The 213312-nt window shown below is 39.9% G+C and overlaps 1 protein-coding gene and 1 pseudogene across 1 annotated transcript; both read right to left on the bottom strand.

Annotated features, from left to right (window-relative positions):
* Positions 1 to 26265: 26265 nt before the first annotated feature.
* Positions 26266 to 152041, bottom strand: Wnk3 (WNK lysine deficient protein kinase 3). The gene is made up of 23 exons (XM_036174445.1): positions 151798 to 152041; positions 120701 to 121355; positions 105138 to 105310; positions 103297 to 103517; positions 101739 to 101896; positions 92805 to 92893; positions 90270 to 90489; positions 87460 to 87754; positions 84640 to 84740; positions 84338 to 84487; positions 65359 to 65423; positions 61473 to 61620; positions 60129 to 60245; positions 57743 to 57898; positions 57610 to 57661; positions 56306 to 56443; positions 54791 to 55743; positions 49342 to 49573; positions 48820 to 48950; positions 47332 to 47948; positions 42646 to 42857; positions 32771 to 32973; positions 26266 to 28040 (listed from the first exon to the last, which is right to left on the bottom strand). Exons 2-23 carry the CDS (start codon positions 121235 to 121237, stop codon positions 27711 to 27713), a joined length of 5298 nt encoding a protein of 1765 aa, XP_036030338.1. The 5' UTR covers positions 121238 to 121355; positions 151798 to 152041; the 3' UTR covers positions 26266 to 27710.
* Positions 152042 to 175963: 23922 nt separating this feature from the next.
* On the bottom strand, positions 175964 to 179725 carry LOC118574812 (annotated as a pseudogene).
* Between the last annotated feature and the right edge of the window lie 33587 nt (positions 179726 to 213312).

Below are 213312 nucleotides of genomic sequence, written 5' to 3'. Positions count from 1 at the left end.
AAGTTCCCTGAGAGGGAGAATTTTCCCTTTCATAGAAAAGATGACATGGCATAACTCTAAATGAATGGACAAGTACACACATGAAATATAACAACCATTACTATTGTTTTTAGCTACTGACATTTTTTTTGAAGAGTTGTCTCCCTTAGGAATGGTAAAACATTTACCTAAGACAATGAACAGACAAAATGAAATTGACTATAATTTGCCCCAGGATCTCTAGTCAGGGAGATAAAACATCCACACAAATTGAACTACAACCTGGACCTCATTGGTACTCACTAAGCTATGCCATATGGTTAGGGGGTTTGCTTTCAAACCTAGTGAATTTGCCCATGTGGGAGCAATTCAAAATAGCTGCAAGGGTTCTAATGTGTTCACAATCTTTTGAAAAATATGTTTTCAGCATGTTTCTCCAATGAAATCCATGTAGTATCTGTCTGCTGTCAAGCTTTTAGGGCCCACTCCTTCATCCAGAATACAGCAGAAAGTAAGATCTGCATTGAAGAATAATCTCATCTGGCTTAGAATTTACTGAAACGTGACCGACAGAACACGAAAGTGCAGAGTCCAGAAGCGATCATGATGAATGATGTCAGAATTGTCTGTTAGGATGAAAATACAAACAAGCTACAAATCCTGTGGTCGATCCAGGACGGCAGGGATGGTGAATCAAAGTGAAAGGAAGGGCGGTAGCCTGAAGGGATGACAGAGAATGGAAGTTTTTAGTAAAAGGTGCTTCCTAGATCGTTTGCCCAGCATCCCTTTCCTAGAAATTGGCCCTCTCCTTGTTAATTAATAAGGTTACAGCAAAAACAAAAACTGTCGTCTTAGGCATGGTGGTATGTGCCTGCAACCCCAGTACTCAGGAGGTTGAAACAGGACAGTCCCCTTAAGATCCAGGCCAGCTGAGGCTACCTAGTGATTTCCAGGAACCAAGAAGTAAACAAATATTATCATGTTCACATATTCTTATAATGCCATATTCTACCTGGTGTGATGGCTTACAGCTGTAAACTCAACATTTGGAAGGTTGAGACAGAAGGATTGCCACAACTTTGAAGCTTATGTTTTCCAATTCAGTCAAGGATATAAATGAAACAAAACAAAGAAAAATGAAAAAAAACTAAACCCCCAAAACAACAAAAAGAAGTGAATCATAAGCCATTTATGAAAATGTTAGCCACAAATGAGACACCATTAGAGGCAAACTTCTATATTCATCTACCTTCAAAGTATCCTTTCTGTGCTGGTGAGATGGCTCTCTGGCCAAAACATTTGCTTTGCAAGCATGAGGACCTGAGTTCAGTCCTCAGCACAGAAAAAAGCCAGGCTCAATGCAGTGCACGTGTGATCCTAGTGCTGGAAAGCAGAGACAAGTGGATTCCTGGGACTCAGTGGCCGGGCAGCCTACTCTGATTGGTAAGTGTCAGACCAATAAGAAAGCTTGTTTCAAAAACTGAGGTGGAGCTCTCCTAAAGAATCGGATCCAAATTCTGCCCTCTGGTTTTCACAGGTACACATATGAATGAATGCACACCCAGACACACAAGTGGACTTGTACACACATAAACACAATGTCTCCTTCCCTTTATTTTAAGCTAAAACTTTCTGGGGTTTTTTGGTGGTTGTTTTTTTTCCCCCTTTGGTTTTTCGAGACAGGGTTTCTCTGTGTAGCTTTGTGCATTTCCTGGAACTCGCTCTGTAGACCAGGCTGGCCTCGAACTCACAGAGATCCTCCTGCCTCTGCCTCCCGAGTGCTGGGGTTAAAGGCGTGCCCGGCTCACTTTCTGATAAAAGCCGAGAATTCCCTGGTATATTCCTCTTCCCCATTTTAATCCTTTTAACACTCTGTGAACTTGAGCTATGTCTAAAATTTGTATCTTTCCCTCTTAGATGATCTTAAACCGCATACTTGGGACCGTGCTCCTTAACCAAGCATGCACACAATTATTGCCCAAGCTAAAGTGCTTTCCTCTATGACTCTGGAGGCTCTCTAAACTCATTCCTTTGTTCAAAGAAGGCAGTGCTTAGGCATTACCTCCCGTGTGTGGGGAGAGATTGTCCCCTGTATGGATGAGCATTGATGACACAGGTACAGCCAGGTCGAGGACTGCTCCCCTGCAGAGATTCCCCTACCCAGATTAGCTAATGGGCCTCCTCATTATTGCTGTACATGATAAACGCGCTGAGTTGCCAGGCTGTTGCTGCTGGCTCATCATCAAAGTGCAAAGGCCCACCCAATCCCAGCTTTTCAGTATGCACCCTGTCATTTCTTCTTTCTCCGTTGCCCCAAAGCCATGCTGGTTGAGACACGCATGGTCTCATCTGCTTTGAGTAATAAATCTCTCTCCACTCTTATCTTGGCTGTGCTTGTTTGTTTGTTTCTTTTGTCTTAGCATTCACCAATACACGAGCTCATTACATTTGGTTGCAAAAAGAATAATCCAGGAATGAGGCGTGGCAAATGACAAACCCTAAATATGTAGAACTGATAAACACCGGAGTCCTCTAGCCTCCATTGATGGGAAGGGAGTGGACATTTTGTAAGACATGGCACTATAGATAGCAGGTACTTATTGTTCCTGGGACTCAAAAGAGAAGCCTGGAGCTGGGCATGTAGTTCAGTGGTAGAGTCCTTACCAGCTTCCATTCCTCAGCACCACTAACAAAAACAAACCAAAGCAGCATTGAGCTCAGCTTACTATTTCCTAGTGGGTCTCTGCTCAAGAGCAGAATGGCAGAGAGAATGAGCAGCATCCTCAGAGTGCTAAGAAACAGAAGCTGCAACATTAGTAGAGCACTTGCTTAGCATGCAAGACAAGAAGTTCCATCCCTGGCACTGGAAAAAGAAAAGAAGAGAAAGGAGACTAACAACAAGACTTTTACTACCTGTTATTAATACTTGTTCCTTGGAGATCTCCCCAACATGAAACCAATGGGCATTCAATTAAAGATTTAGAGTATTTTTGTCAGTAGAAAATCACATCTGGTAAATCAGGATCGTAATTGATCATCCAGAGTAGTAATTCTGGACCAGCACATCAGCAAAACATATGAATTGTTCTGAACAGGATTTTCTCAATCCCAACATTAGAAACACTGAGTGTAGGACCAGAAATCTGTGGTTTTAGTAGTGTCAAAGATAAACAAAGCGAGACGTAAGTATTGTAAACAGAGTTTATTCACTACTTACTGCTGGTAGAGGAAGGAGCTGAGCTTTGGTTCCATTTGCACAGAGATGAGTGGGAGAATGAGGAAATACAAGAGGAAACAGGGTGGGTGGAATAACATCAAGGAAGTAAAAAAAATTAGAGAGGTCTGATCGATATAAATGTGATTAGACCAAATGTGCTGGCTGGCAATTAGATTTCTATCCTACCAACACAGCGACAGAAAGACAGAGGCCCTATTGTTCCTGACACTTAGGTTTCCAAGGAATGTCTCACAGGTCCTTAGGAAAGACACTCCTGAGTTATACGAGAGATGTACCATCTCTAAGGAAAAGAAGAAAGATGGACAATTATAAGCCCCTTTTAGTAAGTACTCTAAAGTGGATTAGTTATGGAGTACAACAAACTGAATTCCTTTATAGCTCTGTTTTTCCTGAATGGCACACTGAATTCTCCTAGTGATTTGACCTTGGGTTGCTAGAGGCTTTGTTAATTAGATCAAATCTCTTAGTGCAGGGGGTACGGAAGGAATGTACTGGTGCATTTTGCAGACCCCTCTAGCCTCTGGAAAATTCAATCACATTTCCAATTTTTCATATATATTTTATTTTATGTATGTCTGTGTGAGGGTGTCCGGTACCCTAGAATTGGAGTTACAGACAGTTGTGAGCTGCCATGTAGGTGTTGGGAATTGAACCTGGGTCCTCTGGAAGAACAGTCAGTGCTTTTAACTGCTGAGCCATCTCTCCAGCCCCCACATTTCCAAATTTAAGAACCTCATTTTGAGCATAATCCTGGCCTAGGTACAGCCTGGTTAAGCAAGAAAATAATAAGCAAATGACTCCCATGTGTTTTCATATAGCTGTGATTTATTTCCATTATCCCCATCCAGGTGAAAAGGTACATTCTCAGATCTAGTGATGGATCCGTGTGTGACTTTTCCTTCCCTGGAAGGGAATTTTGATTACATTTATTTCTATACTGTTACATAGTAATCTGTTGGTGGGAGAGACATTTATCAGAGATTGCAAGATTACAAGAAGCCACATTTTATTGTAACAGAACTAGAGGAAGAAGGAGTATGTCCACATGATGCCATTATATCTGGATTAGTAGTTGCTTATGACTTGCAATTATCCATGGGTTTGGTTGAGGTAGGCTTGTTTCTAATTGTATATATGGGAGAATGGCATACACATTTCTAGAGCAACCAGGAAGAGCATTATGGGTAAACTACTGAGTTGTCTCTGTGCACTGCTTTTCTACTACGTCCTGTACTTTATTGTTTTAGCTTTCATGTACTTTCCCAGAGAATTTGGGATAGAGTTAGAAGAGGAGAAGAGAATCCCAGGTATATCAAAATATATACCTTTGTTTATTCCTAAGGCCCATTTGCATTGTCCCTGGATTTTGTGAGGCCTCCATCTTTATAAATTCCCTTCTTGCTAAAACTTGTTCAAATTTGTTCTCTTGACTTAGACACAAGAGACTTACTAAGGTGCATATGCAATCCAGGGGAAACTACAGTGGTTATAGGCCATAGAGAAGGTAGAAATGACAGGCGCCAAAGCTCTGGAAGGAGAAGGAGGTGTACCTCAGAATCGAGGCCTGGGTTTCAATACCATTCAGCTCCTTCTTAGGGAGATAGCTTCAACAAGTTGTATAACTTCTTGAACTCTGACTGCATCTGTGAAAGAGAGACTCACTAATTTCTTCAACAAGTTTGATACTACTCCAAGAATAGAGCTGGGTACTGGAAGAACACGGGTGGTTTTGTTGTTGTTGAACCAATTAGTTTATCCAGGTTACTTACAGGAACATGGTGACTGACATGCCACTATGCTCCTAACATGTCTTCCTCCCTGCAGCCATTGTTAACAGACTTACATATCCTTGAGAAAGGGAGCAGCCTCATGTGCTTTCCCACTCTCTATGAGACACTCTAATTCAAGATGGCAACCATCATGTCCAGCCTGGAGGAAACAGTCATGGTGTTATCAATTCATTCGCAAAATCTCTGAGCTTCTGACCACTGTGGGGTTTCCTACTGACCCCTTTGCCCACAGCCACAGCGCCATCATGGAGGTCACTTCCCTCAGAGCATTCTGCGCCCTTTCATCTGGCTGACAGGCACAGGCTTGTGGTGATGGCAGGGGGGTCAGAACCTCATGCTTTTTTCCGCTGGACAAACTAACCTCTATTCCTTTCCCAAGATCCAGTTTAAAAGTGACCTCATCTGTTTATTTGTTCTCTTCCTTTACATAATCGCAAACCTAGAAAGTGCTGGCATATGGCTACAATATTGTGTTTGCTGTGTGCCCTCCTGTGGGTATTCCCAAAAATCAGATCGAATCATCATAAGTCTTTAGTCTCTAATGGTTAGCATTCATAACATTATAAAAAGCTCTTCAAGTGAAAGGAAAGGAATAGAGTATGTGGTGGTATTTTGAACAAATAAAATTTGCCTGAAGATCAGATGACAGAGCCAGCCACAGTTAGCTACAGAGGTCAGGCAGTGGTGGATTTCTGTGAGTTCAAGGCCACACTGGGCTACATGAGATTAATCCTGTCTAAAAGAGAAACAGAGCCAGGCAGTGGTGGCACACACCTTTAATCCCAGCACTAAGAAAGTTGAAACAGGAAATGAATGTCTGGGCAAAGAAAGGAATATAAGGCAGGAGGAGACAGGAACTCGGTTCTTACAAGCTGAGGAGCTGGTGAGGTAAGAGGTGGTGACTGTGGCTTGCTCTGCTTCTCTGATCTTTCAGCTTTCACCCTGATATCTGGCTCCAGGTTTTTATTATAAAGACCATTTAGGATCCGTGCTACAAGCTTGGACAGCAACCCTTTCTCCCAAGTTTGGAAACCACCTGCCATCTGTTTGCTCCAAGACAGACTTCAGAGACTCACTAAGGGTCCACAGTTTACCTGTCCTTCTTCTGTTGCTGGAGAGGAGACTTAACCTCTACGTGGTGTAGCAGGACTGCAGGCACAAGAAGACTTCCTAGAGGACAGCAGTAAATGGGAATGAGTGACATTAGCCCTGTGTCCTAACAGCCGGGAAAGCCCTCTGCAGAAGGAACCCTGGGCTTGGCGCCAATACCAGGAATAGAGCACACAGAGGCTACCAAGAACGGTGTCCTGTACAAAAGGTCAGCCACTTGTGCAGAACCCCACAGAGGGACTGAGAACTTGGGGTGTGGACTTGCTTAAAACTTCCTAGGCCAGCAGAGACAGAAAAAAAAAATTAATGCCACCTGGCAAGAGACAGACCAAAAAGACAAAACAAAACCCATCTCAAGACAGACAAAGCTCACAGGACAGATCCCAAAGCAGAACCTGGAGGATGAGGATGTAAGAGCTGCCACTTAAAATGGGCAGGACAGAGCTGTCTTCTAGAGGCTGTTATGGGGATCCCAATTTACCATTTTGTTGGCTGCCTCAATACCCAAAGTGACGTGTGTTCAAGAAGTCTGGAGCTCCATGGAAATGGGTCTGCATCTTTCATGGGCTTGGAAAAGTTCCTGGATTGCCGCCCTCCAGCAACTTGGGCTCTAGGAGCCCTGATGCCCTACTTGACCCTTGAAAACTGCACAGTACCCCAGTTCAGTCTTGCTTCCAGACAAAAAAGGTGGCAGGAGTTGTCTCCTTGTGAATGCTAGATCCATTTAACATAGAAGGTGAGCTGTGGATATAGCTCAGTGGCAAGGCACTTGTGTAGGACAGTTAAGGCCCAGGGTTTAATCACAACACAAAAGCAGGAAGGACCTAGGCACTTTTAGTTCCATTGAAATGGGTGCATAAATGGCTTAAGAATTTGGTCTCAGGGACTGGTGAGATTGTTTAGCTGGTAATGACTTGCTACCAAGCCTAAAGACCTGTGTCCAGTTCTCAGGGACCCACTTAGTAGGAAAGAACTGACCCCTGGGAGTTGTTCTCTGACCTCCACACATGCACTGTGGCACACATTTGCAAGTGCATATGCACATACAAATCAACAGATGTATGTGCATCTAAAAAAGAGAATTTGGCCCTAAATAAGACAGGAATTCAAATTTCTATTGTCGCTCAGCATGTGAATCTGAAGTGGAGATATAACCCTGAGTCCTTTCTGGTGAGGTGGAAGCAGAGAATCCAATTCATGGCCAACAATGCCTGTCAGGGGTCTCTCTGGGCAGAGAAGGGGCCTTATTATGAGGCTGGCACATCTAAAGACCTCTGGAACTGAGGAGAAAGTCCAGCTGAGCTTGTAATTTATTTCCAGACTTTGTGGGACACTGCAGCCCCTTCCCAAGGGGCTCTCTAGTTTCTCATGCATATTTGTGCCCTTTGCAAGCTGTGTAAGCATGGGTCACATCTCAAGATGCTGGCTCAGGCCTATCATACAAACACTCAGAGAAGCTGAGATGGGAATATGCTTGAGAGTTTGAGATCCAGGCCAGCCTGGGATATGTATAGTGTGAGACTCTTAAAAAAAAAAAAAAAAAAGATGGGCTGGAGAAATGGCTCAGTTGTTAAGTGTTACTGCTGCATCTGCAGAGGACCAGTGCTCACTTCTCAGGATTCACAACAGCAGCTCACCACTGCCTGCCATGCCCACTCCGATGCCTTCTTCCAGCGTCCACGTGTGCATACCCATGTGCGTGCACACACATGTATACACACTCATTCATACCTACTACATGAAAATAAAAATAAAGTAAAAATTTAAAAACCGGGCTGGAGAGGTGGCTCAGAGGTTAAGAGCACTGACTGCTCTTCCAAAGATCCTGAGTTCAATTCCCAGCAACCACAGTGTGGCTCACAACCACTCATGAGATCTGGCGCCCTCTTCTGGCCTGCAAGTACACATGCAGGCAGAAAAACTATACATAATGAATAAATAAATCTTTTAAAAAAATTTAAAAACCAAACTCAAAAGAGGGCATATGGGATGAAGAGGTTCACACAGACCAGAAACCACCCCAGGTTCCTGAGGAGGAAGACAACTAGAGATGGCTGGAGAAGAGACACACACCTGTAATCCTAGCAGACAGGTGGTGGAGAAAGAATAAGCAGGAGTTCAAAGCCAGCCTACACAGCAAGGCCAAGGCCAATCTGAGCCACACAGGTCCTGTCTTCATAACAAAACAAAAACGAGAGAAACTACCGAGGAATGAGAACATGGTGAGGGGATGCAATGTGGAAGGCTTCCTGCCAGCCCCAATCATGAAAGGTGACTCCAAAACACAGGGACAAATTATCTGAGTTGATGACAAAGGTGCTTGGTGAAGTCACAATGGAAAGGTTTCCTCCATAATGTGCTGTCCTTGTGGATACCCTATTATTATTATTATTATTATTATTATTATTATTTGTTTGTTTGTTTGTTTTGTTTTTTCGAGACAGGGTTTCTCTGTGTAGCTTTGAGCCTTTCCTGGAACTCACTTGGTAGCCCAGGCTGGCCTTGAACTCACAGAGATCCACCTGCCTCTGCCTCCGGAGTGCTGGGATTAAAGGTGTGAGCCACCACCGCCCAGCCTTGGATACCCTTCTTACTAATGAAGACAGGCCAGCCTCTAGAGGTTTCTCAGAACTCTTAGAAAGAGTCCCAGTCCTAGCACTTGAGAGGCCCCTCAAGTTCATCTTCAGCTATATAGTGTGGTTCAAGACCAGCCTGGGCTATAGGAGACTATGTCTCAGAGAGAAAAATTAAAAAAATAAAAAAGCATCAGCCTTAGGAAGACATGCTTCCGTCCTTGTCATCCGGTCATATTGGCAGGGCACAGTATAGGACAGCTCTTCTCTCTCCCACTATTGGTGAAATTATTAAGGCCCCTCCACGTAGTTAAAAGGGAGGTTTATTTTGTGAGGTAACTTACAAATGAAGGGATAGGTTGTAGGGTCTGGCAAAGGTATAGAGCAGTCCGGCGGTGTTCTCTGGAGAACTTTGTCTACCTCCAGTGTCCAGCGTCCCAGAACCAAGAGACCTCCTCTTGATCCTCGGTCTTCCACTCCCTCCTCCGCCCCGCCTTGTGGGCGCGATCGTTACCGAAGCCTCAATGGGGGTTGGAACTTCCAGGCCAATGCTGGGATGGCTATCCACTACATCCCACCCTGTGCACCTATAGCATCATGTAGAAGAAAGCAGTCCATAGGCTATACCAGAGGTGTGCAGTAAAAGTTAAAAAGGCTATTTAAAAACCTCTAAAATCGGTGATGACTGAAAAGCCAGATTCTCATGACCCATCCAGTGTTCTCCTAGGTGCTTGGAGTTGACCAAAAAATCTGTGTCCCAAAGCACAACAGATCAGTGTGTGCCCCACTGATTGGGTAGAGCCAGGGGCTCTGCAAGTGGCTGATGGCTGGTAATGGTACCTGCTGCCTCCTCCTACAGGCCAAGGTAGAATCAGCAGGTGAATGTTCTCAGAAAGTATGGCCCAGGTGTTGGCACCCATCCAGGCAGTGGATGTGAAGTGGGCAGAATTTTGAGTGTCCCAGTGGAGGCACATGCTGCAAAGGCGTTCTGGAAGGTACTACACATCTCAACGTCTCTGCAGGAGTATATAACAGCCTTAACCACTGAGTTGGCTTTGGCCAGGTGTGGGAAATATTTCTTCACAGACAGCACACTGTAGGACTTACAGCCCATACTACCAGGAGCAATGCCACCACCGCCTGGCATCCAGCATACCATGTTTGTCCGTAGGATGATAACAGTCTTGATTAGGCTATGAGGGGTCTCTTCTTAGCAGGGATGGCAGCTGACATGCTTGGTCATGAGCTGCACTTGCCTATGCAAGTAGAAGGAAATGCAGATGTAGATAGCTACTATGACAGGGAGATGGGCAGGCTAGACAGGGCTGGCAAGGTCAGGTATAAGAGGCTGAACAGAGGCACTATATATGAGAAGCAGTCCAGGGCACAGAAGCAGGCAAGCACCAAGGGGATGGAGGCCAGTCTGGGAAATGTAGTGAGATACTGGTCTCTTAAATACTAATTAGACAGATGAGGCAAAGACCAGTTTTAATATTTTTCTTTTCTTTTCTTTCTTTCTTTTTTTTTTTTTTGTTCTTCAAGACAGGGTTTCTCTCCATAACAGCTCTGGCTCTCCTGGAACTCACTTTGTAGATCAGGCTGGCATTGAACTCAGAGATCTATCTGCTTCTGCTCCATGGTGCTGAGATAAAAGTTGTGCGCCACCACTGCTCAGCAAAATTTTCTTTTAAAAGATAAATTTCTGTGTGTCCATGTGTGTATGTGAACGTGTGCATTATGTAACACGAATTCTTTTTTTTTTTTTTTTTTTGGTTTTTTCGAGACAGGGTTTCTCTGTGTAGCTTTTGCGCCTGTCCTGGATCTCGCTCTGTAGATCAGGCTGACCTCGAACTCACAGAGATCCACCTGCCTCTGCCTCCTGAGTGCTGGGATTAAAGGTGTGCGCCACCACCGCCCGGCTCAGTGTAACACAAATTCTAATAGGTCTTTTAATAAAAATCCAGAGCCAGATAATTGCTGAAAGATCAGAGAGACAAAGGAACAAGCCACAGCTACTTCTCACCTCTAGGGCTCCTTAGCCTGAAAAGGCATCAGTTCCTGTCTCCTCACACCTTATATACTTTTCTCTGTCTAGCCTTATCACTTAGTGCTGGGGTTAAAGTCATGTGACTTCCAAGTACTGGGATTAAAGGTGTGTGCCACCACTGCCTGGCTCTGTTTCTCTCCTAGACTGAATCAATCTCATGTAGTCCAGGGTGGCTTTGAACTCACAGAAATTCACATGGATCTCTGCCTCCCAAGTGCTGGGATTAAAGGTGTGTGCCACCACTGTCTGGCATCTATGTTTAATCTAGTGGCTTGTTCTGTCCTCTGATCTTCAGGCAAATTTTATTAGGGTACACAATGTATCACCATAGTATGTGTGTGTGTGTGTGTGTGTGTGTGTGTGTGTGTGTGTGTGTGTAGGTGTATGCATGTACATGTGCAGAGATCTTTCGACTTAGTTTGATACTAGCAAGTTCCAACAGTGGTACTGTCTCAGCCCCCTCAGAGCTGGGGTTATAGGCATTTGTGGGGATTCCTGCTTATTACATGGGAGCTAGGATCTGAACTCTGGTTCTCATGATTGCAGAGCATGTGCTCTTACCTACTGAACCATATCCCTAAACCCCTAAATTCTTACTTTTAAGTGTGTAAGATATACAGAGCAAAAAATGTACTTCTTTCTCCTTGTTTTGTTTTCCTTTTTGAGACATGGTATCACACTGCACCTCCGCCTAGCCTGGAACTCATGATATAGCCAAGGCTGGCCTCAAACTCAGGGCAATCCTCCTGCCTTAGCCTCTCAAATGCTGGGATTACAGGCATGTAGTACCACACACAACTTAAATATTGTCAGGTGTATAGTTCAATACTGCTGTGCACACTCTTTTGTGGCGTAACCAAAACACTAGTTTTAAAATATCAAAAGTGCTCACCAGGTGATTCTCATGCACTCAGGCTAAGAGGCAGTGAGCTGGAATGAATGGGGAAGGGCCTTGTTGCCATTAAATTCCCGAGGACAGTTCCTCATTTGAAACATGTCATGTGTACTAACCCCTTCCAATGCTAAACTTTTTTATTAGCCTTCCCTCCATCTCTCCCAGTCGTTCTCACTGTGGGGCATGACCCCTTTGGGGTCATACATCAGACATCCTGCATATCAGATATTGACATGATGATTCATAACAGTAGCAAAATTACAGTTATGAAGTAGCAATGAAAATAATTTCATTGTTGGGGTTACTACAACATGAGGAACTGTATTGAAGGGTCGCAGAATTAGGTAGGTTGAGAACCACTGGTCTGTTGTTGTTTGCTTTTTCTCTTTTTGGTGGGCCCTCCACTCAGCTCCCAAATAAATCACTCTTGGAGGCTTATGCCTAATTATGAATGCCCAGCCTCAACTTGCTTTGTTTCTTGCCAGCTTTCCTTAACTTAACCCATCTGTCTTGGCTTCTGGACTTTTCCCAGTCTCTTACTTCTGTAAATCTTACTCTTTACTCCATGACTTGCTGTGTAGCTGTGTGGCTGGGCCCTGATGTCCTCCTCCTTCTCTGGCTCCTTGATCTCTCTCCTCCCTCTCTTTTCTTCTCTCTGCCTGCCAGCCCCGACTATTTCTCTCTCCTGCCTTGCTATTGGCCATTCAGATCTTATGAGACCAATCAGGTGTTTTAGATAGGCAAGAAGTAACGTGTTAAAATACTATTCTACCGCACTGGTCTAACCCAAGCCCTGCCTGTCTTGAGATCCTATCAAAGGCCCATCTATCCTCCCTTCAACTATTTCAGCATCCAACTCTTTAGTCTCACACACAGTTCTGTCATCTCATGTTTTACCTGGTGGCGTTCATTAATGCTAGTATATTTCAGATGGATTGTATGTTGGTCTTATCTCCCAACTTAATTGCTTTTCCATATGACTGACATTTTTATTACAGTATCCGACACGCTTTGGGGGCTCAGAAAATTGTATACCAAGTTATGACACTGGTGTTCTGAATACTTGGAGCTAAAAATAATGGAAGGCCTAAGGAGCAGCCTCAGAGGCAAAAAAAGTAGACCTGTGATTTTGACCTTCCCTTCTTTCCTCAGTCCCCTTGACTCCCTAGAAAGGAGCTGGAGAAACTAGAACTCCTCTTTCCCCCAGGTCATAGAAACAGAAGCCTTCCTTTCCCCAAACAAGCTACTAAACCCCCATCTTCTCTGAGGACCTTCATTCTGAACCGTCCTGCCCTGTACTCTGTTTTCTTTCCTGAGTCTCCTAGCATTACATCCATCCTCTCCTTTTGTCTTGTCACCACGGCTGCCCATCCTTTAGTGAACCTAAGCATAAAATTTGGATCTTCAGTTTTGAAGGTTCTCGCGTGATATAAAACTTCTGTGAGCTGAGTGTGGTAGTCCACGCCTTTAATCCTGGCACTTGGGAGGCAGAGGAATTTGAAGCCAGCCTGGTCTACATAGTGAGTTCCAGGCCAGGCAGGGCTCTATAATGAGATCTTGTCTCAAACATCAATATGTAAAGAAATACAGCTTTGGTGAAATAACCTTTTATTCATTTACTTTCTGCAGTGCTCAGGCTAGAAGTCAGAGCCTTGAGTATGACAGGTAAAAGCTCTGTCATAGAGCTGCAGCCACAGCCCTACCTGCCACTTCCAAGATGAGTTTGGACATGTTCAGGCGACATGGTGGTAGGTACTTCCAGCTTCTAGTTACAGGAGTGTCAGCTGTGAACCTGATAAGTAAGGCGACATATCACACTTTTCTACCTCTCCCATCTCTGGCATCTGATACCTCTGATTCACTTCAAAGCCTGTGGCTGAGATTCTAAGAGAAAGAACAAAAATCCAGTAAAAGGGGGCAAGGGGGTTTGTTTGGTGGGCTTTTTGAGACAGGAACTTAGAATGGTTATGACCTCACTATGTAGCCTCCCAAGTGCTGAGGTTATTCATCAGCATAAGCCACCAGGCTTGGCTGTAGGCTAGATTTGAGAGAGAACTGCTGGTCTCAAGTGGGGCTGGATCTGCCTTGCCCACATTGAGAACACCATGTGTGGCCATGTGTTACTGGTTTGAATTATATTCCTTCTGAATGAATTGACTAACATACTCCCTGCATCCGATTCCTTCCATCGTGGCTAATGTGGAACTTCACTAGCCTTTTAGCAAACTTCAACTTTCCTGCATATCTGTTCCACTCACCCCTGTTCTCTCAACTGGCTGCGGGTCTTCCTCTGTTCCTTCGCCATCTTTGCTCTCCTGCCCACTTCCCTTTTATCTTTGGTATGTCCCGCTTCAAGTCCCTAGCTTCTCAGCTTGGAAGTCAAGGGATGGAAAATCACTGAGACCAAACATTAAGGAAGGAGTCGGCTTCGGAACCTTAGCCTATGTATTACTTTGTAAAGTACTAGAGCACATCCCTATAATTTCATATTGTCTGCTTACTCATTCTAAACCTGCCTGCAATGTGATGCACCTTGAATTCTGTCTTGGAAAAATCTTGCATTTTTTTTCTGTGAGCCTTAGAGACATACATTTCCTACCTGGTCTTCTGAAGAACGTGACACTTTTCTTTTGAAAATACAAACTTCACTGGGTGGTGGTGGCGCACGCCTTTAAACCCAGCACTCTGGAGGCAGAGCCAGGGGGAACTCTGAGTTTGAGGCCAGCCTGTCTACAAAGTGAGATCCAGGACAGGCACCAAAACTATACAGAGAAACCCTGTCTCGAAAAAACACAAACAAAAACAAACAAACAAACAAAAACAAAAAAACCAAACCAAACCAAAACAACAACAAAAAACCCCACCAACTTCAGGGGAAATACTATCAGAAAAAGGAGATGAGAAAAAACAACATTTTAGTTTCAGTAAACTAGGTTCCATAGCCAAATTTAGTTGTTTTCTTTTGTAAATAGAGTATTATTGAAAAAAAAAAAAAGGTTGTTTTTGGTACTTGTCTGACTTGCCGGCAATAAGCAAACCAAACCAAAGAAGCAAGTAAACCTTAAGGGTAACTTTGTTTAATGTCTCACAAAATGTTCACAAGCAATTCAAGTATAAGTAAGAAAACTGGGGGCTGTGTTTGTGGCTCACTTGGTAAAGGGCTTGTCTAGCATGCGTGAAGCTCTGGGTTGTAAATCCAGTAGTTCATAAACTGTGGGTGGTGGATCAGACATTCAAGGCTGTCTTCTACTACATGGTGAGTTCAAGGCCAGTCTGGGCTACATGAGACCTTGCCTAAAAAATAAAGTCAAACTCAATGAGACAGAAATGGGATATTTCTAGATGAACTTTTCAATAATATTTGTGTTTTATAGTATATATCCACTTGAACTCAGTTTCAAAAATCTTTTGATAATTTGAAAACTTTAAAGAGAAAATAAGTGGTAAAATGTGGGTGAGCTAGAATGCTGAAGTACTAAGTAATCTTGAGTTTAAGTTTATATCCTTTGGGATGTTGTTCTTTTTCTTTTATTGTTGGGATTAATAATTTAATTACAGCACTTCTCCCTTCCCTTTCCTCACTTTTAGCCCTCCCATATGCCCATCCCGGCTCTTCTTCAAATTCATGGCCTCTTTTTCCACTAATTGTTATTGCATGCATAGATGTATTTGTTTCTCTGTGTAGTTGGCTGTCCTGGATCTCGCTCTGTAGCCCAGGCTGGCCTGGAACTCAGAGATCCTCCTGGCTCTACCTCTTGAGTGCTGGGATTAAAGGAATGTGCCACCACCGCCCTGCCATCATATAATGTTATTTGTACGACATGTTCTTTATATAATACAATGAAACTAAACATGTAGGCATGTTCATAAATATGAAAAATCATCTCTAGAAGTTACAAAATGGAAACATATAGATTAAAAAATAATTCCCGGTTAGGGATTTAGCTCAGTGGTAGAGCACTTGCCTAGCAAGTGCAAGGCCCTGAGTTCGATCCTCAGCTCCACATTATTATTATTATTATTATTATTAATAATAATAATTCCTAAGATTTTCTAGTTTTCATTAGGAATTAAGGTTATGCGGTGCCAAAAAATTAACATGTGTAACTAAACTATTGGAAATTATGAGCTAGAACTCTGTGCAAGGAAGTAGGCTGTTTTATAAAGAAAGGCATAGAGCCAGGCAATGGCGGCACATACCTTTAATCCCAGCACTTGTTGGGCAGAGACTGGCAGATGTCTGCGTGTTTGAGGCCAGCCTGGTCTTCAGAGCAAGTTTCAGGACATCCAGGCCTATGTAGAAAAACTCTGTCTCAAAAACCAAAAGCACAGATATAAAGATGTATTTCATTACCAAGAAAAAAGAAAAGGAAAAACTTAGGGGACTTTAAAAAAGGTTGTTGTGGAAATATCTTGTTTGGTCAAAAATGGCTGAGATGAAATGTAGTTTTATTAAAATCAGCATTATAAAAAGATTGATATTAGGCCGGGCGGTGGTGGCGCAAGCCTGTAATCCCAGCACTAGGGAGGCAGAGGCAGGTGGATCTCTGTGAGTTCGAGGCCAGCCTGGTCTACAGAGCTAGTCCAGGACAGGCTCCAAAGCTACAGAGAAACCCTGTCTTGAAAAACCAAAACCAAAAAAAGAAAAAAAAGATTGATTTTAGTATTAATAGTACATGATACAAAAGGAGAGTTCTCTATTTTTTTTTAAAGATTTATTTTATTATGTATACAGTGGTCCTCCTACATGTTTTTCCTGCACACCAGAAGAGGGTGTCAGTTCTCATTATAGATGGTTATGAACCACCATGTGGGTGCTGGGAATTGAACTCAGGACCTCTGGAAGAGCAGCCAGTGCTCTTAACCTCTGAGCCACCTCTCCAGCCCCTGAGTTCTCTATTTTTTGTCTGTAGAATATGTAATATTTGAGTACATGTATGTGTGAATTCTTTTGGGGGTTGTGGATACACACATGTCAGAGGACAACATTGGTCCCACCTTTTCTCCTTAATTGAGACAAGGTCTCTTTGCTGTTGCATACATACTCCATGCAACACGGAGGGAAGCTCCCATTGTTTCAGCTCCCATCTTCCAGTAGAGGGCGCCGCGATATTAATAGACACAAGCCCTTCTTAGTAATGTGGGTTCTGGAGATCTGAACTCAGGTCCTCAAGCATTCATGGCAAGTGCTTTTATCCACTGAGCCCTTTTCCCAGCCCTACCTTAGTTATTTCTTAAAATAATAAAATTTATTTGGAACTTCAAACTAAAGTTCTACCCAAAAGGTGACACTAAATGATAAAAATTCACAGATTTATGATTGGAAGAATTTCCCAATTGTAGAGAATTGGAATGTTGCAGATTCAGAGTCAAATTATCCTGGGCTATCTTTAGTCCCCATAATAGCCATTAATTGTTCACACTGTCTGATCAAACATCTCATTATTCTCAGGAACTTTGGAACTCACTTTTTAGCAGACTACTAATTTACACTAATCCCCAAACAAGAAATAACAATAAAGAGCTAGGCATATTGGTTGCATACCTATCGTCCTAGCACTAAGAAGACTGGAGAGAGGTGATGCCATACATTTGAGGTTGCTTTCAGGACAGAATGGACTACATAGTAAAATCCTTCCTCAAAATCAAAATTTAAGAGTCATCAGATAGCATCTAAAAACCCATAGCGGTGTCTTCATGCTTTGCTGGAGGTCCTGCCCTGCTCTCCCCCCACCACTGTATTTGGAAAGTGCATTGACTTTGATTTCACTGAAAGAAACCTAAACCTGTGTTCCCAGGTCAGTCATATTTGGCTCAGAATAAAGCATCTCTTATTCCTTTAAAGGTGATGGCTGTATTCAGTTTATTTGGTCTGGGAATGTGAAAGGTGAAGTGATGGGCCTCAGGAAAAAAGATATTGCCATTTTATCAAGGTAATTTCTTATACTTGATGTTATCTATCAGGTCTGATTGCTCAAAAAGTGAATCTTCGCAATGTTAAAAGAGCTACAGTTTTATTTACAAATATACAACATGTTTGTATTTGCCCTTAAAAGAGCTTATTGTTGAAAATTTAAAAGAAATAGAAAATAAAATTTAAAAAATTGAGACATGGATGGGTTGGGGATTTAGCTCAGTGGTAGAGCGCTTGCCTAGCAAGTGCAAGGCCCTGGGTTTGATCCTCAGCTAAAAAAAAAAAAAAAAAATTGAGACATGGTCTCATGTATCCCAAGCTGACTTTGAACTCACTACACAGCTAAGGACTACTTAGAACCTCCTGCCTCTACTTCCCAAGTCCGGGATTACAGGTGTGCACCAATACAATGAGTTTGTGCAGTGCTAAGGACTTCAAGCATGCCTAGGCAAGCACTCTACCAACTCAGTTATATGCTCAGCACTAAAATATTTTATTGTTATTTTGATTAAATAGATAACTAGGGTCTAATTAAATATTTTTAACTTTAAAAAATATTTTTGTGTTGAGTGTTTTGCCCAGTGCCCATGGAGGACAGAAGGTGTCAGATTCTCAGAAACTAAAGTCAGCAGTTGGTTGTGAGTTACCAGGTGGGTGCTAGGATTTGAACCTGGGTTCTCTACAAGAGCACCCTTTAAATGCTGAGCCATCTCTCCAGGCCTCATCTATTTGCTGTTGTTTGAGACAAGGTCTCCCTCTGTAGTCCTGGCTGGCTTCAAACTCATGATCCTCTGTTTCAGTCTTCCAAGTGCTGGGATTATGGGAGTAAGTCACCGTATCTGGCTCCACCAATTGATATGTCTGACAAATTGCTCAAACTCAGTTTTTGCTTTATTTAATTTAATTTATTTATGTAGAGACATAGAGTCTTATGAATCCCAGGCTGGTCTTGAGTCTACATAGCTGAGGATAACCTGGAACTCCTGATCCTCCTGCCTCCCTCTCTTAAGCACTACAATTACAGATGTAAGCTAGTGAACCCACCTTTTTTTTGAGTGAGTGAGTGTGTGTGTGGGGGGGGGCTTTGGTGGTTTGAATAATAATGACCCCCAAAGGCTCATATATTTGAATGCTTGGTCATCAGAGAGTGGCACTACTTGATAGGGATTAGGAGGTGTGGCCTTGTTGGAGGAAGTGTGTCAGGGAGTGGGTTTTGGGGTTTCAAAAGCCCAAGCCAGTCCCAGTATCTTGCTCTCTTTTCTTTCTGTCTATAGATCTGGATGTAGAACTTCAACTTTTCCAGCACCATGTCTGCCTGTGTGCCACCATGCTCCCTGCCATGACAACAATTGACAACCCTCTGAAAGTGTAAGCAAGCCCCAATTAAATGGTTTCCTTTATAAGAGTTGCTGTGGGGAGCTGGAGAGAAGGCTCAGAGGTTAAGAGTACTGGCTGCTCTTCCAGAGGTCCTGAGTTCAATTCCCAGCACCCACATGGTGGCTCACAACCACCTGTAATGAGATCTGGTGCCCTCTTCTGGCCTACAAGGATACATGCAGACAGAACACTGTATATGTAATAAATAAATCTTAAAAAAAAAAGAGTTGCTGTGGAGCCGGGTGGTGGTGGTGGTGGTGGTGGTGGTGGTGGTAGCAGGAGTGGTGGCGGCGGCGGTGGATCTCTGTGAATTTGAGGCCAGCCTGGTCTACAGAGTGAGTTCCAGGACAGCCAGGCTTGTTTCACAGAGAATCCCTGTCTCAAAAAAAGGAAAAAAAAAAAAAAAAAGGTGCTGTGGTCAGCGTCTCTTCACAGTAATAGAACAGTGACTAACATAGGGTCATTCTCTGTAGCTCAGGTTGGTCTGTAATACTATGTAGCCTAGGCTGGCTGCAAACTGGTAGGTGAATTTTCTACCCCGACCTGGTTCAATATTGGCCTGGTTCAATATTGGCGTTGGTGGTGCATATCACATTAAGACTCTTGAACCTCAGATTAAATTTGGAATTTTCTAGAATACATTTTGCATTGTGTCAAGAACATGGATCTTGGGATTCAAGAATAGAATTTGATTGTTTAGACATGGCTTGTATTCCTCAAAGGATTTTTTGTTTGTTTGTTTTTCGAGACAGGGTTTCTCTGTGTAGCTTTGCACCTTTCCTGGAACTCACTTGGTAGACCAGGCTGGCCTCGAACTCACAGAAATCCGCCTGGCTCTGCCTCTTGAGTGCTGGGATTAAAGGCGTGCGCCACCACCGCTTGGATTTTTTTTTTTTTTTTTTTTTTTTGAGACAGAGTCTTACTATATAGTGTTGGCTGGCCTGAAATTCAGAGATCTGCCCGTCTTTGCCTTCCGAGTGCTGGGATTAAAGGAGTATGTGCCACCATGCCTAGCTCTCAAAGGAGTTTTGTTATGAATCAAGGTTTTACTATGTAGCCCAGGTTGGGCTTGAAATGGCAGTGATCTTTTGTTTCTGCTCTCTGAATGCTGTGATTACCAGCATGCATCTGTACTGGAAGTTGTTCCCAGTGTGGCAGTATTGGGAAGTAGGAAGGCCTCACTGAAATGAGGTGATGGGGACACTGCCCTCATGAAAGGATAAATGTTTTTCTCATGGGTGTACAGAATAAGGCCACCACACACACTTGTCCCTTCTTCAAAGACCCAGACATTCTCCTTTCCCTGCCATGCTGCAATGTAGAAGACTGTGGGGGAGTGTGTGTGTGTGTTTCTCAGAGGGCTGAATGAATGTGTCTGCCTAAACTTAAGACTTTGAGCCTCTAAAACTCTTAGCTAAACATACCTGGTTTGTCTACCCACTACCCATTGCTAGTAAATTTTGTAATAATACAAAATGGAAGAACATAATTGGGTTATGTTTGGTCATGTTTTTCTTTTAAAAGAGAGATTTGTAGGGTCTCTTAAATAGTAGTTACTATTAGTTGAAAAAGCTATGTAGTAGGCACAATGCTAAACTGACAAGAACCTCACAGAAGCTGTAAAAGCTAGGCACTTCTGCTTTATAAACTGGAACACAAAACCAGGTTTAAGGGACTCCAAAATATACGTGCATTAGCTATAATAAGAATTAGGGGCCTGGAGAGATGGCTCAGAGGTTAAAAGCACTGGCTGCTCTTCCAGAGGTCCTGAGTTCAATTCCCAGCAACCACATAGAGGCTCACAATCATCTAGAATGATGCCCTCTTCTGGCATGCAGGCATAATGGGGGGAAGAACACTATACATAATAAATAAACTTTAAAAAAAAAGGAATTAGGTCTATTCCAACCAGCTTGATTTCTCAAGTACAAGCTGACTACGCAAGACATTAGCAATATCCAATAAGCACATTCAGGAAATGAGAAATAAGGGCAACTGCCCTTATACGTCACTTAATGTAACTAGCTTATTTCAAAAATCAAATTGCCCATGCCTGTTCTACTATGCATCTACTATGCCTCTGAATTACTGAATCATGGCAAGACTTTATTTTATTCGATAAAAGGTCCCATGCCAGGACTGGCTTTGAACTCCTGCCTCAGTTTTCTGAGTGCTGAGATTACAGGGATGCACAAGTGGCTAAAATAGGTATTTTCAAAAAACTTCAAAGATGCTGGATGGTGGTGATGCATGTGTTTAATCCCAGCACTTGGGAGGCAGAGTCAGGTGGATCTCTGTGAGTGTGAAGCCAGCTTGTTCTCAAGTTCCAGAACAGACAGAGCAGTCACACAGAGAAACCCTATCTTAAAACCCCTCTCCCCCTGCCCAAATCATCTAATCTCGATTCATTTCATTTTCTCCTCTCTCTGTTCCTTTCCTCTTTTCTTTCTGAAGGCTATTTCTATCTTCCCCAAGCTGGCCTATAACTCCATGGGTCCAGCAATCCTCCTGCTTCTGCTTTCAAATGACCTGGGACCAAAGGGGCATGTGACCATGCCTCACACTGTTAACATTTCTGATAGGTCTTATTACTCTTCCTCCAGGGCTCTTTACATATGCATATTTCTTCTACATAAATAAGTGAACGAGTGATTGCTCTGACATGTTTTTTTTTTTTTTTTTTTTTGGACAGGGTTTCTCTGTAGCTTTGGAAGCTGTCTTGGAACTCGCTTTGTAGACCAGGGTGATCTCGAACTCACAGAGATCCACCTGGCTCTGCCTCCCGAGTGCTGGGATTACAGGCGTGTGCCACCACCGCCCGGCCCTGACATGGTGTTATAGTCTCTTAAGTCATTGTACACTGGTGAGTAAGAGGTGATAGGAGGCAGGTTTCCAAGTGTATTGTTCTTAAGGTGGCCCAACATTGTTGGAAGGAAAGAAAATACTGTTTTGTAAGGAATAAGCACTGGACAGTTTCATGACAGATATGTAAAGAGTGCACATATGAATCCAAACAATTACAATGTGCTCTCAATATACTTGGACTATTATGTATGTCATTAAGCAATATACTTGGATCATTCCATATGTGTGCTATGGAGGCAGACATACCTGGGTTTGGAGGTAGACTTTACCACTTACTAGCCATATGGCCCTTAAAAAACTCTTGTCTCCCCACTTGAAAATTTGCCATAAAAAGTGAAGACTGATGTTAGGGCTGTTGTGTGAATTAAAAATTCACAATTGAAACCCTAGCTAAGACATAAATTGACAGCTCTGGCTCATTTGCAACTGTGGAGAAGGGGGGTCCAATGGAAGAGCATTAGAACTGCATGTTAATCAACAGGTAACACATGGCTGAGGCAGATTCCCCTCATCCCAAAGCCCACACAATCTGTAAAACTAAATTTTGTAAATCTGAGAATTATATTTGATAAAGAACCATTTTAAGCCAGATGACTGCAGTAACTGACAGAATTTTAATAAGGTGACATGGTCATTTAACACAGCCTTTATTTTTGTTTCAAAACAAAATTCCAGGAAACAAAATACTTAACAGTTGGGTAGTAATTAAAATAAAAAATCACAGTTTCGAAGAATCAAAACCAGACAACTGCTGAAAGGTAGATCACTTGGCTTACCGAAAATAAAACTGAAAAAAAGTCAGTGTTAAAAAGGGTTAAAATTAGGTTTAACAGCATTCTATATAATGCTACATTCCCGAATTAAGAAAGGAGAGTTCACATATATATATAACTAAATGTTAAGTAATTGAGAATTGGCTGAAATTCTACATACTTCATGGCAAATTATGCATGAAAGTTTAATTGCATAAACTTCCTGAGTGGCTCCCATGCTGCGTTAGGTCTACATGCTTAATATTCGTATTAAACAAGTTATAGCTTTAAGTGATTGAGCACGACAGACCTTCAACTGCACTTTCTGATCAGTCACTCTATCCACTGTATGTGCTGAGGGTTCTGGACTACAAATCTCAACCTTCAATCTTAAATTATAATGGAAAGAAATACAATGTAAGAAGCTACAAGAGTGACAAGTGAGCATTTTAGAGCACTGTCCCTTCAGAGCTTAGTCCTTCCCTTGCCCTCTTGCCTGACTTTTAGCTTTGTAGTAGTCTGTGTTGTTTTACTTCAGAGAAAACCTTCCGGAATCGGAGCTGTTGATCTGTACACTCTTTCAACCATCTCAGTGGAAAAGAACTTTAACCTGGTTACTATTTGGGGCTCATTCACATGTTAGCTGTCAAGGTCCCTGATCAATATTTGAATTCATCCTTCATACACACAAAAAGAGACTGTTTCCAGGGTGGTCTGAAAGTATGGCTCCACACAAATTGCATACTAATTTTACTTAAAAGAAATTTTTACTATGTTTGAGTGTTTTCATTTTATAATCTGGATTAGATTTTTAAATTTTAACCCTAGAATTATAGTTATCAAATCAAAAAAGCCTTTGTGATATATATATATATATATATATATATATATATATATATACACCTTTCTATTACATCTTCTAAATAAAGGGAGAGAAAATAAATCCCTGATGAACTACAAATTAAAAAAGCAACCAAACAATCTATTCAAGAAAATGGCTTGCATACCACCTCAGAAGGCTCAGATTTTTCTTAATCAAACAGAACATTCAGGTAACTGAATCACAAATGGATGGCAAATATACCTCAGGAATGCATTTATAAACGATGACTGAAATATAGTATTTACTAATATTAAAGTGTAGTGTTACATGGTAAACACGTGAAACAAGGAATATCCAGTTACTAATATTTTCTGGGTTTTTTTTAAGGGGGAAAGGAAATGTATTATTTTCAATGCTTAGAAAATACAGCAAAGAGAGTGAACTCCATAAACTACAGAGATTAGATAAGTAATTATCTAAACCCTTACTAACAACTATGATTCAAATGAAATGCATTCTGCCATTTTAAGATAACAAATTGTCACTGTAAATACCAGGCAATATTTTGACGATGGGTCACTGGCTAGGTTGTCAAGTATTTCACTATGGTAGTTAAAGCAATTTCAACTCATAGCCCTTTAGAAACTGAGATGAGAAAGCATGGCCAGTACATGTGAAGTTACAGGCACTGGGACTATCTCACTTCAGTACATTTGAGCCATTGGCTTATTGAAAACTAACTCCCACCACTAAGTCTTATATTGCCACCAATTTGATTTCTCTCTCTGCTTTCCATTCCCAAATCCCCTAACTTTATTACACATTGGCGTATGGTTCTCATTGCTTAAACACAGACTGGTGGCAGAATGATGGTTCCTCTCATCTCACATGCATGGTGAGTGCTAGGATGAAAAAGGCAAGCCAGATTGAGAATCTAAACAACGTAAAGAATCAAGGCAAAAAAGCATGTTTCACAGGCCAACATTTACTTGTGCACCTAAAACAGTACTGAAAAACGAGGTAGATAAACAAAAGTAACTGGACTGCAATTAAATCTGGGTTTCAGATGATAACATCCCACTTTATAACCTTAGAAAAGCACTCTACACTCAACCAAAAAAAAAAAAATCACAGCAGAAGTGCCTTTTAAACTTTCACAGTTAGTTTTCCTGCCAAACTATTAGAACTTATGCTTGATATTAAGCAAGGAAGGGATGAAAATGCAGGGCTATTTGTTAAGCTACAGCAAATTACTTTAGATTCAAGACTGCTTCTGGTATATGAAGGGTTATCAGCACTGAATCCACCAGTATTGGTTTCACAGTCTTGTGATGGTATAGCCAACTTCACAGACACAACAGCAGTGCTTGATGGTGAAGTGCTCATGTTGCCATACATGAAGACACAGCGCTGCTCATCAGATGTGCACGTGGAGAAGTCAACAGAGCGGCTGGACATACAGACTATCTCCCAAGGAAACTTCAAAAGACAGTGGTTAAGCACAATATTTATGTTGATTACAAAAAAAAAAGTGGAAAGGATAGGTTTGCGTGCTTTCTAGAAATGAACAGAAGGCCCATTATATGCACTAGGCTCTTTTTTTTTTTTTAAAGGGAACTTCTGAGCATTATCTGATTCATTATTTATGGGAGAGAAAAAGTACTTCAGGCAAGGATGGAAACAGCACTATTCTATGACTTAGCAAAATTATGAAATAATACAAAATCCCCATCTAGAAAACTAACCAATATTTACAATCAAAGTGACTATAAGTTGAATCAAATCAAAAAGTAATGAGGAAAAGTAAAGAAAACCCCACAGCAAAGTGAATAACATTGTTTTCTTCATTTCTGCACACTCCCTTTTTTCTGTATGCTTTAACTTCTACACATTACACATACATCATGTATATGTAACATATATGTTAACCTAGATACTGCAGTCAGCATGGAGACAGCAGTACCCTATTCCCCATCTTCAAACTTTAGAAGATGACTTCTCTTTCCAGCAAAACCTGAAAAGATTCTAAGTATTACAAGGCACTGCAAACATCTGCAGGCAAACAAGAATGATGAATTATATGTAAAACTGAGATGTTTAACAAAACACAGAACATACTTTGTAGAGCAGCCACTAGTAAATTGGATTGTCCATGTCATCTGTGGACCTTTTTTCATCCTGGGTTACACTGTTTAAATGATTGCAAGTAGAGAAGATCCAGTCTTAAAACCTGTAGTATTTCCCTTTATACGTTGTTTATCTCAATGTAATTATACAAAACCAACTGCTAATGAAACAGACAGTTTTAAGGAATTATGGGTTTCAGAAACATTGTTTTTGTACATGTGGAAAACACGGCAATACAAGTTAACTGAACTACATGAATATCTTACAAATCATTTCAACTTGCAGAGCAATACCATAGAAGCAATTTCAGGAGTCTGGGCAAAGGATCTGGACTCATCCAAAAGAGGATGTCTTAGGAAAAGAAATTGTGGCTTTTACCAGTAGCAATCCACAGAATGCCTCCAGTAACAGTGACAAAAAGGTGATGGTGGATGGGATCTTTAGGTAAGTAATGTAAGACAATTTTTAAAAGAGGTACTGACTGTCACAAAGCATACTATATGAAATTAAAAAAAAAAGGTTTTCTAACTTCCCGGCAAGCCCATGGGGTAAGTTTTTGAGGAATATGGAGGAAAATCTGTTAACAGAAACACTGAGCCGGGCAGTGGTGGCACATGCCTTTAATCCCAGCACTCAGGAGGCAGAGCCAGGCGGATCTCTGTGAGTTCGAGGCCAGCCTGGTCTCCAAAGTGAGTTCCAGGAAAGGCGTAAAGCTACACAGAGAAACCCTGTCTGGAAAAACCAAAAAAAAAAAAAAAAAAAAAAGAAACACTGAGCACAATTTGGAATGGTTACCAAGAGAATTCCTAAACAGGAAAACATGTATTAGAAATGACTTTCAAAGCTTCAGTGAATGTGAAGTCATTTGAATATGTATTCTTAGGAGTTGATAAATACCATGTAAAAGTTCTATTTGGGTTTCACAGACTGAAAATTAGGTAACCCTGTGACGAGCCTTTAAGATTACTGAAGTTAACCTTCCTAAAAACCAAAGGCGTACATTTTGACACTGCCTCCCTTCCTCCTAAAACTGGATAAAACCCAGTAAAGTGCAACTTGACAGTGAAATCTCTCAAATTTTCAAGAGGCTGACAAACGCATCTAAGATCTAAAATGGTCTAAGACTATAGATATTAGTAAGAAATTATAACAACCAAAAAACTGTCATCAAAAAAGGTTAAAGGCAATTTAAATAATATCATCCTAGGGTGTACTATTTCACTGCAGGATAGTATGTATCCTACATTTCTTAGAACCCTGTAAAGCCAGTGTTTTATGTAAAAAGTCTCAAAAGCTACAAACCCTAATGTGTCAAGTACATTTCACTTTAGAAGAATGAATGGATTAACAAGTGTTAACCTGAATCTCCTCGTTTAGGATTACAAGGATTATCCCCAAGTGAGATTCCCATCAGCTGCAATACTTAGCAAAAGAATGCAAGCCGAGTCAGTGCCTCTCAGATGCTCAAAACCAATGCAGTGTGCACATGAGGAAAGATCGCTGCTTTGGGTTAATACTGGAACCCAAAAGCAGCTCTAGTAGCTGTAGGCTCAAGGAACTGTTACAGTTCTGTTTTTTCCTTTCCCTCCGCCTCACTTAAAACAAGCCCTCACTCCTACTGCTGTGATGACGGGAAGAAAATCACATTCAAAACGTTCATGTTCTGTACTGCTTGACAAAAAGTATACTAAATTTATACATCAAAACATTTTCTGCAGCCAGTTACTGCCTTCTGTGAAAAGTAAACCCAAGACAGTTGTGACAAATCCCACAAGACTGGCTATTGGAGGGTCTTACCTCAACCACATTTGGGGAGAACCAATCTATATAGTTTTTACACGCTTTAAAGAAAAGTATCATACAACTGCTGGTAGCAGCATACAAAAGTGGGGCGAGAGCTTCTCAGCAACACATGAAAGTGTCCTGGAAATGGTAACACTCAAGCTGAGCTTATTAAAGCATTCTGAATAGTATTTTTTAAAAATCAAGTATCAAAGAGGATAGGATTTGAAGTGAAAAAACATTTCTGTGTGCAGTATTCTATGTGCAAACTGCACATTACTACATAAAGATGAGCTGTATCAAATATCACACTGGAACGACAAAAAACACAGTTGAAAATAGACTCAAATGAGAGAAAATATGGCAGAACTCAAGAAGACAGTTTAGTATTATAGGTGTTCTCAAAGTCCTCTCCCCTTACATCAGCATCTATTAGATTCATTTAGGACCAGGAGGGATTGATGGCGGATTCTGCATTGGTGGAGCTGGAAATGCCTGCAAATTCATCCCGGGCTGGAAGAGTCCCCCAGATTGGGTAGGAACCACTACAGACTGCTGTGCTGTTCCCGAAATTCCTACCCACTGTACTGGATACCCTGTGGCCCCTACAGCATTATACTGACAAACATGGGGCATTCCATATGATGATAATGGCCCAGGAAATGAAGGGAGTGGGAGTCCTTGTGGCAAGGAAGTTGGGACAGCTCCACGAATTTGGGAGTGAGGAGAAATCCATGTTGATGTGTAGCCCATAGTAGATGGAGTACTCTAACAAAAACAAAAACAAACATAAAAACAAAACATCAGTTTATTTGGCATATTCTTTTATCAGTCTACATTCCTACTCTTTTAGGCTTACTACATCTACTACTACAGTGAGCAGAGTAGCTTTCTGTGAGTTATGCAATGGTAACATTCTTTACCACAGCTCATTTTTCTCACTGCCTTGCCCTACAGTATAGGCATTTTCAGATGAGGAAACAGAAAATAAAATTGGTAAGTAGCCCAATACCACCAAACAACTTAAGAATGAGGCAGAGACTTCAACACTGTTCCACATAACTCTAAGGCCCATATTAATTCCCTGTTCACACTTTAGTCTCTACTTGACTTGTGCTAGTACTATTCTTTTGCTTTTACTTCATTTTTCCAGCCATGAATGTGCTTTCACACTGTAGGCATAGATGAAAATAGCCCATCTTATTATATGATCCTCCAGATACAGAGGAATACAATTAGTGTGACAAGGGGACCTGACGTATAGCAGGTGTTCAATAAACATCTCCTTCATTTCCCCCCTTCTCATTATCTTGAAATATGACACTTCTGTTATTTTTATTTTATTTTGCTTGTATGGGTGTTTTGCCTGCATGTATGTGTAACATGTGCATGCTGTACCCATGGAGGCCAAAAGAGGGCATTGGATCCCCTGGGACTGGAGTTAACAGACAGAAGTGAGCAGCTATGTGGGTGTTGGGAATCAAATCCGTCTTCTGAAAGAGCAGCCAATGCTGTGAACCACTGAATCATCTCTAGCCCTTCTGTTATATTCTTATACATTTACTTTTATTCTTGCATGTGTATGTGCATGTAGGCTTATATACAAATGCAGGCAAGAGTCTGCTTGGGGTGTGCTACCCTACTGGTTTTCTGAGACAGACTCTCTCATTGGCCTGAAGCTCACTAAGTAGGCAATGCTGGCTAGCTAGCAATACCCAAGGACTCACTTGTTGCTGCCTCCCCAGTGCTGAGAATTATGCATGTACCACACACCCAGCTTTTTCACATGGGCTCTAAGAACTAAATTCAGGTCCTCATATTTGCATGGTAAGTAGTTTACTGGTTAAGCTATCTTCACAGCCCCCTATTCTTCCAAATTTAAACTGAAAACAGACAATTGTGTTTTGGGCAGTATGAAAAGATGTATTCCTTCCTGCCTGGCTATTCTTAACAAATTTTGTTCTGATTAAACATATGTATAGAGATTTATAATATATTTATAATACACATAGGAATAATAATCCCAATAATGTAAATAATTCTCTTAGCAGCCTCAAATCCTGAATTACCAAGCTAAAACTAAACTTTCAATTAAACTTTTGTTAGAAACTTTCAATGTAAGTTAGGATAAAATGTTTAGTTTGACCTGAAAATGAATGGCAATATATATTTTATTTAAAGTTCAGCAATCTCAACAATATTTCTTTCTGTTATGTAAAATTAAATTTAATGCTTCTGATTCAAAACAGCAATATACTATGATCACATTTCAATAAACTTATTTCTATGCATCTATGTATTCATAAAGAAAATGATCTGATATCTAACATTTGCCTGAAGTTGATGACAACCATTTCCAGGTGGTGGGATTTGAAAGTGGTATTTTAAAATTTGTATTTTTTCATTGGTTAAGTTATGTAATGAGTAGTATTGTTTAAAAAATAATGGTATGTTTTTTAAAGACTGAATTAGAGGGGTTATAAGTCTACTCTTGACTATTCCTAAGATATCTCTGATTCAAATGCCCAAACAGGCAATCTTCCCATTTCAGTGATCAGCAGCCACTACCAACCAAGTCATACAGTCATTCAATTACCAAATCGTATCTATTCTCTCTTAAACATTCCTTGGAATCTGTTCACTTCTGTTCAACTCAACTCATCAACTAGACTAGTGTAACTAACTCCTACTGGTCAGAGAACACTGACACTAATCCCACCAAATTCTGTCTTCTTGCTTCAGTCAATGCTCTTCTCAAAAGAAACAATAATTCAAATGAGATCCTATGAAAGACCTGGGGCATCATAACTATCCATCTTTCTTAAAATAAATACACCATTGCTCATCATTACCACATTTGAGACGCCATCTACTCCTTATATTCACTGTTCACCACTCTTTGCTCTCTTTGCTTCAGCCAGACTGCCTTACTCTCAGTCCTTTTATGTTTCTTTCCTCACATCAGGCTTTTGTATATGCTATTAACGTCTACTCTCTAGATTTCAGTCAGTCATCACTTTATCAGGAAAGCTTTCTTTAACTACTTACAATTGCATGTGGAGGTCAGAGGGCAACTTGTGAGAGTCAGTTTGCTCCTACCATGTGGGTTCTGGGAACTGAACTCAGGTAGTCAGGCAGGGTGACAAGTGCCACTGGGCCATCTGGCTAGCCCTTATTGACCTCTTTTAGTAGATCACATTTCCCTTACTACATGGTATCCCCCTATACTTTACTTGTAATTCATAGTATAATTGCAATTTAATACTGATTTAATACCTTTATTTGCTTTTACTCACTAAACTTATGTCTAGCAGAGCACTTGGTATACAATAAGGGGCTTGCTACATGATTATGCAAACAAAAACATCTAAGTAGGGCTACAGGACAGTACTATGCAAGAATACTAGTTGACCCTCTACAAAAATATATAACTAACCAAATCTAAAATACAAAAATAGTTACCATGTATAAGTAACCCTGTGATGGTGTGATTTTATTGGTGCTATCTAACTTAATCTTCACAGTAATCCTGTGAGGATTATCCACATTGGAAATACAAGAACTCTGAGGCAGCAAAAAGACATGAAGTCATACAGCTAGTAAATGACTAGCTGACATCGGGACCCAAATCTGTTAAAAGATCTTGCCGGGCAGTAGTGGCGCACTCGGGAGGCAGAGGCAGATCTTTGTGAGTTCGAGGCCAGCCTGGTCTACAGAGTGAAATCCAGGAAAGGCACAAAGCTACACAGAGAAACTCTGTCTCGAAAAACCAAACCAAACAAACAAAAAAGATCTTTACCACTTTTATTTACACATAATTTTCTGCTCACTCTTCTTGCAAACACCGTCTTTTATACTCACTAAACCACCATCCAACTAGTCAACAAAACCTCCTTCATACAGCACTCAGAATCTCTCACTGGCAGAACAAATGCATTTCTGTCTTGAAACGCCTCTAAAGGATCTCAGATTTTACAGTAATGATATTATCTGAGTGTCAACTGGTACCAGGAATAAGACAAACACATACATCTCCCAAGCAGATATAGTGTTCATTACTTGAGGAAGCCAAGTTTTGATAGTTTCATTCAACATTAATAGATATATTTTTTTAGTATGTATCTCATGTATCAACTAAGGATACTCTTGTCTCAGCCTCCTGAGTGCAGGGACAACAGATGTGCATCATCATGTCCTGTTTAAGGAAAAGTGGTCATTTTTCTACCTTTTTTCTCATAGTGCACAGTACCAAATCCAGGGCTTTTTACTTGTGAGGCAAATGCTTTAACACTAAGCGACAACTTCAGTTCAATGAAACTCTTCATATGTTCTTTATTTAACTATATTAATGACTATATCTATTATCAAGTATATACACAAGAATAATAAACTCAGAGATATCCTCCAATTACAAGGGCTGAAAATCTAACACTTAACATTTTAACAGGTTTGCTTGCTTTGAAAAAATATTGCTTAAAAAATTTGAACACAAAAAAGCACAAGGTAAAATAAGATCCAAATTCCACCACCGAACATATTGTTCAGTGATTTTCATATTTATATATTCATAAACATAGGTCTAACATATAATTTTGCCTAAATTATATTGTTCTATATATTCTGTTGAATAATCTTATTCCCACTTCAGAATACACTGTGAACTTCCACATACCACTTATATGTACATCTTATCTTGTATGCCATGTGTAATAACTGGCATCTTTTCTATAAACTCAACAGACCTATAATATTTCACCTTCCACAGCCTTAATTCTTTTTTTCCAGAGCTGAGGACTGAACCAGGGCTTTGCGCTTGCTAGGCAAGTGCTCTACAACTGAGCTAAATCCCCAACCCCAAAATTATTTTTTATGAACTAAACAAAGATAGTTCAGATACCTTATTGGGTTTAAGAACATTGATATGTAGCATAGGACAACACCTTTTCTTCAACACTTAATTCTTCCTGTACTATCAGATTAACCATCTCTCCAAATGAATTCATTTTGAATATTTTATATTTTTGGAGAGAGAATAGTGTAAAACTAGAGCCAGCAAATTTTGGCCCACCACCACTTTTTATAAGTCATGTTTGTTTGTTTTTTAAGCACGGCAAACTGATTTGTTAAGGGAAACTAAGAACTCCTATGAATGGGAGGGGCTTCAAGGGAGGAACATTCCATAAATCAAGTGGTAATAGAACAGAGCCACAACCATTTGCCTACCTATTTTCTTAGACTGCTTTTGCATTAGAAGCAAGGTGACTCCTGTAACCCTGTGGCTTGGAAAGCCTAAAATGTTTACTAATTGGTCCCTTCATAAAAATTTGGCAACATGTAGTCTAAAAGATAATTTGCTCAAAGACATGATAATTCTAGATAAGGATCAAAGTCTCAATATCATATTCCATACTATTTTTGAGCAGTAACTATAATTATAGGCTAAATCAATTGTTATAGCTTTTAATTTTTATAAGGAGGACAGAGGATAAGCGACTTACTTCATGTACCTTGTTCCAGTTTTCTGTCTCTAATTTTTGTTGGCTCTGTTTGAGTTGGTTTAAACTCGGCTTACTAGGGAAATGCCCTACTGTTTCCTTTGTCCAATCATCCACCAACTTATGTAAATCATCTGTGAACATCCCCTTTTTACTGGCCGGAGATTGCTGGCACGACACTGTATTACTCTCCGCACATAGGGCATCTACAAGAAAAAACAAAACAGGAAAACCATGTAAAGGAATTGCAACTGGTTAAGCAGATAACACTCCTGATCTTAAAATTTTTAGTGTGTGTGTGTGTGTGTGTGTGTGTGTGTGTGTGTGTGTGTGTGTGTGTGTGACAGGACAGCCTGCAAAAGTGAGCTATCTCCTTCCATCATGTGGGTTCCCAGGAATCAACTTAGGTTATCAGGCTTGGGGGCAAGTTCCCTTGCCTACTGAGCCATTTCCTAGTTCAAGATAACTCTTCTTTGAGCAACATATATGAGATAAGGGTAACCATAAATTATTGTTGACTTGAGACTGCCAATTTCAAGCTGTTAAGCTAGTGTAATCAGAGTTGGGGATTTAGCTCAGTGGTAGAGTGATTGCCTAGCAAGCTCAAGGCCCTGGGTTCGATCCTCAGCTCAGAGAGAGAGAGAGAGAGAGAGAGAGAGAGAGAGAGAATGCTAGTGTAATCACTAAATAACTCTTCAATACTCAAAAGTTTCTTAGAGCTTGGACATCAAATTAAATGGTGAAAGTCATGTATGATAAAAAGGCTCTCCAAAAAATTAGTATAACTTTAATGTTTTTATATGCTTCCTTGAGTAGATATTTGGAGGAGTTATAAAAGACTCACATGTGCTTATAAAAGCCAGGAAATTAAAAAGGGGCCACTGGGGAGAAGAAAGACCTAATAGAACAGAGAAAGAAGAGGGTCATGTGAGAAAATGAGGAGGGGGATGGGAGAACAGGGAAATGAGAGGGTTGGCGGAGGGAATAACTACAATGAGGATGTTTGAAAAGGATATATGGAAACTACTGTCATAAACTTCCATATGCACATACACATGTAAGAGTTTAAATTAAGTTACCCTTCATAGGGACTAATGTTCCTCTTAGAAGTCATAGGCTGTCAAATAAAAAGGAAGTGCTGAGTAAGATACCTCCTCTCAAATTTTTGGTCAGAGGGATTCCAGAGACACCCAAATCAATACAACCTATTACCATTGCTTTTGTTGTCCAATAGAACATAATAGTGATACCCTACTGCTGAAGACACCATACACTTTGGTCACAGGACTTGGAGAAATCAAGCTGGTACTGACTTGGAAGCTTATTTCCTGCTCGCTAGTTTTCATAGTACAGCAGGTTGCTGAGGGATAAAAGTCATTAAGTGTTTTACCCAGCTGTAACCCCTGCGAAGTATAATAAGGACTGGCCTGGCAAGTATAGTAGTGGTATAAATGTTATGGAAAAAACCAACCACTTTCTGCTCAGATTTAAGGCCTTTTCCACAAGAGGAAACTCATGCCTGTTACTGTAAATCTAGCCAGGAAACCTGGATGGGGAGCTCAGAGGTTCTAGGGATAAACATACTACTATTATTTTTCTAAATGGACATAGTATTAAATGACTCCTAATAATTTACTGCTGTACCCATAGATTAATGCAGCCCTCAGTCCTCATCAGGGAAGCATCTTTGTGTAGTGGATGGCGGTTAATACAGTGATGCTCAACTGGTCAAACTGAGAGAATAAGTATCTGTGTAGTGCCCAGCCATAAATGGTACATCTATGTCACACACCTCCCCTCAAGACTCAGAACATTGCAGAAAAAGGGAAAGAAAGATTCTAAGATCCAGAGGTTGGAGAAGATCTGGGCCAAACTGTCTTAGACACGACAAGGCATTCTCAAACTCACAGCTGGCTGTGGTTGACTGCATAAAACCAATAAAAGATCAAACTAGTCAACATTTCAGAACAAATGTGGGAGGGGCACTGTAGTGGACTGAATGAAAATGGCCCCCATAGGCTCATAGGGAGTGACACTATTTGAAAGAATTAGGACTTTATGAGCTTGTTGGAGTAGGTGCTGTTTTGTTGGAGGAAGTAGCTGGGCTTTAGGGTTTCAAATGCCCAAGCCAAGCCCAATGTGTCTCTCTTCCTGCTGCCTGTGGATCCAGATGTAGCACTCTCAACTAACTCTCCAGCACCATATCTACCTGCACACCACCATGCTTCCTGCCATGATAATGAACCAAAACTCTGAACACTAAGCCAGCCTCAATTACATGTTTTCCTTTCTAAGAGTTTACTGTGGACATGGTGTCTCTTCACAGCAGTAGAACACTGACTAAGACAGGCACTCAAACTCCCAGGCCTAGCTGAGGATCTATTGGCAACTAATGGTTTCTAGAAGAATGCATTTTCTTTTTTATTTTATTTTTTAAAGAGTAATTTATTTATTATGTATACAGAAGAGGGAACCAGATCTCATTACAGATGGTTGTGAGCCACCATGTGGATGCTGGGAACTGAACTCAGGACCTCTGGAAGAGCAGTTGGTGCTCTTAACCTCTGAACCATCTCTCCAGCCCGAGTGCATTTTCTTTAGGGGTGTAGTTCTTGGTAGGCTGACAATATTCTTAGTGGATGGCCCCACACACATGGCTAGCACACAGCTATGTTCATATCAGCATTGTTTGTAATAGCCAGAACCTGGAAACAACCTAGATGCCCTTCAACTGAAGAATGGATAAAGACAATATGGTACATATACACAATGGAGTACTACTCAGCAGTGAAAAACAATGACATCATGAGGTTTGCGGGCAAATGGATGGATCTAGAAAAAAATCATCCTGAGTGAGGTAACCCAGACTCAGAAGGACAAACATGGTATGTACTCACTCATAGGAGGATACTAGATGTAAAACAAAGATGACTAGACTGCTACACAACCCCAGGGAGGCTACCTAGAACACGGGACCCTAGGAAAGACACAGGGATCACCCAATGACAGAGAAATGGATGAGATCTACATGAACAACCTGGATGACAATGGGAGTAATGAAGGGCAAGGTTTGAGGGAAAGAAAGCTTATGGGAGCAGGAGATCCCAGCTGGATCAAGAACAGAAAGGGAGAACAAGGAATAACAGACCATGATAAATGAAGACCACATGAGAACAGGAATAGGCAGAGTGCTGGAGAGGACCCCAGAAATCCACAATGATACATCCTCTGTAGACTGCTGGCAATGGTTGAGAGAAATCCTGATCTGACCTAGTCTGGTGATCAGATAGCTAAACACTCTAACAGTCGAGCTGGAACTCTCATCCAATAACTGATGGAAGTGGATGCAGAGATCCTCAGCCAGGCCCCAGGTGGAGCTCCAGGTGTCCAATTGTCCAGAAAGAGGAGGGACTGTAAGAGTGTGAATTGTTGAGCCCAAGATTGGAAAAGCACAGGGACAAATAGCCAAATGAATGGAAGCACATGAATTATGAACCAAAGGCTGTGGAGCCCCCAGCTGGAGCAGGCCCTCTGGATAAGTGAGACAATTCAATAGCTTGAACTGTTTGGGAGGCATCCAGGCTGTGGGACCGGGACCTGTCTTTAGTGCATGAGCTGGCTGTTTGGAACCTTGGGCTTACACAGGGACACTTTGCTCAGCCTGGAAGGAGGGGACTGGACCTGCCTGTACTGAATCCACCAGGTTTAAATGAATCCCCAGGGATGTCTTGGTTCTGGAGGACATGGAAATGGAGGGGAGGGGCTGAGGGAAAGGTGAGGGTGGGAGGGGGGAGGACAGGGGAACCCATGGCTGATGTGTAAAATTAAAACACAAATATAATAATAATAAAAGAGAACATTAAGCTGGAAAATGAATGTGAGGGGATCTAGAAATAGTTGGAGGAAGGAACGGGGTCAATATGATTGGAAAACATTCTATACATTTATAAAATTCTCAAAAATAAATAAAAACATTAAAAAATACCCGTAAGGCTAGAGATGTGCCTTAGTACTACACAGCTTGTGTAGCATGTATGGCCATGGCTTCAAGCCATGCAGGAGGAAGAGAAATGAGCAGAAGCAAGAGGCAGCATCATCATATAATGATAAAAATGGAAACAATCTAAGTAATACAGTAAAAGTATTTTTTAATGGAGAAACTAGACCCAGACAAAGTAACCAATCATGTTTAAGTTCTTGCAGAGTCAGGCATAGAATGCTAATGTATTTAAACAAGGTTCAAAAACATAGAATCACATCTTATTTAATTTTTTACTAGTATTTCTGTTTATGATTAAAATTTAAGAAGAACTAGGCATTGTAGTATATGCCTCTACTATCAGCATTGGGAAAGCTGAAGCAGGAATATTCTAAGTTCAGAGCCAGCCTGACCTATATAGTAACCTTTTCTAAAAAAAATATAAAAAGGAAGACTGAAGAGATGGCTCAGTTCTGAACAGCACTGGACCTGGGTTTGATTCAAAGCACCTACTTGATGACTCACAACTGTCTATAACTCCAGTTCCAGGGGATCTGATGCCTTCTTCTGGCCTCTGCAGGTACCAGGCACACATGTAATACACAGACATACATGCAGGAAAAACACCCATATACATAAAATAAAATAAAAAAAAAATAAACCTACAAATTAAAGAAATAAAAACAAACAAGCAAATATATGGCAAGAAGACGATGAAATAGCATCAAAACGCTGAAAAACTATCACAAGAAGACCATACTTTCAAAAAGGAAGAAGAACCCCCAGACAAGACTATGCTATAAATTCCTTGAAGGGGATTGACTTTTTTTCATTTAGAAAAATGAATACCAGTTTCCTAAAGGTGAATTTTAACCTATGAAGAAAAAAGAAGAGTGTCTTATAAGAAATGTGTATGTAGTAGAGTTAAAGACAATCAAAGAGTAAGATATTTCTGGGGGACCAATTAATTTTAAGAGTTCAAAGGCAGATGAAATTGGCTCTATGCATGAAATTAGAAATGAATAAACAATGTAAATGTGATTGAGATTTGAGAAAAAAGTTATAAAGACAAACTACCAAATCTCTGTATTTTACTTTATCTTTTCTCATTTCAGAAACCTAATGTTATAATTGAGGGGAAAACTGAAATAAACCCTTTAGCATATTTGCTTTTAGTTGACTTTAGAAGTAAATTCAAAGGTCACAGCAGAAACTGTGGCTGGTGACTCACTTTCTCTCAGAAATGATATCAATAGCCAATAGTTCAGAGGTAAAGGGCCCCATGTGGCCCTCTCCCTCGACTGATCATTGATAGGGTTGGTCTTGGATGGTCCCAGTGGTAGTAACTACAGTTTCTGTGAGATGATGATTACAATGGTTGTATCAAGTCTAGGGAATTGCGTTTTGTAGCCCTTTACCATATCTTTTGGCCCTTTTTCCAGCCCCTCTTCCATAACATTCCCTGAGCTCTAGAGGGGGTGGTTTAAGTATACACCATGATTTTGATTTCTTCTCTTCCTAAGAATGAAATCTATTGTTTTACATTATTTCCCAAAGTCCTTGAAAATTTGAGTCAAGATGATGGGATCTCTTTTACAAAAATTATTTTTAAAAAAATATTTTGGGGATCCTTACATCATAATAATATTTATTAATTTACTAATAGACATTTTAGGGTAAAATATTTTTCTTTTTATTTCAATTTCATAAGTTTCATTAGTTTTTTAAAATCAACATTATGGGAGAAAAGGATTTATTTATTTATATATTTATTTTCCAGAGCTGAGGATCAAACCCAGGGCCTTGTGCTTACTAGGCAATTGCTCTACCACTGAGCTAAATCCCCAATCCTGGATTTATTTATTTTTATTACAGATGAACTTTAAATAGCTAATTAATTTAGAATTCTGGTTATACTAGCGTTCAAGCTGTTGTAAATCATAAAGGACATTTAACTCTGGACCTAAAGACAAAAATATAAAGAGTTACAGCTGTTTCTAGGAGCTGGAGGCTGTCAAAGCAGTGATACACATAAATTGGAAATCTAAAATATCTCTTTTTGATTGCCCAAGCAAAACATGAACATGTTTTTTATGTTATAGTGTGTGGCAAAGAGAAAAGCAATTATAAATTTAACTATAATTGGTCTTTTTAATAGCCTTTGAATCCAAGGCATTTTTCTATAACCTGCTTTGTGAAACAAGTCCTATAAATTGAAAATATGAAAAAAAAATTCTTAGAAAAAGTTTTAAAGTGAATTGTTAACACAGCTGCCTTGTAAAAAATAACAGATGAAGTCCTTTATGATGAAAAAGTCGGCAATGCAGTGAAAGTATATGTGAGAAACAAAGAACTGCATTAGCAAATATAATATTCAGTATAGATGTACTTTGTGTTTATAACTATCATATTCTCTCATCTGATTACAAAGATGACTACAAAAAGCAATAATTATAAAATGTGTTGATTTGTAAAAATGTAATGTGTACAATAATAGTACAAAGAAAGAAAGAAAATGTATATACCACTGAAATTAAGATAGTGTTATTCTGAACTATATTGCCTTGAACTAAGAAGCTAATTATAATCCCCATGGCTACTACAGGAAAATAACTAAAAAAAAATATAATAATGGAAACAACAAGAGGATTTAAACATTATAAAAAATATCTATTTAGGGCCTGGAAAGATGGCTCAGCATTTACTGTACAATCATGAAGCTTGGAGTTCATATCCCAGCACCCACATTAACGAGCCATCCATCCAAATATCTATAATTCCAGATGTTAGGGGAAGCAAGACAGCAGCATCAGGAAGGCTTGCTAGCTTCCAACCTACCGAAGAAAATGAGAGCCTAAGGCTCAGGGAGGGACTGTGCCTCAAGGGGTAAGGAAAGCACACACATATACACATATGTACATACACTACCCCCCAAATGAATCTTTTAAGAATACATGTTTAACACAAAGGCAGGAATTAAAGAACAACAAAAAGGCCATTAGACATGAAAAACAAATAGCAAAATGATAAGTAGAAATGCTTCTTTGTTTATAATTAAATTATATAGACATGGTTTAAATAACCCAAGAAAAAGTCAAAGGCTGACAGAGTAGATGAAACATGATCTAACTATATAATGATGTCCATAATAAATACGGATCAGATTAAAAGTATAAAAGGCATGGGAAGATGGCTGGGTAGGTGAAGGCACTTGCTGCCAAGTCTGACAACTTGAATTTGATTTCTAGAACCAACTCCTACAACTTGTCTTCTGTCATCCAAATGCATGCTGCGGTACATATGCAGACACACACATGCACATATACAGAGACACACAAAATAAATGAATTAATTAAAAAATAAAAAATAGGGCTGGAGAGATGGCTCAGCAGTTAAGAGCACTGGCTGCTCTTTCAAAGGACCTGAGTTCAATTCCCAGCACCCACATGACAGCTCACCACTGTCTGTAACTCCAGTTCCAGGAGGTCCGACACCTTCACACAGATACACATGCAGGCAAAACACCTACGCACGTAAAATAACAATAAATGCTTTAAAATAAAATAAAAAATACATTAAAAGAATGGAAATGTGCAGGGTTGGAGATTCTGCTCAGTGGTAGAGCACTTGCCTAGCAAGAGCAAGGCCCTGGGTTCGATCCTCAGCTCCAAAAAAAAAAAAAAAAAGAATGGAAATGTGCAACATACAAGTAGTAAACTAACAAAAGACGATTGCCTATATTCATATTAGAAATATATAATATCAAAAGATGTAAGAATCATAAACACATGTAGCAGAGTTCCAAAATACATGAAACAAAATTTATAGAATTGAAAAGTTCAACAACAGGTGGAAGATACTATAATCCACTTAAAATAATTGAAATAATAAGCCAAAATCATATGAAAGCCATGTTTGGGCACAGCAAAAAACAAAAATAAAAAAAGCCATTAGGATATGGGGCGATGATGGCGCACACCTTTAATTCCAGCACTCGGGAGGCAGAGGCAGGCAGATCTCTGTGAGTTCGAGGCCAGCCTGGTCTACAGAGTGAGATCCAGGATAGGCACCAAACTACACAGAGAAACCCTGTCTCAAAGAAACAAAACAAAAAGCCATTTGGGTAAGCTAGAAGTTTAGCTCACTGACAGAGTAGTTTCCTAGATGTGCAAGGCTCCTGTGCTTTGATCTTCAGTATACCAGAAAAAAGAGTATCAAAGAGTGCCTCTCCTATAGACTTAGCAACTTCAGAGGCTGAGGTAGAGGGATAATTGGAGTCCAGCCAATGGCTGGGGACCATAGGAAGAACTCATCTCTAAACGAACGAACAAAACAAGTATGTAAGCAAGCAAGGCATTTGGGACCAAAATGAAGTCTAGCTATAAATGTGATAACATCAGACTGAAGGTCTTATGACTTCTAATACTGAATCTCCAAAGCTGCCTTCAATCCTAGTCTACCCTTCAATTCCATTTTTACCAGAATCATCCTATAGTTCAATATAAGATGGCCCCAAACACAATCAACTTCCTGCCTCAATCTCTCTGTGCTGGGGCTGTAGGTATATACCCCACACATGACTAGTTTTCCATCATTTCACTGAGATGGCTCAGTGGTTGAGAGCACTTGCTGATGCTACAGAAGACCAGAGTTCAGTTCCTATCACCCATGTCAGGTGGTTCACAAATGCCTGTAACTCCAACTCCAGGAGATCCAATGCCCTTTTCTGGCCTACACACACACACACACACACACACACACACACACACACACACACACACACACACACAAATAAGCTCTTTATAAAGTAATATAAAAAGATCAACATGGAAGTATTTCAAAGTTTACCTACGTGATCAGCAAACTTTTAAACCAACTCTAAATATAAGACTAGTAATTCTCACTGACTGGAGCATTTTAAAAACTATTTAGGGGAATATACTGTAATTCCACCTGTTTGTTTTCCAAATGAAAACATAAAACTGTGGTGGTATTGTGTTCCCCACAATATTGTGCACCCTAATAAACTTATCTGGGGTCAGAGAACAGACAGCCACTAGATACAGAGCCACAAATGGTGGCTAGAAAATGGGAAGAGTAAGCCATAGCAGAAGTTGGGCGGTGGTGGTGCATGCCTTTAATCCCAGCACTTGGGAGGCAGAGCCAGGTGGATCTCTGTGTGTTCAAGGATACAGCCAGCAAGGTGACACACGCCTTTAATCCCAGGAAGTGGGGGCAGAAAGAGAAAGATTATATAAGGCATGAAGACCAGAAACTAGAAGCATTTGGTTGGTTAAACATTCAGGCTTTGGAGTAGCACAGTTCAGCTGAGATTCATTCTGGATGAGGACACAGAAGCTTGCAGTCTGAGGAAACAAGACCAGCTGAGGAACTGAAGAAGTGAGGTAGCTGTGGCTTGTTTTGTGTCTCTGATCTTCCAGCATTCACCCTAATAACTGGCCTCAGGTTTGATTTTATTAATAAGAACTTTTAAGTTTCCTGCTACATTAAACAAATAAACTTAGTTATTCTCCAAAATCTGTCAATGATAATCATCATTGTTTCACTAAAGAATATTTAGTACCAAAAAGACAGGAGTATTTTAGATCAATGTGAACATCATTAAATTATTTCAGCCTAATAAAAAGCATCTTGTACTGCCACTGTTTTTCTAATTTTGCTGTTCTTTGATCAGATTTTATTTCTCTTGAGACAGGTTCTCATTGTTTAGCCCAGACTAGATTTGAAGTCAACATCTTCTTGCTTCAGTCTCCTGAAGTGCTTCAACTCCAGACATGCTACACTGTGCCCAGATCTGATTCATTTTTTTAAATGATTATGTTTCTGATTGGTTTACCTTTCACAACAATTAAAATGATGACATTTGTGATTGGTTTACCTTTTACAACAAGGACATTGTCGGAATGTGTCAAGGATTGAGGGCGGCCTCGGAGTTTACTTTTGAAAGATCGTGGCCGACGTGGTGATGCAGGTGGCAAAGGAGTCTCTGAAGATTTCACTTTGCCGTCTTTAGTTGCTCGAAGGCGTTCATATAGCTCCTGCAGCTCTTTATTCTGCTGTGTTTGAAGATTGACCACCTCCTGAATGTGTCTGAATAAAAATTATGCAGAAAAATTTTTAATAACTTTGGTGTCATAAAGAAACTCAGAAACTTTGTAATGGTATAAATAAAGCTTAACGAAGCATTAATACTAAAAATGGTGGAATGCAGAGGGTTTTTTTTGGTGGGGGGGAGTTTGAGACAGGGTTTCTCTGCAGCCCTGAACTCACTCTATAGACCAGGCTGGCCTCGAACTCACAGAGATCTGCCTGCCTCTGCCTCCCAAGTGCTGGAATTAAAGGCGTGTGCCACCACCTCCCAGCTTCATTTTTTTTTTTTTTGACACAAGACCTCACTAAATAATACTGGCTAGCCTGGAACTCACCAGGTTAGTGTCTACCTCCCAAGAGCTGCGATTAAAAGCATGAACAACTAAGCCTGATATCAAACACAATTTTAACAATTATCTATAAGCTTCAATAATACAGACCTTTTAATGGTATCCCACAGAAATACCTCTGCGTGTAAAAAAATAAGCATCATTTACATAACTAAACATGGAGAAAACTGAAATATCTCTCAAGAAAGGATCAAATAAACTTGGACACACTCATACACTGGAATTGCATGCAGTGATTTTTTAAAGGTAGATTTACACAGATATGGACAACATTTTCAAGTAAAAAAATTATAAAATAACATGATTGTTCTTTACTTTATTACTGTAAAGAACAAAAAAGGATATGCATAGAAAAAGAACCAGCAAGATATATCCCAAACAGTTCACAGTGAGTACCTCTGAGAGGTAAGGTAGAGAAGTACAAGGGGTCTTTTGGCTTGCTTTCTCATTATGTTATTTGAATATTACCCTATGAATCACTTCTTTTGAGATAGGTTCTCACTATGTAACCTTGCTGGCCTGGAACTTACTATATAGAGCAGACAGAGATTTGCCTGCTTCTGCCTTCTAAGTACTGGGATTACAAATGTGTGTCACCAGGACTGGCCTTTATTTTTAAAATTTAACTTTTAAAATACAACCCCCCACATCTATAGATTATTCAAACTAATTTAGGTTAGAAAAAGCTCAGCTTACTACTGTTGGTCTATAGTATCTGCCAATCCTCTGGTAAAATACTATGGACAAACCATAATGTCAAAAGAGCACTAAAGTGCTGGGGATGTAGTCCAGGGGTAATGAAACAGAAGAGGAGAACAAGTATTCATTCCCTTAGCCACTGGGCAGGTTTTAAACACTATTAAAATCAGTTAAAGTAGCTACTATTAGTATTAATGATAAATTAACATTCCTATTCTAAGTACTCCTTCTGATGTTCATTTTCCTATTTAAAAAAAAGCCCAGTTACTAGGGGACAATGCAGTTGGACTCCCTAACTAGAAGCTCTTGGACTCTTCCTTGCTGCCCTGGTTGCTTTGTGTACAAAAACTGTCAGTCAGCCAGCTGGGCCGTGTTTGTGGGGTGTTCAAAACTGCTAGCACCAGCAGTTTTGAACACCTTATAGACGCCTTAAGAGCAAGGCCAAAGGGAAATAACTTCTGGTAGCCTACCAGAGGGACTGCTGTGGCTGTGGCTAAAGGGACAGTGCTATGAAAGATATGCTGTGATTGGTCCAAATACTCCTCTGGCTTTCTAAGCAGGTCCTGTGTTGTCTTCTCTGTTGTAACAACACTAGGCCCAATACAAAGCTGCTTCTCCTGGGTGGTCATGTCTTGCCTACCTTCAGTAGTGGAGGCTGGGCTGGTAAACATAAAGAAGCCAGCAGAAGCAATGAGAGTTGACAGTCTCTAAGCCTCTAAGCCTGAACTATCGAAGTGGCAAGGCAGCTGGTTACTTGACAGCTGAAGAAGAGAGCTTGCCTGTCAGCAGGCTGTGCTTCAAAATCAGCAAGGTTCAACTACCTGCCAGCTGAAGAGGTAGCTCAACAGTTTGAGAGAAGCCAGACAGGAACTAAGAGGATGGTGGAAGTTGAAAGGAAAGAGAGCTGAAGCAGAAAAGGATTGAAGGCTATAAAAACCCAGAGAAAAGAAACTGATGCTGGTCCTGGTCACTGGAAGAATTTCAGAGAACTGTCAAGACATAAGTGTGGAGGGTTTCAGAAATTCTACCCTGGGAGCTCTAATACTGGCCATTGTCAGGAGCTGAGGAATCCAGCTGCTGCCAAGGGCTAAAGGATCCCAACTTCCTGGCCTTATGTAAGAACTCTGGCACATTTAGAACTAAAGGTCTTGCTAGTAGGTCTGCACCGGAGCTATAACTGGCCTGGAACTTGTTATGTACAACAGGCTGGTCTTGAACTCACAGAGATCCACCTGCCTCTGCATCCCAAGTGCTGGGATTAAAGGCATGTCTTATTTTGGCTTGATTTAAAAAAAAAAAGATGTTTGTTTTTATTTATGTGTGTGTTTGTATGAATATATGGCAAAAGTGTGTAGGTATCTATGGAAGCCATCAGAACTCCTAGAGTTGGAGTTACAGGTAGTTGTAAGCCACCTGATATGTATGCTGGGAACTGAAGAACAAAAAGTGCTCTTAACCACTGAGCCATCTCTCTAATCCCAGAATAAAAAGACCCTTTTTGAGAATCTATATTTTATAACCAAAATCAACTACTCATAACCAACACAGGCAGCTATAAAAGCCAACAGTCCTTTCAAAATGATTTAAAAGATTTGTTAAATTCCTGTAATCAGGAGGCCGAGGCAGTAGGAAGTTTGCAAATTTGAGGCCAGCCTGGGCAAGACTATATTTCAAACAATAACAATACTCCATAAAACAGAATTAGAATACTAACATCACAAATATTAAAACACTTTAAAAATAAGTATTGTACCATAAAAATATCTGTATACATAGTATATGTATACTGCATAGTACTAAATATATAGAAAAATTGAAATATATGCAATATAATGTCAAACATGTATATATGTATATTTTAGTTAACTTTTAATCTTTTGCTATAAGAATTATTATTATGGGGTTGGGGATTTAGCTCAGTGGTAGAGCGCTTGCCTAGAAAGTGCAAGATCCTGGGTTCAGACCTCAGCTCCGGAAAATAAAATAAAATAATGGTGTAAGAATAAAAAAGAATTATTATTACATATATATGTATATAATATATATGTGTTTATGGATGTTAGAGGAAATTTTTCAGCAGTTGGGTCTCTCCTTCCACTGTGGATTCTGGGGATTAAATTCTGGCTGCCAGGCTTGCATGGCACTTTTCAAAGTAGACCAATAGTCAAGTTTTTTTGTTATTGGTGGTGGTAATTTTGTTGTTGTTATGATGGCACATACTTGTAATTCCAGCCCTTGGGAGGTGCAGGCAACAGGGTCAGGAATTCAAGATCATTCCCAGTTTAACTTAGCAAGTTTAATGTTAGGCTGGTATATGAAACCAAATACCAACGACACAGAACATATAAAAAAAGCACTCACTGGGCGGTGGTGGTGCACGCCTGTAATCCCAGCACTCAGGAGGCAGAGGCAGGTGGATCTCTGTGAGTTCGAGGCAAGCCTAGCCTACAAAGCTAGTCCAGGACAGGCTCCAAAGCTACAGAGAAACCCTGTCTCGAAAAACAAAACAAAACAAAACAAAACAAACAAAAAACCACTCTACATGATAAAACATATTGCCATAGTACCATTAGTAAAACTTTATGACTTCATTCACTAAATAACAAGCTTGATCTTAAAAGGCTCTTATATTTTCCTAAAGATGAACTATTCTCTTCAACTACATAAATTAGCTGTCTACTAATAAAAGGTAAGGAAAGTTGTAAATTCTTATTCCAAGAGTCCTAAAAAATAGGACTGAAAAAGCATAAAGAAGTCAAGACATCTTGGCATGAACCTATAATGGCAGCATGAAGGAGGCAGAAGCAGGGGGATTACCACAAATTTGTAGCCAACAAGGATTAGCTCCATTGTATATTCCAGGCCAGGCAGAACTGCATAGTGAAACCCTGTCTTAAAATGTACTCCTCCATGGGGAAAAAAAAAAAAAGAGCTGGAGAGATGGCTCAAAGTTATGAGTACTCGATATTCTTCCAGAGGACCTGGGTTCAATTCCTAACACTTGTACAGCAGCTCATAATTGTTAATTCCAGTTCTAGGGAGATATCCAACAACCTCTTCTGGCCTCCATGGTCACTGTACACACAGGATGCACAGATACACATGCAGGCAAAACATCCAAACAAATAAAACAATTTTAAAAACTAAAATAAAATTATTTCATATGCAATAATTTTAGCATTCCAAAAACCTTTTACAATAGCATTTATTATAGTTTTTTTTTTGAGCTGAGGCCCGAACCCAGGGCCTTTTGCCTGCTAGGCAAGCGCTCTACTACTTAGCTAAATCCCCAACCCTTATTATAGTTTTTAATCACAGTTTTAATCATTAAAATACTACCAATCCTCAATTAGCTACAGAGCAAATATTAAGTTTTATAAGCCCATAAACAATTAGATTTGTTACAGAAAAGAGAGCATCCTTACTTTTCTCGTAATCTTTGAAGCTCCACTTTCAAGTCCTCGTCCTCAATTTCTGATTCATCATCACTGCTCATTGGGGAAGATGGAGAATAGAAAAGTGAACTCTGTGTTTGAACACAGGCTTGCTCTTCACGGAGTGGTAAATACTGGTCACTCTTTGAACCAGTTTTTGCCACTGACTTTCCATTTCTAGAAAGAGTGGATGAAAATTCATTAGTACATGGCTGTTTCCCAGGAGTCAATTCCTCCTTTACTTTATCTAACAGTTCAGACCCAGAATGCACACTAATTGCTGTGGTTGAAGTTTCTTCCAAGTTCTTTTCTGTAGTCACTGAAGACACACTGGTCTCACAAGCTGTGCTGAAAGATAAGATGTCACCTTGTTCAGGGTCCCCTTTATCTTCTTTAAAAGTTTCATAAAGAGTTTGTAACTTTCGTGAAGAAACTGAAGCTTTAGGAGTGGACATGGCAGGTTCCAGCTCGATCAATTGAGACACTGCAGTTTCAGCAAAGGCTAGTGCTTGTTCACTAGACTGGACTGTTGTTTTCTTGAATGGAGGTCTGTGTTCTTTTCCAAAAGACATCATTTTCACTGACTGCTGCTGAGGCACTGTAATCACCTGAGACATAAAAAGGTAAACCACATGAAGAAATTCACTGTCAAAACACAGCATAGACAACTGGAAGGGCTGATTTGACATATATAATACTTGGTAATACCAAAACTTATACTACCCACAGTCAGTCTTTCAGTTGGGGCCCTTGGATAGATTAGCTTCCTGTTACTCAAATAAAATTCCACTGTGAAATTTGCTGAGATTCTGAAGGACATGAGATTACACTGAGGCAGGAGAGACAGCTCAGCAGTTGAGAATATTTGCTGCTCTTGCAGAGGACCTGAGTTTAGTTTCCATCATCCACATGGTAGCTTACAACCATCTATAACTTCAGCTCCCAGGAATCTGATACCCTCTTCTGGCCTCTGTGGGCACCTCACATGGCATATGCCCACACAGATATGAATAAAATAATAAATCCAAATGGGAAACTAAATTGATAGAAATGATGACCCCAAAATGATTCTCTATTTCTGTGTTTTTTGAAACTACTAACATCCTTATATTCTTTAGATTTACCTTTAATGATAATTTTTTTTTTTTTTTTTTTTGCTGGAGCTGAGGACCGAACCCAGGGCCTTGCGCTTGCTAGGCAAGCGCTCTACCACTGAGCTAAATCCCCAACCCCTTTAATGATAATTTTATAAGGCGAAAATATATGACTAAGATAAAAAACTAGATATGAAATGATTTACAGCTAAAGTAAGGATGATCTACAGATCAAGTTCAAATGATGTCACCTTTTTATACTGTAAGGGATAGAAGCCTGGATCTCACATATGATAGGAAAACTTTCCCATGAAGATCTATCTCCAGCCCTGCTGTTTCCTCTTCTAAGGCACCCAATGATAAAAAGACAACCAAAGACACAAACCTGGAACCGCCCCCGCTGAAATGATCCACTCATTGCTTTACATCTACTCAAAGCCCTAGTATCAGCTGAGAACTCTTGTGGCAGCGGAATAGGATCAGGAGCAATTGCTGATCTTTTATCTTCTGTTTCCACTGTAAGGTTTGTCAAATTATAAGCAGAAAAGAGAAAAATCATTTTTTAAGACTAATTTGTTTACATTACCAAAAATGAAGAAAAGCAGAAAAAGTTTAACCCTTGCTAGATAATTAAAAAGTGTTAATGTATAAGCAACATTGTTTAAGTCCCTAACTCTAAATCAGACATTGCAAGATTTATCCCGATACTTAGTATCTATATGAAATGAATAACTGAAAAACCAAATTAGTTACAAAAGGAAAAAGTAAAATGGCAACAACATTAATGGGATATTTAACATACATGAGCTACATGGAAAACATGGCAAGATTCAAATATGAACGACAAAAAAAAAGTAGATGAAAAATGATGTTACCTAGTCTATGTCCCTGACTGTAAGCACACTACCTTGACGGACTTTTGAGCTCTTGAAAAAGCTGGTTGACTGCCGTAGCCTGTATGCCCAGCTTTTTAATTTTCGAGTCCAGGATTTCCTGCTAATAGGATTTTTGAGACTAGGACAAGTAAAGCTTAGGCCAAAATATCCACCTCCTGTGTGCAGATGAATGGTTCCATCGCTTGACACAGCAGCAGGGTAGGCCTCTGGATCCCCTGGAAGTGAAGCATCTGGGGACATCTCCTAATGGAGACAAAACCAAAGGAAAACAAAGTGGTAATAATTTAGGCAAGGTGAGTAAGTTTTTTTTGGCATACTTGTGTTTTTTAGATTGATTAATAATTAACCAAAAACCAGAAAACTATGCACTGTTTCAGTAACAGTACCACATCAGACTGAAACTGAAGCCTTGACATTTCTCTGAAGTGTTCAGATGAATTAAAAGAGATTACTTTTCCAGGCCAAAATATTATCATTATATCAAATTTGTAAACTAAAATTTAAAATAAGTTATTTCTTTTATATATGCCAAATGACTAAAAATACTAGGTTTTTTTTTTTCCAGCTCATTAGACACAAGGTATCATGTAACTCAGGCTGTCTTTGAACTCTGGCTCCTACTATCTTTACCTCCTAAGGGGTGGGATTTCAGGTCTGTAGCATCATGCCTGGTTATAAATGCTATTAAACGAAATGTTAGTTTATTATCCTATAATTTAAGAGATAAAGATGCTTGATATATGATGCTAAAGAAAAACAAGATATTTAAAGCTGTTTGAGTAACAAAGAAATATGAGGAAATCAAGTTTCTTAGTTTATATAATCACCTAGAAATTTAAAAAGAAATGAAGAATTACTGTGAATTCATGTTCGAAGAATTTTTAATATCAGACCATGTTTGCTATAAAACCATCATCTTCTTGTCCTCCTATCTTCCCCAAATACCCATGATTACTTGCTGTGACTAAATGAGTTCTTTAAAAATAAATTATCTGATCTGTGGTAATTAAAACAAAAACTTAGTGCATGAAACACAGATACTTTGGGCCGTAAGAATGGTCACTAATGCCCAGTAGTGGTGGTGCATGCCTTTTTATCCCAGCACTTGGGAGGCAGAGTCAGGAAGATCTCTGTGAGTTCTAGGCCAGCCTGGTCTACAGAGTTCCAGGATAGCCAGGGTTGACAGAGAAACCCTGTCTCAAAAAACAACAACAAAAAAAGAATGGTCACTAATAATAGAAGACTAAAAGTGAATATAAAAAGCATATAGGATGGGATGTAGAATTCATCTAAATGAAGACAGCCTTCCTACATGACAATAATCATTACTACTTACAACAAATCAGGAGTTATCAAAAGGGGAAATTTTGGACTAGCGATATTTGTTGATAGAGGGCTTTTCTAGCAAGCACAATCCTAGGTTTGATTCCCAGAACCACATAGAGAATCCATGTGCATACACCCGTAATCATAGTACTCAGAAGGTGGAGGCAGAAGTATTAGGCGAAGGCAGGCCATCCTTGGTTATGTAGTAAATTTGAGGCCAGTCTAGGATACATGGAAGGCTATGGGGGGGGGGGGGAGTGAAATTTTGAATGATCAGTAAGCAAGTTTCTGAAGTCTCATTTTGGGTTAGCAATACTATCTAAATTATGAGACAAAGGCTGGGCAGTGGTGGCGCACGCCTGTAATCCCAGCACTTGGGAGGCAGAGGCAGGTAGATCTCTGTGAGTTCGAGGCCAGCCTGGTCTACAGAGCGAGTCCAGGACAGGCTCCAAAGCTACAGAGAAACCTTGTCTCGAAAAACCAAAAAAAAAAAAAAAAAAGAGAGAGAGAGAGAGAGAGGAAAAAAAATGAGAGAAAAAACTTGTAAAAATATTACATTTCACATTAGATATATTTATATGTAGCAACCAGAACAAGATGGCATATTTACTATAAATTTTAGTTTTCCTGATCAAGTGAAATACTTGAAATACTCAACAACAGCAACAACAAAAATCCAGACATATACATAAGAATTTATGACTGAAGGAAGAAAAGGCAGACTGTACTATATGTATGAAATGAAAAGTTAACATGAGAAAAATAGGAATGAACAAATAAAATTATCTTCATTCACAGATGATAAAATTTTATACACAGAAAACCCAAAAATGAGCATTGTGGTATACCCTTTTAATTCCAGCACTCAGGAGACATAGGCAGGTGGGTCTCTGTGAGTTCAAAGCCAGCCTGGTCTACATAATGAGACCCTGACTCAAACAAACAAACAAACAAAAAAGAGAAAATTCAGGGTTAGAGCTGAGTGGGTAAAGCACTTGCTATGAAAGCATGTGGAACTGAGTTCGGCTCCTCTGAACAAAATGTCTAGCTACAGTAGTCAATCAGTGATCTTGCCACAACAGAATATGGTGAAGGAATATTAAGGAAGGGTACCTACTGTCCACCTCTGGCCTCCATGTGCTCTCATACATGCAAATATACACAAGCATACACGTGCAAACACATCCATAAAAAGAGAGAGAAAAAGAAAATCCAAAACAATCTACCAAAAGGTATTAGAGCCAATAAATAAACTCAGCAGGCCGGGCAATGGTGGCGCACGCCTTTAATCCCAGAACCCGGGAGGCAGAGGCAGGCAGATGTCTGTGAGTTCGAGGCCAGCCTGGTCTACAGAGCTAGTCCAGGACAGGCTCCAAAGCGACATGGAGAAACCCTGTCTCGAAAAACCAAAATAAATAAATAAACTCAGTAAAGTTCAAGGACACAATCATAACACATGAATGCCAGTTGTAGCTAAAAGAAGTGGCTCACACCTATAATCCCAGCACCATGAAGATTGAGATAGGAAGATTGCCATGAGTTTGAAGCCAGGCTACAGAGTAGATGCCTTGTCTCAAGAAAAAAAAAAAAAAAAAAAAAAAAAAAAAAAAAAGGTCAGTTGCATTTCTATGTGCTAACCAATGAGGAATCCTAGGAGGAATTTGTTATAGTTTGAATGTCCCCATCAAAATCATGTTAAAATTTAATCCCCATTGTGAGACTTTGAGAGGCAGAAACAGGCAGAAACTTTAAGAGGTAATAGAGCTATAAGTTATAAGAATGGCAATGTAATGAGTTCCATGCCAGCTTCAAGCTACATAGTGAAGTACAGTCTTCAAAAGAAAAACAAAAAAAAAATCACTAAATCAAAAGAAGAACAAATACATGTATTATTTATAAGTTATTAATGATAATGACCAAGGAAACTACAATAAGAAACTTGTTTAGGAAGTGTTTAGAGTTACTATTCTTCTGAAATGCTTTTGTGCTTACATATTATAAATTGTATAATAGTTTACAAAAATTTAAAAAATGCAAAATAGCATATACATAAAGGAATATATGTAGATGGATATTACATCTATCTATGTCTATAAAAGGCATAATACATATGCAGAATTATGTTGGTACAAATATTCATACATTAACTAAAATCATATCTGGAAATACTACAGCTATGTTTACAGACTGGGGATGTGATAGATTTTATTTTGCATACAAATAGATATTTAGATATTATTTGTACAGCAACGATGACAAAAATTACTGTGGTAAACATTTAGAAAGATATTCATGGCATATGGTAAAATGAAAAATTTCAGTGTGCTGACCAATGTGTTTATGGCACAATATTATTTTGGAGAAGATATGTGATATGCATGTAAATAGATGTATGTAATCTTAAGAAAAGTCAAGAAGGGCCAGGCAGTGTTGGTGCACGCCTTTAATCCCAGCACTCAGGAGGCAGAGGCAGGCAGATCTTTGTGAGTTCGAGGCCAGCCTGGGCTACAGAGTGAGATCCAGGAAAGGCGCAAAGCTACACAGAGAAACCCTGTCTCAAAAAAACAAACAAACAAACAAAAAAAAACCCAAAAAACAAAAAAAAAAAGAAAAAAGAAAAAGAAAAAAAGAAAAAGAAAAAAAGAAAAAGAAAAGTCAAGAAGGACCAGCAGCAAAACTGCTAGTGGTCACCTCTGTGACTGAACGGGTAGAAAGGGAGATAGGACTAGGAGAAAGGCTCAGTGTACAGCACTTGCATGGTATATATTTGATCCCTGAACTTAATATCCAATATTATAAAATAAAAAAGACATGAAAAGAATTAGTTCCTACATTATATAGGTGGGCAATCTCAATACAAATCTAAAATACAAAATCTGAAACTTTCTGAGTACCAACATGATCCCGAACATCTGGCCAACCTCATCTAATGAGTTGCAATTAAAATGAAAGTGCATTAATAATACTATATAAAATTGTCTACAGTGTCTGTGTATAAATATATAAAGACATAAATGAATTCTGTACTTAGAATTAGGTACTAGCCCCAAGATACCACATTTGGTATTTACAAGTATTCTAAAATTCAGAGACTCTAAAATCTGGAAACTTGTAATCTTTCAATATCAACTGTTTTGGAGAAAACTTTTTTTCTTCTTGTTCCTTCTCCTGTTTTTTTAAATGTATTTTGTCTTGTTAATTGAATTTATTCTTTGATAGTTTTATAGATGTTTGTAATTAATTCTGATTATTCCACCCCACTTTCTCTCTCATTTCCCTCCCATCCATATCAACTCCTCTTCTCCAAAAAAGTTCCCTTCCCACATTCATGTCTTCATATTTAGTTTGTGTCCACTGAGTTGAATCAGCACCATCTGTGTGACTGTATGTTTGGGACTTGTTAGAGTCTGGTGGGTTCTCCATAGATTATAGAACTGAAGACAATGACTGTCTCTTTCTTAGAATTTATCAGTAACCAATAGTTCAGCAGGGAATGGCCAGGACCTATGAGCCCGTCTTACATTTAATTTGTTGTATGTAGTGCAGGTTTGCCTCAAACTCAATACGCAGTTGAAGATGATTTTGAACTTTTTATCCTACCACCTCCACCTCCTTAGTGCTAGGATTATAGTATGAGTTACCATGCTTACTTAATAAAATACTGTACTGTTTAAGGGACTGGGGCAAGCAGCCTATCACTGACCTACATTTCTGGTCCTTTTAGAGGATAAGAAAAAAGTCATGGGATTATGTATGATTTTTGCTTTTAAAAAATAAGTTAAACTCATCAAAACATTAAATTAATACTATAGAAATATACTAAAGAAATAAACAGTTTTCTCTTTGTAAATTTTTCTTGTTTTGTTTTTGCAGTTTCCTCTTAAGTTGAAATCAAAAAGTATGTTACTCTTATCCACAAAATAATCTATAATTACATACAGTGTTTGCAAGTTTCAAGCTAACTCAGCAGAAGGCTCTTTAAATAGACTCAAGACAGATCTGTCATTTCTAAGAAGTTCTGAGTGGCTGCAGCCTAAGTCAAAGTCTTAAATGTTAGTTACTTTGAAACCTTTTAGGAGAGAGGGCATTTCTATAAATTCATAGGCAAAGAATAAGAATTAGAAAGATACTTACATGTAAACATAACTCGCTGGGTACAGAAGTTATCACATTCAAGTCTCTTTTGAACACTGATATATTAGCAGGCTGACTTGCAGCCACATTGGACAGAATCTTAGTGTCTGTCTTTTGGCAATTCGGGGATTGTGCAGGGCTATCTTGAATCCCACAGTGACTGACAGCTGTGACTTCTGGCATTGGATAGGATAGTATATCTTCAGCAGAGGAAGAAAATGGAGAGTCGATGCTTTGAGTATCTTTCTGACTCTCAGGATAGGTGCTAGAAATGCTGTGCTCCTGATAGAGCAGGTTTCTTAATTTTTCATCTAGCGTTTTAATTCGGTTGTCTGCAAACTCCATTTTTGGAGGTCGTTCCCCATCTGATTCCAGGACAGTAGCAGGTAGAAGCGTAGCTGGTTCAAAGCCAGGAGTCTGAGTGGAAATGATTGCCTTAGGAGAACTTAATTCAGTGTTCACTGTGGTTTCTCCTTCTTGGGAAATGAACTCTGCATCTATATTTGGTTGCTGTACTGATAAGGACTGAGGCTTTTGATCAGAAGATACAAACACTGAAGTTAGAACAGCATTATCACCAGGATGGGTCGTAAGCACATCAGCCAGAATAGGAGCTTGTTGACATGGATTTGTAGGTGTGTACATGCCTGCTTGGCTGGTAGGTGCCTCACATTCAACTGGAACTGGACACACCAAAGTAGCAGAGTAGTTGGAATTATCAGTAGCTGGTGCCATTATCTGTCTGTCATCTTTCACTTGATAGAGAATAGTTGGCTGCTCAGTTTCTACACTAGCACATTCAGAAATCTTACCATCAACCACATCCTTGGGTTCTGATTTAGAGGTAAAAAGTACATGCTGGTCTGGATTATTAAGTACATGCTGGTCTGGATTACTTTTTATAGTGAACAATGTGTCCTGTGATATTTCCTGATTACCTGTGTTTCTTGAATCTGGAACAGTAACAAAAGAATAGCTAAGTTATGATGAGTACAAAGTGCAAACACAAGACTCAAAAGGGACAAGAAAAGTAAGGGAAAAATGAGAACCTATTTAAGAGTACATTGGTAAATAAGACCTAAAACATCACAGAATCCAACAGTCAAGAAGAAATGAGTTCTTGTTTTTTCTCACAAATATTGAATAAAATGGCTTGTTATATAGCAATATTAATGTCTTCTAAAATGCTTGTGAAAACTGTCATAAGCATAAAATATTCATGAAAACAAATTAATGACACAGTCTATAATTTGTAACTATATCATCCAAGTCCATAGAAAACTGGCAGACAATAAAACTTACTAGTAGGCACGGTGGTGCACACCTTTAATCCAAGCACTCAGGAGGCAGAAGCAGGTGGATCTCTGAGAGTTCCAGGATAGGCTCCAAAGTTACACAAAGAAACCCTGTCCCCCCCAAAAAAAGAATAGAAAAGAAAAAAGAAAAGAAGAAAAGAAGAAGAAGAAGAAGAAGAAGAAGAAGAAGAAGAAGAAGAAGAAGAAGAAGAAAACTTACTAGTAAATGGATGTAACCCAGGAACCATAGCCACAGAAGGCTGAAAGGAAGGAGGAGACTGTGCCTCACGATTTTTTATTGTTTGGTTGATACAAAATCGCCACCTACCAACTGGGGATGACTGAGGAGCAGATTCATCTGTAGGAAAGAATTATCAACAAATTATACACTAAGCAACTGTCAGTGTGTACATATTAAATAAAGAAATCAAGTTAAAACTTAGCTTGTGTTACATTTCCACTTCCAACAGTACAAGAATAATTATAAGCTTTAAGAGTAATATCACAACCTTGACGAACAGTCTATAGAACTAAATATAAGATATGTATTAATAGTAACCAGAAGCAAAGTTTATATAAGTGGGTCATAGTTTCTCCATTCAAATCTATAGCTGTTGTTCTGCAACCTGATTATGCTTGTGCCTAAGTTATATCATGGTGGTATAAATCGATACAAGCATTATAATTTACAGAACTATACACCAGAAAAAAGAGAAGTAAATCTAGTTTATGGCAATATAAAAGTAAAGTAAGAGAAATCCCTACATCTGTAACTTTCTCAAGTAATTTCTTTGGAACTTTACCTTACGTTGTCAGTCAGAAACTTGCTCAGATTTCTGCTAACCAACAAAGTAAGATACAGATGTATTCTGGCATCCTAATACAGTTGAACTAAATTTCAGGATAATGGTATCTGCTTCCATTATTCCCACCACCTTTTGCTTCTTCATGTTGTGTTAATTCCTTCAGAGGTCTTCATGATGCTATGGTTCTTCTCCCCCTCCCAGACTCTCTTAATATACCCATGACCAGGGCTAAGAAGAATGAAGAGATAAAGTTGTCAGAAAAGAAAACAGAAGAACCCCTATTTTAGTTTCTGGAAGTTTATCTGGTGTCTGATTTATAAAGTTATCAGTGGCCAGAGCTGGCAGAAGTATTATCATCAGTGAAAAAGTCAAGTTCTGAATGACTATTAAATTTGGAGGCAAACGTAGAACACAGTGGTTTTAGTTAAAATACGTTTGTCCATCTCATGTCAAAGTAAACAAATTAGCAGTTAAAATTCCAACAGGATGTCAATCAGCATTGTGACTGCCTTTTCTGGTAACATACCATGTAATAACTCAGAACTAAATTACTCAGATAAAGAATCAATATCTGGGCTATAAATATCTTTCAAGTGTGGAAAAACAATTTATCAATAAATTAATGTATTAGTTAATAGCTTTATCTATAAAAGTATATCAAGACTCCAAAATGCCTTGTTTCAAAAGCCAAATGGTAAATTTTATTAAATATACTTACTGCTGGTTTGAGTGGATGCAGAATTTATCAGTACTTGGTCAGATGATCCTGTCTGAAATAAATATGAACAGGTAAATGATGATGTTCCTGACAAAGTCCCCAAATGACCTTCTTACTAAAAAAGTGTTCTTACTTGGTTACTGTTGGATTCCAAGGCAACAGAGTCAACACCAATAGATTTTTCTGCAACTGAGTGGACATGTAGGATCTCCTGGGCTTGACTTACAATAGCCCTCAACTCCTCTACAAACTTTTCTTTCTCATTTTCCAGCACAAAGTTATCTTCAACCTGCCATCAAGTAAAAGCCAATGTATTCATGAGAATATATTACTTCAAAATTATAATATTTTAATGGTGAATTCCATGGGAAAACAACAGAATAAGTATGTGCCACAAAAATAATTAAGACCAGTTATAAAATACTTTATAATGCATTCAATTATTCTGAGATCACTGATATTTGACAGAAAAAGCCACTATACTTTGAAATACCTTGGATTTTATAAATTGGCTGTAATTTCAACTGAACAATGTGCAAAGAGTGAGAGACCTTGGAACACTCAGTCCTAAATGAGTGTCTTCATCAAGCCCCTCCATCAGGGCTCAGGAAACAGAAAGACAAGACCCAGAAGAGATGGATGAAACCAAGGAAACAGTGTCCTCCAGACACAACAGGACTGACAATAACTCACAGAGATGTTGCAGCATGCACAGGGCCTGCACAGGTCCAAGACATCACAACCAAGAAGCTATTTCCAATTGACATCTACTTACAAAGGCAAAGATTAGTTTTCTCTAACAGAGTCTTACTGTTGCCACAATTAAGGGTAAGCCCAACACCCAGCAGTAGATAGCCACACAAAATGAACACAATGATGTTTTATAGATTTTTTTTTTGTTTTTGCTTTGTTTGGTCATTTTTTGTTTTGTTTTGTTTTGGTTTTGAGACAGGTTTTTTCTACATAATCCTGGCTGTCCTAGAATTCACTATGAATTGACCTTACAGAGATCAGCCTGCTTCTGCCTCCATGTTCTGGGATTAAAGACATGAAAGAAAAACATTATACTAAGCCTAGCTATTCAAAACTGTTTAAAAAACTAAATGTGGGTCTGGATAAATGACTCAGTTGTTAAAGTGCCTGATGTGTAAGAATGGGAACTTGAGTTTGACTCACTAGCATACATATACAAAGCCAGGCATGGTAGTGTATATCTATAATCCAAGTGCTGGGGATGGGGTTAGGGATGATAGAGACTGGAAGATTTATAAAACTCACTGGCTAGCCAGTCTAGCCAAATCAATGACCTCCAGATTCAGTCAGAGACCATGTCTCAAAAAATAAGGTAGATTGCTCAGTGGTTAAGAGTGTTTGCTATGGAACCATAAGAACCTGAGTTTGGATCCCAGCATACATATAACAAGTTTGGCATGGCTTCATATAAACCTGTAACCAGCCAGGCAGTGTTGGTTCATGCCTTTAATCCCAGCACTCGGGAGGCAGAGCCAGGGGATCTCTGTGAGTTCGAGGCCAGCCTGGTCTACAGAGTGAGATCCAGGACAGGCACCAAAACTACATGGAGAAACCCTGTCTAGAAAAAAAAAAAAAAGAAAGATAGTTCAAACTAAAGCCCCATTTCAAGCTTGCCGGGCGGTGGTGGCGCACGCCTGTAATCCCAGCACTCGGGAGGCAGAGGCAGGTGGATCTCTATGAGTTCGAGTCCAACCTGGTCTACAGGCTCCAAAGCTACAGAGAATATACTGAAAAACATAGCTTGAATACTTTTGTGCAGGATGTTAGAAACACTAAAATTACTTAGGTGGCTTGCTTCTGATTTAATCAGGGGCCTATGCAATGAGATTATCATTTAAAGTTTATAGTATTATTTTAACATATAGCCAGAGATTAAAACTCAGTGATCTAAAAAACAAACCAAGGGGCTGAAGATATGGCTCAGAGGTTAAGAGCACCGACTGCTCTTCCAGAGGTCCTGAGTTCAATTCCCAGCACCCACATGGTGGCTCACAACCATCTATAATGAGATCTGGTGCCCTCTTCTGGCCTGCAGTCATACATGCTATACACATAATAAATAAACAAAATCTTATTTATGGAGCACACCTGTAATCCCAGCACTCAGGAGGCAGAGGAAGGTGGATCTCTGTGAGTTTGAGGCTAGCCTGCTCTACAGAACTAGTCCAGGACAGGCTCCAAAGCTACAGAGAAACCCTGTCTCAAAAAAAAAAACCCAAAAATCCTAAAAACCTATTTTCTCAGATAACTACAGTAAAACCAGAGGAAATGCAATAAATTATCCCTGATAATCAATGTTCCTCTGTGCAAGTAAAAAAACAAAACAAAACAAACTATCAAGAGATGGGTGTGAATGAATAAATGGAGAGAAAACAGAGAGGGAAACAAAGCAAGTGTGGTGAGAGAAAGGAGAAAAAGGAGAGAATGAGCACACTAAGGAAAAATAGTTCTGTCTCACAATACTTACCATGTCTTACAACACTTACCATATAGTCTGCAATATCCTCAGGTGCATCACCATCAACATCGAACTTGAAAGTGACCATCTTGTTGTTGTGTGTTTCCAGCTGACACTCCACCATGTTGTCTCCAGAGATTGATACCTAAGTATACACAATTAACCAGTTTAAGAGAAGCAGTCTTGGCTGGGGATGGAACACAGCTGGTAGAGTGCTTGCCTAGCATGCACAAAGCCCTGAGTTCCATCCCCAGCACCACAGAAACCAATCATAGTGGTATATATCTGTAATCTCAGTACTTGGGAGGTGAAGGCAGGAGGATTAGAAATTCAAGGTTATCCTTGGCTATAGTAAGTTTGAAGCAAGCCTAGGCTATTATCAGACTCTGTCTGAAAACAATAAAAATGAAAATAAAATCACAACATTTTACGGGGAATAACTAGGTGAGCTCACATACAACATATTCAGCAACAGTTACAGAACGAACCTAAAGGAAGAACAGGAAAAAGGATAATTAAATTATATCTCTGTACAAGGGACTATGTATTACAGACATTTAAAAATAGATTCTTCAAATTATTTACTGGTATCAGAAAAAATGTACAAAATATATTGATTGAGTTTTCAAAAAGAAAGGATATAAAACTATATATAAGTTTTGTTTTTTGTTTTTTCAAGACAGGGTTTCTCTGTGTAGTTTTGGTGCTTGTCCTGGATCTCACTCTGTAGACCAGGCTGGCCTCGAACTCACAGAGATCCGCCTGCCTCTGCCTCCCGAGTGCTGGGATTAAAGGTGTGCGCCACTGCCACTCGGTCAAACTATATATAAGTTTTATAATCCATCTGAAACATATATCATATTGGTCAGAAATACAGGCTTTAAATTCTGATCTGGTTCAGATCTGATTCTAGTATTTGGTAGTTGAATGATTTTATGCAAATTACTTTATCTATTTGTAAAGATGGGTATACTACTTTTGGAGGGTCATGATAAAAATAAGTACATAATATTTGGAACACCTACCACAAAATAATTCAGTATTTTTTTGCTAATATTAGTTGCTCTATTACAGCGTTAAAATGTGAGACACTGAACATACATATAGGACAAAAGATGAAAACAAACTAAAAAGATAGAAAGAATAAGCTCTGATTCATGGTTATAGAGATTTTATGTTCTTCCTTTTATTTACCTTACAATCTCCAAGTTTAATAACTACAATGTGATGTTCTCATGAGAAATTTTGGATGAAAGAGAGGTTATTTACAGAAGGTTTCACAATATTCTGCATTTACTTCCACAGCACTGCTCCTCCCTGAGTCTCCAAGATTTCTACACAAACTCTAATCTAGCCATACATACACACTGACCTGAAGGACAGTAAGTTGAAATTTAGTCCCCTTCTCTGGCCGTGGACAGGAGGCTCTTCTCTGTTTCATCCGATCCTGTTTGCTATTTCCACTTGGGTTATCAGGGTTATTGGTGTTTTCTTTCATAGCTGTCACATCTTGATTCAAGCTAGTGATTAAAAAAAGGGTAACTCATTTCAATCCTGATCATAAAATCTAAAGAAAGCTTAATATTATAAAATTATAAATTTAAGGAAAACCAATGATTGTATAACTCTGAATGTACTTAATACCACTGAATTGTACAAGTTAAACAGTTGAATTGTATGATAGATAAATCGTATTTTTTCTTAAACATTTGTTTCTATTCTGTGTACATGGGTGGTAAGCCTGCCTGCATGTTTGTCTGTGTACCATGTGATGCAGTGCCCACAGAGGCCAGAAGAGGGCATCCGATCCTCTGGGACTGGAGATACACATGGTTGCAATGCTGGCAATTGAGCCACTGCTCTTAACTGCTGGACCATCTCTCCAGGCCCACAAATTATATTTCAATAAAGCTGTTTTTAAAAGTTATAAAAATGAGATATCATATATACGTGTGATACATTTTTATCACAGGAGTAAGAATAAAAGAAAGACACTGGTAGTCATAAGCCACTATGAAACCTTTTATTAAGGGATTTTTTTTTAATTTAGGAACTACTCTTGATCAATTTTTTCTTGTTTGTTTGGAGATTACTTTACTAATGTATTCAAATAAAGCGTCTAAAATGAATAGACATTCTTAATGCAAAAAGGGATTAAGACCTCAACAAAGGATAAGCAGACTAAGTGTAGGAGATAGGAATAATGCAGGGGGTAAAACAAGCAATGAAAGGCCGGTGTGTGTGTGTGTGTGTGTTGGGGGGGGCGGGCCGGGCGGTGTGTGTGTGTGTGTGTGTGTGTGTGTGTGTGTGTGTGTGTTGGGGGGGGGGGGGGGGCCGGGCGGTGCACGCCTTTCATCCCAGCACTGGGAGGCAGAGCCAGGTGGATCTCTGTGAGTTCGAGGCCAGCCTGGGCTACCAAGTGAGTTCCAGGACAGGCACAAAGCTACACAGGGAAACCCTGGCGGGGTGGGGGGGGGGGGAAGCAATGAAAATGAATGATATAAAAATTTACTAAACCAGCATAATCACTAATAGCAATCATAAGCATCTGTCCTTATACCAACATATAAGTATAGTCTTCACTCCTCATCAAGGCAACTTCTCTGCAACAGAGTCTACTATAGAAATACAATTAGCTGAGCATGGTGGCACACGCCTTTAATCCCAGCACTTGGGAGGAAGAGGCAGGCGGATCTCTGTGAGTTCGAGGCCAGCCTGGTCTACAGAGTGAGATCCAGGACAGGCACCAAAACTACACAGATAAACCCTGTCGGGGGGGGGGGGGGGAGAAAGAAAAGAAAGAAAGGAAGAAAGAAAGGAAAGAAAGAAAAGAAAGAAAAGAAAGAAAGAAAGAAAGAAAGAAAGAAAGAAAGAAAGAAAGAAAAGAAAAAATACAATCAAAATACAAAATTGTAGAGCCCAATCCCAATTGGTACATCTACAGAATACTCCCACACCTAAGGCTCAGGAAATATTGTAGAAAAAGGGAAGAAAAGATTCTAAGAGCCTGAAGATCATGGAGTAAGTATCAATAGATCTTTTTTCCCAAAATATATCTTTTAAATTATTTTTTGGTGAGTCCTTCTAAAAACTCCTCATGAACCATCTCTGTAGATATGTACAAAAAGAGACAAAAACAAAATGTAAATTCTTTCTACGTCTTCATATAAAAGAATATACATAGGTACAAGTAGTAAAAGGTTACACACATTACTGTTCATAGGGGCTAAGGATGTAACTCAGAGGCACAGTGCTTGTGCAGCATATACAAGGGCTGGGGTCCATCCCCAGGACACCCTCCCAATAAACCATTCTCCTGGAGTTCTTAAAATTTAGAGAAATGACGATAATAAGTAATAATCATTAGAGGATGAAAAAGATACAATTTTAGCTCATGAAATAATACTTTACACATTTAAAAGTTTCTTTAAAGTACTAGCTTAAGATTAGAGAGATAGTTCCGTGGTTAAAAGCACTTACTGTTCTTGCAAAGGACCTGGATTCAATTTCCAACAACTACATGTTTACAACTGCCTTTAATTTTAGTTTCACTGAATTCAACGCCTTATTCTGACCCCTATGGGCACCAGGCACACATGTGGTGCAAATACATACACGTAGAACACTCATAAACATAATAAAATAAATATAAAAAATAGCTTTTGGAACAAGATGGCAGAAACAACTTTTCTTGCTTATTCCCCCAAGTACAATTTTAAAAATTCTGGAAATAATAAACTAGACAATCAAAGGAGGGCAACCAAGACTGAAAAATCGAAAGTAAAACTGGCTAAGAACCACAAAGACTTGAAAAAAACAAACAGCAGCTTGACATTCCCCAATTAGTTATCCAACGACAGAAGGCCTGATCAGGCTCAGTCTCATATATCCCAGTATAGACACAAAAGAAACTCAAACCTTATGTCTCCTGACTTTTTAGCCCATTAGCCAAAGATAGCCTCCTTCTCCAGTAGAACTGGGAGGAGCCTCATCAATAGAGTATGGACTAGAAGGATAGCCTAGAAGAAAACTCTACCCTTTGATCCCATGGTGGTATCCAATGGTGCCAGGTGAACAAAGCAGACCAGAATACTACAAGAACTCTAAAACTAAATTTTCATTGGAACCACAGCCCATTAAGAGCCAGAACACATGCACGTAAACATAGGAAATGTCTTCTAAAACAGAAGATTTAATTAGAATCCAAACTATCCTTATATAATGCCTAAAATATATAAATAAAAATAAAATTCTAGTTATACCAAAAACCAAACTAATGAAAAACCAAAAAACCAACTAAACAAACAAAAACAAAATACTCAGGAAAATCACAACTCGAATGCAGACAGACAATCAACAGGCATAGGCTTCCAGGATAAATCAGATATTGGAATTGTCAGACAAGCCAGAACCAAAATATTTCAGTACGCTAGGGTGTCTGTGGCTCAGGGATGGAGTACCTGTCGAGTATGCACAAAGCCCTGGGTTTGGTCCCCAACACAAAGGAGAAAAAAATTTAAAAAATGGAAAGGGACGCCAATTTCAGCAAAGGACTGAGTGGTAAAGTGCTCACCTAGCATGTGCAAGGACCCTGGGCTCCATTCCCAGTAATGAAAAGAGCAAAAACAAAACAAAACTTCAAAAGAAAAATAAAGTCAGTGAGAAACAGGAGATTAAAAAAGAACCAAATGGAAATTATAGGACTAAACGTAGAATTGCAGAAATAAAACTTCACTGAATGGAAGAAATGGTAGAACAAACAAGACACAAAAAAGAATCAATAAATTTGAAAAAATAATAGAAATTACCCGATCTGAATAATATATGGAAAAGATAATTTAAAAACTACCAATAATACAATTACTTATCTTGTTATAATTTATTTTGTGAGATTAGCTGAAATTTTACTTTACATAATTTTTCATTTACTTTGTAGAATAGAATACTATAAACAAAATAAAATATGGTAAATAATTTCACAATCTATATGATCACTAAATATTTAAGGAATAAAATTCATCCCAATTTTATTAATCTTACACCATAAAAGATCTGCCTATTCAAGGGACTTTCAGCATACAATGACATGTGTTAGCATGCCACCACTGATTTCTAGGTACTAAGATGATGATACTTGGGGTTGGGGATTTAGCTCAGTGGTAGAGCGCTTGCCTAGGAAGCACAAGGCCCTGGGTTCGGTCCTCAGCTCCAGTTGGGGGGGGGGGGGAGAAAAAGAAAAAAAAGATGATGATACTTACCTTCGAACAAAATCTGGATTTTGAAGAGCTGCTTGTTGTTCAGCTCCAACTGGTTGGGATACAGGCTGTAAAGAGTGCAGTAATAATATATATTACGATAACAGCAAAGTTTGTGCTAAGATACAATTTGCTATTTCAAAAACTATCATCGTTATATTTCATTTTATTAACTTTGTAAACCAGGTTAAATGCCTTTATTATCCAGTGCCTATATCAACTCTATTACCGACAATAGTTCATCAAGTATCTCTTACTCAAGGTTTTCTTCATTAAAAGTTAATGTTTAGCAATCATGGTGGTGTACTCCTTTAATCTCAGCACTCCGGAGGTAGATCTCTCTGAGTTGGAGACCAGCCTGGTGCATAAAGTGAGTTTCAGGCCAGCCAGAGTTACACAGTGAGATCCTCTAAATAAATAAATAAATAAATAAATAAATGAATGAATGAATGAGTAAGTAAGTACCACATAACACTGTTTAAATTCTTGTTTGTGTTAGCTATCACAGATAACAGATGAATCCTGAGTTACTGCAATTCCACAAGAAAACAAATCAATGAATCAAATGTCCTTTAATTAAAGAATGCAAATACCAATCCCACTGAAAAACAATTCTAAACATTTATGTAGTCTATCCTTTACGAATTGCCACTAACAACAGAAAATAATATTAAAACATAAATCTAACAAAAATAATTATTCCTTACCCAATCAAACTTTCTATGATGACTCCTCATGTTCTAAAAGATTGAGTTTCTTCAGAGGGCAAATAAATTCCTAAATGAACTGGTCCATTCCCGGCTCTCTAGTTTCGTATCTCTTCTTTAAGCCACACTAGACTGGAGCTCCTTTCCATGACTTGAATTCTTCTATACACTATGACTCCACTTACATTCCTCTACTTCCCCACCCTGTTTTCAATCCCTCCTTAGTCCTGTCCATTTAGAAAATATTTGGACAAATTTTCTATAGAAAAATACATACAAAATACACATCTATACTATATACATAAACACATATAAAATGTATATATACTAGGATCTTTAGCAGTAGCTTCCAGAAACAAACACGTAAAATTGCTCATATCTTAGTTAGGAAGGATAGAGATACTTTGGGGAAATTACTACTTCCAACACTGGACTTATAAGATGACTTTTACTGTGGCAAAAAGCAAACAACTCAAAGAGTAATAGGGTGATATCCTAAAAATAAATCAAAGGACCAGCCAATACCCAAATCTTGAACAATTTGCTGTCAAAATAAGTAGTAAGAATATAGTCTATTCAATAAATGAGTTCACACTGATATGAACAAATAAGGAAACAAATAAGGAAAAGGCAGTTCTAATTGTAAAAAGGTAATTAATGAATATAAGAAGGGATATGGAAAAATCATAAATGGATGCTAAAACTAGTAAAAGTTAGATGAAGAACATAGTTTCAAAATGTATCCTTACAGATTGATTTTTAATTACAAAGGCAAACTTTACAGTGGCAAACTTGTAGACACTCCCATCTTTTTTTTTTTTTTTTTTTTTTTTTTTTTTTTTTTTTTTTTTTTTTGGTTTTTCGAGACAGGGTTTCTCTGTAGCTTTGGAGCCTGTCCTTGACTAGCTCTGTAGACCAGTCTGGCCTCAAACTCACAGAGATCCACCTGCCTCTGCCTCCTGGGTGCTGGGATTACAGGTGTGCGCCACCACTGCCAGGCGAAACTCCCATCTTAACCACATAATCAAATTTAATCCTCTTGATTTTGAGACAAACCAGTATGATGTAGAAAGACCAACACAACCACACTTACAAGTTATTCCTGACCCCCAAAAAATCGTAACTTGAACTAAAGAGGAGGAGGATTTGGACAGAATCAAACTAAAGGATATTCTACAAAAAATAAGTGTTCATTTAGACAGATCAAAGCAATGAAAAATGAAGGCTTGAGGAACTAGTCTAGATTAAAGGAAACAAAAGAGCTAAGACAAAGAATGTATGCTTGTAAATTAGATCATGAATCAAGGTGGGGGAACTTGCCAATAAATATATCATCTCAATAATTGTTGAAATTATAATTATATGGATGTGGTATGCATGTACTACAAACAATAATAGTGTAAGCCTTAGGGCTCTTAATTCATATCCCATTTAATCTCCCTGATGAGTTCCACAAAAATAGTCACTCCAAACTTTCCAGTAGTTTCTCCTACATATACGTACTCAAAGCTTTAATTTTTAGTATTTATTGGCTATTGGGACTTTGTTCTCATTTTAGAAGACAATTTCTATTACTTTTAATAGTACTAGGTGGCTGACAGAAGATATATGTGTTCACTGTTATACTGGTTTAGTCTTTTATAATTTTTTTTTGAGCTGAGGATTGAACCCAGGGCCTTGCACTTGCTAGGCAAGTGCTCTACCACTGAGCTAAATTCCCAACCCGTCTTTTATAATTTTTTAACTGCATGATTATAGTGGATCAATGTTATAAGAGAAAGACAAACAGTTAACTTTTGCTATTGTAAACATTTAGCACTGACAGCTCAATACTTTTTAACGAAGCACTGACAAGATAGGCCAGATTTTAGATTTTAAACACATCAGAAATTAGTAAAATATTATATATTAGTTGTTTTTTTTTTTTAATTTAGTAGTTGTCCTACATTTCAACTTGAAATTTCAGGTTACAGTCCATTACGGTGGCAAGGATTTTTTTGTTTGTTTGTTTGTTTGAGACAGGGTTTCCCTGTAGCTTTGGAGCCTGTCCTGGACTAGCTCTATAGACCAGGCTGGCCTGGAACTCACAGAGATCTACCTACCTCTGCCTCCCAAGTGCTGGGATTACAGGCGTGTGCCACCACCACCTGGTGGTGGCAAGGAATTTAAAATAGCTAGTCACATCACAACCACAGTCAAGAGTAAAGAGAAATGAATGTGTACATGCTTACTTGTTTGTGCTGAGCCCAATTTCTCTACTCTTTTACAGTTCAGGACCTCTTGCCTAGGGAATAGTACTTCCCACAGTGGGTTGAGTCTTCTCATATCAGTTAATCTAATTGAGACAATCCTCCAAAGATATGCCCATGTAGAAAATAGTTTAGAGTTCAGTTAAGTAAACTATCTACTAAAACAAAAATGTCTACATCCACTGGAAGACTATAACATAACCCAATAGGCACTGGGCAATTAAGTTTTTCCATATTTTAATAGCTGTAGCAGAGATAAAGTATCAAGGGTATCAGCATCCTCCTGCTCCCATCTAGCAACGTTTGGCAGTATAGAGAATTATCTTACTTTTTAGGTAGCACCAACAGAGACCCAATGAGAGCTGAAACAGAGACAGAAGACTAAGCAGCAACAGATTAAACTAAAACATATTATCCAGGTTATTGTGGCTCAACCCTGTAATCCTAGCACTTGGGATGTTGAGACAGGAGGATTAAAAGCCGTCCTGGACTATATATTGAGTATACAATAGTGAGATGGTGTTTCAAGAAAAATAAATTTACTTAATTTAAACAATAGAACAGAACTAAAAGAAATGAATAAGGCATCCAAATGAGGGAAGAGCACAATTTCAAAGGAGATCAAAACAGGCATAGGAGCTGAGACTAGAATTCAGTTGGTAGAGTGCTTGCCTAGCATGCACAATGCCCTGGGTTTGACCCCAGCAACACATAAGCAGGGTAGTATGTTCCTGTATAAGCCTGGTGCTAGAGAGATAGATAAGGAGTTCAATACCATCTTCCAGCCATATAGGGACTTCAAGGCCAGACTGTGCTACATGAAACTTACCTTTTTAAAATGCATATTGTAAACTGGAGAGGTGGCTTGGCCATTAAAGGCTATGCTTACAATCAAACAGACGAAGATGTATATTGCCTGAGGATACAGCTGAGTGGAAGAGAATTGTGTCTAGCATGCATAAAGCCAGTTTGATCTCTAGCACTTCAAAAATGAATGAATGATTGAATGGATAAGTAAACACATAAATCATCCAGCCAAGGCATTGGAAAGAGATAAGGATAAGAAACAAGAAAATCTAAAACATTAGTAGCTAAAAACTCCCCAAATTTGGCTAAAGACCCATAAGACTGAGGGAATTTTCAACAGGGCACACCAAATCCATCCTAAAATGCATTAAACTTACATTTCTGCAACAAACAAAAACAAAGCAAAACAAAACCCTGAAAATTTACTACAAGTTAGAAACAAAACTGTGGAATCTATATCCAAAAAGAGGATAGAAAGAAAACTAGGAGAATTTGTTTATATCAGATATATTAAAGAATGACTAAATGAAGCTCTCTAATGACAAAAGGAATAATTAAAAAAATGCTTGGGACTTCAGAATCGGTTTAAAACTAAGGGCAAATACACTATCCATGCCATGAGTATCTTAAGTCATATTTAATAGTTGAGATCTAAGTCATAATAGCATCTATTATGCATATAAAGAGCAATGTTTGGTTGGGGATTTAGCTCAGTGGTAGAGTACTTGCCTAGCAAGTGCAAGGCCTGGGTTCAGTCCTCAGCTCAAAAAAAAAAAGAGCAATGTTTGAGTGAACCCTATTTAAAAAGTACAAGTAGGAGCTAGGAAGAATGGCTCAGTGGGTACAATGCTTGTAGTGCAAAGCATGAGGACTTGAATTAGAATTCCCCAGGACCCATAGAAAGCTGGATTCAGTAGGGCACATCTGTAACCTCAGCATTCTTACAGTAAGATAGGAGGAAGAGAGGAGAACCCCAGAAACTCATGAGCCAGCTAACCCAATGTATGTGTGCAGCAACAAAAAACAGAGTCTGTCTCAAACAAGAGAGACAGTGAGGATGGATAACTGAGGTTGTCCTCTAAATTCCACACACATGCCATGGCACACCACACACACAAACACCCATTTATACACACACACACTCACCAGTTTAAAAAAAATAAAGTAATAAAAAGACTTAATAGACACAAGTTTTCAATGTCCTACTTGAAATACGAAAATATCAAAATCAGGAGGGAACAATAAGATATATATAGGCATGTAATAATAATTAATAAAAAAAAGTCCATGATTTGAAGGAGAGTGGGGAGGAGGAGATGTGAGAATTTAGAGGGAGAAAGGGGAAGGGAGAAATGTTGTAATTAAAATACAATCTCAAAAATAAACAGAAAAAAGATTACATATATACACATATACATAAATATAAAAAGTATTACAGCAATCCATAAGAAACCCAACTATAAGGCATAATTACACTCAAAACAGTATAAATAAAACAAGTTTTAAAGTCCTTGTATAAGTAATCCACAGTCAGACAAGAAAAGAGAAACACAGGAAAAGAGAAATAGAATAAAAGAAAAAATCAAATACTTGAAATGCAAGACTTAAGAACCAACATATAAATTATTAAAATGCTAATAGTCTAAACATATAAATTAATAGAACATGGCAGAATAGATGTAAAGAACATGGACTGAAAAACAAACTACATGTTTTCTATTTGTTTCATTTTATTTCAAAACACAAGACAGATAAGTTGAAAGGATGAAGAAAAGTACATCATGCTGATATTATCAAAAGAAAGTGAATATCTACACTTCAAAGAAAGAAAATTAGTAGGCGTGAAAGGGGACATAGATAAAAAGAGTGATCCACAATTTTGTGGACCTACCAAACAATAGAGCTTCAAATAGATTGAAAGGCTGCTGTGGTATTCTTGCTACTGTCCATCTCAATGCCCTTGAAATGTTTAAGAAATCTGTTTTCTTCCTTAAAAAAAAAAGCCAGGCAGTGGTGGTGCACACCTTTAATCCCAGCACATGGGATTTAATTCAGCAGAGGCAGGCGGATCTCTGAGTTTGAGGCCAGCTTGGTCTACAGAGTAAGTGCCAAAGACAGCCAGGGCTACATAGAAACCCTGTTTCAAAAAACCAAATTAAATAAATAAATAACTGGTTTATAAGAAGAAATACATGAATCTACTTTGAGTATTTCAACACTTTTTCACAGCAATTAATAGACCCTCTAGATAGAAAATTAAACCGGGTGGCAGTGGCACACACCTTTAATCCCAGCACTCGAGAGGCAGAACCAGGTGGATCTCTAAATTCAAGGCCAGCCTGGTCTACAGAGAGATCCAGGACAGGTACCAAAACTACACAGAGAAACCCTGTCTCAAAAAAAACCAAAAAAAAAAAAAAAAACAAAAAAAAAAACCAAAAAAAAAAAAAAAAAACAAAAAAAAAAAAAAAAGAAAGGAAGGAAGAAAAAGAAAATTAATAAGGATGTAGCAGAACAGAACTGCTATCTCTCATGAACTTAAGACTCAAAAATTCTCAACAAAATATTAGTAAATTAAATCTAGTAATTTATTGAAAATGCCATACTATGTCCAAATAAGTTTATGCCATATACAAAGCTATGTCAATATTTGAAACCAATTGACAAGTATGGTGGCTTATGTCTGTAATCCTAGCTCTCAGGAGGCTAAGGTACAATGACTGGTAGAAGTTTGAATGTGGTTTGGGCAAGTTAGTGAACTCCAGACCAGCCAGAATTACAGTGTGAGACCCTATTTAAAATAATCATTAGTGGACTAGACAGGTGGTTCAGTGATAAAGAGCATTTACTGCTCTTCCAGAAGACCTGAGTTCAATTTCCAGCACCCACACCATGCAGCTCACAACTGCCTGCAATAGTGATGTAAGAATAATCAGTTGTCTCTGTCTATGTCAGCAATATACAGTCTCAAATGGTAATTAAGAAAATTATTTCCAGGTTGGGGATTAAGCTCAATGGTAGAGCGCTCACCTAGCAAGCACAAGGCCCTGGGTTCGATCCTCAGCTCAAAAAAAAAAATATTTCCATTGGGCACATTCCATGTAATACAACTTCTTGTGAGATGGAAGCAGAAGATCAAGAAATTAAGGCCAGTCTGAGAAACCAAGTGAAATTCTATCTCAAAATAAAATAAATGCTAGGCATGGTGGCATAGGCTTTTATTCTTAGCTTTTCAGGAAGCGAAGGTAGAAGAATCACAAGTTCAAAACCTGATTCAGTTAAAGAATGAGTTCAGCCAGGCGGTGGTGGTGGTGGTGGCGCATGCCATTAATCCTAGCACTGGGAGGCATAGGCAGGCAGATCTCTGTGAGTTCGAGGCCAGCCTGGGCTACAGAGTGAGTTTCAGGACAGGCACCAAAACTACACAGGAAACCCTGTCTCAAAAAACCAAAAAAAAAAAAAAAAAAAAAAAAGAATGAGTTCAAAGCTAGCCTGGGCAACTTAGTGAACCTCAATGCTATGGGATGGTCCTTCTGTATGATGCTGTGAATATGTATGATAATAAAATTGCTTTGGCCTATGGAAAGACAGGCTAAGGCTAGGTGGAGGAATCAAACTAGGACTTGGAGGAAAAGGAGTGGGGCTGACACAGAAGCCATGAGCTGCCCAAGAAGCAGAATGCTGGAGGACTGGTAAGACAAGGACAATGTGGCAATAAATAGATTAATAGGAATGAGTTAATTTAAATGTAAGAGTTAGTTAATATTAAGCCTGAGCCATTTGCCAAACATTTATAATTAATATAAGCCTCTGTATGATAATTTGGGAAGCAGCTACTGGGTATTTGGGAGTTGCTGGCAGGACAGAAATTCCCCTCTGATTACACCCCAGTCTAAAAAACTAATATGGGACTGAGAATGTTTGCCACACAAGTATGAGGAACTGAGTTCAAATCCATTGAACCCACATAAAGCTGAGTGTGGCAGCAGAGTGTGATGTAAACCCAGTGCTTCTATGGCAAGATGGTAGGTATAAAAAGGAGGAGACTCTCCAGAAACTCCTGGGCCAGCTAGTGTGACTTACATAGCAGTGAACAACAGAACAGAACCATCAGGTGAAGATCAAAATCTAAGTGTCCTCTGAATTTCCCATCTGCATCATGGTACATGCCTGCCCACACTCAACAGACTTAAAACGTTTTTATAAGTTAAGGCTGGGTTGTAGTTCAGTGATAAAGTGCTAGCCTATCGTCTGTGTAGCCCTAGATTGAATCCCTACTATCACAATAAATAAGCGAATAATTTTGAAAGGACTGACAAAGAAACCATGTCTTGAAAAAGAAAAGGGAAAGAAGAAGTTAGAATTTTGTTGAAGAATTCAGAAAGCAAGCAGGCTTATGAAACAGCATGGCTAGGGCCAGTACACTACTGCCAAAAGTAGTCTGAGTAAATGGTCCTTGGAAAATTGAATACGCACATGAAGAGAATGAAACCTCCCCTCCCCTCCAAGTATACACAAAAGTTAATCCAGGGTACATCAAAGACCTGCATTTAAGAACCAAAATTCAAAGCTCCTAAAAGAAAATTTAAGGGAAAATATTCATAATTTTGAATTAGGCAATAGTTTTTAGGTATGGAATGCAGAAAGCAATCAAACTGAATTATGTCACAAAAGACATCATCAATAAAGACAAAATACATGCAAACTGGGAAAACTATAAGTAATACATGTCAAAAGTCTAGTATTAAAACTATATAAGGCTGGGCAGTGGTGGCGCATGCCTTTAATCCCAGCACTTGGGAGGCAGAGCCAGGCGGATTTCTGTGAGTCTGAGGCCATCCTGGTCTTCAAAGGGAGTTTCAGGAAAGGCGCAAAGATACATAGAGAAAGCCTGTCTCGAAAAACAAAACAAAAAAAACAAAAACAAACAAAAAAACTATATAAATAATTCTTACAATTAAATCAAATCATATAATTGAAAAAAATAAAAGATGGGCAAGACATTTCAGTAGGTATTCCTCTGAAGAAGTTAATATATAAAAAAGCCCTAAAATTATATGAAAATATGTTCACGACCAGTGGTCTTCAAAGATATACAAATCAAAACCAAATGGAGACTGCTTTTCATACCTATAAAAGAGGGCCATAATCAAATGGTTTTATTAACTATGTAGACATGTCAATGTGTTTTCAATAAATCATGCTGAAATAATAGGATATCAAAAAGTGAATATTCATCTTCACATCATTCATAAAAACTGATTTAAAACGTACACAGACATTAACATAAGACACCCCACCCAAAAAACCTCATAAAACATTACAGAGTACTTTTGGAACATAGGTACAAAAATTTCTTAGGTCATATAAAGCAATAATCACAACAATTAGTTTTCATCTATTAGATTCCTCAAATTAAAAACTTTGCCTCATAACTGAGAATGGGCAAACCACAGATTGGAGAATATATTGTAAAGCATGTATCTGAGAAAGGACTGGTATCTATCATGATGAATATATAAATAACTCCTATAAGTCAATAAAAAGACAATAGCAAAATAAAATGGACAAATAAACAAAAGGCTTAACAAAAAAAAGTAGAGAATGACAAATACATGAAAAGGTGCTCAATATCATGCACGTGGAAAACAAAAGGACAATAAAGGGCTGGAGAGATGGCTCAGTTGTTAAAAGCATATACTGCTCCTGTTGAGGTTCAGTTACCAGCACACACATCAGGCAGCTTATAAACACTAGTGACTCCAGCTCCAGGGGATTTGATGCCTCTGGCCTTCAAGGTCATCAGCGCATACTTACACATGCACACACATAACACATAATTTACAATAAATATTTTTAAAACCACAATGAGACTCATTAATATCCACCAGAGTCATTAAAACTATAAATGCCAGGTGGTGGTGGCGCACGCCTGTAATCCCAGCACTCGGGAGGCAGAGCCAGGGAGATCCCTGTGAGTTTGAGGCCAGCCTGGGCTACCAAGTGGGTTCTAGGAAAGGCGGCGCAAAGCTACACAGAGAAACCCTGTCTCGAAGGAAAAAAAAAAAAAAAAAGACATCACATGTTGGTCAGTGTGAGGAACTCTCAATACATTGCTGATGCTAGTGGAAAATAGTGGAGGCAATTTGGAATACAGTTCATTTCTCATTTCTTTCTTTCCTTCCCTTCATCCCTCCCTCCTTCCATCTCTCTTCTTTCTCTTCTCTTTCTCTTTCCCCCCTCTCCCCCTCCCCCTTTTTCCTTTCAACAGGGTCTCACTATGCAGCCTTATCTGGTCTGGAATTTGTAAGTAGACCACGCTGGCCTTAAACTCACAGAAATCTGTCTATCTGTTCCTGTCTCCAGAGTGCTGTGTTTAAAGGCATGAGCTATCATACTTGGCAGATTTTGTTAAACGTACAATAATAAAATAGCATAATCACTACTCTATGCCCAAATGACACATATCCCTAGCTGTTATCCATAACAAATAAAAATATGCTCACAAAAAGGTTTATATAAGAATGTTCAGAGCAGTTTTATTCATACTAGCCAAAAACTTCAGAAAGCATTCATGTGTTATAAAAGTTAAAAAATAGTTGATGAATCAACACATTTAGTATATTCATAACTAGAATTATTCTACAGTAAAACATTGAGCTACTTTACACAAAAATGGCTCAATCTCAAAAGTATGTTCAATAAGAGAAGCCTTACCCAAGTATATATACAAGTATGTATATTTTTTTTAATTTTTTGGTTTTTCGAGACAGGGTTTATCTGTAACTTTTGGAGCCTGTCCTGGACTAGCTCTGTAGCCCAGGCTGGCCTTGAGCTCACAGAGAGCCACCTGCCTCTGCCTCCCGAGTGCTGGGATTACAGGCATGCACCACCACTGCCGGCTCAAGTATATATTGTATGATCTCACTTATATGAATGTCTAAAACAGACTAGACTCATCTATGGTTTAAAAAAATTAATGGTATGGTGTGTAGAGGACTTACAAAGGAGGGGCATGAGGGAATTTTCAGACGTAATAGATGTAGAATTATATTGGCAGGCAAGCTATGACCTATAGGACAAATCTGGTGAAACATCTGTTTTTGCAAACTAAGTTTTATTGGAACAGAGCCATGTCTGTTTGCTTACAATTTATCTATGATTGCTTTCATTCATATAATGGCACAACTCAATAGTTGCAGCAGAGATTGTATACCATACAAAACCCTAAATCATTGTCTAGATTTTTATAGAAAGTTTATCAATATGTGAACTATATCCATTCTGACAATGGCTTTGGTTGCATATAGGCTTTTTGGTTGCTTAGCATTTGTCAAAACTTACTGAATTATGATATGTATCTTTCAATGTATATAAATTTAAACAAAAATACTGAGTCCTAGTTAAGGATTCTTGTGCTGTAGTATTATGAAAAAATTTACACACACACACACACACACACACACACACACATACACATATATAATTTTAACTTTGAAATGCATCAGAAAAATAAGATGGCAGTAAAACAAAGAAGTAATATGCTGTATCAAGTAGGCAAGCTACAGACTTCAAACTCAATCTGATTATCAAAGTAGTATGTTTGTAATAGAGCACATATAACAAAAATTGATGATAAATTTTAAGTGGTAGACATCAGGGTGTTAATATCATATTTTCCTCTATTCTGTATCTCTAAAAATTTTGAAATAAACTGCTGGTTAATATAATATTTTAATAATGGAAACAAAATATAAAATATATGAAATCTGCCCACAGAGGTATATTCTGATTCAAAATGCTTTATGAATCCATTTATTTCAAATAACTCAATCCTGGAACAGTTTGTCCTATGTAAAGAAACTACTATTGGAAAGATAAAGTTTTGCCTATTCTTGTTTGGGCTCAGTGTGTACACACTGGAATTTATTATCATTTATGTCCTCAATGAACAAGGAATTGTTTTTTTGGTTTTTCGAGACAGGGTTTCTCTGTGTAGCTTTGGAACCTGTCCTAGAACTCACTCTGTAGCCCAGGCTAGCTTGGAACTCACAGAGATCCACCTGCCTCTGCCTCCTGAGTGCTGGGATTAAAAGCATGAGCCACCACCGTCTGGCTAACAGGGAATTTTATAAAACATATACTATCTGAGATAGCAGCTGTTTGGAATAGGAATACATCATCACTAGAAAATAACTCTTATAGCACAACAAACCCTTTACCAATGGCTTCCAAAGCATTTTATTAACTCAATAATTAATTCAGACTTCCAGAATAGAAACACAACAACAAAACAACCAAAACCCAGATTCTCCATCCTTTCCTTTAACTAATTAAATTAATTACATGAGTTAACTTTACTAACATTCTGATTCTGGCAAGGGAGGAAAACTATCTAACAAAAGGGCTGTGCAGTATGATTATGTTCACAGTCTCTGAAGCCAGGTAGTCTGGGCTTAAATGCAGGCAACAGGGGATGATACTTAACCCCTCTGATCATTACCTTCATTACTTATAAAATGACAATGATGGGTTGGAGAGATGGCTCAGTGGTTAAGAGCACTGACTGCTCTTCCAGAGGTCCTGAGTTCAATTCCCAGCACCCACATGTTGGCTCACAACCATCTGTAATGAGATCTGGTGCCCTCTTCTGGCCTGTAGTCATACATGCTGTATACATAATAAACAAATCTTTAAAAAAATGACAATGATAGTAAGACTCCTATGACTGATATGAGGGAAATAAATGTAATGCTTTTAGAATGAGGGGTGCTGGAGAGGTAGCTCACTGATAGAGCACTCATCTACCATATGTGAGGCCCTGTGTTCAATCCCCAGCACCACAAAAAAAGAGCAAAAAAGAAAAACTGAATGGGCTTGGAATCTGAACAGAATTCTCAAAAGAAGAAACAAAAATGGGTAAGAAATATCTTGAAAAAATGCTTATGGACTCTAGCAATTTGAGAAATGCAAATAAAACCAACTTTGGGGCTGGAGAGATGGCTCAGTGGTTAAGAGCACCGACTGCTCTTCCAAAGGTTCTGAGTTCAATTCCCAGCAACCACATGGTAGGTAGCTCACAACCATCTGTAATGAGATCTGGTGCCTTCTTCTGGCCTGCAGGGACACATGCAGACAGAGCACTGTATACATAATAAATAAATAAATCCTTTAAAAAAAACAACTTTGAGATTTCATCTTATTCCAGTTAGAATGGCAAAGGTCAACAACAACAATAAATGTTGGAGAGGATGTGGGGACAAGGGAACACTTATTCACTGTTGATAGGATTGTAAACTGGTCCAATCACTCTGGTAATCTATGTGGAGAATCCTCAAAAAGCTAAAAATAAATCTACTATATGATCTAGCTATACACTCCTTAGCATCTGCCCAAAGGACTCAATGTTACTCCACAGACACTTTCTCAGCCATGTTCATTGAAGCTCTATTGACAATAGCTAGAAAATGTTAACAACCTAAATGTTCTTCACCTGATGAAGGGATAATGAAAATGTGGTGCATATACAGTATGGAACACTATTCGGCTGTAAAGAAAGATAAAATCATGGGTTTAAAAGTAAATGGATGGAACTAGAAAAGAGTAAGGCAACTCAGATCCAGAAAGACAAACATCACATGTACACTCATTTGTGGTTCCCAGTTCCAAACCCTTAGATGTGAGAATACAACCTGGAGTTAACTGTAGAAACCAAGAAAGTAAATAGAGTGCCGTGGGGGGGGGGGGGCAGGTTATGAGCAATAAGAGAAAGGAGTAATAGGATACAAATGATCTGAAGGGGGAAATGGGAAAATGGGGAGGGGGTTCTTTAATTAGTTAATAGGATGGAGATAAATATGGGAAGGAGGATAAATAACAGTAAGGATGTCTGAAAAAGTCATTAGGAATTATACTATCACTATCTACCAAAAATACCTATAATACCTATAAATGTGTGTATACATACACATATATAGTTCAAATATAATTTTCTCATATGAACCCTTGCACCATGCTCCCTTGCAAAATCCATAAACTATCTAATAAAAAACCCACCACTAGATATGAGAAGCCCTCTTTTGCGCTGTTGGTCAGAGTTGTCCAAGAGACTCCTAAAACATTACAGGCTATCGCTGTTGCCCTTGGTTGCCCCAGAGGTGGAAGTTTCTATTGCTGAAAATACCAGGCACCTCAGATACAGGGCTCAGAGGCCCCTGGGTTAGAACTAATATACAAGTCTCCTTCCTGAGGACTAGCTTTCATAGCAGAGGCACCATGCAAGCTTCTAACAAAGGGAAACAATCAACAGTTCTACTTGGCTATAACACCTATGAACTACAAGAACCAGCAAGACATGGTATTCTTAAAGGTGCAATAGTGACATGTGTATTTGGTGACAAGCAACAGTTCTCTAATTGGACTTAAGGTCTACTCAGCCAGAGGAAAATCATGGCTGATACTGGAAACTTAGTCAACTACCGATCAAAATGCAGAGTTGTGGAGCCCAGTCACCATAATATATCTACAATACAACTGCAATACATAGGCTTGGGAGTCATAGTGGAAGAGGGACAGAAAGACTGTAACAACCAGAGGACCAGGGAGTTTGCTATGAGATTGTGCCTCCTAGGAATGTCAGAAGCTACACTCATAAAGTCTCACTAATATGACTCCTAAACATGAGCTGAACAAGGATAACAACAGAAATGCCAAAGTGGACAGGGAAAAAAAATCTCATGAGGCTTCAATGCTAGACAAAGAACCACAGGCAACTACAGAATGCTGAGAATGGGCGAACAGTTTTCACTAGAGATGAGTTTTCTCCTAATACAAATGGTCAACCCTGAAAACATATACATACATGTAACATCATATGGACTGAGCATGTTGTATTTATTAATGTATTTAAGGAACACACACATATATATTATGGTGGTTTGAATGAGAATGGCCTCCACAGCCTCATATATAATTGGATAAGAAGCTTACATGGAACATGCTGTGACCCCAATGGTTGTACAATAGAAAGCAGATGCTCAAGGCTGGCAGTGAATAAAACACACTGTGTTGAAAGCCTGTGTCAGTTAGCTGTGCTAAGAAAGTAATTTTGTTCCTGGGGATGGGCAGCTGCTCAGGAACCTTCAGTGGGGAAAGTGGTGCTTCTTTTTTTTTTTGAGCTGAGGATCGAACCCAGGGCCTTGCGCTTGCTAGGCAAGCACTCTACCACTGAGCTAAATCCCCAACCAAAAGTGGTGCTTCTATAGGTAGTCCTGAATAAATGTTTTGAATAGGGTAAGATGGCCATTCCCAGGACCAAATCACACTTTCAGAACCACCCTTTGGCTGCTGCTGACTTGAAAGAGCTTCAGATCATTGCAGAATACAATCTCGGAGAACATTCTCCTGTGGTGCTTCCATATTAAGTTGTGAAAATCAAGGCTGATGCTGAATAGTGGCTTGGAAATAAGAATACTTCAAACGCGCAATGACAGAGAAATGGATGAGATCTACATGAACAACCTGGACGACAGTGGGAGTAATGAAGGGCAAGGTTTGAGGGAAAGAGAGCTTAGGGGAGCAGGAGATCCCAGCTGGATCAAGAACAGAAAGGGAGAACAAGGAATAACAGACCATGATAAATGAAGACCCCATGGGAATAGGAATAGGCAGAGTGCTGGAGAGGTCCCCAGAAATCCACAATGATACATCCTCTGTAGACTGCTGGCAATGGTCGAGAGAAAGCCTGATCTGACCTAGTCTGGTGATCAGATGGCCAAACACTCTAACAGTTGAGCTGGAACTCTCATCCAATAACTGATGGAAGTGGATGCAGAGATCCTCAGCCAGGCTCCAGGTGGAGCTCCAGGTGTCCAATTGTCGAGAAAGAGGAGGGACTGTAAGAGCATGAATTGTTGAGCCCAAGATTGGAAAAAGCACAGGGACAAATAGCCAAATGAATGGAAGCACATGAATTATGAACCAAAGGCTGTGGAGCCCCCAGCTGGAGCAGGCCCTCTGGATAAGTGAGACAATTCAATAGCTTGAACTGTTTGGGAGGCATCCAGGCTGTGGGACCGGGACCTGTCTTTAGTGCATGAGCTGGCTGTTTGGAACCTTGGGCTTACACAGGGACACTTTGCTCAGCCTGGAAGGAGAGGGCTGGACCTGCCTGTTCTGAATCCACCAAGTTTAAATAAATCCTCAGGGGAGTCTTGGCCCTGGAGGAGATGGGAATGAAGGGGAGGAGATTGGGGGAAGGGGGGGTAGGGGCGGGAGGGGGGAGGACAGGGGAACCCATGGCTGATGTGTAAAATTAAAACACAAATATAATAATAAAAAAATGCAAAAAAAAAAAGAATACTTCAAACACATCTGGCTTTGTGGCACTGAAGAACCTGAAGTTACACATTCTTGATGTACCACTAGATAGGGCTCTGATACTGACTGCACTTTTTGCAATGGCTGATGGGTTCCCAAATGCCTCCCAATGGAATCAGAATGGAAACAAGCTTTGCCAGCAGTGTTATATATACTGCTCACATTTTGGGCAGAAGAATGATTTAACAAAATTTGAAGATGATTAACTGGCAAGAAACAAGAAGTCTGATTGGCAAATGGTGGTTTGACTATTGCCTTACTCCCATTTCTAGGGCCAAACTCAAGTTGAAGACCAAAAGTTAGATGCTTCAAAGTCATCCATGAAGCAGGCAATGTCTGAGACGTTAACTGTAGAAAGGGTTGGTTGTGAAATTCCAATAACTAACAAGTCTAAAGTCACGGATTGGGCTGAAGTTTGTCCATCTGCTCTAAAGACCAGCTGTAGTTCCTAGTGTTAGTGTAAAGAAAATTCAAATTGTAAATTCATATACTTTGTCCATTTTAGTGAGACTGTTCCAAACAGACTCAAGAAATGATGCTATATGTTAAAATTTTCACCAAGTAATACAAAAGGACTAGGTACAATCATCAGGCATATTCATTCTACAAAACTTCTAATAGCATGAGTAAATGCTAGTTGAATAAATGAAAGAGCTAGGAACAGTCCTAGCAATATATTTCTCAAGGCTTCTCATTTATTGCACTTACCACATAAATTATTCAAACCCTGGTTAAGACAGATTAACTAAATCTGAAACTCAGACAATCCAAGCACATGCTTCAAGAGAAAATATAAAGATTTTCAATATAATAACCAAAATAAGCAGGAGAAAGTTGACAGAAGTAAGTACAGGCTGGTTACAATCATTCCTAGAGTTTGACCACTTGCTCATAAAAAGACCCAAATAGTTGCTGTGGTGGTTTGAATGAGACCAGCTCCCATTGGCTCATATATCTGGACATTTGGTACCCAGTTGGTAGACTGTTTAGGAAGGATTAGGAGGTGTGGTCTTGTTGAGGAAGGTGTCTCACTGGGGGTGGGCTCTAGGGTTTCATAAGCCTATAACAGGTCCAGTCTCCCCCACTCTCTGCCTCCTGCCTGCAGATCAGAATGTAGAACTCTCAGCTACTGCTCCAGCACCACATTTACCTGCTTGCCACACTCCTCACCATGACGATAATGGAGAAACCCTCTGAAACTGTATGCAAGCCCCAATTAAATGCTTTCTCTTATAAGTTGCCTTGGTCATAATGACTCTTTACAGCAACACAACAGTGACTAAGACAGTTGCTTAAGTGTGTTTTATGTAGTAAACGAAATGGATAGGCTACAAAAATAGTTAAGTATCTATAATTTAAATTATGTACATATACATTAAAATGACAAATCTAGAGACGATAGTCTCAAACATAAATAGTTATCTCTCTTTGGAAGAATAACAGCTTAATAGGTGATTTTCACTTTCTTCTTTATAATTTTATGAACAGGATCTTGCTATATAGTTCAGACTGACCTGGAATTTGCTAGGCAGTCCAGTCTTGAGCTAAACTTGTGGTCCTCCCTCCCTAGCCTCCCAACTGCTGAGAGTCTAGGTATGTGCTACCATATTCAGCTTGAGTGTTATTTTTAAATATGCAAATAAAACTTCCAAAAAAATTTAAATATATTTTAAACACATACTTATGCACTTAAAGTTAAGCATATGTTCAGATATAGGATATGCTTAGAAAGAAATTAATTAAACCACAATGTGAGCTCAATTGCAGATATGTATCATATCACTTATAAATAATACCCAAATATTCAACTGTATCTACAGACCAAGTTTATTTACCCCCAGCATATTTTAAATGCTTCTGTCATTTTTCAAGTGTACATCTGCTTTTTCCTACAAGATTGTGAGCTCTTTGAAGCTTAGAATAACGTCTTAGCTTACTTTATTTTCTCAGAAGTCAGTAGTCATTAAAAGTCTATTGACATAGCCAGGCAGTGGTGGTGCACATCTTTAAGCCCAGCACTTGGGAGGTAGAGGCAGGTAGATCTCTGTGAGTTTGAGGTCAACCTGGTCTACATAATGAGTTCTAAGACAACGAAGGCTACATAGAGAAACCCTGTCTCAAAAAAACAACAATAAAAAAGTCTATTGAGGCCGGGCGGTGGTGACACACGCCTGCAATCTCAGCACTCGGGAGGCAGAGGCAGGTGGATCTCTGTGAGTTCGAGGCCAGCCTGGTCTTACAGAGTGAGATCCAGGACAGGCTCCAAAGCTACAGAGAAATCCTGTCTTGAAAAACCAAAAAAAAAAAAAGTCTATTGATAAACTGGAACTACCTATGGGCCAATTTTTCAAAAGAAACCAAGGTTCCACATGCTAACTAGAGAATACCCAAAATAGAGTCTCTAAACTATGTGACTTATGGAGGCTGGAGAGATGGCTCAGCAGTTAAGAGTACTGGATGCTCTTCCAGAGGACCAGGTTCAATTCCTAGCACCCACATGGCAGCTCGCAACTGTCTTTAACTCTTCCTCCAGATTTGATATAACCTCTTCTGGCCTACATGTACCAGGAATACATGTGGCACATAGACATACATGCAGGCAAAACACTCATACAAATAAAATTAAATTAAAAATTTACATATTAAATTAAAAATACTTTAAAAAATGTGTCTCACATTAAAGGCACACACCTTTAATCCTAGCACTTAGGAGGTTTAGGCAGATGAATTTCTGAGGTTAGGGTTATCCTGGTCTACAAAGTGAGTTCCAGGACAGCCAGGGCTATTCAGAAAAATCCTGTCTCAAAAAGAAAAAACAAACAAACAAAAAATGCATCTTACCTTTATCTGTGAGACCTTCTGGATAGTTAATGGTGAAATTTGGGGCTGTGAAACAACTCCAAGTCCAACAGCACATATGGGCATAACAGAGGACTGACCTTGGACCACAGGCAAAACTGGGGACTGAGTCAACTTTGGCTGCTCCTGCAACTGGTAAATAGAAGAAAACAGATAAACACTCCAATATATAAAATATAGTAGTAATTCCCTCATCCCTGAAATTTGCTGGCAATGTCCTACTAGTTGGTGAGAATATATTTGCCTGGAAAACTTATGTCAGCCTACAGATTATTATAGACTACCTGAGAATTAGTTGTCTGGTTTGAAGAATAGGCTACAGTGGGAAGACTTGAAGTATCTGAATGTGGAACTGGTCCAGCTGCCGCCTCAGATGAAGTGTCACCTTTAACAAAGAAAATGAGTAAAAGGTAGAAGGGAAGACATGAAGAACAATGTTCAAGTGATATAAATAACAGTTAAATGTTTCTTTAATGTTTTTCTATGACAATCATAGTTTCAAATAAAGTATGCATAATTAATAATTAACACTTTTAAAAACAACTAGGTTGGGTATTTAGCTCAGTGGTAGTACTTGCCTAGCAAGTGCAAGGTCCTGGGTTCAATCCTCAGCTCCAAAAAAAAAAACCAACTAATTCCAGCATTTGAGGCCAGCCTGTGTTACAAGTTAAGTTCAAAGACAGTGTGGCCTACATAGCAAGGCCTGTCTCAAAATCAAACAAATAGCTAACAGGTAAAACTCTTTATGAGTCAACAAAATGTTGACACTGTGGTGTAAGCAATAGTTTTTTTTTTTTTCTTAGAACGCAAAGGATTAAACACAAGGTCTTAGACATGATAAATTCATACTCTGCTATTGAGGTGTGTTTCCATCCCTAAATTTTTCTCTTTTTCTTGTTTTGCTTCTTTATTTGGGGAGAGAGGGGGAAAGGGAAAGGGGAAAGAGAGAAATGGAGGCAGAGAGAGAATATTCATATTGTGTGCAGGGGTGTACAACCCTGGATACTAGTCCTTAGGACCACTGCCTTTTTTTTCTTTTTTGAGACAGATTCTCTCACTGGCTTGGAGCTCATCAAATAGGCTAGGCTAAGTAGTCAGCAAACCTTGGGGACCTACCTGTCTATAGCACTGGGATCACAAGTGTACACCAGCAAACCTGGCTTTTTAAGGTGGGTTCTGGGTAAGGAATCCATGTCTTTGTGCAAGGCAAGTACTGAGAATTTCCTCAGCCTGACATTAAACTCTTGATCCTCCTACCTCAGCCTTCAGAGTACTGAGAGTATAGGCGATGTTACCATGCTATCTCCCAGAGTCGGAAAATTTTCTTTATAAAACAAACTTAAAACCAGGCAGTAGTGGTGCACACCTTTAATCCCAGCATTTAGGAGGCAGAGGCAGGCAGATTTTGGTGAGTTTGAGGCCAGCCTGGTCTACAGAGTGAGTTCCAGGACAGCCAAAGCTACACAGAGAACCTGTCTTTAAAAAAACACACACACACAAAAATAATTCCAGGAGCCGAAGATATATTTCTGTGGTAGATTATCTGCCTAGCATGCACAAGGCCTTGGGTTGTATCTCCTGCAAAAAGGAGAAAGGGGTAGGGAACAAGAGGTAAGATGGTAAGAAAAGGAGAGTACGAGGGGAAAGGAAAAGCTAGGAAGGGGGAAGGGAAGAAGTGGGAAGAAGCAGCAGCTAGGCACAGTGGTAAATACCCATAATCACAGCACTTAAAAGGGATAGACAGAGGTTGGGGATTTAGCTCAGTGGTAGAGCGCTTGCCTAGCAAGTACAAGGCCCTGGGTTCGGTCCTCAGTTCTGGAAAAATAAAAGGGGGATAGGCAATAAGATCATGAGTTTGAGGGCACAGCCTAGGCTCTATAGCAAGATCATCCCCAAAACAAACGAAGAAGAAAAACAAAGATAACAAGGAAGAAAGATCAACTAACCCCATTTACCAGTCATTTCATGTGTATCCTAACTAATGTATACTTGCTGTTATGATTTCAGTAAAATATAAGTGTCATGTTCCACATCTCTTAGAAAAAGGGTAGAAAAAAAAGTACTTCCTTTGTAGAACAATTGGCTATAACTATGTAAACACCGTGTTTTTACTTTTTTGTTTTCATTTACTTCTATTTTATTTAAATAATTAATTGGTTGTTGCTATTGTTTTAAGATGGTCTCACAATGTAGCTCTGGCTGGCCTGGGACTTACTCTGTAGACCAGGCTAGCCTCTAAATCACAGAGATTTGCCTGCCTCTGTCTCCAGAGTGCTGAGATTAAAGGCCTGTGCCACCACACCTCGTACTGTGTATTTTTTAAAAAGACCATATATTATTGCAAAAAAACTAGAGGACTTATGCTTTCATTCCAACCTAAAATCCTAAGACTCTTAATACCTAGAAAAGTTCTTAAGAAATAAACTCTATCTTTAGTTCTAAATTTTCATGGGGTTATGCTAGATTACTAGAACCGTTATTATTATCATTTCTCTGAATTGGAATAGTTGCGTAGTGTAATCTTTCTGCAACTAGAATATTGGGCAAGTCACTTAAAGACTTTCTTAAGCTGGGCGGTGGTGGCACACGACTTTAATCCCAGCACTTGGGAGGCAGAGGCAGGCGGATCTCTGTGAGTTCGAGGCCAGCCTGGTCTACAGAGTGAGACCCAGGAAAGGCACAAAGCTACACAGAGAAACCCTGTCTCAAAAAAACAAAAGATAAAAGACTTTCTTAAATTTATTTTGACATGAGAGCTCGTATTCCAGGCTGGCCTTGAACTAGCTGAGGATGACCATGAACTTCTAATCCTCCTGCTTCCACTTCTCAAATGCTAGGATAACTGGTAAGTACCACCATGCCCAGTTTATATATCAAGCCCAGGGCTTCCTGCATACTAGGCAACACTCCCAACTGGAACAAATTCCTAGCCCAGCTTTCTTATTTTAAGATAAAGAAATCATCTTGTCTATTTCAAAAGTTTTTAAAAGGATTAATAAAATTTATAACTTTATTATTTATTAATTAAGAATACTCTTAAAATACAAAATGTTTTTTAAAGACAAGGAACTATAATTAGACCTTTATCTTTACAGTTGTCTTACCTCTAACAGAGGAGCACTGCGGCTGTGGTTTTCCCTGGAAAAGCTGCTGTCGAACATGTTGATCAACTTCTGTTTCTTCACATTCAGCCACAGTGTGTGTCCCAGGAGCAGGTGGTGAAGTTAGAGTTTGCTGTGGAGGTAATACATTCCCCACATGCTTGCACTGGGAATCCCTGCGTTCCTCTAAGCATCCAGTAGGCTTCTTTTCCCTTATCTTTTTTATCAGTGTCACACGGTCCCTAATGGACTTAGCAACAGCTTTGGAATCACTTTCATGGAAGAATCCAGATTTGACCTACGAAGAAAACATAATAAATAAACAAACTTGAAATTCTATTTAATAACTAATAATTCATAGCTGGTTTCTATATATCTTTAAAATTGGACATGTGTACATGTGAGGGCCTTTGACTGATACAAGGCCTGCAGCAACAGGATCATGTAATGCCAGTTACAAAGTCTATCTCAAAATCCAGTAACAGCATACCCAGTACTAACACCAGAGAAATACAGCTACCTAAAATGGTCTTTTGCCTTATATGAGCACATTATCTAATGATATAAGATGGAAATAAGCTTAACATAAAATGAAGCAGAAATGAACTGCTGAAATAAAAACTTAAAAAAAATATCTTTCTGGAAGAAACAGAAAAGTACCATAGTTTTGAACTGTATTAACATCCCCAAAATAGGAATATAGGCTATTGAAAAAAATACAGATGAAGTTTGTAGCAGAGTACTTGCTACATCTTACTAGGGATTAGAATAGTGTGAGAACAGGAAAGGGGTCTTTTTGTCTCTAAGGAATAGGGATGAGCAGCAGAGAACATGATTTGAAGAAGTATCATGGCAATATCATGTTTAGCCCTCCAGTCTGCTTGCTTGCTTGCTTGCTTTTTTTTTATTTTTTACTTTTGAAAGAGGGTCTCATGTAACACAGGCTGGCCCATACATAGTAGTCCAAAGTAATCTTGAACTCCTTGATCTCCTACTTCTCCCCTCTAAGTGCTAGGATTACAGACATGCACCACCAAGTCTAGCCTACAGTCTACTATTTAAAACTTGTCTTAAAGTTCTGAAGATCAGAAAATTCATGGTAGTTGAAAGATTATTAAAATGTTAATGGGACTGGGAATCCTAGCACTTGGAAGGTGAAGGCAGAAGGCTTGCCATGGGTTTGAGGGTCAGCCTGGGCTATAATGTGATTACCAGGTCAGTCAAAGCTACACAGCACAATCCTGTCTAAAACCAAACTAAAACAACAACAACAAAATGGATGAAGTGCACATATCCAATTTTGCTCACCCTAAAGTTCCCAATAAACCCACCTCATAGTAAATGAATTTTAAAGTTACACATCAATAAAAACAAGGCTAGACATGGTAGCACACACTGGAAATTCCAGCACTGGGAGGCAAAGGAAGGAAGAGCTGGACTTCAAGGCCATTTTCAGCTACACAATGAATTCTAGGCCCTTTTGGTTACATGAGACCCAGTGTCAAAAACAAACAAACAAATGAACAAACAAACAAATAAATAAAAGGCAAAGGGATGGATACAAAAAATAACAACACTTAAGAATCTATCTAAGAGGCCCAACGTCCAAATAAGAGAAGTTCCAGAAACAAGAAACAGCAATTCATCTGATCCTCCTGAGGGCTAAAGATTTATTTTGTAGATGTGTATGTTTACATGAAGACCAAAGGTCAACATCAGAATTCTTCCTCCATTGTTCTTCACCTCATTTTGTGCAACATTTTCTCTCAGTGGTCCCCAGGGATCCTAATGTCTTCATATACAAAGAGCTAGGGTTACAGAGCTATACCACCTTACATAGGTGCTGGGGATCCAAACTCAGGTCCTCATGTTTGTACAACAGGTACTTTATCAACTGAACCATTTCCCCAGCCTCCAATTTTATTTCTATAGTACTATATAGTTCTTTATAGTGGGCATGCAAATTTTACATATCCTGCTAGTAAAAGTACTTTGCAATGACATGACAATATAAAAAAGGAAAACAGGAGTCTAGGAGATGCCTTGGTCAGTAAAGTGCTTGACATGCAAGCATGGGCACCTGAGTTTGAAACCCCAGCACCTGTGCAAAAAGCAGAGCATAAAAGCACACACCTAGCAGGATGATGGTGGCACACACCTATTGTGGGATATTTGTACACTGTGTGAAGGTGTATTGCTGTAACTGGTGTAACAAAAAGCTGAATGGCCAATAGCTAGACAGAGAGACAGAGAGGACTCTGGGAAGAAGAAAGGCAGGGTCACCAGCCAGACATGGAGAAGAGATAGGAGGTGCAAGATGGAAGAGAGGTAACGCCATGTGGCAGAACACAGATTAAAAAATATGGGTTAATGTAAGTTATGAACTAGTTGAGACAAGCCTAAGCTAAAGGCCAAACTTTCATAATTAATAAGTCTCTGGGTCATTATTTGTGGGCTGGCAGTCTCAATGAAAAAGTATTGCTATACACCTTTAATCCCAAAGGTAGACGTAGGTGGATCTCTGTTAGTTAAAGGTGAGCCTGGTCTACAGAGTGACTTCCAGGACAGCCAGGGCTAAACAATGAAAACCTATCCCCAAAAAACAAAACAAAACCAAAAAAAAGTATACACCTATAATCCCTGCACTGTGGAGGTAAAAATACATACCTGCGCAGGCATACATATACAAACATATAGCAAGAGAGAAAGCACAAAGAAGAATATGAAAAGAAAGAAAGCCATGAGAAGTAGAAAAGAATCAATCAATCAGGATACGGTAATGTGTAAGGAAAGCATCACTAAGATTTACTTACCATTTCATATGCTACTTCCTCGGGTGTATCTTTTTCTAAATTGAAACTGAATTCAATAGCTTCATTGTCTTTATGTTTGCCTTTTAATTTTTTAGGATCTTCAACCCAGAGTCTTAGAGCCAGGGATGAATTTGAGCAATCATCTTCCTCTGCTAACTCCACCCTCAGTCCAGTATCCTCAGCAAAGAATGCATGGTTTAGTAGGTCCTTAATAGATAACCTAATAAACAAAATATCTCATTATCAATTCTTCCAGTCATAAGCAAGACATATCCTTTAAATAGTAAAAGTTAACTGCATTAAAGTGAGAATCTTACATTTACTATTAAACCATTATTTTACTATAAAAACTGTATCTTATAGTCAATTTATTACTAAGGACACAAGAAATGTCAACTTTTATGCATATAGAATGATCTTAATTAAAGATTAATAACCAATAATGTATCTTGATAACAAAGTCTAACATACATAAAAGTATGCCTAAGAGAAAACTGTTAGGTAGATTTATTAGCTTGCCTTAAGCCACTGGTTTATGATACTAAAACAAAAGCAATAGCTCTTCAACAAAAAAAAAATAAAAACATTTCCCAGATGTATAAATTCTAAGGTGAACTGGAAATCCAAATTCTTACAAATGTTTTAAATAGACTACTTCAATGAACAGTTACCCACTCAGAAGCTGTGTGTGATAGCCCACTCCTATACCACAGCATTTGCCACCCTGTGTTATATAGTAAGTTTCAGGATAGTTTGGGTTACAGAATGAGACACTGTTTCAAAAAACTTTTTTAAAAAAAGACAATTATTTAATTAGTGTATATTACATTCTTTAGAAGAATGTCATAGGTGAAGCTAATGTGGTTCAATGAAGGACAGTAGTTGCTTTGTTTTTAATTTGAGGCAGTGTCTCACTGTGTAGCTTTGGCTGACCTGGAACTTGCTATATAAACTTTAACACAGAGAGGTTAGCCTGCCTCAGCATCTCAAGTGCTGGGATTAAAGGGGTGTGCTACCATGTCCCTTTTTTCACCTTTTCATACACACACACACACACACACACACACACACACACACACACACTCACATAGAGTCTCAAGATATAGCTCAAGCTAACCTCCAAATCTCAGTTCTTCTGCCACAGCCTCCTATGTGCTAGGATTACAAGCATGCACAAGCATACTGAGCTCCAATGGTTTGCTTGAAGTACTGAACTCTGATTTTAGGCTATACTATACCTATAATGGATATAACCCTAGTTTAATATCAGAGACTAGCCATCTCTGAACAGAAGCAAGAGGATATAGCTTCAAAGGATTCTTTTGCAAACTTGGGCCCTAAAAACATGTACATACAAGTAACATTATACAAGCTGAGCAGGTTGTAGTGATGTATTTAGAACTGTGTGTGTGTGTGCCTATTTATGTAACAAATGTAACAATAATTAAAGAAAAAAAAGGCAATAGGAGGATTCAGAGGGAGGAAAGGGAAAGGGGAAATGGTAATTATATTATGAACTAAAAAATATTTTAAGAAGGAAAGTAGAATAGAGATTATCGGGATCTGGAAGGAAGAATCCTGAATTATTAGCAGTTACAAAGTTATAGTTTAGAGCCGGGCGGTGGTGGCACACACCTTTAATCCCAACACTGGGGAGACAGAACCAGGCAGATCTCTGTGAGTTTGAGGCCAGCCTGGGCTAGAAAGCGAGATCCAGGTCAGGCTCCAAAGCTACACAGAGAAACCCTGTCTCGAAAACCCAAAAAAGTTATAGTTTAGAATGAAGAAATATTGGGGAGATTAATAGTGATAGGTGTCTAGAAATAAGAATACACATAAAGTATGTTTCTGAAATATACCCTTAAAAACAGCTAAAATGGTTCAGCAGTTAAAAACATTTGCTGCTCTTCTAGATGTCCCAGGTTTGGTTTCCAGTACCCACATTGAGCAGCTCACAACTGCATGTGACTCCAGATCCAGGGTATCTGATGCCTTTCTGGCCTTTGCACACACACTTGCATGCACATGGTGCACATAGATACACCCAGACACACAAACACATACACATAAAACAATTTTTAAAAACAATCAAAAGATGAAACTACTAATTTAAGCCAGTAATTATACATAGCTCAAAATAACAGGAAGTGAAAGCCAATACTAAAGCAGTTATCTATATAAAAATACAAACTTTGCCGGCTGATACAAATAAATAAAGAATATTCCTTGAACAAAAATATCCATATTAATTTTACCATTATTATTATTATTGGCACAAAGATATAAAACCAAATGTAAAATATCTGCTTACTACTTAAACAATGTATTACCTGTTTTACATCTTTAGAAATTTATTTCACCTCACTATTAAGCTGATGGTGACTCAAGTTTGTCACAACAAACACAAATGCCAGTTCAAATTCAGCACATAATAGTTATGTCTAAAATGTCAAATGACATGCCATGATATATATTACAGTACCCAGGATAAAAATGCATCCATCATTTATGTAATTCTGTTATAATTCTACTCACCTTTCAGATTTGTTTTGTCGAATACATCCTTCAATTATTTCTTTCACTTCAGGGTCTGTGACTTTATTGAAGCTGGCTGGTTTTATGCCCTGGGAGAAGAAGCGAGTTTCTTGTTATATATTAAACAATTGAAAGTGCAAATCAATGTGGTATTTATTAAACATTTTTTCATAAAAATATCTAATTATTCAATGAGATCATTATATATATATTTAACTTCTAAAACTTTTTTTTTTGGAGCTGAGGATCGAACCCAGGGCCTTGTGCTTGCTAGGCAAGCACTCTACCACCCAACCCTAACTTCTAAAATTTTAAACAGGGTCTCATTACATAGCCCTTGTTAGGGTGGAACTCTGTCAGTTTCTCAACCCCTTTCCCAGGGGTCACATAGCAGATATCCTGCATATCAGATATTTACACAATTCATAACAGTAGCAAAATTAATTATGAATTAGCAACAAAAACAATTTTATGGTTGGGGGTCACCACAACATGAGGAACTGTATTAAAGGGTCAAAGCATCAGGAAGGTTGAGAACCACTGCTCTATGTAGAACAGGCTGGCCACAAACTCACAGAAATCTGCCTGCCTCTGCCTCCCAAATGCTGAGAATATAGGCTTGTGCCACCACACCCAGTCAAATTTAACTTTTTCAAATTACATTTTATTTACTGGTAGGGGAGGGAGGATCTAGCACACATGTGGAAGTCAGAGAGTAATTTGCAGGAGTAGATAATCTCCTTCTACCATGAATTTTCCAGGAATTGAACTCAGGTTGTCAGACTTGATGGAAAGATGACCAGCTGTATCATCTCACCAGCCCAAGTTTAACTTTTAAAAAGGATTTTATCACAGCCCCATAACTAACTAAAAAGTGTGAATAATGTACATTAATAACTGAGGCAAACATATTAATATTATATATAGAAACATAGAGACTAAACATACTATTATACTTAATAATATGGGGAATTCTCACAGTTTAATATGAAACAATAGAGAGAAAAGCAAGATGGCACGTATATATACATTATAATCCTAATTGAGAAAACATAATAGGGGCTAGAGAGAGAGCTCAGTGGTTAAGAGCACTCGCTGTTCTTTTAGAGGACCCAAGTTCAATTCCCAGAACCCATATACTAAGTGGATCACAACCATATGTTACTCCAGTTCCAGGGGATCTGATATCTCTTTCTGGCCTCCATTGGTAATCATAAACATGTATGCAAGTACCCATTCACAAACACATACATAATTTAAAAAAAAGAAAATTTAATAATGGACCTGCAAGATACCTCAGCAGGTTAAAGATGCTTGCCACCGCACCGGATGATCTGACTTCAATCTCAGAACCCACATAAAGGTAGAAGGAAGAGAACTGACTCCCACACTTTGGCTTCTGATCCCCACACTCACCATGTGGCACATATGTACCCACACATACACATTAAATGAAATGTAATGGGGGAGGGGGGCAGTGAGAAGGCTTGACCTGAGTTCCAGCCTCCATCCTACAATGTGTCAGGAGAGGACTCCTACAAGTTGTCTTTTAGCCTCCATATTCAGGAATGTGACTGTGAGATGCGCGCGTGGGACTGTGAGATGCGCGCGCGCACACACACACACACACACACACACACACACAGATGAATGAAATACATTTTTTAAAGTAAAATGGAAAAAAGCTTTTTTAAAAAAGCAAATATAGTAACTATTTTTTGAATCAGAGAAAAAGTAGGTTTGCCTGCTTGTTTCCTTTGAGGCAGGATCTCGTTTATGTGCAAAGTTTCATGATCCTATTTCAAATTCCCAATAGCTGGGACCACAGACCTGCACTATGAGGCCAGGCAAAATGAGTGTGGTTTTAAAAACCTTTGAAGTCTAGCATAGTGGTCTATGCTGCAATTCCAGTACCAGAGATGTGACAGCAAGAGGACCAGAAGTTCAAGGTCACCTTGAGCTACTTAGTGAGACCCAGTCACAGAAAACATAACTTAAAAATAATAACTTCTCTATTTCTAGTATGCTGAATTTAATGTAGTTCAAAGTCTTCTAAAATGGCTAGAAGCCACAAACAGTATGCTTGTATGCACATAGATACAAACGTACATGCTAATGTAAGAAATATATAAAACCTTTTTCTACTTAAGCAATACTAAGGAGAATTTCTCCTCAAGCTAATTATTAGATTCTTGTATACTAATAAAAAACAAATAAAACACAGAAAGTGTAAAAAAAAATAAAAAGCCAGGCGGTGGTGGCGCACGCCTTTAATCCCAGCACTCAGGAGGCAGAGCCAGGCGAGTCTCTGTGAGTTCGAGGCCAGCCTGGTCTACAGAGTGAGATCCAGGACAGGCACAAAAACAACACAGAGAAACCCTGCACAAAAAAAAGTTATAGCTAAGATGGCAGCTGAGAAGCTGCTGCTATGTGACTCACTAAAGGAGAAAAGTCAGAATAGACTATTCTAAAGAGAAAAAGCAATGAAGAACTTCAGAAATTCACAAAGGTGGCCACAAAATACTTGGAAAGTGCAGAGTAAAGGCTGGGAAACACACAGAAAAGAAGCCACCCCATCACAATTCCAGGAGTGCTGATCTCTGAAAGGGAAAAGAAGCTGAGGCTGCTCCAAGAGGTAAGCCAGGTGGTCCTGGAGAAAAGACACTGGCAGTCCTATGTTTAGACTAAGTCCACAGACCTCCCAAGTCTCCAAAGCAGCTGAGGGGAGATAGTGATTCCTTCAGTGGAGGACAATGGTGAGGAATCCCATTCCTGTCACTATGATTTGGAGGGTAGACTTGGGCATCATCTTGGGGGGGCAGTTATTAGAAACTGAGCTGCACTGAGGACCCCAAAATGAAGAAAAACCTGAAAAGAGGAAGCCTGAATTTAACTTGCTGTAGCCATGGGGCAATAGACAGTTCTGGAAAGCTGGAAGGCCATGACCAACAAGCCAAAAAGGGCAGGTGGCAGAAGGCTTGGTTAACGAAGAGAAATGCATAGGAGAAAGTAACCCTGCTCTCAGTTAAACTGGCAGACCTCATCAACTGAGAGTGACCGTAGAGTCTGATAGCCCTGAGCCTTAGGTCAGAAGGTAGATCAATCTCTGCAGCCATCTATCTGCTACTCGAGTCTATAAAGCTAAAAACCTTGGAGCCTCCAGTGAAGTACTTGAAATCCATGGCCTCATCCCTCCAACAGGATGATTAATACTTAAAAAATTTGGAAAGTATGAAGACATGTCTTCCACTTGTGCAGATCTTGACAGCTACACATCAGAAATAGGATATCTAAAATATATGAAGAATGGTAAAAACTAAATACTATCAAAAGAAACCTTTAAATCAATAGATTGGCTAATGATCTGAATAGACAGATCATAAAAGTAGAAAGACAAGGGCTGAAGAGATGGTTCTGCAGTTAAGAGCACCTGCTGCTATCCAGAGAGCATGGGTTCAATTCCCACCTCCCACATAGTGGCTTACAACAATCTGTTACTCCAGTTCCAGGGGAGCTGCTGTTCTCTTCTCACCTCTGCAGAAACCTAGTTATGTATATAGTACATATACAGTACAGATAGGCAAAATACTCATACATATAAAATAAGTCTCAAAAATTAAAGTGGAAACACAAATGGCCAATATATATTTCAAATAAAAATATTCAGCATTTTCACTGCTCTTGGAAATACAAATTAAAAAACTGCCCCAAGATTCCATCTTACCCCAGCCAGAAGGGCTATCAAGAAAACAAGAAAGGGTCTGGAGAGATGAGTCAAAAGTTAAGAGTGTATACTACCCCACACACAAAAAGGGTTTCTCTGTGTCGCCCTTGCTGTCCTGGAATTCACTCTGTAGACCAGGCTGGTCTCATTCAGAGATTCACCTGCCTCTGCCTCCTAAGTACTGGGCCTAAAGGTGTGCACCACCACCATCCAGCTAAGAGTGTATACTATTTTTGCAGAGGAGACAAATTCAGTTCCCAGCACTGGTATTGGGTGTGGCTCACAACTACCTATAACTCTAGATCCAAGGGACACAATTCCTTCTTCTGGCCTTCACAGAAACCTGCATTTATGTGCATATAACTACACACAGACATATACAAATAATAAAATAAGCCCTGGAGAGATAGCTCAGCAGCTAAAAGCACTTGCTGCTATTTCAGAAGACTCAAGTTTGGTTCCCAGCACCCAAAGGACTCTACATCAATATACCACAAAAGTAACTGTACATCTATGTTTACTTTCACACTATTCACAATAGCCACAGTACCCAGAAGGCAGTCTATATGTCCACCAACAGATAAATGGAAAAAAGAAAATGTACATATACATAATGGAATTTTGTGCAGACCTAATATGAGATCATGACATTTTCAAGAGAACAGCTATAATTGAAAGCCACCATGTTAAATAAAATAAGCCAGTCTTAATAAGACAAATACCACATGTTCTTGCTCATATGTGAAACCTAGACTTAAAATTATATATGTGCGTATATGTATTTACATGTGTGTGTTTATAGTTGACAAAATTAGAAAGGATCATGAGAGAAGAGGAAGAGATCTTAAGAGAAATGGAGAGTAACAAACACGTGTAATAGGAAGCTGGGTGTGGTGGTGGACGCCTTTATTCTCAGTACTCAGGAGACAGAGGCAGGGAGATCTCTGTGAGTTCAAGGCTAGCCTGGTCTATATCCAGGAGGTTTCAGGATAGCCAGGGCTACACAGTGAGATGAGACCCTGTCTCAAAATAAACAAACATATATAATAGGAAAACAGGAAAGGACTAATTGGTAGAACAAAGGAAACAGACTATAGGGGACAGGGAGACATAGGAGAGGGCCAAGCAGAGAGAAAAAACATGAGAATAAAATTTACTGATGCCTATGTATAAAGAAGGTCTAATGATTCCCATTATATTATATTATAATCTAAAAAATATAAAACAACAACAAAAGAAAATTGGGGCCATCAACATTTCACCATGAGAGAGAAAGGGTTCATGATGCCAAACCTTTCCCTAAGAAGTTAACAGGGAAGTTAACCATTACCAGGCAATTAATGGTTGCTGCATAATGAATACTCAGGAATTACATTCCTCAGTGGTGTAGCCACTGCAAAGGTGCTCTTGCTCAAGTAAGTAACACCCCACTCGTGCTCATGCAAGGAACCCCAATTAAATGTAGTACAGTACAGAAGAAAAAGACACAAAATTAGAGGGCCTCAGGAAGGGGTTTAGTCTGAGGTACAAGGGCTGAATAAGATTCAAGCACATTAATACGTGTGTGAAAGAATACAATTATGAAATTGTAAATGAACAAATAAAAGTTTAAATACCTGAGCTATGAAAGTAGAAGGGGGAATACAGAGGGCAGAAAGTTACAGTGGGGAAAGTTGGAAATGAGGGAAAACTGGGAGAAAAGGGGAGGGAGATCAACCAAAATGAAGTATGTATGAAAATGCCATAAAGGAACTTATTCCTTTGTAAACTAATTTAAAAATATAACAAAATCAAAATAAAACCAAGAATAAACAATAATTTCCAAACCTTAGCCACAGATTGAGGAATCTCTCAGCCCTCATCAGAGAAGCCTGTTTGCAGTAGATGAGGATCAACACAATGACCCACAAGTGGCTCAGGAGCAAAGAATAAAAGACTATGAGCCCTAAGTGGGACATCTATATCGCAGCCCTCCTCCTGAGGCTCAAGGATCATTAAGAGGAGACAGAAAGAGCCAGAGGCAGTGGGTGACTACAAGGAAGCAGTGTCTTCTAAACACAGCAGGGCAGAAGCACATATGAACTCACAGTGGTTGTGACAGCATGCACAAAAACTGTGCACGCTTAAGCCAGACCAAACCTCTGCATGGAGAGGGGAGTTGGGCAAAAGTTTCACCCTTAGATGAGGAGCTCCTGGAATTTCTTAGCAGTTGATAGAGAATGGATCAGTTTTCTCTAAAGTGTAGCCTTGGATAAGAAGCATCCAAGAATATCTGAACAGCACAAATAGGCCTTGTGGGGGAGGGGGGCATGAACGATGGACAATGAAGTTGAATGGGAAAGGAGAATGGATCTAAGAAGAGTTGAGGGAGGGTGAATACAATCAAAATATACCATATGATATTCTCAAAGAACTAATTAAAATTAAGCAATACAAAAGAAATGAAGACCAATGCTGGCAAGTATATGTAAAAAGTAGAAACCTTATTAATTGCTGGTAGGAATGTAATATATTGCTCTCTCTCTCTTTTTTTTTTTGAGCTGAGGATTGAACTCAGGGCCTTGCGCTTGCTAGGCGAGCCCTCTACCACTGAGCTAAATCCCCAACCAGAATGTAATATATTGCAACCATTATGGAAATCAGTATGGAGGCTCCTCAAAAAACTAAAAATAAAACTACCATATAACCAAGCTGTGACACTCTAGAGTATATATCCAAAGGACTCTTTAGTCAACATACCACAGAGACACTTATACAACTGCATTTATTGGTATACAATCCACAACAGCTAAGAAATGAACCAGTCTAGATGTCTACCCACAAATAATATAATAAAAGTGTGGTACATATATACAATAGAATTTTATTCAGCCATAAAGAATAATGAATCATAGTATTTGCAGGAAAATGGATGGAACTGGAAATCATATGTTAAGCAAAATAAGCCAGAAAACATGTTTTCTGCATATTTGGAATCTTAAATGTCTCTGTGTGTGTGCATGTGTGTGTGAGGATGGGCAAAAAGGGAGCCATGAAAATGGAGGGAGAGAATGGGGGATAATGGAATATATAATATAAAAGCAGAGGGAAAATTACTAGTGGGGGTAGAAAACCAGCAAGATGTAGACAGGGAAAATAGGAGAGAGAGGAGGAATAAGAACAAATTAAAATAGTACATACATATGAAAAAGGCCAAAAGATAACTATTACTTTATATGCACACTTTAAAAATAAAAATACATACATGTGGTCCAGACAACTTATAATTTTCCTGTAAGCATGTTATCTACCTGAATCTGCTCATTTTACTACCTTTTGTTTGTAAGTTTTAGGCTTTCAGAAAATTATTCAGGTATCATTGTAGTCATTATACAGAAAATTGCAAATTGAGCTGAAAGAATAATTGCCATGGATTGAGATAATCTAAGATCTACTTCTACACCTACTATACTACCTTAAAGAATACAGAATCATAAAGTCTTGTTATCATATACTAGATAAATCTGGCAAGATTTGGAATTAATTTGGATCCAAAATTCAAGAAGCTTTGGGAGAGGTAGAAGTGTAAATTGTGGTATGTCATTTTTGCATGTTAATATAAAAATAATAGGCATTCAAAATTGCAGTTATGCTTAGGGTATGGATCAGTGGTAGAGCACTTGTGTAGCTTTCATTAGGCCCTGAATTTGATCCCCAGAATCACAAAAAAGACATTATGCACAGCACTTGGGAGGCTAAGGTAAAAGGATCAGCAGTTCAAGGCCAGCCTCAGCAACATGGAAAGACCGTGTTAATGTTACTCTATTCATAGAAAAAATCCTTTATGATCTCTCCACTGACCTCTTGGCAATTTATGCCTTTCTCTATATGTAAGTGGAGACAGTCATAGAACTATAATTTATAAATTGAGCACAAAATACTTTTGCACTTGGCGCTCTTTAAATAAAGGACACAAACTAAAAAGGCATTGTAGCTCTATTTCTGAGCTCTTATCAGAGGCTGGGAAGGAATTAGGAATTGTTGATTAATGGATATAAGTTGTAATTAAACAGCAGGAATAAGCTTTGAAATATACTTCACAGCACAGTGACTACATTCAATAATACACAGCATATTATAAAGTAACTAAAAAAGTAGGTTTTAAATGTCTCACCACAAAAATGATAAAGAAATTACAGGTAAACTACATTGATTTTACATTGTATATATCATATTGTATTACATAACTGTATACAATTGTTATTTTTCTATTTAAAATAATTGACTCTTTCATGGTCTATCTCAAGTCACCCAGCCATATGTGAAGTAGTCCACCCTAAACAATGAAAACACTCCAATTCTACTTTGTATCCCTTACTATACTCCTATCCTTTTATTTTATACTTTTCTTTTTCTTATTTTCAGGATAGGGTTTCATCATATAGCCCAGGCTGGCCTCAAACTTGCAACCTTCTTACTTCATCCTCCCAAGTGCTGGGATTAAAGGTGTGCACCGCCATGTCTTACTAGCTATTTCTTAATTGATTATTATTCTGCTCCTAGAGATGTAAGCTCTCTGAGGGCAGCAAAACATTTATTGTCATTGTAGTCCTTGCAATTTCTAACACAAAAAAATTATTCATATCAGGGATTCACACGTTTCACCTGTTAAACTACATATTGAATTCTCTTTCATAATTGAGTGCTAACGTATTATAGTCAATGTTTACTATCCAATTTTAAAAATTAAGACCAATCAAGCCAGGTGTAGTGCAGCATGCTTTTAATCTCAGCACTTCAGAGGCACAGGCAGGTGGATATCTGTGAGTTTGTGGCCAGTCTGATCTGTGTACTGAATTCCAGGACAGCCAGAGGTACATAGCAAGATGCAGAAAAAAAAAGAGAAAATCAAGAGCAATCTAATATCTAAAACTGTACCACAATTAAGGATGATATACCTTTACATTTTCTCCAAAATAATATAGAGCATTGTATATGATCCTAATAAGAGTTCAAGTACATAAATAGAAACCTTTATAGATCTAAACCTTTTCTAAGTGTAATTGTTAAACTAACATTGTTATATAAAACCATGGAGGGGGGAAGTTTTCTCTTTTCTTCCACTAAGCCACACCCCTTGCCCCATAATTAAATTCGACTAAGTCAATTTTATCAATTTCAACACAAAATGTGGCAATCTGTAAAGGAAAAATGAATAAAATTATACCTACACTGGTTACTTTACGGTATATTTGAGCTGCATTCTGGCACTCGGAATACGGATACTCCGAAGTAGCCATTTCCAACATACACATCCCAAAAGCATAAACATCTACAGATTCATCATAGTGCTCTTCATACATCTCTGGAGCCATAAACTCAGGAGTGCCTACAAAATAATACCACAACCATATTTTTATTAAAGAAAAAGATATATTCACCAAGGTTTCCTTTCCCATTAAAATTATCTATTAATTTCTGTTCCTTCAAAGTAAATCTGTAAGTTAGGCTAGGCGTGGTGGTGCACACCTTTAGTTCTAGCACTTGGGAGACAGAGGTAGGTGAATCCCTTTGAGTTCAAGGCCAGCATAGTCTATAGTAAGTTCTAGGACAGCCAATGCCATGTAGAGAGACTTCGTCTCAAAAACAAAAAAAGCAAATGTAACATTCTGTCCCAATGAAGCACCATTTAAAGTACAACTCAAGGTTAGGTTAAGATGTTAAAAAACTTTAGACAGGCATGGTGGCTCACACTTGTAATCCTAGTACTTAAACAATAACAAGCAAGGCCGTCAGAATTTTAAGGTTATTCTCAGCTACATAGTATGTTCAAGGCCATCTTGGTCTATAATGAAATCCTGTCTCAAGAAAAGAAAAGGCCAGGCACGATGATGCTCACCTTTGATGCCTGCACTCAGGAGACAGTGACAGGAGGATCTCTGAGTTTGAGGCCAGCCTACTATACATAGCAAGTTCCAGGTCAGCCAGAACTATATAATAGAGAGACCCTGACTCCAGAAAAAAGACAGCTATAGATAAAATCTGATTTTATTTTTTATTTGTATCTTTTTAGTTCAAATTGGAACAAATTCATTTAGTAAATTTTGTTCCTTAAATCCTCCAAATCTTTCAATAATCCTTAATAGATGAGGCTGGAGAAGTAGTTCAGTAGTTAAGAGCACTTGCTGCTCTTGCAGAGGCCCCGGGGTTCAGTTCCTTGCACCCACATGGTGGCTCATAACTGTCTGTAACTCCAGCTCTAAGGGCTCTAACGCCCTCTTCTAACTTCTATTGGCATTGCATACGTACAGACATACATGCAGGCAAAATACCCACACATGTAAAATAAAGAAAATTTTAAAAAATAATAGTCCTTAATACATTCTATAAAATATACATACTAGGGTGTGATGGAAATAAGTCACTTTTCATATAATTGGTATTTCAAATCACATTCACAAATATTTCAAAGAAAATTAACAGCTGAGTGTGCTGGCTGGGTCCTAAAATCCCAAGACTGAGGTGTTCAGGTCATCTTCTATTACACAGAGAATTTGAGGCCTGCCTGGGTTATACAAGACCCAGTCTCAATAAAAACGTGTGTGTGTGTGTGTGTGTGTGTGTGTGTGTGTGTGTGTGTGTGTGTGTGTAAAACAAAAATAAAACCTTAAAAAAACAGGCAGTGGTCAAAACTTTGCCCAAGCCCATAGTTGACTCATCATCTCCATTCTAGTCCTATACAACTGACAAATCTAATACCCAGACAGTAAACTGTAAAATACTAGTCACCAATAACACTCTTAGCAAATGATGTGCGCATTAAGGTTGCAAGTCCAAGATCACCAATCTTCACAGATCCAGTGGGTCCTGTGATGAAAATGTTGTCACATTTCAAATCCCGGTGAATAATAGGAGGGGTCCTTGTGTGCAAGAATTGCAATCCTTTTAAAATTTGCCTGCACCAGCTTCTTAAGACCTTTGGCTTCATGACTTTAAATCGTTTTAAGTACCTATACAAAGAAACAAAGATCATGTGTAAACAAACATTCCCAGATTATTCTATAAATACCACTATGAATTAGTTGCTCTGCTTATTTACTTACTATGAATACTACCCTTGAACAATTTAATGTTTTTGATTTTTACTTACATATTTGTTAATGTATACATATGTGCAACTGCCTGTGGGGGTCAGAAGAGGACACTGGACCCTCTGAACCTGGAGTTAGACAGCTATGAGTTGCCCAATGTGGATACCAAGACTTGAACTCTGATCTCTGGAAGAGCAGCAGGTACACTTAACCATTGAGCCATCTCTCCAGCCCCTGAATTATTTTCTATTGTCTGCTGCAGAAAAAAAAAACCCTCATTTTCATCTAATCTTTCAGTGATTTACAGTCACTTTACAGGTCATTTAAGTTTACCATCTCACCTCATAGACCATCAAAAAAAAAAAAAAATGGTATGACCTACGCCAAAAGATATTTTACAAAGTCTAGTACTTTTAATTCAAAATAAAAACCATGTTAGAATGAGTTTTTGGAATAGTAGCACTATTTTAAAAAGAAAGCCCTTCTCTACATCTAAATAATTACTTATACAGTCACTGGAGGACATAGCTATATAAAATTTTACTGGAAAATGTTGGGGAAAATGTACACTTCACATTTAATTATTTACAATTGATTATACAATCAATTTATACTAAATGAAGAGTTGGTTACAAACAAAAGATTATATGTAGTAGTTATTCCTTACAAGATGTGTAAGTTTGAGCAAACCCTCAGCAAGTTATTATCTTTTTAAAAATGCAATCATAGTCTATAATAATTTTTAATTCAAATTTTATGATATCTCTGAAACATTAACTTTTGTGGGTTTTTTTTAAGATTTTTTTTTTATGTGTATGAGGGTTTGCCTGCATGTGTATGTTTTCTAAGTGAGTGCTAGGCACTCACTGATGTCAGAAGAGGTCATTTTTCCCCCGGTTTAAGCCATCACATTGGTGCTAAAAGCCTTTGCAAGAGAAACAAGGGCTCTTAACTTATAAGCCATCTCTGTACTCCCCTTTTTTGTGTTTTTTGAGGCATGGTCTCATGTAGCTCAGGCTGGCCATGAACTCATCATGTAGCCAAGAATGACCCTGAACTCCTGATCCTCCTATCGCTACTCCCACACACACACACACACACACACACACACACACACACACACACACACACACATAAATTCAGTGCTAAGATTAAAGAAAGGTGGGTGCCACTGTTCAAGTTTTATGTGGTGCTGGGATTGAACCCATGGCTTAATTCATACTAGGCAGCACTTAACCAACTGAGCTTCATCCCCAGGTTCCCAAACATTACCTATTCAGGCATTGCATAGTCTAATAAACTGCATTAATATCCTGATTTTTCAATCTGAAATAGATTCTACAATAGATTCTTTTGTTGTTCTTGTTGTTACAGTACTAGGGATAGATCCCAAGGCCTTGTACATACTAAGTAAGTGCTATTTCACTGAGCTATAGCCCCAGCCCCTCTACAAACCCTTAAGCCAGAAAGTTTATAAATAACATTTATGATTCCTTGAAATGATTTCCATCTCAACTGGTACTAGCGGAGTCAACTTACGTCTTTAAGGTTCCTGATGTCATTAGTTCAGTCACTAACACAATACATTTCTTTCCTTTTAATATAGACTCCCAGGAATCATAAAATCGAACTATATTGGGATGCTGGAGGCCTTTCAACATCTCTGCTTCTTCTTTGAACCGTTGCTGCTCAGCTTTAGTTAGTTTGCGGTCCTAAAATGCAAGAACAAGTGCCAAATTAATAACACAGACATTTCCATGCACATCTCTCATAGCTCAACTGAGTGCCTTACTGTATGCATAATGTCTTACACCTACCAACTTTTTCTCAGTATCTATAGAATCACAGCTATTCTTTCTTAATTAAATTGGCTCTTTAATCAGGTAATTCAACTACTGTTGCATTTCATAACTATGCTATAAACACACCTATATAACATCAATATCTTAAGAGCTTTGGGAAATAGTTTGGTGGTAGAGTGCTTATGTTATCTCAAAATGAATTGACAAAAAGTAATAAAATATGTAATTGTGATGTTTCCCTAAGAAATCTCCAAGTTTTCATATCTAGAAGATCTCTAAAAATCAGAACAAAAATAAACAAATGGTAATGAGACTTAGACATTTATTCCAGTTTAATTTCTGGATTGTTAAAATAAGACTGCTCTAAGCTTTCAGACAGAAACATTGGGCTACTAACATAATGAAAGACCTTCAAATAGGCACTAGACCTCTAATCTGCTACATTCATTAAAGGCGAAAAGTCATAGGTGCAATTCTTATAAAATCCTGAAGGACTGTGATCCTAAAATTCTGAAGTCAGACAAACTATCATGTTAAGAAAAGAAAAATGATTTTATTTCTAGAAATAAGGAGAGATAAAACATCCATGCCATATAACTCTTCTGAAAATATTATTCAAATACTTCCAATAAAAAAAATGGGCCAAAAAAAATTGGGCCAAGTCAGGTGTACATCTTTAACTCCAGCACTCGGGAGACAGAGAGAGGCAGGTGGATCTCTGTGAGTTTGAGACCAGCCTGGGCTACAGAGTAAGTTCCAGGACAGCCAGGACTGTTACACAGAGAAACCCTGTCTTGGAAAAAAACAAAAACAAAAGAACAAAAAGGTCAAACTTTTATCAGGGCCAAGAACATGTGATGAGACAGGTCACAGACCCTAAAGGAGAACTTGCTAAATGAACATAGTATGAAACCAACTCCTAGTGACTTACTGTTATACCCATAGATTAGCACATCTCTCATCCCTCATCAGAGAAACTTCTTTTAGCAGTAGATGGTGATTAACACAGAGACCTACAACTGACCAACATGCAGACAACAAGAGATTGCAAAGTGTTAAGGCCAAAATGGGACATCTATAGCACATCGTGCTCCTCTTAAAGCTCAGGGATCATTGCAGAAGATGGCTGGAAAGATTTACAAGAGGTGGTGGGTGACTACAACAAAACAGTGTTCCTAGGATACAACAGGGAAGCTGCATAGAAGAACTCCCAGCAGTTGTGACAGCATGCACACCTGTAGAAGCTCAAGCCAGACACAGGGAGTATTTTTAGCTATCACAATAGGTATACTGAAGATATCAGATTATGGCTTTAATTTTAACTAACAATCAACAACCCAATTAAAAGAAAGACTTGAAGAGCGATTCAGGGAATATGGCTCAGGTATTGAAGAAATGATCAAATGAGGCCCTGGGTGTGGTCCCCAGCATTGACAGAAACAACTGAACACATTTCATTAAGTAAGTTACACATATGGATCAACTTTGTTGGCTGGTTTTATTCGTTTATTTTTTGGGGACATGATCTCATTACATGGACCAGACTGGCCTGGAACTCACAGAGATCTGCCTGTCTCAGCCTGAGTACTGGGATTAAAGTTATTTACTACTATATCTGGCAACATCATATGATATCACCCTTAGGTTTATCACTGTTGGAAAGAGGTGTATTGTTTTTTTGTTTTGTTTTGTTTTTATGAGACAAGGTCTCATGTACCCAGGATGGCACTGAAGAACTGAGCCTCCTGCCTCCTGCTAAGATTACAAGCATGTACAACCATACTGTGCTTTGTTTTTTACCCTTTAGAATGGGGTCTGTCTCTCTCTCTCTCTCTCTCTCTTGCCCAAGTTGGCCTCAAATTCATGATTCAATTACCTCAGTCTTCCAAGTAGCTAAGATTACAGTCTATGCACCAATACTCTACAAATTTCTTTTTAAATAGATACCTACTTTGTTAAGGTCTCCTACTGCAAATTTGCTTAGGTGTTTTGGGTTTTTTTATTTTTTTCAAATAACAATCTTCACTTTTAATTGCATTAAATTTGTATGTACATACTTGTGTGTGTCGCAATGCATGCAGCGGTCAGAGAGATTAATATTCTAATATTACACTAGACATTTTTTATCTATATTTGTGGAGAATGCTAAAATTGTTGTTAAATGTATTTATTTGGGTTTGATTGTGTGTACAAGGGATGCCATAGAATTCATGTGGCGATCATAGACAACCCTCTAGAGTCTGATCTTTCCTTCCACCATATGGGTCCTGGGGATCGAACTCAGGTCAACAGGCTTGGTAACAAGTGCCTTTAAGCTTTTAGTCACCTCTCCAGTGTTGATAGTTTCCTTATAAAACCCTAATCTGCTTTTAGTAGCATAAGTTGGACTCTGATTAGCTTTTTGTTCTGCTGTCTTAAGGTAATCAATGCTCTGGAAAACTCAGGATAGTGAAGGCTTATGCCTCTAGTCATCCTATCCTATGTAACAGAAAAATCAGAGACTCAAATTTTCCAGGAAGATATTTTATTTTCAACAGGAAATAGAAAGTCTCTTTCTTATATTTGTACTGTTCTATTTTCTAACATTATTGATTTTGCTAAAATAGTAGCAATATTGAAAAAAGGTGCTAACAGTCATGATTATCTCCTACTAGATTTTCATAAATAAAACAGGTATATGAACCTAGAGCTTAAAAGACCATTTTAGGGGGCTGGAGGGATGGCTCAGAGGTTAAGAGCACTGACTGCTATTCCAGAGGTCCTGAGTTCAATTCTCAGCAACCACATGATGGCTCACAACCATCTATAATGGGATCTGGTGTCCTCTTCTGGCCTGCAGGCAGAACTTTCTATATATAATAAATAAATCTTTTTTTTAAAAAAAAAGATTATTTTGTTTTAAAGAAATTGTTTAAAATTCAGGGATTTCCATACACACACATATTAGTTTTGCTTTTTAATTAAGAGTATCTGAAGAATTCTACCTATTATCTTCTCAGCACCTACTAATACAATCATATGTTTTATTGGTAAGTTTCCTAGTATGGAATTAGTTTTAAATTCCTTCTTTCTCCTATTCTTGTATTTTGGAGATATTAAATCTAGGGCCTCACACATGCTTAGTTAGTATACTCACGAAGCTATACTCCCCAGCATGTTTTTAAATTCCTAAAACTTACAGCAAAAAACTATGATTCACTAGTGAATTCTATTTGTTAAAATTTAACTAAAGAATTTAATTAACTACTGCATTCATATATGACATTAAGTTATACTTTTCTGTTTCTTGTACAATATAAGGATTTAGTATAAAGTACATAGGGTTATGAAATTATTATTGTCATTATTGTTGTTTTTTCTGAGACAGAGTCTTTCTATGCAGTCCAAGTTGGCTTGAAACTCATGATCCCCCTGCCTCTGCCTCCTAAGTGTTGGGATTATAGGTATATATCACCTACCACCACATCTAGCTCAGACTTCATAAATGGGATACAGCAGTTTAATACTGAAATTTCTTGTCATCTAAATTTTACTATGATTTAAAGCTTTGAAGCTACAAGCTCCTGATGTAAGGTTTGAATTTTGTTTTTCCTTTTTTAAATTATAATAAGAGTGGAGACAATGAGTAAGATTGGGGATTTTGTATTCAAAGGATACAAAAATCTCAATTACATAAGAGTAGTTAAGGCTTTCTGTGTATAGTATGGTAAATATAGAAAAAAATAATATATTGTACATCTTAAATTTGATGAGAGTAAATTTCAAATGTTATCACTACAAATATTTAAAGATACGTTTGGCTTGATTTAATTATTGTGTATTATTTTGTAATTATTGTGTATTATTTGATCAATCATAAGACCACTATAAATATACAACTGCAATTTATCATTTTATAATTTAAAAGAACAAAAATTAAACTTAGAAAACTAATGTACTGCCAAGCATGATGGCTCACACCTGTAATTTCAGCACTTGGGAGGCTGAATCAGGAGAATTGCAAGTTCAAGGACATCCTGAATTGCATGAGTCACAGGCCAGCCTAAAATACAGTGAGATCATTTTTAAAACAAAAACTGAAAAAAGTACTGATAATAATCTTTGTTGAACCTTAACATCTTACTATATTTCCTTATAATTTTTAAATGATTGAAACTTCACATAGTTGAAGATCCATGTGTACTCTTCCTTGATCCTACCACTTTCTTCCCTTTCCCAGAAACAAACACTATCTCAGTTCATGAAGGTTTTTAAATATTTAAAAATTACATGTGGCCAGGCAGTGGTGGTGCAAGCCTGTAATCCCAGCACTCGGGAGGCAGAGCCAGGCGGATCTCTGTGAGTTCAAGGCCAGCCTGGTCTACAGAGAGAGATCCAGGAAAGGCACAAAGCTACACAGAGAAACCCTGTCTCGAAAACCAATAACTAAATAAATAAAATAATTAAATAAAAAATAAAAATTACATGTGTTCATAATGCTTTGTTGTTGGAATTGAGCCCAAGGCTAAGACGTATTATTCTCTACCACTGAGTCTTCAACAACAGTTTATCAATGTTAACATTTCAAAGCTTTTGTTGTTGCTGTTATTGACAGTGTTTCGGGCAGGATCCTACTAAAGAAATAGCACAGGCTAGCCTCAAACTCATGATTCTCCTGCCTCAGCCTCCCAAGTGCCACCAAAACGTAAGTTATGGGCTTTTAATTGATCTTTATAAACTATTAAATATAATTTCATAATATTATGTCCAATATTTTAATCTTAATTTCCTCTTTCATAAAAAAATTCTATTCTTGCTTCTCTTTGCTTGTTTATATCTTAACTTTTTCCTATCACTGTTTTAAGTTTTGAATAAGCAATAAATGTGGGTTTTATCTTTTAATACCCTCTAACAGTTTGTGTGTGTGTGTGTGAGATTCTATTTTGTTTGTGAGGCTTGGTCTCATTATTTAGCCCTGGATGGTCTCAAACTCACATGGATCCACCTGTCCCTGTCTCCGATTATAGGTATTAAAGACATGAGCCACTATGCCCAGTTATTTAAATATGGAAATACAGCATGTCCACATTTGATAAAGTAAATAATATACTTACTTTTACTTCTTTTATCTTATGACCTCTAATTTTTACTTAGTTTTTCATCCCTTCTATCAATAAATAGGAACATATTGCATTTTTTTCCTTTTTACTAATGGCTTGCCTCCTTTGACATCCAAAAAAAAATCAGACATATTTCTCTGTAAGTACAGTATATGGTTGAAGAGGTGGCTCAAGGGTTAAGAGCAATGGGTGTTCTTCCAGAGGACTTATGCTCAATTCCCACCACACACAACCATCTGTAACTTCAGTTCCAGAGGAACCAACACCCTCCTCTGGCTTCCATGGGTACCAAGCACAAATGTACAGAGACATACATGCAGGTAAAATACCCATACACATAAAATGAAAATAAATATATCTTTTAAAAACAAACAAAAAGGCCAGGCGGTGGTGGCGCATGCCTGTAATCCCAGCACTCTGGAGGCAGAGGCAGGTGGATCTCTGTGAGTTCAAGGCCAGCGTGGTCTACAGAGCTAGTCCAGGACAGCCTTCAAAGCTACAGAGAAACCCTGTCTCGGAAAAAAAACCAAAACCAAAAAAAAAAAAAAAAAACCCAACAAAAAGAAAGTACAGTATTAATTTGTTTCCCCTTATGTTTCTAAACCCCACAGTCACTACAGTAAATAATTCAAAGTACTGAGACACATCATTCCCACACTATCCACTCATACTACTGCTGCTGCTCCAACACCTAAGTTTTATTAAAATGGTCTAGAACTAAAAGTAATACATTGTTATGTTGCCCTCCAAATTTACTCCCTTTTAGCTACATAGTCTTCACTTAGTACTTTTTGTAGTGCTGGGGATGGAATTTAGAGCCTTGTGAAAACCACTGAGCCTTTTGTAAACTTTTGCTGATATTTTATTCACCCAATGTCTACATGTGTTGGTTATCTAGATCAATCTTCTTTTAACTGTTAAATAATTACACTTTGGTCTTTGTAAGTACACAACTATGTCTCACCTTGCAGACAAGTGATATCAAGATTGGCTGGAGATTCTTGGGTTTTGAAGCCTTTTTTCCTTTATTTGTCTGTAGTCTTTTATTTTTTAGGTTCTAGCACTGAAAATAAGAAGTTATGTGCAGGTACAACTCTTTTTGCTTGTGTGTCTAGTTATCTGCCAGAACTTCTACATTCGTTTCCTTAGATGTCTACTTAGGGTACTATTTCTACTTAATTATCCATGTTAAAAAGTGACTACTTTTCCTCATACTCAATTGCCCTCTTAGGGGTCCGTAATTTACTAAGAAGGGCACTAGATGCCTTACCATCTAGTGACGACATTAAGAATGATGGAGGTAGAGAAGTCTTTCCCCAGGAGCTAGCTATGCACTAAGATGTTATTAGACACCAAGGAAGACTGCTCCCTGTCCTCCTAAACTGTAAAATCTTAAGATCTAAAGATTTTCCCAATCTGTAGACTAAAAAATCAACCAGCCTACCAGTCTTGCAGCTTCCCTCATACTTTTGAGGGGTCAAAACTAAGCAAGGAAGCCAGCATTTCTTCCCATAAATTATGTATAGACTAAATGTCTATGGTTCCCCTTCAAATGTTGATGCTTCAACCTGACAACTTTGAGGAGTCAGTTAGTTCTCTCCTTTCACCATATGGGCTTTGGAGACTTGCACAGCAAGAACTTCTGCATTCTTGGACCATCTTGTTCATCCAGGATATGTGTGACAACATCAATCCTAAGAATATTATGCTAAGTGAGTAACAACTAGACACAAAAGAACAAACACTGCTTATTTTACTTCTATGAAATACCTAAAAGGGGTAATTCAAAACAAAAAGTAAAGCCAGGTGTGGTGGCCCACACTTTTAATAAAAGGACTCAGGAAGCAGAGGCAAATGGATCTGTGAGTTTGAGGCCAGTCTGGTCTATGTGTGAGTTCCAGGCCAGCAAGGGCTACATATTGAGGCTTTGTTTCAAAAACAAATAAACAAAACCAGTAAGTAGAATCATGGTATCAGAAGTTAGGGAGGGTGAGAAATAAAGAATTAATCATTTAATAGTTACAAAGTTTGTATTTGAGATGATAAAATAACTTCCACCCATCAACAATGAGGAGAGCTCTTAGTGCAAGAAAGGCAAACTAGAGAGTAGCAATAGCAAATGGAGTTAGCATAGAGCTATTAAAATGCTAATCTAAAGGCTGGTTATGGTGCTTCATGCCAGTAGTCCCAGTGCTAAGAGGGCTTGGGCAAATTCTGAGGTCAGCCCAGGGTACATGGGGAAATTCTACCTTAAAAATATAATCTAGTCTATGGAAATGAGCCATAAATATTGCTGTTCCAAAGTGAGATCATAAAAAAGCAATAAGCATAAAGTTTTGTTAGTGTTATACTTATTTATATATAAGTATATATAATAGTAAACAGATAGTGATAGTAAACAGATGTAAAATTCAAATTCAACAAATAGAATCAATTACTCCACAGTACACTAAAAATACTATCTTTTTATAAATGTTAACTAAACATTTAATCAATTTTAATATGTAGAATAGTAAAAATATACACAAAACCTTTTCTGAAATGTAGACTAAGAGCAAGATGACTAATCATCATAGGTCTTTTATTCAAGATAAGGAACATATTTTTAAGAGAGTGACTGAACAAAGACTGCCTCCAGGGCACCCTGCTCTAGCAGAGCTACCTAGGGAAGTGTTTTCCCAGGTGCAGCCTCAAGACACACAGAGTTTACTGAAACTGTTGTCCCAGTAGGATCTTGGCACTATCTACATGGTGCTGGTTTTGTAGGCACGCAAAATGCAAGAGTTGCAATGTTGGGGAGCCCTTGACTCCAGAAAGCTGCTGATGCCAGGAAACTCAGCAGTGTCAGGTGTTCTACCTGGAGCTCCTGATCAAGCTTTTCATGAAACTGGGAAGGTGAAGCCGACATTTAAACAGGGACTGGAGATGCCAGAGCCATGCAACCTCTACTAAAGAAGCTATGAATGCTGCAATCTACTGAGTTGAGTCAGAGCTACCCAAGCCTGTTAGAACCCAGATGAAGCAACCATGAGCCCTGAATACCAGAAACAGAAATACAGGGTTTAGTGTTCGCCTTACTAGGGTTTTGGTCTTGCTTTGATCTGATCTTTCCTTGTTACAGTCCTTTTAGAATTCGAATTCCTTTTAGAAATGGAATGTTTGACATGTGACGCTGTATATTGGAACTGTAAAATTTGCAATTTTTTTTTTTGCACTTTACACAGTTAAGAGACTGATTTGAATCTCTGAAGAGACTGTACTTTGGGATTTTTTTTTTTTTTGGTTTGGTTTTTCGAAACAGGGTTTCTCTGTGTAGCTTTGGAACCTGTCCTGGAACTCATTCTGTAAAGATTCTGGAGATTCTTAGCAAGGGACTAAACATATTTTACATTATTAAAAATGAGATGTTTGAAGTACTGTGGTTTAAAAGTAACGTGTTTGGATATCAAATTGACAAGAGATGAATTACAATGGTTAATTTGATTGTAAGGTTGATCAGATTAAACACATATAGGCATCAATAAACCATACCTCTGTGTAAGGGTGTTTCTAAGGAAAAATTAGCTGAGCAGGTTAAGATCCAACCTGGATGTGGGTACACCATTCCATTGCCTCGGTTGCAGACCAGATAAAAAGGGGAAAAGGGGAAAGCCAGCTGAGAATCAGTTGTTCCTCCTTTCTTTGCTCCCCAATCTGCCTTCTGCTCCCACAGCCATACATTCCTCATCCCAGTGAACTCTATGCAATGAGTCACATCCAAGATTAGGAATATTTCTTTTCTGAAAAGTAAACTTTGGTTTTATAGTCTCACTCTCTTAATGTAAACATCAACAATGGTCTACAAAACAAGATCATGCTACGTGGATCATTTCTACAAATGTAAAAGAAATAACAATGATATAAAAGCTATATAAAATAACTTGTTCAGGGGCTGGAGAGATGGCTCAGGGGTTAAGAGCACCATCTGCTCTTCCAGAGGTCCCAAGTTCAATTCCCAGCAACCACATGATGGCTCACAACCATCTGTAATGAGATCTGACGCCCTCTTTTGTATACATAATAAATAAATAAATCTTTAAAAAAAATAACTTGTTCAGGTAAGGATAAATAATACCTTCCTACAAAGTATCCTATCATTGCTTTTCTTTTTTAGTTTTTTATAGCATAGGATGGCCACAAACCCTTTATGTAGCCTCCACTTTATGAGATTAAAGGCACTACTACTACCATGTCCAGCTCAATGAATGTTCCTATCATGAACTTCTTCAGCATTTTACCACTATTGCTTATTAAATACTCAAACTTGTCCCAAGCTTTACAAGCATTATCTCTATGTTTTATTTCTTTTTTCTTTTCTTCTTCTCAGTGTAGCCCTGGCTGTCCTGGAACTCATTTTGTAGACCAGGCTGGTCTTGAACTCACAGAGATCCTCCTGCCTCTGCCTCCTAGGTGCTGGGATTAAAGGTGTGCACCTCCACCACTTAGCTAAAAATAGCATAATTTTGACACATATACATAAAACTATAAATGATGAGCCGAGCGTTGGTGGCACATGCCTTTAATCCCAGCACTTGGGAGGCAGAGCCAGGCGGATCTCTGTGAGTTGAGGCCAGCTTGGTCTACAAAGTGAGTTCCAGGAAAGGCACAAAGCTACACAGAGAAACTCTGTCTCGGAAATAAATAAATAAATAAAACTATAAATGATGGAGTACCCTCTTTGACCAGACTACTTAATGTGCCTAAACCTCAGATCTCCTATCTGAAAATAATAATCTTTATCTCATACAACTGTTGCCAAAATTAAATAGTAAGAATTTGTATCCAATTAAATTTTAATTTTGTGATAAATACAAAGTACATAATACCCATTGTTGCTAACTATACTAAAACACCTCAACTACAAAGTCTATTGTGAAATTTTCGGAAACTTAACATACATATTAAACAAAGGCCACACAAAGCTAAGAGGTAATGCCAATTGATAAATGTAGAAGAAAAGTAGGAAATAGAAAGTTGCTATTTAAGCAGAAGAATCACAAGTTCAAGACCAGTTTGGGCCAGCCTCGCATAAAAAGCCCAGAACACCATAATTACAGTATAGATTACCTGTGTAAACACACCAAAGAGCACCAAAAACTAGTGACTCAAGTTCTAAGAAGTATTTTACAGTGTCAAAGTATATATTCCTAAGACAATCTACAAAGGAGGAAAGCATAACTTCATAGTAGGAACAATATGATAGATAATACTGTAGTCAAGTGGTCAAAATTACATTACTATGTATCAACACCATGTATCCCCTGCTTTCACAGCCTGAATAGAGGAACATAATTTTTGTGGAAATCTTGCCAAAAATATAGAGCTTAGCCAGCCAACCATGGTAGTGCAAGCTGTAATACTAGCATTTAAGAAGCAGAAGCAGAAGGATTTTATATTTATGGTCAATATAGTTTACTTAATGAGTTCTTGGTCTTTGTAGGCTATATAGTGAGACCTCATCTCAGAAAGAAAAAGAGAAGGGATGGGAGGGAGAAACTGTTAGTACCCTTTCAAAGTTCAAGGAAAAACTGCTAAATAGGAAGGGGGAACATATAAGTAAACACAGTATAGAAACGTGAATATGATGATAGAAGTGAAAAGAGAAGAAGTATTTGAGGGGAAATTGATATATTCTCATTAAGTTCAATATTTTAGTTTATAGTATATCTTTGTAACTCTTTTGTAAGTAGAAAATCATCTGAAAATAAGTGCAAAAAGAAAAATGAGGTAAAGGAGTAGTACCTCTGTTTCTTTCTACTTCTAACCCTCTCATTTCCTTTAAACAAACCCATATTTAACAACCCTTTCATCTTTTGCTAACTCCAATCTCCAAAGTTTCTTCATATACTGACTATAAACTCCTAGTATAAGGTTTATGAAATCCGGTTGTGTTTGCTTTTTCTCCCTTTTTGTGTCTCTAGCACTTAGTATAAGTCTGGCACATTGCAAGGAGTGTTTATTTGTTGAGAAACCAAAAAAAAAAAAAAGACAACTGTATTAGGTTGTATTCATTTCCTATCGATACAGTAACAAATTAGCATAAACTTAGTGGATTGAAACACAGATGTATTATCTTCCAGAAATGGGAATCAGATATTTACAGTGAATCACACTAGACTAGGATCTAGACAGCAGCACTGTTTCTTGTGGGGCCATAGGCAACTGTTTAATCCCTTGCCTTCTCCAGCTTTCTAAGCTGTCTGCATCCTTTGACTTGGTAACCAAGTCCTGCAACGGCATCACTCCAAACTCTGCTTCTATTCTTAGATCTTTCTCAGATGATTGTCAGCCTGCCTCCCTCCTTACAAAGACTGGTGATTAGATGAACCAAAATAATTTCCCTATTCCCATCTTTAATAGTCTCACTTGCAAAGGTACTTTTTTTGGTTATATTTAGTATGAAACTTGTAGAATTCTCTTCTCTGTCATGTAACTTTGAGTTTTCAGGGTTTACAGGTTTTGCTTTTCAGGAAATGGAAGTTTTGGTAAATTATTAAAATGGAGATTGGAATATCACTTGACAATATTCCATCCTTGGAACAAACATTAAAGAGTAAAATGATTTATCATTCCATCCTTGGAGCAAAGAATAAAATGATTTATCATTTTCTACTCATAATCTACTGGATAAATCATAAATGTACTAAAAATAATCATAAATACTACTAAAATAAAATATAAAATATAATAAAATATAAAAAATACTTAATCATAAATCTACTGAAAGAGACAGTTGGTCTAGATATAATCAAGGAGAAATGGGTCTCTCTAAAACTGTAAGATAGGGGTAATGTGAAGCACAGGATTAGCTCTCCCAATTCCAACTGTATTAATTCCCTCTGTCAGCGGAGGAACCTACATGGGACAGAACTTGACCTTCTGAATGTAGGTGACATTTATGTGGATAGATCTGTTTGGGGAGCCCCTGTCAGTGGGACCAGGACTTATCCCTGGGTGCATGAAATGGCAAAGGTACTTTTAACAATGAAAGATTCTAAGGACAAAGACATGGGTGTCTTTGAGAAGTCATTATTCAGCCTACTATACATATCAATTTCTTTGTTTTTTTTTAAAGTCTATCCAACAAATAACTAAAAATAACTCACAAAAATTATTTAGAAACTAATGATATTTCCAAGACCAGAGCTGTCCCCTTCCACCATCATCCTTTGCCATTTTGCAAAGTATTTGTCTTTGGTTTAGATTTAATCAAGTTATATGATTTGTTAAACAAAGAGACTAGAACATATATATTTAAGCAAGATTCATCATACCTAGATTCAAGATAATCTCTTTTCTCTTGTGTCTACACTTAATATCTATGGCTGGGGGTTGGGGATTTAGCTCAGTGGTAGAGCGTTCGCCTAGCAAGCGCAAGGCCCTGGGTTCGATCCTCAGCTCAAAAAAAAAAATCTATGGCTGGATCTGATGAAAACAAAAGGAAATAGAACTAAACAGCATTGTGCATGTGGCAGGGCCTTTAAAGGAATTAAGCATATTCATTTTCTTGTGTGGCTCACACAGAATCTAGAAACATTTCTGAAAGGGTAATAAAAACTATTTAGGAGCAAAATTAAGTGCTCTACAGTGAATATTTCAAAAAACTATATATATTTTTCCCCCCAGAAACAAGATCTGGCATCTAACTCAATATTTTTCTGTCTCCTAAATGCTGCCATTATAGGTGTTAGCATCATGCTTAACCCTTAAATATAGATTTTCAGTTATTTCTTCAACTTCTACATTACCTTGGCTATAATCACTACTATAATAAAAGTACATAGAAGCTGGGCGGTGTTGGCGCAAGCCTTTAATACCAGCACCCGGGAGGCAGAGCCAGGTGGATCTCTGTGAGCTTGAGGCCAGCCTGGTCTACAGAGTGAGATGCAGGACAGGCACTAAAACAACACAGAGAAACCCTGTCTCGAAAAAAACAAAAACAACAACAACAAAAAGTACATAGAATGTTCATTCAACATAGCAACCAGCTATAGTCTATTGGACCTATTTTTTTCTTGTTGGTGGTTTTGATTTTCAGTGGCATCTTTAGTTCAGACTCTAGCTGAAGTTTCTAAATATCTAGGTGCGATTTCAAGGAAGCCTGGTCTAGAGAGATGTAGCTTAGTAGGCAGAGAAGTCCAGTCCCCCAAAATCAAATGAATTTGGCATGGTGGTACATGCCTATAACCTCAGCACTTGGGAAGTGGAGGCAGGAAGCTCAAAAGTTCAAGATCATTCTCAGCTACAATAGCAAATTTAGGGCTAACCTGGAATATATCAGACCACGTCTCAAAAAAATATAATAAACTTCCTACACTAGGCACTTAGATTAAATTCAAGTCTATCTGAATGGCAACCAACAGCACTTTATAATGGGTAGAATCTGGATATTTTGTAGACACCAACACTCAAAGACACCATTAGAATTTAAACAATAACGGCCAACACTTAGTGGCTGTCTTTATCTAATCTTAATTTTGTGGTTTGTATTTTGTTGCTGTTGTTGGTTTTATTGCTGTTGTTTTGAGGTAGGGCCTCATGCGGCCCAGGCTATAGTCAAGAATGACCTTGAACTTCTAATCCTTCTGCCCCCCCATCTCCCTAGTTACTAGGATTGCAGGCATGTACCACCATACCTGGTATATATGGTGCTGAGATTGAACTCAAAGCTTTGCTCATGCATGTTAAGGCAAGCGCTGTACCAAACTGAGCCATATTCCCAGTCCAATCTTAATTTTAAGCATCCCATATGAATGCTGACCATTTTTCATGAATTGACTGAGGTTACCAAGGTTTGTTGTTCTCCTCCTATTTGCCCAACATCTGCCTGAAACTATTCTCATTATAATACCTTCTATGCTGCTTTGTCCCTCATTTGTTAATAGTACTACATAAAATAGCTATCATAGAACAAAATATATGGCAATTCAGTCATTCTCCCCATTGTTTTCTTTAATTTCTCCTTGCTAAACATACTTAAGCTGATTAACCTCTATAGATTCTGGTGATTTCACTTGGCTCTAAATTTCAAAAGCATGAGGATGGAATAGCAATAGAAGTTTTCAAAGAGTCAAGAAAAATCTTTCCTATTTGGAGAAACATCATATGAATTTCACATGTTTTTTGTATGAAAAAGATAAAGGTAATTATCATACTGAATACATTCCTATCATACACTTAATTTTGTAGTGCAACAATCAACCAATGAGACATATACACTCAGTTCTTAAAATGAAGTGTTAAGGAGAATTTGGGGAATTTCCTAAAACTGATAAAAAAATTTTCCCAAAGAATGTCACACAGAGACTTTTTCTTTTTAAAACAGAAAAGGAAAGCAAGCATGGTGGGCATATGCCTATGACTAGAGAGGCTGTGACAGGAAGAACATCAGTTTGAACCAAGCCTAGGCTACATAGAGAATTCAGGACCAGCTTTTGTTAGGCTACATTGAAGACCTTGTCTCAAAATAACAAATAAAAAATGATAAATGTAGAGCAAAAATTAGTTGTATTTCCAAAGGTTGGGTACTTTTTTTTTCCTTTTTTTTTTTGATTTTTTTGAGACAGGGTTTTTCTGGGTAGTTTTGGTGCCTGTCCTGGATCTCATTCTGTAGACTAGGCTGGCCTCGAACTCACAGAGATCTGCCTGGCTCTGCCTCCTGAGTGCTGAGATTAAAGGCATGTACCACTGCCACTAATGCCGGGTACTTTTTATAGCTTAGAGGTAGAGCATTTGCCTAGTATGTACAAGGCCCAAAATTTGATCCTAGCATCATAATATAAATAAACAAATGAACAAATTAAAAAAATAGAGAGGGAAAGGGGGTTATAATTCAACAGCTGAATACTTATATATGGCTCTGAGTTTATTCCTAGCACTGCAAAAATTAAGATAAAAGCAATTGACTGGAAATATATCTCAATGATAGAGTACTTGCCTAGCATGTAAAAAGGTTCTAGATTCCATCCTCAGTACTGACAAAACAAGGAAAAACAAGGAAAGACAAATTTTAAAAAGCTTGCCATAGGGCTCCTAACAGATTAGAAAAGAACGTAATTTCTAGACAATGGTAGAAGGGCTTTCTTCATCCTGGGTCACTCTGGAGGTCACCCTACAGCAGCTAAATCTGGAACTCATAAAGCCAAGAAAATTATATACTCACCTGTAGTTCACACCAAGCAACTTCAACCCACGTTTCAGTGTCCAGTCCTTTATATACTGTCTTAAATGCTCCTCTTCCCAGCTCTATATCAAATTTCAGGAACCTGCCACTAGGGGAAGTTGCTACAGCCTTCATTTCGGCTTCTTCTTCCATTTCCTTTTCTTTTTTCTCCTTGAAGCAATCTTTTGACGATTCTGGGGTTGCCTTTGAACATTGCTCATATTTAACTTCTTGCCCACCTCTTAGCACATTTGTAGGAAGTTTGTCTACTCTTGAAATATTTGATGCAGCTTTTATTCTTTCATCTCTAGGGGAAGAGTCAGCAACTTTGTCATCTTCTGTCATCTCAACACTCTTTCGGAAAAATCTCTTTCTTTCGATGGTTTCCCCTGAAGCAGAGGAGGTGCTTGTTTTTTCCTTCATTCTAGATTCTATAATCAGAGGTGCAGCAATCTGAGAAACCCTGTTTTCAAAGGAAACCCCATCAGGTTTCTCAGAATCTTCTGTGCTAGCTGGCTCCCCAGAATCAGTGGCCATTGTAACTAAGGTTGGCACTGCACTTTTTCCTGTTTCACACTTCAGTCCACTTACATCTCAGGTATCAGAATTATCAGAACACACTTCCTTTTATGTGGTCATATATTCCCATAGCAACCTGAAGGAGGGAAAAAGATAATTTTAATATCACCCTACAACAGAAATCACTAAGGAGAAAACAAGTTACCTGATTTTTTTGTTTGTTAGGTTTTTTCAGACAGGGTTTCTCTGTGTAGCTTTGGAGCCTTTCCTGGAGCTCACTCCATAGCCCAGATTGGCCTCAAACTCACAGAGATCCGCCTGCCTCTGCCTCCTATCTGGCCTAGTTACCTGATTTTTAATTGCTTCTTTCTTAATAAGAAGTTTATTCCTGTTTCTGTATAACTTAGCAACTAAGACTCCAGGGACAATGCCTTATCTTATTTAATATAGCTACAGTGACTAATATAGCACTTGGCATATAGTTCAGTATGTCTTTATATGCAGGAACCTAGTTCTCATCTCAATCCACTAAATTCAATACAGGTGCCCAAATCCTGAATTCACTCAGCTCTGAATTCACTGGCTCTGCCTCCCGAGTGCTGGGATTAAAAGCGTACGCTACCAATCACCCAGCAAGATTTATTTATTATGTATACAGTGTTCTGCCTGCACATATGCGTGCGGTATGCCAGAAGAGGGCACTAGATCTCATTACAGATGGCTGTGAGCTACCATGTGGTTGCTAGGAATTGAACTCAGGACCTCTGGAAAAGCAGCCAGTGCTCTTAACCTCTAAGCCATCTCTCCAGCCCGATTTCATCATCTCAAACTGAAAATCTATACTCATTATAGAAAAATGTCCTATATCCAGCTGAGTGCTATGGAATGTACCTATAGTCCTAGTTACTTAGGAAACTGAGGGTGGAGAATCACCTAAGACCTGGGAGTTCCAAGCTGGCTTGAACAAACAGCAAAATTAATTTCTAAAATGTGAAGAAGAGCAGTTCTTAGGGGGCTGAGAGTGTGGCTCACTAGCAGATGAATGCTTAGCATGTACAAAGTTCTACATTTGATCACCAGAACTACCAAAGAAAATCTTACCCACATCCCCCCGCAAACCTACATTCTACTCTCTCTTTCTTAATTTACTTATTCTAGATAATTCATGTAAGTGGATGCATACAATATTTATGTCTGTCTTATTTCATTTGTCATAATGTGTTCATTTCTTTTTAAGATTGGCTAATAAATGAATACATGAAAAATATTCAATATCTCTAGTCACCAGGAAAATTAAAATCAAAACTACGTCAAAATTCCATCCTATCCAAGTAAAACTAGCTACCATAAACAAAATGCAAAAGAGGTCTGGAGAGATGATCAGTGTTTAAGGGCATTTACTGTTCTTGCAGAGGATCCAGCTCTGTTCCCAGAACCCACAGGGTGACTCATAACTGTAACTCCAGTTCCAGAAATTCCAAAATCTCTTCTGACCTCTCTGGACTCCTGCACCTGTGTGGTGCACATACATACACTCAGGCACACACACATAAAACAAAATAAATACATTTTTAAAAAGAAAACACAAAATAAATTATGAAGATGGGGGAATTTAAATTAGCCCAGTCACTATGGAACTTAGTACAATGTTTCCTCAAAAATTAAAAATAGAACTATCATATGATCCAACTATAAAGCTTCTAGGTATAAAAATCAATGTAGCTTACTGTATACAAGGCATGTTGGTATACACTTGTAATCTCATTACTTAGGATGGAGGATCTAAGTTTGAGGCTAGCCTGGGCTACATAGTGAGATTGTCAAAAATAAATAAAGGAGGGAGGGAGGGACTTCTTCCCTCCTTACTACATCATGCATTGGTGGTATGCTACTAAGTTATATGCCTTGAACAACACAAATAAAGTTAAAAATAATGTATATCACTTATTTTCAAATGGCTAAGCAAATGAAACACACCCGTGAGTATTCATGTACATGTATATGTGGAAAATAGAAGTTGATGTCCATTGTCTTCTTTAATTGTTTGCTACTTTTTTTTGTGTGTGTGGTTTTTCAAGACAGGGTTTCTCTGTGTAGCTTTGCGCCTTCCCTGGATCTCGCTTGGTAGACCAGGCTGGCCTCGAACTCACAAAGATCCGCCTGCCTCTGCCTCCCTAGTGCTGGGATTAAAGGTGTGCGCCACCACCGCCCGGCTTGTTCACTACTTCTTTTGACAAGATCTTACTATTTAGTCCTGTCTGCCCAGAACTGTGTAGACCAGGCTAGCCTCAAACTTACCATTATCTCCATCTTCTGAGATATAAAGAAAGCAGCTATGGGTTGGGGATTTAGCTCAGTGGTAGAGCGCTTGCCTTGCAAGCGCAAAGCCCTGGGTTCGATCCTCAGCTAAAAAAAAAGGATTGGTTTATTTTGGGTTGGAGAGATGGCTCTGAGGTTAAGAACACTGACTGCTCTTCCAGAGGTCCTAAGTTCAATTCCCAGCAACCACATGGTGGCTCACAACCATCTGTAATGAGATCTGGTGCCCTCTTCTGACCTGCAGTCATACATGCTGTATACTAAATAAATAAATAAATCGAAAGAAAGAAAGAAAGAAAAGAAAGAAAGCAGCTACAGCACTACCAATTAGGAATCCAGGTGAACATCATGCAAAGTTTCATTGTATTACTTTGTTACTTTGTTGAAAACATGTTTGAGATTTTTTTTTTTCAAACTAAAAATATTTCCGGAGGCTGGGGAAATGGCTCTGTTAGTAAAGTCCTTACTTGGCAAGCATGAACACCTAAATTTAGATCCTCAACAGCCTTGTGGAAGCCAGGTACAGCAATGCATGCTTGTAATTCCAGGGCTGAGGAGCTGGAGAAGGAAGAATCCTTAGGATGTGAAACTACCTAGCCTAGCCAAATCAGTAAGCTTCATGTTCAGTGTCTCAAAATATAAGGTGGAAGGCTGGGTGTAGTGACATATGCCTTTAATCCTACATCTCACCACCCCCTAAACTTTCTTTTATAATTATTTGATGTGTATGTAAATTCTTCAGAGCTAAGAAGATGGCTCAGAGGTTAAGAACACTGGCTACTTCTCCAGAGGAACTGGGTTTAATTCTGAGCACCCATATGGTGGCTCATAACAGTTTAGAACTGTAGTTTCAGGGAATATAATACCTCCTCCTGGACTCTGGGTATCAGGCACATATATGGTAAACAAGCAGATATTTATGCAGAAAAATACCCATACAAATGAAAAAAATTAAACTATATGTATAAATTCTATACATTTTCTGAATGTACATATCATAAGTGCAATGCCTTAGGTTTCTATTGATATGATAAAATACCATGAGCAAAAGCCACTTGGGGAGGAGGGTCTATTTCATCTTATACTTCCAGGTAATAGTACACCATTGAGGGAAGTCAGGACAGAAACCTAGAGGCAAGAACTGATGCAGAAATCATGAAGGAATGCTGCTTATTGTCTTGCTCCATGGCTTGCTCAGCCTGCTTCCTTAAACAATTCAGGACCACTTGACCAGAGATGGAACCACAAACAGTAAACTGGGCCCTCCCACACATACCATCAATCAAGAAAACGCAACATAGGCTGGTTCACAGGCCAATCTGGTGACTGCATTTTTTTCAATTAAAGTTTCCTCTTCCCAGAAGAGGCCAGTTTGCATCAAGTTGACAAAAAACTAATCACCACAAGGAAAGAGTGTTTTTAAAAAAATAATAATGGGGGTTGGGGATTTAGCTCAGTGGTAGAGTGCTTGCCTAGCAAGTGCAAGGCCCTGGGTTTGGTTCTCAGCTCTGAAAAAAAAAATAATGAGTATAAAATACTTTCCAAGATTTGCTGTATACTGGCTACATATGCTTTAAAAAAAAAAAAAAAAAAAAAGGTTTTGCTTTGTAACAAGCAAATTTAAGTAAAGGATCTTTTGCTAATTGGGCTACTTACTTGACATCAATATAACAAAAGGTACTGACCATGAACTAATTTTAAGAATAGCTCTGAGAAATTCATCTTGGTTTTACACATAATAGTTCTGATATACACACTAATTCCAGATCTTGTTTAGTTTGACATTAGGGAATGTACTCTAAACAATTCCCATGAATGACAATATGATACCAGAATATTCATTTTGGCAAATATTCTAGTACGTTCAACTTAAAATTTTATCTGAGATGTATACTTCTCACCTTCCAAAACAGTGCATTCAAAATGGATCAAAGTCTTTAAATATGACTTAAACTGCTAGAAGAAATTTAGGTAGGTAAAACATGTTAACATATAGGCACAGGCATAAGCATGTGCTTTCTGAAAAGGAATTTAATAACACAAGAAATAATGTCAACAATTTATAAATGATACAGTATGAAATTAAAAAGCTTGTGTCTAGCAAAGGAAACAATCACCAGAGTAAAGAGATAACCTACAAAAATGGAAAAAGAAATCTTTGCCAACAATACATCATACAGTAGAGTAATACCTAGAACATATAAAGAACTACAAAAACTACCAAAAAAATCTAAATCATCCAATTAACAAATGGGCTAGTGCGAATAGACAGTTTTCAAAAGAATATGAATGGTAAAAATACAAAGTTTGAGATCCTCAGTAATCAGTGAAATATTACTTAAAACCACACCATCTCACTGGACGGTGGTGGTGCACGCCTTTAATCCCAGCACTCGGGAGGCAGAGGCAGGTGATCTCTGTGAGTTCGAGGCCAGCTTGGGCTACCAAGTGAGTTCCAGGATAGGCACCAAAACTACCCAGAGAAACCCTGTCTCAGGGGGGGAAAACAAAAACAAAAAAAACCAAAAAACCTACACCATCTCACTCCAGTTAGAATGGCTATCATCAACAAATTAAATGCTGGTCTGGGCATGGTGCCCCATGCCTTTAATCCCAGCACTTAGGAGGTGGAGACAGAGGCAATCCATCAAATGAAAGCAATAAATGCTGAATTTATACTTCCATGATTTTTTTCAAAAAGAGTAAATCTATTTAGTATACTAAAAGGAGTACAATGGATATGGCAATAATTTCCTGCCTCATAGCAGATCTTGAATGTAGTCCTCCTACAACTTTGTTTTTTGAGATATCCCAACTTCATCTTTGCACATGTATTCTTTTCAGTATACTAAATAAATTCACTCTTTCTGAAAAAAAGAATCATGGAAGTATAAATTCAACATTTCTTGCTTTTATTTGATGAATAATTAAGAGTTCAATGAGAACTTTTAGAAACTAGCCAATAAGATTGTACTACTAAGACATATCTGTATTTAATACCAGAGCTAAGAAGAAAACTAAGAATTCATGAAGTGCTCTAGCAGGTTACATTGCCAAACCAATATACTTCCAATGTCACTTATAAGATTATATCCTGCAAGTGAAAATAGGTAGAAGTCTTCTTTCTTTTTTATCTTATTTACTGTGTGTGCACACTTGCAGTGGCCCACCATAGGGCTTACATGGAGCTCAGATACAACTTTCAAGAGGCCGTTCTCTTTTTTAACCATATGGGTTCTAGGATCAAACTCAAGTTGTCAGATTTGGTAGCAAGCACCTTCACCTAGGAAGCCATCTCAAGGGTCAGAGAATTTTTTACCTTAACTACTTATTTTGAAATAATTTTTAACTTGAGAAAGAACTTGTAAGAATATACAAAGAATACAGTACAACCTTCACCCACATTCCCCAAATGCTAAAATTTTAAGTAGGTATTTTTAAAGTGAGAATAATGATACTTATTCACTTCATCTAACTAAAGGTCACTTATGCAGAAATCCAGAAGACAGATTTCTAAGCAGCCAGAAATAAGTAAAGTTATATGATTCTTTACAAAAAACTTTCATATATTTTGGAGTGTAGCACTTCTTTCAAAAACTGAAATCCTAAGTAAATGTGGTAGCACATGACTGCAATGCCAGCATTCTCAGGTGAAGGCAGGAGAATCAAAAATTTAAGCCACCTTTGGCTACATGAGTTCAAGTCCGGTTTGGAGTACATGAGACTCTACAAAAACAAACAGAAAAGAAAGAGAATCCTGAAATTCTGCTGGACATGGTGACACATGCTAAATAATCCTGAGTCCAAGGCCAGCCTGGGTTACAGAACAAGACCTTGTCTTTAAAAACATTTTCTAGGGCTGGAGAGATGGCTCAGAGGTTAAAAGCACCGACTGCTCTTCCGGAGGTCCTGAGTTCAATTCCCAGCAACCACATGGTGGCTCACAACCATCTGTAATGAGATCTGGTGCCATCTTCTGCCAGGACAACATAGCAAGACCCTTCCTAAAATAAAAAATTGAAAAGGGTTGGGGATGTAATTCTGAAACAGAATGGCCTAGCATGTGTGAGGCCCTGAATTCAATTCTCAGTACTCAGCAAAACCTTCCGGAATCTTTTTAATACTCTAAAAAATTAGAATTTTTAAATTGTATGAATTTTTGCCCAGTGTATGAATGTGCACCACATGCATGCCTGGTGCCAGTAGAGGTCAGAAGACGGCATCAAATATCCTGGAACCAAAGTTATAGACAGTTGTGAGCCACTATGTGAATGCTTGGAACCAAACCCAGGTCCTCTGAAAGAGCAACAAGTACTCTGAACTGCTGAGCCATCTCTTCAGCCCCCAAAACCTGAAATCATGATTTTAAAAAAATGCATTTTATGTACATGGTTGTTTTGTTTCCATATATGTCTGTGTACAATGTGCATGCCTTGTGCCCAAAGACGCCAGAAAAAAGCATCAGATCCCCTGGAATTGGAGTTACAGATGATTGTAAGTTGCCACATGGTGGAACCAGATTTTCTGAAAGAGCAGCCAGTACCTTAACCATTTAGCCATCTCTCTAAACCCCCAAACCCTGAAATCTTATTTAAGCTCTAATATATGAATATGTTTTGGTTTTTCAAGACAGAGTTTCTCTGTATAGCTTTGTATACCAGGCTGGCCTCGAACTCACAGAGATCCGCCTGGCTCTGCCTCCCGAGTGCTGGGATTAAAGGCGTGTGCTACCACCGCCTGGCGCTCTAGTATATTTTAAAAGTCCAATTCCCTGATATCAAATAATAGTTAAACTAGAGACAAAGAGTGATAATATATAATTATATAAGCCTATACACACATACATTTAACAATCATGCCCCCAAATACATGAAATAAAACCTAACACACTAAGGAGAGGACCAGACAGATCAATAACAAAATATTTGGACAATACTATCAAACAACCTGACCTAGCTGACATCTGTAAAACATTCTCTTCAACAAAAGCAAAATATAAATTATTTTCAAGCACAGATGAGGCATCTCTAGAACACATCATATGCTATGCAGTAAAACAAGTGTCAATAAAATATGTTCTCTTCTACAACAAAACAATTCAATTAAGGGATAGAGCTCAGTTGGTAGAGTGCTTAGCTAGCATGAAGGAAGCCCTGAGTTTGAGCCCTAGTACGACATAAATTGGACATAGTGATGCATGCCTATAATTTCAGGACTCATACAGAGGCAAGAAGATTGGCCGTTCAAGGTTATTTTCAGCTACATAGGGATTTGAAGACCAGCCTGGGCTGTGTGAGCAGAGGAAAGAAGAAAGGAAAGAAGGCTGGCTAAGGAAAATAACTAAACTAGAAATTAGCAACAGAATGACAATGGAGATCAATAGAAATTTAATGAAAGGCTAAAAGTAAGCCTTAATGTTCCTTGTCAGGTGATTTTCAACAAAGAAACTAAGACTATTCAATAGCTAAGTGGCAATCTTTCAGCTAAAGGTTCTGAACAACTCAAATCAATACTCAGAAGAGTAAACTTGAATCCTTAACCCCAGATCATGCAAAGAAATTAGTTCGAAATGGACCACAGACCAAAGAGTGAGAGATAAAACTATAAAGCTTTTAGAAGAAAATACCAAGAAAACACTAAATCTTGGTTATTCTGAGCCTGGCAAACATAATGAATAAAAGAGAAAACTGACAGCAGAGCAGCCATCAGTTGAGAGTCAGCCAAAACTAAATAAAGACCAGTCTGAGGTACATAGTAGGAATGTGTCTGGAAACAGTAACCAAGGGGCTGGAGAGAGGGCTCAGTGGTTAAAAGCACTGACTACTATTCCAGAGGACACAGGCTCAATGCCCAGCATCCACGTGGCAGCTCACTGGAGCTGAAACCCCAGTTCCTGGGAATCCAATTCCCTCTTTGGCCTCCTAGGGCAGCAGGCATGCATACAGTAGACATACATGCAGATAAAACACCCATACACCCAATTTTTAAGCAATTGAGCAGTCTACAAGTCAGTATGAGAGGGAGGGGAAGAAATTATCTCATAAAAATGTTAAACCTTTGCCCTTCAAAGAATATGATTAAGAAACTGGATAGGACAACCCAAATGATATGCAAGCAGATCTCTGCGAGTTTGAGACTAAAGTGGTCTACATAATGAGTTCTAGGCCAGCCAGAGCAACAAAGTGATACTCTGTTTTAACATAAAACAAGTAAACAAAAAATACACAAAGAACTCTTGCAATTTAATAAGGAAAAGGCAAACCAATTTTAAAATGTGCGGTTTAGCATGTTCAAAGCTCTCGGTTCAATCATCAGCACTCTATCCCCGCAAAATGGTTGAAGGTTTGAATAAATATTTTTCTAAAGAACATAAAGCAAAGTCTTTCTTATCTGTAGTTTTACTTTCCACAGTTTCAGTCATATTCAGTAAACTATAGTCCAAAAGTAACAGAAAACACTGGGAATAAAGCCAGGCATGGTGGCACACGCCTAAAGTCCAGTAACTGGGAGGCTAAGGCAAGAGGATTACAAGTCTATTATGGGCTACATGATGATACCTCAAAAAAAACCCACAAATAAAAGGGGGCATGGGTGAGATGGGTCAGTGGTAAAGGCACTTGCCACCAAGCCTTACAATCTGTGTTAGCGAATGCACATGGATCCCAGGACCCACACGGTGGCAGTAGAGAACTGATTCCCAAAAGTAGTCTTCAGCCCTCCATAGTGTGTGCCAGTGCACATATATGTAAATAAATAAACAAGTAAATAATGTAGTAAAAGTTCAAAGAAAAAATTACAGGAAGAAGCAAAAGCACTACATTTATATAAATGTATTCTAGCATTGTCTTACTTTTCTACTGCTGTGATCCAAGTGCCACAATCAAGGCAACTTACACAGAAAGGGGTTTATTTGGGCTTATGACTCCAGAGAGCTAAGAATCTATTATGGTGAGGCAGTGTAACAAACAGCAAACAGAGATCATGTCTCAAACAGGAAGTAGAGAAAAACTTGAAATGATGGAGTCTTTTGAACCCTCAAAGCCCACCCCAGTGGCATACTTCCTCCAATTAACCCACAGCTCTTAATCCTCCCCAAACAGCCACCAATTAGGGATCAAGTATTCAAATGCTGAGATTTATGGAGGACAACTCATTCAAACGACCACATTTCACTCCCTGGCCTCCACAGTATTGTAGCAAAAAAAAAATGCATTTAGACATTTCAAAAATCCACATAGTCTTTCACAGTCTCAACACAGTTTAAAAGTCCAAAGTCTCTTCTTAGACTCAAGGCAATCTCTTAATTGTAACCCCTGTAAAATCAAAAAGCAAATTACATACTTCCAACATACAATGGCACAGAATATACATTACCATTCCAAAAGGGAGGAAAGAGATAATATTGGACCAAAGCAAGGCCAAAACCCAGCAGCACAAACTCCAAACCCTGTAGTTCTACGATGTCAAATGGCTTAGATGGCTCTACCCTTCCAGCTTTACTGACCGCAACACACTTCTCTCTCTTGGGCTACTCCTACTCCCTACATTAGCAAATATCTCAAGATTCTGACATCTCCAAAATCCTTGGCTCTCCAATGCAATCCAGGTTTCATACTCACAGCTTCACACAATGGACTCCTCTGCCACACACCTGGCCTCAGTGGCTTTCTGAACCCTGCTCTCTGCAAGAGCAGCAAGTACTCTTAACTGCTGAGCCATCTCTCCACCCCATCCACTACTTTTTTTTATTTAGCCTCAGGCACATTCTTAGGACACAGGCAGAAAGATCAGGAAGATTCCACAACCCCTTCACTCCTGTATACTTCATGAACCTAAGGCCAGAGCCACACAGTCATTTAGGGTGAACTCTAGAGCCCTTGATTCACATTTGTAGCAGCTTTGATTTGTTGTTCCTTTTCAGGAGCAGAAAATTCCTTAAGTCTTTTCTTCTTACAAGTTGAAAGCTTAGCTGGGTAGGGTCTTGCTCTAAGGGCACCATTGCCTTTGTCACAATGCAGATCAGGCCTTGGCTTAATCACCTTAGCTTTTTCTTTTCTTTCTTTCTTTTTTTTTGTTTGTTTTGTTTTGTTTTTTGAGACAGGGTTTCTCTGTGTAGTTTTGGTGCCTGTCCTGGATCTTGCTCTGTAGACCAGGCTGGCCTCGAACTCACAGAGATCCGCCTGGCTCTGCCTCCTGAGTGCTGGGATTAAAGGCGTGCGCCACCACTGCCTGGCACCTTAGCTTTTTCAGCACAAGCTTTGGCTGTGGTGTTCATTTTCTCTTTAAACTGTACATTTTATATCTATTTCTGCCCCACTTGCTCTTTTTCACTATAAGAGTGATTACTAATAATCACACAACAGAGTCAACATTTATGTTATCTTGAAATCTTCTCCGAAGAAATTAGGCTACTACTTTTTTTTTTTTTTAGTCTACTACTTTTTTAAGGATTTAGTTTTTTTTTTAATTTTATGCATATGAGTGTGCCTGGCAACTGCAGAGGCCAGACTAGGGTTCTGGATCCCCTACAACTGGAGTTATAGACAGCTATAAACTGTCATGTGGGTGCTGGGAACTGAACCCAGCTCTCTGTAAGAGATACAAGAATGGTCTCTATCCCAATTGCTATTGTTTCCCTTTGAAACTTTTTGAGCTGGGCCTCTGAAGTCCGATCAGCTCCCAGCACTACTGGTTTCCAAGATCCTACCAGGATTGAGCATTAAGCTCTGCTTATAGTATTCAACCAATTTTCTAGTTCAAAGTTCCAAAGTCTTCCACATTCCTCAAAAACAAACAAGAAAGTACATGTTCAGGTCTGACACAGCAATAGCCAACTCCCTGGCACCAGCTTCCGTCTTAGTTTCCTTTCTATTGCTCTGATAAAAAATCATGACCAAGGCAACTTAAAAAGAAAGCATTTATTTTGGGCTTACTGTTCCAGAGGCATAAGAGTCCATCATGACGAGGCAGCATGGCAGCAAGTAGCAGGCATGTCGGCTGGAGCAGCAGCTGAGGGCTCACATCTCAAACAGGAAGCATAGAGAACAAACTCGAAATGGTGCGAATCTTCTGAACCCTTAAAGCCCACCCCCAGTGGCATACTTCCTCCAGCAAGGCCTCTTCAACCTCTCCAAATAGTCAGCAACTGCTCCAAATATTCAAATGTCTGAGACTTATGGAGATATTGCATTTGAATCACCACAAGCATAGTTTTATAGTAATAGTAGTAAGTCAGACACGAAGGTGTATACCTGTAATCTCAGAACCTAGGAAGCTGAGAAAAAAGGACTGTGAAGTTATGGAGACTCTGGGCTACACAGACCCTTTCTCAAAACAAACAAATGAACAAACAAAAAAGTCTTGGCAGTATTTCATCCTTATAAAACTGTCATAGAATTCAAATTACAACTTGGGTTTTCAATAATTTGAGTACTTTTTTCTTACACAATAAAGGTTTAGTAAATTTTGTGGAGTTAGTTCTTTACTTTTAATTTTACATAGATTCTGGGCATCAACCTCAGGCCACTAGGCTTTTATAACAAGCACCTTTCTCCATTGATCCATGTTGCCAGCTGCAGTCAGTTTTAAATATAATAATAAGGTAAAATTAAAGTATTTTGTTCTATCTTTTACTGGCCTACCTTACCATTCAAACTTTATCCTATGTATGTGTACATAGGAAAACAATATTTTTTATAGGATACAATACAGTATTAGCCATGTACTGAAGGACTTAGGTCCTGCACAGATAGGGCAGGGACTACTGCCCAATAAACACAAGAAACAATATTCAATATCATTACTCATCTGGGAAATGCAAATCAAACTACAATGAAATATGACTTCATACCCAAGAAGATGGCTACAATAAAAAGATACTGTAATTGGCATTAATAAGGATATGGAAAAAATAGAGCTCTTATTCATTGCTGGTAGAAATGTAAAATGGTGCAGCTAAACACTGTATGGTGGTTCTCCAAAAAGTTAAACAGAGTTACCACATGACACCAAAACTTGTCCACAAAACTGGGGAAGCCCTGGATTTGATCCCCAGTACATATAAAACCATGCATGGTAGACCAACAAAATGGCTCAGTTTGACAAACCTGAGTTAAAGCCGTGGAATTTATACAGTGGAAGTAGGGAACCAATTCCTGCAGGTTATCTTCTGACCTCTACATGAGTGCTGTGGCACAAGTACACAGACACAAACACACAAAATAAATAAATAAGTGTTTATATTAAATAAAAAAAAAGACTGGGCTACAGAGATAGTGAGTAAGAGTTCTGGCTGCTTTTCCAGAGGACCTAGGTTCTATTACCAGCATTTATATATAGTGACTTGAAACTGTAACTCTAGTTCCAGAAGATCCAATGCTCGCTTCTGGCCTCAACAGGCACCAGACACACAAGTACTGCATAGACATACATACTAGTAAAACACCCATACACATGAAATAATTTTAAAAATTGAAAAATTTAATTTGGAAAGCAAGAAGATCAGAGTTCAAGATCCGCCTCCGCCACATAGCAAATTGAGATCAGTGTAGGTTACAGGGTAAAAGGCACTTGTACACAAGCTTAGAAACCTGAGTTCAATCCCTGGAAACCACATAAAGATAAAACTGACTCCAGACTCCACAAAGTTGTCCTCTGACCTCACATGTGCTGTGGCATGCATTCCCCCCACATCACTCATACACATACACACACACACACACACACATACAATAATAACAAAAAGTTGTACACAAGGATTCATAGCAGCACTATTAGATAGGCACTTTTCACATAGCTGATTGATGGAGTTCTAAAAACATTCTAAATATCCAGTGGAATATTACTCAGCAATACAAAAGAATGTCATGCATGCTTACAAAAGTAAGACTTGACAATATTACACTAAGTGAAATCAGCCATAGGAAAAGCCCACATACTTCTTGATTTTGTTTATGTGAATTGTCCAGAAATGAAAATCTATAGGAACAGAAAAGAATTAGTGATTAACTGGGATAAGAACAATAAGACAAATGACCATGTATGATTTTTAGGGTAATGGTATATTTTAGTCAGACTTTGCCTTGCAGTGATAAAATACCTTATAATTTAAGGGAAAAAAGATTTATTCTGGCTCATAGTCAGAAGTTTCAGTCTGCCATGGCAGAAGGCCATGGTAGAGCATGACAGTTCACATCATAGTAGCTAAGAAGTTCTAAGAGCTAGGTGTGGTAGCACATGTCTTTAATTCTAGCACTTAGTAGGCTGAGGCAAGAGGATCTCTGTGACTCTGACACCAAGCTGGTCTACAAAGTGAGTTTCAGAACGAAAAAAGTAGAGAGAATGGCTGTGCTGCAAGACTTCTCCTTCTCTCCCTTTTATTCCATGTAGGCCTCAGCCTACGTGATAATACTGCCCCCTTAGTTAATCCTCTCTGGAAATGCCCTCAATGTGTTTCTTTGCTCTTGGAGGTGCTTTACAATCCAATCAAGTTGACAATCAAAATTAAGCATCACCTAGTAACTATTTAAAACTAGATTGCAGAGCTAAAGGAATAGCTAGCTCAGAGGTAGAATATAGGTTCAGCACACTCCAGAGCCTGGGTTCAATGTTCAGTATCATGAAAAGCAGCTTTTGTTTGGTTGACTTTTCAAGACAGAGTTTCATCTGTGTAACAGCCCTGGTTGTCCTGGAACTCACTTTGTAGACCAGGCTGGCCTGAAAGCCACAGAGATTCACCTGCCTAGTGCTGGGATTAAAGGTGTGCGCCACCACGCTCAGTGAAAAGCAAAAAAAATTTTTTTTTTTGGTTTTTTTCGGGACAGGGTTTCTCTGTGTGGCTTTGCACCTTTCCTGGAACTCGCTTTGGAGACCAGGCTGGCCTTGAACTCACAGAGATCCGCCTGGCTCTGCCTCCCGAGTGCTGGGATTAAAGGTGTGCGCCACCACTGCCTGGCTTGAAAAGCAATTTTTGCTGGTGGTGGCGCACACCTTTAGTCCCAGCACTTAGGAGGCAGAGTCAGGCAGATCTCTGTGAGTTCGAGGCCAGCCTAGGCTACAGAGTTAAGTTCCAGGCCAGGCTCCAAAGCTACAAGAAAACCTGTCTCAAAAAACAAAACAAAAAGCAATTTTAATGTTTGAATAAAAACAAGCCCAGTATTGTAGAAATGGTTGTAATCCTAATACTGAGAGACTAAGGCAGGTAGATCTCAAATCCAAGGCCAACCTGGAACACATAAAAAACATAGTCTCAAAAACCAAAAGTAGATCTGGCCCAGGATACTGGCCTGTATTGCAGTTACTTGGTAGGCTCAGGAATGAAGATCACAAATTCAAGGTCTACCTGGCTACAGAGTGAGTTCAAGTGCAGCTTGGAAACTTAACAAAATAAAATATAGAGAGATGGGGAAATGGTTCAGTGATAGGGTATTTGTCTAATACAAGGTTTTTGTTTCAACCCCCAGTACCACAAAAAAAACCCAACCATAGTAAAACTGGATTCTAATGAAGGCTAGCTATAAAACCTTGTAAATTTACCAAAAGAATTAACTATGATATTTACAATGGGAACTTTTCCCCCTTTGAGATGGAATCTCACTATCTTGCTATCTGTACTCAAGCCTCTGAGTAGGTAGGACTCTGGTTCCTCCAAGCTTGACTTTCCAATGGCGAATCTTTTTTTGTAATTTTATCTTAAACTGAGTGTACTAGTGCACACCAGTGATGCCAGCACTTGGGAGACAGAGGCAGGAGACTCGAGTTTGAAGGTAGTCTGAGGTATACAATAAAACCTTGTCTCAAACAAATATATCTCAATCAAATATTATACTCTCCTTAAATGTTTTAACACAGCCAGCCAGACATGGTGGTTCACACCTTTGATCCCAGCACTCGGGAGGCAGTGGCAGGTGAATCTCTATGAGTTCCAGGCCAGCCTGGTCTACAGAACAAGCTCCAGGACAGCCAGGGCCTCATAGTGAGACTCCCTTCTCAAAGAAGGGGAGAGAGAGGGAGGGAGGGAAGGCAGGCAGGCAGGCATCTTAACTCATTTAGAGCTTAGTGTGGTGACACACACCTGTAATCCCAACACTTGAGAGGTAGAAGCAGAGAGATCAGGCATTCAAGGCCAACCCAGGCTACATGTCTCAAAGCAAACCAACAAATCTTAACATATTTTGACTAAACTCAAAGCCATTATAATATCAAATATGTTTTTAAAAAACTATACTGACCTCTCACTACCATCTTTCTGGGGTTTCCCTTCTATGTCTGTCTATAATAAAGTATTCCTTTATTTAGAAATAAAATCTTGTTTTAGGAGTGGTTCTCAAACTATGGGTCATGACCCCTTTGGGGGTCAACAGACCCTTTCATGAGGATTGCATATCAGATACCCTGCATAGCAGATTTTTACATTAAGATTTTTAAAATTAATTTATTTTTTAATATTTTATTTTTCATGCACTAGTGTCTTGCCTGCCTGTATGAGGTTATCAAATCCCCTGGAACTGGAGTCAAAGACAGTTGTGCGGTGCCATGTGTGTGCTGGGAATTGAACCTGGATCCTCTGAAAGAGCAGCCAGTGCTCTTAACCTCTGAGCCATCTCTCTAGCCCTACATTAAGATTCTTTTTTTAAAGATTTATTTATTCATTTACTTATTTATTTATTATGTACACAGTGTACCACCTACATGTATGTCTGCAGGCCAGAAGAGGGCACTAGATCTCATTACAGATGGTTGTGAACCACAATGTAGTTTCTGGGAATTGAACTCAGGACCTCTAGTAGCCAGTGCTCTGAACTGCTGAGCCATCTCTCCAGCCCACATTAAGATTCTTAACAGTAGCAAAACTACAGTTAGGAAGTAGCAACAAAAATAATTTTATGGTTGGGGGGTCACCACAGCATGAGGAACTGGATTAAAGGGTCACAGCATTAGGAAGGTTGAGAACCACTGTTTTAGAGGGAAAAGACTCAAGAATAAGATGTAATAACTAATAACTTAAGGACAAAAGATGAATAAGAAAAATGAGTTCTAGGACAGAGGTATAGCTCTGTAGTGGTACATTTGTTTAACATACAGAAGACTCTAGGTTTGGTCCCCAATGGCACAAATAATAATAACAATAACAATATTTTTTAAACCAGGCAAAGGACTTCACTAAGCATTCTTTTTCTGATCTCTTCATCATGGATTCAATAGTAGCTCCTTTTCCTCCTTTTCCCTTGTTTTTCTCATGGATCCAATAGCTGCTACTGTTGCCCTCCCTCTTCCTCCTCACCCATTCCTGGGGAAGGAACTTAGGGTCCTAGGCATGCTAGGTAAGCATTTTTACAAAGAATCTAAATGCCTGTGCTTTCTTTTTATTTTCAAAACAGGATCTCAGTCAGTTGTCCAGGCTTGCCTTCAACCCACTGTATAGTACAGGCAGGCCCTGAACTTCCCAGGGAGCTGGGGTTATAGGTCTGTACAACTAGGCCTAGCTTCCAATACTTTCTTGACCATAAAAAACACAGGCGGAGTTTGAAGTCAGAGAAACCTGCAATCAAATCTTGGTTTTGCCTTGCAGCAAATAATTTAACCTCATTCATTTTTTATTTCATTTGTGAATCTCACAGGACTAATATGAAAATATAAAGTACTTAGCACAATGCCTGGCACAATATAACAATCAATAGATAAAAGCTTTTATTTTCCACTTCTTAATATCCCCTAGGGCAGTACTGTATTAAAGTACTATTCAAGACCATTGAAACAGCTGTGAGTAAGGGTGCCTGCTGCCAAGTCTGACAACCTGAGTTCAATCCCCAAGGCCTAGGGAAAGAAACAACTGAGTCATGTAAGCTGTCCTCTGACTTCATGATAAATGCACACCTACCTCCATATATAAATAGATAAATAAATGTTACAAAATAATGCACTATTCAATAATACTGACAAAAACATTAAATGGATATTCAAAGGGACTCAATTCAGGAAGGCAAAAACATAATGTATTTTTTAAAGACTTTCCAGTAATAAACCATGTTGGCATTGCTGAAGAGATATGCTGCAGTGAACAAGTTATGTGTTCTATATTCAGCAACATAGAAATATAGTATAAGAAAAAGTCAACAAAAAAAATTGGGCTTCAAATCTGGAGTTTCCTCAGGCCTGGAATCAACTATTAAGTTTACAGCTATATAATATAGCCTATATGTAATAATTTTTCTTTCATAAAATGGTAATATAGTAACCTAAGCCTAGTAATATATATAAAGGCAACTACAAAAAACACTTCTACAGAGACTCAAAGTACAAGGGGAGACTCACTAATTTGTATCCCATCTCTATTCCCTCAACACATGGAAAATCCAACCTGGAAAAAATGTAATAAGACTCTCACCTCAAAACAAGGTAAAAAGTAGTACTTTGTCAACCAATGAATCAAAGAATTTCTTTAACTTTTATAGCAACTAAAAAAAGGTATATTTTGGGGTTGGGGATTTAGCTCAGTGGTAGAGTGGTTGCCTAACAAGTTTGAGGCTCTGGGTTCGATCCTCAGCTCCACACACACACAAAAAAAGTATATTTAAACAGTAAAAATTGTCCATTAACAGTATTATGTCTCATAACTACATTTTCATAATAATAAACACCAAGGACCAATGTACAATCACTAAGTCAACATCTAAGAATAAAAGAACAAAACTCAGTCCTTGTTCTCAAGGATTTAACATTTTATCCAAAGTTATAACATATTATAATTATTTGCCACACTTTTTATCTATTTTTTCATTTTCATTTCTATTCTTTTGCTTTTATCTTGTGTGAACTACCTGTGTTTTAGGGGTTTTGTCTGTTTCTTTTCATTTTCTGAAAGTGTATTGTTATGTAGCCCGGGCTGGCTCAGTACTTGCTATATAATCTTGTCTGATCTTAAACTCAGAGCAATCCTCCTACCTAAGCCTCCTAAAAGCTGGCTTTGCAGGCCATGTGCTAAAATGCCTGATACCATATTTCCTTTTTTTAAAGTTATTTAAATTTTTTTCATTTTACATACCAACCACAGCTCCCCTCCCATCCCTCCTCCCCTTCCTTGCTCCCTCCCATCCCCCCAACCCATCCCCCATCCACTCCTCCAAAAGGGTAAGGCCTCCCATGGGCAGTCAACAAAGCCTGCTACATTCAGTTGAGGCAGGCCCAAGCCCCCCCCCCCACCCACCCCCATGGCAAGGCTGAGCAAGGCATCCCACCATAGGGAATGGGCTCCAAAAAAACCAGTTCATGAACCAGGGATAGATTCTGATCCTACTGCCAGGGGCCCCTCTAACAGACCAAGCTATACAACTATCTCACAGTGCAGAGGTCCTGGTTTGCTCCCATGCAGGCCCCACAGCTGTTGGTCTAGAGTTTGTGAGTTCCCACTGGTTTGGTTCAGCTGTCTCTGTAGATTCCCCCATCATGATCTTGACCGCCCCCCTTGCTCATATAATCCCTCCTCCCTCTCTTCAACTGGACTCCCAGAGCTCAGCCTGGTGCTTGGCTGTGGATCTCTGCATCTGCTTCCATCAGTTACTGGATGTGGCTTTCTGAGATGAGGCAGGGTTTGAGGAGAGAGAGATTTATGCGGGAGGGGGATTTAGGTGGAACTTCCACCAGAACATTCCAGACTCTGGGTGAATGGGTGCCAGGGGGGCCTGGAGATTGAGGTGGAGCTTCCATATAACTGTCACCCACATTCAGAGGGCCTAGTAGGGTCCCCTGCAGGTTCCCCAGCTGCCAGTCCAGAGTTCATGAGTTCCCACTAGCTCTGGTCAGCTGTCTCTGTGGGTTTCCCTATCATGATCTTGGCCCTCCTTGCTCATACAATCCCTCCTCTTTCTCTTTGACTGCACTTCAGGAGCTCAGCCTGGTGCTTGCCTGTGGATCTCTGCATCTGCTTCCATCAGTTACTGGATGAAGTCTCTATGATGACAGTTAGGGTATTCACCAATCTGACTATAGGGGAAGGCCAGTTCAGGCACCCTCTCCACTATTGCTAGGAGTCTTAGCTGGGGTCATCCTTGTGGATTCCTGGATTTCCCTAGCACCAGGTTTCTCCCTAACCCCATAATGGCTCCCTCTATCAAGATATCTCTTTCAATTGTTCTCCCTCTCCATCCCTCCCCCAGCCCAACCATCCGTTCCCTCATGTTCTCATCCCCCACCCCCCCCCCCTAGTTTACCTAGGAGATCTCATCTATTTTCCATTCCCAGGGCGATCTATGCATCTTTCTTAGGGTCCTTCCTTGTTAGCTAGCTTCTCTGGAGCTGTGGGCTGTAGTCTGGTTATCCTTTGCTTTCCATCTAGTCTGATATTTCTTCATTTATTTGTTTTGCAATGCTAGGGACGGAATCTAGGGCCTCAGGACACATGCTAGGGTGAGCTACTATACTCTAAGCACCTTCAACATTTCTTTAGAAAATGTTTATCTTTGCACCCCCAAAAAAGTATAGTATACAGTAAGTTTTTTGTTGTTTGCAGTACTAGAACCTGGGCCTTCTACATGCTAGACAAGTGTTCTACCCTGAGTTCTTTCTTTTCATTTTGAGACAGGTTCTCATTAAGTTGCTCAGAATAGCCTTGAATTCAGTCTGTAGTCCACTGTCTACCTTGAATTTGCAATTCTATCTCAGCCTCCTGAATAGCTGGGATTATAGGACTGCACCATCTGGCCCAGCCTACACTAAATTTGAGGTATTTTGTTTGTATTTTGAGGCAAAACATTACTCAAGCTGGCTCAAAATTCTGGGTTCAAGCCATCCTTTTGTCCCAGTCTCCCAAGAGCTGGGACTACAGGTGAATAATACCATGCCCAACTCACTAAGCTTTTTTTCTTCTTTTCTTGTTTTGGAATTTTGAGACAAATATGCCTATGTTCACCAGGCTGTCTTTGAATTCTGAATGCTAGAATTACTCTTTTTTTTTATAGTCATGACTTAGGATTTTTTTTCTTTTCAGCACAGAGAAGGCTCTTATTCTTCTTACTCTGTAGCATTAAATGTTTTGCTACTATAAATATTTCATTACACATGTATAGAAACATGTATACATGTATATATGTACACATTTGTAGCAGGCATATGTATATGTATATATAATTTTTAACTTTCATTGAAATATACTAACATATCAAAGTGAATGGATGTAATCTTTATACAATGCTGAAAAACTGTTTCCCATGACCATTACACCAATTTAAACTTCCACATACAATATGTATCTTTTACCTTACACACGTGACAAAAAAAGTTCTATCAAACATTTTGATTTTTAACATTCTAATGGGATTTTAAAATCTCAGTACGTTTTCTTTTTATGCAGCACAGAGGATCAAACCGAGAGCCTTGCACATTAGCAAGTACTCAATCGCCAAGCTACAGCTTCAGCCCTCAGTATGCTTTCAGTTAACATTTAACTTACAAGTAAGGTTAAGCCATCTTCCATATAAATAATGATTAACAAGTCAAGAATAAGCCAGGACTAGGGATGTAGCTCAGCTGATAGAGTGCTTGCCTAGCATGAATAAAGTCCTAGGTTTGATCCTTAGCATCTCATAAACCAAGCATGGGACCCACAACTGTAATCTCAATACTCAGAAGGTAGAGGAAAGAGAATCAGGAGTTCAACCTCAGCCCTGGCTATAACAGTAAGTTCAAAGCCAGCCTAGGATATATGAGACTTTATCTCTAAAAAGGAAGAAGAATTCAAAAATTCTTATTATCACTGCTACCAATGAAGGAAGTAAAGCAAGATGAGCAAATATTAAAGGAGGTGGGGCATAATGATGAACTCCTGTAATCCTAGCATGACAGAAACTAAGGCAAGAGAATTACTAGCTTGTGACCATCCTATACTTCATACTGAACTGAAATTCTGGGTATGGTGATACATACTTTTTAATACTAGCACTGGGGGGTGAGGCAGGAGGCTCAGGATCAAGGCCAGCCAGAGCTACATGAGACCTTCTCTCAAAACAGGAAAAAAAAAAGCTAAAGGAGAAGATAAAGGTAAAAGTTACAGACTTGGCTACATGATCACTTAGAAGAGCCAGCAGATCAACTAAAAAATAATAGGAAATTTTGGCTTATTTCTGGAATGTCAGCATCCAGGAGGCTAAGGAAAGAAAATTACCATGGGCTCCTGGCTAGCTTGGGCTACAGTAAGGCAGCACCAAAATTCCATCACCCTTAAAATCTTGAAATGGGACAATGAAAATTTTTCTTTATCAAATATTAACATATAATATAGCTATAATTACCTAAACAATATGGTTTCAGCACAGAAATAGACAAATGACCAAAAGAAACTGAACATATATTTTTAAAAAGTAAGAAGAAACAGGCACATTTGGGAATAAAGTCCACTGTTTAAGAATTTCAAATTTGTGGTGAATCAGATAGTATAATAAATTATGTCAGGATAAATGGCTATCTATTGGGGCAGGGGACTTACCTAAAATAGGTCGCAAAAAGTAAGTTTATTGCGGATTATAGAGCTAAATATAAAAGCAAACAATATTAACTACTAAAAGAAATTCTGGCACAACAAGAGAAAAGACTTCTTAATAACCTGAAGAAAGGCTTACTTTTTTGTTTGTTTGGGACAGGATCTCTCTATTATGTAGTTCTGGCTGGCCTGGAACTCTTTGTGTAAACCAAGCTAGCCTCAAACTCAAAGGGACCAACCTGTCTCTGTCTCCTGAGCGGAGGGATTAAAGGCATGAGGCAGAGGCAGATAGATATCTCTGTGAGTTTGAGGCCAGCCTGGTCTACAGAGTGAGTTCTAGGCCAGCCAGGGTTATATAATAAAATCCAGTCTCTTAGAAACACACCATGTGTTTCTAAATCCTTCTACACATCTTTCCATTCAATCATCACAAGAATCTGGAGATATGTAAAACTGTTATTACTTTCTTACAAAAGGCTCCAAAAAACTAAGTGTCATGTGCTGGGCATGGTGGCCTATGCTTGTAATCTCAGCACTGGCCTGCCTGGGCTACATATAGTGAGATCCTGTCACAGAAAAAAATGTGGGTATCTACAGCTCCAGCTACTCTGATGGCTGATACAAGAGGATTCTTTGAACACCAGACTTGGGGCTGGCCTGGGATACTGGGTTCTTTTACTAAAAAGATGACTGACAGGGAGGGGTTGGGGCTGGAGAAATGGCTCAGTAGTTAAGAATGCAGGCCACACATCCAACAGAAGTAGAGCAACACAGAAAAACTCCATGGGGAAAAAACGAAAACTCATTGGATGGGGAGAGAGGTGAGAGTGGATATGGGAGGATTGGAGGAGGGGAGATCGGTAAATATGATCAAAATATATTATATGAAATTCTCAAAGATTTAATAAAATATCATTTTAAAAAAGGTCAGAGCTGGTGGCTAAAAGTGCATATTGCTCTTGCAGAGGAGCCAGGTTTGGTTTTCAGCACCCACATGACAGCTCACAATTCTAGGCTATTAAAGCCCCCTTCTGGACTCCATAGGAACCAGGCATGAATGTAGTATACATGCAAGAAAAACATTCATACACATAACACTTATAAATCTTTTAAAAGAATTGTTCAAGGTCATCCTTGGTTACACAACTTTAAGGCCAGCCTGAGGTGGGTTTAAGAATGAGCAGCAAATGGCATAGGCAACAACAACAAAATTGATAACTGGACTTCATGATGCTTCAAGAAAGACTTCAGTGCCTCAAAACACACTATCAAGATAGCAGGCAGAGTGGTGCATACCTATGATTCTAGCATTTAGGAGGCTGAGCCAGGGGGAATCAAAAGTTCAAAGCCCTGCCTGGGCTACACAGCAAGACTCTCAAAATAAATAAATGAATAGATGGATGAATGAATAAATAAATACCAAAATCCTTCAATCAAAGTACAAAGACAGGGCTGTAATGTAACTCAGTGGTAGACTAGCTGTCCAGCACATAAGAGACCTTATTACACCATAAAAAAAGACAACTCAGACAGAATGGGAGAAATTATTTGCAAAGAATATCACCTAGCAGAGTCTAGTATCTAGAATACAGTTTTTAAGAACTCTTATAACTCAGCCGGGTGGTGGTGAGGCACACCTTTAATTTCAGCACTCGAGAGGCAGAGGCAGGGGAATCTCTGTGAGTATGAGGCCAGCCTGGTCTAGAAAGTGAGTTCCAGGACAGCTAGTGTGATTTCACAGAGAAACCCTGTCTCAAAAAAACAAAACAAAAACAAAAAACCTCTCATAATTCAATATAAAAAAAGTCAAATTTTCAAATGAAGGTCTTTTAAGATCTAGAAATGTTACCTTTGTTGCAGGTGGCTGAATGAAAGCTCTGGAATAGATTACATTGATTTCTTTCTTTTTTTTCCTTTTTGAGACAGGGTCACACTGTATCTTTGGCTGACTTGGAACTCTCTATGTGGACCAGGCTGGTCATGAACTCACAGGGATCCTGCCTCTGCCTCCTCATTGCCTGTCTCAATGGCTTTGCTGGGATTAAAGGCATGTACCACCACCACACCCCATAAGACTAATAATGTTTTACCACCATAAAATTAAAATAAATTTCTACAAATCATAAAAAAACTCCTATAATTCATAAAAAAAACAAACTTAAAAATGAACAAAGGGGGTTGGAGATTTAGCTCAGTGGTAGAGCACTTGCCTGGCAAGCACAAGGACCTGGGTTCAGTCCTCAGCTCCAAAAAAAAAAAAAAAAAGAACAAAGGTCTTAAATAGCTCAAAACACTTCTTCAAAGAAGAAATATAAATAGACAAAGCACAAGAAGAGATGCCCCACATCATTAGTCATTAGGGAAATGCAAATCAAAACCACAATGATACCATTTCACACTCACCATGAGGCCATTAAAAAAAGAACAACAAGTTTTGGGAGGAGATACAGAAATTGGAATCCATATATATAATTGGGTATGATAATGTATAATGGTGACACCTCTGTAGAAAACAGTTTGTATGTGATCCAATAATTTCTTTTCTATTTACATACCAAAAATAAGTTAAAATGGGCATTCAAGCAGATTTTTTTTTTTTTTTTTGGTTTTCTGAGACAGGGTTTCTCTGTGTAGCTTTGCACTTTCCTGGAACTCACTCTGTAGACCAGGCTGGCCTCGAACTCACAGAGATCTGCCTGCCTCTGCCTCCCAAGTGCTGGGATTAAAGGCGTGCGCCACCACAGCCGGCTCAAGCAGAATCTTACATGTGAATATCTACAGCAGCACTACTCATAAAAGTTTAAAGGTGGGTAGAAATATTCATGAACTCATGAATGGATTAATAAAAATCTGATATAATCTACAGTAGAATATTTCCCAACCATAGAAGGCAATGAAACATGTATACTGGGTGAATCTCAAAAACATGCTAAGAGAAAGAAGTTGGGCATCAGAGCTGGGGATATGGCTTGTGAGGACCCGAGCTTGGATCCCCAGAACCCAGGTAAAGCCAGATGCTGTAACATGTGTCTGTAATTTTAATATTCCTACAGCAACTAGGGAAGTGGAGACAGGAGAATGTGCAGATGAAATACCCTGCCTCAAACAAGATCAAAAGCAAAGACTGAAACCTTAGGTTGTGTTCTGACTTCCCTATATATGACATACACACCCACATTCACACAAAAACACATGGGGGTGGGGTAGGAGGCTCATGCAAAGACTTAAAAGAAAAAAGTCCGACATAAGAGGTTTAGGGAGGGCTGGAGAGATGGCTCAGAGGTTAAGAGCACTGACTGCTCTTCCAGAGGTCCTGAGTTCAATTCCCAGCAACCACATGGTGGCTCACAACCACCTGTAATGAGATCTGGCGCCCTCTTCTGTATACAAAACAAAACAAACAAACAAACAAATAAATAAATTTATAAAAGAAATCTTTGCTGGGTGGTGGTGGTGCACACCTTTAATCCCAGCACTCGGGAGGCAGAGGCAGGCGGATCTCTGTGAGTTCGAGACCAGCCTGGGCTACCAAGTGAGTCCCAGGAAAGGCGCAAAAAGCTACACAGAAAAACCCTGTCTCGAAAAAAAAAAAAAAAAAGAGGTTTAGGGTTAGTATTATGATTAGAGACTGAGAAAACCCATTGAGACAGGCAAATAAGGGTTACTAAGTGTTAGAGGGAGGAGAATACAGAGTTTCCTTTCAAGGTGATGAAAACATTTTGGAATTAGATACTAGCCCCAAGTACAGTAAAGTTACTTAATGTCAAAGACATATACTTTAAAAATGATTTAAAGCCAGGCTTAGTGACTGAGACCTATAATCCCAGCAACCTGGGAGACTAAGGTAGGAAGATCACAATTTCAAGGTCTGCCTAGGCTACAAAGTGAGTTCGAGGACAGCCTGGGCAACTTACTGAGACCCTCTCTCAAAAAGTAAAGAGAGCTGAGGATGTTGGCCAGTAGCAGAGTGCTTTCTGGACATGTACAGGGCTGACTGTTCAATTCCAAGTACCACAAAAAATAAAATGAAATTATTAAAAGGTAAATTTCTTACTGAGTTTTATCACAATTTAAATGTACCCATGCTAAAAGATGGCAAAGATCTATTTCATTTCTCCTAAGACTTTTTAAAGGAGCCTAAGTGGGTGGGTATGTGGTTCCCTGCTAGAGTGTTTAAGTAGCAGGCAGGAGACCCTGGGTGCAATTCCAAACACAGTTTCTTTTAAAAGATACAGGAGAAGGGCAATGAGAAGGGAAAGGTTTATATGGAAGGAAGGGAAAAAGAAAAGTTTCAGAAGAAATACATATTCCTGAAAGGGTATGAAAGGCTCATTTCTACAATAAGTCATTCTCAACAACTTCAGCATTCTCCAAACCAAACATCTCATGATATTTATAGAACAACTATAAATACAGTACTTATACACGAAGCCCAAAAATAAAAATTAAATAAAAAGTGGCATCAATACTAATTTCTAAATAAATACTTTTATCTATGTCCTTTACAGTCATCAAAATTAGTCATTGCCTAACAATATCACAAATTTTAGGATATCTCAAATAAAAATGGGCAAGACACACTCCTGTGAAAGAATCTTGGCTTTTAGCCAGGAGACCTAAGTATATCTACAAGTAGAGCTGGATATTTAATACTAAAATAAGAGACAGAAAGGGTTTTTTTTCTTGCACACAATTCATCCTCATACAAAAACATGTACACAAAAATTTAAACTCTCTACTAATTACCTTTTGTCTGGTTGGCTTTTTTGAGACAGGGTCTCTCTGTGTCGCCCTGGCTGTCCTGGAACTCACTATGTGGACCAGGCTGGCCTTGAACTCACGAAGGTCCATCTACCTCTGCCTCCTGAGTACTGAGATTAAAAGTATGTACCCCAACTTCACAAGTTTTAATTCAGTTACCTAACTAGAAATTTGTTACTACTATATAACATTTTCTTATTTTCTGTATTTCTATTATGTTTCTTTGCAGTCTTTGGCCTTATTAATTACCAAGCAATGGACAATTTAGTGAAAACAGAAACTCTTCAGCTTTACAGAGAAAAACTTAAGGCAACACTACAAACATCTAATGCCTGAAACACTAAGAAATAATTATGGCAATGAATGTAGAGTTGTGATGGGAGCATTAACACTGTTTCGAAGTCAGAAGTGCAGGGTCCACTACTTACTAAATCAAGCATTTTGTTTTGTTGTTGTTGTTAGTTTGTTTGCTTTGTTGGTTTTGAAGTGTGGTCTCACTAAATAACTCCTAGATATAGACCAGGCTCTACTAGAACTCACAAACATCTGCCTGCCTTCGTCTCCCAAGTGCTGGGATTAAAGGTACTGTACCAGACTTATCTTTGATCTTTATACTCTCTTTCAAATATGAGGAAAATACAGAAAGAGAGTGTGAAAGTATGTGTAAAGTATGTAGACAATCTAAAGAGGGGCACAGTGGAGAAGGCGGCAAAGGGAAGAAAGGAGGGCAGAACAGGCTTTAGGGAAATAAGTCTAGGACTTCTCTTCAGCCTCAATCTCAGCATATGATTGCAGCCTTATCTCATCCCACTCCTCAAATACACTTCTATACTTATATGCCCTTCCACTTAAAAACTAGGAGACCTGGGTTGGGGATTTAGCACTTGCCTAGCAAGCGCAAGGCCCTGGGTTCGATCCTCAGCTCAAAAAAAAAAAAAAAAAAAAAACTAGGAGGCCACCTTTCCTGGAAGAGTTGCACATTTCTAAGCTCCCACTGTACCTTTATACTTCTAGACTATTTAATGTGTGTTTGATATATATATATATATATATATATATATATATATATATATATATACTGTATATATGCATATATACTACCAATATATTTATATACATATACAAAGTCTTCATCTCAATCTCAAACTAAACACAATATTAACCTTTGCATTAAAACTATAAGTAGTCAAAGAAAGGATTATACTCTTTCCAATTTCAAAACAGAATGCAAGAAACGTTCTCAAATTTACATTTCTAAGAACCCAATATATCTCAGCAAAACTTGTAAAAATAATCATCAAAAGTTAAAAATCCATAATCATTAATTTTGACCCAGAATAGAATAAAAACATTACAAGATCTTACCAAAAGCTAAGTAACATATTCAGAGAACAAAATGTCCAAGTATTCCATTGTAATTTAAAGTTACACCAGCTGCAGATGCAGCTCAAAGGTGGAGGGATTGCGTAGCATACTCAAGGCCCTGGGTTGGATCCTCATCAGACAAAGAAACAAAAACACTGAAAGCAAGTGCCAATTTTCAAATAAAACATTCAAGAATAACCAAAAACATCAGGTATCACTATTAAACACTCAAAATCGAATTTTGTGCATTCTGACTAAAATTTAACACAAGGTATCTTTCCCTCAGGCTGACCAGTTTAAATAAATTCTAAATTCAAAAATCCAGAGTTACAGAGTGTCTAAAAACACCTCCAGTTCTGTATCATACACTAAGAAGATCTCCTGGAAAGTTCTCTTTATATCAAAACTTAGGAGGCAGAAGCAAACAGATTTCTCTGAGTTCCAGGTCACCCTGGTTTACCTTGCAAGTTCCAGGTCAGCCATGCCTTCATAGCGAGACCCTGTCTCAAAAAGCAACAAAACAAAACACTATTCACGAAAAACGGTTAACAACGCCTCCAAATATTGGCTGCAATCACTACTACACAGATTTTTCACAACTCAAGATTACTGATTGATTCATGCGATTGTCTCCGCAGTAACCCTTAACGAATCACACCTGAAGGCTGAGGCAGGAGGGTAGAGGGAATTCAAGACCAACCTTGGCTACATAGTGAATTTCAGGCCAACCTTGGCTACAGAATGAGAGCCGGTCTGAGAGAGAGCGGGCTAGGGGGAGGGAGGGAGGGAGGGAGGGAGGAAGGAGAGTGGGGGGAGGGGAAAGGGAGAGAGAGGGGAGGGAGGAAGAGGAGCAAGAGACACAAAACTCGCACCTCTTTAAGGCTTAGTCTTGTTTTAACAGTGTATCGACTGGCAAGATAGAGACATACATATACTCTGGGGGTTTCCACCCACATCCCAAAATATAAATGTTTCACAGCGCTTAACTAAACAAAACCTCTTTCAATACAGGGAAATCACCTCATGACTTTTATCCTTACCCTATCATACCCTCTCCTCCCCATTCCCAGCAAGTCAGTCACAGAACACAAACCACACCTCTCAATTCCCTTGCACCTAACACAATTTACACAACCACCCTGCTCTATCCCTCACCCATATTTCAGTCCTACTAACCCTTCTAGATAAAATGAACCTCTAAATTAAGCCTACTCTTTCCCCCACTCCATTTCCATCAATATAACACACCCAAACCTTGTTGAACATCCCACACCCAAAGCGATTCTTTTAGTAGCACCAATCTCACTTAAATGATCTCTCAGTCCCTTTGTCAACCATCTCCTGTATCCTCACCTTCCCCGTCTCTTAGTCTTCCATCACCTGCCAAAGTTGCCACCCTCCCCAACAGAAACAAAAAAGAAAAAGAAAAAGGGAAAAAAAAAAAACGCACCTTAACCTCAAATCTGTCCTTCTCCACTTTCCTCACCTCTTAATTTTCCTCTCCGCACTCGGTCAGTTAGACCTGAGTCCGGCCTCGTCCAGTACCTTTGGGTTGACCGCACGCACCTTGCCTGGGTCAGGCAGCTCCCCCTCAGCGCGCGCACACACACACACACACACACACACACACACACACACACACACACACACACGACAGACACACACACACACACACACACACACACACACACACACACCGGGGCGCTTACTCTGAACAGACTGTTGGCCGCCGCTGCCTCCTTCCATTCATCCTGGGCCCATTCATCTCTCAGCCCGATCCCGGACACGCCCCCCGGCCTCCTCCCTCTCTCGGGGTCCTGGGCTGGCCGGGACCCCTCACCTCACTAGAGACTCTGACGGACGGAGACCGACTCTCTTCACTTCTCCCTCGCTGTCTCTCCAGCCTCCTCCAGCCCCCCGACCGGCTACACCGTAGACACACACATATACCTCCTCCTCTAACGCCTCCTCCGATGCTTCTTACTCCCCTCCTCAGTGTCTCGAGCTCGTCTCCGAGTCCTGTGCGCGTGCGCGCGTCTCCCCGCGAGCCCACCGAGCCAGCAACCGCGGTTAGGGAAAGAGCGGGCGGGGTTGGGGGGAGCAGGGTGCGAGCCCAAGCTCGCGCTCGGCCCGCAGCTGACCGGGCGCAGGCGTACTGAAGCCAGAGAATTCTGATGGACTGGAGAGGGGCGGGGAAGGGAAGGGAAAGGAGGGAAGGGAGGGGAGAGGGGGGAGGGGCGGAGAAAGCCAACTGAGCAGCCCCAACTCGGAGCAGCCCCTATCACAGCGAGGTGCCCAGAGACTGGCCAACTGGCGCTTGCGCACACCTTCCCCCCCGCACTCAGCGCAGCAAGGTGGATGCTCGCGTCGAGGGGAGAAGCTTCTCCCCACAGCAAAGAGAAAAATCTCAGCGACGAGCCACGCAAGACACCTCTGGTGTGTTCTGAAGCACTCGTCCCCACCGCCGCTTTCCCCTTTCCCCTCAGAAATTTAAAAAAGAAAAAAGGAAAAAAAAAAAAAAGAACTAAAAAGAGGTCCAATCACACACCACTTCAAGCACCGGCAAGGCCGCTTTCAGCTCTTTGTTAACCTTAAAATGAACCAGCTCTATGGATACTTTGTACCCACCAGTATCTTTTTTCACCCGCCACCCCTAACTCACTTTTTCCAGTTCCCGGTTTATCTCGCGAGACCGATACCTGCCGGCTTCGGGATTAGAAGTCGAAGCACAGATTTACAAATACCTGTCCCCTGGTTATGTTGCGAGGGCAGCGGCCACGGCATATACCACCGCCGCCCCCCCGCCCCCAGGACCTTAGTGCGCGCGGGGGAGGGGGGGCAACAACCAAAGCAGGGGTGGTAAAGGGAGCTAACCGATTTTTGACGGCGTGTAGCCGCTAGGCCTAGGCACGTGGCCCGTGCCTCACAGGCGGGTGCGGTGTACCCTGGGAATTGTAGTTTTTGTTCCCACCTCTTGTCCCACTCCCATCCTCAGCCATACATAGGCCTCAGACAGGGAGGGGGATTGCCGACGCCATTTTGTGGGGAACAATGGCCAATGGCCCCGGTGATGACGGGTGGGGGAGGGAGCAATGGTTTAAGGGTTCAGTTAGCCTCCTCTGGCCCCTCGGTATCATAGCAACCCCTTCAGAAGCCTGGCCCCGCCCGCTTGCTACTCTGCCGGGCTTAGACTGCTAGCTAAGGAAAAAGATAACTTTTTCCCAGATGCTGACTCTTATCACCCATTATCCACCTCCCTGAAAAACTCTCAATTCCTCGAATTAGTGAGTGCTGTCTTCATCAAGCTTTCGTTGCATGTTAGCCTCAGCTCAGTGGCTTTAAGCACTGTTCCATATGCTGGCTGTATGAGGCACAGTGAGGAATTGTTTCTATGATACATAACAATCCTGCCTTGAAGAAGGAGGACACTGAGGCTCAAGGAGGAGAAAACAGACATGACTTGCTGAAGGGAAGCCAAACAAACACCAAGCAGCAGTTTCAAAGATTACCAAGCTACTTCAAGTCTTAATCTGCCCTTACTCCCATGAGACAGTAACTAGAAAGGGTGACCACCTTTTTACTTCTCTGTGTCGACTAGCTCTTCTACCGCCACACACAGTACCTTCAAAAATCAGGCTCGCAGCAGGGCCGTGGTGGCATGCGCCTTTAATCCCAGCACTCGGGAGGCAGAGGCAGCCAGATCTCTGTGAGTTCGAGGCCAGCCTGGGCTACAGAGTGAGTTCCAGGAAAGGCTCAAAGCTACACAGGGAAACCCTGTCTCGGGGAAAAAAAAAAAAATTAGGCTCGCTTGTGGCCCTGCCTCTCTGCCTTCTCTGTGTTTGATGATACAATCAACACAGAACAATGCTTAAGAGTGCTAGCCCTTCAACCTGCTCTGATGCAAACTCTTCCAAGTAGTTTGTGTTTGACTACTCGTTCAGTAATTATTAAGCATTGTGACACACAAACACATACAGCTTTAGAAATTTGAAAAATCAGATGAATCTGTTCCCATCCAAGTACAGATCCTTCTCAATGTAGAAATACTTTTTAAAAATTTTTTAATATTTTTATTCAATGCTTTTTTACAAGTAATTTTGAAGAATTTTTATGGGTATGAGTGTTTTACTTGTATGTATGTATGTGCGTGCACACATGTGTGCCTGGTGCCCAAAGAGGTCAGAAAAGGGTATTGGGTTACCTGAAACAGGAGTTACAAATAGTTGTATGCTACTGTGTGGCTACCGGGAACCAAACCCAGGTCCTATGCAAGAGCAGTGAGTGCTCTTAACTGTTGAGCCTTATCTCCAGCCCCTTGTAGACCTACTATTGATATATATGCTGTCCAGAGTTAAGCACAAATGCCATTATAGGCAGAAATGAGAGCAAGCAATCATAGCTAATCACTCATATATATTAGAAAACATTCCCTTTCTGTCCACTGGTTTCCACTGTCAAATGGCAGTTGTGACATTCCCATTCATCTGTCATAAACTTTGAATGATTATTAACCACTTCTAATTTGACTTTATATTATCCCATAAAATCATCCAGTAACCCAGTTATTTTTGGAAGCACTACTACTGAGAAACCACAAAAATTTTCACTGCAATTATTTTTGGTGGATTTTTTTTTTCAGGGAGGATGTTTGAAACAAGGTCTTGTGTGCTCAGGCTGACCTTGAGCTCACTATGTAGCCAAGAATGACCTTAAATTCTTGATCCCATTGCTAGGACTACAAGATGTGACACAAGATCCACAGGGAATCAGTTTTAGATGTCAGCATCCCAAAGCATATTCTTTATTATTTGTTTTTCTGCCTTGCCACCTCCTCCCTTGAGATATCACAAAACAGACTATGGGAGAGGTAGAGAAAATACAGGGAAAGAACTATTTATATCTCAACATAAGATTGAGCCACACATATTTTCTATTAAATGTCAGTATCCTGATAAAGGGCATGAAATGTATTTCTTATCCAGTCACTTGCTAGCTAAGATCATGACTCTAAGGGCATGAGCTTCTGGATGACCTTTTCTCTAAGCAGGCCCAAAAATTGGGGATTTATTCTCACTCAGATAATCTAGGGACTATAAGTGTCCACCCCTCCCCCCCCCCCTAACACAGCGAGTAGCTCCTTTGGGCTTAGTGACTGACTCAGACACATGCAACAGTACAGTTTCTCTAGTTTCGTGATATTGTCTGGTCTTCTGTTCAAAGATACAGTGTTCCAGCCAGCAGGTGCTGGAGCATGCCTGCAGTCCCAGCACTTGGGAGGCAGAGGCAGGAGGATCTTTGAGTTCAAAACGATACAGTGTTGCCAGGTGATGGTAGCTCAAGCCTTTGATCCCAGCACTAGGGCAATCTTCATCTCATTGCTTTGAACATTTTTCTCTACTTAACCTTTTCTCATTTGCAGATAGAAACACCCACATCTATATATTAGTAGTAGTATAGTAGATTGGGACTAAATAGAAACATGAATAGGGTCCCAAAGACTTGAAATTATGAGGGTTATGAGGGTGTCTGAGTAAGAGAGAGAGAGAGAGAGAGAGAGAGAGAGAGAGAGAGAGAGATTGAGATTGAGATTCCAGTCTAAAACCCTTAATCCAGGCTTTCTCCACTTCAGTTACATTGCTACCTTTTTGTTATGTTTAGTCACATCTCTGATCTTTTCAAGAAGATGCTAGCAGCATCCACACACACTTGCACATGTGCACACAAAGCTATGACAATCAAAACTGCCTGCAGGTATTTCTGAATATCCTCTAGGTGTGGGAGGGTGGTGAGAAAATGTCTCATGCTTGAAAACCACTGGGGTTGTTGTTGTTGTTTTAGTTCTGGGGATGAACAAATACTCCAGCAATGATCTCTTTTCATAACTATTCACCATTTCTCATTAGGTTCCTACCACTCATCAACTGTGTAGTAAGATGGGAGAGCAGAACCCAAGTTATAAGCACAAAGGGAAGAGTCAAGAAGCACAACTATCTAGTCTCTAGTTTAGACTATCAACTGGATAGAACCATCAATTTTAGACAAATTTTGGCTCAAGTATACTAGAGTACTGGAGTAAGTACTCTATTAAGCTCCTCATACTAGAGTAACAGCTGGAGATTTTCCTTGTCCTCCATTGCTGCATTTTTCTCAGAATTTACAGCCGTCACTTAATGTAGTATAGTGGTCCATGGTAAGTAAGTACATGCACACATAACATGATGAAAACCAGTACCTCTGTTCACTATCTGGGGGCCAGTAATTGGATGCCTCTAGATATCCCATGAAGGTGTGGAGGTGGCCAGAGATGATGGGAAGGGACTTAATTATGTCTCTTTTAGTTAGTGAATTATCTCCCAGTTTGGAGATCTTGCCATCTGATATATCTCAGGGTAGAGATGTAACTATTGAAGTTCATCTCAGTGTTAGAGGATAGCATGGCTGAGGCCCTAAACTCAATTCCTATCCCCAGTGGGGGACAAGCTAAGTGTCTCTGCTTCCTGAGATTTGTTTCTTAAGGACAAACAAAATAGCAACATGAAAGATGCTTCCAGCAGCAACAGATTTGGAAATGCAGAATAGCCACTAGATCCCCTGATTGAGAAATAAGGTACATGCTTGGATATATTCAGTGCTTTAATTTTCCCATTGGGGGAAAAGACTCACTTATTAATAGCAAACACTTGATATCATAAATTGTATCAAACATTGATTATATATGACATTGTAGTAATATTACATTGTGAAATCCAATGTATAAAGCTGGGTTGGAGAGACAATCTATTGTTTTCAATTGCCCTCTCCTGTATTCACTTGCCACACAGGGTTCCCAAGACCCACTCAGTGGGAAACAGGCCATATTCTCAAGCCACCACTGACTGGACCAGAGTTGATAGCTGGGTTCATTGGTATCTTATTCCCAAGAATTTGGATGGGAAAGAATGTGTAGAACAGATAACTGTAGCACTGAGCTACACTCTCATGCCCTAACTGCTTTTTGTTTCCTGAGACAAGGACTCTAACACAAAATTGCAGCCAAGGATGACTTTGTAGAGGCAATCCTTTTATCTACATTCTAAGGGCTGGAAATTCAAGTGAGCACTACCAGACTGGGGTTATGAGGTGCTGGGATCTAACCCAAGGCTTCATGCATGCTATGCAGGCACTCTACCAACTAACTGAGCTACATTCCAGCCATAATCGCTTTTTAGTACTGGGGGTGGTCCGGCTCTGTTTGGAGGTCTCTGTTCTCCATAAGATAAACTCTAGGCACTTTCTCATTCCAAAGTGGTGAATCCTATTTACAAGCTGTAAACTCTAGGAGGTCTTTGTAAAACGTGGTGAGAGAACCTGCCTTTGCCCTCTGCCACTGGTCCTGCAAATACCAGACCCTAGATTACTTAAGTGAACAGTTATCTGCTACAGATTCTCAAAACACCACAGCGCCTGGCAAGTTCAGTCTCTGGTTTTTAAGCCTCAGAAGTGATCCTTGAGCTCAAGGGTTGAGCCCATCATATAAGTAGTATAGATTCTTGCTGCCTTTGGGGTAGTTTCTGTCTGTGGAATACCAACAGATTTCCAAAACATTCACTCTGTAGAAGAGGTGGTGTTCTTCGCTGCTTCATTCTGAAAAGTCCCTTGTCTTCTCCTGCAAATTGTTCTATGGCTCCTTCCAAACTCCTGAACCCTAAATAAAATCACTAAAACAAGAAAGTGAGAGGGGAGAGGCGAGGGGAGATCTTGACTAAGAGGCCTTGCTGCCCTCTGTTTACATAACTAGATAAGAAGTCAACAGTGACTCAGAAATCTGCATTTCTGGACTTCAAAGGCCTTAAGACAATTTTTTAAATTCCACTTGACTAGGCATGAAGTTATATTTGAAAACAACAACAACAAAACCAAAGGAAGGTGCAGTTACGAAGAAGAGTGTGCTCCTTTCAGCATATCTTTCAGGAATTTCCAGAGGGGGCACGTCAAGTATTTGGGTCATCAGGGTTCTGACTGTCCCCGGAATTGCTTAATAACATAGCAGGCAAGGAGTGAGGGCTATGCTAACTTGATTACATCTGCCCAGACCTTATACCTAAATATGGTAACTCTGAACAAAAACTCCTGGAAAGAAGCTGTGTCTGCAGAGACTGCCTGACTCATTAGAACTGGGCTACTGTGGAGAGATTAGAATGCTGCAGGGCCAGAAGCTAATTACCTTATCTCAGGCTAGCTTTAGGCCCCAGAACCGCCATTTCTTGCCCAGCTCTGTGTTGGAACTAACATCCTGTGGACTAAAACTTTTGAAATCTATTCACTTACCAGACCACCAGCTTCCACCAACTCAGAAGCTAAAAATGTTATAGATAGCATCTGGGGCTATAGGAAAACTTCTTCCATCTTGCTGTGACCACCTCTCTGATGTACCCGTCAAGGTATTTTAAACTTGCCTTTATTTATGACTGTCTTTGGATTAAGATTATAAAAGTCCATGAAACTGATTCCACATTGGAACATGGAATTTGGGCTAACCTAAATCTGTGTTCCTGGGCCATGGTCACTCAAAATGGCTCCAGAAGAAATGATCTTTACCTGAGAGAAGAGGCTAATAATTAACATGTATGTGAAGTCTTAAGTCTGTCCCTACAACGTTTTCTGGTTGTGAGCCTAGCCTTTACTAGCTGAGCCGGTTAGTTGAGCCTTGGAAGATGCTGAAGTTATGCTGTGCTCTACACACAAATGGATACAAGCTCTATCTCCTACACTCTGGATATCACCTTTTGTCCTCCCATATCTCATAGAGTTCCTTATAAAATTAGCTCTCATATTGTGCCTGAAACCACTTACTCCATAAGGTTCAGACACTAGTTCATGGAGTTCATCAAAAAAAGACTATACAAGGAGGAGGACACTGGCTGATGTTCTTGCAGAGGACCTAAATTGGAGTTCTAACACCTACATAGTGGCTCACAACTATTTGTAACTCAATTCCAGGGGGATCTTATGGCTTCCACAGGAACCAGATACTCATATGACATACACACATACATGCAGGCAAATCACTTGTACACATAAAATATAAATAAATAAATGTTTTTAAAAAGAAACAGACAATATAGATAATAGTCAAGAATATGGTCTTTAAGGCCAGGTGTGCTGGCACACGCCTTTAATCCCAGCACTCAGGTGGCAGAGGCAGGCAGATCTGTGTGTTTGTGGCCAGCCTGGTCTACAGAGTGAGTTCCAGAACAGCCAAAGCTGTTAAACAGAAAAATCCTGTCTCAAAAGAACAATACAAAACAACAACAAAAATAATGTGGTCTCTGCTGTTAGCTGTATCAACTACCATGGGTGGTGGCTAAATTATTTAATATTTTAAGCTTTAGCCTCACAACATGATATGCTGAGGTTATAGCTCAATGGTAGAGAACTTGACTAACACTGTTCAAGGCTCTGATTATCCCCAGTACCACCTGAAAATTAAAAAAAAAATGGAAAAAGAAAGTGAGTGTGAATCATATCTATTTAGTTTGAGAACTAAATGAGATATAAAGCATATAAAACATTTATTAGCAGACATGGGAGAGCTTAATGCAGAGTGAATATGATCAGCATACATTATATATGTATACCCTGGCAGTGGTGGCACACGCCTTTAATCCCAGCACTCCGGAGGCAGAGCCAGGTGGATCTCTGTGAGTGCGAGGCCAGCCTAGTCTACAGAACGAGATCCAGGACAGGCACCAAAACTACACAGAGAAATCCTGTCTCAAAACAAAACAAAACAAAAAACATTACATATGTATGTTTGTGTCATTGTGAAAACTATTAATAATTGATACATGCAACAAAAACTTTTTTAGAAGATAATGAACCACCTCTGAGATTAAACATGTTACTATGTTTCTATAATTGCTAGAGATAGAACATTTAGCTACATTCTTACCATGTAAAGGACCATGTAGGGAGTAAAGAGTTGCTGGAAAGTGGGGGGGGGGGGATCTTGACATCCAATCCTTCCCTGAGAATCTACAAACAGTTGATGGTTACTGGGTGGAGAAGACATTTTCTTCAGTAGTGTAGCCTCTGGTAAGGTACCCATACTCTTGTAAGTCATTCCTTACTCATACTCATGTAAACAACCCAGTGAGTCACCAAAACACACACACACACACACACACACACACACACACACACACACACACACGCACAAGAAACAAAAATACAAAAAGAAAGACATGAAAGTAGAAGAAACATTAGTTGGGAAACAGAAAGGAATCATGGGAGAGGGACATGGGGGTAATGGAGAGTGAGTATGATCAAAATACATTACACCTATGTATGAAAACACTGTCATGAAACCTATTATTATGTATAACTAATATAAGCAACAAAGACTTTTTTAAAAGACCAGTAAACCACCATTGAGATTAAGCATGTTACTATATTTCTATAATTGCTACATCCTTTTACTTTTTTATTATTTTTATTTATTTATTATAGTCTTGTGGATCAAATCTAGGGACTTAAGTAAGTTGGACAAGGACTCTGCCACTGATGTAAAACCCCAGCCCAAGTAATTGTTTTTAGATTTTCTTTCTTTCTTGTTTTTTTTTTCTTTTAAAATTGTTTTATGTTTGTTTTTTTTTAATGAAATTATGGAGTTGAGAGTATAACTCGGTGGTAAACGTGTGATCTAGCATGCTCAAAGCTCTGGGTTCAACTCCAGCACTGAAAAATACAAATAAATGAAGGAAAGAAAAGAAAGAACAAAGAGACCAAAGCATGACAGTTGTCTTTAGTTTGAGGCCAGCTTGGATTATACAATGAGCATCAGGCCAGTCAGACCTACAAAGCAAGACCTCTCTAAAAATAATAAAATAAAGAAATAAATAAAATGCAAAAGAAATAAAGAAAAGAAGTAAGAGGGAGGGTAAAAAGGGTTTCCCAATCCTATGCCCATTCCCCTGTTTCCTCTATGCCTCCTCTGAAGTAACTATCATTCTGACAGTTCCAGCTTAGTCTGAACTACATTTGGACACACTGTCTTGAAACTAATACCATGTTCAGAGAGATGGCTCAGTGGTTAAGAACACTGAGTTCTCTTCTAGAGAAGCCTAGTTCAATCCCAAGCACCCACATGGTGGCTGATAATCAGGCATAGCTCTAGTTCCAGGGGATCTGATGTCATCTTGTGACCTCTGAAGGGACCAGGAATGTACATACATGCTGCATATACATACATGGAGGCAAAACACTCATACATTTACACATAAAATAAATAAATATAAAAAGTAAAAAAATTTAACTCCAAACATAGAAATTTACAGAAAGTTCCTCCAACTTCTTCCCAGTATATTCTTCTCTACCACCATTACAAGTAACCACTGTTGGGGATTTTTTCACCATAGAGTAGCAGGGTTTTTTTTGTTTTTTTTTTGTTTTTCTCCATTTTCCGGAGCTGAGGATCGAACCCAGGGCCTTGCACTTGCTAGGCAAGTGCTCTACCACTGAGCTAAATCCCCAGCCCCATGTTTTTCATTTTTCGTTTTTTGTTTTTCTTTTCATTTTGCTTTGTTTTGTCTGTTACAGAATTTCATTAAGTTGAAACACACAGGGTATAAAATTCCCTTTACTTGATCCTTTTCTAGTCTACTGTGTGAAAGACATCTAAGCTGCTTCCGATTTGGGGTTGCTAATGAATGAACCTGTCATGGTGTCCACCTTTCTAAAGTGTTCACAAAGCATCACTGTGACCTGGGCTACATTGTGCCCTCTTCCGTAGAGATTTCAGATGGGACCATTCCCTCCCACTGATGCCTTGACTATAGTCCTGTGAGGTATCCTGACACAGAAACATTCAGCAAAGACATGTTTGGACCCATCCAAAAATATTTCTTGAGACAGGGTTTTTTTCTGTGTAGCTCTGGCTGTCCTGGAACTCACTTTGTAGACCAGGCTAGACTCAACTCACAGAGAGCTGCTTGCCTCTGCCTCCCAAGTGCCGGGATCAAAGGTGTGAGCCATCATGCACCTTTGCAAATTTTGATTGTAATAAATATTTAATGTTTTAAGTTACTGGATGTGTTTTGCTTTGTTGAGTTTCTAGGGCTCAAACTCAGGGCCATATGCATGGTATACAAATTCTCTCCCAGTGTTTTCAACACAGGGACTCATGTGTCCCAGGCTGCCCTCAAATTTGCTATGTAATCAAGAATGACCTTGAACTCCTGATCCTTCTGCTTTCATCTCCAAAGTGGTAGGAGACTGATGTGCCCATCCAGCACTTATGTGGGTGCTGGGGATCTGAAATCCCATTACCATACTAATAAAGCAAGAATGAGATCTACTGAGCCACCTGTCCAGCCCCTAGGAATATTTTTTACTGAAACATTATATTCATATATCGAAGTTAGCAAATTTTTTGAGATAACATCTTGCAATATAACCCAGGCAGGGGTCCCTCAAACTCACTATGTAGCCCACTCAGACTGACAAGGACTTGAGATGTTCCTGTCTCAGCCTCCTGAGTGCTAAGACTACAAGTATAAGTCATCATGTCTGGCTTTTTTTAGTCTCTCTCTTTTTAAAATGACTTTCTTTGAGGGGGGTAGGTTTCAATACAGGGTTTCTCTGTGTAGCCCTGGCTGACCTGAGCTTACTCTGTAGACCAGGCTAACCTCAAACTTACTTCGCCTGCCTCTGGCTTCTGAGTGCTGGGATTACAGGTGTGCACCACCACTACCTGGCCTAAAATAACATTTATTTATTTATTTATTTATTTATTTTATTTATTTATTTTTTTTTTTGGTTTTTCGAGACAGGGTTTCTCTGTGTAGCTTTGCGCCTTTCCTGGAACTCACTTGGTAGCCCAGGCTGGCCTCAGACTCATACAGATCTGCCTGGCTCTGCCTCCCAAGTGCTGGGATTAAAGGCATGCGCAACCACTGCCCTAAAATAACATTTTTATTGAATAAAATTAGCGTGTAGGTGTGTGAGCGGAGGCCAGAGGCCAACCTATGAGAGTCAATTCTGTCCTTCTACCATGTGGTTTATTAGAGTCAAACTCAGTAGGTCAACCTTGGTAGCAGGTGCCTTTAGCCACTGAACCATCTCGATAGGCCCTCTCAATCTCTCAATCATGTCTTTTGACAAAAAGAAGTTCTTGCCGGGCGGTGGTGCCGCACGCCTTTAATCCCAGCACTCGGGAGGCAGAGCCAGGCGGATCTCTGTGAGTTTGAGGCCAGCCTGGGTTACGAAGTGAGTTCCAGCAAAGGCGCAAAGCTACATGGAGAAACGATGTCTCGAAAAACCAAAACAAAAAACAACAACAAAAAAAGTTCCTTATCTAAATGGAGTCCAGTTCATCAGTTTTTTTCCATCTTTCCTTGGCATTCTTCAGCCCAGTTTTGAAAATCTTTGCCTACCTCCAGACATTGTTACAACGACAATAATAATAATAATGATAATAATAATAATAATAATAATAATAATAAATCTTAAAAGTTGTTTCCCCTTTCCATCAGTTTGCTTCATTGCCTTCTAGGAAGTATGCGGCCAAGATAAAAACAAATTAGCAGCAGGCAGTGGTAGCACATGCCTTTAATCCCAGCAATCTCCAGGCAGAGGCAGGTAAATCTATCTATGGAGCGAGTTCCAGGAAGGCCAGGGCTACCCAGAGAAATCCTGTCTCTCTCTCTCTCTCTCTCTCTCTCTCTCTCTCTCTCTCTCTCTCTCTCTCTCTCTCTTTTTGGTTTGGTTTTGGTTTTACGAGACAGGGTTTCTCTGTGTAGCTTTGCGCCTGTCTTGGATCTCGTTTTGTAGCCCAAGCTGGCCTCGAACTCGCAGAGATCTGCCTGGCTCTGTGTCCCGAGTGCTGGGATTAAAGGCGTGCGCAACCACTGCCCAGTGAAACCCTGTCTCAAAACAAACAAACACACAACAATAACAACAAAAAACAAATTGGCGCCAGGCGGCAGTGGCACACACCTTTAATCCCAGCACTCGGGAGGCAGAGCCAGGCAGATCTCTGTGAATTTGAGGCCAGCATGGGCTACATAGTGAGTTCCAGGAAAGGTGCAAAGCTACAAAGAGAAACCCTGTCTTGGAAAAAAAAATGGCTTGTAAAATATTTTAATTTCTCTTTTCTAAGCACGTTGAGGAGAACTGGGTTTAAAGGGAAAAAAGAAATGTCCCCTGGGTTGTAGAATGAAGTGAGGGAGAAGTCAGCTGGGACCTGAGTCTTGCTTCCCATAGCCTCTTGGTGAGGCCCTAGAGAGGAGTCAGCACTTAATCCACCGGTCAGACAAGAATGCTAGGCCTGAGGCTACAAACACTAGAAGGGATTTCTGTGTACAAAGTGTGCCACAGAACCCACCGAGAGCCTACCAATCTAAAGATGCCAAATGAACTATGTTCTTCAGTGATAACATGGAGGCACATGACTGTCTTCAACATTTTTCCAAGGTTTGACATAGTATTAGGTCCCAGAATGAATTAAGAGAGTCCCAGGAATGGAGCTGAGCCTGATCCTCGATTTGGACCCTGCAGAAAGAAGTACCTGTAATTAGTTAAGTATTTTTTGAGACAAGATCTTGCTTTGTAGCCCAAGCTGGGTTCAACTCTCAGCAATCCTCCTTTCTCAGCCTCCTGAGCGCTGGGACCACAGACCTGCACCACCACCACCATCAGCCCCTATCACCACCACCAGCCCCCCCCCCCACCACTGTGTTTGTTTTATGCCGAAGTTCATGAGATTTCAGACTGAATTAGAAAGGAGAACATTAGAAACTAATTAAGTCTATAGACACAAAAAGATGGAAATGACTTGATGTGAACTGCAGGTGCAGTATAATCTTCTTAATAAATTCCAGTTCTAGCCAGCACAGCTTCCTGAGTGATCCAGGATTAAAATAAAAACACAGTTTAAAATGGAGGGTCCCCTCCCTTTTTTCCTTGAATTGTAGTCCTTCTCTTGATCCTCTTAGGAACACATCAAACTTTTCTTCTTCCTGTATTTTTCCTTGCTATTAAAAGAAAATGAATTGTATTGCTTTCTTCACATGCAAAAATGCTCCTAATGTCCACAACAAAAATAAGTTTCCTAGGGTCGAGATTACAAACCCTGTGTGGACCACTACACCCATCTTCCAGTAGTTTCTTTTTCTCTTATAGATATACAGGGTCTCACTACGTAGCTCCACCTGTCCTGGAACTATGTAGACCACCAGGCTGACCTCAAACTCACAGAAATTTGCCTGCCTCTGTCTCTGGACTGCTGGGATTAAAGGCTGCACCACCACAACTGGTCCCTGTATTTTCTTCCAGAGGTTTTCAAGTTGCCAATACCTCCCAACCAAAGACTGCTTAAAGCATATGCACGACTGAAGAAAAGTTAGTGTTAGTGTGTGGTTTTTTTTTTTTTTCTTTTTGAGACAGGACTTCTCTGTGTCGCTTTGGAGACTGTCCTGGAACTCGCTCTGTAGCCCAGGCTGGCCTCGAACTCACAAAAATCTGCCTGCCTCTGCCTAGTGTTTTGCTTTTGTTTTGTTTTAATTCATTGCAACAATCATGATCCTTCTGCTTCAGGCTCCTGAGTGCTAGGATTACAGGGATGTACCATAATACCCAGTTATACCATACTTTAAAAAGCTAGTCTGGAGGGTTGGGCATTTAGCTCAGTGGTAGAGCACTTGCCTAGCAAGCGCAAGGCCCTGGGTTTGATCCTCAGCTGGGGGGGCGGAGCTAGTCTGGGCTACACAGCCAATTCTAGGCCAGTGTAGGCTACGGAATGAAGCAATTTCTCAAGAAACAATAAATGCCAATGCATGGATAGATAGATAGATAGATAGATAGATAGATAGATAGATAGATAGATAGATAGATACTAAACCAAGCCTGATGACACTATATAGAATGTGGAGGCAAGAGGATGGCAAACTCAAGTTCAAGGCCTGATCAGGCTACTGAGTGGATTCAAGGACAACCTGGACAACTTAGCAAGACCTGTATCCAAATAAAATGCAAAAGCGAAAGCTGAGACTAAAGGCCAGGGATAAAGTGCTTGCCTTGCTTGTGTGAGACCCTAGGTTTGATCCCTAGCATTACAAAAAGAAAAGAATTGCTTTAGATAGATGTGGGTCAATTAGAAGAAAAATCTTTGTGACCTCTATCAGCCTATAGAAAATCAGTGTTCACAGGAAGTGATTAAAGACTGAATAAAGTCAATAGTTAAACACAGATTGAGAGGTGTTGGTAAGTGAGAAAGAGAGAGAGAGAGAGAGAGAGAGAGAGAGAGAGAGAGCAAGCTTAGAAATGTGAAAAATTCAGGGTCTGGGAAGTAGATACTGTAACTTGTCTGGATACAGTAGCTGATGATGCTAAACCGGGACCTTATCATGATATTATGTTATTAGAGCTGCTGTGTTGGAGCAGCAGGTGCAAAGTATTTCTCTTATACTACTCTGTTTGATTGCCATAACAGTCCTATGAAAATTAGATACTCTGTTGTTAACATGATTCTACTAAAGAAGAAAAGCTCAGAAAGATGGAACAATTTTCCCAAGATCCCTTTCTTAGCAAGTAGGTCCAGGACGGAGAAAAAATACAATGGTGTTGAATGAGAATAGAAGAATTTAAGTTCTGATCCTTCTGCTTAATGGTTATACTGCCTTGAATCAATTATTTGGCGTCAGTTCACTCATCTCAGAAAGGACCTTGGAGCTTTTCTATGAAAATGCGTGGCTGAGCCCAGTGTGGTGGCTCATGTCTGTAATCCTAGCGCTTGGAAAGTGGAGGCCAAACTGGGTGGTGGTGGCCCACGCCTTTAATCCCAGCACTTGGGAGGCAGAGGCAGGCGGATCTTTGTGAGTTCGAGGCCAGCCCCGGCTACCAAGTGAGTTCCAGGAAAGGCACAAAACTACATAGAGAAACCCTGTCTCGAAAAACCAGAAGAAAAAAAAGAAAGAAAGAAAGTGGAGGACAGAGAATCAGGAATTCAAGGTCATCCTTGGCTTCCTTGAAAGTTCAAGGACAGTCTGGAGTACGAAGACCTTGTCTCAAAACAGTAACAACAACAATTATTCGGCTAGTCTGTGCAGACACTTCAATCAGAATGTTTCAAATTGTTTCTCTCTCCTCCCTCCGTATCCCAGATAAACTAACCTTTCACTGAACTGCAGCCTCCTCCATGATATCACATTAAACCTAACAGCAGAAATACAATTAACCCCAAGGTGGGGAAAAACACCTTAGCAGCTAATGTCACCTTGTTTCTGGCCCTTTAAATCACCGTGGTCTCTGTTATATGTGCATATACAAAATTTCACGGTTTTGCCCATTCTGAATTTGCTGACTGACGTTCAGATAGGTTGAAATTTAGTTTCCTTCAGTCTTTAGATTTCTTGGAATCTTATCTTAAAAAACAAAACTGAAAATAACACCCGGCTCCTGTAGCCTGGGCGGGCCTTCAACTTTCTATGTAGCTAAGCCTGACCATGAACTCCTGATTCTCCTGCCTCTACCTCTTAAGTGTGGGGATTACAGATTTGTGCCACCAAGCCTAAATTCTAAGGTTTTCTTTTATTTTTAAGTTATTTTTTCTTTTATTATTTAGATTATAATATAATTATATTTTCTCTCTTCCCTTTCTTCTCTCCAAACCACCCATATATTCCTCCTTGCTCTCTTTCAAATTCGTGGCCTCTGTTTTCACTAATTGTTATATGTGTGTGTGTATGTGTGTGTATATATATATATATATATATATATATATATATATATATATATATATTCCCAAATATAACCTGGTCATATGCTACTCATATGTAAGTTTTCAGGGCTGATCTAAACTAATTTATGGAGATATGATAGACATACCAAAAAGTGTGTGTATTTGATGTATGCAATGTGCTGGAGTTAGGAGATACATATATACCCATAAAACAGTCACCACAGTCTATGCCATAAACCTGTATCTTATCTCCAAAATTTTCTTCCTACCCTCTGTTTAATTTTCTTTCTCTATTTATTTATTTGTTTATTTATTTACTCTTTCTCCCTTTCTTCAGCGCTTGTGAATGAACATGCTAAACAAGTGCTCTAAGCTGGGCAGCAGTGGAACACACCTGTAATCCCAGGACTCAGGAGGCAGAGGCAGGCGGATCTCTGTGAGTTCGAGGCCAGCCTGGTCTGCAGAGCGAGATCCAGGACAGGCTCCAAAGCTACACAGAGAAACCCTGTCTCGAAAAAAAAAAAAAAAAAGTGCTCTACAGCTACATCCCCAGTCCCCTCCCCCATTTTTTGAGATCAGGTCTCACTTCATAGTCTAGGCTGGCCCCTCAGACTCACTCTGTAGCCCAAGCTGACCTGGAACTTGAGAGTTGAGATCCTGCCTCAGCCTCTTAGATCCTGGCATTACAGGTGTTTACCACATGCCCAGCTTTACTGTTTTCTGTTTGCTTCATTTCTGCTCTCTCACTTTAGTCCTGGGGTTGAGCCTAAAGCCCCAAAGCTTGCTAAACAAGTGTCCTGCCACCGAGTGACCTCACTACTCCTAACTTATATTTGAAGCAGTCTCACTAAGTCCCCCAGACTGGCCCCAAATTTGCACACTTCCTTTCTCCAGTCCAACAGCTGAAGTTAAAGGTCTGTGCCACTCCCTACTTGGCCTCTTCCATATTTTGCTACCTTAATTTTACTGGATTAATTAGCAGCAATTTTTTGTTCTTGTCCTGGGTCTTGCTCTGTAGACCAGGCTGGCCTCGAACTCACAGAGATCCACCTGTCTCTGCCTCCTGAGTGCTGGGATTAAAGGTGTGTGCCACCACCGTCTGACTAATTAGTAGCATTTAACAAAGCTGATGATTTCATTCTTAGTGTAGATGACAGCATGTCAAGGTTGGAAGCATGATTTTAGATCATCATTACAAAGTTTTCAGTCCACAGTCCTTGACTCAGATGATTCTGGCCCCATGGTGAAATAGGACATTATGACGGCAGGAACATGATAGATGAGGGAGCAGAGAACAGGGTGCAACCCCAATGACACACTTCCTCCAACAAGGCTCACCTACTTCTCACCATCTCCCATAATACCATCAGCTAATTATTTTATCAAATAATTGATTGAATATTAATTGGCACCCAGTATAAAATCTATTCCCAAAAACCCATTAGCTGGCAAACAAACTCTTAATCTTAATCTACAAGCCTAGAGAGAATATTTCAATATTTAAACCATGATAGTATCTCTCTTTCCTTTACACTCTACAACAAATCTATCACCAAATCCTCTCAATCCCTCAATTCTCTCTGCAAAATATGCCATTCTCACTGTCTACACTAAGAAATCTTGGGGGCCAACAAGACACCTCAGTGGGTAAAGACACTTGTCATACCAGGCGGTGGTGGTGCATGCCTTTAATCCCAGCACTCGGGAGGCAGAGCCAGGTGGATCTCTGTGAGTTCGAGGCCAGCCTGGACTACAGAGTGAGTTCCAGGAAAGGCGCAAAGCTACACAGAGAAACCCTGTCTCGGAAAACCAAAAAAAAAAAAAAAAAAAAAAAAAAAAGACACTTGTCACAAAGGCCTGACAACCTGAGTTTAATCCCCAGAATGCACATAAAGGTGGAAGGGAAGAACCACAATGCTGTCCCGTCCCCCCCCCCCTCGTCCCCCCCCCCATGCCCCCCTTCCCGTCACACGCACTCATGTGTGCGTGTGTGCGCATGCACACACACACACACACACACACACACAAATAGTTATTTTACTTGGGAAAAGTCTGGGATTGCAGCTCTGTGGCGGAACACTTGCTTAGTTATTGCAATTAGAGAAGAAAATTGTAAAAGAAGGAAGGAGAGGACACAGGGAGAAGGAGGAAGGAAGAGAGAATCAGAATGAGAACTAATCTTCTTGGTGTTACTAATGGTCCGGACTTAATATTTCCAAGCTCTTGGCCTCTTACCCAAAGAGTTGAAAATAGGGACTCACACAGATTTGCAAAAGAAACAAAGTAACTTTTTTTTTTCTGAGACAGGGTTTCTCTGTAGCTTTGGAGCCTGTCTGCCAGGCTGGCCTGGAACTCACAGAGATCCACCTGGCTCTGCCTCCTGAGTGCTGGGATTAAAGGTGTGCACCATTACCAGCCCTACCAGACGGCTGCAAGGTAACTTTTTATTCACAGCAAGTGATACTACAGTTTAGAGAGGGATAGATACACTGTTGAGATCGACAGCAGGTCACAGTTAGTGATTGTTCAATACTCAAGAGTCTAAATTATTGTTCAGGGCTTTCTCTTGTGGAATTCAAGAGAAGGAAGACTTTGATTACCAAGGACTGTAACAAGGACAGTTCTCTACTTTGACATATTATTTAATATATTTCTTTTTACCACAACACTAGGGCTATAGGCATGTCATACAAGTGGTCTGCCACTAAGTTCTATCCTGAGATTCAGAATTGTAAATAACTTTTAAATGAAATAAATGAGATGAGGGTCTCACTATTGTTGCCTAGGCTTGTTTTGAACTTGTGAACTCAAATAATCCTCCCATCACACCTGACATAAAATAAAAAAATTAAAAAATTCACAAAAGAGGGGGCTGGAGGGATGGTTCAGTGGTTAAGAGCACTGGCTGCTCTTCCAGAGGTCCTGAGTTTGATTCCCAGCACCCACATGGTGGCTCACAGGCAACTATATAGTGAGATCTGATGTCCTCTTCTGTCATGCAGGCATACAGGCAAGTAGAGCATTCATATACATAAAATACAGTTTTTAAAAAAATTCACAGAGGACATTCTTCTTCAACCTGCTAGTAAGTGGCCTTTACATTCTTTGTATACTTCTTGCTTCCTTTGAAAGAATATGCTTTTTTTCTTTTCTTTTTGAGTCAGGGTCTCTCAATGTACCTTTAGCTGGCTTGAAACTCACTTCTGAATCAAGCTAACCTTGAACTAATCGAGATCCATCTGCCTCTGCCTCCCTAGGGCTCAGATTAAAGGCGTGGTACACCAGTCTCTGCTCAACATAAATATTCTTAACTGGTTCTAACACTTGATCAGTCTTTGGATTTGCATTTTTTGGGAAAGTGGCTTTGCTGCCACCACTTTTAAGGATCACATTCCCATTCCAGTCCCTCGTGAAAATTTTCTATCACTGCTTCAGACTAAGGCTCCCTTTTCATCACCCACAAACAGTACAGTTGTTTTCTGCGCTGACTTTCCACTGGGCACAGTCTTGGCAAGAAGGGATTCCTAACCCGCTTTCCACTACTGGTTTCCATTACAAAAACTGAAGGGGCCAGTGTTTTTCTTCCTCTGACTTTTCAAACATTGTGTGGTATTTGGCTCAATTTAGGGCCTTGAATCCTAGGTGAGTGATGTAAAGATGGAGGAAACTTTAAAAGCAAGACTGCACTGATTTCTGCTATTGTCATGGCATCACCTACCTTCTTTTTTCCTCTTCTATTCCTTCAGATTCAAAATCAGGCCTGGAGAGATGGCTGAGCAGTCAAGATCACTTGTTGCTCTTGCAGGGGGCGCTGGTTCAATTCCAGCTATCACATGGAATCTCATAGCTATTTATAACTCCAGTTCCAAGGGCTCTAACAGGTATTTGCATATGATGTACATGTATGTGTGAGGGCAAAACATTCATACATGTAAAGTAAATAATTCATTAAAAGAGAGAGAAAGATAATCAAAGGAAATTGTGCTCCAGACTCTAATGTGGGAGTCAGAGAAGGGAGGATATTCCAAATCTGTTTCCTAATGTCAGCTTTGTTTTACAAGGGATGTGATTCCATTATTTGGGACCTTCTAACTGGTACCAGAGAAAAGTCATAGAGTCATTCATTCAACAACATTCATTCACAAAAGCCTACTCATTTTTGGAGCAGTCAATATTTAAGATGCTGGTTGTCAATGATGAGAAGTGCTTATACATGGGCTTGGCTCTCATTAGTTTCCATTCCACATGGCAAAAGAGAAAGTATAAGCAACTTCAGATAGTAATAAGTTATATGAAGAAAATCAAACATGAAAATGTAACAGAGCAGGACTTGGGCATTAAATACAGTGGTTGGGCGAGACCTCTTTAAAGACATGGTATTTGAGCTGGGATCCAAGAGATATGTGGCCATTTGGAGGAAAATAAGTCTAGGCAGAAGGGAAAACAAGTACAAATAGTTAAAGTGAAATGGGTTTGGTGTGTTTAAGAATCAGAAAGAAATAAAATAGAGGGGAAAGGGGTTGGGGATTTAGCTCAGTGGTAGAGTGCTTGCCTAGCAAGCACAAGGCCCTGGGTTCGATCCTCAGCTCCACAAAAAAAAAAAAAAAGAGGAAAAATACAATCAGAAAGAAACAAAATCGGGGACTGAGGATGTAGCTAAGCATCTCTACCCCCATAAAACAAAACCAATGCACCAACCAAAGAAACACAAAAACAGCAGAAAGGCCCTTGAGGCTGAGGTAGATTGGGTGAAAAGTAAAAGATGAGATATCTTAAGAAACCAGAATGAGGTAAGGCCGAGTAAGCCAGTAAGTAGAAGGACTTTTTCTTGGGGGTAGGGATTAAACTCAGGTCCTCACACAAGCAAGTATATACTTAGACACCCAGCTACACCCCCACCCAGTATTTTGGTGAATGGGGATACATAGGGCTACTTTATGTCTATTAAAGTATCTAACTCATCTATCCAAGCAGGCTAGGCTTCCAACCCAAGTGATAGGAGGGTTTTCCTTTGCCTTGGTAGTCTCTGGCATCCCAGGTTGTCCTCAAACTCTCCAAAAGCCTCTCCCATACTTCAAGTACTGGAACTACAGGCATATGCCTCCACACCTGAAACCGGAGGACTGTTTTTGAGGCAGGGTCTTATAATGTAGCCTTGGCTGGCCTTGAGCTAGCCTCCAATTTACTGTTCTCTTGCCTTAGCCTCCAGAATGTTGGGATTATAGTTGTATGCTACCACACTTAACTTAAAGGTGGGACTTGGTTAAAATTAGTTTACTGGACTCCGTTTGTAACTTCCACAATAGACAAAGGGCAAAGGTGGAAACAAAAGAAAGATAGCAGCTTGCTTGCAGTTTAACTGTTACTGTGAAACCTTGAAAAGGAGGGCCAGGCTTGATGCTGCATGCCTTTAATCACAGCACTTCCCAGAGGCAGGCAGAGCTATGTGAGTTCAAGGCCAGCCTGATCTACATAGTGAGTTCCGGGCCAGCCAAGGATACATAATGAAACCCTTACTCAAAACAAACAAACAAACAAAAAAACCAAACCCACAATAAGTTAGAACAAAAACTTTGAGACCTCTCCAGAGTGAACACATAGTCCCGTAGCAGTTGTGTTGGAGAAGGTGCCACTGCCTAAAGGGTAAGACTCCCCTTTTCCCTGTAGATGCAAGCCCACACTAAGGCTCATGGCATGGTAACAGACTGCAAACTGGATTGCAGTCCCTACTGACTCCAGCATCTGCTTGCCCACTAGCCAGATATACCTGTTCAGCAAGTAAACTACCGACAGCGCTATCTAGTCTTGATGAAAGAGATTTGCAGGTGACCCTTGCGGCATCAGGGTAGCAGCAGAATAGGGGAAAGGTCAACGTGAAAGGGGGAAGGTGAAGAGATCTTTTGTGCAGCTGGGAGGCTGGGGCATGAATGCTCATCTAAAAAGCCACTCTAACATCTACCGAATATATGGACTCCGACTCATCATAAGCCTAAACAGCTCCCAAAGAGAGGATTTGGGCACATTACTCTGGAAATCAGAGGATGAGGTCCTTGTCCTCACAAAGAGAAGCCATCACCCTAGATTCCCAGGAAGGACGGCAGCTTCCCTCCCAAGGGATTACAGAAGCAGCTGTGGATTTCTGTGAATTGTGAGAAATGAAGATATTAATCCCAAGAGTGGGCCTGGCACTTAGTGGGCACTCAGCAGACCTCCACTCGAAGTATAATTCTTCCATGGGTTCACTGAAGGATCATAGATGAATCATTTCCCCTTTGTGAGATAGTTGGCTCATTTGTACAAAGTACTATTCACCGTAAAGAGGAGTGGAGGAATCACTTAGGGTAAAACATTTACCTAGTTTGCAAGGTCCTAGGTCCAGCACTGAAAAAAACATTATCCATCCATCATCTATCTATCTATCCATCATCTACCTAGTTACTTATCCCCTTCAATGAAAAGTTTCTGAACCAGGCATGGTGGCTCACGCCTGTAATCCTAGCCCTTGGGATGTTGAAGCAGGGCAGTTGCCACATGTCTGAGGCCTGCATCAGCTACATGGTGAACTAGAGCTTAGTGTGGACTACAGAGTGAGCCCCCGCAAAGTGAAAAGGGGGAAGTTTCTGGAGAAAGTGGAATGAAGTCTTGAATATGAAGGAAACCCTGGGAAAGCTAGTCAGTAAAGTGCTTGTCTTGTGAGTGTGAGGATCTGAATTGGATTTTTTGTTTGTTTGTTTGTTTGTTTTCGAGACAGGGTTTCTCTGTAGCTTTGGAGCCTGTCCTGGACTAGCTCTGTAGACCAGGCTGGCCTCAAACTCACAGAGATCCGCCTGCCTCTGCCTCCCAAGTGCTGGGATTACAGGCGTGCGCCACCACCGCCTGGCCCTAAATTGGATTTTTAATCCTAGGGCTGGGAAGGCAAAAATAGGTGGAACCCTGAGGCTCCCAGCCAGCCAGTCCAGCCTACTTGGTAAATTCAAGGCTAATGAGGGACACTCTCAAAACAAATGGACACAATGACTGAGGAATGACACCCAAGATTGTCTTCTGGCCTAAACACACACACACACACACACACACACACACACACACACACACACATATACACACACCTGAACACACATGTATATCCCCCATGCATACACACATACATACACAAAGAAGCCCACCTAAAATATGTACACTAATAAAAAGCAAGGCTGTGGGGGCTGGGAAGATGACTCATCACTTTAGAGAACCAAGGTCTGATTCCCAGCACCCACATGGTGGCTCACAATCATCTGTAACTCCAGTTCCAGGGGCTTAGATGCCTTCTTCTGGCCTCCACAGGCACCAGGGACACATGTGGTACAGACACACAGACAGACAGAACACTTAGACACATGAAATAAAATACATCTTTAAATAACAAAATCCAGGCATGGTAGCACACAACTATAATCTCAGCACTCAGGAGGAGAATCACAGTTTAAGGCTGTCCTGGTGGGCTCTGGGTCAGCTAAAGCTGCAAATCAAAGCCCTGTCTCATAAAAAAGGAACAGGGCAGTACCTTAGTTCCCGAGTGCTGGGATTAAAGACATGCGCCACCACCGTCCAGCTAGTACTTCTTTCATATGAGAGAAATAGAGGCTTCTGTGGATAGCACAGCACACTATAATTTCAGAGTAAAGGAAGTTGGAGACAAGAGGATGGAGAGTCAGCATAGGCTATGTAGGGAAACACTATCTCAAAAAGTTTAGTTGAATAGTAGTACTTAGATAATCCCCACCCCCAGCAGTTTAGAGGAAATGATCCCTCCAGTTTTCTGATCCCTCTACTTTTCTTTGTTCTTTCCTTTTTTTCCTAAGGACTCTCCCTTTGTTTTTCTCTTTTTCTCCTTTCTTGGCCTCCCTCTGTTGCATCCTTTGTAGTTGTTGGTAATTTGGATTTCTGATTTTCTGGATTTTTCTCTATTTTTCCCCTTCAATCATTCCCTTCAATGCATTGAGTGTATCTACCTGTCTTAGTGTTCTATTGCTGCAAAGAGACACCGTGAAGTTCAGTCCATTATCATCATGGTAGGAAGCATGGTGGCACCCAGGCAGACATGGTGCTGGAGAAGGAGCTGAGAGTTCTACATCTGGATCCACAGGCAGCAGAAGAGAGAGACTCTGGGCTTGGAGTGGCCTTTTTTTTAACCTCAAAGCCCACTTCCATTGACAACTTCCTCCTACAAGGCCATACCTCCTAATCCTTTCAAATAGTGCCACTCCCTAGTGACCAAGTATGCAAATCAATGAGCCTCTGGAGGGCATTCTCACTCAAAAAACCACACTACCTCTCCACCCCACAACTCTCTCCAGTTTTGTACCCTTCCACACAGTAAGGGTCTAACACTCTCATGGGTCTGGAGTGGATGCTGGGACCTCCCACCTCTAGACCTGAAGAAGGCAAACCTGGCCCTCAGGCAGGGTCAAGAAGTAGCAGAAATGGGGGCATTGCATTAACAGCATGTTGTTAGTGAGTAGTCATTGTATAACACAATGGGTTTCATTATGACATTCTCATAAACATATAGAGGCATCTTGATTTTTTGTTTTTGTTTTTCCAGACAGCGTCTCTCTGGGTAGCTCTGGCTGTCCTGGATCTCTCTCAGTACCAGGCTGGCCTTGAACTCACAGAGATCCACCTGCCTCTGCCTCCCGAGTGCTGGGATTAAAGGCCTGTGCCACTGCCCTCACTTTACCTTCTTTCCATCCCTATTGCTGTTCCCACTGGCTCTCTTACACTTCCCAAGTGCTTCTCTTTCTGCTTTCAAGTCTTTGAAGCTGAGGATCAAACCCCGGCCCTTGCGCTTGCTAGGCAAGCACTCTACCACTGAGCTAAATCCCCAACCCCTGCTTTCAAGTCTTATTATTAGTTTTGAGACAGTCTCACTCTGTAGCACAGGCTAGCCTTGAACTTGCAGCACTCTTCCTTCCTCTTGCTCTCGAATAGTGGGATTGTTGTCCAGCGACCACACTCAGATCTTTTTTTTTTTTTTTTGAAGGTCTTCCTTTTTTTATTCTTTATGTACAAAGATTAGTATGATCTATTTCATTGAGTAGACAGTCTTGAATAATCCATTCAAGGTCACTTAGTCCAATTTAATGAAGCCTATGTCCTTCGCGTACTGGCGGACACACCGTTCAGCCGTATTTCCGGATCAGACCATGGCGCTTAGAGCAGATATGGCAAGAGCGAGAACCCTGGCCGAACATCCGTGGGTGACTCCAGTAGAGCTGCTGGTGACCAATCTTGCCTTCAGACGGCCAACGAAGAAAAAGGAGTGAGCTCCACACTCAGATTTTTTTTTTTTTCTTTTTCCAGAGCTGAGGACCAAACCCAGGGCCTTGCGCTTGCTAGGCAAGCACTCTTCCACTGAGCTAAATCCCCAACCCCAACACTCAGATCTTAATTCGTATTTTTTATTATGTGCCGGGGGAGGGAGGGAGGCATGTACATACCATGACAAATGTGTGGAGGTCAGAGATTAACTTGTGGGCTTGGTTCTTCCCTTCTACCATGTTTGTTCCTGGGGAATCGAACTCAGATCATCAGGCTTGACAGCAAGCACCTTTAACCACCGAGCCCTGTCACTGGTTCCACACTTGCTCCCTTTCCTTACTCCACATACAAGCAATGTTCATCTGAGAGCTTGGTTTGCCTTTCTAGGAAATAAAACTCTTCTAAGAAACCACTCCATTTAAGCGCTTGGTTTGCCTCGCATCAAGCAACTGATAAGAAAATGAAAACAGAAAGGGCTTTTAAAACCAATTTACTCCACACACAAATGTAATTCTAATGAATAATCAATATAGCAGTGGATCATTTTTCCCATGACTCCTTGGAGAAGCTTGAAGAGCATTTCTCAATCAGTGGAATGGGTAAGGTTAAAATGTTCTTTTGGAAATAAATCCAACTGATTTAAAGATGAAAGTACATGAATAAAAGGCAAGGTGGCATTTGATCTTCACAAATATTCCATGATGTTTCTCTGGGGCTATTGTAAGGGAAACGCTGATGGAATAAGACCAAGCTGTGTAATGGGAAAGGGTCAAATGCCTGCAGATTCGGTGTGGCTAGGACAAAGCTACAGGAAGAATAGTAAACACACCTTTGAAGGGGCGCGGGGGGGGGGGGGGGGGGGGGGGGGGGGACAGAAGGTGGGAGTGCGGCTATGCTGCTTGTTGGTTTGTAGTTCTCCAGGCTTATTTCTCCTTCTTGTGCTGACTGGTTTTGTGTGTCAGCTTGACACAAGTTAGTGTCTTCAGAGGAAGGAGCCTCAGCTCAGGAAATACCTCCTTGAGATCCAGCTGTAAGGCATTTTCTCAGTTAGTGATCAATGGGGGAGGGCCCAGCCCATGGTAGGTGATGCCATCCCTAGAATGGTGGTCCTGGGTTCTATAAGAAGGCAGGCTGAACAATCCATGGGGAGCCAGCCAGTAAGCAGCACCCCTCCATGGCCTCTGCATCAGCTCCTGCCTCCAGGTTCCAGCCCTGCTTGAGTTCCTGTTCTGACTTCCTTCAGGGATGAACAGCAATGTGGAAGTGTGAGCCCAATAAACCCTGTCCTCTCCAACTTGCTTTTTGGTTGTGGTGTTTGGCCACAGCAACAGAAACCCTAAGACACTTGCCATACAGTGGTTGCTTTGGGGAAATTTCCTCTGGCCACACTGTAGTAGCCCTTGTCAGTTTCCCTCTTTTTTCCTACACTGTTGGGGCCCTGCTTTGGCTCCAGGGCTTCCTCATCTCCTGTGAGACCAAGAACTAAGACTTCATTGGGAGCCGGGCGGTGGTGGTGCACGCCTTTAATCCCAGCACTCGGGAGGCAGAGACGGGTGGATCTCTGTGAGTTCAAGGCCAGCCTGGGCTACAGAGTGAGTTCCAGGAAAGGCACAAAGCTACACAGGGAAACCCTGTCTCGAAAAACAAAACAAAAACAAAACAAAGAGACTTCATTGGTTAAAGCCAGTGGGTTTCTATGCATAGTCTAGAAATCCTAGGGATACCCCAATGCCCTTCAGGCCAATAAGATCAATTTCCTTTTAGCCTGTGATTTGTCTTCCTCACGCTATCATTTTCTAAATGTATATGGATGGGCTAGAGGGATGGCTCAGTAGTTAAGAGCACTAGATGCTATTCTAAAGGACCTAGGTTTGATTCTCAGAACCCACATCGAGGCTCATAGGCCTCTATAACTCTATCTCCAGGAAATCTGACCCCCTCATCTGGCCTTTGTGAGCTCCAGGCATGCACATGGTACACATACATACATACAGGCAAATACCTACATACACAATAAAAAAATAAAGTATATAGAGATGGGCCTCAGAGATGCCTTGGTAGTTAAAGTGGTTGCTACATAAATAAGAGAAATTGGAGTTCAGATCTCCAGAAACCCCGATAAATATCAGGTGGGTGTGTCAGCCCATCTGTGATTCCAACCTTGGAAGGTGGAGACAGGGAATTCCCAGAGCAAGCTGGCTAGAGTTTACCCTTATTGGTGAGGTCTGGGTTTGATTGAAAAATTCTTCCTCAATAGTTAAGGTGGAAGGGTGATAAAGGATGATTCCTAACATTGACCTCAGGCTTCTACATGCACTCCCCACACATGCAAAAATGTGTACCACACACATGAAAAAGAGAAAGGAGATATGAAGATGTTGTTCTGAGTTTACATGATAGTCAATACAATGTATATATACTATATTTTCTGGAGTTTTCTAATCGTTGTATTTTAAAAACAGTGGGAAGCAGAGCCAGGCGGATCTCTGTGAGTTTGAGGCCAGCCTGGGCTACAAAGTGAGTTCCAGGAAAGGCACAAAGCTACACAGAGAAACCCTGTCTCGAAAAACTAAAACAAGGGGTTGGGGATTTAGCTCAGTTGTAGAGCGTTTGCCTACGCAAGCGCAAGGCCCTGGGTTCGATCCTCAGCTCCACATTAAAAAAAAAAAAAAAAGAAAAAGAAAAAGAAAAACTAAAACAAACAACAAAAACATCGGAAAGGAGTCACACCATACAACAGGGCCCATATAGGAGGTTTATTGAGGAGAAGGAAGAGAAGGGGGCAGGGATCGATCCCTGGGGATGAGAGCAAAGGAAAGAGAAAGGGACTGGAGGTGGGCAAGACTCACCTTTTATAAGGAAATGTAGCAAATGCACACAGGAGGTGCTCTTAGAGGCTGCAGCTGAGGTCTATCCTGTCAGGACCCTAAGGGCAGGCCAGCGCAGATGCCGAAATGCTGACAATGACCAAGTCCATTTCAATGATCTTGTCAATGCCGGTTGCACTGTTACTAGTTGCTGTAAACTCCCTGCCGTTGTTACCATGCAATACCTCATGGCATTTACTTCCCAAAGTTTTGATTCATCTATACAGAGACATGAGAATTTGGTACATTGATTTTGTTTTGTGATCATATTTTCGAATTTCTCATACATAACTCCTAAATACAGACCTATAACCACCCCAAAAAAAACCACACTAAAAATTTATCTCATTTTCTTTTTTTAAAAAAGATTTATTTATTTATTATGTATACAATGTCCTGTCTACATGTATCCCTGCAGGCCAGAAGAGAGCACCAGATCTCATTACAGATGGTTGTGAGCCACCATGTGGGTGCTGGGAATTGAACTCAGGACCTCTGGAAGAGCAGTCGGTGCTCTTAACCTCTGAGCCATCTCTCCAGCCCTCATTTTCTTTTCCAAGACTTTTCTCTACTTTTTCAAATTACCTTTTTAGTTCACATACAATATAATGGGTTTCATTACGGCATTCTCATATACATGTATCTCCATACTTTGCTTATGTTCACCCCCATTACCCTCCTCCTCACCTCTCACTGCTCCCCATCACCCCCCAGATAGTCCTGCTGCTGCCTTCATGGCATGTACATGAGCACACACACACACACACACACACACACACACACACACACACACACGCGTGCACACGCGTTCTTCATATGAAAGAAAATGTGTTTTTCTTTCTTCACTACATTACTTTCTTGTTTGCCCCTCACCCTTCCCTTTAGAGCCTTCCACTCTCTCATAGTTCCCTATCTATTTTCACATCACATATGTATGCATGTATGTATGTATGAATCCAGACTCTGCATATGAGAGACATATATAGTGCTCGTCTTTCTCAGCCTGTCTTACTTAGCTTACATAATGACTTCTGATACCATCCATGTCTTGCTAATGTCATAATTTCATTCTTCTCTATGGATAACTAGACTCCATCTACAGAAATAGACATAGACCTAGACCTCATTTTTTAAATTATTGTTTTTCTCCTGAGCTTATATGTACACCTAAACACATGTCTGAGGCACAAGTGTTGAGGTCAGAGGACACATTGTAGGATTTAGTGCTCTCTGCACTGTGTGGCTCCTGGGAAACTCTCAGGTCATTTATCTTGACAGCAGGGCTTTTACATGTTGGGACGGTTCCCTGGCCCACATCTTCTGTTGGTAGGTATCTAGGCTGTCTCCATATCTTGGCTATTGTGAAAGCATGGAAATGCAAGTAACTCCATGGTATGTGTTGACTTCAAGTTTTCATAGACATACTCAGTAATTATTTAGTAGGTCATCTGATAGTTCTATTTGTAACTTTTTGAGGAACCCTCAAACTGGGTACCATGGAGGCTCTGTCAATTTACATTTCTACCAAGAGTCGATGAGGGTTTCTATTTCTCCACAGCTCTCCCAGCATCTGTTCTTTTCTTGATGATAGCGGTCTTGAGTAGGGTAGATGGCGTCTCAATGTAGATGTTCTTTTCTTGATGATAGCTGTCCTGAGTAGGGTAGATGGCGTCTCAATGTAGATGTTCTTTTCTTGATGATAGTAGTCCTGAGTAGGGTAGATGGCGTCTCAATGTAGTTTTAACCTGCATTTTTTGACGGCTAATGATATTGAATTTTTTTCATTTTTGAGAGATTTTTTTTAAAACTCCTGTACCTCAATGTAGTGATATACTGTGTACCTGAATAAACTTGCCTGAGGATGAGAGGAGAGAGCCAGCCACTAGATTAGACATAGAGGTCAGGCAGTGGTGGCACACACCTTTAATCCTAGCACTGGGATCTCATGCCTTTGCTTGGGAAGCACACATGCCTTTTAATCCCAGGAAGTAATATGGCAGGGCAGAGAAAGGTATACAAGGCATGAGGAAACAGGAACTTACTTTCGTTAGGCTGAGGATTTCATAGAGGTAAGAACTAGTGGCTGGCTGTTCTGATTCTCTGATCTTTCAGCTTTCACCCTGCTATCTGGCTCTGGGTTTTTTATTAAGAGACCATCTAAGATTTGAACAACACCTCAAAACATGCCTTTCCCCCATTTTCTGTTCTTTCCTTCTCCCTTTTCTTTTTTAAATATATTTATTTATTTTTTTCATTTTACATACCAACCCCAGTTCCCCCTCCTTCCCCTTCTCCCACCTCCTCACTCCCTCCCACTCTACTCCCATCCACTCCTCAGAGTGGGTAAGGCCTCCCATGGTAGTCAACAAAATCTGGCATACCAACTCCCTTTTCTTTTATAAAAAGATTTATTTTATTTGTACAAATGTTTTGCCTGCATATGTGTCTGTCCACTATGTGCATTCCTGGGCCTGCAGAGGTCAGAAGAAGGCATCCAATTCTCTGGAATTGGAGTCACATGTGGTTGTGAGCACCCTCTGGTTGTTGGAAACAAAACGGAAGTCCTCTGTAAAAGGTGCTCCTAACCACTGAACCAACTCTCCAGCACCTCTTTCTTTTTTCTTTCTTTTTTAAAGTAATTGATGTATTCTTATTTTATGTGCATTGGTGTTTTGCCTGTGCATATGTCTGTGTGAGGCTTCCCTAGAACTGGAGTTACAGACAGTTGTGAGCTGCCATGTGGGTCTGAGGATTGAACCCGGGTCCTCAGGAAGAGCAGTCAGTGTTCTTAACTGCTAGGGCATCTCTCCAGCCCCCTCTTTTTTTAAAATGTGGTCAAGATTAAAAGTGTACACCACCACATTTGTCTGGATTTCTATTTCCTTTCTTTCTTTCTTTCTTTCTTTCTTTTTTTTTTTTTGAGAAAGGGTTTCTCTGTGTCTTGGAACTCACTCTGTAGACCAGGCTGTCCTTGAACTCACAGAGATCCTCCTGCCTCTGCCTCCTAAGTGCTGGGATTAAAGGCCACTACTACCTACCTGCTCTTTTTTTCTTGATAGTTGTTTTAGCCAGGTGTGATGGTTATAATTTATCACTCAGGAGGCAGAATCAGAAGGATCAGAAGTTCAAGGTCATCCTCAGCTTCATAGCAAGTTCAAGGCCATCTTGGGCTACATGCGATCTTGTATCCAAAAAAAAAAAAAAACAATTTTTGTGGAATAGTGATATGGAAAAGTTTAAACCAACTCTGAAATCCCACTACTTAAGATTTCTTGAGTACATTTCCTATGATTTAACTGAACTGAGTGATATTGGAAATTACTTTTACTTATTTTTGAGAAAGAATCTCATTTTGTAGCCCAGCCTCCAAAGCAGTGGAATGAGAGATGTGCGGCTGTTTGGAAATATCTTGTATCTTATTCAATTAATTGGTTGTTACTCCATTGTATATTGTCTTTGTGGACAGCACTAGAGAGACAGGCAGGAATATATGTCTGGGGTCAGCCTTAGGTGACATAGTGAGCTCCAGTCCAGCTGGAGCTTCATAGTCAGAATGTCTTAAAAACAAAATCTAAAAAATTCTGAACAGACAAGATAATACCTGTTTTCGTCTCTGATATGTTAAGAGGATCCAGTTTATACTCTGAAGGCATCTTTGAATCGGGAACAAAGAATACAAGAATCAGCCAGGAATGGTGGTGCATGCCTTTAATCCTAACAATCTGAAAGCAAATATGACACATCTCTGTGAATTTGGAACCAGCCCGGTCTACATATGGAGCACCAGGCCAGCGACAGCTACATAGTGAGACCCTGTCTCAAAAACAAACAAACCAACAAAACCAACAAAAAATACAAGAACAGAGGAAAGAGTTTTAAGTTGACCACTCTATTCCTACAGTTGCCTTACTTCATCATCCAGTTTCACTTAAAAATTTCCATCTCTCTTGTATGTTTCATTAATCAACCATGTGGCCACTCTATAAATTAATTAAGCAGCACTTTTTGGCTTGGTAGAATATTTGAGTTTACAGTTTGCTTATCACCTAGCTCTAAGGTAGACCAGTTTTGTGTTATTTTGTTTAAATTTGAGACAGTTACAGTGCGTATCTCAGGCTGACTTGCAGTTTGCAATCCTGCCCCAGCCTCAGGAATACTAGGATTACCAGTGTGCACCCACCATGCTTCCAAAGTCAGGTTTCTGGGCTGAAGCTAATGGGTCTTAGATATGAGGACCCCTTTTACGCCAGTGCCGGAGATGGAACCCAAAGCTTTGCTCATACTAGATAAACACTCCATTAACTGAGGTCTGTGTCCAGCCCTGGAGTCTGAAAACCCTTGAATCAGCAAAGCAGGTCATCCATTCAGACAATGAGCAAATATTTATTATCTAAGTGCTTTAGGATAAGGCTGCAGTAGTAAACAGAACAGGGAATCTGTCTTTGTAGACCTGACATTCTAGTTGGAGATACAAGCATTAATCAATTCTACAAGTATTTGACTATGACAAACATTGGAAAGAAAAAGTGCAAGGTAAGCTTGAAAGTGGACAGCTGGTTCCCAACCGTTCTCTAGTGTCAGGGAAAGGTACATGGTCTTGTGAAAGGTACATTGAACATCAGGCAGACGGTGGGAGGAAAGTTCCAGGCAGAGAAAAACAGTATCTTATCAAGCTCCAGAGGTGATATGCTAGGAAAACAGGAAGAAGGGGAGAGATGTGCAAATGAAGTCCCATATGGCAGGGACCAGACGTGGCTCTGGAGACCAGCCCTGCTTTTAACACTTTTTAAAAGTGACAAGATGCAGATAATATAAAATTTGCCTGTTTTGTGGCCCTAAGGGAGCAAACCCAGGACCTTAAGTCCATTAGACAAGGGCTCTACTGTTATGCTTTGGTCTCTCCTGCACTTTAAAGAATCTAGAGGAGCCAAGTGGCTCATACCTGTCACCCCGACATTCAGGAGGCCCAGGCAGGAGAACGGCCAAGAGTTTGAAGTCACACTGGGCTACATAGTTAGCTCCAGGCCAATGGAAACCTTTGCTTCCAAACATGTCAATCAATTGCCAATTGGTGCAGGTCTTTAGTCCATGCCCTCAGGAGGCAGAGGCAGGCACATCTCCGAGTTCCAGGCCAGCCTGGTCTACAGAGCGAGTTCCAGGACAGCCAGGGCTACATAGTGAGATTCTGTCTTGAAAAACAAAACAAAACAAAAATCTCAACCATTTCCAGATTATTAATATAATGTGAATGCTGTATTCATTTTTTATATTTAAAAAAAATCAATGTTTTATTACAGAAAAATTCTGACATTTAAAAGGAATATGATGCATTACTACAAAACAACTCCCAGTACAATTTTGGTGTTTATATTTCTAGTCCATTTTCTACATATAGACTCATTTTGATATTATTTGTTTGTTTTGGTTTTTTGAGACAGGGTTTCTCTGTGTAATAGCTCTGGCTGTTCAGGCTGGCCTTGAACTCACAAAGACCCACCTGCCTCTGCTGGGATTAAAAGCATATGCCACCATACCCAGGTGTTATTATTATTATTATTATTGTTTTATGTATTCTATTTTTAAATTAAAAAAATTGCTTTAGAAGATTTCTACAAACCTTTCCATGCAATTCACAACCTACAGGTTTTTTGTTTGTTTTGTTGGTTTTTCGACACAGGGTTTCTCAGTGTAGTTTTGGTGCCTGTCCTGGATTTTGCTCTGTAGACCAGGCTGGCCTCGAACTCACAGAGATCTGCCAGGTTCTGCCTCCCGAGTGCTGGGACTAAAGGCATGTGCCACCACCACCTGGCCACAACTTACTGTTTTTAAATGTTCATTTAGTAGCCTGTTTTACATATATAATAGTTTTATTTTTAAAAATTATATGTGTCAGTATTTTATTTTATTTTCAATTTAGAAACTTTTTCATACAATATATTTTGGTCATATCCCCTCCTCCAATTCCTCAAGAACCTACCCTACCCATCCACTTCATTTTCATTCTCTCTTAAAAAAAAATAATAAAAGCAAATCAGGTGGTGATGGCACACGACTTTAATTTGAGCACTCAAGAGGCAGAGGCAGGTGGATCTCTATGAGTTCCAGTCCAGCCTGGTCTACAGATCAAGTCCCAGGATAGCCAAAGCTACACAGAGAAACCCTGTCAAAACAAACAAAAACAAAAACAAAAACAAAAAAAACAGTAAGTAAATAAATAAATAAAAGAAAAACAAAACAAAAATAAAATAAAAGCAAGCGCGCACGCACACACACACACCACACACCCCAAAACAAAACAAAACACACCAGAAAAAAGTACAAATAAAACCCAGGGAGTTTGTTTTGTGTTGACTAGCTATTCTTGCGTGTATGGCCTGCCTTGTGTGGTCATTGTACCCAGTGTCAAATCCACTATAGAAAAACTGATTTCCCCTCTTGCAATATTTTCTTCATGGGGATGGGGCTTTTTGCCTATTTCCCCTTCTGCACGCTAGGATTGTTTTCTAAGCTGAACTTGTCTGGTCAGCATATTTCCGCATGCTGTCACAATCTCTGCGTTCATATATGCACCAGCCTGCTGAGTTGGGAAAATGCTGTTTCCTTGCACTGCTCCACTACCTCTGGCTCTTAAAATCTTTCTGCTTATTTTTTCTGCCTCAATCCCTAAGCCTTGAGGGGGACATTTGATAAAGACCTAGGGCTGGGTCATACATACAGTCTCACTCTCTATGTTGGTCTTTGTGTTAATTACCATCTATTGCAAGAAAAACTTCTTTGATGAGAGTTGGGGGATGCACTAGTCTATGGGTGTAGCAATATATCATTAAAATATTCCTATGTTCATTTAGTAGAATAACTGTAGTAGCTTTTCCCCTAGAACCAAATACCTATCTAGTCTCAGGTTCTTGGTCTCATTGACAGTGTCAGGTATGGGTCCATTTTATGAAGTAAGCCAGATATATAACAAAATAGAATATAATAAGATAAAACAAAATTATCACATCAGAGTTGGACAAGACAAACCAACAGAAGGAAAAGAGCCCAAGAGAAGACACAAGAGTCAGATCAGAGACCCATTAGTTTGCAGTCTCTGGAGTCCCGTTAAAAACACTAAACAGCCAGGCAGTGGTGGTGCACGCCTTTAATCCCAGCACTCGGGAGGCAGAGCCAGGTGGATCTCTGTGAGTTTGAGGCCAGTCTGGGCTACAGAGTGAGTTCCAGGACAGGCTCCAAAGCTACACAGAGAAACCCTGTCTCCAAAAACCAAAACCAACAACAACAAAAACACTAAACAGCCAGGCAGTGGTGGTTCATACCTTTTATCCCAGCACTCTGAAGGCACAGGCAGGTGGATCTCTGTGAGTTCATATGAGCTTTGCTCATGATGATTTAGAGGGCCTTGTTCTCCTGGGGTCCTCTATCTCCTCTGGCTCTTACACTCTTTCTGCCTCCTCTCCTGGGGGGTTCCCTGAGCTCTGAGGGGATAGAGTTAATGGAGGCATCCCACTTAGGGCTCACTCACTCTCTACATAACATCTGGCTATGGGTCTCTGTATTTGTTCCCGTCTGCTGCAGGAGGAAGCTTCTCTGATGATGGCTGAGAATGTCACTGATCTGTGTGTGAATATAGCAGAATTTCATTAGGAGTCATTTTATCACTACTTTTTTTTTTATTAAGAACATTATTATTTCATTTGACCCTAGGCTTCTGGGCTATCTAATCTCTGGTTGTTGCTCACCCAAGCAGTGTCAGTTCCATCTCCTGGAATGGGCTTTAAGTCAAATCAGATATTGGTTGGTTACTCTCACAAGCTTTGTACCACCATTGCAGATAAAAAAGGTTTGTGGCTGGCTTTTATTTGTTTATTTGTTTATTTGTTTTTTTGACACAGGGTTTCTCTGTGTAGTTTTTGGTGCCTGTCCTGGATCTTGCTCTGAAGACCAGGCTGGCCTCGAATTTACAGAGATCCACCTGCCTCTGCCTCCTGAGTGCTGGGATTAAATGCGTGTGCCACCACTGCCCGGCTGATTTTTTTTTTAAGCATACAGAATACCCTCCTATACCAAAGACACTATCATATAGGGGTGAAGGCTCCTTGTAGGCATCATCTCAACATCTCCATGTTTGATGAGTTGTGTGGGTGTTGTCTTCAGCAATGGGGCCTTGCTGTCAGTTTGTAGAGAGCAACCTATAGTCTTGGCAACAGCCTGGGTTGTTTGGGGGTTCCCATGGGACCCCTCTAGCCAACAACTCGGATGTAAACCAATTCTGGTACTGGAAGCTTCATTTGATGACAAGAGATAGCCAGTTGGGGCTTTGTCTCCCCCATTATTAGCTTCTGTTGTTTCTGTTGTTGATATCCAGCTTTAATCCATGGTCCTAGATGCAAGGTATTATTTCAGTTTTCTTGTATCTGTTGAGACTTGCGTTATGTTCAAGTATATTGTCACTTTTGAAGAACTTTGCAGAGGTGCTGAGAAGAAGGTATATTCTTTTGTGTTTGGGTGGAATAGTCCGTAAATATCTGTTAGGTCCATTTGGTTTATAACATCAGTTAGCTCCAGCATTTCTCTGTTTAGTTTTTGTCTGGATGACCTGTCTATTTGTAAGAGTAGGGTATTGAAGTTTCCCACTCTCACTGTGTGAGGGTCAATGTGTGATTTAAGCTGTAGTAGTGTTTCCTTTATGAACTTAGGTGCCCTTGTGTTTGAGGCATAGATGTTAAGAACTGAAATGTCCTGTTGGTGGATTTTTGCCTTGATGAGTATGTAGTGTCCTTCCCCATCTCTTCTGATTAGTTTTGGTTTGAAGTCTATTTTGTCAGATATGAAAATGGCTACACCAGCTCATTTTTTTTAGGTCCATTGGCTTGGATTATCTTTTTCCATCCTTTTACCCTGAGGTGATGTCTATCCTTGATGTTAAGGTGTGTTTCTTTGATACTTCAGAAGGAGGGATCCTGTTTTCCCATCCGTTATGGTAGTCTGTGTCTCCTTTTATTGGAAAATTGAAACCCTTAGTGTTGAGAAATATCAATGAGCAGTGTTTGTTAATTCCTGGTTAGTTGGTTGGTTTTTTTTTTTTTTTAATGTATGTGTGCACGCTTCCCCTGTTGATTTGGCCATCTAGGATTATTTAGTCCCTGTGTTTTCTTCTAGCAACTGTCTTAGAGTTTCTATTGTGAAGATACACCATGACCACAGAAAATCTTACAAAGGAAAACATTTCATTGGAGCTGGCTTACAGTTTAGAGGTTTTGTCCATTGTTGTCACAGTGGGAAGCATGGCAGCATGCAGGCAGACATGGTGCTGGAGAAGGAGCTGAGAGTTCTACATCCTGACCCATAGGCAGCAGAATTGAAGACTGAGACACACTGGCCAGACTTGAGCTTCTTAGACCTCAAAGTCAGCCTCCAGTGACCCACTTCTTCCAACAAGGTTACACTTACTCAAACAAGGCCACACCTCTTAATGGTGTCACTCTCTACCACCAATTATTCAAACACATGATTTTCCTATTCAAACCACCACACACCTTCTGTAGGGCTGAATTCATAGACAGATCTTGTTTGAATTTGGTTTATCATGAAATGTCTTATTTTCTCTATCAATTGTGATTGAAAGTCTTGCTGGGTTTGCTGGGTATAGTAGTCTGGGCTGGCATCTGTGGTCTCTGTAGTTTATCTGTCCAGGCCCTTCAGGCTTTTAGAGTCTCCATTGAGAAGTCTGCTTTTATATGCTACTTGGTCTTTTTCCCTTTTAGCTTTTAATAGTCTTCCTTTGTTCTGTACATTTAGTATTTTGACTACTATGTGCTATGGGGACTTTCTTTTAATATCTAGTATATTTGGGGTTCTCTATGCTTCTTATACTTTGTTTTTTGTTTTGTTTTGGTTTTTGTGGAGCTGAGGATCGAACCCAGGGCCTTGCGCTTGCTGGGCAAGCACTCTACTACTGAGCTAAATCCCCAACCTGCTTCTAGTACTTTGATAGGCATCTTCTTTAGGTTAGGGAAATATTCTTCTATGATTTTGTTGAAAATATTTTTGGTGTCTTTGACCTGGTGTCTTCTCCTTCCTCTATCCCTATTATTCTTAGGTTTGGTCTTTTCATGGTGTTCCAGATTTCCTGGATGTTTTATAAAAGGAGTTGTTTAGATTTAATATTTTATTTGACCAAAGTATCCATTTCTTCTATAGTGTCTTCAATGCCTATGATTCTCTTTTCCATGTCTTATATTCTGTTGATGAAGATTGCCTCTGTCATTTCTGATCAAATTCCTAAATTTTAATTTCCAGATTTCCCTCAGTTTGGGTTTTCTTTATTGATTCTATTTTCATTTTTATGTTATGAACAGTTTTATTCATTTCCTTCTACTGTTTGTATTTTCATAGATTTCTTTTTATTATTTATTTATTTTACATACCAGCCACCGTTTCCCCTCCCTCCTCTCCTTCCCTCCCCTCCTCCCATCTCCTTTCTACCCCCACCACCAACTCCTCAGAAAGGATAAGGCTTCCCATGGGAATCAACAAAACATGGCATATCAAGTTGAGGCAGTGACCAATCTCCCCCCTTGCTGAGCAAGGCATCCTACCATAGGGAATAAGTTCCAAAAAGCCAGCTCATGTGCCAGGACAGTCCTGGTTCCACTGCTCGGGGCTCCACAAACAGACCAAGCCACACAACTGTCATCCACATGAAAAAGGCCTAGGTTGGTCCCATGCAGGTCCAGAGTCCATGAGCATCCACGAGGTAGGGTCAGCTGCCTCTGTGTGTTCCACTGTCATGATCTTGACCACCCTTGTTTATATGATCCCTCCTCCCTTTCTTCAACTGGATTTCTGGAGTTTGGCCCAGTGCTTGGCTGTGGATCTCTGCATCTGTTTCCATCAATTACTTGATGAAGGTTCTATGATGAAAATTAGGGTAGTCATCAATCTAATAACAGAAGGCCAATTTAGGCACCCTCTCAATTATTGCTAGGAGTCTTACCTGGGGTCATCCTTGTGGATTCCTGGGAGTTTCCCTGGCACCAGGTTTCTCCTTAACCCTATAATGGCCCCCTCTTTCAAGATATCTCTTTCGTTGCTCTCCTTCTCCATCCCTCTACCAACTCAACCATTCTGATTCCTCATGTTTCCATCTTCATCCTCTTCCCTATACTCCCCCCCCCCAGTTTACTCAGGAGATCTCATCTATTTTCTCTTCCCAGGACAATCCACATATCCCTCTTAGGGTCCTCCTTGTTACCTAGCTTCTCTAGGGTTGTGGATTGAAGCCCAGTTATCCTTTGCTTTATATCTATTATCTACTTATGACTGAGTGCATACCATGTTTGTCTTTCTGAGATCTGGGTTACCTCACTCAGGATGATTTTTTTCTAGTTCATCCATTTACCTGCAAATTTCATGATGTCATTGTTTTTTATCATTGAGTAATAATCCATTGTGTAAATGTACCACATTTTCTTTATCCATTCCTCAGTTGAGAGGCATCTAGGTTGTTTCTAGGTTCTGGCAATTACAAATAATGCTGCTATGAACATGGTTGAACAAGTATCCTCATAGTATGATTGAGCATCCTTTGGGTATATGCTCAACAGTGGTGTAACTGGGTCTTGAGGTAGATTGATTCCCAAGTTTCTGAGGAGTTGCCATACTGATTTCCAAAGTGGCTGAACAAGTTTGCACTCCCACCAACAATGGAGGAGTGTTCCCTTTGCTTTGCATCCTCTCCAACAAAAGCTGTCATCAATGTTTTTGATCTTAGCCATTCTGACAGGTGTTAAATGAGATCTCAGAATCCTTTTGATTTGCATTTCTCTGATGACTAAGGATGTCTAGCAATTCCTTAAATGTCTTTCAGCCATTTGGGATTCTTCTGTTGAGAATTATCTGCTCAGATCTGTAGCCTATATTTTAATTGAATTGTTTGGTATGTTGCTTTTTAGATTCTTGAGTTCTTTACATATTTTGGAAGTCAGCTGTCTGTCAGGTGTGAGGTTGGTGAAGATCTTTTCCCATTCTGTAGGCTATTGTTTTGCCTTATTGACTGTGTCCTTTGCCTTACAGAAGCTTCTCAGTTTCAGGAGGTCCCATTTATTAATTGTCAATCTCAGTGTCTGTGCTACTGGTGTTATATTCAGGGAGTAGTCTCCTGTGGCAATGCGTTTAAGGATACTTCCCACTTTCTCTTTTATCAGGTTCAGTGTAACTGGATTTATGTTGAGGTCTTTGAGCCATTTGGACTTGAATTTTGTGCATGGCGACAGATGGATCTATTTGCAATCTTCTACATGTTGACATCCAGTTATGCCAGCACCATTTGTTGAAGATGCTTTATTTTTTCTATTGTACAGTTTTGGCTTCTGTGTCAAAATCAGGTGTTCATAGGTATGTGGATTAATGTCAGGGTCTTCAATTTAATTCCATTTGTCGGGGTCTTCAATTCAATTCCATTGATCCACATGTCTTTTTTTAATGCCAATACCAAGGTGTTTTTATTACTATAGCTCTATAGTAGAGTTTGAAGTCAGGGATGGTGATGCCTCCAGAAGTTCCTTTATTGTACAGGACTGTTTTAGCTATCCTGGGTTTTTTGTTTTTTTCATATGAAGTTTGAATATTATTCTTTCGAGGTCTGTGAAGAATTGTATTGTGATTGTGATGGGGATTACATTGCATTTGTAGATTGATTTTGGTAAGATTGCCATTTTTACTATGTTTATCCTACCTATCCAAGACCATGGGAGATCTTTCCATTTTCTGATATCTTCCTCAATTTCTTTCTTCAGAGACTAAAAGTTCTTGTAATACAAGCCCTCCACTTTTTTTTTTACAGTTACCTCAAGATTATTTGTGGTAGGGCTGGAGAGATGGCTCAGAGGTTAAGAGCACTAACTGCTCTTCCAGAGGTCCTGAGTTCAATTCCTGGCACCTACATGGTGGTTTATAGCCATCTATAAGGAGATCTGGTGCCTCTTATGGTTTGCAAGGTTACATGGAGACAGAATGTTGTATACATAAGAAAAAAATAAATCTTTAAAAAAAAAAGAAAGCCATTTGTACATCACCAGCACTAAATAATCTGGATGTGGTGGTACACACCCATAAACCAAGTCCTCTGAAGGCAAAGAAATCAGTTCATTCTTAGCTCTATAGAACCCAAGACCAGTCTAGTCTAGGGTACATGAAAATTTGACTTAAAATTATGTCTATTCAAGTTTGGGCATGGTGGCTCACACCTGCAATCTCAGTATTAAAAGAAAAAAAAAGATTTGTGGCTATTGTAAAGGGTGTTATTTTTCTGATTTCTTTCTCAGCCCATTTATTGTTTCTATATAGAGGGCTACTGATTTTTTTTTTAGTTAATCTTGTATCTTGACACATTACTGAAAATGTTTATCACCTATAGGAGTCCCCTGGTAAAAATTTTTGGGGTTACTTATGTATACTATCATATCATCTGCAAAAGTGAAAGTTTGACTTCTTCCTTTCCAATTTGTATCCCCTTGATCTTTTTTTTTTCTTTTTGTCTTATTGCTCTAGCTAGAACTTCAAGTACTACATTGAATAAGTATGGGGAGAGCGGACAGCCTTGTCTTGATCCTGATTTTAGTGGAATTGCTTTAAGTTTCTCTCCATTTATTTTAATGTTGGCTGTCAGCTTGCTATATATTACTTTTGTTATGTTTAGGTATGTTCCTTATATCCCTGATCTCTCCAAGACCTTTGTCATGATGGGATGTTGGATTTTATGAAAGGCTTTTTTAGCATCTAATGAGATAATCATGATTTTTTTCTTTCAGTTTCTTTATATGGTGTATTACATTGACAGATTTTCATTTGTTGAACCAACCCTGCATCTCTGGAATGAAGCCTACTTGATCATGGTGGATGATTTTTTTTTAAATGTGTTCTTGGACTCAGTTTGCTAGTTTTTATTGAGAATTTTTGCATCAGTGTTCATGAGGGAGATTAGTCTGTAATTCTCTTTCTTTGTTACATCTTTGTGTGGTTTGGGTATCAGGGTAACTGTAGCCTCATAAAAAGGTTTAGCAATTTTCCTTCTGTTTCTATTGTGTGGAACAATTTGAAGAGTATTAGTATTAGCTCTTCTTTGAAATTCTGGTAGAATTCTGCATGGAAACCATCTGGTCCTGGGCTTTTTCTGGTTGGTGACTTTTAATGACTGTGCCTATTTCCTTAGGGGTAATAGGTCTATTGAAATTGTATATCTGGTCTTGATTTAACTTTGGTATGTGGTATCTATTCAGAAAATTGTCCATTTCTTTTAGCTTTTCCAATTTTGTGGAGTAGAGGTTTTTGAAGTATGACCTAATGATTCTCTGGATTTCCTCAGTGTCTTTTATTACATCCCCCTTTTCATTTCTGATTTTGTTAATATCAGAATAAGTATTTATTAATAAGAGAGAGGATATTCTCTCTCTATCCTTTTGGATAGGGGTTTATTTACCTTGTTCTTTCTCAAAGAGCAAACTCTGTTTCATTGATTCTTTGTATTGTTCTCTTTGTTTCTATTTTATTGATTTCAGCCCTCAGTTTCATTATTTCCTGTCATCTACTCCTCCCAGATGAGTTTGCTTTTTGTTGTTGTTCTAGAGCTTTCAGGTGTGCTGTTAAGTTGTTAGTGTGAGAGTTCTCCAAACACTTTGTGTAGGTACTTAGTGCTGTGAACTTTCCTCTTAGCACTGCTTTCATAGTGTCCCATAAGTTTGGGCATGTGTGCCTTCATTTTCACTGAATTCTAGGAAGTATATAATTTCTTTATTTTTTCCTTGACCCAGGGGTGATTCAGTTGAGCATTGTTCAGTTTCCATGAGTTTGTAGGATTTCTGTAATTTTTTAAATTTGTTTAGTTTTTTAAATTATGTATACAGTATCCTCCAGGCGTGTATGTCTGCAGGCCAGAAGAGGGCACCAGATCTCATTACAGATGGTTGTGAGCCACCATGTGGGTGCTGGGAATTGAACTCAGGACCTCTGGAAGAGCAGTCAGTGCTCTTAACCTCTGAGCCATCTCTCCAGCCCAGCTTTCTGTAATTTGTGTTGTTGAATTCTAACTTTAAGCCATGGTGGTCTGATAAGATACAGGGGGTTATTTCAATTTTTTTGTACCTGTTGAGATTCGCTTTGTGACCAAGTATATGGTCAGTTTTAGAGAAGGTTCCATGAGGTGCTGAAAAGAAGGTATATTCTTTTGTGTTTGGGTGCAATGTTCTGTAGATGTCTATTAAGTCCATCCGAGTCATAATATCTGTTAGTTCCCTTGTTTCTCTGTTAAGTTTCTGTCTGGCAGACCTGTTCATTGGTGAGAGTGGGGTGTTAAAGTCTCCCACTACTAGTGTGTGGGGATTGATGTGCAATTTAAGCTTTAGTAATGATTATTTTACAAATGTGGGTACCCTTGTATTTGGGGTATAAATGTTCAGAATTGAGACTTCATCCTGATGGACTTTTCCTGTGATGAATATGAAATGTCCTTCTCCATCTCTTTCAATTAATTTTAGTTTGAAGTCTATTTTGTTAGTTATTAGGATAGCTTCACTAGCTTGCTTCTTAGTTCCATTTGATTGGAAAGACATTTCCCTCTATTTACTCTGAGGTAGTGTCTGTTTTTGAAGTTGAAGAGTGTTTCTTTTTTTTGAGCTGAGGATCAAACCCAGGGCCTTGCGCTTGCTAGGCAAGTGCTCTACCACTGAGCTAAATCCCCCAACCCAAGGAGTGTTTCTTGTATGCAGCAGAAAAATGGATCCTGTTTTACTGTCCATTCTGCTTGTCTGTGTCTTTTTTATAGGTGAGTCCATTGATATTAAAAGATATTAATGACCAGTGATTTAATTCATTTTTTTGGTTTTGGTGGTGGTGGTGGTAGTGTGTGTGTGTGTGTGTGTGTGTGTGTGTGTGTGTGTGTGTGTGTGTGTGTTTCCCTTCTTTGGGTTTTGCTAGTGTGAGGTTATCTATTGCCTGTGTTTTCATGGGTGCAGCAAACTTCCTTGGGTAGAAGTTTTCCTTCTAGTGCTTTCTGTTGGGGCTGGATTTATGGATAGGTGCTGTTTAAATCTGGTTTTGTCTTGAAATGTCTTGTTCACTCTGTCTATGGTAATTGAAAGTTTTGCTGGGTATATTAGTCTAGGCTGGCATCCATGGTCTCTTAGTGTCTGCAAAACATCTGTCTGGGACCACATGACTTTTAGAGTCTCCATTGAAAAGTCAGGTATAATTCTGTTAGGTCTGCCTTTATATGTTACTTGGCCTTTTTCCTTTGCAGCTCTTTTATAAAAAAAAAGACTTATTTATATGTATACAATATTCCTCCTGCATGTTGCCTGCAGACCAGAAGAGGGCACCAGATCTCATTACAGATGGCTGTGAGCCACCATGTGGTTGCTGGGAATTGAACACAGGACCTCTGGAAGAACAGTTGGTGCTCTTAACCTCTGAGCCACCTCACCAGCCCCTCCTTTGCAGCTCTTAATATTCTTTTTTATTCTGTATGTTTAGTGGTTTGCTTATTATTTGGTGAGGGGACTTTTTTTCCTGGTCCAGTCTCTTTGGTGTTCTGTAAGCTGCTTATAGCTTCAGAAGCATGTCCTTCTTTAGGTTGGGAAAGTCTTCTATGATTCTCTGCCTTTGAGCTGGAATTCTTCTCCTTCTATCCTTATTATTCTTAGATTTGGTTTTTTCATGGTGTCCCAGATTTCCTGGATGTTTTATATTAAGAATTTGTTGGATTTAACATTTTCTTTGACCAATGAATCTATTTCCTCTATCATATCTTCAATGCCTGAGATCCTCTCTTCCACGTCTTGCATTCTGTTGGTTATGCTTGCGTCTGTAGTTCGTTTGTTTACCCCAAATTTTCAATTCTAGATTTCCCTCAGTTTGTGTTTTCTTTAAATCGCCTCTATTTCAATTTTCAAGTCTTGAACTATTTCCTTCACCTGTTTGGTTTTTTTCTTGGCTTTCTTTAAGGAATTTATTGATTTCTTCCAATTTTTGTTTGCCTTTTCCTTGATTTCGTTGGGTTTTTTGTTTTGTTTTGTTTTGTTTTCCGAGACAGGGTTTCTCTGTGTAGCTTTTGGAGCCTGTCCTGGATCTTGCTCTGTAGACCAGGCTGGCCTCAAACTCACAGAGATCCACCTGCCTCTGCCTCCCAAATGCTGGGATTATAGGCGTGTGCCACCACTGCCTGGCTTTCCTTGATTTCTTTAAGGGAAATTTTCATTTCCTCTTTAAGGGCCTATATCATCTTCATAAAGTTATTTTTAAGGTCATTTTCTTCTGCTTCATCTGCATTGGGATGTTCAGGTCTTGCTGTTGTAGAACCATTAGGTTCTGGTGGTGCCATATTGCTCTTTATGTTGTTGAATTATTCTTACACTGTCATTTACCCATTTGGGTTTGGGATAATTATAGGTATAGGTGCTGCTCCTTGTGATGTCTTAGTTGGATGGGTCTTTTGTTCCTTTATTGTTCATTTCTTTTGTTGTTTTTTGGCCTGGGTGGCCAAGGGTTCTGGTGGTTGGCTGGTTGTCAGGGTTGTCTCAGCTGAGGTTTGTGGGGGTTTGGGTATGTAGATCTAGCATATCCTCCAGTTCTTCTGGCTGGGGTGGGCTTTCCTTGTGCCTATGGAATCTGTTCTTCCAACTGGTGTAAGTTTTGCCTGTGCCTGTTCTTCGGACTATTGTGGGTGGCGCTTGTGCCTGTAGGGTATGCTGATGTTGCTGGAGAGGGCTGCTCATGGGGAGAGCGCTCTTTTTCTTTTCTTTTCAAATCCTTATTTATGGATAAATGTTTATGGGTATATGCCATATGTGTGCTGCTGCCTGGGGAGGCCAGAAAGTGTGTCAAACTGCCAGAGCAGGAATTACAGCTGGTAGGGAGGTTCAGGACTCAAGCTGGGTCCTCTGTAAGGAGATGGCTCTTTTTCAATGCTTGCAGGTGATGCTTGTGCTCTAGGGGATGCTATTCTTCCAATTGGTGCAGGTGGTGCTTGTGCCTCTAGGGAATGCTCTTCTTCCAATTGGTGCAGGTGATGCTTGTGCCTCTAGGGGATGCTCTTCTTCCAATTGGTGCAGGTGATGCTTGTGCCTCTAGGGGATGCTATTCTTCCAATTGGTGCAGGTGATGCTTGTGCCTCTAGGGGATGCTATTCTTCCAATTGGTGCAGGTGATGCTTGTGCCTCTAGGGGATGCTATTCTTCCAATTGGTGCAGGTGATGCTTGTGCCTCTAGGGGCTGCTGATATTGAGGGGAGCGGGGGAGGGCATGGTTGCCCAAGGGGAGGATGATGAGTTCAATGGGTTTGGGCGGCAAACTGGGTTTTGTAGGTTACAGAGCCCAATGAATAGCAGACTCTTACCTGCTGGCCTGTTGCTGAGGCTCTTTCACAGATTTCTTTAAGGGATGTATTTATTTCCTCTATAAGGCCCTCTGTCATCTTCATACAGGCAGTTTTCTCGTGCTTCAGCTGTGTTGGGATATTGTGGTAGGGTATCGAGACTCTAGTGCAGACTATACTGTCCTGGCTGTTATTGATTATATTTTTACACTGGTGTCTCAGCATCTGGGATTGGGCAGAATGCAAATTTAGGGGCTGATATCTAATCTTTCTTTGTTGTGTGGGTGTTTTGTTCCTTGGTTTCTGTTTTTCCCTGTGGCTCTTAGGAGAGTATGATCACTATGTGTTGCCTGGTAAGAAACGTGTTTGGGGTTCTGATAGTTATGGCCACTAGTGGTTCCAGGTAAAACATGTTTCTGGGGGTTGGGGATTTAGCTCAGTGGTAGAGCGCTGGCCCCTGGGTTCGATCCTCAGCTCAAAACAGCAACAACAACGATAACAACAAAACATGTTTCTGGGTATTGGAAGCTGACATTTAGGAGTGGGGATGGCCTAAAGAGGGGGTAAAAGGGGTTCACAGAATGGGGAAAAGCAGGGTGTTCCACCAACATCTGCTTAGTCCCCTAGGAATGGTGGTAGAGAATGGGGAGAAACCATAGAAATGAGGAGACTCCACAGCAGAAGGTCTGCTAATAGAGCTGGGAATGAGACTGGGGGATGGACTTGGAGGAATGGAGGGAGAGGTGAAGATCTGCAGTTATGCAACTTGTTTCCCAAGTCAGAGTGGCCTGGGGGTTCTCAGGGAGTGCCTGCTGGAGGCTGGGACAAAGTAATTATTAGGGGTAAGGAGTTTGGAGGGGGAAAATATGTGAAATCCCCTGGAGATAGGGTAGGGGGAAGGGAGGCTACAGCAGGTGGTCTACTGCAAAGCTGGGGGTGAGACTGGGGGAGGGTTGGATTTGGAGGAACAGAGGGAGAGCCCAAGATCTGCAGTTAGCCTACCTGCTTCCCAGGCTGGAATAAAGCTGTATTCTTTAGGGAAAAAAGTATGTGCTCAGTACAGGAGCAGCCACTGAGGGTCTTACTACATTGTATGTATCCCCAGCAGCTGATTTTTTCTTTTCTTTTGTTTGCTTCTGGTGTTTTGAGACAAAGTGTCATTTGAAAATAACCCCCTCTTGCCTCCCACCTTCCCTTTTCTCATCTGCCCCCACTAAAGTGAATATTTTTGGATAGAGTTATCAAATTCTCAGATGTTATACTTGTGGATATGAGGGAACCAACAGTACTCTGAGCAAATCAAGTAGAACAAATCCCTGCCAGGTATAGTGACACACACCTTTAACCCCATCACTGAGGAGTCAGAAGCAAGAGCAGCGGAAGTTTGAGGCCAGCCTGGGCTACATAGAGAAGTCTAGACTAGCCTGAGCTATATGATACTGTGTTTCTAAAATGAAAAATAATCCTTGAGTAGACCACAGCACAGTATACTAAAGATTGGAAGGAGAGAAAAGGAAAATCGAGGTCACTTTTGGAGGCTCTTCCCCTTACAGAAACTTTTTAAGAACCACTGGATCTGGTAAGGGAGAGTTAGGACTGGTGATAGTGGCCTTGCGGGAAGTTAAGGGTTTTTAGGAAAATGGCGTTGAAAAAAGAAAACAGTGTTGGATGAGGGAGAGGATCAGGGAAAAGGGCAGAAGCAGGCAAACAGTCTTGGGCAGTGTTGGTGACAGCTCAGGGGAGCCCCCAGTGGAAATGAACTGTTACTGCAGTAAAGAAGGGAAAGGACACATTGGGCTACTTTGTATAATTACCAAAGCCTTATGTTACTTCTTCTTAGAGTATTGAAGGCACCTATCACATTCATTTAACATGTATTTATTTGAACTGGTGGTGACTCACGCAGGAAAACTACCACCAGTCCCAGGCCAGTCTGGGCTACACACATGCAGGCAAAACACCCACAAACATAAAATAAAATTTAAAAAATTTAAAACAAACAAAATCAAAACATATACTGAATATCTGCCATGGGCTAGGTTCTTGGATGGCGAGCAGAAATAAGATGAACTGGGTTCCTGTTCTTCCCGTGTATTCTGGTTGGGAAAAGAGCTAACAAGCATGAATGTGTAGGCTGATGAACAGTTCAACATTTGAAGATGATGTATTCATGGTTTTATATTTCTCCAGTTAAATGAAAACCGGCAACAGGTTTGGACTTTTATTCACCAGATTAACGAGCTGTTTGGAGTTTTCCTTCCTCTGATGTATCCAGCAGTTTATACACTCTGCAACCAGAGGCTCTTCAGATAGAAAGGGGTGGGGACTGAAGGATGGTCATTGTATGTCATTGCCACAGCGTGGCGCTATTGACCACTAGTCAGCTTCCATTCCAGGCTGCTGGCCTATCTGGCCACCTTTCCTAGCATACTGTTTTTTTTCTCCTCAGGAGACATTATTTGCTCTATAACACTGGGTTCAGACTCAGGAAGGTGTTGGCCCATCATTAACTCTCACTCTTCCCATTCCCTAGGGTACACTCCAAGAGTTGAGGGGCATTATCTTTCAAATCCCTGAAATTCCTTGTCTTGAGGAAAATAATTTAGTTGCCTCCAGTATAGGGAGAGTCCACATTGGATGAATACACTGGGGTTTGTTGTTGCTGTTTTTTATTTTTCATTCAGAAAAACTATCTCCCAAACTTCATTCATCCAAGGAGGAACAAGGTTGAGGTCATTTATGTGGTTCTTGGCCACTCAGATTCATTAACTATTCTTTTGATAACAGAATCATGTTTGGGGAAATGTGGGGTTTTTTTTAGAGAAGATTCTACTGTCTACCACAGGCTGGCCTGAAACAGGAGATCTTCCCTTGAGTTCCGGGATTGTATGCAAACCACCATCTCTGATGGAAGATTGTCTTATTCCCGGGTGGAATCCAGAGCCTTGTGCATGATAAGTGGGTGCTCTACTACTGATCTACACCCCCAGACCTTATTGGAGATATCTGAATGATAATTTCTTCCCACTGGTTATAGTCAGGCACATGACCCAAGCCAGTTTAGATAAGGTAGTACATCTCCAAATTCCAATGAGCATACACATTACTTGGGAATCTTATCATAACATATTTTCTAAGTCAGTGGGGCTTGAGAGCCTTTAGCTCCCAGGTTATACAATGCTTGAGCAAGTAGGGAGTGAGCAATAGCTGGTGTGCCTTCATCCAACCACAGCAACCTGAAAACCACGTTCTTCAGTTTTCCCTTTCATTCTATAAACTTCGTGTGTGTGTGTGTGTGTGTGTGTGTGTGTGTGTGTGTGTGTGTGCACCTGTCCCAGAAAACACCAAATAGCCATGTTTAGTGGCTCACACCTATAATCCAACTACATGGGAGAGGGTGGCAAAATTGTTGGGAGTTTAAGGCCTGCCTGGTCTGGTATGGAGTTTCAGGCCAGCCTGGGCTACAGAGTGAGATCCTGTCTCAAAAACAAACACTTGAGCCAGGTGTGGTGGCACACACCTTTAAACCCAGAACGCAGGAGAAAGAAACCTGTCTCAAAAAAGCAAAGCAAACCAAACTCACACTTGATAGCACATTCCTCCTGACGGTTGGTTGGTAGAGACAGAAAGATCAGGAACTCAAGGTTGCAAGATAGCAAGTTTTAGATCAGCCTGGGCTACATAAGACCCCACCAATTATTATTATTGTTGTTGTTGTTGTTCAATTACTGGAAGGCCATGTTCAAAATATTAAAAATGCAATAGTTTACTAAAGGCTTGAGGGAAATGTATTTAAGAGGTGATCAGAGTTTTTTGACCCAAACTCTTGTCATAAACTTGATCTTCTAACTTCTAACTTCAACTGTAATAGAGCGCTACAACTGATCTGGTTATTTCAGAAAGTTCTTCTTCCAATAAGTGAAAATGAAACAGATTTATCTCTATGAGTATTAATCTTTTATTAAAACCCTCATATGAAGTTATTAGAGATAGAACTTGGGGTCATGGATACCATTATGGATAAGACCCAACAGTTAGGAATTCTGGGGAATTTTAAGCCCTCACTTTTCTTCATTCTTACGGGGTTTCCACCTAGGACAATTTCTAGTGGGGTTAATCAAGTACCTAGGTAACTTCGCTATTCTTTTTTGTTTTGTTTTGTTTTTTGTTTGTTTGATTGATTTTTCGAGACAGGGTTTCTCTGTGTGTCTTTGGAGCCTGTCCTGGAACTCTCTTCTGCCTCTGCCTCCCAAGTGCTGGGATTAAAGGTGTGTACCACCACTGGCCGGGCAACTTCTCTATTCTTTTTTTTTTAAGCTGAGGATCGAACCCAGAGCCTTGCACTAGCTAGGCAAACGTTCTACCACTGAGCTAAATCCCCAACCCCAACTTCTCTATTCTTAGGCTGGCCAATTATTTACATGGCTTTGTCTCCAAGGTTCCATATATTTCTTGATAGCAATAGTATGAGAAATTATGTTCCTTCATATGTTAGTTTACAATAGGCTTATTGTCCCATATCCTGTTATAACCTAATAGGGCCCACCTATAAATAAATAAATAAACTTGAATCGCTGATACTTCATTCATTAGAATTTGGAGTACTAATCTGGGCAAATAACCCCTCAGAATCATTCAGTCAAGACTGTCAGAAGTCTAGCCTAGCCTCATGTCTATACTTATTACTGTGGCTTTTAATCAGAATGAGTTCTTTGGTTAATCCCCACAGCAACCCTGTGATATTTATGTGAATGTCTCCTGCTTGTTCATTGAGGAAACTGGGGCACATAGGAGATATTGCTTCTGTCACCATGGCTTCCCTGTCATGATGTATTAGACCTTCGAAGTGTGAACCCAAACAAGCATTACTTCCTGAAGTTGCTTTGATGGGTATTTCGTCATAGCAATGCAGAGCTTACCTAATACAGACAACTGGACCCAAGATGGGGGCCATTGCCGTGAGAAACCTGACTGCACTTGTTAGTCAGCTGGGAAGAGATATTCTCAGGTTGAGAAAATACCTCCATCACATTGTCCTGTGGGCAATGTAAACATGCATCTTCTCGATTAATGATTAATTAATGGAGGGTCCAGCCCACCGTGGGCAATGCCACCCGTTTGTGAGTGACCCTGGGTACGATGAGAAATGAGGCTGGGGCTGGAGAGTTCAATGCCCAGCAGCCACGTGGTGGCTCACAAACCATCTCTAGTGAGATCTGGCGCCCTCTTCTGGCCGGCAGGCATGTATGCAGGCAGAATACTGTATCCATAATAAATAAATAAATCTTGAAAAAAGGAAAAAGAAATGAGGCTGAGCAACCCCGGAAAGCAAGTGTTCCCGTGTGGCTTCTGCTTCAGTTTCTGTCTTCAGGTTCTTGCCTTGAGTTCCTGATTTGTCTTCCCTTCAAGGTGGACTGTGTAAGCCACATAAATCCTTTCTCTCTCAAGTTGCTTTTGGTTATGGTCTTCATCACAGCAATAGAAAACAAATTAGGACACTGACTGAAATTTTCTTAGACCTTTGGGTCTGGTTTGTGACTAAAACATAAACGAGTTTGGGATTCGGGGCTAAAAAAGCCCAAGGGTTCTATAAGTAGAGCTTAAGGGGGCATTCTTTTGGAAGTTTGGAAGGCAAGAATACTGAGAAAAAAACCCAGACAGTACAGGCCTAGCTTGTGATGTTTCAAAATGGAATAAGAACTCTACCAGGGACCAGGCTAGAGAGCATTGGAGTTGTGTTTTAGTGAAGAGTCTGGCTTTGTACCACATGCGTCCTGAGAACTAAAGTGACGCTCAGTTCAAAAGTAATGGATGAATTTGTTTAGTGGAGGAGCTCTGGATGGGAGTATTTGGGCTGTGTCATTGTCAATGCCTAGCCAGACCTACCGTCAGAGCAACAGGTGGAGCAAAAAGATAGGAAATGTGATGTTTGGTGGGGAAAAGGGAAAGTTTAAAGGTGCAGACGAGATGGATCATGAGAAAGCACCTTGTAACTGCTAAAGAGATTAGCAAATGGTCAACCCTGAACATATACATACTAGTAACATTATATGGACCGAACAGTTTGTAGTTAGGAATATATATGTATATACACAAACATCTATGCATGCAATAACAATTAGTGAAAAAAGAGACCGTGACTTTGAAGAAGAACAGTGGGGGTGGGGGAGTGGGGGGGGGGGGGGGGTATATGGGAGAGTTTGGCAGGAGAAAAGGGAAGGGGAAAATGTGACTATACTATCATCTCAAAAATAAAAACTTGGGGTTGGGGATTTAGCTCAGTGGTAGAGCGCTTGCCTAGCAAGCACAAGGCCCTGGGTTCAATCCTCAGCTCCAAAATAAATAAATAAATAAAATAAAAACTTAAATTTAAAACAAAAAAAAACTGAAGGAAAAAAAGAATGAAAATCTAAGAGATGGAGATAGACAGAGAGACAGACAGACAGATAAAGAAGTTAGTACCCCCTGGGGGCTGGAGAAATGAGGCAGTGGTTAAGAGCCCATGTTGCTCTTGTGAAGGATGGGACTTCAGTTCTCAGCACCCAATGTCAGGTGGCTCACAGCCACTTGTAACTCCACCTGCAAGGGATCTGACACACCTTCTTCTGTACTCCACAGGCACCTGCACTCATGTGCACACGCACATAAACACACATGTGTACACACACACACACACATCACGTGGGGGGGGAAGAGATTTTAAAAGGGACAGAATGCTGTGTCCTGGGATAATAAGAAAGATGCTCTGAAGCTCCATCTTATGAAACTGGTGAAATTTGAATAGCAAATGCTGTCAAGGGCTTGCCCGCTGGAAAAACAACCACATAGGAAAGTGTTGCCCAGGGGCAGCCTAGAGGCTGTGGTTCAAAGTTGGGGGGCAAGATATATCTCAAACTGGCAGCAGAATTTGGCAGCTCCATACACATGGTACTTGTTGGTTTTATAGGCATGATAGATGCAAGAGTAAGGAGGTTCATGGAGGCTTGTTTCAAGGTTCCAGAAGACCACAGAGGCCAGGCAATGTAACTCAGGATTGGATTTCCTTCAAGGAGGCCCTCAGAGGCCATTGTGTAAAGTTGTAAAGGTAAAGCCTAGATTTCAATCGAGACCACAGAGTATTAGAAATGCCAGGACTGTGGGGCATCTACTGAGGAAACATGCAGGCATGGAGTAGAGCTGGCTTAAGACAGAGGCCATGTGTGTTGCACATACCAGGACCGAATGTGCAGCGTTCCCTTAGTAGCCCAGATAATACCATAGCCAGCCCCAGATGCCCAGCATGGAGCTACAGGCACTTGGAGTTTCTCTGCTGGGTTCTGTCTTACATGTCTAACATTTCCTTGCATATTTTCCCATTTCTTTTTGGAAGAGAAATGTTTACTCTGTGTCCTTTTGTGTTGAAAATATGTAACTTGGTATGTGTGTACCTGCACATACACGTGCGCGCACACGTGTGTGCATGTGTGTGTGTGTGTGTGTGTGTGTGTGTGTGTGTATGCTGGTGCTCAGAGGTGAGCCTTGGGTGTCCTTCCTTAGAAGCTACCCACATTTCTTGAAACAAGGCTTCATATTAGTCTGAAACTCTCCAAGTATGGTAGGCTGGCTGGCCAGAGATCCCCAAGGATTTGCCTCCCCACAGCTGGGAGTACAAGCATGGGCCACCATACCTGGGTTTTCTTTGGTTGGTTTTGTTTCAGTTTTGTTTTTGTTTTTGTTTTTTTGTTTTTTGGTTTTTGTTTGGTTTCGTTTTGGTTTGGTTTGGTTTTAGTTTGGTTTTGTTTTTTTCTGAGACAGGGTTTCTCTGTGGACCTGGATGACCTAGAACTCGCTCTGTAGACCAGGCTGGCCTCGAACTCACTGAGATCTGCCTCTGCTTCTGCCTCCCAAGTGCTAGGATTAAAGGAGTGCACCACCACCATCTGGCATTTGTTTTTTAATGTGGGCTCTTGGGCCCAGACTAAGGTCTTCCTAGTTATAAGGAAAGCACTCTACTAACTAAGCCATCTCCCTAGCCCGTACAAATGTATAATGTTGTTGGGGCTCAGAGTTAAGAGGCTACCTGAGTCTTAGAAGAGACTCTGTCCTTGCATTCTTGAACAGCTCTGAAGTTAATGACTATGGGGACTTCTGAAGTTGGATTAGATGCATTTTGCATTTAGAGGTGACCATGAGTATATAAAGAATGATGGGTGGGAGGTGTAGCCTAAAATCAGTATGTTTAGGTGTCAAATTGACAAGTGGTGGCTTTGTGATGATTAATATTGTCAGTTTGGCAGTGTATAGAATCACCTTGGGGATAGACCTTTCGGCCGGTCTCTGAGGAATTTTCTACATTGGGTTAATTGAGGAAAGACACGCCCTAAATGTGGGCAGAACCATTCCATGGGCTTGGGTTCCAGCCTGAATAAAACAGAGAAAGAAAAAATTAAAATAGCAGTGATACTCAGTCATGGTCTGCCCGTGTCCCCATGGAATAATCTGGGAAAAGCTGAAAAACAGCTGTCATAAGAGCTAACAGACACAAAAGGCCATTTGCAGGGCAGCAGCAGCATTAGCAGAAGGAGACACTGGGCTGGGGGCACTCCTCCTCTTGGCACTGAGTGCCTGGCACTAGGCAGCTGATGGAGAGAAACAAGATGCCATTTCAAAAAGACTTCTGCTGTGTTGGCAGCTCGGCAGCCCAAGGCCTTCTGTGAACCACTCTTGAGAAATTTAGACAAAGAGTCATGGGTCTGTGGAAAAGAAGCATTGAATCAGACCCACATAATACTCAGCAAGCTTCGTGGGAACTAAAGACAACAGAGTCCAATCAGTTCATGGGACATTGGGAAAAACTGCACTGGAGGCACTTTGTGGAGGTGTCACCACCATCTGAAATTGTACCTGTAGAGCACTGCTCAAAGGCTGGGACAGCACTATAATTCCATCATCCAAAGCAAGATGAAGAGAGGAAAGTGGGACTGCCCATTGCAAAGGGGCTCAGAACAGTAAGACAGGATTCTAGGAGCCAGGAAAGGAACACAAGAAAATGCAGATAGAATCCAGTCATCAAGGCCGGTGGTGGTGGTGCTCGCCTTTCATCGCAGGACTTGGGAGGCAGAGACAGGCGGATCTTTGTGAATTTGAGGACATCCTTGTCTACAAAGTAAGTTCCAGGACAGCTAGGACTGTTACACAGAGAAACCCTGTCTCTGAAAATCAAAAAAAAAGAAAGAAAAAAAGAAAAAGGAAAAGAATGCAGTTATCAGGCCAGGCAGTTTGTATGTCCTGTATCTCCACATAGCTCTCTCTGTCCTTCACATATATTCCTTTTTTTTTTTTTTTTACATTTTATAAAATCTTTATTGACAAACAATTCACATAGTATACAATTTGCCTGTTTGCACAATTTGATAGACTTTAGCCTAGCATCCTCATAGGCCCATGACACCATCACCACTTCCTGTTTTAGAACATCGCTGTCTTCAATTTCATACACACATACAGTGATTACATTCCACCTTATTTTTTACTTGAACATAATGTTTGCAATTGTAACCTTTTTCAAGTTCATAATTCAGTGGCATGAATTACATTCAAGATATTAATTACACTCATGATATTCATTAATTACACTTGTGATATTAATTACGTTTGTGGTATTCATTGATTACCTTTGCAGTATTCATTCAATAACTATATTTATGATACGATTTATTACATTCATGATATTATGTCCTGATACTACTATCCGTTTGTGGGGCTTTTCCATCCCACAAAATCACATAATCAGCCCACCAGTATGGTCCTGCTCTGTTCTTGCCCAATATTTCTCCCCCACCTTAATATTTCCTTCTCCTCTTTCCTCTCCCAAAGAACGAAGATTGGCATGGTTAGCAGGAGCTCTGTGGCTCAGCCTCCTGAGAGATGGGGACAGTACTACATATCTAGCTTTAGCTGTCTCTTTTCAGTCTACCTTTAGCCAAAACCTCCTCATCTCTTGCCTGCCTTGCCCCTACAGTTCTCCTTGGTACATTCCTCTCTACTTTTATCAACTCAGTACTAATCACTTGTCATATTGTCTTCTTTTTATATTTTCTTTAGAATCTTACCCACAATAACCAATATGTTAGTACACACAGTACTACCAGTGTTCCTTACTCCCCCTACAATGAATGGCACTTCAAGAGCGTTTGTTTTGGAGTTGACTAGTCCTCTATTTTTAAGTGGGTCTGTCTCTGGATAGTAACTGTTGTCAGAGACAGTATTCCACTCATGGGTGGGGGGAAGATAGAGCCTGATGTGCTAATACCAGTGTAACAGAGGAAAATTATACCTTAACCTGACTAGAGAACACACAATTGACAAATAGGACTAGAAAAGAAACTTCCCACATCATATTATAATTAAAACACTAGCTATCCAAAAAAGTAGTGTATTAAAAGCTGCAAAAGAGAGCTACCAGAGTGGGAGGAAAGATTGTAGGAGAAAGAGGGGTCAAGGACATCACAAGAACTAGGGCAACAGAATCAACTAAACAGGGCTCATAGGGGCTCACAGAAACTGATGCAAAAAATGTAGAGCCTGTACGGGTCTGAGCAAGGTCCTCCGTATATACCTTATGGTCGTGTAGCTTGGTGTTCTTGCGGGACTCCCAACAATGGGAGTGGGGGTGTCTCTGACTCTTTTGCCTGTGTTTCCCACCCTTTTCCTCCTACTGGGTTGCCACATCCAGCCTTGATAGGAGGGTTTGTGTCCAGGCCTACTGTATCTCATTAGGCCATGTTTGGTGGATAACCCTGGGAGGCTTGATCTTTTTTTTTTTTTTAAGGAAAACAGAGGAGGAGTTGATCTTGGGGAGGCAAGGGGCTAATAGGAGGAGAGGAGGAAAAGCAAAGGGATACTGCTGTCCAGATGGAATGTGTGAGAGAAGAATAAAAGTAAAAAGAGAGGGAGAGAAATACCAAGTCATAAGGGAGGCAGGCTTATCAGAACAACAGCTGACTTCTGAATAGACATTGAAAAGCCAGTAGGACTTGGGATGAAGTGCCTCAGGTTCTGAAGGGAGATTTTCCACGATCCAAACAGGCTTAAAGAACTTATGAACACTAAGCCAGCTCTACAGAGGACAGTGGAAACAATTATTTGGTCTGAGAAGAATGATGAATTCAAGAGTCTACAGGGAAAAACTGGGGGCTGGGGAGGTGGTTCAGCCAGTGAGAGCACTTGCTAAACCTGATGATCTGAGTTTGATCCTCAGAACCCACTGGTAGAGATAACAGATTCCCCCTGTCCCCCCAAGAATCCTCTGACCTCCACACACATTCATCAACAACATACAAAAATAAAGAGATAAATAATTTCAAATTTTAAATTAAAAAATGAAAGAGGAGCCAGCGAAATGACTCAATGGCTGAGTACTTACAGCTCTTCCATAGGACGTGAGTTCCCAACACCCACATAGTCATAGCAAGTGGAGAGAGAGGGATGGGGATAAAATATAGCTTTAAAAATAAATAAAAGAGCTGGGTGGTGATGGTGCACACATTTAATTCTAGCAGTTGGGAGGCAGAGGCAGGTGGATCTCTGAGTTTGAGGCCAGCCTGGTCTACAGAGTGAGTTCCAGGACAGCCAGGGCTATGTAGAGAGAAACCCCATCTAAAAAAAACAAATAATAATAGTCGGGCAGTGGTGGTGCACGCCTTTAATCCCAGCACTCGGGAGGCAGAGCCAGGAGGATCTCTGTGAGTTTGAGGCCAGCCTGGGCTACCAAGTGAGTTCCAGGAAAGGCACAAAGCTACACAGAGAAACCTTGTCTAAAAAAGAAAAAAACCAAATAATAATAATAATAATAATAATAATAATAATAATAATAATAATTAAAAGGAAACAGACACATTCTGTTAGGTATTGTGACCCATACCTATAATCCCAGCACTTGGCAAAACCAAGGCAGGAGGATCAGAGTTCCTATTTGTCTGAGCTACTTAGATCTTGTCTCAGAAAACACAAAGAACAAGAACAAATAGATACTCAAATGAGAATTTCCTTATCTCATCACTCAGTCTACAATGTTCCTACCACCTAACTTCCTTTTTCTCTGACTGATCACACGAATGAAGAGCTGTGCCACCTCATGTCAAAGACTACCCCCTCCACTTCTGCATCTTTGCACCCCCAACCCTCTTAATTCTGTCTCTTAGGTTCACAGATGGTAGGAGTGAGCTGCGATGCCAGGCTTCCATGTCTGTTTCTTAACCACTGAAGGACTTAGTTCCTTCAGAACTCTAATGCTACCAGTTTCTCCTCCCTGCGACCGCAAGCACATCCTCTATTATCTCCCACCATTAAGATCTCAGCTGGGCTAATGGTGCACACCTGTAATCCCAGTACTTGGAAGGTAGAGGCAGGAGGATCAGGAGTTCAAAGTCATCCTCCACTACTTAACAAGTGTAAGACCAGACTGGGCAATATGAAACCTTGTCTCAAGAAAAATATAAGCCGGGTGATGGTGGCACATGCCTTTAATCCCAGCACTCGGGAGGCAGAGGCAGGTGGATCTCTGTGAGTTCAAGGCCAGCCTGGTCTACAGAGCGAGTTCCAGGAAAGGCACCAAAACTACACAGAGAAACCCTGTCTCAAAAAACCAAAAAACCAAAAACAAAACAAAGAAAGAAAAAATATAAAATAAAACAAAGAACCTCCTCTGAATTGTGTGAGCTCTTCACCCTACTGCCCACTTTCTTTCACAGCCAAGTTCTCCCAACTACAAGGTATATCTTTTTTTAAAAAAGATTTATTTATTTAAGTTTACAGTGTTCTGTCTGCATGTGTCCCTGCAGGCCAGAAGAGGGCGCCAGATCTCATTACAGATGGTTGTGAGCCACCACGTGGGTGCTGGGAATTGAACTCAGGACCTCTGGGAGAACAGTCAGTGTGCTCTTAACCTCTGAGCCATCTCTCCAGCCCAAGGTGTATTTTATTGCTTCTTCCCCCTCCATTTCCCCTTCTACCAACTCTAGTCTCCTTTTGTATCATTCCACAGAACCTGCTCTTTTTCAAGTCACAAAAGAATTCATATGACCAAATACGATGGGTGCCTTACTCTGCTCCTCCTACAAGCAGTAGTGGGAGACTGTAACTCAGTGTCAGCTGTGAGCCTGCACTCTGGCTCAGACTGCTACTCAGAGCTGAGATCTGTTTTGTAGAAGGTTTATTTATTTTGATTTTATGTGTGAGTGTTTTGCCCAAGTGTATATCTGTGCACTGAATACGTGCCTGGTGCCCTCAGAGGTCAGAAGAGGGCAGTGGATCCTCTGGAACTGGAGTTACAGTTGTGAGCTGATATGCGGGTGCTGGGAACTGAACCTGGGTCCTTTGCAAGAGGAGCAAATACCAAGCCATCCCTCCAGCCCTTGTGTTTGTTTGGTTTGGTTTTGAGACAGGGTTTATGTAGTCCTGGTTGACCTTGAATTCACTCTGTAGACCAGGCTGGCCTCAAACTCACAAAGATCCACCTGCCTCTGCCTCCCGAGTGCTGGGATTACAGGCGTGCGCCACCATACATAGCCCCATCCTCTTTACTTTTATTAACCTTCCATTCTTTGCCTTCTTTTCCTTTTTCTGTCTTCCTTTCTTTTTTCTTGACAGTCTATGTCATTCAGGTCACCCCGAACCCACTAGACAGCTATGTAGCTGAGAGTAGCCATAATCCTCTTGCTTCTGCTTTATGGGTGCTACAATTCCAGGCATGTATCACCATGCCTCAGCTCACCTCTTTAAAAACTTTTTCTTACATTTTTATTTATTTAGTGGTGTGTGAGAGTGTGTCTGTACATGTGCACACACATACATGTCCCGGCACATGTGTGGAGATGAGAGAATAATTGGTGGTAGTTTTTTTTTTTTCTGCCTCCATTGTATGGGACCCCAGGATCCAACTCAGGTTGTCAGGCTTGGCAGCAAGTGACTTAACTCACTGAGCTATCTGGTCAGGCCCTTACATCATATACATACATACATACATACATACATACATACATACATACATATATGTGTACACACACACACACACACACACACACACACACTCCTTTCCTTCTCACCCACCCACCCAACTCTTCTTCCTGTCTTTCTTTTGCTCTCTGTTTAGAAAACAAACAGGTAAACAAAACAAAATAAAAAAACAAACAAAAAACAACAAAGAAAAAGCACAAGAAACACATACAGACACCCTCCAAAAAAGAAAACCCAAAAAACACAAAATCAGAAATCATATTATACAAGCAAAAGTCTTGGGGAAAAAAAAGCTCAAACAAATCGATATGAGAAAAAAAGACTACAAAAAAATACCATTGATTTCATTTTTGTGTTGGCTATCTATTGCTGGGTGTGGAGCCTGCCCTTAAGTGTGGTCTGAGAAAAGCAGTTTTTCCTTTTTAAGCAGTTAGTTATCAATTGGAGATAACTTCTGGGTTAGGGATGGGGGCTTGTGTCTATTTCCCCTCTAAGCACTGGAATCCCATCTGGCTTAGACTTCTGCAGGCCCTGTGGATGCTACGCCAGTTTCTTTGAGTTCATATTGGCATCAGTCCTGTTGTGTTTAGAAGGCCTTATCTCTGTGATGTCCTCCATCTCTTCTGGCTCTTATAACCGTTTTGCCTCCTTTTCTGCAGAGTTCTGAAGAGGGATTTGATGAGGACATCCCATTTAAGACTGAGTGTTCCAAGCTAGGCATGGTGGCGCACGCCTTTCATCCCAGCACTTGTGAGGCACAGGCAGGTGGATCTCTGTGAGTTCAAGGCCAGTCTGGTCTACAGAGTGAGTTCCAGAACAGCTAGGACTGTTACACAGAGAAACCATGTCTGAAAATAAAATAAAATAAAATAAAATAAAATAAAATAAAATAAAATAAAATAAAATAAAGACTGAGTGTTCAAAACTTCCTTACTCTCTTCACATTGTCCAGATGGGGTCTCTGTATTAATTCCTATCTACTGCAAGAGGAAGCTTCTGATCTATGGGGCCAGCAGAATATCATTAGGAATCATTATATTTTTATATTCAGCAGAACAAACTCTTCCTTTCCTAAGTGTTCCTCCCTCTAAATGTTTGTAGTTAAATAAGCTCTAACTTTGCTTATCATATATCATAATGATCATGTTAAAACAATCATATAAAACTGGATGATTATATCATAATTCTGGCCCCTCCTGAAACTCTTTCCTGCAGTGTAGTCAAGGGTCTGGCTTTACCTGGGGGGACGAGAATTCAGACTGCTGGGGGCAGTGCTGGGCTGTATGTCCCTACTGGCTCTTTTAAAAATATTTACAGGCTGGAGAGATTAAAGGCTTGGCTCACAACCAAAAATATAAAAATATTTACAGCTTGAACTTTCTTGTTTCAAGCTAAAAATTTGCCCCCTAAGTACTTCAGCTGCATCACATAAATTTTGGTATGCTGTGTTTTTCAAATTTGTTTCCATGTGTTTTCCAATTTCCCACATGTATGGTGTGTCTTGGAGAATGTTCTTACAGACTTCAGGAAAATGTATATTCTGTGTTAAGTGTGGTGGTACATCACTAGTCCTAGGATTTAGGAGCGTGAGCTTAGGAGGATCAGTATGCAATACTGCATGGCTATACCGTGTAAACTGAAGTTCCCAGAGAAGAGAAACTACGTCTGTATAGAAGGTTCTACAAAGCCGAATGGCTGAAACTTGTGATTATGGAGAGTTAAAATGTTACAGTCAAGAGACAAATCACCTTGAGCTACTTTTAGTGCCTTGGAAAAGCATCCTTTGTCTTCCCTTGTGTCTGAACTAAAAGCCTTGTGACTATCAAAACTTTTAAAATATATACTTGGGGGCTGGAGAGATGGCTCAGCAGTTAAGAACACTGACTGCTCTTCTGGAGGACCTGGGTTCAATTCCCAGCACCCACATGG

Source organism: Onychomys torridus, chromosome X, assembly GCF_903995425.1.
Source record: "Onychomys torridus chromosome X, mOncTor1.1, whole genome shotgun sequence".
Taxonomy (NCBI): Eukaryota; Metazoa; Chordata; class Mammalia; order Rodentia; family Cricetidae; genus Onychomys; species Onychomys torridus.
Note: the sequence above shows the minus strand (reverse complement) of the source record. Positions and strands in the feature narration are given on the sequence as shown.

Bases quoted from the DNA above. Each gene is read 5' to 3' on its own strand.
- Wnk3 (XM_036174445.1), bottom strand. From the start codon at position 121,237: ATGGCCACTGATTCTGGGGAGCCAGCTAGCACAGAAGATTCTGAGAAA. The intron at 103,518-105,137 runs GTAAGTTGACTC...TTCTTTGTATAG, and splicing joins ACATCAGGAACCTTAAAGAC to GTACTTAAAACGATTTAAAG. The intron at 101,897-103,296 runs GTGACTAGTATT...ATTATTTTGTAG, and splicing joins ATTTGCTAAGAGTGTTATTG to GCACTCCTGAGTTTATGGCT.